Source organism: Meles meles, chromosome 8, assembly GCF_922984935.1.
Source record: "Meles meles chromosome 8, mMelMel3.1 paternal haplotype, whole genome shotgun sequence".
Lineage (NCBI taxonomy): Eukaryota > Metazoa > Chordata > Mammalia > Carnivora > Mustelidae > Meles > Meles meles.
In genome coordinates, this window is record NC_060073.1 from 80,695,138 (window position 1) to 80,938,930 (window position 243,793).

The 243,793-nt window shown below is 36.9% G+C and overlaps 1 protein-coding gene and 1 pseudogene across 2 annotated transcripts; both read left to right on the top strand.

The window, feature by feature from the left end:
- Positions 1–109,297: 109,297 nt before the first annotated feature.
- PGR (progesterone receptor) lies at positions 109,298–224,228 on the top strand. Of its 2 annotated transcripts, XM_046016447.1 has the most exons (8): positions 109,298–110,922; positions 112,123–112,274; positions 168,027–168,143; positions 193,377–193,682; positions 210,293–210,437; positions 211,922–212,052; positions 221,080–221,237; positions 223,845–224,228. In XM_046016447.1, exons 1-8 carry the CDS (start codon positions 109,298–109,300, stop codon positions 223,998–224,000), a joined length of 2,790 nt encoding a protein of 929 aa, XP_045872403.1. In that variant the 3' UTR covers positions 224,001–224,228. The 2 variants fall into 2 exon arrangements, with proteins under 2 accessions (XP_045872403.1, XP_045872404.1); XM_046016448.1 differs by lacking the exon at positions 193,377–193,682.
- On the top strand, positions 201,330–201,435 carry LOC123950108 (annotated as a pseudogene).
- Positions 224,229–243,793: the final 19,565 nt, after the last annotated feature.

Below are 243,793 nucleotides of genomic sequence, written 5' to 3' on the forward strand. Positions count from 1 at the left end.
ATGATCCTCTCAATAGATGCAGAAAAAGCACTTGAGAAAATACAACATCTATTCATGATATAAAAGCCCCCAACTAAGATTGTTTAGAGGGAATATACCTTAACACAATAAAGGCATTATATGAAAAATACTCAGTGAACATCATACTCAATGGGGAAAAACTGAGAGCTTTCCCCCTAAGGTCAGGAACAAGATAAGGTTGTCTAGACTCACAACTTTTATTCAACATAGTGCTGAAAGTCCTGGCCACAACAATTAGACAACAAAAAGAAATAAAAGACATCCAAATTGGCAGGGAGAAGTAATCATTCACTATTTACAGATGACATGATATCTATATAGGAAACCATAAAAAGTCCACCAAAAACTACTAGAACTGATGAACAAATTTAGTAAAGTCTCAGGATACAAAACCAATTACAGAAATGTGTTGCATTTCAATATATTAAAAATGAAGGAGCAGAAAGAGAACCCCCCCAAAAATTCCCTTTACAATTGCACCAAAATAATAAGGTATCTAGGAATAAACCTAACCAAAAAGGTAAAGATCTGTATTCTGAAGACTATACAATATTGGGGAAAAATTTGGAGAGGAAGGAAACAAATGGAAAGATATTTCATGTTCATGGGTTGGAAAAACAGATATTGTTACAATGTCCACATCACCCAAAGCAATCTAGGCACTTGAAGCCAAAAGCATTTTTGACAAACCAAAACAACAACAACAACAAAATCCCAAAATTTGTATGGAACCACAAAGACCCTGAATAGTCAAAGCAATTTTGAAAAAGAAAAGCAAAGCTAGAGGTATCACAATTCCAGACTTCAGACTTTGTATTACAAAACTCTAAAACGGAATGGTGCTGTCACCAGAATAGACACAAAGATCAATAGAACAGTATAGAAAATGCAGGAATAAACCCACGCTTATATTATTAATCTTAACAAAGGATGAACAAATATACAATGGTAAAAAGTCACATTTTTCAACAAATGGTCTTGGGAAAGCTGGACAGCAACATTCAAAAGAATGAAACCTGGCCATTTTTTTTTCACTATACACAATATAAAGTCAAAATGGATTAAGGACCTAAATATGAGACCTGAAACCATAAAAATTATTCATGAGAGCATGGGCTGTAATCTCTCTGGCATTGGTCATAGCTACATTTTCCAGGTATGTCTCTGGAGGCAAAGGAACCAAAAGCAAATATAGACTAATGTTACTATATCAAAACAGAAAGCTTCTGCACAGCAAAGGAAATGATTTAAAAAAAAAAAAACAAAACAGAAAAACAAAACCTAAAAGGCAATCTTTGGAATTGGAGAATACATCTGCAAATGACATATCCAGTAAAGAGTTAGTATCCCAAATATATACAGATCTTATAAAATATCCCCACAACAAACAATCCAATTAAAATGGGCAGAAGACACAAACAGACATTTTTCTGAAGAAGAATAAAAAACACATGAAAAGAGGCTCAACATCAGTAATCATCAAGAAAATGCAAATCAAAGTTATAATGAGGTATCACCTCATCCCTGTCACAATGGCTAAAATAAAAAACACAGGAAACATCAAGCATTGGTGAAGATGTTGAGGAAAAGAAATCCTACTGTACTTTTGGTAGAAATGCAAACTGGTGCAGCCACTGTGGAAAATGGTATGGAGACTCCTCAAAAATTTAAAAATAGAGCTATCCTCTGAACAAGTAATTGCACTCCTCGGTATTTACCAAAAAAAAAAAAAAAAACAAACACCAATTCAAAGGGATATATACACTCTTATGTTAGCAGCATTATTTCCAATAGCCAAATTATGGAGGCAGTCCAAGTGTCTATTAATACACGAATAGATAAAAAAGAAATGGTATATGCATACAGTGGAATATTATTCAGCCATAAAACAGAATGAAATCTCGCCATTTGCAATAACATATATGGAGCTAGAGAGTATAATACTAAGTGAAATAAGTCAGTCAGAGAAAGACAAATATCACATGATTTCACTCATGTGAAATTTAAGAAACAAAGCAAATAAGCAATGAAAAAAAAAGAGAGTATGAAACAAACCAAGAAAGACACTTGACTATAGAGAACATACTGATGGTTATAAGAGGGGAGGTGGGGCTGATGTGCAGAATAGATGATGGGATTAAGGAATGTACTTGTCATGATGATTACTGGATGATATGAAATAAAGTATGCTGAATCACTATATATTACCCCTGAAATTAATATAACACTCTATGTTATCTATACTGGAATTTTAAAAAATGGAGATAGTTCTGCACATCAGAAAAAAATAAATTAAAATACAACTACATAATAAGAAAAAAATACACATATACACTTCTATGTTTATTGCAGCATTATTTACAATAGAAAGATATGGAAGCAATCCATGCGTCCATCTGTAGACATTGGATAAAAGAATTGTAATGTACACATACTGGAATATTATTCAGTCATAAAAAAGAATGAGATCTTGCCACTTGCAACAGCATGGATGGATCTAGAAGGTAAAATGCTAAGTATATCAAAGAAAGTCAAATACCATATAATTTCACTCAGATGTGGAATTTAAGAAGAAAAAAAACAAATGAAAAAAAAGAGACAAACAAAAAACCAGAATCTTAAATATAGAGAGCAAATAGGTGGTTGTCAGAGGGGTGGTTAGTTATGGGATCGGTGAAATAGATAAAGTAGGTTTAAGAGTACACATATCTTGATGAGCACTGAGTAATGTATAGAATTGTTGGATCATTATATTGTACACCTGAAACTAATATAATGCTGTATGTTAACTGTATTTCAATAGAAAAGAGAGAAAATAGGATTAGATAATGGTAGTGGTCACACAATTGTAAATATGCCAAAAATTACTGAACTGTACACTTTCAATGAGTGAATTTTATGTGAATTATATCTCAATAAAGCATTTAAAAACATACCTAATGGGGCGCCTGGGTGGCTCAGTGGGTTACTCGGCTCAGGTCATGATCTCAGGGTCCTGGGATCGAGCCCCACATCGGGCTCTCTGCTCAGCGGGGTGCCTGCTTCCTCCTCTCTCTCTGCCTACCTATGATTTCTCTCTGTCAAATAAATAAAAAAATAAAAATAAAAATTTTAAAAACATACCTAATAATTGCTCTCATCTCTTCCACTCTTTCTATTTCTTTCTTTCTCTCTCTCTCTCTCTCTCACACACACACAGAGGCATACTAGCACCCAAGAGAATCAAGGTTTAAAAATGAGACCCAAAAAACCCATTTAGGGGAATAAATTTGTAATGATAAGAATACATATATAAAACATGCTTTTATGAATGCCGAGGAACAGTTTTTTGTTTGTATTTACTTTTGTTCATTCTCAAAAATTCTTCCAAAAGGTAATATTGACCAATATAAAGCATACATTTACAATCTAGGTTGTTTCAATATATCTATGTTTCTCTCTCAGAACACTATATATATATGTGTGTATTCATAAGTATGTGTATATATGCACATATATACATCTCCTTATATCTATCTTAGCCTCTCTACTTCTAACTCTCCAGTTATAGATCATCTACTTCTCTCTCTATAGAGAGAGATATACACTCAGAATATATATTATTACATGTGAGGAAATATCCAGCAGCCTTATACTACTTTGAGAGACATCTATTAGGAAATATTGATTTGCTCCATAAGTTATATAGTATTTTAAAATTGGTAAAATTTTGATTTTTCTGATTTCAAATTTCAAAAAATTTCAAAATTTCTGATATAAGGTAATTGGTATGATATTTATAGCCTGATAGGAGTATATTCTTAGATTTACATTAAACTAAATATTAGAACAAATTTAATTTTGCAGTTTGCAATACATTTTCAAAATAAACTAATAAATACACAATTGGTGTTTGAGCTTATAGTAAGAAACAACTTTGGCATGCAATTTGTTATATTTCATACACTAGGCTTCTCTCTGAGTCTCTCATGTAGTCCAGGAAACCATAACACATTATTGGTTGCAAAATAAGAACTCTGAATGAGTTCATGACTGGAGAAAAATGGGACCCTATTTTAAGACTATTACTTTCTAATACATCTTTTTACAATCCCTGGCATTGTGATACAGCTCAGAGAAAAGTAAAGCAGTAATTTCTCATTTTACTCCTATTCTTTTGAAGGAGAGTAAACTAGGGGAAACTTATAAAGTAATTTCTCACCCTGAGTGGGAGTTAAACTGCTTACTGAATGCCCCTTAGTTTAAAGACAAACTTAGTTATATTTCCTGAAAGTAAAATACTACTTTTCTTAAGCTGATAATGGTGTATTGGAGATAAGAAAGCTGTCTCGAAACTTCAGACATTCTTGCTCACTAGACATACATATTTCCTATAATTATGAAACCAAATTCACAATGGTTCCCATTGGCACAACAGTAGAATATAGAAATCAGTATGTAATTTGGAGTCTGAACAAAAAAATTATTATTAAAATGTGGAAGAATCATTTTGATATGATTATTAGTAGTACTGTTAAATCACAGCCAAAGTTGCTCAACCCAGGAAATTTATTGAATCTTCATTCAATGCATATTACAGTGTTAGGTTGATCTATATATTACAATTCCATGTCATAGCAAAACTGAAGTTCTTTGAGTTTGTAATTGTTAAATTCATCTAGGTACCATATAATTAGATATGTTGTACTTAAACAGGATTATGACTTTAACGCCAAAAAAAACTTGAAAAGGAAAATATGACAAATTATTTTAGTACTCTAATATACATATTGTAAGGGAAACAAAAGAAGTGGAAGAAAACAGACTTTGTAGTGAAACTGATGGACTTTATCATGTCCCACATTTGTTATATTGTAGCTATGAGACCTTGGTTATTCTCAGACTCTCCTCTGTAAAATAGAATAATATATATTTTATAAGCCTGTTGGGAGGATTGGTAATGGCTCATGCCAAATTTCTAAGATATAATGGGTGTGCTAGAAAAGCACAGCTATTAAATTAGATGAAATAGGACTTTTAGTTGAATTTACTTTTTATTTTTTTGTTTCAAGTTTTTAATTTAAATTCTAGGTAGTTAACACATAGTGTAATAGTGGTTTCAGGAATAGAATTTAGTTATTCATCCCTGACATCCCAGGGCTCATCACAAAAAATGCCATCCTTATTATCCAACACCTGTCTAGCCCAACCCCTACCCATTTCCCCTCAGTTTGTTCTCTGTAGTCAAGAGTGTCTTATGTTTTCTTCTCTTTCTCTCTTTTTATCTTCTGCTATGTTCATCTGCTTTGTTTCTTTTTTTCTTTTTAACATATTCTAAGTTCTTTATAAAGACAATTTACATACCACAAAATTTACCCATTTATATGAACAAAACAATATTTTTTAGTAAATTTATAAAATTATGCAATCATCACTACTCTCCACTTTTAGAACATTTCCATTACCTCAAGAAGATCCCTCCTGCCTGCTCACGGTCAAACCCTATTCCCACCTCCGGCACCAGGGAAACAATGTATATATATATTTTTTAAGTATATAATTGGGAGTTTATTTTTGATACTGATTTTTCTTTTTTCTGTTTCAATTTTTTACTTAAATTCTAGTTAACATATAATATAATATTGGTCTCATGAGTATAGTTTAGTGATTCATCACTTACATATAACACCCAGTGCTCATCATAACAAATACCTTCCTTAATACTGCACACTTAGTTCATCCTGCTCCTATGTCCCTTCATCAACCCTCAGTTTGTTCTCTATAGTTAAGTGTCTCTTATAGTTTGCATCCCTCTCTCTTTTTTTTTTCCTCCCCATATGTTCATCTGTTTTGTTTCTGAAATGCCACCTATTGGTATTTTTCTTTCTCTGACTTATTTCACTTAGCATAATACATTCTAGTTCTATCCACATCATTGCAAATGGCAAGAATTTATTCTTTTTAAGGAGGGGTTATATATATTCTCCATTCACCAGTTAATGGACACTTGGGATCTTTCCATAATTTGGATGTTGTTCATAATGCTGCTAGAAACATCAGGATGCATGTGCTGCTTCAATCAGTATTTTTGTATCCTTTGGGTAAATACTTAGTATTGCAATTGTTGGATCATAAGTTAGTTCTATTTTTAACTTTTTGAGGAGCCTCCATACTGGTTTTCAGAGTGGCTGTACCAGTTTGCATTCCCACCAACAGTGTAAGAAAGTTTCCCCTTTCTCTGCATCCTTGCCAACACCTGTTGTTTCCTGTGTTGTTCATTTCAGCCATTCTGACAGGTTGGAGATGGTATCTCATTGTAGTTCTGATTTGTATTTCCCTGATGATGTGTGATGTTGGCCATTTTTCATGCATCTTTGCCATCTGGACATTTAAAAATGTTTCTTCATGTCTCCTGCCCATTTCTTAACTGGATTATTTGTTTTTTTGGATGTTGGGTTGATAATTCTTTATAGATTTTGAATGCTAACCTTTTATCAGATATGTCATTTTCAAATATCTTCTCCCATTATGAAGGTTGCCTTTTGGTTTTGTTGATTGTTTCCTTCACTGTGAAGAAGCTTTTTATCTTGATGAATTCCCAATAGTTAAGTTTTGCTTTTGTTTTCCTTACCTCAAGACATGTATCTAGTAAGAGGTCGCTACAGCTGATGTCAAAAGGACTGCTGCCTGTGTTCTTCTCTAGGATTTTGGTGGTTTTCTGTCTGGAATTTCAGCATTTCATCAATTTTGAATTTGTTTTTGTGTATGCTGTAAGAAAGTGGTCTAGCTTCCTTCATCTACAGGTTGCTATCCAGTTTTCCCAGCACATTTGTTGAAGAGACTGTCCTTTTTTCCCATTGAACATTCTTTCCTGCATTGTCAAAGATTAGTTGACCATATAGTTGTGGGTTCATTTCTAGGTTTTCTATTCTGTTCCACGGATCTATGTGTCTATTTTTGTGCCAGTACCATACTGTCTTATTGACTACAGCTTTGCAATATTGCTTGAAGTCTGGAATTGTGATGCCTTCAACTTTGTTTTACAGATTACTTTCATTAGTAATGGTCTTTTGTGGTTCCATATAAACTTTAGGACTTTTCATTCTAGTTCTGTGAAAAATGCTGTTGGTATTTTGATAGGGATTACATTAAAGGTATAGATGGTCATTTTAACAAATGTTAGTATAGACATTTTATCAATATTTGTTCTTCCAATCCATGAGCATGGAATGCCTCCCCATTTGTTTCTGTCATCCAAATAAGCAAAGAAGTCAAATTTTCACTATTCACAGATGACATGATACCCTATATAGAAAACAGAGGATTCCACCAAAAAATTGTTAGAACTGATACATCAATTCAATAAAGTCATGGATCCAAAATCAAGATTCAGACATCTGTTGCATTTCTATAAACCTATAGTGAAGCAGCAGAAAGCTTAATCAAGGAATTAATCTCATTTACAATTACAGCAAAAAAACAACAACAACAACAACAAAAAAAAAAAACAAAAACAAAAAACAAAAACATAAGATACCTATGGGTAAACCTAACCAATTAAGTAAAAGCTGTGTACTCTGAGAACTATAGAACACTTTTGAAAGCAATTAAAGTTGAATTTGCATTTTAAAACAAAACCTAATGGGTGCTTTGCTGGCTTGTTCCATAGAGCTGAGACTCTTGATCTCAGGATTGTGAGTTCTAACCCCAGGCTGGGAGTGGCACCTACTTAAAAATTAAAAAAAAGAAAAGGAAAAGAAAAAGAAAACAAAAAACCCATGACTTAATATATACTGTCTTGTGCAAATATATAATTTCCAAATAATTGTAGGAATCTTGGATTTCATATTATTTATATGTCATAAAGCTTAATCCTACTTAATGCAAAATCTGATATATAACCTTCTTGAAATGAATTCATTCAAGTTTGCAGATAGCTTTTCACAATAACCGGCTTCTAAAAGGCTGCATTTGTTTTCAAGGCAGGGACAATGGGTTAAGCGTATCTATCTGTTTCCCTGTACATTTTCTGTTTGTCCCAACACTTTTTCCTTAGCTGATATTTGATGTCATTTTTTTAAACTTTTTTTTAAAGAGTTTATTTATTTATTTGACAGACAGCGATCATAAGTAGGCAGAGAGGCAGGCAGAGAAGAGGAAGCAGGCTCCCCGCTGAGCAGACAGCCCGATGTGGATCTCGAATCCAGGACCCCGGGATCATGACCTGAGCCAAAGGCAGAGGCTTTAACACACTGAGCCACCCAGGTGCCCCTGGTGTCATTTTTAATGAATTATTTTTCTTTTCTTTTTTTTTTTTTAAAGATTTATTTATTTGACAGAGAGAAATCACAAGAGAGGCAGGCAGAGAGAGAGGAAGGGAAGCAGGCTCTCCGCTGAGCAGAGAGCCCGATGTGGGACTCGATCCCAGGACCCCGAGATCATGACCCGAGCTGAAGGCAGCGGCTTAACCCACTGAGCCACCCAGGCGCCCATGAATTATTTTTCTATTTGCCTTCGAACGAGCTGCTTGAGCTTCTCTGAACCTAGCTCCCAGGACCAAACACAACAACATATGTGGGTTGGACCCCAATATAGTTCAAGACAATTGTCAGTTCTCTTTTTTTGAGCCTATCCCTTTTTAAAAAATTATTTTTTATGTAACTGATGGGACATTAACATTTTGAGAGACTCCTTAGTGTTGGTTCATGTTAAGTTTTTAGTTCTTACCTAATGGAGTATTTTCTTAAATATCTGATCATTGCTAGATAGCAGAGAATAGAGTCATAATAGTAATTTGAGATTCTGTGAGTTCATAGTGCTTGATATTCCTGATGCAATTCCTATGAATCCTATCTCCTTGAAAACAAAACCATAAAACTCTCCAGGCACAATTTGTAACAGAATGTAGTTAATCTGCACTATAAATTTACACTATGTCAGTGTAATTTACTAACATTATCTCTATTTAAATTAATCTTAAAGTCACTAAAATCTACAAGATGATTCAAATGCTTGTTTGGGGCACAATTCATTATTCATTTGTGCTTTTAAAGATGAAGACAGTTATGTTATCTCCAAATGAAATTAGCACATTCAATAAGCAATACGATATTAATTATCTAAAGTTTTGCCATTATGGCAAGGTCAAATGTGGTATCTTCTACTCTATTGATTCACATTTATGACCCAAATGAGGTTGCTGCTTATGCATACAGTACAATTAAATCAAGGTTAGACAAGAAGACTTCTCTGGCACAGGTTAGAGCACCAAGAAATTTTACAGTACTGTTAAAAATTTTAATTAGGGTCATTCTTAATGACATGTTATCTGGTTTTCTTAAATATTAACAGGGTAAATCTTATCCCTAACTATTGATTTTAATTTTTAAACTATACATATTGATAATGTGGTAATTTCAAGTTACACTTCACTGCAGCTATGTAATGATTCACATATTAAAATGGATAAATGTTCTTCTGTAGGGCATTTAAGCAAAATATTTTAAAAAAAGCTCCATCAGAAAACTTCCTAATTTTTCTCTTACAAGCCAAAATTCTCTTTAAGAATGTATTCCTATTAAAGTGCTCATATCTCAAATTAGTCAAATAAGTACCTGATAAGTAATATTACTATAATGCACTTTAAAAGGTAATTAAGCTACTGAGAGAGTAATCATAAATTTCAGTAAGTTTATATTTTGAAAACAAATAGATATCTTACTATTAATGTTGTTATAATGAAGTACAAAAAATACATCTAACACAGTAATTGGGAACTGGGTCATAGTGAATCAGGGAATTTTTTGTCATCTGACATTTATGTGTACATTAAGAAATAATCTCACATATTGTTTTCCTATTAGTTTGAAGCACAACTATAAAAATTACACAACTGCATTTGATGTTTACTGAATAAGAGCAGTTGATCTTCCTGAATCTATGTTTTGTGTTACAGTGAGATAAGTATATTGGAGTGAGTTCATCTAATTACACTCACACTGACCTCATTTGTAAAAAGCAGTCATGGAAGCATATGACACACATTGAAGAATTTCATTATTGTTTCCAAATCCTGGTTTTTCTGGAAAGATATATGTCAGTTTAATGCTATGATGCATGGTACATGTAACTGCTTATCTTAGTGTCAGCTTTCACATGAAAAACTATTACACAAATTCCACCATTATCAGAATGACTCTGTATGCCAATTTAAATACCTGAGGAATAATTTTGTCACAGATTTTGATATAGTAAGGAGCATTTCCTTCAAAATGAATGTCTTTTAACTCTCTATAATCTTAGAAAATTTGCCAACCTCTATATAAATGATTCTTTAATCTACATGGCCATGGTTAATCTCCTCCCTGAGCTCAAGGTCTGTTGCTTGGATAGTGCCACTGTGTTGTTCACAGCCAAACCAAATTCCATTTACTAAAAACAATATTTTATGCAATGTTATCTTCCTCAATTCCCCCCACCTTTTTTTTAACATAGTTAACACCATTCTCCTAATCCTCAAAGTTCAAAAATAATCATTGCTTTCCTGTATTTTCTAAAATCCATTTAGTCCAAAAGCATACTCAGAGGTTCCTCTCCAAATTTTCACTTCTCCATTTTCATTGCCATTTCCTTAAACAAGGCCTTCACTAGTTTATGTGTAAACTTAAGTTCCACAGGAAATATCCAAATCTTACTTTAAAAATTATATCCTAATCCTGTCCAAGTTCCCATTCACAGCCTAAAAATCTTAATCAACATTTAAACTCAAGTATATGATGAATAATCCTTCAAAATCAGTTAGATCAAATAAAAATATATAGTAAAAATAATCAAACAAATGGATGCAAGTTCAAAGTTTATTTTAAAAGACAGTATAGTTATCTTCCCAACTTGTTGTGTTAAAATGTCCAACAGGGCAAAAACTGGAGAGAAATTAATAATATGGAATGAAGAATATGGAAGTAAGATAATAAGACATGTATGTTTTTAATTCTTTCTGGAAGAAGATATAATAAAAATGAAAGAAGGGAGAAAGGAAATTAAGGATAACCAACTTTGTGTTTATATACACTATAGAATTGTACATGTGTGATATATAAAGTTTGCAATATAGAGTATGGCAATAATCTTTTAATTAGCCTTTCTACATGCTGGCATTTCTGTTCTACAATCTTTTCTTGCATCATTAATGTATGATGAATCTACCAAAATAATGCCCTGCACACATTATTCTCATGATCAGCATCCTTCATTGTTTCCTCATTGTCTGTAGTGAAAATCCTCCTGCAAATAAAATGCACAAAATTCATTTGGAACTTAAGGCTCTCATAAAACTATCCTTAGGCCACCTTGCTTATTAAATTGGTCCTAAACTGAATTAATCTTCTGGCTTTGATAACTCTTTCCATAATCATGCTTCCAATCACAAGGCTTAATACTTTTGTGTTAATTGCTTCTCCATCTCCATTGGTTAGGTATCCAACAGTAATTGGGTAACCTGAATCTATTTTCTTGTCTCTATTTCCATTAGAAAGGCATGCATTATTTCCTGTTATAAGTAGTCTCTCCCGATTCCTCTCTCTTAACTCTCACTTTCCTATACTCAGATATAAGATTGATTTTCCACTCTCGGCTAGACTTTTTTTTTTTTTTTTTTTTTTGCTAGACCATTGCTTGGGTCTGTGAACATCTGTTTTCTCCAGTTACCTACCTGAAGATTTTGGACTCTGTGATAGCTCAAACTTGCATAATTAGGAGTCTCTTTTCTGTGTATATGCATCCTCATTTGTTGGGGTAAATGTAGAGCATGAAATCAGTCACGATGGAGGCCTCTGAGGGCAGAGAAGGTTTCAGAGAAAGGTGTATACCTTTAGAATACTGAGGCCTGCAAGACCACTCTGCCACTGGAATGCCATGGGGAGTTGCCTTTCCTGAAGCTTTCTTAGCTCAAACAGCCATCCTCTGATATAAAAGATGTATGCATTGTCCCTTACGCTACCTTTAGCAGATCCTGTAGAACATGAAGATTAGCATATCATATCTTTCCCATAAACAGATCCTCCCAGTTTCAGTAAGACCCCTTGTCACACATAGTGTGCTTGAGAAACAGTTATAAGAATTTGTGATTATCCTGAAGAACCAATAAAAGCAGGAGCAAAGAAGAGCCAAGGGTCTTCATCTCTAAGCATTGACCCCCTTGCCTTCTCCTTTCTTTCACAGCAAAATTTAGAGTAATCTTTCACCCATGGGTACAGGGATTGCTGGCCATTCCTGACACTTAATTGCCTTGATGGTTCTTTTTAGATGTAATCCTTTACTTTTCTAAGCCTATGTCACTGGCTTGCTTCTGTTCACCTAAGAAAACCTTACTGGACAGCACATTTGGCCCACTTAACACAGTACACAAGATTCTCTCCAGAACCATTCTCCTGACTCTATGCCTTCTAGTCTTCCTCATGGTGTTCCTTCTAAAGACCTAGCATGGATATATGAAGTTGATCAACCCTTTAAGAGGTTTAAACCATTTAAATTTATAATAGCTTATTGATATCAACAAAAGCCTTACAATAAACAAAATATGATCATTACTAAATTTCTTTGGACTAGACAAACTTTGGCTAAATCTAACTACAAATATCTTAGATATTTTATTTTAACAAATTAAATTTGAAAGTCTCATTCAAACTCATCTATTCTTCCTTCTATCTCAATCTAAATATGTTGAAATTTTCTGGATCAAGTAGATTTTACTTCACCCTATCTAATTATTAAAGAATCAGAAAAATAGTACTTTAAAGGTTTCTGAATTCAAAGAAAATATTGAGACGTCTTTGTTAGTTTATAGAGTCAGGTACCTAAGCCTGATGAGTGCTTCTAACAAGTAAAGCAACTCAACTAAACTGCTGCATTAAATATCTAGACATTGGGGAGTCAAGATGGCGGGGAAATAGGAGGAGGCACCTTTTCAACCTGTACCCTAAAGTGAGATGATTACCCACCAGGGAACTCCAACCACCCATGAAATCAGCCTGAGATCAGAATTGTACAAGTCTGGATCTCTACAGGAGCAGAAGATGCCAGTGGCAGGTAAAGCAGAGTGGGAACATCAGTGGTGACCTATTGGAAAGTAATACTCCAATACGAGAGTGCCCTGCATCTGGGGACCAGCATTAACTTGGAGTCTGGTTGAAAGCACTCAAAAAACAAAGAGCAAAGCGTCGCAGGGGAGAAATAGCGGGAATCTGAGCGGTTAGGGACAGGGACTTAATTCCCCGGATCCAGGACAGCCTCCCCTGGCACTGAGCCAGAGAGTGCGGCGGAGAAATCAGGTATCCATCCCTGAGCCACCAGTGCACCTGAAAGCCAGTGTGCCCTAGAATGAGTGGGGCCCGGTTCCCTTGAGGGGCTGGGAGCCTGGCCAGACAGCAATCCTGAAATGCGCCCATCCAACACTCTCCCCTGGGAGAGGTGATCATAGGCATTAGCCTGGAGCTCTGGCTTCCAGAAAAACCAGACATTCCCAATGCAGGACAGCAGGAAAATCTCAGTGTGTGATCTCTGCTTGGAACCTCTCTGGTGGTCTTGAGCTGCCCAGACAGCCGCCGCTGCCTTGGTATTGGGTACAACAAGGAGCTCGTGCATCCCCGGGGACCGTGACTCAGAACCGACTCTGCCAGCAGCTCTGCAGAGCGTTCTAAGGCTTCTCTCTGAGGGGGAGGTCGGGGCGCAGTTTGCTCTCCTCTAAAACTCCAAAAACCATCAAAAGCTGTCAAAGCGAGAGAAAAGAGATGAAAGAACATAAAAACCCCCAGAGAACAAAAGCCTGAAAAAACAGTTTCCTCAGCACCCACCCCCTTGAGGGGAGCGGGAGGACCTAACTCAGGGAATATCATTGTCTGAAAACCCACGTGGCAGGCCCCTCCCCCAGAAGACCAATCAGGAAGAAAGAAAGAAAAAAAAAAGAAGACTACAAGAGAACAACCACCACTACTTCATAAATACAACTTTTATTTTTAACTCTTTACCAATATTCTGGCTCTTTTTTTTAATACTTACATATAATTTTTAACCTATTTACCATCACACTGAGATGTCCAGTACATCAAATTCTTTAATAACCTTCTAACCTGAACTTTTTGATACATACACCCATGTTTCTTTTTTGCTTTTCTAATTTTTTAAATTCTTTTTTAATTTTAACTTAGTTTACTCTAGTATATTCTTTTTTAATTTTTATTTTCTACTATACATATGGAGTTAAAGTTCAAGGTAATCCCCTTTCCCCAATCAATGCTACCCGCTATAGGCAAACCGGTTTCTAATCCCCCTGTAACTTACGAAAGTTGAGTCCCTTAACAAAAACATCAAGATATATCCAGGAAGAATCAAAATAACCTTCCTCGCCCACACTGAGAATTTATAACCACTCTCCCAATTTTTCCCTCTGCCAGTGTTTCTGTGAATTTGTGCTTGTCCTGATAATATATAAATCTTATACTTGGTGTTCTTACTGATGAGGTTCTTCCTTTTTTTTTTTTGCTTTTATATATATACATTTTTTTCTCTTGTCATATACTTTTATCGGTGTTTTTGTTTGTTTTTGTTGGTATACTTCATAAATATTACCTCAGGGCACATTTGGGCTGAGACTTCTCTTTTATCTTCCCTTTTTTTCCTGTCTCTCTCTCTCTCTCTATTTTTTTTTCCTTTTTTCTTTTCCTTTCTTCTTCTCTATTTCTTTTTCTTTTCTTTTTCTCTCATTTGGGTGGGGAACCCTGATTGCACAGAAGCGTTCCAGGGTGCACATTGACTGCACCACAATCGATAAATCCAGCTGCATCTGTTCAGTCATCTCTTACCAAAATGACTAGTAGGAGGAATACCCAACAGAAGAAAAATACAGAGGATAGACCTTCTGTAACAGAGCTAATGGCTATCGACATAGATAATGTGTCAGAAAAGGAATTCAGACTAACAATTATCCAGGCAATAGCTAGGTTGGAGAAAGCCATGCACGACCAAACAGAATTGATTAGGGCAGAACTGAAAGCCACCAGGGATGATGTTCGAAATGCTCTCAATGTGTTCCAATCTAATCTAAATTCTCTAAAAGCTAGGGTAACTGAGACAGAAGATAGAATTAGTGATCTGGAGGACAAACAGATAGAGAGAAAGGATCAGGAGGAAGCCTGGAACAAACAACTCAGAAGCCACGAAAACAGAATCAGGGAAATAAATGAAACATTCCAACGTCAGAATTATTGGAATCCTTGAAGGGGAGGAAAAAGAAAGAAGTCTAGAAGATATAGTGGAAGAAGTTGTCTAGGAAAATTTTCTCAATCTCACCAATGGAAACAACATTAATGTACTAGAGGCAGAGAGATTTCCTCCTAAGATTTTAGATTCTCGAAAGTCCCCACGACACCTTATAGTTAAAATGAGGAATTATGTATGGACAATGGGGAGAGGAGGCGAACCATAAGAGACTATGGACTCTGAAAAACAACCTGAGGGTTTTGAAGGGTCAGGGGTGGGAGGTTGGGGGAACAGGTGGTGGGTAATAGGGAGGGCACGTTTTGCATGGAGCACTGGGTGTTGTGCAAAAACAATGAATACTGTTATGCTGAAAAAAATAAATAAAATGGGGAAAAAAATGAGGAATTATGTTTCAAGACAGACCCTCCTAAAAGCAGCTAGGACAAAGAAGCTCCTCACATACAGAGGAAAGCCCATTAGAATAACGTCAGACCTGTCCACAGAGACCTGGCAAACCAGGAAGGGATGGCAAAATATATTCAGAGCACTAAATGAAAAGAACATGCAGCCAAGAATACTCTATCCAGAAAGACTGACTTTTAAAATGGATGGAGAGGTAAAGAGTTTCCAAGACCGGCAAGGCTTAAAAGACTATGCGACCACCAAGCCAAAACTGCAGGAAATATTAAGGGGGCCTTATAAAAGAAAAAAATCCTGAGAATATCATTGAACAGAAATATAGAAACAATTTACAGACAGAAAGACTTCAAAGGTAACACGATGTCAATAAAAACCTATCTCTCAAAAATCACTCTCAATGTGAATGGCCTAAATGTGCCCATAAAATGACACAGGGTTGCAGATGGGATAAAACGACAGGACCCATCCATATGTTGTCTACAAGAGACCCATTTTGAACCTAAGGATACACCCAGACTGAAAGTGAAGGGATGGAGAAGCATCTTTCATGCCAATGGGCCTCAAAAGAAGGCCGGGGTAGTGATTCTCATATCAGATAAATTAGATTTTAAACTACAGACTGTAGTCAGAGATACAGAAGGACACTACATAATTCTTAAAGGGACTATCCACCAAGATGATCTAACAATTGTGAATATCTATGCCCCCAATATGGGAGCACCCAATTACATAAGAAAACTATTAATCAAGATAAAGAGTCATATTGATATGAATACATTAAGAGTAGGAGATCTTAATACGATTCTCTCAGAAATAGACGGATCATTGAAGCAGAAAATTAATAAAGAAATAAGAGCATTGAATGAAACATTGGACCAGATGGACCTTATAGACATATACAGAACATTCCACCCTAAAACAACAGAATATTCATTCTTCTCAAGTGCACAAGGAACCTTCTCCAGAATAGACCACATACTGGGTCACAAAGGAGGACTCAACCGATACCAAAAGACTGACATTAATCCCTGCATATTCTCAGATCACAATGCTTTGAAACTGGAACTCAATCACAAGGAAAAGTTTAGAAGGGACTCAGACACCTGGAAGCTAAAGACCACCTTGCTTAAGAATGCTTGGATCAACCAGGAGATCAAAGATGAACTTAAACAATTCGTGGAAACCAATGAAAATGAAGACACTTCGGTCCAAAACCTATGGGATACAGAAAGGCGGTTCTAAGGGGGAAATATAACCATCCAAGCATCCCTCAAAAAAAATTGAAAAATCCAGAATACACCAGCAGTCTCTACACCTTAAAGAACTGGAGAATCAACAACAAATCAAACCAACTCCACACGCAAGAAGGGAAATAATCAAGATTAGAGCAGAGATCAATGAGGTAGAAACGAGAGATAGAGTAGAACCTGTCAATGAAACTAGAAGCTGGTTTTTTGAAAGAATCAATAATATTGATACACCATTGGCCAAACGAATCCAAAAGAAAAGAGAGAAAGCCCAAATTAATAAAATTATGAATGAAAAGGGAGAGATCACAACTAACACCAAGGAAATAGAAACAATCATCAGAAATTATTACCAACAGTTATATGCCAATAAGCTAAGCAACCTAGATGAAATGGATTCATTCCTGGAAAACTATAAACTCACAAAATTGAACCAGGAAGAAATTGAAAACCTGAATAGACCGATATCCAGTAACGAGATTGAAGCAGTGATCAAAAACCTCCCAAAAAACAAGAGCCCAGGACCTGACGGAATCCCTGGGGAATTCTACCAAACTTTCAAAGAGGAAATAACACCAGTTCTCCTGAAGCTGTTCCAAAAAATTGAAGCAGAAGGACAACTTTCAGACTCTTTTTATGAAGCCAGCATTACCCTGATCCCCAAACCAGGCAAAGACCCTACCAAAAAGGAGAATTTCAGACCAATATCACTGATGAATATGGATGCTAAGATTCTCCACAAGATCCTAGCAAACAGGATCCAGCAGCACATTAAAAAGATTATCCACCATGACCAGGTGGGATTCATCTCTGGGTTGCAAGGATGGTTCAACATTCACAAATCAATCAATGTGATAGAACAAATCAGTAAGAGAAGAGAGAAGAACCACATGGTCCTCTCAATTGATGCAGAAATAGCATTTGACAAAATCCAGCATCCGTTCCTGATTAAAATGCTTCAAAGTAGAGGCATAGAGGGAACATTCCTGAATTTCATAAAATCGATCTATGAAAAACCCACAGGAAACATCATCCTCAATGGGAAAAAGCTTGCAACCTTCCCGTTGAGATCAGGAACACGATAAGGATGCCCACTCTCACCACTCTTGTTCAACATAGTATTAGAAGTCCTAGCAATGGCAATCAAACAACAAAGAGAAATAAAAGGTATCCAAATTGGCAAGGAAGAAGTCAAACTCTCTCTCTTCGCAGATGACATGATTCTTTATATGGAAAACCCCAAAGACTCCACCCCCAAACTACTAGAACTCATACAGCAATTCAGTAACATGGCAGGATACAAAGCCAATGTACAGAAATCAGTGGCTTTCTTAGACACTAACAATGAAAATACAGAAAGGGAAATTAGAGAATCGATTCCATTTACTATAGCACCAAGAACCATAAGATACCTGGGAGTATTCCTGACCAAAGAATTAAAGGATCTGTACTCGAGGTACTACAGAACACTCATGAAAGAAACTGAAGAAGACACAAAAAGATGGAAGACCGTTCCATGTTCTTGGATCAAAAGAATAAACATTGTTAAAATGTCTATACTGCCGAGGGCAATCTATACTTTTAATGCCATTCCGATCAAAATTCCACTGGTATTTTTCAAAGAGCTGGAGCAAATAATCCTAAAATTTGTATGGAATCAGAAGAGACCCCGAATTGCTAAGGAAATGTTGAAAATCAAAAACAAAACAGGCGGCATCAAATTACCCGATTTCAAGCTTTACTACAAAGCTGTGATCACCAAGACAGCGTGGTACTGGCATAAAAACAGACACATAGACCAGTGGAACAGAGTGGAGAGCCCAGATATGGACCCTCAACTCTATGGTCAAATAATCTTCAACAAAACACAAAAAAATATAGAACGGAGAAAAGACAGTCTCTTCAATAAATGGTGCTGGTAAAACTGGACAGTGATATATAGAAGAATGAAACTCAACCATTCTCTTATACTATCGTACACAAAGATAAACTTGATATGCATAAAAGACCTCAACGTGAGACAGGAATCCATCAGTATCCTAGAGGAGAACATAGGCAGTGACCTCTTCGATATCAGCCACAGCAACTTCTTTCAAGATATGTCTCCAAAGGCCAAGGAAACAAAAGTGAAAACGAACTTTTGGGACTTCATCAAGATCAATATCTTCTGCACAGCAAAGGAAACAGTCAACAAAATAAAGAGGCGACCCACGGAATGGGAGAAGATTTTTGCAAATGACAATACAGACAAAAGGTTGATATCCAGAATCTATAAAGTACTCCTCAAACTCAACACACACAAAACAGATAATCATATCAAAAAATGGACAGAAGATATGAACAGACACTTCTCTAATGAAGACATACAAATAGCTATCAGACACTTGAGAAAATCATCATCACTAGCCTTCAGGGAGGTTCAAATTAAAACTACATTGAGGGGTGCCTGGGTGGCTCAGTGGATTAAGCCGCTGCCTTCGGCTCAGGTCATGATCTCAGGGCCCTGGGATCGAGCCCCGCATCTGGCTCTCTGCTCTGCAGGGAGCCTGCTTTCCTTCCTCTCTCTCTTCCTGCCTCTCTGCCTACTTGTGACCTCTCTCTCTGTCAAATGAATAAATAAAATCTTAAAAAAAAAAAAAACTACATTGAGATACCACCTGACACCAGTTAGAATGGCCAAAATTAGCAAGACAGGAAACAACGTGTGTTGGAGAGGATGTGGAGAAAGGGGAACCGTCTTACACTGTTGGTGGGATTGCAAGTTAGTGCAGCCACTTTGGAGAACAGTGTGGAGATTCCTGAAGAAATTAAGAATAGAGCTTCCCTATGGCCCTGCAATTGCACTGCTGGGTATTTACCCCAAAGATACAGATGTAGTGAAAAGAAGAGCCATCTGTACCCCAATGTTTATTGCAGCAATGGCCATGGTCGCCAAACTGTGGAAAGAACCAAGATGCCCTTCAACGGATGAATGGATAAGGAAGATGTGCTCCATATACACGACGGAGTATTATGGCTCCATCAGAAAGGATGAATACCCAACTTTTGTAGCAACATAGACGGGACTGGAAGAGATTATGCTGAGTGAAATAAGTCAAGCAGAGAGAGTCAAGTATCATATGGTCTCACTTATTTGTGGAGCATAATAAAGAACACGGTGGACATGGGGAGATGGAGAGGAGAGGGAGTTGAAGGAAACTGGAAGGGGAGATGAACGATGAGAGACTATGGACTCTGAAAAACAACCAGAGGGTTTTGAAGGGGTGGGGCAGGGTAGGAGGTTGGGGAACCAGGTGGTGGGTAATAGGGAGGGCACGTACCTCATGGAGCACTGGGTGTGGTGCAAAAACAATGAACACTGTTACACTGAAAATAAATAAATAAAAAATATTGGTTATAAGGGAAATAATAGCAATTTGGATTATTGGATTAAATAAAATACATTATGAAAATAAAAAAGAATGATGTAGTGTCCTTCTCTATCTCTCACTACAGTCTTTAGTTTAAAATCTAATTTATGTGACATGAGAATTGCTACCCCGGCCTTGTTCTGAGGCCCATTGGAATGAAAGATGCTTCTCCATCCCTTCACTTTCAGTCTGTGTGTATCCTTAGGTTCAAAATGGGTCTATTGTAGACAACATATGGATGGGTCCTGTCGTTTTATCCAATCTGAAACCCTGTTTCTTTTTATGGGCACATTTAGGCCATTCACATTGAGAGTGATTATTGAGAGATAGGTTTTTATTGACATCGTGTTACCTTTGAAGTCTTTCTTTTTTCTTTTTTAAAGATTTTATTTATTTGACAGAGATAGATCACAAGTAGATAGAGAGGCAGGCAGAGAGAGAGAGAGAGGGAAGCAGGCTCCCTGCTTAGCAGAGAGCCCAATGCAGGACTCTATCCCAGGACCCCGAGATCATGACCTGAGCCGAAGGCAGCGGCTTAACCCACTGAGCCACCTAGGCGCCCCTTGAAGTCTTTCTGTCTGTAGATTGTCTCTATATTTCTGTTCAATGATATTCTTAGGAATTTTTTCTCTTTTGTCGGACCCGCCTTAATATTTCCTGCAGTCTCGGCTTGGTGGTCGCATAGTCTTTTAAGCCTTGCCGGTCAGGGAAACTCTTTATCTCTCCATCCATTTTGAATGGCAGTCTTGCTAGATAAAGTATTCTTGTCTGCATGTTCTTCTCATTTAGTACTCTGAATATATTTTGCCAGCCCTTCCTGGCTTGCCAGGTCTCTGTGGACAGGTCTGATATTATTCTAATGGGCTTTCCTCTGTATGTATGGAGCTTCTTTGTCCTAGATGTTTTTAAGCGGGTCTGTCTAGATGCTTAATTCTTCATTCTTACTATCAGGTGTCACGAGGACTTTCAAGAATCTAAAATCTTGGGGAGAAACCACTCTGTCTCTAATACATGAATGTTTTTTTCCATTCGTGAGATTGGGAAAATTTTCATAGACAACTTGTTTCACTATATCATCTAGACTTCTTTCTTTTTCCTCCCCTTCAGGGATTCCAATAATTCTGACGTTGGAACGTTTCATGGCATCATTTATTTCCCTGATTCTGTTTTCATGGCTTCTGATCTGTTTGTTCCAGGCTTCCTCCTGATCCTTTCTCTCTATGTTTGTCCTCCAGATCACTAATTCTATCTTCTGTCTCAGTTACCCTAGCTTTTAGAGAATTTAGATTAGATTGGAACTCATTGAGAGCATTTCGAACATCATCCGTGGTGGCTTTCAGTTCTGCCCTAATCAATTCTGTTTGGTCATCCATGGCTTTCTCCAACCTAGCTATTGCCTGGATAATTGTTAGTCTGAATTCCTTTTCTGACATATTGTCTAGGTCGATAGCCATTAGCTCTGTTGCAGAAGGTCCATCCTCTGCATTTTTCTTCTTTTGGGCATTCCTCCTCTAGTCATTTTGGTAAGAGATGACTGAACAGATGCAGCTGAATGTATCAATTGTGGTGCAGTCAATGTGCACTCTGGAACGCTTCTGTGCAATCAGGGTTCCCCACCAAATGAGAGAAAAAAGAAAAGAAAAAGAAATAGAGAAGAAAGAGATAAAAAAATAAAAGAAAAAAGAAAAAGAGAGAGAGAGACAGGAAAAAAAGGGAAGATAAAAGAGAAGGCTCAGCCCAAATGGGCCCCAAGGTAAGATTTATGAAGTATACAAACAAAAACAGACAAACAAAAAGACTGATAAAAGTATATGACAAGAGAAAAAAATATATATATATAAGCAAAAAAAAAAAAAAAAAAAGGAAGAACCTCATCAGAAAGAACCCCAAGTATAATACTTATATACTATCAGGACAAACACAAATACAGAGAAACACTGGTGGAAGGAAAAGATGGGCGAGTGTTTATAAATTCTCAGTGTGGGCGAGGAAGTTTATTTTGATTCTTCCTGGATGCATCTTGATGTTTTTGTTAAGGGACTCAACTTTCCTAAGATAAAGTGGGATTAAAAATTGGTTTACCTATAGGGATAGCATTGATTGGTGAAAGCTTGAAGTTTAACTCTATATGTATATTAGAAAATAAAAATTAAAAAAAGAATAACCTAGACTAAACTAAGTTAAAATTGAAAAAAAAATTAAAAATAGAAAAGCAAAAGAAAAACATGGGTGTATGTAACAAAAAGTTCAGGTTAGAAGGTTATTAAGGAATTTGATGTACTGGACATCTCACTGTGATGGTAAATAGGTTAAAAATTATCTATATGTATATTAAAAAAAGAACCAGAATATTGGTGAAGAGTTAAAAATAAAAGTTGTATTTATGAAGTAGTGGTGGTTGTTCTCTTGTAGTCTTCTTTTTTTTTTTTTCTTCCTTCCTGGTTGGTTTTCTGGGGGAGGGGCCTGCCACGTGGGTTTTCAGACAATGATGTTCCCTGGGTTAGGTCCTCCCACCGCCCTCTAGGGGGTGGGCTCTGAGGAAACTGTTTTTTTCAGGCTTTTGTTCTCTGGAGGTTTTTATGTTCTTTCATCTCTTTTCTCTCATCTTGACAGCTTTTGATGGTTTTTGGAGGTTTAGAGGAGAACAAACTGCACCCAGACCTCCCTCTCAGAGAAAAGCCTCAGAATGCTCTGTAGAGCTGCTGGCAGAGTCGGTTCTGAGTCACAGTCCCTGGGGATGCAGGATCTCCTCCTTCTTCCCAATACCACGGCAGCGGCAGCTGTCTGGGCAGCTCCAGACTGCCAGAGGTTCCAAGCAGCGATAACACACTGAGATTTTCCGCTGGCCCAGGCTGGAATGCCTGGTTTTTCAGGTTGTCAGAGCTCCAGGCTAGTACCTGTGCACACCTCTCCCAGGGGAGTGTGTGGGACACGCGTGTTTCTGGAATACCATCTGGCCAGGCTCCCAGACCCTCTCGGGAGCCGGACCCCACACATTCTCAGGCCCGCTGGTGGCCCAGGCGCGCAGGTGGCTCTGGGACCAAGACCTGCTTTCTCGCTGCACTCTCTCTAGCTCAGCACCAGGGATGGTGTCCTGGTTCAGGGGAATTAAGCCCCTGTCCCTAACAGCCCAATTCCCACAATATTCCCCCGCGATCCTTTGCTCTTTTTTTTTTTTTTTTTTTTTTGAGGGCTTTCAATCAGACTCCAAGCTAATGCTGGTCCCCAGACGCAGTGCACTCTCATATTGGGGTATTACTTTCCAATCTGTCACCTCTGGTGGCTCCCTCCCACTTTTTGTTTATTTTCTGATATCAGTCCGATGTTCCCACTCTGCTTTACCTGCAACTGGCGTCTTCTGCTCCTGTACAGACCCAGACGTATATAATTCTGATCTCAGGATGATTTCATGTGTGATCAGAGTCCTTTGGTAGGTAATCAGCTCACTTTAGGGTACAGGTTGAAACGGCGCCTCCTCCTACTTCCCTGCCATCTTGACTCCTTCCTGATTGTCATATCTATGTCTTCATTGGAGAAGGGTCTGTTCATGTTTTCTGCCCATTTTTTGACACGGTTATCTGTTTTGTGTGTGTTGAGTTTGAGGAGTTCTTTATAGATCCTGGATATCAACCTTTTGTCTGTACTGTCATTTGCAAATATCTTCTCCCATTCCGTGGGTAGCATCTTTGGTTTTTGACTGTTTCCTTTGCTGTGCAGAAGCTTTTGATCTTGATGAAGTCCCAAAAGTTCATTTTTACTTTTGCTTTCCTTGGCCTTTGGAGACATATCTTGAAAGAAGTTGCTGTGGCTGATATTGAAGAGGTTACTGCCTATGTTCTCCTCTAGGATTCTGATGGATTCCTGTCTCACGTTGAGGTCTTTTATCCATTTCGAGTTTATATTTGTGTATGGAGTAAGAGAATAGTTGAGTTCCATTCTTCTACATATAGCTGTCCAATATTTTCAGCACCATTTCTTTAAGGGACTGTCTTTTTTTCCACTGTATATTTTTTCTTGCGTTGTTGAAGATTATTTGACCATAGAGTTGAGAGTCCATATCTGGGCTCTCTAATCTGTTCCTGTTTTTATGCCAGTACCATACTGTCTTGGTGATCACAACTTTGTAGTAAAGCTTGAAATCAGGTAACCTTATGCCCCCAGTTTTTTTTTTCTTTTTCAACATTTCCTTAGCAATTTGGGGTCTCTTCTGATTCCATACAAATTTTAGGATTATTTGCTCCAGCTCTTTGAAAAATACCAGTGGAATTTTGATCGGAATGGCATTAAAAGTATAGATTGCCCTCGGCAGTATAGACATTTTAACAATGTTTATTCTTTTGATCCAAGAGCATGGAACAGTCTTCCATCTTCTTGTGTCTTCTTCAGTTTCTTTCATGAGTGTTCTGTATTTCCTCTAGTACAGGTCCTTTACCTCTTTGGTTAGGTTTATGCCCAGGTATCTTATGGTTCTAAATGGAATGGATTCTCTAATTTCCCTTTCTGTATTTTCATTGTTAGTGTCTAAGAAAGCCACTGATTTCTTTACATTGACTTTGTATCCTGCCACATTACTGAATTGCTGTATGAGTTCTAGTAGTTTGGGGGTGGAGTCTCTTGGGTTTTCCATATAAAGTATCAATTCATCTGTGAAGAGAGAGAATTTGACTTCTTCATTGCCAATTTGAATGCCTTTTTTTCTCTTTGTTGTCTGATTGCTGTTGCTAGGACTTCTAATACTATGTTGAACAAGAGTGGTGAGAGTGGGCATCCTTGTCGTGTTTCTTATCTCAACAGGAAGGCTGTGAGCTTTTTTCCATTGAGGATGATATTTGCTGTAGTTTTTTCATAGATAGATTTTATGAAGTTCAGGAATGTTCCCCCTATCCGTATACTTTGAAGCATTTTAATCAGGAACGGATGCTGGATTTTGTCAAATGCTTTTTCTGCATCAATTGAGAGGACCATGTGGTTCTTCTCTCCTCACTTATTGGTTTGTTCTATCACATTGATTGATGTGCGAATGTTGAACCATCCTGGTAACCCAGGGATGAATCCCACTTGCTCATGGTGGATAATCTTTTTAATGTGCTGTTGGATCCTATTTGCTAGGATGTTGTTGAGAATCTGAGCATCCTTATTCATCAGTGATATTGGTCTGAAATTCTCCTTTTTGGTGGGGTCTTTGCCTGGTTTGGGGATCAGGGTAATCCTGGCTTCATAAAAAGAGTCTGGAAGTTTTCCTTCTGCTTCAATTTTTTGAAACAGCTCCAGGATAATAGGTGTTATTTCTTCTTTGAAAATTTGTTAGCATTTCCCAGGGAATCCGTCAGGCCCTGGGCTCTTGTTTTTTGGGAGGTTTCTGATCACTGCTTCAATCTCGTTGCTAGATATTAGTCTTTTCATGTTGTCAATTTTCCTGGTTCAATTTTGGAATTTTATAGTTTCCCAGGAATGCATCCATTTTATCTAGATTGCTTGACTTATTGGCATATGACTGTTGATAATAATTTTTGATGATTGTTTCTATTTCCTTGGTATTAGTTGTGATCTCTCCTTTTTTTTTCATTTTATTTTTTTCAGCGTAACAGTATTCATTGTTTTTGCACAACACCCAGTCCTCCATGCAAAACGTGCCCTCCCTATTACCCACCACCTGTTCCCCCAACCTCCCACCCCTGACCCTTCAAAACCCTCAGGTTGTTTTTCAGAGTCCATAGTCTCTTATGGTTCGCCTCCCCTCCACAATGTCCATAGCCCCCTCCCCCTCCCCCAGTCCCACCTCCCCCCAGCAAACCCCAGTTTGTTTTGTGAGATTAAGAGAACAAGATGGGATTGGGAGGAAGACAAACCATAAATGACTCTTAATCTCCCTTTTCATTCATAATTTTATTAATTTGAGCTTTCTCTCTTTTCTTTTGGATTAGTGTGGTCAATTGTTTATCAATTATTGATTCTTTCAAAAAACCAGCTTCTAGTTTCATTGATATGTTCTACTGTATCTCTAGTTTCTATCTCATTGATCGCTGCTCTAATCTTGATTATTTCCCTTCTTGTGTGTGGAGTTGGTTTAATTTGTTGTTGATTCTCCAGTTCTTTAAGGTGTAAAGACAGCTGGTGTATTCTGGATTTTCCTATTCTTTTGAGGGAGGCTTGAATGGCTAAATATTTCCCCTTTAAGACCACCTTTGCTGTATCCCATATGTTTTGGACCAAAGTGTCTTCATTCTCATTGGTTTCCATGAATTCTGTAAGTTATTCTTTGATTTCCTGCTTGATCTAAGCACTCTTAAGCAAGGTGGTATTTAGCTCCCAGGTATTTGAGTTCCTTCTGAACTTTTCCTTGTGATTGAGTTCCAGTTTCAAAGCATTGTGATCTGAGAATATTCAGGGAATACTGTCAGTCTTTTGGTATCTGTTGAGTCCTGCTTTGTGACCCAGTATGTGGTCTATTCTGGAGAAGGTTCCATGTTCACTCGAGAAGAATGAGTATTCTGTTGTTTTAGGGTGGAATGTTCTGTATATATCTATGAGGTCCATCTGGTCCAATGTGTCATCCAATGCTTTTGTTTCTTTATTGATTTTCTGCTTGGATTATCTATTACTGAGAGAGGTGTGTTAAGATCTCCTAATATTAATATATTCATATCAATATGACTCTTTATCCTGATCAATACTTTTCTTATGTAATTGGCTGCTCCCATATTGGGGGCATAGATATTTACAATTGTTATATCTTCAGGGTGGATAGTTCCTTTAAGAATTATGTAGTATCCTTCTGTATCTCTGACTACAGTCTTTAGTTTAAAATCTAATTTATCTGGTATGAGAATCGCTACCCCAGCCTTCTTCTGAGGCCCATTGGCATGAAAGATACTTCTCCATCCCTTCACTTTCAGTCTGTTTGTATTCTTAGGTTCAAAATGGGTCTCTTGTAGACAACATATGGATGGGTCCTGTCGTTTTATCCAATCTGCAACCCTGTGTCATTTTATTGGTGCATTTAGGCCATTCACATTGAGAGTGATTATTGTTAGATATGTTTTCATTGACATCGTGTTATCTTTGAAGTGTTTCTTTCTGTAGATTGTCTCCATATATTTCTGTTCAATGACATTCTTAGGATTTTTCCTTTTTTATAGAACCCCCCTTAATATTTCCTGCAGTGTCAGCTTGGTGGTCGCATACTCTTTTAAGCCTTGCTGGTCTTGGAAACTCTTTATATCTCAGAAGTAAACAGAAGTTTATCTATAATGCAAGTTCAACAACATACTCTAGGGAGTGCTAGGGCAAAAATGGCCCATCAAAGTTGTCTTGCACTGGGCAAAAATGGCCAGCCTTTATACAATCGCCTCAATCAAGAAATTGATGTGGGCCAACATGAGAAGGGTATTAAACTGGGCAAGTCCTCTCTGGGTATCTTTGTCAATCCAATGGTAATGACAATTTAATACTGTCTACCAATAGCATTCTCAGTAGCTGAAGCAATAGATTTTTCCTTAAATGGAGAACTGGGCAATGCATCAAGTCTACCAACAGGGAAAGCCAATATTCAAATCTAGGCAGTCTGATTGACGTGAAGGGTTTTCACTAACAACCTCTACACCATACTCATTGTCTATAAGGTATTGGCATTTCTATCATTTGGGCATACAAGAAAATTAAAGCACAGTATCTATGCTACTCACTTAGTATAGTATGATACTCTGAAGTTGACCCTTAATTTTCCTAAAACCAAAGCTTATGGATTGTTTGATTTCTTTTATACATATTATTTATCTTATTATGACATTTTAAAATTGAGCTCATGGGTTTATTTCCATAATTGTCAGTGAAAATATCCAGATTTTATGCAATCAATTATTTAGCTCTAATGCCAAATGTTAGATAACATCAACAAAAATAAAATTATTAAGAAGTGATAAACTTTCATGTTATAACACTCTTTTTGAACTAAAAACAAGCACAGTTTAGCATAATTTCCATGTAAGACATGAATGATATGATTCTGCAACACTCCATTAAAAAATTGAAAATTGTGAGAAACCTCCATGTTGTTTTCCAGAGTGGTTGCACCAGCTTGCATTCCCACCAACAGTGGAGGAGGGTTCCCCTTTCTCCTCATCCTCACCAGCATCTGTCATTTCCTGACTTGTTAATTTTAGCCATTCTGACTGGTGTGGGGTGATATCTCATTGTGGTTTTGATTTGTGTTTCCCTGATGCCGAGTGACGTGGAGCACTTTTTCATGTGTCTGTTGGCCATCTGTATGTCTTCTTTGCAGAAATGTCTGTTCATGTCTTCTGCCAATTTCTTGATTGGATTGTTTATTCTTTGGGTGTTGAGTTTGCTAAGTTCCTTATAAATTTTGGATACCAGCCCTTTATCTGATATGTTGTTTGCAAATATCTTCTCCCATTCTGTCAGTTGTCTTTTGGTTTTGTTAACTGTTTCCTTTGCTGTGCAAAAGCTTTTGAACTTGATGAAATCCCAATAGCTCATTTTTGCCCTTGCTTCCCTTGCCTTTGTCGATGTTCCTAGGAAGATGTTGCTGCGGCTGAGGTCGAAGAGATTACTGCCTGCATTCTCCTCAAGGATTTTGATGGATTCCTTTCTCACATTGAGGTCCTTCATCCATTTGGAGTCTATTTTCGTGTGTGGTGTAAGGAAGTGGTCCAATTTCATTTTCCTGCATGTGGCTGTCCAATTTTCCCAGCACCATTTATTGAAGAGGCTGTCTTTTTTCCATTGGACATTCTTTCCTGCTTTGTCGAAGATTAGTTGACCATAGAGTTGAGGGTCTATTTCTGGGCTCTCTATTCTGTTCCATTGATCTATGTGTCTGTTTTTGTGCCAGTACCATGCTGTCTTGATGATGACAGCTTTGTAATAGAGCTTGAAGTCCGGAATTCTGATGCCACCCACTTTGGCTTTCTTTTTCAATATTTCTTTGGCTATTCGAGGTCTTTTCTGGTTCCATATAAATTTTAGGATTATTTGTTCCATTTCTTTGAAAAAAATGGATGGTATTTTGATAGGGATTGTATTAAATGTGTAGATTGCTTTAGGTAGCATAGACATTTTCACAATATTTATTATTCCAATCCAGGAGCATGGAACATTTTTCCATTTCTTTGTGTCTTCCTCAATTTCTTTCATGTTGAAAATAGAGCTACCCTATGACCCAGCAATTGCACTACTGGGTATTTACCCTAAAGATACAAACGCAGTGATCCAAAGGGGCACATGTACCCGAATGTTTATAGCAGCAATGTCTACAATAGCCAAACTACGGAAAGAACCTAGATGTCCATCAATAGATGAATGGATAAAGAAGATGTGGTATATATACACAATGGAATACTATGCAGCCATCAAAAGAAATGAAATCTTGCGATTTGTGATGACATGGATGGAACCAGAGGGTATCATGCTTAGTTAAATAAGTCAATCGGAGAATGACAACTATCATATGATCTCCCTGATACGAGGACATGGAGATGCAACATGGGGGGTTAGGGGGATAGGAGAAGAATAAATGAAACAAGATGCGATTGGGAGGGAGACAAACCATAAATGACTCTTAATCTCACAAAACAAACTGGAGGTTGCTGGGGGGAGGTGGGGTTGGGAGAGGGGGAGGGGGTTATGGACATTGGGGAGGGTATGTGCTATCATGAGTGCTGTGAAGTGTGTAAACCTGGCGATTCACAGACCTGTACCCCTGGGGATAAAAATACATTATATGTTTATTAAAAAAAAATTGGAAGGGGAGGTGGACCATAAGAGACTATGGACTCTGAAAAACAACCTGAGGGTTTTGAAGGGTCGGGGGTGGGAGGTTGGGGAACAGGTGGTGGGTAATAGGGAGGGCACGTATTGCATGGAGCACTGGGTGTTGTGCAAAAGCTTTGAATACTGTTACGCTGAAAAATAAATAAATTAAAATTTAAAAAAAATTGAAAATTAGTTTCTGTGTATGGTTTATCTGGCTTAATAGCAATGAAACAAGCCTTCATTAAATATATTTACAAAGATGAAATGTGGTAAATAAATGACATTTGCAATTTGAATTTTAACTCCTCTCCCTGTCATTTATAGTTCACAGGGAGATAGCTTAAATCAACTTTTCTAAACCTAGATCCTTTATTATACTCTTGTTGTTGTGTTGTTGTTTTATCATATGCATGCCTGACCCAGTGTAAACTACATTCAACAGCTTTCTGAAGATGCCCCACATAATTTTTTGTTTTTCCTGTATTTTTGGTCATCCTGTACCCTTGACCCTTGTTTCTATCTCTATCCACATTTTCCAGTTGAACATATTTTGGTCTATATCAACTAATACTTCATTTGTCTTTCAAAGTCTACCTCAACCCAACCTCTTCCATGGAGTCTTTCTCAACTCTCATTTTCCATTGCCTTTAAAATGAATTCTAAAATCCTAACATGATCTTCAAGGAGCTGCAAGATCTTGGTTCTGCCTACCATGTAGTCTCATCTCAAATGAGTATCCATACATGAACTAAGATCTCTTGTCACTGCTACATTCCTGTCACATAGAACAGAGTCTGATACAGAGAAACAGCTTGGTAAAAATCCATGGAATTAAATGAAAGAATCCATGTATCATACATACTCTCTATATGGTCTCAGTGACCGCTCATATGCCCTATGCCTAGAACACTCTTCTTTCCCACATCCCTCCTTGATTATCTGTTGTTCACTATTCAGATTTCAACTTTAAGAGTGAAAGAAGCCTGCCTCAGAAGATTACATATTGTATAATTCTATTTACTTATACAATATTCTGGAAAACAACAACAACAACAACATGATACCAAGAGAAAAAAGGTCAGTGCTTGTCAAGGATAGAGTTGAGGGGAGAATAACTACAGAATCAAAGATTTAGGAAACCTTTGGGGGATGACAAAACTGTACCTTGGTTGTGGGTTGATTACATGATCTATTTAAAACTCATAAAACTCTATGACAAAGAAGTCAATTTTACTGCACATTAATTTAAATAAATTAAAAATACCTAGGAGAGAAATTGCTGAATCATAGTATAGACATATGTTCAGCTTTCTAAAAAAATTCTAGACTTTTCTCTTAAATGTCATATTATATATTTTTGTCAACTATAAATGAAAGTTTATGTTGTTCCACATTCTTTTCAAAATTTGGTTTGATTAGTCTTTTTAATATTAGCCATTCTAATGGATGTGAAATGATATCTTATTGTCCTATATAAATTTCTAATAGCTGCAAATATTTCATAATTTGGCAGTATCACAATTAATTCAAACCACCCTCTAGTGAGTCTCTTCCTATCTATTTTGTTTTTCCTAGAATGCATTGCCTATAGTCACTTAGACATTTCTGGCTCTGGGCTTATTTTAATGTTGCCATTCTAGAAAGAAGTTGGTAGAAAAAGGGGGTTAAAAGCACATGCTACTGCCACCTTCTCTATTCTATTCAATTTTTATGCGTTATAAAGTTACAGAATTTTGAAGCTACAAGGATCTTTGGAGGATACAAACCCTTCATTTTACAAATGACTAAATAAAGCCCATAGAGATTACATTGTTTTGCCTGGGTCAAATAATTGTCCAGTTTTTAAATTTTAAAGTTCAGAATCATGTATTCAATGTTATTGTGACATTTACTGGGAAGAAATTTTAATAAGTCAAAATTACTTTTAAGGACATTTTCCAAGAATGTATCCATTCATATGACAAATATTTATTTAGTTCCTCTCAATGCTGGGCATTATGCTACGTTCTGAGAATGTAAAAAGATGCAGCCCACATTTTCAAGAAACATAAAGGCTAATTGGAGATACAAATGTGTCTCATTCAATCCTGCACTAGATACCAGGTACTGTGTACAAACAAAGGACAATGTGGAAAGTGTTCCAAAATAAAAGTAAGTTTCTCTAATTGCACTGGAAGGGTCATGGAAGGCTTCACAGAGGAAGTGATATTTGATTTAGGCTTTGAGTAAAAAGAATGATACTTTTATTTTTTTATTTATATTCAGCGTAACAGTATTCATTGTTTTTGCACCACACCCAGTGCTACATGCAATACATGCCCTCCCTATTACCCTCCACCTGGTTCCTCAACCTCCCACCCCCTGCCCCTTCAAAACACTCTGGTTGTTTTTCAGAGTCCATAGTCTCTCATGGTTCATCTCCCCTTCCAGTTTCCCTCAACTCCCTTCTCCTCTCCAGCTCCCCATGTCCTCCATTTTCTTTGTTATGCTCCACAAAGAAGTGAAACCATATGACACTTGACTCTCTCTGCCTGACTTATTTCACTCAGCATAATCTCTTCCAGTCCCATCCATGTTGCTACAAAAGTTGGGTATTCATCCTTTCTGATGGAGGCATAATACTCCATCGTGTATATGGACCACACCTTCCTTATCCATTCGTCCATTGAAGGGCATCTTGGCTCTTTCCACAGTTTGGCGACTGTGGCCATTGCTGCAATAAACATTGGGGTACAGATGGCTCTTCTTTTCGCTACATCTGTATCTTTGGGGTAAATATCCAGCAGTGCAATTGCAGGGTCATAGGGAAGCTCTATTTTTAATTTCTTGAGGAATCTCCACACTTTTCTCCAAAGTGGCTGCACCAACTTGCATTCCCACCAACAGTGTAAGAGGGTTCCCCTTTCTCCACATCCTCTCCAACACATATTGTTTCCTGTCTTGCTAATTTTGGCCAAGAATGATACTTTTATTTAAGACATCAATGGAATTATGGAAAGTTTCTGATTATTTAAATTAAAATTACATATAAACACAGAAGATGTACACAGTCATTTCAAATACATATTAAATTCCAAATCTCTTGAGAGGTAGTACAAGAATAAAGAATAACTGAAAACAAGAATAATGAATAACTGAAAACCTTTCAAAGACTTTGAAAGGTTTGGTGAATATTTTGGCAGAAAAAGAAATTAGAAGGCATTGTAGTAGGGAAGAAAATAATTTTCTTGGTTCAGGTATCTAAATCATTATGAATTGTGATTTTAAAAAAATTATAATTGTCACCTTTGTGAAGTAGAGATCCTGGTGATCAGAGCCAAAGTGAAGGGGGGACTAGCAACTGATGAACAGTAGATGTCTTTATTTCTTACAATCACTTCTTTTATATCTTTCACAAGATCTGATTACAAACAGGATATAGATTTATGTGCAGGGTATGGGCTACATGTGAGATGTGATTTATGTGCAGGCAATCAAGTGAGGCAAGTGAACAATGACGATTATCTCTTAGCTTTAAATGACAAGAGCAAGTTAAGGATTCTTCACACTTATCAGATCTATATAAAGGAGGACATGAAAACACTCCAGGGATGCTCCTATGTTTATTCCAGACTTCAGCCCGGAAGACTCTTGCCCTCCATCTCCTGGAGTTTTCTCACAGGATTCCACTTGACTCTGGTCACATTGGTGAGGATCCGGTTTGTGTTCCAACAATAATAAAGGTAGCCACAGAAAGCTAATTGTTTTTACACTTCTAAAAAGGCAAATATCATAATTGGGGTTCGGCCAAATGAAGTGAAATAAACTAGTCAAGTTTAGTACTACAATCAAGTATATAATGAAGTTAACTGGACATCCCTAATAATATGCTGTTATATTTCTGCATATTATAGACTGCATATTTTATATATTATTTATAGACTGCATATATTGTAGACTGCATATTTTAGTCACAAATATTAAATAGTAATATGTATGATAATTTGTAGCATTACTTTTACCCAATCAAATCAAGTATTTCTAGATCTATTTATGGTACAGCAGAAAGTTCATAATGTTTCTAAAAACTCCATATTAATTCAAACCAGGTTTTACATTCTTCTATTAGTAAGTATCCACAGACTTGGACTTCCAGAATCATCATCATCGCCATCATCATCATCATCAATCGCCACCACCATCATCACTTACAATTTTATGAACATTTGTCACATACCATATATTATACCAACTTAGTATCTCAGTGTATTCCTACATCCATTTTGAAGAAGAGGCAACAGCAGTGTAAAGAATTTAAATAACTGGGAAGGAGTCATATGACAAGCAAAGCAGAGAAAATATAAAATAGGTTGCAACTTCCAGCAAAAATTTGGTGGCAGCTTAATTATGAATCATTCAACTGCTTTAGCAGGCCATAGGGAAACAAAAACAATAAGAAAAATGCAAATTCAATTCTCATCAAAGGCAGAAGACAGAGAAAACTCCTCTAAGCTAAATTTGTTTATGAATGCTGCCCAACACAGAACTGATTAGCAGAACCTTGCAGAAAACTGTGATGGAGTGTGATAAAAATCCAGGGGGAAAGGAGGGAGAGCAGTGAGAAAATAAACTAGCAGATATCAAAGGCCATGAGCACATAAATACTAAAGAGGAATACACTCTGAATGGAAACTGAGCAGGGTTGAAGAGCACAGGAAGAGGGAGAGAGGGAGAGGGTTCAGCAGTTACCTGTGGAAAGATCATAAAATCATTTAAAAAACCTGAATTTAAAGGGAATCCCTCAAAGGTCAGGTGTTGTCCCTTTGTAGCAAGGGCAAAGTAAAACCTATAGAAATTTAGGTTCAGGAAACTTTCCTGAGCTGGGTCAGGTTCAAGAGATAGAGGTTACGCAATGATTCCACAGAGATCAATCTCTATAACAGAGGGAGGAGCCTTTGAATTGTAGAAGTGCTAGATTACCCTCATTTCACCCCTTCCCCAACATAAACTTGTATAAATAGCTGGTCAATAAAAATAAAATTTAATCAAGTATGAGAAACAGAAAAGGAATAGATACCACATCCACATTTCACTATGTTTTAAAAATGAGAAAAGAGCAAGAAAACATTCCTAGGTGGCATTAAAAAAAAAAAACAATATATTGTCATGCTTCCCTGTTGATAAATGATGTTGATGATAAATGATCTTTCCAGTGTTTGTTAGGTATAGTCTTTGGAAAAACATCTCTTCATGTTTTCTATTTGTTAATTGGATTATTTGTTTTTGGGGTGGTGAGTTGTGTAAGTTTTTTATATATTTTGGATAGCAACCCTTTGTCGAGAATGTCTTTGGCAAAAATCTTCTCCCATTCCATAGGTTACCTTTTAGTTTTGTTGAATTTTTCCTTTGCTGTGCAGAAGTTTTTATTTTGATGTAGTCCCAGTTAGTTTATTTTTGCCTTCAAAACCCTTGCCTCAAGAGACATATCTAGAAAAAAGTTGGTATGGCTACTGTCAAAGAAGTTACTGCCTGTGTTCTCTAGGATTTTAATAGTTTCCTGTCTCACATATATGTTTTTCATCCATTTTTAGTCTATTTTTGTGCATGGCATAAGAACGTGGTCTAGTTTCATTCTTTCACATGTTCCTGTCCAGTTTTCCCAACACCATTTGTTGAAGAGACTATTTTGTCCCCACTGGATAGTCTTTCCTGCTTTGTTGAAAATTAATTGACCATAGGGGCACCTGGGTGGCTCAGTGGGTTAAAGCCCCTGCCTTCGGCTCAGGTCATGATCCCAGGGTCCTGGGATTGAGCCCCCGCATTGGGCTCTCTGCTCAGCAGGGAGCCAGCTTCCTCCTCTCTCTCTGCCTGCCTCTCTGCTTACTTGTGATCTCTGTCTCTGTTGAATAAATAAATAAAATCTTTTTAAAAAATTAATTGACCACAGGGGTGCCTGGGTGGCTCAGTGGGTTGAGGCTTCTGCCTTTGGCTCGGGTCTTGGCCCTGGGGTCCTGGGATCAAGTCCCACATCGGGCTTTCTGCTCAGTGGGGAGCCTTCTTCTCCCCACCTCCTCACTCTCTGCCTGCATTTTTCCTACTTGTGACCTCTGTCTGTCAAATAAATAAATAAAATCTTTTAAAAAATTAGTTGATCATATAGTGGTGAATTTATTTCTGGATTTTCTATTCTGTTCTACTGATCTATGTATCTATTTCTGTGCCAGTACCATACTGTTTTGATTTTTATAGCTTTCCAATTAACTTGAAGCTAACTTTCTAATTAATTGTGATGCCTCTAACTTTGCTTTTCCTTTTCAAGACTGCTTTGGCTTTTCAGGATCTTTAGTGGTTCCATACAAATTTTAAGACAGTTTTTTCTAGCTCTGTGAAAAATGCTAGTGGTATTTCAATAGGGATTTCATTAAATGTGTAGATTGCTTTGAGTAGTATAGACATTTTCACAATATTTGTACTTCCAATCCATGAGCATGGAATGTCTTTCCATTTCTTTGTGTCAATTCCAGTTTCTTTCATCAGTGTTTCATACTTTTCAGAGTACAGGTCTTTCGCCTCTTTGGTTAGATTTATTCCTGGGTGTTTTATTATTTTGGGGCCAATTGTAAAGATTATTAATTTTTCTTTCTGCTGCTTCATTATTGATGCATAGAAATGCAACAGATTTCCATACATTGATTTTATATCCTATGACTTTGCTGAAATCATGTATTAGTTCTAGAAAATTTTTGGTGGAGACTTTCAAGTTTTCTGCATAGAGTATCCTGTTATCTGCAAATAGTGAAAAATTGACTTCTTCCTTGGTAATTTGGATGTCTTTTCTTTGTGTTTTCTGATTGCTGAGGTTAGGACTTTCAGTGGTATATTGAGTAAGAGTGGACATCCTTGTCTTGTTCTTGCTCTTAATTTTCCCCCATTAAGGATGATGTTTTCTGTGGGTTTTTCGTATATGACCTTTATTATGTTGAAGTATGTCCCTTCCAAACACATTTTGTTGGGGTTTTTTTGTTTGTTTTGTTTTGTTTTTTCCTTCCACTGCTCTTTATTTAGTTTAGGTGGAAGAGTTTCTCAGCATTGTTGAAACTGAGATACAATTGATGCTGAATCCTGCCCTATTCTGGAAATAGAACATCTATAATAAATATAATACAAACAATACAAATACTGGCATACATATACAAAGTGTACAGGTATACTTGACAGAAATGTTCATAGAATTTTAAAAATAGCCAAAAAGTAAAAATAACCCAAACAGGTATCAATCAACTGACTCATAGATTTTTTTTTTGCAGTTCTTTTTGCCTTTTTTAAAATTTATTTATTTATTTTCAGCATAACAGTACTCATTGTTTTTGCACCACACCCAGTGCTCCATGCAATACGTGCCCTCCCTATTACCCTCCACCTGGTTCCTCAACCTCCCACCCCCTGCCCCTTCAAAACCCTCTGGTTGTTTTTCAGAGTCCATAGTCTCTCACGGTTCATCTCCCCTTCCAGTTTCCCTCAACTCCCTTCTCCTCTCCAGCTCCCCATGTCCTCCATGTTCTTTGTTATGCTCCACAAAGAAGTGAAACCATATGACACTTGACTCTCTCTGCCTGACTTATTTCACTCAGCATAATCTCTTCCAGTCCCATCCATGTTGCTACAAAAGTTGGGTATTCATCCTTTCTGATGGAGGCATAATACTCCATCGTGTATATGGACCACATCTTCCTTATCCATTCGTCCATTGAAGGGCATCTTGGTTCTTTCCACAGTTTGGCAACCGTGGCCATTGCTGCTATACACATTGGGGTACAGATGGCTCTTCTTTTCACTACATCTGTATCTTTGGGGTAAATACCCAGCAGTGCAATTGCAGGGTCATAGGGAAGCTCTATTTTTAATTTCTTGAGGAATCTCCACACTGTTCTTCAGAGTGGCTGCACCAACTTGCATTCCCACCAACAGTGTAAGAGGGTTCCCCTTTCTCCACATCCTCTCCAACACACGTTGTTTCCTGTCTTGCTAATTTTGGTCATTCTAATGTCTATACTGCCTAGAGCAATCTATACTTTTAATGCCATTCCGATCAAAATTCCACCGGTATTATTCAAGGAGCTGGAGCAAATAATCCTAAAATTTGTATGGAATCAGAAGAGACTCCAAATTGCTAAGGAAATGTTGAAAAACAAAAACAAAAGAGGCGACATCACGTTACCCTATTTCAAGCTTTACTACAAAGCTGTGATCACCAAGACAGCGTGGTACTGGCATAAAAACAGACACATAGACCAGTGAAACAGAGTGGAGAGCCCAGATATGGACCCTCAACTCTATGGTCAAATAATCTTTGACAAAACAGGAAAAAATATACAATGGAAAAAAGACAGTCTATTCAATAAATGGTGCTGGGAAAACTGGACAGCTATATATAGAAGAATGAAACTCTACCATTCTCTTACACCATACACAAAGATGAACTCAAAATGTTTTTTTTTAAATCATCAATGAATTTTGTACTTTGCCAAGTGCTTTTTCTGTGTCTCTTGAAATGATCATATAGTTTTTATCCTTATTCTTATTGATGTCACATAGCATGTTGATTGATTTGAGAATATTGAACCACACTTGTAACCAAGAAATAAATCTCACTTGATGGTGGTGAATAAATTCTTTAATGTATTGTTAGATTCACTTTGCTACTATTTTGTTGAGGATTTTTGCATCTATATTCATAAAGGGTATCAGACTGTAGTTCTTTTCTATACTGGTATCTTTACCTGGTTTTGGTATCGAATGGATTTGGAAGTTTTCTTTCATCTTCTTTTTTTTTTTGAAAAGGTTGAGTAGAATAGGTATTAACTCTTCTTTAAATGTTTAGTAGAATACATCTGTGAAGCCATATGTTCTGGAATTTTGTTAATTGGGGGCTTTTTGATTACCGGTTCAATTTCCTTGCTGGTAATTGGGCTGTTCAAATTTTCTATTTTTTCCTGCTTCAGTTTTGGTAGTTTATCTATTTCTACAAAATTATTCATTTTTTCAAGGTAATCTAATTTGTGGTTATAAAGCTTTTCATAACATTCTTTTGTAATTGTGTTTCTGTGCTGGTTTTATATTTCCTCTCTCATTTGTGATTTTATTTATTTGCATCCTTTCTCTTTTTTCTTCTTGATAAGTCTGGTTAGAAGTGTTCCAATTTTATTCTTTTTTTTTTTTCCCAAAGAACCAGCTCCTGGTTTCATTGATCTCTTCTATTGTTTTCCTAGTCTCTATATCATTCATTTCTGCTCTAGTTTTTATTATTTCCCTCCTTCTGCTGGTTTAAGGTTTGTTTGTTGCCCTTTTTCTAGATCTTTAGTGGTAAAGTTATACTGTTTATTGGGATTTTTTTTTTTTTCTTCTTGAGGTAGGCCTGTATTGCTATCAACTTCCCTCTTAAAACTGCTTTTGCTTCATCCCAAAGGTTTTGGACTGTTTTGTTTTCATTTTCATTTGTTTCCATGTACTTCCTCATTTCTTTTTTAATTTCCTTGTTGACCCATTCATTATTATTTAACTGTCATATATTTATGGCATTTCTAGATTTTTCTTGTGGTTTGGCTTCTAGTTTCATAGCATCATGGTCAGAAAAGATGGATAGTATGACTTCGATCTTGAATTTGTTGAAGCTTGTTTTGTGGTCTAATATGTGATATATACTGGAGAATATTCCATGTGTCTTTGAAAAGAATATGTATTATGCTGTTTTAGGATAGGATGTTCTGAATATATCTGTTAATTGCATCTATCCAGTATGTCATTTGAAGCCACTGTTTCTTGATTTATTTTCTATTTGGATGACCTATCCATTGATGTAAGTGGATGTTGAAGTCCCCTGCTATTATTGAATTAGTATTGATTCATTCCTTTCTGTTTATTATTGACTATTTCATGTACTTGGGTGCTCCTATTTTTGATGCATAATTATTTATGATTGATATATGTTCTTGTTGGATTGTTCCCTTTATTATTACAGGGTATTCTTCTTTGTCTCTTGTACAGTCTTTGTTTTAAAGACTTTGTGGATTTACAGCAAGATGGCAAAAGAGTAGGGGACCTTGTTTTACTGGGTTCCTTGAGTTTAGCTGAATATCTATCAAACCATTCTGAACATCTACAAATTCAGACTGAGATATAAGAAAATATATCTGGAACTCTACAAGTAGAAAAGTGACTGTTTTTTGCAAGGTAGGAGGTAAGGAGTTGTGAATCTGCAGGGAGATATTGGAAGGTAAATGGAAGGGGGAGGGAGCGTCTGTAAGCTGGCTACTGGAAAGTGATATAACACTAGAACTCAAAATCAGAACCCTTAGAAAACTGCTCCAGTGAGAGACATCCATTTTTGAAAGGGGCTCAGAGGATGAAAAGGGAAGAATTCTAGGTGAGTCATGGTGGTCTCAAGATCCCAGGAGACACAAACAACAGGGGTTCCTGGACTGTTAGAGTGTCCAAGCATTGGAGCGGTGAAACTGTTATGGTCAGTGAGCCCAGGAGGGACTCTAATCTCAGTTTGCTATAAATCACAAGCTGGGCTGCCCAGATGACCACTTTTTGCCTGAGCACCCTGAAAAGAACTGGATGTGTGGGCATTTAGTATCCCCTTGGAGGGGCAAAACAGCTGTGCATATGGCTAGGCAGCAGACCCCAGTGTGGTAGGGCCCCAGAGGGGACTATGGGGTGGTGCCCAACCATGACCCAGAAGCAGTGGAGCAGGGTAGGCACCCAAGTCCAAAACTGCTTACAGTTGCAAGGGTACAAAGCACATTGAAGCTTGGGGGTACCTGGGACTCCTCATGGGAGTATTGCAGTGGGTGCACACCACAAGAGTCAGAGGAGTTTGGTACACACAAAAGTGAAAATGGTTTATCTTAGAGGGTTTATTGAAGAGGGTGGACCATGATCTCTCAGTTCTGGGCTGGAGATCTGGTCTTAGCCATTTTAAAAATCTGATCCTCTGAAGAGGTTCCAAACCTTCATGGAACAAAAACCACAGAGGATGAGCTTCCACTGAAACCATCCCCCTGACGAGGTGAGGCAACTTCACCAGGCAAAGACACATGAGAAGCAGCACAGCAGTTCCCACCTGAAGAAGACAGACTGGAAAAATAGGTGGACTACAGCTTTATGGATACAAGACTGTAAAACTATAGCTCCAGGGGAAAAATAGTATATTGAGCTACAGATGTTTTCCCATGACTCATTTATCTTTCAGTCTAAAATTTTCCATATAGTTTTTCCCTCCACTTCAAGTAGATTCTTATCTTACCAAGTTAAGTTACTTTTAAGCTTTTATTTTTTACATCTAAATTTTATAGACATGTGCTTCATTTTAATCCTATTTTCATTCTATTTGTTTAGATGACAGATAATAGATAAATAGATAGATAGATGATCAATAGATAGATGTTAGATGCAGAGTCATTTAACAAACAAACCAAAATTTGAACAGAAACAAGTGGATCACTCTGCTTTGTCCACCATGTGGGATTATAGTCTCCATCCCCTTTTGTTATTGTTTTGTTTCATTTTGGTTTTGTTTGCTTTTCTGTGGTGGCTTCTGACCAATTCAGATTTTTCTAAGGTGTATTTTGTTTGGGTCATGGTTGACATTTTGGACTCTGCTCATTTGATCACACACCCTTTTCTGGGCAAAATGGCTAGAAGGAGGAATGCACAATAAAAGAAAGACCAGAAGCAATGTTCTCTGCTTCAGAGCTAATCTATGTGGATAAAGTAAGATGTCAGAGATGGAATTCAGGATAGCAATTATAAAGTTAATCACTAGGTTTAAAAAAAGCATAAATTATAATACAGAATATATTTCATATATAGCATATATATTATAATTATATATATTATATATTATAATCAGTTATAATACTGAATATAATACAGAATCTCTAATGGTGGAAATGAAATCTAATCAGGCCAAACATAGACTGCTATGGGTGTGATGCAGTCTAAATTAGATGCTCTAACGGCCAGGGGCAATGAGGCAGAAGGGAGAATAAGTGATCTAGAGGACAGGCTGAAAAGGGAGGAAGTTGAGGGAAAGAAAGAAAGACAACTAATAGCCCATGAAGAAAGGTTTCAAGCATTAATGAAGCTATGAAATGAGCTAATGTCAGAATTACTGGGGTGCCTGAGAGAGTGGGGAGAGAGAAAAGGTCAGAAGGTATATTTGTACAAATCATAGCTGAGAGCTTCCCTAATCTGAGGAAGGAAACAAGCATTTGTGTCCAAGAAGCAAAGAGGACTCCTCCCAAAATTGATAAAAATAGATTAACACCCTGACATATAATGGTGAAGCTTGCAAACCTTAAAGAAAAGGAAGCAATCCTGAGAATATCTAGTTCTTTTTATGCAGAGGGAGGAACATCAGAATAACATCAGGAATATCTACAGAAACCAGGCAGACAAGAAAGGGCTGGCAAGATATATTCAAGGTACTAAATGAGAACATGCAGCCAAGAATACTTTATCCAGCAAAGCTGTCACACAGAATGGGAGGAGAGGTAAATGACATCCAGGACAGACAGAAACTGAAAGAATATGAGACCACCAAACCAGCAAGGAATATTAAGGGGAATACTGTAAGTGAAGAAAGAGCCCAAGAATAACATAGGCCAGAAAATAAGAGACAATTTACAAAACAGGTATTCTGAGGCAATACAATGGCAATAAATCCATATCTTTCAATAGTTACTCTGAATGTAAATGGGCTGAATGCTCCAACCAAGAGACACAGGGTATCAGATTGGATAAAAAACAAGAACTATCCATATCCTGCCTTCAAGAAACTCATTTTAGACATAAAGACACTTACAGACTGAAAGTGACAAGATGGAGAACACTTTACTATGGTTACGGACTTCAAAAGAAAGCTGGGGTAGCAATTCTCATTTCAGACAAATTAGATTTTAAATGAAAGACTGTGGTAAGAGAAGTAGAGGACATTATATCACACTTAAAGGGTCTAGCCAAGAAGAAGATCTAATAATTGTAAATATATGGGCCCCCAATGTGGTAGCAAATAATTATATAAGCCAATTAATAACCAAAGTAAAGAAACATATTGATAATAATACATTAATAGTAGAAGACTTCAACACCCCACTCTCAGCAATGAAGAGATCATCTAAGCAGAAGATGAGCAAAAAAAACAAGGACTTTGAATGACACATTAGACCAGATGGACTTCACAGATACATACAGAATATTCCATCATAAACAACAGAATACTCATTCTTTTTGAGTTCACATGGAACTTTCTCCAGAATAGATCACATACTGGGTCACAAGTCATATCTCAACTTACACCAATAGATTATGATTATTCCTTGCATATTTTCAGACCACAATGCTTTGAAACTGGAACACAGTCACAAGAAGGATTTGGAAGGAACTCAAACACTTGGAGGTTAAAGAGCATTCTGCTAAAGAATGAATGGGTTAACCAGAAATTTAAAAAAAAAAAAAAAAAGAACTTAAACATAAACAATTCATGGAAACTAATGATAATGAAAACACTTTTGTTCAAAACCTGTGGGATACAACAAAGTTGTTCCTAAAAGGAAAGTACCTCACAATATAAGCCTCTCTTAAAAAATTATAAAAATCCCAAATGCACAAACTGATCTTACACCTAAAGGACCTGGAGAAAAAACAGCAAATAAAGTCTAAACCAAGCAGAAAAGAAATAATAAAGATTAGAGCAGAAATCAATGAAATAAAACCCAGAAAAACAGTAGAACAGACCAACAAAAGTAGAGGCTAGTTCTTTGAAAGAATTAATAAGATTGATAATCCTCTAGCCAGACTTACCTAAAAGAGATAGCACCCAAATTAACAAAATCATTAATGAAAGGGAAAAGATCATGACTAATATCAAAGAAATACAGACAATTGTGAGTACATATTATGAGCAATCATATGTCTACAAATTAGGCAATCTGGAAGAAAAGGATGCCTTCCTGGAGACTTATAAACAATCAAGACTGAAACAAGAAGAGGTAGACAAATGAATAGACCAATAACCAACAAGTTGAAGAAATAATCAAAACCTCACAAAAAAACAAGAGTCCACGGTCAGTTGCTTGCCAGGAAAATTCTACCAAACATTTAAAGAAGAAATCATACCTATTCTACTGAAGCTCATCCAAAAAATAGAAATGGAAGGAAAACTTCCAAACTCCTTCTATGAGGCCAGCATTACCCTGATCCCAAAACCAAAGATTTCATCAAAAAGGAGAATTACAGGGGCGCCTGGGTGGCTCAGTGGGTTAAGCCTCTGCCTTTAGCTCAGGTCATGATCCTAGGGTCCTGGGATCGAGCCCCGCATTGGGCTCTCTGCTCAGTGGGGATCCTGCTTCCTCTCTCTCTCTGCCTGTCTCTCTGCCTACTTGTGATCTCTGCCTGTCAAATAAATTTTTAAAAAAAGGAGAATTACAGACCAATATCCCTGAAGAATATGGATGCCAAATACTCAACAACAATGTAGTCAATAGGATCCAAAATTACATTAAAAGGATTATTCACCATGACCAGGTGGAATTTATTTCTGGGATGGTGGTTCAACATTCAGAAATCAACCAACATAATAGAGCACATTAATAAAAGTAAAGACAAGCACCATGATTCTCTAAATTGATTCAGAAAATGCATTTTACAAAACACAGCATCCTTTTCTAATAAAAACACTTCAAATTATAGGAGTAGAGGGAACATAACTCAATATCATAAAAGCCATCAATGAAAAGCCCACAGTTAATATCATTCTTTTTTTTAAGATTTTATCCATTTACTTGACAGACAGAGATCACAAGTAGGCAGAGAGGCAGGCAGAGCCAGAGAGAGAGGAGGAAGCAGACTCTCTGCTAAGCAGAGATCCTGATGCGGGGCTCGATCCCAGGACCCTGAGATCATGACCAAAGCCGAAGGCAGAGGCTTTAACCCACTAAGCCACCCAGGTGCCCCAGTTAATATCATTCTTAATGGGGAAGAGCTGAGAGCTTCCTCCTTAAGGTCAAGAACACAGGAGGGATGCCCACTATCATCATTATTGTTCAATATTGTACTAGAAGTCCTAGCCTCAGCAATAATAAAACAAAAAGAAATAGAAGGCATTCAAATTGGCAAGGAAGAAATCAAACTTTCTCTCTTCACAGATGTGATACTTTATGTGGAAAACCCAAATGACTCCAACCCAAACTTACTTACTAGAGCTCATACAGCAATTCACCAACGTAGAAATACAAAATACAAAATCAATGGACAGAAATCAGTTGCATTTCTATACACAAACAATGTGACTGAAGAAAGAGAAATCAAGGAATTGATTCCATTTACAGCTGCATTAAAAAACCGTAAGATATCTAGAATTAAACCTAATCAAAGAGGTAAAGGATGTATACTCTAGAAACTACAGAATGTTCATGAAAGAAATTAAGGAAGACACAAAGAGGTAGAAGAGCATACCATTCACATAGATTGAAAGAATAAACATTATGAAAATGTCTATACTCCCAGAGCATTTCAACACTTTTTTAAAAAAGATTTTATTTATTTATTTGACAGACAGAGATCACAAGTTGGCAGAGAGGGAAGCAGAGAGATGGGGGAAGCAGGCTCACCACTGAGCAGAGAGACTAATGTGGGGCTCAATCCCAGGACCCTGAGATCATGACCTGAGCTGAAAGCAGAGGCTTTAACCCACTGAGCCACCCAGATGTCCTGCATTTCTACACTTTTAATGCAATTCCTATCATTGACATTTTTTGCAAAGTTGGAACAAACAATCTTAAAATTTGTATGGCACTAGAAAAAAAAAACCCCGAATCACCAGGGTATTGTTGAAAAAGAAAACCAAAGCTGGGGGCATCATGATGCCAGACTTCAAGCTATATTATAAAGATGTGATCATCAAGATAACAATGTACTGGCACAAAAACAGATACATAGATTAATGGAACAGAACAGAGAGCTCAGAAATGGACCCTTAAGTCTATGGACAGCTAGTCTTCAACAAAGTAGGAAAGAATATTCAATGGGAAAAAGACAGTCTCTTCAATAAATTGTGCTGTGAAAATTGGACAGCTACATGCTGAGACTGAAGCTGGACCATTCTCTTACACCATACACAAAGGTAAACTCAGAATGGATGAAAGACCTCAATTTGATATAGTATTCTATCAAAATCCAGAGGAGAACATAGGCAGTAACATAGGCAGTAACCTCTTCAACACTGGCCACAGCAATTTCTTTCAAGACATATCTCTAAAGGCAAGAGAAACAAAACCAAAAATGAACTATTGGGGCTTCATCAAGATAAAACACTTCTGCATAGCAAAGGAAACAGCAAAGCTAAACGGCAACCTACAGAATGAAAGAAGATATTTATAAGTGATATAACATTAAAGGGTTAGTATTGAAGATCTATAAAGAACTTATAAAACTCAACACCCAAAGAACAAATAATCCAGTCAAGAAATGGACAGAAGACATGAACAGACGCTTCTCTAAAGAAGGCATACAAATGGCTAACAGGTGCATGAAAAAAATGTTCTACATCAGTTGAAATACAAATCAAAACCTCAATGAGATATCACCTTACAGCACTTAGAATGCAAAAATTAACAAAACAGGAAACAACAAATTTTGGCAAGGATGTGGAGAAAGGGAAATCTTCTTACACTGTTTGCTGGAATGAAAACTGGTACAGTCACTCTGGAAAACAGTATGGATGTTCCTCAAAAAATTCAGAATAGAGCTACCCTATGGCCCTGCAGTTGCACTACTGAGTATTTACCCCAAAGGTACAGATGTAGTGAAAAGAAGGACCACATGCACCCCAATGTTCATAGCAGCACTGTCCACAATAGCCAAATTGTGGAAGAAAGTGAGATGCCCTTCAACAGATGAAAGGATAAAGATGTAGTCCGTATATATAATGGAATATTTCTCAGCCATCAGAAAGGATGAATACCTATGATTTGCATCAATATGGATGGAACTGGAGGAGATCATGCTAAGTGAAATAAGTCAAGCAGAGAAAGACAATTATATGGTTTCTCTCATATGTGGAACATAACAAATAGAGGGAAGACCAAGGGAAGGAAAGGAAAACTGAAAGGGAAGAAATCAGAGAGGGAGATGAACCATGAAAGACTATGAAATCCAGGAAACAAACAGGGTTACAGAAGGGAGGAGGGTGGGGTTATGGGCATTAAGGAGGGCACGTGTTGTGATGAGCACTGGTTATATGAAAATAATGAATCATTGAACTCTATATCAAAAACTAATGATGTACTATATGTTGGCTAACTGAAAATAATAAATAAAACAAAATATAAAATAAAAAACTTCAAACTTTGGGAGAAAAATAACATTTTTAAAAAAGAGAGCAGCCTATGACCCAGCCATTGAACTACTGGGTATTTACCCCAAAGATACAGTTGTAGTGAAACTAAGGGGCACGTGCACCCTAATTTTCATAGTAGCCATGTCCACAACAGCTAAACTGTGGAAGGAATTGAGATGACCTCCAAAAGATGAATGGATAAAGATGACGTGGTTCAGATATTCAAAGGAATGTTCCTCAGCTATCCAAAAGGATGAATACCTACCAATTACATTGACATGGATGGAACTGGAGGGTGTCATGCTAAGTGAAATAAGTCAACCAGAGAAAGCAAATAATCATATGGTTTCACTCATATGTGGAATATGAGGAATAACACAGAGGACCATAGGGACGGAGAGGGAAAACCAAATAGAAAAAAATCAGGGAGAGAAACCATGAGAGATACCTAACTCAGGGAAACCAACTGAGGGTTGGAAAGGGAGGTGGGAGAGAGGATGGGGTGTCCACTAGGTGATGGGCATTAAGGAGGACATGCGATATGCGCACTGGGTGTTATACGCAGCTAATGAATCATTGAATATTACAACAAATACTAATGATGTATTTATTATATGTTGGCCAATTGAATTTAAATTTAAAAAATTAGGAAAAACTGCTTGTATATTCACAAAACAAGGAAAAAAGACTACTTTGAAATAATTATTGCTACTCAGGCTTCTTTTGACATCCATTTGCATGATAGATGTTTCTCCACTCTCTCACTTTCAATCTGCAGATATCTTTAAGTCTAAAATTAGTCTCTTGCAGGCAGCATATAAATGGGTGTGGCTTTTTTAATCGATCTGTCACAATATGCCTTTTGATTAGACCATTTAGTCCATTTACATTCAAAGTATTTATTTTCATTATTTGTTTTGTGGTTGGTTTTGAAGATTTTCTCTGATCCTTTTCTTGTCTTTCTCTCTTCATGGTTTGTTGATTTTCTTTAGTGTTGTATTTGGATTTCTTTATTTTCACTTCCATATTTATTAGTGGTAAATTAGTGCATATTTTATACCTTGTTCCTATTAGGTTTGTATATAACTTTTTCTGTATATAGGAGTCTACGTTAATTTGATGGTTGCTTACACTTGAACACATTCTTTATTCCTCTCATCCTATGCTTTAGGTATACGTTGTTATATTTTATATCCTTTTATTTGGTGATTTTTGCAATTTTTAAAAGAAATATCAGTTTTGGGGCACCTGGGTGGCTCAGTGGGTTAAGGCTTGTGCCTTCGGTTCAGGTAATGATCCAGGGTCCTGGGATCAAGTCCTGCACTGGGCTCTCTGTTCAGCAGGGAGACTGCCTCTCCTCTCTCTGTGCCTGCCTCTCTGCTTACTTGTGATTTTTGTCTGTCAAATAAATAAATAAGCTCTTAAAAAAAAGAAATATCAGTTTTTACTGCTTTTGTGTTTCCTACCTTCATACTGTCATTTTTGGTTTCTGTGTTCCATTCAAAGAGTCCCCTTTACTGTTTCTCCTAGGACTGGTTTAGTGGTCATAAACTCCTTTAGATTTTGTTTGGGAAACTATTTTTCCTTCCATATTTTTTTCTCCTTCCATGTTTAATGACAGCCTTGCTGAATAGGGTATTCTTGGCTGCAGAGTTTTTCCATTTTTCCATTTTTTCCATTTTCCATTTTTCCATTCTCTAAATATATCATGCCACTCTCTTCTGGCTTGGAAGATTTCTGCTGAAAAATCCCTTTCTAGCCTGTAGGTTTTAAACATTTTTTTATCACTATATTTTTTCCAGTTTAATTACAATATGTCTTCGTGTGGCTCTGGTTTTGATTTTGGCATGTGTTCTCTGTGCCACGTGGATCTGGATATCTGTTTCCATCCCCAGATTAGGGAAGTGTTCAGCTGTCTTTTCTTCAAATAAATTATCTGCCCCCCCCTTTTTTTTTATTCTTCTGGGACTCCTATATACAGATATTATTACATTTGTTGGAGACACTGAGTTCTCTAAGTATATTCTTGTTTTGTCAATCCTTTTCTTTTTAAGACTTATTTTAGAAAGAGGTGTGGGGGAGAGCAGAAGGAGAGGGAGAGAATCTTAAACAGACTCCCCACACAGCTTGGAGCCCCACATGAGGCTTGATCCCATGACCCTAAGATCAAGACATGAGCTGAAATCAAGTCAGATACTTAACTGGCTTAACCCAGGCACTCTCCCTTTTGTTCAGCTTGATTACTTTCTATGACTTTGACTTCTAGGTCATAAATTTGTTAATTCTGTTTTCCAGTCTGCCCTTAATTCTATCAAATGTGTTTTGCCTTCATTTACTGAACTCTTTATTTGTATGTTATTACTTATCTCTGTGTTAAGGGTCTTTCTTACGTCTTTCATATTTCTCTCAAGTCCAGTAAATATCCTTATGATCACTACTTTAAATTCTATATCATCAGGAGGTGAAGAAAAAAATAAAAATAAAAGCAAATGAAAGCAAGTGTATTCAACTCTATTTCACATGAATAACATAATAATATTGGAAATAAAATAAAGAGACAAATCCAAAAATATTTAACCTGATATTCAACTTTATCTCTTCAGTTGGGGGTGGTAAGAGACGAAAAGGAACAGAAAAAAGTTTGAATTTTTTGTAGGTATTTTTTATAGTAATGTGGGAGAAACAATTCTGAAGTTATTTAGGTATGCTGTTGAATTGAGAAAATTAAATAAATGCTTTTAATGTTTCAATGTTAGGAACCAGTACTCACTGTGGAAGAGAAAAATACAAATATAGAAAGGAGGAGTCAAGGAAAAATATGGAAATGATTGGATTTGGAGATATGAGTAAGAACTAAGTATGTCTAATATCCTCATAGATAGATAATTAGGTTATAGAAGTTTTACATACATGTTATACAGATCAATATGTATAATAGATTATAGGTGCACATACACACATAGGTGTATGAATGCACATACATGAATCCACACATTAACTCTGTCTACTAAAAGGGCCTAAAAGCAAAGATGATACTCCAGTAACAGGGAGCACATTGAGTGCCTAAGTGTGTGTTTCTAATTATATTTTCCACTAAAATGAACCAAGGTTCCTCAGAAAAAGACGAATGATTCAGTGGTTGGGGCAGGAAATGCAAAATGATCCTAGAACATATTAAGTCATAAAATAAGAAGTTAAGAGCAAGTGATTAGAGCATGTTAAAAGGGCAAAGGAGCCAGTGTACAGGAACTCCTACTGGGCAAATCTAATACAATTTGAGCACTGGAATAAAAATGGTATTGAAAAATAAACATTCTAAATTTTAAGAATTGAAATCCATGAATCCATTTGTTAATGACTAAGTAAATACATGCATACATACTACATATGTACATACATACATACATAAATGAAGTAGAACTTTTCCTTATAGAAGTATGCTGATTGATAATGGTGGAGGGAAAATTGGAGTAAGAACAACAAGATTTTTCAACTATAATAATAAAGATTGGAAGGAGAAAGGAGCAACTATATGATGGGTAAACTGAACAGTACCTTGACCAACTGAACAAAATCATGGCAGTTTTTTGTATGCTCCCTAATTTTTTTTTCTCTACATTTGAAATTTTTTCCAAATAGAAAGTTTTTTTTTAATTGTAGAAGAACAAAGACCATAAACATCAAATATAGTGGGTTGAATTGTGTCCCTCCAAAAGACATGTTCAAGTCCTAACCTCTGGTATCTATAAATATGACCTTTAGAAATAAGGTTTTTGCAAAAGTAATTAGATCTTGAGATGAAATCACACTGGATTAGAGTGAGCCCTAAATATAATGCCTGGTAACCTTATAAGAAAAGAAGAGAACACAGAAACACACAGAGAAAAAGGACACCTGAAAACAGAGGCAGAGATTGGAGTGACGCAGATAAAAGCCAAAGTATACCAAAGGTTTCTGAGTGCCACCAGAAGCTAGGAGGAGACAAGGAAGGATTCCATCCTAAGAGTATTCAAATGGAGCGCAATTTTGCTGACACCATGATTTTAGATTCCTAGCCTCCAGAACTTTGAGAAAATAAGTTTGTTGTTTAGAAACAGCTAATTTGTTACAGCAGCCCTTGGAAATTAATATATCATGAAAAATACTAGGGCTATAAAGAAAAATATCAAAAAAGAAAAAAGAAAAGAATTAGAAAGAAAATAAATATATAAACCAGGCAAAAGAGAACCAATCCTTGCATAAATGAATTCTCCAAGGAGGAAGATAAAAATGGAACAGAAGGAATATTTTAAGCTGTAATTCAGAACAAAGAATTTTTTTACTAAAATAATTGAATCTATATATGGAAAAAGCATACAATATACAAAATCTGATTGAGAATAATTAACATTGATATTTATGTTTGAAAATTTTTAGATTTCAATGATAAAAATTCTTTCAGCAGCCAGGTAAAAGTATATAACGGAAAAAGACAATTAAATCAAATATCTCTACAGTCATGAAATAAAGGAGCAACACTTTAAAGATACACAAGAAGAGTAAGTCTCCAGGATTTTGTATTCAGGTAAGCATTCCTTCAAGTATAAAGAGAAAACAGAATTTTGATGTAAGAACTTAGAGAAGTTCTTTTGTAAACTACTAAAAAAATAAGGATACGACTGTGTAATCTTAAGCATTGTTAGCTATTTTTAACAAAGGAAAATCTAAAATGAAAACAAACATTGGAATAAGGGATATAATGTTATATTTATGAATGATAATTGGAGTGCCTGGGTGATTCAGGCTCAGTCTGTCTTCAGCTTGTGTCATGGTCCTGGGGACCTGGGATCAAGCCCTGCCTTGGGCCCCTTGCCTAGCATGCAGTCTTCTTCTCCATCTCCCTCTTACCCTTCCCCCTGCTCATGCTCTTGCTCACTCTCCCTTTGTCTCAAATGAATAAATAAAAAATCTTTAAGAATAAAATAATATAAATTTAAAATGAAAAGAGAATGGGGAGAAAATGGAAGTAAAATGTTGTAAGATAAAACCAAAAATCAAATAAAAGTACAAGCATATTAAAAAAAATACAATGGGAAACACCAGGGAAGACAACACTATTGATTAATATTGAGTTGTGGAGGAAGGGAGAAACAGAAAAAGAAGATAGAACCATCTTGAATTGATACATTGTTTGAATTCTAAAATTAAAATTAGTTGTCTTATAAGTAGTTTTATCAATATTTCCTCATTTCCACAAAAGTTAAATCTTCAACTCTGTGGCTATATCTGTGGTTACAGTATTTCTAATTATTTAAAATATTTTATTAACAATTTATTTCAAAACCTGTCTCATGTCAAATATTTTTTATAAGTATGGTATTTACTAATCAGCTTCATTTCTCTCATTTCTTCATGGACAAGGATAAAGAATTTGGGAAGAGACATGAGAAGAATATGTAGCATAATGAAAACTGACTGAAAACCAAAGTTATTTGAAAATAATTAACTAAGAGACTAGAGTAGAGGATTGCCTTAATGCATAACAATAAATGCAGAAACCAAGTTGAAAAGCAGCACAGGACAGAGAAAGAAAAGAACAGAAGGTAGGATTCCCCATAGCAATATAACAAAAATTAATCTTCTAGTCTGAGACTCCTCTTTTATATCCACGTACTAGAATTGGTACATTTAAGCAGGTAGCTATTTATGATAAAGAAGAGGTGGAGAGGAGAAGTGAGTTGGAGGAAAGTGGAGGGGGAGATGAATCATGAGAGACTATGGAATTTGAGAAACAAACTGACAGTTTTGGAGGGGAGGGGTGGTGGGAGGTTGGGTGAGCCTGGTGGTGGGTATTATGGAGGGCACGTATTGCATGGAGCACTGGGTTTGCTACATAAATAATGAATTTTGTGGCACTAAAAAGAATTTTTTTTCAATTTTAAATTTATTTATTTTTTTCAAGGTAACAGTATTCATTGTTTTTGCACAACACCCAGTGCCCCATGCAATACGTGCAATCCCTATTACCCACCACATGGTTCCCCCAACCTCCCACCCCTGCCCCTTCAAAACACTCAGGTTGTTTTTCAGAGTCCATAGTCTCTTATGGTTTGGCTCCCCTTCCAATTTTTTTTTTATAAACATATAATGTATTTTTATCCCCAAGGGTACAGGTCTGTGAATCGCCAGGTTTACACACTTCACAGCACTCACGATAGCACATAACCTCCCCAATGTCCATAACCCCTTCCCCCTCTCCCAACCCCACCTCGCCCCAGCAAACCCCCAGTTTGTTTTGTGAGATTAAGAGTCATTTATGGTTTGTCTCCCTCCCAATCCCATCTTGTTTCATTTATTCTCCTATCCCCCTAACCCCCCATGTTGCATCTCCGTGTCCTCATATCAGAGAGATCATATGATAGTTGTCTTTTTCCGATTGACTTATTTCACTAAGCATGGTACCCACTACTTCCATCCACATCATCGCAAATGGCAAGATTTCATTTCTTTTGATGGCTGCATAGTATTCCATTGTGTATATATACCACCTCTTCTTTATCCATTCATCTGTTAATGAACATCTAGGTTCCTTCCATAGTTTGGCTATTGTAGACATTGCTGCTATAAACATTCGGGTACACGTACCCCTTCGGATCACTGCATTTGTATCTTTAGGGTAAATACCCAGTAGTGCAATTGATGGGTCATAGGGTAGTTCTATTTTCAACATTTTGAGGAACCTCCATGCTGTTTTCCAGAGTGGTTGCACCAGCTTGCATTCCCACCAACAGTGGAGGAGGGTTCCCCTTTCTCCCCATCCTCACCAGCATCTGTCATTCTCTGACTTGTTAATTTTAGCCATTCTGACTGGTGTGAGGTGGTATCTCATTGTGGTTTTGATTTGTATTTCCCTGATGCCGAGTGATGTGGAGCACTTTTTCATGTGTCTGTTGGCCATCTGGATGTCTTCTTTGCAGAAATGTCTGTTCATGTCCTCTGCCCATTTCTTGATTGGATTGTTTGTTCTTTGGGTGTTGAGTTTGCTAAGTTCCTTATAGATTTTGGATACTAGCCCTTTATCTGATATGTCGATTGCAAATATCTTCTCCCATTCTGTCAGTTGTCTTTTGGTTTTGTTAACTGTTTCCTTTGCTGTGCAAAAGCTTTTGAACTTGATGAAATCCCAATAGTTCATTTTTGACCTTGCAACCCTTGCATTTGCCTAGGAAGATGTTGCTGCAGCTGAGGTCTAAGAGGATGCTGCCTGAGTTCTCCTCAAGGATTTTAATGGATTCCTTTCTCACATTGAGGTCCTTTATCCATTTTGAGTCTATTTTCGTGTGTGGTGTAAGGAAGTGGTCCAATTTCATTTTTCTGCATGTGGCTGTCCAATTTTCCAGAACCATTTGTTGAAGAGGCTGTCTTTTTTCCATTAGTCATTCTTTCCTGCTTTGTTGAAGATTAGTTGACCATAGAGTTGAGGGTCTATTTCTGGGCTCTCTATTCTGTTCCACTGATCTATGTGCCTTTTTTTGTGCCAGTACCATGCTGTCTTGATGATGACAGCTTTGTAATAGAGCTTGAAGTCCGGAATTGTGATGCCACCCACTTTGGCTTTCTTTTTCAATATTCCTTTGGCTATTCGAGGTCTTTCTGGTTCCATATAAATTTTAGGATTATTTGTTCCATTTCTTTGAAAAAAATGGATGCTATTTTGATAGGGATGGCATTAAATGTGTAGATTGCTTTAGGTAGCATAGGCATTTTCACAATATTTATTCTTCCAATCCAGAAGCATGGAACATTTTTCCATTTCTTTGTGTCTTCCTCAATTTCTTTCATAAGCACTTTCTAGTTTACTGCATATAGATTCTTAGCCTCTTTGGTTAGGTTTATTCCTAGGTATCTTACAGTTTTGGGTGCAATTGTAAATGTGATTGACTCTTTAATTTCTCTTTCTTCTGTCCTGTTGTTGGTGTACAGAAATGAAACTGATTTCTGTGCATTGATTTTATATCCTGACACTTTACTGAATTCCTGTACAAGTTCTAGCAGTTTTGGAGTGGAGTATTTTGGGTTTTCCACATATAGTATCATATCATCTGCAAAGAGTGATAGTTTGATTTCTTCTTTGCTGATTTGGATGCCTTTAATTTCTTTTCGTTATCTGATTGCTGAGGCTAGGACTTCTAGTACTATGTTGAATAGCAGTGGTGATAATGGACATCCCTGCTGTGTTCCTGACCTTAGCAGAAAAGCTTTCAGTTTTTCTCCATTGAGAATGATATTTGTGGTGGGTTTTTCATAGATGGCTTTGATAATATTGAGGTATGTGCCCTCTATCCCTACACTTTGAAGAGTTTTGATCAGGAAGGGATGCTGTACTTTGTCAAATGCTTTTTCAGCACCTATGAAGAATATCATATGGTTCTTGTTCTTTCTTTTATTAATGTGTTCGATCACATTGATTGATTGATGTTGAACCAATCCACAGCCCTGGAATAAATCCCACTTGATCGTGGTGAATAATCCTTTTGATGTACTGTTGAATCCTATTAGCTAGTATTTTGGTGAGAATTTTTGCATCTGTGTTCATCAAGGATATTGGTCTGTAGTTCTCTTTTCGGGTGAGATCCTTGTCTGGTTTTGGGATCAAGGTGATGCTGGCCTCATAAAATGAGTTTGGAAGTTTTCCTTCCATTTCTATTTTTTTGAACAGTTTCAGGAGAATAGGGATGACTTCTTCTTTAAATGTTTGGTAGAGTTCCCCTGGGAAGCCGTCTGGCCCTGGGCTTTTGTTTGTTTGGAGATTTTTGATGACTGTTTCAATCTCCTTACTTGTTATGGACCTGTTCAGGTTTTCTATTTCTTCCTGGCTCAGTTGTGGTAGTTTATATGTCTCTAGGAATGCATCCATTTCTTCCAGATTGTCAAACTTGTTGGCGTAGAGTTGCTCATAGTATGTTCTTATAATTGTCTGTATGTCTTTGATGTTCGTTGTGATCTCTCCTCTTTCATTCATGATTTTATTGATTTGGGTCCTTTCTCTTTTCTTTTTGATGAGTCTGGCCAGGGGTTTATCAATCTTATTGATTCTTTCAAAGAACCAGCTCCTAGTTTCATTGATTTTTTCTATTGTTTTTTTGGTTTCTATTTCATTGATTTCTGCTCTGATCTTTATGATTTCTCTTCTCCTGCTGGGTTTAGGGTTTCTTTCTTGTTCTTTCTCCAGCTCCTTTACGTGTAGGGTTAGGTTGTGTACTTGAGACCTTTCTTGTTTCTTGAGAAAGGCTTGTACCGCTATATATTTTCCTCTCAGGACTGCCTTTGCTGTGTCCCACAGATTTTGAACTGTTGTGTTTTCCTTATCATTTGTTTCCATGAATTTTTTCAATTCTTCTTTAATTTCCTGGTTAACCCATTCATTCTTTAGAAGGATGCTGTTTAGTCTCCATGTATTTGGGTTCTTTCCAGCTTTCCTCTTGTGATTGAGTTCTAGCTTCAGAGCATTGTGGTCTGAAAATATGCAGGGAATGATCCTAATCTTTTGATACCGGTTGAGACCTGATTTGTGACCCAGGATGTGATCTATTCTGGAGAAGGTTCCTTGTGCACTAGAGAAGAATGTGTATTCTGTTGCTTTGAGATGAAATGTTCTGAATATATCTGTGATGTCCATCTGGTCCTGTGTGTCATTTAAGGCCTTTATTTCCTTGTTGATCTTTTGCTTGGATGATCTGTCCATTTCAATAGGGCAGTGTTCAAGTCCTGTACTATTATTGCATTATTATTGATGTGTTTCTTTGATTTTGTTATTAATTGGTTTATATCTTTGGCTGCTCCAACGTTAGGGGCATAGATATTTAAAATTGTTAGATCTTCTTGTTGGACAGACCCTTTGAGTATGATATAGTGTCCTTCCTCATCTCTTATTATAGTCTTTGGCTTAAAATCGAATTGATCTGATATAAGGATTGCCACCCCAGCTTTCTTCTGATGCCCATTAGCATGGTAAATTGTTTTCCACCCCCTCACTTTAAATCTGGAGGTGTCTTCGCGTCTAAAATGAGTTCTTGTAGGCAACATATTGATGGGTTTTGTTTTTTTATCCATTCTGATACCCTGTCTTTTGATTGGGTCATTTAGCCCATTAATATTCAGGGTAACTCTTGAGAGATATGAATTTAGTGCCATTATTAGACTGTAACGTGACTGTTACTGTATATTGCCTCTGTACCTTTCTGATCTACTACTTTTAGGCTCTCTCTTTGCTTAGAGGACCCGTTTCAATATTTCCTGTAGAGCTGATTTGTTGTTTGCAAATTCTTTCAGTTTTTGTTTCTCCTGGAAGCTTTTTATCTCTCCTTCTATTTTCAATGATAGCCTAGCTGGATAGAGTATTCTTGGAGCATGTTTTTCTCGTTTAGTGCTCTGAATATATCATGCCAGCTCTTTCTGGCCTGCCAGGTCTCTGTGGATAAGTCTGCTGCCAATCTAATATTTTTACCATTGTCTGTTACAGACTTCTTTTCTCTGGCTGCTTTCAGGATTTTCTCTTTGTCACTAAGATTTGTAAATTTTATTATTAGGTGACGGGGTGTGGACCTATTCTTGTTGACTTTGAGGGGGTTTCTCTGCACCTCCTTGATTTTGATGCTTGTTCCCTTTTCCCTATTAGGGAAATTCTCTCCAATAATTCTCTCCAATATACCTTCTGCTCCCCTCTCTGTTTCTTCTTCTTCTGTAATCCCAATTATTCTAATGTTGTTTCGTCTTATGGTGTCACTTATCTCTCAAATTCTCCCCTCGTGGTCCAGTACCTGTTTGTCCCTCTTTTGCCCAGTTTCTTTATTCTCTGTCATTTGGTCTTCTATATCACTAATTCTTTCTTCTGCCTCATTTATCCTAGCAGTGAGAGCTTCCATTTTTGATTGCACCTCATTAATACCTTTTTTGATTTCAACTTGGTTAGATTTTAGTTCTTTAATTTCTCCAGAAAGGGCTTTTATATCTCCAGAGAGGGTTTCTCTAATATCTTCCATGCCTTTTTCGAGCCCGGCTAGAACGTTCAGAATCGTCATTCTGAACTCTTGATCTGACATATACCAATGTCTGTGTTGATTAGGTCCCTATCTTTGGTACTGCCTCTTGTTCTTTTGTTTGTGGTGTTTTTTTCTGCCTTGTCATTTTATCCAGATAAGAGTATATGAAGGATCAAATAAAATACTAAAAGGGTGGCAATGACCCCAGAAAAATGTGCTGTAACCAAATCAGAAGAGACCCCAAATTTGGGGGGTGGGGGGAGAAAGGGGATAAAAAGAGGTACCAAAAAAAAAGAAAAAAAATTTTAAAAATAAAACAAATAAAGAAAAATATTAAAAAGAAAGAAAAATATTTATTTTAGATAAACTAGTCAAAAAACGTTAAAATTAGAAAAGGGTAAATGTTTTAAAAAATTTAGCAGAAGAAGAAAAAAGAAAGAAAAAAATTGAAAAAAAAATTGAATTAACCGCAAGACTAAAGAATCATGGGGAGAAAGCCATGAGTTCCGTGCTTTGCTTTCTCCTCCTCTGGAATTCCGCTGCTGTCCTAGGTATTGAACCGGCTTTCCTTGATAGATGAACTTCATCCTGGCTGGATATTTTGTTGATCTCCTGGGGGAGGGGCCTGTTGTAGTGACTCTCAAGTGTCTTTGCCCCAGGCGGAATTGCACTGCCCTTACCGGGGGCCGGACTAAGTAATCGGCTTGGGTTCGCTTTTGGGAGCTTCTGTTCCCTGAACGCTTTCCGTAGAGTTCTGGAGGATGGGAATGAAAATGGTGGCCTCCTAGTCTCCGGCCCGGAGGAGCCGAGAGCCCGGGGCTCCACTCCTCTGTGCGCCCCCAGAGGACAGCACCCAATCACTCCCGTATCCCCAGCCACGCTCCGAGCTCTCCCAGCCTGCAACCAGTTCAAGGTAACCCCGAGCTGAGAGTTCAGTCCTTGGCTCTGTCTCTGTAGCTGGCTTCTCTGTTCTAACACCTGCGAGCTCTTCGACTCTCCAACACCCCCGATCCTTCTGTGACCCTGCGGGACCTGGGGCCACGCTGACCCTGCGTGGGCTTCACCCCGGTTTAGCCTCTGGAGCAATGTCCCTCAGTGGAACAGACTTTTAAAAGTCCTGATTTTGTGCTCTGTTGCTCTGCCGCTTGCCGGGAGCTGGCCCCTTCCCTGCAGTCTATCTTCCCATTGTGTTACTTCTCCGCCAGTCCTACCATTCAGAAAGTGGTTGATTTTCTGTTTCTAGAATTGCTGTACTTCTTCTCTTCAATCTCCTGTTGGATTTGTAGGTGTTTGCAATGTTTAGATAAGCTATTGAGTTGATCTCCTGCTACCTGATGTAGTCTCAGCCTGCTACTTCTCCGCCATCTTGACTCCTTCCCTGAAAAGAATTTTTTAAAATTGTTTAAAAAAAGGAATATTACTCTGTTTTCTATATTCTAAATTTAGTTATGCCATTTATATTACTCTTTCATAATAATTGGTGTTGCAAAAAGATAATAGCTTCTCTTGAGCACAGATTTCCTCATTTTCAATGAATTGGTTAGCTTTTTTAAAAAGCCAAAATAATGAACAAATGAAGTTTGTGAGGAATGAATTTAGTTCATAACTTAAAAAATATATGCAGTTCTGGATAAGGTCTGGTATCAAGTAGGGAGTTTTTATTTTTGCTCACAGTTTTGTGCTTTATATTTTGCAAGATAGAAGGATTTTATTGATTATATGAATATATTTTGGGGGAATCCACTCCAATGCCCTTCTCATTAGTAACAACACTTATATGTAGTATAACTACAAAACTAATAGAGCATGCTTTCTTTTCTGTTTCATATATTATAGTTTTAAATTTACATTATCATAGTTCCATATTTTAACCTCAAATATACAATTAGTATTGGTTTTCTTATTAACTTTCTAAGTATTATTTCTGGTGTTTAACTTAGCAGAGACATATCTATTGTACATAGTGTGTATATATATATATATATATATATATATATATATATATATATTCCTATTCCCCTTCCTAAATAGATAAATTTGAAGTTTATATAATTAAACATTTTAAGATAAGTAGCTGGTATTTATGACCCCTGCTCTGAAAGATTTCATTTCAGAATGTAGTAAAATAACTACCTTCTAATTCTTGACCTTTCAAATAACATGATGCTTTTTCTTAATAGCACAAAGTGAGTAACTCATATTAAAGTGTATCAACTATAGATTAACTGTGACAATATTTTTAGTATGTTTATTTGCTAGTGTTTGCTCATTCAGTGAAATTCCATATAAATATAGACTTTTAATTATAATTTGGAAAAAATACCTTAAAAATCACATTGCACTAGGAGCAAGGGCTAGACTATAAAATTAAAAATTAGAAATTTCAAAACTGTAATACAAACCATCTATTTAAGTGTATAAAGCTCCAAGACACAAAATGTAACAAATGAACCTATATGTAAGCTCTGGATCACTATATGCTAAATTGCAGAACCAAGGATATGAGAACCATAGCCATAATTAGTACATAAACTTGATACTAGTAATTAGTGAATAAATTAATTAGCACATAAATTGAAGAATAATTCAAAGTACATAAAAGGATATTTTGAGTTGATAGTTATTTTAAAATACTATATAAAGGTGAATTGCAAATACATTATGATGTATGTTTTTTTTTAATTTTTGTTTTTTAATTTTTTATTATGTTATGTCAGTCACCATATATTAGTTTTTGATGTAGTGTTCCATGATTCATTTTTGCTTATAATACCATGCTCCCTGCAATCCATGCGCATCACCACACTTACCCATCCCCTGACCCTCCCTCCCTTCTAAAACCCTCAGTTTGTTTCTCAGAGTCCATAGTCTTTCATGGTTTGTCACCCCTTCTGATTTCTCTCCCTTAATTTTTCCCTTCCCTCTCCTAATGTCTTCCATGCTATCCCTTATGTTCCACAAATAAATGAAACCATATGATAATTCACTTTCTCTGCTTGAGTTATTTCACTCAGCATAACCTCCTCCAGTCCCATCCATGTTGATACAAAAGTTGGGTATTAATCCTTTCTGATGGATGAGTAATATTCCATTGTGTATATAGACCACATCTTTATCCATTCATCTGTTGAAGGACATCTCACCTCCTTTCACATTTTGGTTATTGTGGACATTGCTGCTATGAACATTGGGGTTCATATGACCCTTCTTTTCACTGCATCTGTATCTTTGGGGTAAATACCCAGTAGTGCAATTGCTGGGTCATAGGGTAGCTATATATTCTTTAATTTTTTGAGGAACCTCCACACTGTTTTCCAAAGTGGCTGCTCCAACTTCCATTCCCACCAACAGGGTAAGTGGTTTCACCTTTCTCAATATCCTCTCCAACATTTGTCATTATGATGTATGTAGGAAAAATAATTATCATTAAGAAATTTTTTGAAAGGACGTCTGTGTGGCTCAGTGGGTTAAAGCCTCTGCCTTCAGCTCAGGTCAAGATCCCAGGGTTCTGGGATCAAGCCCTGCATCAGGCTCTCTGCTCAGCAGGGAGCTTGCTCCTCCCTTCTCTCTCTCTGCCTGTCTCTCTGCCTATTTGTGGTGTAAAAAATAAATAAATAAAATCTTAAAAAAAAGAAATTGAGAGAAAAATGTACTTTAAAAAAGAAACTTTTTGAAGAGTACATTTATAAAAACGCATAGGTTATTGAATTCATTCATACACTAGTGTGGATTTTTTTCTCAGTTTAGATCTTCATTTAGGATTCTTCAGGAAATAAGAGTTTGGTATAATGTCAGATAGGATTTATTGAATTGTAATCAACCATATTGCTATTCCTATTCCTTTCTAATAGAATCCCAATTTTGTTCACATTTTGGTAGCAAAGTACTCAGAGCAGTGGACTTAGCTGAAAGAGGTGAATCACAATTAGTTTAAGCAAATTTCCCTTTGAGACTCTGGTTTAGTGGTGGGCAGATGACCCATTTCTAGTCAATAAGTCTTGATAGGATGTCTACAGGGTCATTTTCCATATAAGGTTTCTTCCTTGATTAAAAAAAAAGAAGAAAGAAAGAAAGAAAAAAAGGAAAGCCATGCCAGAAGAAAATTTCTTTATTCTTAATTTCAGATGAAATTATGTGAGAATCTGATGTCTGCAGCTTTAATAGCTATTTTTGGGAACTGGAGAACAAGAAAGAAGTAAAACCCAAGCCTCTGACACTAGATAACTAGAAAGACGGAGTGTTTGGGACCTTAAAGATATTATTGAGCTACTGATTAACCAGCCCTAGAACTACTTTCCTTAAGACTTTTGTCATATGAGATAATATCTGTCATATAAGTCAGTATTGCTGAGTGACCCTGTTTTCTGGATCCTGTTAAATGGGGCCAAAATATGTCCTACGTGTCATGGCTATAAAAAGTAATATATGGCTGAGCAGTTAAGATGGTGGAGGAGTAGGGGACCCTAATTTCTTCTGGTCCCTGGAATTCATCTAGTTATCAAATCATTCTGAACACCTGTGAAATAAATCATAGATCTGAGAAAAGAAATGCTGCAATTCCACAAATTGAAAACCGACCACTTTTTGGAAGGAAGGAGGAGCAAGAGACTGGAATCTGAGGTGATATAACAGAGAATGTGGCTTAAGGAGATGACCACAAAGTATTATAAGCAGGAGAGCACAAAATCAGAACTTTTAGAAGTCAGCTATAGTGGGGAACATCCCTGACTTGAAGGTGCTCCAGTGTTGAAGTGGGGTGGAATCCCAGGTGGGACACTGTGGTGCCTGAGTGTGGCAGAATTCCCAGGCATCAGGTCAGGGAAGCTGGAAAACAATGAGTCTAGGGTGCTCGCTTCGGCAGCACATATACTAAAAAAGAAAAAAAAAAAAACAATGAGTCTAGGTACCAGGTTTCTGCTTAGTGTTGTCATGAACCGAGCCACTGCATGGTCCTGCAGCCTCTCTCCTGGAACGGGCCCGCAAAAGACAATAGTGTGGTGAAACACACCTCTCCTCCAGGAGGAACGGCACAGGTCCATGCAGCAGGAGTCCATAAAATTTGGAGGATTGAAAGTCACATGCCTGAGATAAAAGCACTCAGTCACAGGCTGGGTGAACAGAGTTTGGAGGGAACTAGGGAGGCAAATCTAATTGACTGCTGCTTTATGAGGGCTCCCTGAGGAATGGGGGCTGCAAACTTTCAGCCTCAGGGTTAGAGAGTGGGTCAGCACCATATTCATTCCCCCTCGTCAGTGCTGAAAGGCTTCAGGGAGCAAAAGAAGGTCACATAATGCAATCTGGAGCAGCTTACACTGAGCCGAGCCCCCTAGCAAGAGAGGCACATTTCCATAAGGCAAAGGCACTTGAAAATCAGCACAACAGGCCCTCCTCCAGAAGACCAGCAGGAACAACTGGCCGTCACCAAGTTTACCAATCATAGAAAGCTACAAATCTTCAACTCTTGCAGAAAACAGTATTTAGTATCCAAGATATTTTTTAAATTCTTTAATCTTCTAGGATTTTTCAGCTATTTTCTTATGTATTCTTTTTAATTTTAATTTTTATTTTTATTTATTTTTTAAATGTTTTATTTATTTATTTGACACAGTAGAGAGAGCAGGCAGAGAGAAAAGTGGAAGCAGGTTCCCTGCTGAGCAGAGAGCCCAATGTGGGGCTTGATTCCAGGACCCTGAGATCAAAGGCAGAGGTTTAACACACTGAGCCACTCAGGCACCCCTTTAATATGTATTTTTATTATACATTGTATAATATTCTTTATTTTTTGTTTCCACTGATTGTATTTTATTGTATCTTACATTATTTCTGTATATGTATAAGTTTCTCTTTTTTCTTTCCTATTTTGGGATCTAGTTTCTTTTAACAAGCAGAGCAAAATAAAGCCAGGATCTAGTATTTTGTTTTGTCCTATTTTGTTTCTTTTCACTCTCTTTCTTCTATTCTTTTCTGGATGACATAACGAGAAGATGGAGAAATTCAACAGAAAAGAAAGAACAGAAGGTAGTACTCATTGCCAGAGACTTAATTAATATGGATATAAGTAACAAATCTGACTTAAAATTTAAAACAGCGATTATAAAGATACTAGCTGGGCTTGAAAAAGCATAGAAGACACTAAATAATCCTTCTCTGGAGAAATAAAAGAACTAAAATCTAATCAGGCTGAAATTTAAAATGCTGTTATTGAGATGCAGTAAAAAATGGAGGCACTAACAGCAAGGAAAAGCAAGACAGAAGAGAGTTAGTGATATATAAGACAAAATGATGGAAAATAAAAGCTGAAAAGAAGAGAGAAAATATCATGAAAGGAAACTTTGAGAATCAGCGATTCCATAAAGCAAAATAATACCCAGATAATAAGGGTTCCAGAAAATGAAGAGAGAGAAAGACAGGCAGAGATTTATTTGAACAAATTATAGCTGAGAACGTCCATAATCTGGGGAAGAATACAATCATTGAAGTCCAGAGGCACAGAAAACCCCCTCTCAAAGTCAATAAGAATAGGTCTACACCTCAACATATAATAATGAAATTTGCAAATTTCAAAGACAAAGAGAAAATCCTGAAAACAGCTCCAGACAAGAGGTCCTTAATCTACAAAGGTAGAAACATAAGGCTGGCAGCAAAATTTCCACAGAGACCTGGTAGGCCAGAAAGGACTGGCATAATATATTCAGGATGCTAAATGAGAAATAATATGCAATCAAGAATACTTTATCCAGCAAGGCTCTCCTTCAGAGCAGATGGGAAGATAAAGATTTCCTAGCATAAATGGAAAGTAAAAGAATTTGTGGTCACTAAACCAGACCTACAAGAAATATTAAAGGGGATCCTATAAGTGAAGAGAGAGCCCAAAAGTAACAAGACCAGAAAGGAACAGAGGCAATATACAGAAATATTGACTTTACAGGTAATACAATGGCACTAAATTCATATCTTTCAATAAATGACCCAGGCACCCCACAAATTAGATTTTAATCAAAGACAGTAATAAGGGGCACCTGTGTGGCTCACTCAGTTGAGCATCTGCCTTCAGCTCTGGTCATGATCTCAGGGTCCCAGGATTGGGCCCTGTGTCAGGGTCCTTGCTCAGTGGGGAGTCTGTTGCTTCTTCTGACTCCTTCTCCCACTCCCCCCGCTTGTGCTCTCTCTCTCTCTAGTTCTTTCTTGCAAATAAATAAATAAAATATTTTTAAATATAAAAATAGGAGTAGGGGACCCTATTTCAACTGGTCCCCTGAATTGAGCTGGATATCGACCAGACCACTCTGAACACCCACAAAATCAGCCTGAGATGTAAGAAGATATATCCAGATCTATACCAACAGAATATCTCTGGTAGCTGGTTTTGAGGTATGAAGCTGGAAGCTGTGATTCTCTGGGCAGATATTGGAAGATAAACAGAAGGGGGAGGGAGCCGCTATGAGTGCTGTTACTGGGAAGGTGAAATAACACAGGAGCACAAAAGCTTCCTCTGCTGGGGAATGGACACAAACCAGTAGCCATGAGTAAAGGATTTTAGAGCAGCCCCCAGACTGAAACCTAGAGCTTCAGAGGTACACGTGCTAACTCGGGGCAGCTAGCAGTTTTAGGACAAAAGGCAGAGACATATTGGGACTTGGAAGTGAGGGCTGGGAGTGCTGCTGAAGGGTGCACAACCCAGGACACTGTGGTTTTTAGCAGCACAAACAAAAACAGTCAGTGTGGCCTGGAGGGATTTCTGGAGAAAAGATTGCAATCTTTCTGTTCTGAGACAGAAGTTTGAATATGGTCACTTCTGCTCTGACTCTCAGAAGAGATGGAGAAAGCTGCCTGGAAAAGTCGCCAAAGAACAAATGTCCACCCAAACCTGTTTTCATTGAACCCATCCCCCCAACAGGGGACAGAGCAACTTTGTCCAAACAGGATTGCCTGAGTAACAGTGATGCAGGCTTCTCCCCCAGAAGACAGGCTGGAAGAACAATAGGCTGATAACCATAACCTATAAAACAGATGCATCTTGCTTGGGTTGTGGTCAATAGTTTGGACTCTGTACATTCCCTCAACCATCCCTCACCAGAATGGCTAGGAGTAGGAACACCCAACACAGGAAAAATTCAGAGACTGTGACCTCTGCCACAGAATGGAAATCAGCAAGGTGTCAGAAATAGATTTCAGGATAACAGTTATGCACAATAGCTAGGTTGGAGAAAACCATTAATGGCAACATAGATTCGCTAAGGGCAGAAGAGAGAGCTGATATGACAGAAATTAAAAACTTTATCAGTGAGATCCAATCTAATCTAGACATGCTAAGAGCTAGGGTAAATGAGGCAGAAGAACAAATTAGTGAGCTAGAAGACAAACTGATAGAAAAGAAGGATCAGGAAGAGGCCTAGAACAAACAACTTAGAAGCTATGAAAACAGAATTAGAGAAATAAATGATGTCATAAAATGTTCCAATGTCAGAATTATTGGGATTCCTGAGAGGGTGTAGAGAGAGAGAGAGAGGACTAGAAGATATATATGAGCAAACTGTAGCTGAGAAGTTCCCTAATCTGGGTAACGAAACAAGCATTCACATCCTAGAGAAAACACTTTCCAAGATCAGGGAGAGCAGACCAATGCCCAGGCATGTAATACCGAAACTCGAGAATCTTAAAACCAGGGAAATGATCTTAACGACATTTAGGGGTGTAGGGGCCTGATTAGGTAGAGGAACTGTAAACCCCGGATATAGGGGTGGGCCAGGCCAGATAGCCGTATCCAATCAGTGGGGTACGCATATATTAACTGTGGTGAGTTGAAATCTCATTGGCCACCTGTCTGTGGGCCGGGCTCAACCACCTCTATAAAGGTCAGTCTGTGAGGCTGGGTGGGGGGAGAAGTAGGAGGTGTTAGAATAGCCGTTGGAGAAGTGGGAGGAGTTAGAATGGCAGTTAGAATAGCAGTTAGAATAACCGTTAGAGTAGCTGTTAAAGTAGCCTTTGGGAGCCGTTAGGGTAGCCTTTGGGAGCCATTATGGTAGTCATAGGAGTGATAGCGTCAGGGTCATCAGGAGCAGCGCCGCCCCAAGCCGCAGCCCCGCAGCTGGCAGCCTCGCCGCCCCCAGCTGCAGCCCCGCCGCCAGGGGCCTCGCTGCCCCAAGCCACAACCCCGCCACCAGGGGCCTCGCTGCCCCAAGCCACAGCCCCACCACCAGGGGCCTCGCCGCCCTGAGCCGCAGCCCCACCGCGACCAGCCTCGCCACCTCCAGCAGCCTCGCTGCCCCCAGCTGCGGCCCCGCTGCCAGTGGCCTCACCGCTCCGAGCCACGACCTTGCTGGAGTGGCCTGGTCCAGAGCGGCCTCGCCAGAGCAGCGTCATTCCGGGGAGTGGCCTCGTTGGCATGCGGCCCCATCCTTGAGCGGCCTCGTCTAGAGCAGCCTCTTCATCGTCGGAAGCGGCCTCGTCCAGTGTGTGGCCTTGTCCGGGGAGTGGCCTTGCTGGAGTGGCATCATGGGGAGCAGAGTCTGTGTTATCAGGGTTGTCATCCTCATCGTCCTCCTCATCCTCGCCTCTTTGTCATCGGGAGTGGCATCCTGTCGTTGTTGTCTCTGGTAAGAGATGGCCCCGACCGGTCGGTCTGATTCTCGAGCGGCATCGCCCTGTGCACTGCCCAGAGCAGCAATGGCAGCAGCGCCACCGTGAGCAGCACCACCCAGAGCAGCAGGGGCAGCGGCGCCACCACGAGCAGCACCACCCCGTGCACCAGAGCAGCAGCAGCAACGGCGCCATGCGAGTGGCACCGCCCAGAGCAGCAGCAGGGAGCGGCACCACCACAAGCAGCACCACCCAGAGCAGCAGCGGCAGCGGCGCTGCTGCGAGCGATGCTACCCTGAGCCAGAGTATCAGCAGCAGCGCCGCCACAAGCAGCCACACCGCTTCGGGCAGTGCCACCATCAGGAGCAGACTTTCAGGAGCCAAAGGTGCAGCCACGCCGGGAGTGGGTCTGTGGTACTGTGAGGGTGAGGCAGGGAGCCTCCAGGAGGGACCCCAGCGACTGGGAGGTGGTGGTCCCCAGCAAGACTCAGGCACCTACTGGTCAGTTTGGTTTCTAATGCAGTTTGGTTTCTGATGCAGTTTGGTTTCTAATGCAGTTTGGTTTCTGATGCAGTTTGGTTTCTAATGCAGTTTGGTTTCTGATGCAGTTTGGTTTCTGATGCAGTTTGGTTTCTGATGCAGTTTGATTTCTGATGCATGGCGCGAAATAAAACTTTGCTTGATTTTCGTTTTGTGTCAGTCTCGTTCCTTTGATCACGGACCCTAACAAGGGGAAAAGATTCCTCACATACAGAGGAAGGAACATCAGAATAATGTCAGACCTCTCCACAGAGATCTGGCAAGCCAAAAAGGACTGGCAAGACATATACTGGGTACTAAATGAGAAGAACATGCACTCAAGGATACCTTGTCATTTAGAATGGATGGAAAGATAAAGTTTCCAAGACTAGCAAGAACTGAAAGAATATGTGACCACTAAGCTGGCACTGCAAGAAATATTAAGGGGGGTTCTATAAAAGGAGAAAGACCCCAAGAATGATATATAACAGAAATTTACAGAGAAAATCAATAGAAACAAAGACATGTTACAGATGTAACATGATGACAATAAAATCATATCTTTCAATAATCACTCAATGTGATCAGCCTAGATGATCCCATGAAATGGCACAGGAGTGTAGATTGAATAAAAAGACAGGACCCATACTGTCTACAAGAAACTCATGTTGAACACAAAGATACATCCAGACCAAAAATGAAGAGATGGACAATTATCTTCCATGCAAACAGACCTCAAAAGAAAACTGGAGTAGTAATTTCATATGAGATAAATTAGATTTTTTTCGCTTTTTTAAAATTTCTTTTCAGCATAACAGTATTCATTGTTTTTGCATCACACCCAGTGCTCCAAGCAATACGTGCCCTCCCTATTACCCACCACCTGTTTCCGAAACCTCCAACCCCCCACCCATTCAAAATCCTCAGGTTGTTTTTCAGAGTCCATAGTCTCTCATGGTTCATCTCCCCTCCAATTTCCCACAACTCCCTTCTCCTCTCCATCTCCCCATGTCCTCCATGTTATTTGTTATGCCCCACAAATAACTGAAACCATATGATACTTGACTCTCTGCTTGACTTATTTCGCTCAGCATAACCTTTTCCAGTCCCATCCATGTTGCTACAAAAGTTGGGTATTCATCCTTTCTGATGGAGGCATAATACACCATCGTGTATATGGACCGCATCTTCCTTATCCATTTATCCGTTGAAGAGCATCTTGGTTCTTTCCAAAGTTTGGCAACCATGGCCATTGCTGCTATAAACATTGGGGTACAGATGGCTCTTCTTTTCACTACATATGTATCTTTGGGGTAAATACCCAGCAGTGCAATTGCAGGGTCATAGGGAAGCTCTATTTTTAATTTCTTGAGGAATCTACACACTGTTCCCCAAATTGGCTGTACGATCTTGCATTCCCATCAACAGGATAAGAGGGTTCCCTTTTCTCCACATGCTCTCCAACACATGTTGCTTCCTGTCTTGCTAATTTTGGCCATTCTAACTGGTATAAGGTGATATCTCAATGTGTTTTTTTTGTTGTTGTTAACAATGTTTTATTTTTTTTATAAACATATAATGTATTTTTATCCCCAGGGGTACAGGTCTGTGAATAGCCAGGTTGACACACTTCACAGCACTCACGATAGCACATACCCTTCCCAATGTCCATAACCCCCTTCCCCTCTCCCAACCCCAACTCCCCACAGCAACCCCCAGTTTGTTTTGTGAGATTAAGAGTCACTTATGGTTTGTCTCCCTCCCAATCCCATCTTGTTTCACTTATTCTTCGCCTATCCCCCTAACCCCCCATGTTGCTTCTCCATGTCCTCATATCAGGGAGATCATATGATAGTTGTCTTTCTCCAATTGGCTTATTTCACTAAGCATGATACCCTCTAGTTCCATCCACGTCGTGGCAAATGGCAAGATTTCATTTCTTTTGATAGCTGCATAGCATTCCATTGTGTATATATACCACCTCTTCTTTATCCATTCATCTGTTGATGGACATCTACGTCCTTCCATAGTTCGGCTATTGTAGACATTGCTGCTATAAACATTCGGGTACACGTGCCCCTTTGGATCACTACGTTTGTATCTGTAGGGTAAATACCCAGTAGTGCAATTGTTGGGTCATAGGATAGTTCTATTTTCAACATTTTGAGGAACCTCCATGCTGTTTTCCAGAGTGGTTACACCAGCTTGCATTCCCACCAACAGTGGAGGAGGGTTCCCCTTTCTCTGCCTCCCCGCCAACATCTGTCATTTCCTGACTTGTTAATTTTAGCCATTCTGACTGGTGTGAGGTGATATGTCATTGTGGTTTTAATTTGTATTTACCTGATGCCGAGTGACGTGGAGAACATTTTCATGTGTCTGTTGGCCATCTGGATGTCTTCTTTGCAGAAATGTCTGTTCATGTCCTCTGCCCATTTCTTGATTGGATTGTTTGTTCTTTGGGTGTTGAGTTTGCTAAGTTCTTTATAGATTTTGGACATTAGCCTTTTATCTGATATAACGTTTGCAAATATCTTCTCCCAATCTGTCAGTTATCTTTTGGTTTTGTTAACTGTTTCCTTTGCTGTGCAAAAGATTTTGATCTTGATGAAGTCCCAATAGTTCATTTTCGCCCTTGCTTCCCTTGCATTTGCCGTTGTTCCTAGCAAGATGTTGCTGCGGCTGAGGTCGAAGAGGTTGCTGCCTGCGTTCTCCTCAAGGATTTTGATGGATTCCTTTCTCACATTGAGGTCCTTTATCCATTATTTGAGTCTATTTTCCTGTGTGGTGTAAGGAAGTGGTCCAATTTCATTTTACTGCATGTGTCTGTCCAATTTTCCCAGCACCATTTATTGAAGAGGCTGTCTTTTTTCCATTGGACATTCTTTCCTGCTTTGTTGAAGATTAGTTGACCATAGAGTTGAGGGTCTATTTCTGGGCTCTCTATTCTGTTCCACTGATCTATGTGTCTGTTTTTGTGCCAGTACCATGCTGTCTTGATGATGACAGCTTTGTAATAGAGCTTGAAGTCCAGAATTGTGATGCCACCCACTTTGGCTTTCTTTTTCAATATTCCTTTGGCTATTCGAGGTCTTTCTGGTTCCATATAAATTTTAGGATTATTTGTTCCATTTCTTTGAAAAAAAATGGATGCTATTTTGATAGGGATGGCATTAAATGTGTAGATTGCTTTAGGTAGCATAGGCATTTTCACAATATTTATTCTTCCAATCCAGAAGCATGGAACATTTTTCCATTTCTTTGTGTCTTCCTCAGTTTCTTTCATAAGTACTTTCTAGTTTACTGCATATAGATTCTTAGCCTCTTTGGTTAGGTTTATTCCTAGGTATTTAATAGTTTTGGGTGCAATTGTAAATGGGATTGACTCCTTAATTTCTCTTTCTTCTGTCTTGTTGTTGGTGTACAGAAATGCAACTGATTTCTGTGTATTGATTTTATATCCTGACACTTTACTGAATTCCTGTACAAGTTCTAGCAGTTTTGGAGTAGAGTATTTTGGGTTTTCCACATATAGTATCATATCATCTGTGAAGAGTGATAGTTTGATTTCTTCTTTGCCGATTTGGATGCCTTTAATTTCTTTTTGTTGTCTGATTGCTGAGGCTAGGACTTCTAGTACTATGTTGAATAGCAGTGGTGATAATGGACATCCCTGCTGTATTCCTGACTTTAGCAGAAAAGCTTTCAGTTTTTCTCCATTGAGAATGATATTTGTGGTGGGTTTTTCATAGATGGCTTTGATAATATTGAGGTATGTGCCCTCTATCCCTACACTTTGAAGAGTTTTGATCAGGAAGGGATGCTGTACTTTGTCAAATGCTTTTTCAGCATCTATGGAGAGTATCTTATGGTTCTTGTTCTTTCTTTTATTAATGTGTTCTATCACATTGATTGATTTGTGGATGTTGAACCAACCCTGCAGCCCTGGAATAAATCCCACTGGATCGTGGTGAATAATCTTTTGATGTACTGTTGAATCCTATTGGCTAGTATTTTGGTGAGTATTTTTGCATCTGTGTTCATCAAGGATATTGGTCTGTAGTTCTCTTTTCAGGTGGGATCCTTGTCTGGGTTTGGGATCAAGGTGATGCTGGCCTCATAAAATGAGTTTGAAAGTTTTCCTTCCATTTCTATTTTTTGGAACAGTTTCAGGAGAATAGGAATGAGTTCTTCTTTAAATGTTTGGTAGAATTCCCCTGGGAAGCCGTCTGGCCCTGGGCTTTTGTTTGTTTGGAGATTTTTGATGACTGTTTCAATCTCCTTACTGGTTATGGGCCTGTTCAGGTTTTCTATTTCTTCCTGGCTCCGTTGTGGTAGTTTATATGTCTCTAGGAATGCATCCATTTCTTCCAGATTGTCAAATTTGTTGGCGTGGAGTTGCTCATGGTATGTTCTTATAATTGTCTGTATTTCTTTGGTGTTCATTGTGATCTCTCCTCTTTCATTCATGATTTTATTGATTTGGGTCCTTTCTCTTTTCTTTTTGATGAGTCTGGCCAGGGGTTTATCAATCTTATTGATTCTTTCAAAGAACCAGCTCCTAGTTTCATTGATTTTTTCTATTGTTTTTATGGTTTCTATTTCATTGATTTCTGCTCTGATCTTTATGATTTCTCCTCTCTTGCTGGGATTAGGGTTTCTTTCTTGTTCTTTCTCCAGCTCCTTTACGCGTAGGGTTAGGTTGTGTACTTGAGACCTTTCTTGGTTCTTGAGAAAGGCTTGTAATGCTATATATTTTCCTCTCAGGACTGCCTTTGCTGTGTCCCACAGATTTTGAAACGTTGTGTTTTCATTATCATTTGTTTCCATGAATTTTTTCAATTCTTCTTTAATTTCCTGGTTGACCCATTCATTCTTTAGAAGGATGCTGTTTAGTCTCCATGTATTTGGGTTCTTTCCAGCTTTCCTCTTGTGATTGAGTTCTAGCTTCAGAGCATTGTGGTCTGAAAATATGCAGGGAATGATCCTAATCTTTTGATACCGGTTGAGACCTGATTTGTGACCCAGGATGTGATCTATTCTGGAGAAGGTTCCTTGTGCACTAGAGAAGAATGTGTATTCTGTTGCTTTGAGATGAAATGTTCTGAATATATCTGTGATGTCCATCTGGTCCTGTGTGTCATTTAAGGCCTTTATTTCCTTGTTGATCTTTTGCTTGGATGATCTGTCCATTTCAGTGAGGCGAGTGTTAAAGTCCCCTACTATTATTGTATTATTATTGATGTGTTTCTTTGATTTTGTTATTAATTGGTTTATATAGCTGGCTGCTCTGACGTTAGGGGCATAGATATTTAAAATTGTTAGATCTTCTTATTAGACAGACCCTTTGAGTATGATATAGTATCCTTCCTCATCTCCTATTATAGTCTTTGGCTTAAAATCGAATTGATCTGATATAAGAATTGCCACCCCAGCTTTCTTCTGATGCCCATTAGCATGGTAAATTGTTTTCCACCCCCTCACTTTAAATCTGGAGGTGTTTTCGCGTCTAAAATGAATTTCTTGTAGGCCACATATAGATAGGTTTTGTTTTTTTATCCATTCTGATACCCAGTGTCTTTTGATTGGGGCAATTAGCCCATTAATATTCAGGGTAACTATTGAGATATACGAATTTAATGCCATTATATTGCCTGTAAGGTGACTGTTACTGTATATTTTCTCTGTACCTTTCTGATCTACTACTTTTAGGCTCTCTCTTTGCTTAGAGGACCCCTTTCAATATTTCCTGTAGAGCTGATTTGTTGTTTGCAAATTCTTTCAGTTTTTGTTAGTCCTGGAAGCTTTTTATCTCTCCTTCCATTTTCAATGATAGCCTGGCTGGATAGAGTATTCTTGGCTGCATGCTTTTCTCGTTTAGTGCTCTGAATATATCATGCCAGCTCTTTCTGGCCTGCCAGGTCTCTGTGGATAAGTCTGCTGCCAATCTAATATTTTTACCATTGTATGTTACAGACTTCTTTTCCTGGGCTGCTTTCAGGATTTTCTCTTTGTCACTAAGACTTGTAAATTTTATTATTAGGTGATGGGGTGTGGGTCTATTCTTGTTAATTTTGAGGGGGTTCTCTGCACCTCCTTGATTTTGATGCTTGTTCCCTTTTCCCTATTACGGAAATTCTCTCCAATAATTCTCTCCAATATACCTTCTGCTCCCCTCTCTCTTTCTTCTTCTTCTGGAATCCCATTTATTTTAATGTTGTTTCATCTTATGGTGTCACTTATCTCTCGAATTCTCCCCTCGTGGCCCAGTAGCTGTTTGTCCCTCTTTTGCTCGGCTTCTTTATTCTCTGTCATTTGGTCTTCTATATCACTAATTCTTTCTTCTGCCTCATTTATCCTAGCAGTGAGAGCCTCCATTTTTGATTGCACCTCATTATACCTTTTTTGATTTCAACTTGGTTAGATTTTAGTTCTTTAATTTCTCCAGAATGGGCTTTAATATCTCTAGAGAGGGTTCTTCTAATATATTCCATGCCTTTTTCAAGCCTGGCTAGGACCTTCAGAATCAACATTCTGAACTCTAGATCTGACATATTACCAATGTCTGTGTTGATTAGGTCCTTAGCCTTCGATACTGCCTCTTGTTCTTTTTTTTGGAGATTTTTTCCGCCTTGTGATTTTGACCAGATAAGAGGTTATGAAGGATCAAATAAAATACTAAAAGGGTGGCAAAGACCCCAGAAAAGTGTGCTGTAACCAAATCAGAAGAGACCCCAAATCGTGGGGTGGGGTGGATAAGGGGGATAAAAAGAGGTTCAGAAAAAAAAAGAAAAAAATTAAAAAAGTAAAACAAATAAAGAAAAAATATAAAAAAGAAAGAAAAAATATATATTTTAGATAAACTAGTCAAAAAACGTTAAAGAAGAAAAGGGTAAGAGTTTTAAAAAAATTAGCAGAAGAAGAAAAAAAATAAAGAAAAAAATTGAAAAAAAATTTAATTAACCGCAAGACTAAAGAAATTTGGGGAGAAAGCCATGAGTTCCGTGCTTTGCTTTCTCCTCCTCTGGAATGCCACTGCTGTCCTAGGTATTGAACCTGCTTTCCTTTATAGATGAACTTCGTCCTGGCTGGATATTTTGTTGATCTTCTAGGGGAGGGGCCTGTTGTTGTGACTCTCAAGTGTCTTTGTTCCAGGCGGAATTGCACCGTCCTTAGTACGGGCTGGACTAAGTGATCTGCTCAGGTTCGCTTTTGGGAGCTTCTGTTCCCTGAACGTTTTCCGTAGAGTTCCGGAGGGCGGGAATGAATTCTGTGGGTTGCCTTTTTGTTTTGTTGACTGTTTCCTTTGCTGTGCAGAAGGTTTTGATCTTGATGAAGTCCCAAAAGTTCATTTTTGCTTTTGTTTCCTTGGCCTTTGGAGACATGTCTTGAAAGAAGTTGCTGTGGCTGATATCGAGGAGGTTACTGCCTGAGTTCTCCTCTAGGATTCTGCTGGATACTGTCTCAAATTGAGTTCTTTTATCCACTTCGAGTTTATCTTTGTGTATTGTGTAAGAGAATGGTCGAGTTTCATTCTTCTACATAGAGCTGTCCAGTTTTTCCAGCACCATTTATTGAAGAGATTGTCTTTTTTCCACTGTATATTTTTTCCTGTTTTGTTGAAGAATATTTGACCATTGAGTTGAGGGTCCATATCTGGGCTCTCTACTCTGTTCCACTGGTCTATGTGTCTGTTTTTATGCCAGTACCATGCTGTCTTGGTGATCACAGCTTTGTAGTAAATCCTGAAATCAGGTAACGTGATGCCGTCAGTTTTGTTTTTGTGTTTCAACATTTCCTTAGCAATTCAGAGTCTCTTCTGATTCCATACAGATTTTAGGATTATTTGCTCCAGCTCTTTGAAAAATGCTGGTGGAATTTTGATCAGAATGGCATTAAAGTATAGATTGCTCTAGGCAGTATAGACATTTTATTTTTTTTTAAGATTTTATTTTATTTATTTGACAGAGAGAGAGATCACAAGCAGGCAGAGAGGGAGGCAGAGAGAGAGGAGGAAGCAGGCTCCCTGTGGAGCAGAGAGCCCGACGTGGGGCTCGATCTCAGGACCCTGAGATCATGACCTGAGCTGAAGGCACTGGCTTAATCCACTGAGCCACCCAGGTGCCCCAATATTTTAACAATGTTTATTCTTCCGATCCAAGAGCATGGAATGGCTTTCCATCTTTTTGTGTCTTCTTCAATTTCTTTCATGAGTGTTCTGTAGTTCCTCAAGTACAGATCCTCGAGGAACTAGAGAGAAAGCCCAAATTAAAAAAATTATGAACGAAAAGGGAGAGATCACTACAAACATCAAAGAAATAGAAACAATCATCAGAAATGATTACCAACAGTTATATGCCAATAAGCTAAGCAACCTCGATGAAATGGATGCATTCCTGGGAAACTATAAACTCCCAAAATTGAACGAGGAAGAAATTGACAACCTGAATAGACCAATATCTAGTAACAAGATTGAAGCAGTGATCAAAAACCTCCCAAAAAACAAGAGCCCAGGGCCTGACAGATTCCCTGGGGAATTCTACCAACCTTTCAAAGAAGAAATAACGCCTATTCTCCTGAAGCTGTTCCAAGAAATTGAAGCAGAATGAAAACTTCCAGACTCTTTTTATGAAGCCAGCATTGCCCTGATCCCCAAACCAGGCAAAGACCCCACCAAAAAGGAGAATTTCAGACCAATATCACTGATGAATATGGATGCTAAGATTCTCAACAAAGTCCTAGCAAATAGGATCATACAGCACATTAAAAATATTATCCACCATGACCAGGTGGGATTCATCCCTGGGTTACAAGGATGGTTCAACATTTGCAAATCAATCAATGTGATAGAACAAATCTATAAGAGAAGAGAGAAGAACCACATGGTCCTCTCAATTGATGCAGAAAAAGCATTTGACAAAATCCAGCATCTGTTCCTGATGAAAACACTTCAAAGTACTGGGATAGAAGGAACATTCCTCAACTTCATAAAATATATCTATGAAATACCCACAGCATATATCATCCGCAATGAGAAAAAGCTCACAGCCATCCCGTTGAAATAAGGAACATGACAAGGATACCCACTCTCACCATTCTTGTTCAACATAGTATTAGAAATCCTAGCAACAGCAATCAGACAACAAGAGAAATAAAAGGTAATCAAATTGCCAATGAAGAAGTCAAACTCTCTCTCTTTTCAGATGACATGATTCTTTATATGGAAAACCCCAAAGACTCCACCCCCAAACTACTAGAACTCATACAGCAATTCAGTAACGTGGCAGGATAAAAAATCAATGTACAGAAATCAGTGGCTTTCTTATACACTAACAATGAAAATACAGAAAGGTCAATTAGAGAATCAATTCCATTTACTATAGCACCAAGAACCATAAGATACCTGGGAGTAAACCTAACCAAAGACGTAAAGGATCTGTACTTGAGGAACTACAGATAAATTAGATTTTAAGGTAAAGACTGTAGTCAGAGATCCAGAAGGACATCGTAATGTTCTTAAAAGGTCTATCCAACAAGAAGAGCTAACAATTGTAAATATCCTTGCTGCCAACCTGGGAGCAGCCAACTACATAAGCCACTTGTTAGCCAAAATAAAAAGACATTGAAAATGATACATTAATTGTAGGAAACCTTCTTACTGAACTCTCAGGAACAAATCATCTAAGCAGAAATCAGCAAGACATTAAATGACACACTGAACCAGATGGACCTTATAGATATAAACAAAACACTCCTCTCTAAGACAACATAATACTCAATCTTCTGGACCACCATGAACTTTCTCCAGAAAAGGCACACACTCAGTCACAAATCAGGTCTCAACAGATACCAAAAGATTTAGATTATTCCTGCATATTCTCAGACCACAATGTTTTATTTATTTATTTATTTATTTTTATATTTTATTTATTTGCGAGAGACAGTGAGAGAGAGCATGAACGACGAGAAGGTCAGAGAGAGAAGCAGACTCCCTGTGGAGCTGGGAGCCCGATGCGGGACTCGATCCCGGCACTCCGGGATCATGACCTGAGCCGAAGGCAGTGGTCCAACCAACTGAGCCACCCAGGCGTCCCAGACCACAATGTTTTAAACTGGAACTCAATCACAAGAAAAATTTTGGAAGAAATTCAAACATTCGGAAACTAAAGACTATCTTGCTCAAGAGTGTTTGGTCAACCAAGAAATCGAAGAAGAACTTAAACAATTCAGGGAAACGAATGAGAATGAAAATATATCAGTCCAAACCATATGGGATACGGCAAAGGCAGTCCTAAGAGGGAAATACATAGCCATCCAAACCTCGCTCAAAAAAATTGAAAAATCCAGAATACACAAACTATCTTTACATCTTTAAGAATCAGAAAATCAATAACATGTTAAGCCTAACCCATACATAAGAAGGGAAATCATTGAGATTAGAGCAGAGATCAATAAATTAGAAACCAGAAATATAATAGAACACATCAATGAAACTAGAAGCTGGCTCTTTGAAAGAATGAATAAGATTGGTAAACCACTGGCCAAACTAATCGAAAAGAAAAGAGAAATGACCCAAATTAGTAAAATTATGATTGAAAAGGGAGAGATCATGACTAAACACCAAGGAAATAGAAACAATCATCAGAAATTATTATCAACAACTATATGTATATGTCAATAAGTTGAGCAACCTAGAAGAAATGGATGTATTTCTGGAAACCTATAAACTTCCAAGACTTAAAATGGAAGTAATTGACAACCTGAATAGACCAATAAACAGTAACAAGATTGAAGCAGTGATCAAAAACCTCCCAAAAAATGAGAGTCCAGGACTTGATGGATTCCCTGGGGAAATCTACCAAACAGTCAAAGAAGAAATAGTACCTCTTCTTCTGAAGCTGTTTCAAAAAATAGAAACAGAAGGAAAACTCCCAGACTCATTCTATTCGGCCAGCATTACCTTGATTCCAAAATCGGGAAAAGACCCCATCAAAAAGGAGAATTTCAGAAAAAAATCCCTGACCAATATGAATGCCAAAATTCTCAATAAGATCTTTTCTGATAGGAACTAACAGCATATTAAAAGGATTATCCCCTGGGACGCCTGGGTAGCTCAGTTGGGTAAGCCGCTGCCTTCAGCTCAGGTCATGATCCTTGGTTCCTGGGATCAAGTCCCGCATCCGGCTCCTTGCTCAGCATGGAGCCTGCTTCCTCCTCTCTCTGCCTGCTTGTGTGTACTCTCTCTCTCAGACAAATAGATAAAATCTTTTAAAAAAATAAAAAGGATTATCCCCCCATGACAAGGTTGGGACTTATCTCTGGGATGTAAGTATTGTTCAACATTTGCAAATCAATCAATGTGATAGAAGAAATCAATAATAGAAGAGAGAAGAGCCACATGGTCCTCTCAATTGATGCAGAAAAAGCATTTGACAAAATCCAGCATCCGTTCCTGATTAAAATTCTTCAAAGTATAGGAATACAGGGAATATTCCTCAACTTCATAAAATCCATCTATGAAAAACACACAGCAAATATCATTCTCAATGGGGAAAAGCTCAGAGCCTTCCCATTGAGATCAGGAACACGACAAGATGCCCACTCTTGTCACTGTTGTTCAACATAGTAGTACAAGTCCTGCAACAGCAATCAGACAACAAAAAGAAATAAAAGGTATTCAAATTGGCAGAAAAGAAGTTAAACTCTTTGTAGATGACATGATATTCTATGTGGAAAACCCAAAAGTCTCCACTCCCAAATTACTAGAAGTCATACAGCATTTCAGTAATGTAGCAGGATAAAAAGTCAATGCACAGAGATCAATTGCTTTCTTATACACTAACAATGAAACTGTAGAAAGAGAAATTAGAGAATCAGTTCATTTACAGTAACACCAAAAACCATAAGATACTTTGGATTTAAATATAACCAAAGAGGTAAAGGATGTATACTCTAGGAACCGCAAAATACTCTTGAAAGCAATAGAAGAAGACACAAAAAGATGGAAGAACATTCCATGTTCATGGATCAGAAGAATAAACATTGTTAAAATGTCTTTGCTGCCCAAGGCAATCTATACTTTCAGTGACATCAAAGTGCTGGATCAAACATTCCTAAATTTTGTATGGAGCCAGAAAAGAGTCCAAATTGTGAAGGAAATGTTGAAAAGAAAAAAAACAACACTGGGGGCATCACATTGCCTAATTTCAAGCTATATTACAAAGCTGTGATCACCAAGATAGCATTGTACTGGCACAAAAAATGGACACAGAGATCAATAGAGCAGAATAGAGAGCCCAGAAATGGACCCTCAAGTCTATGGTCAACTAATCCTTGACAAAGCAGGAAAGAATACACAATGGAAAAAAGACATTTTCTTCAATAAATGGTGCTGGGGAAATTGGACAGCTATATACAGAAGAATGAAACTTGACCACTCTCTTACTCCATACACAAAGATAAACTCAAAAGGGATGAAAGACCTCAAAGTGAGACACAAATCCATCAAAATCCTAGAGGAGATCATAGGCAGTAACCTCTTCAACGTTGGTCACAGCAACTTCTTTCAAGACATGTCTACAAAAGCAATTGAAACAAAAGTGAAAATGAACATTTGGGACTTCATGAAGATAAAAAGCAAAGGAAACATTTAACAAAACAAGTAGACAACCCACAGAATGGGAAAGGGTATTTACAAATGACACTACAGGCAAAGGGCTGATATCCAAGATCTAAAAAGTACTTCTCAAACTCAACACCCAAAAAACAGATAAACAAGTCAAAAAATGTGCAGAAGACATGAGCAGACACTGTTGATGGGAATGCAAGTTGGTGCAGTCACTTTGGAAGACAGTGTGGAGGTTCCTCAAAAAAATTAAAAATATAGATACCCTGTGACCCAGCAATTGCATTACTAGGTATTTACCCCAAATATACAGATATAGTGAAAAGAAGGGCCATATGAACCCCAATGATTATAGCAGCAATATCCACAAAGGCCAAAATGTGGAAAGAACAGAAATGTCCTCCAACATATGAATGGATAAAGAAGATATGGTCCATACATACAATGAAATATATTACTCAGCCATCAGAAAGGATGAATACTCACTTCTACATCAACATGGATGGGACTGGGGGAGGTTAGGCTGAGTGAAATAAGTCAAACAGAGAAAGTGAATTATCGTATGGTTTCAATTGTGGAGTATAAGGAATAACATGGAGGATATTGTGAGAAGGAATGGAAAAATGAAGGGGGGGGGATCAAACCATGACAGACTATGGACTCTAGGAAACAAACTGAGGGCTTTAGAAAGGAGGGGCATCAGGGAATGGGTGAGCCTAGTAATGGGTATTAAGGAGGGCATGTATTGCATGGAGCAGTTGGTTTTATACACAAAGAATCTTGGAATAGTGCATCAAAAACTAATGACTTACTGTATGGTGAATAATGTAACATAAAAATTATTTTTTAAAAAGTCTGTAATACGAGGTGAAGAAGGACACTATATCATAAAAAAAGGGTCTATCCAACAAGAAGATCTGATAATTGTAAATATTTATGTCCCTAACTTGGGAGAAGTAAAATACCTAAACTAATAAATAATGGAAATAAAAAAAATTATTGAAGGAGACTTTAACATCCTATTCACAGCAATGGACAGATCATCTAAGTAGAAATCAACAGGGAAGCAAGGGCTTTGAATGGTCCTTTGAAGGACCAGATGGACATCACAGATATATTCAGAGCATTCATCCTAAAGCAAGAGAATGTAGAATTCTGCTCATGTGCACATGGAACATTCTCCAGACTAGATCTCATACTGGGTCACAAATAAGGCCTCAACCAGTACAAAATGACTGAGATTATTCCATACATATTTTGAGACCATGATGCTTTAGAACTTGAACTCAGTCACAGGAGCAAATCTGGAAAGAACACAAATACATTGAGGTTGTAGAGCTTCCTACTAAAGAATGAATGGGTCGGTCAAGCAGGAAATTAAAGAATTTGGAAAAATAAATGGATACTAATGAAAATAAATACATAACAGTTCAGAAACTTTGGGAAGCAACAAGAGGGAAGTATATCATAATACAGGCTTTTTTTTTTTTCAAGAAACAAGAAAAGTTTCAAATATACAATTTAATCTTAAATGTAAAGGAGCTCAAAAGAGAGAAGTAAATGAAGCCTAAATCCAGCAGGAGTAGAGAAATAATAGATTAGTGCAGAAAACAATGATATAGGAATACAAAAAATAGTAAAACAGATCTATGAAACTCAGAGCTGGTTCTTTGAAAGAATTAATAAGATCAATAAACTCTTAACCAGACTTATTAAAGAGAGAGGGAAAGGAGCCAAATAAATAGAATCATGAATGAAAGAAGAGTGGTCATGGGGCGCCTGGGTGGCTCAGTGGGTTAAGCCGCTGCCTTCGGCTCAGGTCATGATCTCAGGGTCCTGGGATCGAGTCCCACATCGGGCTTTCTGCTCAGCGGGGAGCCTGCTTCCCTCTCTCTGGCTCTGCCTGCCTCTCTGTCTACTTGTGATCTCTCTCTGTCAAATAAATAAATAAAATCTTTAAAAAAAAAAAAAAAAAGAGTGGTCATGACAAAGACCAAAGAAATGCAAACAATTTTAAGAGAATATTATAAGCAATCTGGAAGAAATCATTAGGCAATCTGGAAGAAATGGATGCATTCATAAAAATGTATAAATGGCCAAAATGGAAACAGGAAGAAATAGAAAACTTAAACAGACCCATAATAATCAATAATCTTTAAAAACTTAAACAGACCCATAACAATCAATAATCAAAAATCTCCCAAGAGCAAGAGTCCAGGGCCAGATGGCTTCCCAGTGTAATACTACCAAATATTTGAAGAAGAATTAATATCTATTTACTAAAGTTCTTTCAAAAAACAGAAATGAAAGGAAAACTTCCAAACTCATTCTATGAGGCCAGAATTACCTTGATTCCCAAAACCAAACAAAATTCCACTGAAAAGAATTACAGACAAATATGCCTAATGAACATGGATACCAAAATCTCACCAAGATCTAGCTAATAGGATACAGAAGTACATAAAAAAGATTATTCACCATGACCAAGTGGGTTTATTCCTGGGCTTCAGGGGGTAGTTCAACATCCACAAAATCAATGTGATACACCACATTAATAAAAGAAAGGACAAGAACCATATGATCCTCTCAGTAGATGCAGGAAAGGCATTTGACAAAATACAGTATCTTTTCTTGATTAAAAACTCAGTTCAGGGGCGCCTGGGTGGCTCAGTGGGTTAAGCCGCTGCCTTCGGCTCAGGTCATGATCTCAGGGTCCTGGGATCGAGTCCCACATTGGGCGCTCTGCTTGGCAGGGAGCCTGCTTCCCTCTCTCTCTCTCTCTGCCTGCCTCTCTGCCTACTTGTGATCTCTCTCTCTCTCGCTGTCAAATAAATAAATAAATAAATAAATAAATCTTAAAAAACTCAGTTCAGTGTAGGGATAGAGGGAACATACCTTAATACCATAAAAAAACATACAAAAAAAAAAACACAGCTAATATCATCCTCAATGGGCAAAAACTAAGAGCTTTTCCTCTGTGGTCTGGAATGAAATAAGGAAGTCCACTCTCAGCACTGTTATTTAACACAGTACTGGAAGTCCTATCCCCAGCAGAAAACACAAAGAAATAAAAGGCATCCAAATCAGCAAAGAAGAAATCAAGGTTTCACTATTACAGAAGACATGATACTCTATATAGAAAAGCCAAAAAAAGTTCACCAAAAAAAAAAAAAAAAATGGCTAGAGCCGATAAATTCAGTAAAGTCGCAAGACATAAAATCAACACTCAGAAATCAGTTGCATTTCTACACACCAACAGCAAAGCAGCAGAAAGAGAGATCAAGGAATCAATCCCCTTTTCAATTGCACCAGAAGTGATAAGATACCTGGGAATAAACTTAACCAAGGAGGTAAAGAGATGTAACTCTGAAAACTATAGAACACTTGTGAAAGACACTAAGGAAGGCACAAAGAAACATTCCATGCTCATGGATTAGAAGAGCAAATATTGTTAAAATGTCTATGTCAGGGGGAGTCAAGATGGCGGGGAAGTAGGAGGAGGCACCATTTCAACCTGTACCCTAAAGTGAGCTGATTACCTACCAAAGAACTCTGACCACCCATGAAATCAGCCTGAGATCAGAATTATACACGTCTGGATCTCTACAGGAGCAGAAGACGCCAGTGGCAGGTAAAGCAGACTGGGAGCATCCTACTGATATAGGAAGATAAACAAAAGGGGGAGGGAGCCACCAGAGGTGACCGATCGGAAAGTAACACCCCAACACAAGAGTGCTCTGTGTCTGGGGACCAGCATTAACTTGGAGTCTGGTTGAAAGCACTCAAAAAACAAACAGCAAAGGATCGCGGGGGGTAATAGTGGGAACCTGGGCGGTTAGGGTCAGGGACCCAAGTCCCCGGATCCAGGACAGCCTCCCCTGGCGCGGAGCCAGAGAGAGTGTGGCGGAGAAATCAGGTCTCTGTCCCTGAGCCGCCAGTGCACCTGACTGCCAGCGCGCCCGAGAACGAGTGGGGTCTGGCTCCCGTGAGGGGCTGGGAGCCTGGCCAGACGGCAATCCTGAAACGCGCGCGTCCCACACCCTCCCTTGGGACAGGTGCTCATAGGCGCTAGCCTGGAGCTCTGGCAGCCAGAAAAACCAGACATTCCCAGCCCGGGACAGCGGGAAAATCTCAGTGTACGATCTCTGCTCGGAACCTCTCTGGCGGTCTGGAGCTGCCTAGACAGCCACCGTTGCCCTGGTTTTGGGTACGACGAGGAGCTCCTGCATCCCCAGGAACAGTGACTCAGAACCGACTCTGCCAGCAGCTTTTGCAAAACAGTCTGAGGCTTCTCTCTGAGAGGGAGGTTGGGGTGCTGTTTGCTCTCCTCTAAACCTCCAAAAACCATCAAAAGCGGTCAAGGTGAGAGAAAGCAGATGAAAGAACATAAAAACCCCCAGAGAACAAAAGGCTGAAAAAAAACGGTTTCCTGAAAAAAAAAAAAAGAGCTCACCCCCTTGAGGGGAGCAGGAGGACCTACCTCAGGGAACATCATTGTCTGAAAACCCACGTGGCAGGCCCCTCCCCCAGAAAACCAACCAGGAAGGAAGAAAAAAAAAAAAAAGACTACAAGAGAACAATCACCACTACTTCATAAATACAACTTTTATTTTTAACTCTTTACCAATATTCTGGTTCTTTTTTTTTATACATACAGATAATTTTTTAACCTATTTACCATCACACTGAGATGTCCAGTACATCAAATTCTTTAATAACCTTCTAACCTGAACTTTTTGATACATACACCCGTGTTTTTCTTTTGTTTTTCTATTTTTTTAATTCTTTTTTAATTTTAACTTAGTTTAGTCTAGTTTATTCTTTTTTAATTTTTATTTTCTACTATACATATAGAGTTAAACTTCAAGGTAATCCCCTTTCCCCAATCAATGCTACCCCTATAGGCAAACCAGTTTCTAATCCCCCTGTAACTTAGGAAAGTTGAGTCCCTTAACAAAAACATCAAGATACCTTCAGGAAGAATCAAAATAACCTTCCTCACCCACACTGAGAATCTATAACCATTCTCCCAATTTTTCCTTCTGTCAGCGTTTCTGTGAATTTGTGTTTGTCCTGATAATATATAAACCTTATACTTGGGGTTCTTTCTGATGAGGCTCTTCCTTTTTTTTTTTTTTTTTGCTTATATATACATATTTTTTTCTCTTGTCATATACTTTTATCACTCTTTTTCTCTTTCTGTTTTTGTTTGTATACTCCACAAATCTTCAAATCTTACCTTGTGGCCCATTTGGGCTGAGCTTTCTCTTCTTTCTTCCCTTTTTTTCCTATCTCTCTCTCTCTTTTTTTTTTCCTTTTTTCTTTCCCCTTTTTTTTTCTTTCTTCTTCTCTATTTCTTTTTCTTTTCTTTTTTCTCTCATTTGGGTGTGGAATCCTGATTGCACAGAAGCGTTCCAGGGTGCACTTTGACTGCACCACAATTGATAAGTCCAGCTGCATCTGTTTAGTCATCTCTTACCAAAATGACTAGGAGGAGGAATACCCAACAGAACAAAAATACAGAGGATGTGCCTTCTGCAACAGAGCTAATGGCTATCGACATAGACAATATGTCAGAAAAGGAATTCAGACTAACAATTATCCAGGCAATAGCTAGGTTGGAGAAAGCCATGGATGACCAAACAGAATTGATTAGGGCAGAACTGAAAGCCACCAGGGATGATGTTCACAATGTTAGGGCAGAACTGAAAGCCACCAGAGATGATGTTCAAAATGCTCTCAATGAGTTCCAATCCAATCTAAATTCTCTAAAAGCTAGGGTAACTGAGACAGAAGATAGAATTAGTGATCTGGAGGACAAACAGATAGAGAGAAAGGATCAGGAGGAAGCCTGGAACAAACAGCTCAGAAGCCACGAAAACAGAATCAGGGAAATAAATGATGCCATGAAACGTTCCAACGTCAGAATTATTGGAATCCCTGAAGGGAAAGAAAAAGAAAGAAGTCTAGAAGATATAGTGGAAGAAGTTGTCTATGAAAATTTTTCCAATCTCACGAATGGAAACAACGTTCATGTACTAGAGGCAGAAAGATTTCCTCCCAAGATTTTAGATTCTCAAAAGTCCTCACGGCACATTATCATTAAAATGGGGAATTATGTTTCAAGAGAGACCCTCTTAAAAGCAGCTAGGACAAAGAAGCTTCTTACATACAGAGGAAAGCCCATTAGAATAACGTCAGACCTTTCCACAGAGACCTGGAAAGCCAAGAAGGGCTGGCAAAATATATTCAGAGTAGTAAATGAGAAGAACATGCAACCAAGAATACTCTATCCAGCAAGACTGACATTTAAAATGGATGGAGAGATAAAGAGTTTCCAAGACCGGCAAGGCTTAAAAGACTATGCAACCACCAAGCCAACACTGCAGGAAATATTAAGGGGGGTCCTATAAAAGAGAAAAAATCCTAAGAATATCATTGAACAGAAATATAGAAACAATCTACAGACAGAAAGACTTCAAAGGTAACACGATGTCAATAAAAACCTATCTCTCAATAATCACTCTCAATGTGAATGGCCTAAATGCGCCCATAAAATGACACAGGGTTGCAGATTGGATAAAACGACAGGACCCATCCATATGTTGTCTACAAGAGACCCATTTTGAACCTAAGGATACACCCAGACTGAAAGTGAAGGGATGGAGAAGCATCTTTCATATCAATGGGCCTCAAAAGAAGGCCGGAGTAGCGATTCTCATATCAGATAAATTAGATTTTAAACTAAAGACTGTAGTCAGAGATACAGAAGGACACTACATAATTCTTAAAGGAACTATCCGCCAAGACGATCTAACAATTGTGAACATCTATGCCCCCAATGTGGGAGCACCCAATTACATAAAAAACTATTAATCAAGATAAAGAGTCATATTGATATGAATACAATAATAGTAGGAGATCTTAATACGCCTCTCTCAGAAATAGACAGATCATCGAAGCAGAAAATTAATAAAGAAATAAGAGCATTGAATGAAACATTGGACCAGATGGACCTCATCGACGTATACAGAACATTCCACCCTAAAACAACAGAATACTCATTCTTCTCAAGTGCACATGGAACGTTCTCCAGAATAGACCACATACTGGGTCACAAAGCAGGACTCAACCGATACCAAAAGACTGACATTATTCCCTGCATATTCTCCGATCACAATGCTTTGAAACTGGAGCTCAATCACAAGGAAAAGTTCAGAAGGAACTCAAACACCTGGAAGCTAAAGACCACCTTGCTTAAGAATGCTTGGATCAACCAGGAGATCAAAGACGAACTTAAACAATTCATGGAAACCAATGAGAATGAAGACACCTCGGTCCAAAACCTATGGGATACAGCAAAGGCGGTTCTAAGGGGGAAATACATAGCCATCTAAGCCTCCCTCAAAAACATTGAAAAATCCAGAATACACCAGCTGTCTCTACACCTTAAAGAACTGGAGAATCAACAACAAATCAAACCAACTCCACATGCAAGAAGGGAAATAATCAAGATTAGAGCAGAGATCAATGAGGTAGAAACGAGAGATACAGTAGAACGTATCAATGAAACTAGAAGCTGGTTTTTTGAAAGAATCAATAAGATCGATAAACCATTGGCCACACTAATCCAAAAGAAAAGAGAGAAAGCCCAAATTAATAAAATTATGAATGAAAAGGGAGAGATCACAACTAACACCAAGGAAATAGAAACAATCATCAGAAATTATTACCAACAGTTATATGCCAATAAGCTAAGCAACCTAGATGAAATGGATGCATTCCCGGAAAGCTACAAACTCCCAAAATTGAACCAGGATGAAATTGACAACCTGAATAGACCGATATCTAGTAATGAGATTGAAGCAGTGATCAAAAACCTCCCAAAAAACAAGAGCCCAGGACCTGACGGATTCCCTGGGGAATTCTACCAAACTTTCAAAGAAGAAATAACACCAATTCTCCTGAAGCTGTTCCAAAAAATTGAAGCAGAAGGAAAACTTCCAGACTCTTTTTATGAAGCCAGCATTACCCTGATCCCCAAACCAGGCAAAGACCCTACCAAAAAGGAGAATTTCAGACCAATATCACTGATGAATATGGATGCAAAGATTCTCAACAAGATCCTAGCAAACAGGATCCAGCAGCACATTAAAAAGATTATCCACCATGACCAGGTGGGATTCATCCCTGGGTTGCAAGGTTGGGTCAACATTCACAAATCAATCAGTGTGATAGAACACATCAATAAGAGAAGAGAGAAGAACCACATGGTCCTCTCAATTGATGCAGAAAAAGCATTTCACAAAATCCAGCATCCGTTCCTGATGAAAACGCTTCAAAGTATAGGGATAGAGGGAACATTCCTGAACTTCATAAAATCTATCTATGAAAGACCCACAGCAAATATCATCTTCAATGGGAAAAAGCTTGCAGCCTTCCCATTGAGATCAGGAACACGACAAGGATGCCCACTCTCACCGCTCCTGTTCAACATAGTATTAGAACTTCTAGCAACGGCAATCGGACAACAAAGAGAAATAAAAGGTATCCAAATTGGCAAGGAAGAAGTCAAACTCTCTCTCTTCGCAGATGACATGATTCTTTATATGGAAAACCCCAAAGACTCCACCCCCAAACTACTAGAACTCATACAGCAATTCAGTAACGTGGCAGGATACAAAGTCAATGTACAGAAATCAGTGGCTTTCTTATACACCAACAATGAAAATACAGAAAGGGAAATTAGAGAATCGATTCCATTTACTAATAGCACCAAGAACCATAAGATACCTGGGCATAAACCTAACCAAAGAAGGAAAGGACCTGTACTCGAGGAACTACAGAACACTCATGAAAGAAACTGAAGAAGACACAAAAAGATGGAAAACTGTTCCATGCTCTTGGATTGGAAAAATAAACATTCTTAAAATGTCTATACTGCCTAGAGCAATTTATACTTTTAATGCCATTCCGATCAAAATTCCACCGATATTTTTCAAAGAGCTGGAGCAAATAATCCTAAAATTTGTATGGAGCCAGAAGAGACCCCGAATTGCTAAGGAAATGTTGAAAAACAAAAACAAAACTGGCGGCATCACGTTACCTTTTTCAAGCTTTACTACAAAGCTGTGATCACCAAGACAGCATGGTACTGGCATAAAAACAGACACATAGACCAGTGGAACAGAGTGGAGAGCCCAGATATGGACCCTCAACTCTATGCTGAAATAATCTTCGACAAAACAGGAAAAAATATTCAATGGAAAAAAGACAGTCTCTTCAATAAATGGTGCTGGGAAAACTGGACAGCGATATGTAGAAGAATGAAACTCGACCATTCCCTTACACCGTACACAAAGATAAACTCGAAATGGATAAAAGACCTCAACGTGAGACAGGAATCTATCAGAATCCTAGAGGAGAACATAGGCAGTAACCTCTTCGATATCAGCCACAGCAACTTCTTTCAAGATATGTCTCCAAAGGCCAAGGAAACAAAAGCAAAAATGAACTTTTGGGACTTCATCAAGATCAAAAGCTTCTGCACAGCAAAGGAAACAGTCAACAAAACAAAGAGGCAACCCACGGAATCGGAGAAGATATTTGCAAATGACAGTACAGACAAAAGGTTGATATCCAGGATCTATAAAGAACTTCTCAAACTCAACACACACAAAACAGATAATCATATCAAAAAATGGGCAGAAGATATGAACAGACACTTCTCCAACGAAGACATACAAATGGCTATCAGACACATGAAAAAATGTTCATCATCACTAGCCATCAGGGAGATTCAAATTAAAACAACATTGAGATACCACCTGACACCAGTTAGAATGGCCAAAATTAGCAAGACAGGAAACAACGTGTGTTGGAGAAGATGTGGAGAAAGGGGAACCCTCTTACACTGTTGGTGGGAATGCAAGTTAGTGCAGCCACTTTGGAGAACAGTGTGGAGATTCCTGAAGAAATTAAGAATAGAGCTTCCCTATGACCCTGCAATTGCACTGATGGGTATTTACCCCAAAGATACAGATGTAGTGAAAAGAAGGGCCATTTGTACCCCAATGTTTATTGCAGCAATGGCTATGGTCGCCAAACTGTGGAAAGAACCAAGATGCCCTTCAACAGATGAATGGATAAGGAAGATGTGGTCCATATACACAATGGAGTATTATGCCTCCATCAAAAAGGACGAATACCCAACTTTTGTAGCAACATGGACGTGACTGGAAGAAATTATGCTGAGCGAAATAAGTCAAGCAGAAAGAGTCAAGTATCATATGGTCTCACTTATTTGTGGAGCATAACAAAGAACATGGAGGACATGGGGAGATGGAGAGGAGAGGGAGTTGAGGGAAACTGGAAGGGGAGATGAACCATGAGAGACTATGGACTCTGAAAGACAACCAGAGGGTTATGAAGAGGCGGCGGGGGGGTGGGGGGGGGTGGGAGTTTGAGGAACCAGGTGGTGGGTAATAGGGAGGGCACTTACTGCATGGAGCACTGGGTGTGATGCCAAAACAATGAACACTGTTATGCTGTAAATAAACAAATAAAAATAAATAAATTTTAAAAAAAATGTCTATGTCACTCAAAGCAATCTACACATTCAATGCAATCCCTATCAAAATACCATCAGCATTTTTCATAGAGCTGTAACAAATGGTACTAAAAATTGTTTGGAGCCACAGAAGACCCTGAACATCCGAAGTAACATTGGAAAAGAAAACCAAAGCTGGAGGCATCACGATTCTGGACTCCAAGCTGTATTACAAAGCTATAGTCGTCAAGACAGTATGTTACTGTCACAAAAACAGACACATAGATCAATGGAACAGAATAGAAAACCCCAAAATGGACCCAGAACTACATAGTCAAATAATCTTCAAAAAACCAGGAAAGAATATCCAATGTGGGAGTTGGGGGGAGGCAGAGACAGTCTTTTCAATAAATGGTGTTGGGAAAACTGAACAGCTACGTGCAAAAGAATGGAACTGCACCCCTTTCTTATACCATACACAAGAATAAATCCAAAATGGTTGAGAGACCTATATGTGATATAGGAAACCATCCAAATCCTAGAGGAAAACACAAACAACAATCTCCTTGACATTGGCTACAGCAACTTCTTGCTAGACACATCTCCAAAGGCAAGGGAAACAAAAGCAAAAAGCAAGATAAAAAGCTTTTGCACAGCAAAAGAAATAGCCAACAAACCTAAAAGACAACCTATGGAATGGGAGAGGATACTTGCAAGTGTCTTATCATATAAAAGCTAGTTTCCAAAATCTAGAAAGAATTAATCAAAATTCACTCCCTGAATCCAAAAATGCAGTTAAGAAATGGACAGAAGAAATGAAAAGACATTTCTCCAAACAAGACACATAAATTGCTAACAGACAGATGAAAAAAGTTCTCAAAATCACTGGGCATCAAGGAAATAGAAATCAAAACCACTGTGAGATAGCTCCCCACACTGGTCAGAATGCCTAAAATTTACATCTCAGAAAGCAACAGATATTGGTGAGGATAAGGAGGAAGGGAAAATGAAAATTGGTACAGCCACTCTGGAAAACAGTATGAAGGATCCTCAAAAGATAAAAATAGGGCTACCCTGAACCAGCAATGGAACTACTAGGTATTTACCCAAAGGATACAAACATAGTTATTTGAAGGGGCACATGCACCCTAATGTATATAACAACCGTTCCTGCAAAAGCGAAACTATGGAAAGAGCCCTGATGTTCTTTGATAGATGGATGGATAAAGAGATGTGGTTTTATAAAAATATAAATAAATAATGAATAAATTATATATATACACATATATATTTATATACACACATATATATATATTTCTCAGCCATCAAAAAAATGAAATCTTGCCATTTGCTGCAACATGGGTGGATCTAGAGGGTATTATGCTAAGTGAAATAAGTTAGTCAGAGAAAGACAAATACCATGAGTTCACTCATGTGTGGAATTTAAGAAACAAAAGAGATGAACATAGGGGAAGGGAAGGAAAATAAAATAAGATGAGCATTGAGAGGGAGTCAAACCATAATAGATGCTGAACTATAGGAAACAAACTGATGGTTGCTGGAGGGGACATCATTATGGGAAGGGATAATTGGGTGATAGGCATTAAGTATGGAACTTCATGTAATGAGCACTGAGTGTTCTATGCAACTGATTAATCACTAAATTCTACCCATGAAACTAATTTTTTAAAAGTATATGGCTGACAAGATGGCGGAGAAATAGGAGGAGGCACCGTTTCAACCTGTTCCTTAAAGTGAGCTGATTACCTACCAAAGAACCCTGATCACCCATGAAATCAGCCCGAGATTAGAATTATACACTTCTGGATCTCTATGGGGGCAGAAGATGCCAGTGGGCAGGTAAAGTGGAGTAGGAACATCAGACTGATATCGGAAGATAGACAGAAGGGGGAGGGAGCCACCAGAAGCGACCCACTGGAAAGTAATATCCTAATATTAGAGTGCCCTGTGATTGGGGACCAGCATTAGCTTGGAGTCTGCTTGAAAGCACTCAAAAAGAGCAAAGGATCTTAGGGGGAAATTAGGGGAATTGGGCAGTTAGGGACAAGGCCTTAATTAAGCCCGCCAACCCAGGACAGCCACCGCAGGCACTGAGCCAGAGAGAGTGCAGCAAAGAAGCCAGGTCTTGGTCTCTGAGTCACCGGTGTCTGTGAGAGCATCTGGGTGGTGGTGCCCCTGAGGGTGAGGGAGACTCTCCAGCCAGCAGAACCACAGCCTTTTGCACTCTCCATGCACAGGCATCGCAACCAGAGTCTGAGTCGTGCCCTACACGCTTTCCTGAGAGAGGTGCATGCAGGCACCAGACTATGCTCTCTTGGACCTGGAGAGTGTGAGCACTCCCAGCCCGTGTCAGCATGAAAATCTCAGTGCACCATCTCTGCTTGGGACCTCACTGGCAGTCTGGAGCTGTCCAGACAGCCAAGGCTAGTATTTCTCATGGTTTTAAGTATAAGCAGGAGTTCCTGTGACCCTAGAGACAATGACTGGGAACGTGCTCTGCCAGCAGCAGAGGGGGAATTTATGTGGCTCTGGAGCACCCAGAGGGGAAGAAACTGAGGCTTCTCTCTGAGAGGGAGGTCTGGGTGCAGTTTTCTTTCTTCTAAACTTCCAAAAACTGTCAAAAGCCGCCAAGGGAAGAGAAATCAAAGGAAAAAACAAATAAAAAACCATGAGACACTATGGACTCTGAAAAACAACCAGAGGGTTTTGAAGGGGCGGGGGGGGGGGGGGGGGGAGGTTGAGAAACCAGGTGGTGGTAATAGGGAGGGCACGTACTGCATGGAGCACTGGGTGTGATGCCAAAACAATGAACACTGTTATGCTGTAAATAAACAAATAAAAAAAAATGCCATTTAAAAAAAACAAAACAAAACAAAACAAAACCTCCAGAGAACAAAAGCCTGAATAACCGGTTTCCTCGGAGCCCACCCCCTTGATGAGGGCAGGAGGACTTTACTCAGGGAACACTGCCTGAAAAACTACGTGGCAGGCCCCCCCCCCCCAGAAAGCCAGCCCCCCCCCAAAAAAAGACAAGAGAACAACCACCACTACTTCATAGATACAACTTTTATTTTTAATTCATTCCCACTATTCTGATTCATTTCATTTTTTTCTTTTATATATAACTTTTTAACATTTTTACCATCACAATGAGATGTTCAGTACATCAAATTCCATTATAAACTTTTACCTGAACTTTCAGTACATCAAATTCCATTATAAACTTTTACCTGTGTTTTTCTTTTGCTTTTCTATTTTTAATATAATTAATTTTTTTAATATTCATATAGAGATAAGCTTCAGGGTAATCCCATTTACCCAATCAATGCTACCCCTATAGGAAAACCAGTTTTAGTCCCTCTTTATCTCAGGAAAGTTGAGTCCTTTAACAAAGATATCAAGATACATCCAGGAAGAAATAAAATAACCTCCTCACCCACACTGAGAATTTATAACCACTCTCCCAACTTTTTCTTCTGTCAGTGTTTCTATGTATTTGTTTTTGTCCTGGTTGTATATAAATCTTATACTTGGGCTTCTTTTTGACGAGGTTCTTTTTTTCTACTCTTGTTGGTCTTTTTGTTCATCTGTTTTTTTTTTTCTATACTTCATAAATCTTACCTTGGGGCCCATTTGGGCTGGGCCTTTTCTTTTATCTTTCTTTTTTTTCCTCTCTCTCTCTCTCTTTTTCTTTTTTCTTTCTTTTTGGTGGGGAATCTTGATTGCTCAGAAGTGTTCCAGGCTTCACCTGCCTGCACCATGGTTGATACATTCAGCTACACATCTGTTCAGCCATCTCTCACCAAAATGACTAGGAGGAGGAATGCCCAGCAGAAGAAAATTCTGAGACTGGGCCTCCTGCATCAGAGCTATTGGATATGGACATAGACAGTATGTCAGAAAGGGAATTCAGGCTAACAATTATCCAGGCAATAGCAAGGTTGGAGAAAGCCTTGGATGACAAAATGGAATTGATAAGGGTGGAAGTGAAAGCCACCAGGGATGATGTTCACAATGTTCTCAGTGATTTCCAATCTAATCTAAATTCTCTAAAAGCTAGGGTAACTGAGGCAGAAGATAGAATTAGTGATCTGGAAGACAAACAGATAGAGAAAAAGGATCAGGAGGAAGCCTGGAACAAACAGCTTAGAAGCCACAAAAACAGAACTAGGGAAATAAATGATGCCATGAAACGTTCCAACGTCAGGATTATTGAAATCCCTGAGGGGAAGGAGAAAGAAAAAAGACTAGAAGATATAGTGGAACAAATTCTCCATGGAAATTTTCCCAGTCTGGCGAACAGAATCAACATTCATGTACTGGAAGCAGAAAGGTCTTCCCCCAAGATCATAGAATCTAGAAAGACCTCGAGACACAGGATAGTGACAATGATGAATCATAATTGTAGACAGGAGCTCTCCAAAGCAGCTAGGGTAAAGAAATTCCTTACGCACAGAGGAAAGCCCATCAGAATAATGTCAGATCTGTCCACAGAAACCTGGCAAGACAGAAAGGGCTGGCAAGACATATTCAGGGCACTAAATGAGAAGAACATGCAGCCAAGAATACTTTATCTAGCAAGACTGACATTCAGAATGGATGGAGAGATAAAGAGCTTCCAAGACCAGCAAGGTTTAAAAGACTATGTGACCACCAAACCAAAACACTGCAGGAAATATTGAGGGGGGTTCTATAAAACAGGAAAAATCCTAAGAATATCACTGAACAGAAATATATGGAGATAATCTAAAGAAACAAAGACTTCACAGGTAACACAATGTCAATAAAAACATATCTCTCGGGGCACCTGAGTGGCTCAGTGGGTTAAAGCCTCTGCCTTCGGCTCAGGTCATGATCCCAGGGTCCTGGGATTGAGCCCCGTGTCGGGCTCTATGCTCAGCAGGAAGCCTGTTTCCTCCTCTCTCTCTCTCTCTCTGCCTGCCTCTCTGCCTACTTTTGATCTCTATCTGTCAAATAAATAATAAACAAAATCTTTAAAAAAAACATATCTCTCAAAATCACTCTCAATGTGAATGGCCTAAATGCGCCCATAAAATGACACAGGGTTGCAGATTGGATAAAATGACAGGACCCATCCATATGTTGTCTACAAGAGACCCATTCTGAACCTAAGGATACATCCAGACTCAAAGTGAAGGGATGGAGAAGCATCTTTCATGCCAATGGGCCCCAAAAGAAGGTTGGGGTAGTGATTCTCATATTAGATAAATTATATTTTAAGCTATAGACTGTAGTCAGAGATACAGAAGGACACTACATCATTCTTAAAGGGACTATCCACCAAGAAGATCTAACAATTGTAAATATGCCACCAATATGGGAGCAGCCAATTATATATGAAAACTGTTAATCAAGATAAGGAATCATATTGATATGACTACATTAATAGTAGGAGATCCTAACATGCCACTCTCAATAATAGACAGATCATCCAAGCAGAAAATCAATAAAGAAACAAAAGCATTGAATGACACATTGGACCAGATGGACCTCATAGATATATACAGAACATTCCATCCTAAAACAACAGAATACTCATTCTTCTAGACTGCACATGGAACCTTCTCCAGGATAGACCACATACTGGGTCACATATCAGGGCTCAACTGATACCAAAAGACTGAGATTATTCCCTCCATATTCTCACATCACACTGCTTTGAAACTGGAGCTCAACCACAAGGAAAAATTTGGAAGGAATTCAAACACCTGGAAGCTAAAGACCACCTTGCTTAAGAATGCTTGGATCAAGCAGGAAATCAAAGAACTTACAGAATTCATGGAAACCAATGAGAATGAAGACACTTTGGTCCAAAACTTATGGAATACAGCAAAGGCGGTCTTAAGGGGGAAATACATAGCCATACAAGCCTCCCTCAAAAGAATAGAAAAATCCTGGGGCGCCTGGGTGGCTCAGTGGGTTAAAGCCTCTGCTTTGACTCAGGTCATGAGCCCAGGGTCCTGGGATCGAGCCCCACATGGGGCTTTCTGCTCTGCAGGGAGCCTGCTTCCTCCTCTCTCTCTGCCTGCGTCTCTGCCTACTTGGGATTTCTCTGTCAAATAAATAAAATATTTTAAAAAAATAGAAAAATCCAGAATAGACCAACTGTCTTTACACCTTAAAGAACTGGAGAACCAATAATAAATTAAACCAACTCCACACACAAGAAGGGAAATAATCAAGATTAGAGCAGACATCAATGAGATAGAAACTAGAGATACAGTAGAATGCAGCAGTGAAATTAGAAGCTGGTTTTTTGAAAGAATCAATAAGATCAATGAACCATTGGCCAAACTAATCCAAAAGAAAAGACAAAAGACCCAAATTAATAAAATTATGAAGGAAAAGGGAGAGATCGCAACTAACACCAAGGAAATAGAAACAATCATCAGAAATTATTACCAACAGTCATATGCCAATAAGTCAAGCAACCTAGATGAAATGGATGCATTCCTGGGAAACTAGAAACTTCTAAAATTGAACCAGGAAGAAATTGACAACCTGAAAAGACTGATATTTAGCAACGAGATTGAAGCAGTGATCAAAAACCTCCCAAAAAACAACAGCCCAGGACCTGACGGATTCCCTGGGAAATTCTACCAAACTTTCAAGAAGAAATAACACCTATTCTCCTGAAGCTGTTTAAAAAAAAGAAGAAGAAGAAGAAGAAGAAGAAGAATGAAAACTTCCAGACTCTTTTTATGAAGCCAGGATTACCCTGATCCCCAAACCAGGCAAAGAACCCACAAAAAAGGAGAATTTCAGACCAATATCCCTGATGAATATGGATGCTAAGATTCTCAACAAAATCCTAGCAAATAGGATCCAACAGCACATCAAAAAGATTATCCACCATGACCAGATAGTATTCATCCCTGGGTTACAAGGATGGTTCAACATTCGCAAATCAATCATTGTGATAGAACAAATCAATAAGAGGAGAGAGAAGAACCACATGGTCCTCTCAATTGATGCAGAAAAAAGCATTTCACAAAATCCAGCATCCATTCCTGATGAAAACGCTTCAAAGTATAGGGATGGAGGGAACATTCCTGAACTTCATAAAATCTATCTATGAAAAATCCACAGCATATATCATCCTCAGTGGGAAAAAGCTCACAGCCATCCCGTTGAGATAAGGAACACGACAAGGATGCCCACTCTCACCACTCTTGTTCAACATAGTATTAGAAGTTCTAGCAACAGCAATGAGACAACAAAGAGATATAAAAGGTAATCAAATTGCCAATGAAGAAGTCAAACTCTTCACAGATGACATGATACTTTATATGGATAACCAAAAGACTCCACCCCCAAACTACTAGAACTCATACAGCAATTCAGTAATGTGGCAGGATACAAAGTCAAGGTACAGAAATCAGTTGCTTTCTTATTTTTTATTGTTTTGGATCACTTTGGCTTTGTTTGCATATCTGTGGTAACTTCTGACCACTTCAGATTTTTTCTAGGTTGCATTTTGCTTAGGTCATGATTGATATTTTGGACTCTTCGTTTGCTCAACAGTTGCTTGACAGAATGAGGAGACAAATTCTCAACAAAGGAAAGTACCAGAGACAATGTACTCTTCCACAAAACTAATGGATATGGATATGGATATGGATATGGATGTCAGAGATAGAATTCAGGGTATTTTTAACTTTTGAGGGACCTCCATACTGTTTTCCAGAGTGGCTGCAGCAGTTTGAATTCCCACCAACAGTGTAAGAGTGTTCCCCTTTATCCACATCCTAGCCAACATCTGTTTTCCCTGTGTTGATCCTTTTAGTCATTCTGACAGGTGTGAGGTGATGTTGCATAGTGTTTTATTAGTATTTTATTTATTTATTTGACAGAGAGAGAGAGTGTGCACACAAAGAGGGAGAGCAGCAGAGGGAGAGGAAGAAGCAGGCTCTCCACTGAGCAGCGACCCCTATGTGGAGCTCGATCCAAGGACCCTGTGATACTGACCTGAGCCAAAGGCAGATGTTTAACTGACTGAGCCACCAAGGTGCCCCTCACATTCTAGTTTTGATCTGTACTTCCCTGATGATGAGTGATGTTGAGCATCTTTTCATGTGTCTCTTAGCCAACTGGCTGTCTTCCTTGGAAAAATGTCTATTCATGTCTTCTGCACATTTCTTAACTGGATCATTTGTTTTTTGTTCTTACTGTTGTTGAGTTTGATAAGTTCTTTCTTTAAGTATTTATTTGTTTTTTTGTTTATTTGTTTATTTATGTGGGAGAGAGTGCATCCAAAGTTATGGGCAGGGGGAGACGGGGAGAGAGAATCTCAAGCAGACTCCGCACTGATCTCCAAACCCTGTGTGGGCTCAATGTCACAACCCTGAGATTGTGACCTGAGCCAAAATCAAGAGTTGGATGCTTGACTGACTGAGCCACCCAGTCACCCAAGTTTGATAAGTTCATTGTAGATTTTGGAAACTAGCTTTTATATGATAAGACACTTGCAAGTATCCTCTCCCATTCCATAGGTTGTCTTTTAGGTTTGTTGGCTATTTCTTTTGCTGTGCAAAAGCTTTTTATCTTGCTTTTTGCTTTTGTTTCCCTTGCCTTTGGAGATGTGTCTAGCAAGAAGTTGCTGTAGCCAATGTCAAGGAGATTGTTGTTTGTGTTTTCCTCTAGGATTTGGATGGTTTCCTATATCACATATAGGTCTCTCAACCATTTTGGATTTATTCTTGTGTATGGTATAAGAAAGGGGTGCAGTTCCATTCTTTTGCACGTAGCTGTTCAGTTTTCCCAACACCATTTATTGAAAAGACTGTCTCTGCCTCCCCCCAACTCCCACATTGGATATTCTTTCCTGGTTTTTTGAAGATTATTTGACTATGTAGTTCTGGGTCCATTTTGGGGTTTTCTATTCTGTTCCATTGATCTATGTGTCTGTTTTTGTGACAGTAACATACTGTCTTGACGACTATAGCTTTGTAATACAGCTTGGAGTCCAGAATCGTGATGCCTCCAGCTTTGGTTTTCTTTTCCAATGTTACTTCGGATGTTCAGGGTCTTCTGTGGCTCCAAACAATTTTTAGTACCATTTGTTACAGCTCTATGAAAAATGCTGATGGTATTTTGATAGGGATTGCATTGAATGTGTAGATTGCTTTGAGTGACATAGACATTTTAACAATATTTGCTCTTCTAATCCATGAGCATGGAATGTTTCTTTGTGCCTTCCTTAGTGTTTTTCACAAGTGTTCTGTAGTTTTCAGAGTTACATCTCTTTACCTCCTTGATTAAGCTTATTCCCAGGTATCTTATCACTTCTGGTGCAATTGAAAAGGGGATTGATTCCTTGATCTCTCTTTCTGCTGCTTTGCTGTTGGTGTGTAGAAATGCAACTGATTTCTGAGTGTTGATTTTATGTCTTGCGACTTTACTGAATTTATCGGCTCTAGCCATTTTTTTTTTTTTTGGTGGACTTTTTTTAGAGTATCATGTCTTCTGTAATAGTGAAACCTTGATTTCTTCTTTGCTGATTTGGATGCCTTTTCTTTGTGTTTTCTGCTGGGGATAGGACTTCCAGTACTGTGTTAAATAACAGTGCTGAGAGTGGACTTCCTTGTTTCATTCCAGACCACAGAGGAAAAGCTCTTAGTTTTTGCCCACTGAGGATGATATTGGCTGTGGGTTTTTCATATATGGTCTTTATTATGTTGAGGTTTGTTTCCTCCATCTTACTTTGTTGAGAACAGACCAACATTCCTCATGAATGGAGATTTAAAATTCTAAACAAGGGGATGCCTGGGTGGCTGAGTGGGTTAAAGCCTCTGCCTTCGACTCAGGTCATGATCCCAGGGTCCTGGGATCGAGCCCCGCATCAGGATTTCTGCCCCGTGGGGAGCCTGCTTCCTCCTCTCTCTCTGCCTGCCTCTCTGCCTAGTTGTGCTTTCTCTCTGTCAAATAAATAAAATATTTAAAAAAATTCTAAACAAGTATTTAACAAGTAAATGTAATATATAAAAAGTTACATCTAGTTCCTCAGAAAGTTAAAAATAAAGTTGCTCTACAATCTGCAATTGCACTATTAGGTATTTATCCAAAGGATGCAAAAGGGTCACATGCACCCCAATGTTTACCAACAGTATTCATGTTTATCAGTAATATCAACAATAGCCAAAATATGGAAAGGGCCTGAATATCCATCAACTGGTGAATGGATAAAGAAGACGTGATACATACAGATACACATATACAGATATATATGCATTCATGTACATATACTGTATGCATAAACACTTATACACACACACACACACTCAGCCATCAAAAAGAACAGAATCTTATAATTTGCAATGACATGGATGGAACTAAAGACTATTATGCTAAGCAGAATAAGTCAGTCAGAGATAGACAAGTGCCATATGAGTTAATTTATATGTTGAATTTAAGAAACAAAACAGATGAACATAGAGGAAGGGAAGGAAAAATAAGATAAAAACAGAGAAAGAGGCAAACCATAAGAAAGTCTTAACTATAGAAAACAAACTGAGGATTGCTGGAGGAGAGGTAGATGGGGCAATGTTTGACATGGATGATGGGCATTAAGGAGAGCACTTTGGAGGAGCACTGGGTTTTATATATAAGTGATGAATCACTAAAATCTACTCCAGAAAGCAACATTACTGTATATGTTAACTAACTTGAATTCAAACAAAATATCATGGAAAAAATAGTTACATCATGACTAAGTAGGCTTACCCCAGGAATACAAGATTGGTTTAATATTAAACACTCAATTAATGTAATTCACTGTATTAACACACTAAAAAAGAAAAACCATATGATAATTTCAAAAGGTGCACAAAGATTATTTTTTGTTTGTTTGTTTGTTTACAGCATAACAGTGTTCATTGTTTTGGCATCACACCCAGTGCTCCATGCAGTACATGCCCTCCCTATTACCCACCACCTGGTTCCTCAACCTCCCCCCGCCCCACCCCTTCAAAACCCTCTGGTTGTTTTTCAGAGTCCATAGTCTCTCATGGTTCATCTCCCCTTCCAGTTTCCCTCAACTCCCTCTCCTCTCCATCTCCCCATGTCCTCCATGTTATTTGTTATGCTCCACATGATACTTGACTCTCTCTGCTTGACTTATTTCGCTCAGCATAATCTCTTCCAGTCCCGTCCATGTTGCTACAAAAGTTGGGTATTCATCCTTTCTGATGGAGGCATAATACTCCATTGTGTATATGGACCACATCTTCCTTATCCATTCATCCGTTGAAGGGCATCTTGGTTCTTTCCACAGTTTGGCGACCATAGCCATTGCTGCAATAAACATTGGGATACAGATGGCCCTTCTTTTCACTACATCTGTATCTTTGGGGTAAATACCCAGCAGTGCAATTGCAGGGTCATAGGGAAGCTCTATTCTTAATTTCTTCAGGAATCTCCACACTGTTCTCCAAAGTGGCTGCACTAACTTGCATTCCCACCAACAGTGTAAGAGGGTTCCCCTTTCTCCACATCCTCTCCAACACACGTTGTTTCCTGTCTTGCTAATTTTGGCCATTCTAACTGGTGTCAGGTGGTATCTCAATGTGGTTTTAATTTGAATCTCCCTGATGGCTAGTGATGATGAACATTTTTTCATGTGTCTGATAGCCATTTGTACTTAATTTCTTTTTAAAAATTTTTAAAATTTCTTTTCAGTGTTCCAGAATTCATTGTTTATGTACCACACCCAGTGCTCCATGCAATACATGCCCTCCTTAATACCCACCACCTGGCTCCCCCAACCTTCCACCCCCCTTCCGCCCCTACAAAACCCTCAGATTGTTTCTGAGAGTCCACAGTCTCTCATGTTTCATCTCCTCCTCCAATTTCCCCCAACTCACTCCTCTCCATCTTCCAATATCCTCCATGTTATTTGTTATGCTCCACAAGTAAGTGAAACCATATGATAATCGATTCTCTCTGCTTGACTTATTTCACTCAGCATAATCTCTTCCAGTCCAGTCCATGTTGCTACAAAAGTTGTGTATTCATCCTTTCTGATGGAGGCATAATACTCCATAGTGTATATGGACCACATCTTCCTTAACCATTTGTCCATTGAAGGGCATCTTGGCTCTTTCCACAGTTTGGCGACTGTGGCCATTGCAACTATGAACATTGGGGTACAGATGGCCCTTCTATTCACTGCGTCTGTATCTTTGGGGCAAGTACCCAGTAGTGCAATTGCAGGGTCATAGGGAAGCTCTATTTTTAATTTCTTAAGGAATCTCCACACTATTTTTCAAAGTGGCTGCCCCAACTTGCATTCCCACAAACAGTGTAAGAGGGTTCACTTTTTTCTGCATCTTCTCCAACTCATGTTGTTTCCTGTCTTGTTAATTTTGGCCATTCTAACTGGTGTAAGTTGGTATCTTAATGTGTTTTTTTTTAATTTTTAATTTTTTAAATTTATTTTCAGTGTACCAGTATTGTTTATGAACCACACCCAGTGCTCCATGCAATACATGCCCTCCAAAATACCCACCACCAGGCTCACCCAACCTCTCACCCCAGCCCCTTCAAAACCCTCAGATTGTTTTTCAGGGTCCATAGTCTCTTATGGTTCATCTCCCTCTCCAATTTCCCCCAACTCAATGTGGTTTTGATTTGAATCTCCCTGATGACTAATGATGATGAACATTTTTTCATGTGTCTGTTAGCCATTTATATGTCCTCTTTGGAGAAGTGTCTGTTCATGTCTTCTGCCCATTTTTTGACATCATTATCTGTTTTTAGTTTGAGGAGTTCTTTCTAGATCTTGGATATCAGCCCTTTGTCTTTACTGTCATTTGCAAATATCTTCTCCCCTGTTGTGGGTTGCCTCTTTGTTTTGTTGACTTTTCCTTTGCTGTGCAGAAGCTTTTGATCTTGATGCCATTTAATTTCTGTGTATTTACTCAAGAGAAAGTAAACATATGTCCATATAATATTTGTACATATTTCATAGTAGTTTTATAATATCAAAACACTCCAAGTGTTCAGCAACAGGTAAATGGATAAACAAACTATAATATATCTACACAGTGGACTACTAGTCATCAGTAAAAAGAATAAACTAAAAATACATACTGCAATATAGATGAATCTTAAAATAATTATGCTGGATGAAAGAAGCTAGATGAATAAAAGCATTCACTGCATTATATAAAGTTCCAAGAAATAAAAAAAATAAATGAAGAACACATTTAGCACCCAGATCTTCATTTACAATATCATTTTCCAATAAATTACTGATCCTAGGACTAGGGCAAGAAATAGACAAGATGAGTCTGGAACATCTTGAAATGGTAGAAAATAAGAAAACACTAACACACACACACACACACACACACACAACTCCCAATGCCGAAAGCTGCAACTTATGCAACAAAATAAAGCAATACTGAATTATAATCCAAAGTATAAAATAAATGCCCATAAGACCATACTGATATAAATAAAATGCCAAGAAATTTTTCTACGTAGAAAAATTCCTAATAAATAATGTATATATTCCACCCTAAAGGAGGAAAAGCATAACACCCTGCTCCCTGATTTCCCTTTGAAGAGCTCAGTATGGAAAGAGAAGATAAAAAAAAAAAAGAGTGTTCAGTGGAGAAACCTGAAAAATACTGCTTCAGCCAGGTGATTAGGGTTAACATCAATAATATTAAGTCTGGTTGACAATATGTACCATTTAACCAATGTGGTATTTACTGTTGTGATTTTCCTCCTCAAAACCCATAAGCCTAGTCTAATCATGAGGAAAACATAAAATTTTAATAAAAGGACATCCTGCAATAAAGCTTACCAGACTCCTTAGGACTGTTCACATCATTAAAAAAAATAAAATAAAAAAGGAAAGTCTGAGAAACTGCAACAGCCAAGAGGCACCTAAGGAGACATGGCAACAGTGTAATGTGGTATCCTGGATAAAACCCTGGAAAGAAAAGAACATTAGACAGAAACTAAGGAAATCAGAATAAACTATGTATGTATGTATGTTAATATTAGTGTATCAATATTAGTTCATTAATTGTAATAAATATACCATATTAATATAAGATGCTAGTAGGAGAAACTATACAGAGGATATAGAGGAACTTTATGAACTATCTGCTTAATTTTGCTATAAATTTTACACTGTTCTAAAAAGAAAAGGCTATCAGTAAAAAATAAAAAATAGAGGAGACAGTCCTAAATAATATATGTAGTATAATTTAACTTGTTTAATAAATCAAATGTGAATTTTTTTGAAAACCTAATGTATGGTGACAGAAAGCAGATTAATGGTTGCCTGGAGACAGATGGTGAATGACAGAGATGGGAGAAGGTAGGAAAGAGCAGCAGGAAGGGATTAAAAAGTGTTGTGAAGAAACTTCTGGTGTAAAAGGGTATATCTATCATTTTGTGGTGAAAATGTTTCACAAGTACATAAGTATATCAAAATGTACACAAAATGTACATTTTAAATACATGCAGCTTATTGCATGACAACTATACTTTAATAAAGCTTTTTCCCACAAAGTATAAAAAAACAAACTTCCAAATTTGAATTCTCCTCTCCAAAAAGAGTCTTCAAGAATATTTGGAGATAGCCCTATTACATCCGAATTTAACCAGTAAATTTTGTTTAACTCAAAAATTCATATATTTGAGAATTCCTGTACCAACATTGCTAATCACCCAGCATTAAATTTCATGACATAATGATGATTTAGGAAGCACTGGGCATCTTTATCATTATTTTCCTACCTCAAGATTTAAAATCTTATGGGAACAACCTAGTTAGTCTGTTAGCTTGAGGGAATTTTTATACGAATCAAAACTGAGCCAAATACAGTTTGCCCTTTAAAATGAACCCTATGCCAATTTTGTGGCTATAGCAATCTGAAAACCAAATTCCAAGCCATCAGCAATTTAAAAATCATACCCCGAAGGAGACTGACATTTGATCACTTGGGTTCAAATCTGACTATGCTACTGTCTATAATTTTTGGCTACTCTATGCCTCAATTTTCCCAACTATGAAATGGAGATAATGTATCTACTTTATAGGACTGTTCAAGGATTAAATAAATTAACACATGTAAAGGCTTCAGAAGACTACCTAGTAGTGCTCTCCAGATTATGCAAATTCTACAGATTCTATGGCACTAACCATCAGGGAAATATATATTAAAACCACAATGAGATATCACTACACACACACCATGAAGGCTATAATAAAAAACACATACAAGTGTAGCCAAGAATGTGGAGAAACTGGAACCGTCATACACTCCTGGTGGGCATATAAAATATGCAGTCTCTTTGGAAAACAGCCTGGCAGTTCTTTAGAGGGTGAAACCTAGAGTTACCATATAACCCAGCAATTCTACTCCTAGGTATGTCCAAGAGAAATGAAAATATATGTTCATACAAAAACTTATACATGAATGTTCATAGGAGCATTATTCATAATAACCTAAAGTAGAAACAGCCCAAATGTCCAACAACCAGTAAATGGATAAATAAAATGCAATATAGCCACACAATGAAATATTATTTTGAAAGGAATGAAGTACTGATACATGCTACAACATGGTTGAACCTTGAAAACCCTATGCTGGTGAACCATAAGAGAGTATGGACTCTGAAAAACAACCTGAGGGTTTTGAAGGGGTGGGGGTGGGAGGTTGGGGGAACCAGGTGGTGGGTAATAGGGAGGGCACGTATTGCATGGAGCACTGGGTGTTGTGCAAAAACAATGAATACTGTTACGCTGAAAAAAAAATAAATTTGAAAAGAAAACCCTATGCTAAGTGAAAGAAGCCATCAAAAAAAGACCAAATACAGTATGAGTCCATTTATATGATATGAAATGCCCAGAATAGGTAAATTCACAGAGAAGGAAAGTGACTGTGGCTAGCTGCTGGTAGATTTAGGGTGGGAGGATTGAGGAGTGACTGTTAATGGGTATGAGGTTTATTTTGGACATGGAGATACCCAATGGGTCTTGGGGTCAGCAGAGATTGTTAGTTTATGATTCTGTACCTCAAATATATTTCAATACTCTCCCCCTCTCTCTACTATATGTTATAAAATAAGAGGTCATCTACTTTAAAAAAAAACCTCAAAGGTAATTATTTTTAAGAATAAATATGTTGAAGGGAGAAAATACTATTCATCATCTCTATTGAGGGACTTATGATGTAGCACAGAATATAAGCTGGAGCTAAGGGAAACTTTCCTTAAAGTTCTATTTAATAAAAGTTGGAATAAATTCCTTGGACAAATCAAAGGAGGACACACAATATCTAAACTTCCACTCTCAAATTTCTCTGCCACATTGAAGACTGTTCCAGAGGAGTAGGGAATCTTGGTTAGATTAAAGAAATCTGAAAGCGCTCATTTTCATGGAAGTTATAACAGAGAGTCTCTTTTATATTATTTAGGATCATCCTTGATATATTCATTCAATAACATAGTCAAGTCTCTTTCTCGATGTTAAATCTTTACAAAACTGAAATCCCAAAAGAATCCCTTCGCTTTTCCAGTTAGATGGAGCATGATTCTTAATTCGTAGTACAATATCTTAATATGTTTACGAACTTCCATCCCTCAGCACCTGCCATTCAGGGTGGAATTCAGACTAGCGGGTGGGGATATCAACTCCTGAATTTCAGATCAGGTGCGTCATCGGTGTAGGGAGGGGCTTTGGGCGGGGCATCCCGTTAGGGAGGAGGCTTCACTAGAAAGCTATGGGTCCAGTCTGCAGCTGTCATTACTCGAGTTAAGCTTTGTATTACTTGTGTTCGATGATATGGTGGGTAAGCGACATTCTCAATGCGAACTAGTTTCACTCGGCACTTAAGTGAAATATGTAAGTACAGACGTTTCCTTCTGAGCTACTGAGAAACGTGAGAGCTCCAGGGATGATTGTCGCCCGCTGTTTATTGGGAGCAGGCAGAAACTCGACTGTTATTGAGAATGGGCTGTAGCGAGAAGTCCAAGTAGTTCCAGGGTTTTAATGAGAAGGAAAGTGGAACGCAGTCAGGGATTGGGAGCTACAAGACAAGCTCCGCTTGGAAGCCAGAGAAAAAATCCGGAGAGAGAGCCGCGTATATAAGTGCTTTCGAAGCCTCCGCCACTCGAGTGCTGGAATTGTGAGTATTCTGCGCCTCGTGTCCTGGGACTGAAGTCGGAGAACTCTCCCAGCCAGGAGAGACTACCTTCTCCTGCTCTCCCCACCTGACTCAGGGACTAAACTGCCGCCCTTCCCCTGACCACCAGATGGAGGGCAAAGGCAGTAGCTGACCAGTGCCGCCCCATTCCGACCGGGAGGTGGAGATTCCCCACCCCGCCTCACCGAGAACAGCCAAATTCAATTATAATTTTCTCCTCCCGCTTCTCCTACATTTCCCATATCCCCACCTCCTTCCCCTAACCCTCCTCCTTCGAGACAGGGGAGGAGAAAAGGGGAGTTCAGGTCGTCATGACAGAGCCTAAGGCAAAGGATTCCCAGGCTCCTCACTTGGCCGGCGGCGTGCCCTCCCCCTCACGGGTCGGATTGGCTCTGTCGGGACGCCGGGACGCTGGCTCCTTCCAGGCGAGTCAGACCTCGGACGCCTCGCCTGTAGTTTCGGCCATACCCATCTCCTTGGACGGGCTGCTCTTCCCTAGGCCCTGCCAGGGACAGGACCCGGACCGGAAGACGCAGGATCAGCAGCCTCTGTCAGACGTGAAGGCGGCGCATACCAGAGTTGAAGCCGCAAGCGGTGCAGGAGCTGGCAGCTCTAGAACCCCAGAAAAAGACAGAGGGCTGCTGGACAGTGTCTTGGACACCCTACTGGAGCCCTCAGTCCCAGGGCAGAGCCACGCCAGCCCTCCTGCCTGTGAGTCCACTAGCCCTTGGTGCCTGTTTAGCTCCGAGCTTCCCGAAGACCCCCGGGTTGCCCCCACCACCCAGGGGGTGTTGTCCCCGCTAATGAGCCGGCCAGAGAGCAAAGCTGGCGACAGCTCCGGGACGGCAACTGCCCATAAAGTGCTGCCCAGGGGCCTGTCACCGTCCCGGCAGCTGTTGTCTCTGACCTCTGGGAGTCATCCTTGGGGGGGGGCTGCCGTGAAACCAGCACCGCAGCCGGCTGTGATGGACGTAGAGGAGGAGGATGGCTTTGAGTCCGAGGGCTCTGTGGGTCCACTCCTGAAAGGCAAATCCCGGCCTCTGGGCGGCACGGCAGGAGGAGCTGCGGCCACCTCTCCTGGGGTGGCCTCAGGAGGAGTGACCCTGATCCCCAAGGAAGATTCCCGCTTCTTGGCGCCTAAGGTCTCCCTGACCGAGCAGGAGGCACTAGCGGCGCCCGGGGGCTCCCCGCTGGCCACCACGATGATGGATTTTATACACGTGCCCATTCTGCCCCTCAACTCGGCCTTCCTGGCCGCCCGCACCCGGCAACTGCTGGAAGGGGAGAACTATGACGGCGGGGCTGCGGCTGTCAGCACCTTTGTCCCGCCTCGGGGCTCGCCCTCGGGTTCGTCCACACAGGTAGCTGCCGGCGACTTCGACTGTGCATACCCACCCGACGCGGAGCCCAAGGATGATGGGTTCCCGCTTTACGGCGACTTCCAGCCGCCTGCCCTGAAGATCAAGGAGGAAGAGGAAGGCACCGAGGCAGCTGCGCGCTCTCCGCGGCAGTACCTGGTGACCGGTCCTAATCCTGCCGTCTTCCCGGATTTGCCGCTGGCTCTGCAGCAGCTACCTCCCCGAGCTCCATCCTCCAGACCAGGGGAAGCGGCGGTGACGGCGGCCGCACCCGCCAGTGTCTCTGTCTCCTCGGTGTCCTCGTCGGGGTCGACCCTGGAGTGCATCTTGTATAAAGCCGAGGGCACGCCGCCGCAGCAGGGCCCGTTCGCTCCGCCGCCCTGCAAGGCGCCAAGCGCAGGCGCGTGCCTGCTGCCCCGAGACTGTGCCTCCACCTCTGCTTCGGCAATCGCTGCGGGAGTGGCCCCTGCGCTCTACCCGCAGCTCAGCCTCAACGGGCTCCCGCAGCTCGGTTACCAGGCCGCCGTGCTCAAAGAGGGCTTGCCGCAGGTCTACCAGCCTTATCTCAACTACCTGAGGTGAGGGCCCGGGACGGGGCGCGGGAGCCCTATGCGTCTCGCGAATAGCGGTCCCGCCAGTTCATCGCCATCAGCTTCTGGCTCACTCGAATGGCCTCAAGAGTATGCGTGGTCTGGGCGGGGCACAGGGTAGTTTGGTTTCCTTTATCTTCTCTCAGCTCCTTACTATTTTAGGGACACAAAGGGGGCGCATAATATGCCGTTTTTGGAGCGTGCATCCTCAAAAATATTTTCCAAACTTTTCAAATCCGCGAGATTTCGAGACAAAACTAGTCCTGATTTAAAATGCGCAGCGTCACTCTAGGTGAGCGGTAGCCCAGTGGAGCGGAAAAAGCGCGGCGAGTTGGGGGCTTTATAAACTGGTTATTTTCTTAGGACATTTACTGGAAATGTCTTTCTTGGAGAAGAGACTTTAAGGCACGGATCCTCCGGGAGGGGTGGTACTTGTTACATAGTCGCTTAGCCAGAACTGAAAGCATAACTTCACAGGTTGGGACATTTAATGCCTCAATTTTCATACGTATCTCAAGGCTAAAGTTATGTGTAATATGTTTACATTATTAATTTAAACACCAATCACAGTCAGTGCACTGTATTCTGTTATTGTTTCAGATTCGCTACAACTTTTTTCACATAGGTTTTCAAAAACATTTTGATTTACATACTGGAGTAGTGGAATTTCTAAGAATGTTCGCTTTAGAATCTTATTGCTGTGAATGAGCAAAATAGTGTCAATATACTGAACAATTCTTTAAATCGGCAAACACATAAACTTGTGTTAAGGGTTGTGTTAAAAACTCAAAACAAAAGCATTGCTAAGTACCATTCAACCTTAAAACAAAACCATGTTTATAGTTACCCAGGCTACAGGAAGGAAATAACATTTCATTTGTCAAAGTAAATTTATTATTCTATATAAGAAGTTTTGTAGAAAGATTTTTTAAAACAAAACCAAAACTTGCTTTCCTAAACATAAAATTATATATTATTCTTTTATGTTGGTGCTGCTGATGACTGATTAATAATTTGCAAATGTGGTGAATCCAGGAACAGTACAGAAAGTTTAATTTGCATGTCTTTCAAGGGTGTGTATACAGAGTTCTATTTGAAAATCCCCTTTCACTCTGTCAATTCTGTTAAGAAAACTTCAGTAGCTAGTGGTGCACCTAAAAATAAATGTACTCTGTTTTGCATTTCAAGGCCGGATTCAGATGCCAGCCAGAGCCCACAGTACAGCTTTGAGTCATTACCTCAGAAGATTTGTTTAATCTGTGGGGATGAAGCATCCGGCTGTCATTATGGTGTCCTTACCTGTGGGAGCTGTAAGGTCTTCTTTAAAAGGGCAATGGAAGGTAGGCTCCTTTCTCCTGATCCTTTATTATTGGTTTAACTGTAAGCTGAGACTATTATTTTTTAGATTTTAATTACCCCTTGCTTCTAAGAAATGGTGATATTTCTAAACTTATATGACTGTGTTTTAACAATATGCTTTCATTTATAATACTCAAAATTGAATGTGATTAGATATTATAATTTCATACTCTTTGGCTACCACTTTTTTTTTAATATTTTATTAATTTGACAGAGAGAAATCACAACTAGGCAGAGAGGCAGGCAGAGAGAGAGGAGGAAGCAGGCTCCCCGCAGAGCAGAGAGCCCGATGCAGGGCTCGATCCCAGGACCCTGGGATCATGACCTGAGCCGAAGGCAGAGGCTTTAACCCACTGAGCCACCCAGGCGCCCCTTGGCTACCACTTTTAATATTAGACTCAAGTTGTACTAATCTTGGGGCAATGCTGCTATTGTTCATTACCTATTTAGCTTTAAAGAAACAACTTCACTGTAATTGTATTTTTATATTTCTATTATATGTGATATGTACTAAATTTAAAATTTTGATCAAAAGAAAAATTGTAAAAGTCATTGAAATTATGTATATGTACTTATATGTGTGTGCATATATATATGTGATGCAGTTACAAATTTTCTACACAATTTTGTCTTTTCTCTACATTCATATGTATGTAATACTTAAATATTGGTAACACTAAACAAATTTTTTAAAATTCTCTTTTTGTTTGGTATATAAGGGGATAGGAATAAACAGTTCAAAGCAAATGAAAAATTTGAGCACAAAAATAATTTCTGAAGAAGTATTTTACTATAAGACCTTTATATTTTTAAAATGATCTAAATGACCTATTTATCTAATGATAATTATCTAATGATTTTGAATTGACTTACATAATGTATTTTGGACTTGAACTGAGCTGAAAAGAGCTTAGGGTTCCCTCTGGAGTGCAGAGATCACACCTAGACAAGGAACCAAAAATCTGATTACCTGCTTTTTTGTTTCCTGTTTATGAGTTTTGTTTTTGTTTTTGTTTTTTAATTTCAAGAGTCTTCTATTTAAAAGTAGGAAAGGAAGGAATGAGCAATTTTTACCTTAAGGGAACTTTCAAAGGAGTTTGATGTGCGTATTTAATATACACCAAAAGAATATGACCTAAAAGACATTCTAAATTCACTATTCTTGTAGCTGCCTTACAGGTGATTCTTTACAACTATTATACCTTTTTGGTAAAAATGGTTCCCAACCAGTTATTAGTAATGTTTGCAATAATTCTACTTAGACTAATTCTTCTTAAAGAATATTTGTTTTGTATTTATCTAGAATATGATTTTTCCACAAAAGAATATGTATTAAAATATGCATAATAATATATTATATATAATATATTATAATACAGGGGCACCTGGGTGGCTCAGTGGGTTAAAGCCTCTGCCTTCAGCTCAGGTCATGATCCCAGGGCTCTGGAATCGAGCCCCACATCGGGCTCTCTGCTTCGCGGGAAGCCTGCTTTCTCCTCTCTCTCTGCCTGCTTATGATCTCTGTCAAATAAATAAAATCTTAAAATATATATATATTATAATACACATTATAATATATTACAAATATAGATTTGTATTTGGATTATATTACAAATATATATTTATGTATATAAAAGAGGCTACATGAGAAAATGGGACACAACTGATAATGGCCCTAACTTTCCTATTGACATTATTTAGTCGTAGTTACAAGTAGACGTTCTTTGTGTGGAAGAGTAGATTCTCCAGCACATAAATGGAGTTACTATTTCCATGTGACTTTATGTCTGGTTTTTTGAACAGTCCTTTTGATATTAATAGGATTCCCTTCATTTTTACAGCCTTAGGGTAGTCTAATTTTTATAAGTGGATGATTCCTGTGGAATCCCTGCTTGAAAGCCATTCTTTTTCTAGCCCAGCTCCATAGGTAAGCATTTACATCTTTATAGGTAAGCATGTTCCAAAGACATAAATTTGAATTTCCAAAGAGCACACAACTAATTAGTAACTAATTCTTAATCACCATAGGTTAGATACTCTTTCATTGCAATGTTCATAAATCAGAGAGGGTGGGCACAAGTAGATATTTGATGAATGCTACTTAATTTTCAGAAGTTACTTCAAACTGTGCATATAGAACCAAGAGCACCCTAACTAAAATACAAATGTTTTTATAGTATTAAAGTAGTATCCAGAACCACATAAAATGTCTTCCCAAATGTACTCTTGGAAAGCATTTGTAGGACCACTACTGTTGGCATGATCCTGTTTTAGTCTTGAGTAGTAGATATGAAGTACCTTTATTTGGAAATGTTTATAAAGGAACTCAAGGTAGGTTTATCAGTCATTCGTGAAATTAAATCAAGATTACAAAAACTGTATGAGGAATTTCATTCATTCAGCATTTTTTTAATTTAAAAATTTTTTAAGATTTTATCTGACACAGAAAGAGAGAGAGAGTAAGCACACAGGAGGAGCAGCAGGCAGGGGAGAAGCAGGCTCCTCACTGAGCAAGGAGCCTGATGAGGGACTCCAATGCAGAGCTTGATTGCAGGACCCTGGGATCATGACCTGAGCCAAAGGCAGCCATTTAACCAACTGTGCCACCCAGGAGTCCCTATTTAGCACTTATTTTATACCTCTTATATTTAGATCTGTGACAAAGATATTCTTCCCTTGATTTCACCTCTCTTTGCCTTAGAAATAAGATGAGGATAACAATAACTACCCCTCAGCGTTGTTATAAAGATTAAGTGAGTTAATACATGCAAAGTTTTGAAACAAATGCCTAGCATATTGTCAGTTTCAATGGTGTCACTTTGGTCAAGGAGCTTATGATAGAGCTGAGCAGGTAATATATATGTAAGGCCTTTTTGCATATAAAATAAAGATTCTCAGTAAATGCTCAGATAGGTAAGCAAATCTGTAAAGAAGTTAGGATTTGTATGGTTTGTGAATTAGTGTGTTTAGGCAGGGGAAGTTAATGGAATGTGTATATTCTATAATGACAGGAGAAGACTTCATGGAAAATGTGAATTTCATTTTGTTCCTAAAGGAGAAGTAAGATTATTGATCTCTGGGTATTGAGGAGGACCTTTAAGTGCATATGTCCAAGGAGGAGTGAAAAGATTAAGATTTGACTAGGACTTGAGGAATTATATTTGGAAATCATTAAAATTAAAGGTTAGGAAGTTTAATTGCCAGTGTTTGAATGAGTTGGGATAAAATCAGTGATTTAAGATAATAGAAGTTCCTGGGAATTTTCACAACTAAGAAAGATGAGTAGAAGGACTTTAACAGTTGGAGAGAAATAGGTGTGAAATCTAAAGTTGGGGTAGTTTAAAGTAGAACTATGTATGTATGGATGCCAATATGTTCAGAAGTTGAAAGTCAGTGGTCAAAAATATAGATATTTTGGGGGCACCTGGGTGGCTCAGTGGGTTAAAGCCTCTGCCTTCGGCTCAGGTCATGATCCCAGGGTCCTGTGATGGAGCCCCACATCAGGCTCTCTGCTCCGCAGGGAGCCTGCTTCCTCCTCTCTCTCTGCCTGTCTCTCTGCCTACTTGTGATCTCTGTCTGTCAAATAAATAAATAAAAATCTTTAAAAATAAAAAAAAATTATATATTAATATTTTTACCAAGGATAGTAATGATAATAGCAGGGTGTCTGGGTGGCTCAGTCAATAGTGTCTGCCTTCAGCTCGGGTCATGATCTCAGGATCCTGGGATCAAGTCCCATGCCTGCGTCCCTGCTCAGTGGGAAACCTGTTTCTCCCTCTTTCTTTACCACTCCTTCTGCTTATGCTTGGCCTCTCTCTCTCTCTCAAATAAATAAATATAATCTTTTAAAAAATGATAATAGCATTTTAGAGTACTTTCTATATACTAGTGACCTAGTGTTTTATGGATATTTTCATTTCCTTAATCCTTATAATCTTTATAATCATTGTATTTTCAATTTACCAATAAGAAAACTAAGGGACAGACATGTTAAATTGCCTTAATCACAGTTAGGAAGTGGTAGAGTGAGGATTCAAACCTAAGTAGTGTGATTCCAGAACCTGTGCAACATTTCTCTCAATTACACTGCATTTCTCTTAAGAGGAAATTCTGTTTAAATTTCAAAGAAAAACAATAGTGCATTGAAAGGAAAAATGTGAGCCAAATGATAAAACATCTAGGAGGTAAAAGTGAATCTTAAAGGAAATTGCAAGATGAAGATTGATTAAAAGTGTGTGATACAAATTAATGGATGATACTAACTTCACCTCTAGGACAGCTATGAGAAAAAATAGTCAAGGACCAAGATCCAGTTTCTTTACTTCTCCTTCAAGTTGAGAGTGAGAGACCATAAAGCCTGTAAATGAGTTACCCAGGAAAACTGGGTTTCTCTTGGTATGAGAGAAGAGAGAAGAGGCAGGAAAGAAAAGGAGAGGGGAGGGGAGGGGAGGAAAGAGGAGGGGAGGGGTCAGAAACCACTCAAAAAGTGAGTGTTTGGGGTAGGAAGAGATGGCCTCTCTTAACCTAAGAAAATGAATTAGCCAAAAGCAATTGGTTGACTAGCCCTTTGTATTACTTTACTAAGATTTGGAATGAACCAGGAAGTGGTCAGGAATTGCCTTAATACCCTTCAAGGAGATGAAGTCATAATGACATAACCAGTTCTATAAATGCAGGCCATGACTTTGTAGTAAGAAGTGAAAGATATTTCTCATTGGCTTTTGTGTGTATGTACTGTGACTAGCTTGGTGCTATGAATATATACTAGATATTCAGTAAATTTTTTCTAAATCATCATAACTGATAATGCCAAGCTCTTATTCTTTGGATGGTTTTTACTGTAACAACATTTGTAGTGAATAAATCTGATGGAATATGGGTGGGGAAATATTATAATATAGTGGAACATTATTTAGAAGACACTTGTCTAAGTAAGTATTGATGGATTTGTGATTATACTACATTATTAGTTTCATTTTTATTCTAGGTATGTGGATGTATAATTGACAAATAAAACTGTGAGATATTTAACATGAGGATTTGGTATATATGGTAAAAGGATTCCCCTATGAAGTTAATTAACACATTTATCGCCTCACCTACTTATTTTTTTCTTCTTTTGGCAAGAATATTTAAATTTTACTCTCTTACCAAATTTTAGTCATATAATACCATGTTTTCAACTAGTCACCATGTTATATATTATATCCTCAGACTTATTCATCTTAAAAGTTTGTACCCTTTTAGCAACCTCTCACTATTTCCCCTATTTCCCAGCCCCTGGTGACCATTTTCTACACCAAAGTATTTATTGAGAACTTTCTGTATGCTAAGCATTATGCTTGGTACTAGTTGAAAAAGCAGTAAAATGGAACTGCAGCCCTAGTGGAGTTCATAATGTAATGTAGGCAAGAAACACTCTATCAATTGCATTTAAACAATGAATTATAGATGTGCTAAGTGAATAGTTTAAGCAATGCCTGGAAAACTAGAGAATTGACCCCTTTATCAGAAGCTGGGGATGATAGGAAATACCTTTTAGATTTAGAAAGACACCATCATAAGTAGACCACAGAAGAAACTGGACATAAATGAAATATTTTATGCATAAAATATTGCTTTCAAAAGTTGAATAGAGTTGGTATCAGAGACTAAAAATGAAACTGATTTGGAAGCATATTCTCCCTGCTATGCCTTCCAGAAGAGAAATAATGAACATTCAAATTCATTTAAATATTATATTATTTTAAGAGCAATTTTATGTTTACAGCAAATCAAGAGGGAGGTATAGAGTTTTCCCATACACTTCTTGCCCAAACATAGCCTTCCCTATTATTAACATCCTCCATTAAGGTGGTACATTTTTTGTTACAATTGATGAATGTACTTCAATTATGAACACTAAATAATCACCCCAAATCCATAGTTTGCATTAAGGTTTGCTCTCGGTATTATACATTCTATGGGTTTTAATAAATATACAATAAAATGTGTCCATAGTTATGGTATCATACAGAGTACTTTCACTACCCTAAAAATCCTGTGTTCCATTTATTCATTCTTCTCTGCCCCCAAATCCCTGGCAATCAGTAATCTATTTACTCTCTCTGTAGTTTTGCCTTTTCCAGAATGCCATACAGTTTCACTTAGTTATATGCATTTAATTTTCCTCCATGTCTTTTCATGGCTTGATATCTCATTTCCTTTGAGTTCTGAATAATATACCACTGTCTGTATGTAGCACAGTTTATCCATTCACCTGCTGAAATATATTTTAGTTGCTTCCAAGTTTTTACAATTATGAAGAAAGCTGCTATAATGATCCACGAGCAGGTTTTTATGGGGACATACTTTTTTTTTCCTTTGGGCAAATATCAAGGAGTTTGATTGCTACATTTTATAGATGTCTAATTTTGTAAGAGATCTTCAAACTGTCTTCCAAAGTGGCTATGCTATGTTGCATTCCCACTTGCAATGAATGAAAATTCTTGACACTGCGTCTTTGCTATCATTTGGTATTGTCTGGATTTTGACCATTCTAATAGGTGTATAGTAACATCTCATTATTTTAATTTGCATTTCCCTGATGACATATGATGTGGAGCATATTTGCATGTACTTATTTGCCATCCATGTATCTTTGGTGAGAAGCCCATTAAGGTCCTTTACCTGTTTTTCAATCTCATTGTTTTCTTATTCTTGTGTTATACATTCTTTATATATTTCTTTATTAGATATGTCTTTTGCAAATATTTCCTCCCACTCTGTGTCTTTTTATTCTCTTGACAATGTCTTTTGCATAGCAAAAAAATTTTACTTTTAATGAAATGCTGTTTCTCAGTTCTTTTCTTTCATGAATAATGACTTTGATGTTGTATTTAAAGAATTATTAATGAAACTCAGGGTAATCCAGAATTGCTCCTATGTTATCTTTTAGGACCTTTATAATTTTGCATCTTATATTTAGGTCTGTGATCCAATTTGAGTTAATGTTTATGAAGAGTGTAATGTCTGGGTTTGTCCTTTTTTTTAAGATTTTATTTATTTATTTGACAGAGATCACAAGTAAGCAGAGAGGCAGGCAGAGAGAGAGGAGGAAGCAGACTCCCTGCTGAGCAGAGAGCCCAATATGGGGCTTGATCCCAGGACCCTGAGATCATGACCTGAGCCAAAGGGAGAGGCTTTAACCCACTGAGCCACCCAGGCACTCCTGTCTGGGTTTAGATTCACTTTGTTGCATGTGGATGTCCAGTTGTTTCAGGACTATATGTTGAAGAGGTAGTTTTTGCTCCATTGTATTCGCTTTGCTGCTTTGACTATATTTACGTGGGTCTATTTCTAGGGCTTTCTTTTCTGTTACATTGATCTATTTGTCTGTTCTTTCACCAAGATTGCACTGTTTTGATTGCTATGGATTTATAGTAAGTCTTGAAGTCAGGTATGTCAGTCCTCCAACTTCAATTCTGTGTTGAATATTCTGGGTCTTTTATGTCTTGATATGAACTTTAAATTGTCAATAACCAGGAAATAATTTTCTGGGGTTTTAATTGGGATTGTATTGAATCTGTAGATCATATTGGGTAGAACTCATGTCTTGGCAATATTGAATCTTCCCATCCATAAACATGGAATATTGTTCCCTTTATTTAGTTATTTTATTTCATTAGAGTTTTTTAAAGATTTTATTTAGTTATTTGACAGAGAGAGAGCACAAGCAGGGGGAGTGGCAGGCAGGAGGAAAGGGAGAAGAAGGTTCTCTGCAGAGCAGGGAATGTGAAGCGGGACTCATTCCCAGGACTCTGAGATCATGACCTGAACCAAAGGTAGTTGCTTAACCAATGAGCCACACAGGCACCCCTCATTAATTACAATTTTGTGATTTTCCTCCTAGGTCTAGTGCATATCTGGTTATATTTATACTTAAGTACTTCATTTTTGGAGTGCTAATATAAATGATAGTGTTTTAAATTTCAAATGCCATTTGTTCATTGTTAGTATATAAGAAAATGACTGACGTTTATATATTAGCCTTATATCCTACAACTTTGTTATAGTTGCTTATTAGCTCCAGGAATTGTTTTGTCAGTACTTTTGGGTTTTCTACATAGAAGATAACGTTACCTACAAAGATAGTTTTATTTCTTTCTTCCCAATGGGAATACCTTTTACTTCTTCTTTTTGTTCTATTGCATTAGTAGGACTTCCACAACAGTGTTGAAAATGAGTGGTAAAGGGAGATACTCTTGTCTTGTTTCCTGGTGTAATGGAAAATCTTCTAGTTTCTCACCATTGGATATGACATCAGTTCTAGGTTTTTTGTAGATTATTTTTATCAAGTCGAGTAAGTTCACTTCTATTTCTAGTTCATGAGTGAGTATTGGATTTTGTCAAATGGTTTTCTGCAACTATTGATATGGTCATGTGATGTTGCTTTTTTAGCTTGTTGATGTGATACAACACATTAATTTTCAAACATTGAACCAATCTTATGAGCCTAAGATAAATCTCAATTGATCATGTTGTACACTTCTTTTCAACTTTTTTGGATTTGATTTGCAAGATTTTGTTGAGGATTTTTACATCTATGTTCATGAGAAATATCAGTATGTAGTTTTCTAGTACTGTCTTTGGTTTTATATCAGTATAATGCTGGCCTCATGGAATGAATTAGGAAGCATTCCATCTGTTTCGATTTAAAAGATTATGGTGAACTAGTATAATTTCTTTCATAAATGGTTGGCAGAATTCACCAGTGAACTCATCTGGCCATGGTGCTTTCTGTGTTGGAAAGTTATTAATTGTTGATTCAATTTCATTACATATAGGCCTATTCAGATTGTTTATGTCTTCTTGTGTGAGTTTTGGCAGATTGTTTATCTCAAGGCATTGGTCTATTTCATTTCAGTGATCAGATTTGTGGGCATAGAGTTGTTCATAGTATTCTTTTATTATCTTTTTAATGTCTATAGGGTCTGCAGTGATATCCCTCTTTCATTTTTGATTTTAGTAATTTGTATTCTCTCTCTTCTTAATTAGCCTGGCTGGAGGCTTATATTGATTTTATTGATCTTTTCAAAGAACCAGCTTTTTTTTCTTTATTGACTTCCTGCTTTCAATGCCATTGATTTCTGACCTAATTTTTGTTATTTTTCTCTACTTTCAGTGCCTTAATTTGCTCTTCTTTTTCTCATTTGCTAAGGTGAAAGCTTTGATGATTATAAATTTTAGATCTTCTTTTTTAAATATACAGTTAATGCTATATTTATAAGTGCCATAAATTTCCCTGTAAGCACTGCTTACACATAACTATATACCACAGACTTTGCTAATTTGTATTCTCATTTTTATTTGGATCAATTTCTTTAAAATTTTCAAGATTTTTTCTTTGACTCATGTGTTAATTAAAATTATGTTGTAATATCTCTATCTCCACATGTTTTATTTTCCACTTGTCTTCCCTATTTTTTTTAGGATTTTAATTATTTGATTTATTTATTTAATAATTAGGATTTAATTATTTGACACAGAGAGAGAGATCACAAGTAGGCACAGAGGAAGGCAGAGAGAGAGAGGGAAGCAGGCTCCCTGCTGAGCAGAGAGCCCAATACGGGCCTCCATCCCAGGACCCTGAGATCATGACCTGAGCCGAAGGCAGCGGTTTAACCCACTGAGCCAGTCAGGTGCCCTCCAGTTGTCTTTCTGTTTAAAGTTCAATTTCATTGTGGTCTAAGAGCAGACATTGTGTAATTTCTATTCCTCACATTTGTTAAAGTGTGTTTTATGATCTAGAATGTGGTTTATCTTGGTGAATGTTCCATGTGGGTTTGAAAATGTGTAATCTGCTTCTATTGAATGTAGTTTATAGATATCCAGTCGAATGATGTTGTTGAGTACAGCTGTGTCCTCATTGATTTTTCTGTGCCTGGTGGATCTATCCATTTCTGATAGAAAGATGTTGAAGTGTCCAACTATAATAGTGGATTCATCTGTTTTTCCTTGCAGTTTTATCAGCTTTTGCTTCACAATATTTTAATGCTCTGTTTTTAGATCTTACACTTTAATGACTGTTGCGACTTCTTGGAGAATAAACTCCTTTACCATTATGTAATGCTCCTTTTTACCAAAGAACTTTCCTTGTTTTGAAGCCTGCTCTAATTGTACATTCAAATTTTCATGGACCAATTCATGAATTATTTTCTCTGTCTTTAGAACTCTGTAATGTTTTCTCTGTATTTTGTAGTCCACAGAATTATCAAATAATCTCTCCCACCACAATTTCTTTGATTAAAATTTGGGGTCTTGAGAAAATAATTTGTCAATAATCTTATTTAATTTAATTTCTCTCCAGAAGAGTCTACCCTGTGGCAGTTTTTCTGTTATCCTAAAAATAAACATGAAGTAATTCGCTGGACTGAACTTTGAAACTTTATAAATAATAATAAATGTCCTTATTTATAAGTACTCATATAATTTATCTTTATGCTACAGTTCTCTCAGTTTAATATTTAGCATGAGTGGTAAGCTTGTTTTAAGCACAATTTTGCATTATAACCCACTAAAGTCTCCATCTTACCAAAAAAGAAGTAGTAGAAAGTTTGCATTGGGGATCATCTGCTTAATATTTACTTACTTAGGGTTGTCAAATTATTAATGCCTCTTCAGAACCTGCATCTTAACATTACTGCAAGAATCTGAAAGGGAAGACATTGGAATCAAGACATACATACTAAAACTAACATCTAGTGCTTCTGCTTCAGCCTTTGAGTTATTATACTTTAATTACTCAAATAACACAATAATACATTCTCCTTTAAAAATGAAAAACATTACCAATAAGGCTTAAGTCCTCTTTGATCAATAACTCTAATCTGTTCCCTAGCATTCCTCTCTACCTCTATCTTAGTTTTTAATGTGTATGTATGTGTCTATAATGTTTTTTGCATATGTTCATACATAAAATTTATCCTATATGCAATAATCCTTCATCTTTTTTTCATGCAACAATAACTTGAAGCCCTGTATGTTTATTTATAGTCCTGGCTTGTTCTTTATTGAATAATATTTCATAGTATGAAAATCCCCTTATTTATTTAATTCAATTAGCCAACATATAGTGTATCATTAGTTTCAGATATAGAATTCAGTTAATCATTAGTTGCATATAACACCCAGTGCTCATCACAGCACGTGCCCTCCTTAATGCCCATCACCCAATTACCCCATCCTCCTCACCAACCTCCCTCTAGCAACCCTCAGTTTGTTTTCTGTAGTCTCTCATGGTTTGTCTTCCTCACTGACTTCTTCCCTTTCAGTTTTCCCTCTCTTTCTTAATGATCCTCTGCCCATTTCTTATATTCTACAAATGAGTGAAACCATATGATAATTGTCTTTCTCTTACTGACTTATTTCACTCAGCATAATACCTTCCAGTGCCATTCATATTAATGTAAATTGTACGATTTCATCCTTTTTGATGGCTGAGTAATATTCCATTACTATATATACATACGTGTATATATATCAGCTTTTGCTTCACAATATTTTAATGCTCTGTTTTTAGATCTTACACTTTAATGACTGTTATGACTTCTTGGAGAATCAACTCCTTTACCATTATGTAATGTTCTTTTTTATCAAAGAACTTTCCTTGTTTTGAAGCTTGCTTCAATTACACATTCAAATATATATATATACATATATGCATAAAATATGGCATGCACGTGTGTGTATATATATGTATATATACATATATGTGTGTGTATATGTATACATATATATATGTATATACATATATTTGTGTGTATATATGTATATGCGTATATATACGTATACATATATACACACATGTATATATGTGTATATATATACACACACGTATATATGTGTATATATATGTGTATATATATGTATATGTATATATATATATACACACACACACATGCGTGCCATATTTTCTTTTTTTATATTTATTTTTATTTGTTTATTTACAGCATAACAGTGTTCATTGTTTTGGCATCACACCCAGTGCTCCATGCAGTACGTGCCCTCCCTATTACCCACCACCTGGTTCCTCAACCTCCCACCCCATCCCACCCCCCTGCTGCCCCTTCATAACCCTCTGGTTGTTTTTCAGAGTCCATAGTCTCTCATGGTTCATCTCCCCTTCCAGTTTCCCTCAACTCCCTCTCCTCTCCATCTCCCCATGTCCTCCATGTTATTTGTTATGCTCCACAAATAAGTGAGACCATATGATACTTGACTCTCTCTGCTTGACTTATTTAGCTCAGCATAATTTCTTCCAGTCCCGTCCATGTTGCTACAAAAGTTGGGTATTCGTCCTTTCTGATGGAGGCATAATACTCCATTGTGTATATGGACCACATCTTCCTTATCCATTCATCTGTTGAAGGGCATCTTGGTTCTTTCCACAGTTTAGCGACCGTAGCCATTGCTGCAATAAACATTGGGGTACAAATGGCCCTTCTTTTCACTACATCTGTATCTTTGGGGTAAATAACCCAGCAGTGCAATTGCAGGGTCATAGGGAAGCTCTATTTTTAATTTCTTCAGGAATCTCCACACTGTTCTCCAAAGTGGCTGCACTAACTTGCATTCCCACCAACAGTGGAAGAGGGTTCCCCTTTCTCCACATCCTCTCCAACACACGTTGTTTCCTGTCTTGCTAATTTTGGCCATTCTAACTGGTGTCAGGTGGTATCTCAATGTTATTTTAATTTGAATCTCCCTGATGGCTAGTGATGATGAACATTTTTTCATGTGTCTGATAGCCATTTGTATGTCTTCATTGGAGAAGTGTCTGTTCATATCTTCTGCCCATTTTTTGATATGATTATCTGTTTTGTGTGTGTTGAGTTTGAGAAGTTCTTTATAGATCCTGGATATCAACCTTTTGTCTGTACTGTCATTTGCAAATATCTTCTCCCATTCCGTGGGTTGCCTCTTTGTTTTGTTGACTGTTTCCTTTGCTGTGCAGAAGCTTTTGATCTTGATGAAGTCCCAAAAGTTCATTTTTGCTTTTGTTTCCTTGGCCTTTGGAGACATATCTTGAAAGAAGTTGCTGTGGCTGATATCGAAGAGGTTACTGCCAATGTTCTCCTCTAGGATTCTGATAGATTCCTGTCTCACGTTGAGGTCTTTTATCCATTTCGAGTTTATCTTTGTGTACGGTGTAAGAGAATGGTCGAGTTTCATTCTTCTACATATCGCTGTCCAGTTTTCCCAGCACCATTTATTGAAGAGACTGTCTTTTTTCCATTGAATATTTTTTCCTGTTTTGTCGAAGATTATTTGACCATAGAGTTGAGGGTCCATATCTGGGCTCTCCACTCTGTTCCACTGGTCTATGTGTCTGTTTTTCTGCCAGTACCACGCTGTCTTGGTGATCACAGCTTTGTAGTAAAGCTTGAAATCAGGTAACGTGATGCCGCCAGTTTTGTTTTTGTTTTTCAACATTTCCTTAGCAATTCGGGGTCTCTTCTGATTCCATACAAATTTTAGGATTATTTGCTCCAGCTCTTTGAAAAATACAGGTGGAATTTTGATCGGAATGGCATTAAAAGTATAGATTGCTCTAGGCAGTATAGACATTTTAACAATGTTTATTCTTCCAATCCAAGAGCATGGAACAGTCTTCCATCTTTTTGTGTCTTCTTCAATTTCTTTCATGAGTGTTCTGTAGTTCCTCGAGTACAGGTCCTTTACTTCTTTGGTTAGGTTTATGCCCAGGTATTTTATGGTTCTTGGTGCTATAGTAAATGGAATCGATTCTCTAATTTCCCTTTCTGTATTTTCATTGTTGGTGTATAAGAAAGCCACTGATTTCTGTACATTGGCTTTGTATCCTGCCACGTTACTGAATTGCTGTATGAGTTCTAGTAGTTTGGGGGTGGAGTCTTTGGGGTTTTCCATATAAAGGATCATGTCATCTGCGAAGAGAGAGAGTTTGACTTCTTCCTTGGCAATCTGGATACCTTTTATTTCTCTTTGTTGTGTGATTGCCATTGCTAGAACTTCTAATACTATGTTGAACAAGAGTGGTGAGAGTGGGCATCCTTGTCGTGTTCCTGATCTCAACGGGAAGGCTGCAAGCTTTTTCCCATTGAAGATGATATTTGCTGTGGGTCTTTCATAGATAGATTTTATGAAGTTCAGGAATGTTCCCTGCATCCCTATACTTTGAAGCGTTTTCATCAGGAACGGATGCTGGATTTTGTCAAATGCTTTTTCTGTATCAATTGAGAGGACCACGTGGTTCTTCTCTCTTCTCTTATTGATGTGTTCTATCACACTGATTGATTTGCGAATGTTGAACCAACCTTGCAACCCAGGGATGAATCCCACCTGGTCATGGTGGATAATCTTTTGAATGTGCTGCTGGATCCTGTTTGCTAGGATCTTGTTGAGAATCTTTGCATCCACATTCATCAGTGATATTGGTCTGAAATTCTCCTTTTTGGTAGGGTCTTTGCCTGGTTTGGGGATCAGGGTAATGCTGGCTTCATAAAAAGAGTCTGGAAGTTTTCCTTCTGCTTCAATTTTTTGGAACAGCTTCAGGAGAATTGGTGTTATTTCTTCTTTGCAAGTTTGGTAGAATTCCCCAGGGAATCTGTCAGGTCCTGGGCTCTTGTTTTTTGGGAGGTTTTTGATCACTGCTTCAATCTCGTTACTAGATATCGGTCTATTTAGGTTGTCAATTTCATCCTGGTTCAATTTTGGGAGTTTGTAGCTTTCCAGGAATGCATCCATTTCATCTAGGTTGCTTAGCTTATTGGCATATAACTGTTGGTAATAATTTCTGATGATTGTTTCTATTTCCTTGGTGTTAGTTGTGATCTCTCCCTTTTCATTCATAATTTTATTAATTTGGGCTTTCTCTCTTTTCTTTTGGATTAGTGTGGCCAATGGTTTATCGATCTTATTGATTCTTTCAAAAAACCAGCTTCTAGTTTCATTGATACGTTCTACTGTATCTCTCGTTTCTACCTCATTGATCTCTGCTCTAATCTTGATTATTTCCCTTCTTGCATGTGGAGTTGGTTTGATTTGTTGTTGATTCTCCAGTTCTTTAAGGTGTAGAGACAGCTGGTGTATTCTGGATTTTTCAATGTTTTTGAGGGAGGCTTGGATGACTATGTATTTCCCCCTTAGTACAGCCTTTGCTGTATCCCATAGGTTTTGGACCGAGGTGTCTTCATTCTCATTGGTTTCCATGAATTGTTTAAGTTCTTCTTTGATCTCCTGGTTGATCCAAGCATTCTTAAGCAAGGTGGTCTTTAGCTTCCAGGTGTTTGAGTTCCTTCTGAACTTTTCCTTGTGATTGAGCTCCAGTTTCAAAGCATTGTGATCGGAGAATATGCAGGGAATAATGTCAGTCTTTTGGTATCGGTTGAGTCCTGCTTTGTGACCCAGTATGTGGTCTATTCTGGAGAAGGTTCCATGTGCACTTGAGAAGAATGAGTATTCTGTTGTTTTAGGGTGGAATGTTCTGTATATATCTATGAGGTCCATCTGGTCCAATGTTTCATTCAATGCTCTTATTTCTTTATTAATTTTCTGCTTTGATGATCTGTCTATTTCTGAGAGAGGCGTATTAAGATCTCCTACTATTATTGTATTCGTATCAATATGACTCTTTATCTTGATTAATAGTTTTCTTATGTAATTGGGTGCTCCCATATTGGGGGCATAGATATTCACAATTGTTAGATCGTCTTGGCGGATAGTCCCTTTAAGAATTATGTAGTGTCCTTCTGTATCTCTGACTACAGTCTTTAGTTTAAAATCTAATTTATCTGATATGAGAATTGCTACTCCGGCCTTCTTTTGAGGCCCGTTGGCATGAAAGATGCTTCTCCATCCCTTCACTTTCAGTCTGGGTGTATCCTTAGGTTCAAAATGGGTCTCTTGTAGACAACATATAGATGGGTCCTGTCGTTTTATCCAATCTGCAACCCTGTGTCGTTTTATGGGCGCATTTAGGCCATTCACATTGACAGTGATTATTGAGAGATAGGTTTTTATTGACATCGTGTTACCTTTGAAGTCTTTCTGTCTATAGATTGTTTCTATATTTCTGTTCAATGATATTCTTAGGATTTTTTCTCTCTTATAGGACCCCCCTGAATATTTCCTGCAGTGTCGGCTTGGTGGTTGCATAGTCTTTTAAGCCTTGCCAGTCTTGGAAACTCTTTATCTCTCCATCCATTTTAAATGTCAGTCTTGCTGGATAGAGTATTCTTGGTTGCATGTTCTTCTCATTTAGTACTCTGAATATATTTTGCCAGCCCTTCCTGGCTTTTCAGGTCTCTGTGGAAAGGTCTGACGTTATTCTAATGGGCTTTCCTCTGTATGTAAGAAGCTTCTTTGTCCTAGCTGCTTTTAAGAGGGTCTCTCTTGAAACAAAATTCCCCATTCTAACGATAAGGTGCCGTGAGGACTTTCGAGAATCTAAAATCTTGGGAGGAAATCTTTCTGCCTCTAGTACATGAACGTTGTTTCCATTCGTGAGATTGGGAAAATTTTCATAGACAACTTCTTCCACTATATCTTATCCATTCATCTGTTGATAGATATCTGGGCTCTTTCCAGTTTGGCTATTGTGGACATTGCTGCTCTAAACATTGGGGTGCAGGTGCCCCTTCAGATCACTACATTTGTACATGGGGTAAATACCTAGTAGTGCAATTGCTGAGTCATAGGGTAGCTCTATTTTTAACATCTTGAGGAACCTCCATACTGTTTTCCAAAGTGGCTGTACCAGCTTGCAATATGAAAATCTTTTTATTAATGCATCACTGTCATACCATAACTTGAATAAGCTTTTTTGTGTGTTTGCCTCCTTGAATACATGCCTTGTTCCTTTTCCCAGAATATAATTATTTTTATCCAGCTCTAAGTGAACTACATGATTAGTTTCCTTCATGATGCTAAAATGATTTTTTTTAAAGATTTTATTTATTTATTTGACAGAGAGAGATCACAAGTAGGCAGAGAGGCAGGCAGAGAGAGTGAGAGGGATGCAGGCTCCCCGCGGAGCAGAGAGCCCGATGCGGGGCTCGATCCCAGGACCCTGAGATCATGACCTGAGCCGAAGGCAGCGGCTTAAACCACTGAGCCACCCAGGAGCCCCGATGCTAAAATGATTTAAATCATTAATTTATTCACTCCCGATACATGTGTTGATACTTACTACATTTAAAAATTGCTTGTGCTAGAACTAGAAAGATGAATATGTACATAATCCCCATATTTTACATATCCAAAATAAGGAAGAAGAGAAAACAAAACAGAAAAACTGTTCTGTAGTTAGTAAACATGAGAATACTTCAACTCTAGTTATGGCAGAACCATGGATGACACATCATAGTATTCATCTAGACTACTCTGGAATAATTGCAGTTTGTTCCACTAACATATCCTGATGTTGTGTAAGAAGCTTATTCATTTAAAAACACTTAATTACTCTTGACAATGACCCAGGCACTGTTCTAAGTGCTTTACTATATTAAGTCCTTTAATTCTTCTAATAGTCTTGTGAGATAGACGTACTCTTTATTATCTGTATTTCACAGATGAGTAGGTCACTACAAATTATAAGGGTCAAGTTTCAAACCCAGGGCATCTAACTGCAACTTCTGTGTCTTGTGTGCCTCGGTGCTTTCTCTCCAGAATGTTTTGTATTTGAATAAATGTTAATTGTTTTATAATTCTTCAGACAAAAATATGATCTCTTCCAGGAGATTGGTTTTCAAATTGTACTCCTCAACTCAGTCCCATTCCTTTTTCAAATCAGAACAGTTCTTCTTTTGTATGTTTATTTGTTTTTTTCTTCCACTTAAAATTTTATTTGAACAAAGGATTCTCTGCCAACATTTTCTTTTAAGTATTATTTCATCATAACAGGAAACTGTTAGGCCTCAAACAAGTGTTTATGCAGGTACTTGAGTAAATCCTAAACAGTTTTTTTTATTTTAAATGTTAATACATTTTTTATATCTGTGCAAAGGTAGGATGAACTCGATCAAAATTTCAAATCCAGCTGTTTAACATTTGAACAGAATATGAATGTTATTTTCCAAAATTACATCTGAGTTATAGAACTCTATCTTTGTCAGCAAAACAAAGTAACTCCTTGGACTCTTTTATCAATCACTTCTTTAAAGGACTGATTGAAATAATTGATACTTAAGACAGTGACTCTAAATATTTACTTCCCTGAATTTTAATCTTTATCCTCATTTAGAATTTTAGAAAGATACTCTATTGATCTTCCATTTTTACCTAATTTGAAAACGGTTGTTTTTGGATGGCCCTCATATAATAAATGACATAGTGCATATTTCACATAATTTGTCAGCCTATTGTGTTTTCCTTTTTAACTCCTACAAGGTAAAGAAGTAAATCTTCATGCTCATTTTTTAATGTAAATAACTTAGGCTTTTGGTTCTCAACTGCTGCTACAGCCTTTGGTGTTATATACTTTATATAAAATCTTAAGGAATCTTAATCTTTTTGTAGCACAGTACTCAATAGTAATCATTTCTTCAGAAAAAAAACTTTCAATGTTATTTTCTCTTCTGTGACAAAGTGATTTATGAGATTGAATAAATAAGTGGTGAATATAGGCCATGAGTAAATTTCTTTGAAAATGCCATGAAAGCAATCACTCCAGAAAAGGACACAAAAATGTTACATATAATTACAAGGTTTTCTTGGACCTTGTTATAGCAGATGTTATTACAAATCTTGCTTTAAAAATCATGCATTCTCAGTAGTCCATCTAACATGTTATCTTCCCCATAAAAACATTCTTTGTTTTTGTCTCTCTAATTAATATGATTTTTTCTTTAACCCTCAAGATCAAAACCGCATTGAGTTTTTATTACCTGTGTTATACTTACGGGGTTTTCTTACCACCCTGATGAAATCTAAAAGTCTATGAATTTAGGCATTATAGCTTATTTATCTTTTGTAACCTTCTGCAGAACCCAATAGAGTAGTAAAAGTTCAGGAAGAATAAATAATAATAATTGCTTCATAAATATTTATTATAATTTTCAGGGCTGCTACATTGCAAAACCACAGTGGGTACCATGTTCAATATAGTCTATAAATTTGTTTCTTAAAACATGTCCAAAATTTCTAAGCTAAAATCTTTTTGGCCAGATGTGTTTCAGAATTCAGAGTTGTATAGACATTTTTAAAAAGATGATCTTGAATAAAACTTTATAATGAAACATTAATATTTATACAGCAAAATGTATGAACACAGCCTATAAAATGTGAGTTTGGGCCTGGTTCTGCTGCCAAATGAAGTCAGTTCAAGTGAAGTCTCATTGGCAAATAACTACAGCAAAACTTTTGTTAGTAAGTCTTTTTGTATATTAAAATTGTGAAAGAGGAATTGTTAAGTCCTGTCCATTCCTGGCTTTATCTCATCAGTCTGGATTCCTTAATTCATGATGCAGGGTAACCTCAAGCTTTGTCCTTAATTATTCCTCTGAAAATGTCATTCTTTGTTGGTCCCTTTTAACTTCTTAGGGTACTTGAATGTCAAAACTGGTCCTTTTAACTTCCTAGGATACTTAAAGGTCAAAACCGGCCACTAGACCTCACTAGGGAGCAGAGGCTAGCTCAGACTGTGCAGAGCTAGTGTGGAGGGAAATCAGGCACTCGGTTGATGTGTAATAGCACCCTCCTCAGGAAATTCTTGTTTGAAGAATAAAGCATATCATCATATTGTATCCTGTCAGTAAGCAGTTTGGTGTGTATTTTTTCAGCTACTTTTCTATACATAGTAACATCAAATGGATGAAATTATTTTAATCCAAATGACATTATAGCTTGCTTTTTTCACAAAATCCTATATTTTAGATACCTTTTGACATCTGTAATATAAACAGCTTTTTAAAAATGTCACAGAGTATCTCATTGTTAGGATATATCATAATTTATTAATATCTTATTCACAGACATTTGTTTGGGCTATTCTCAGTTTCACAAATAATGTAGTAATAAATACCCACCTAGAGGTATTGCTACATGTTTCTAGAGTTTAGGGTTTGTTTTTTTTTTTAAGATTTTATTTATTTGTCTGAGGGACGGAGAGAGAGCATAATCAGAGTGAGGGAGAAACAGGCTCCACGCTGAGCAAGGAGCGCCATGCGGGACTTGATTCCAGGACTCTGGGATCATGACCCTAGCTGGAGGCAAACACTTAACCAACTGAGCTACCCCAGTGTCCCTAGAGTTTAGTTTTTTGTTCTTAGTTTTTTGAGAGGTAGTTTCTAGAAATGGAATTGTTGGGCTAATAAATAACACCAAATTGTCATCCAGTTCTCAAATGGTCATTATTCATGTTTTATCAACCTGATTGCTAGAATGACCATTATTGTTTTAATCAGTAATAATTATTGTGCATTGAACATTTTTCATACTTCTATAGACTGTATTTTATGAATTGTCTTCATATTTTTTGTTCTTTTTTTGTCTTTTTTTCCTTAGTGGTTTGTAAGAATATTTTTTATTATTAATATTAGCATTAGTAATAGTAATAGAAGCATATTAGTAATGACATTCTTTTCACTTATACATGTGTTATAAATACTTTTCCAGTTTGTCCTTTGACTTTTTTGTCTTACAAAATAAGTTTAGAAATTTGTTTATATAGTAAAATTCATAAATTTGGTTTTGAATGCTAGATTTCATCTCTGTATTAGAAAATTTACCACTCCAAGATTATAAAATTCATACCTCCAAGTTCCCATGTTTTCAATATTTTTTCTTTTTTTTTTAATCTTTTTTTCATTTTATTTATTTTTTCAGTGTAACAGTATTCATTCTTTTTCAATATTTTTTTCTTAAAAAAACTTAAATTTTGACTTCCCTGAATTTTTTTGTATGAAAACGCAGTAGTCCAAGGGTCATTTATTGAGTACTTCATCTGAAACTAAAAGCTTAATGCCTAACTCTTTTTTTTTTTAAGATTGGAAGTAAGTCCTACTATTTCCAAGAAAGAACATTTTTTTACTATTACAAGACAAAATAAATAAGCTCTTCCAGCACTACTTATTATTTTTGGTTAAGTTGTGAGTCTTTGCTTACGAACCTAAAAGTTTGGAATGAAAACAGATAATGAACATTAAACATTCAGCATGACTGCAGCAATTAAATTGAAATCTAAAATGAAGAAAGCTTTGCAAATGTCATTGCTATGGTTGATTTTTAACACAGGGACCTTAAAATACAGTAGAATCTTATTATATTTTGCAACATAATGACGCATGACAGAGCAAATCTTTTTTTTTTTTTACCATACAGTGTTTTTCTCACTGCACAGCATTTAGTTTCAAATTTAAACTATATATTTTCTCTTATAAAAGGACATGTGTTCCAAACTGTTGATATTTCCTATGATAAGGGTCACAGTGGTATGTTACATTTAGCAGAAGGGACATTTTATTTGCCTTTTCAAGCTAAAGGCAAAGTTTTTGTTAGAGAAGTAACTCTTGTTTTGCAAGACATCCGTTTGTGATGTAAAGAGCATTTTGAAAAACAGATACCTGCAGGTGATTCTATTGTTATTTGATTTTGTTGTGAAGGCATTATAGGTACATTATAGAAAAAAATAAGTTTCAAAGCTACATAAACACTGGAAATAGATTTTCTAAGTTCTTAAAAAATCTTCCAAAGGGATTCGAAGCTTAGTTCTAGGTATATTTAATAATAGTGACATTTGTGTGACACTTATGACATACCAGGACCTTGACTTTTTGTATTACATGAAGCACAAAAAGGTTAAATCACTTGCATAGACTAATAGAAAATAAATGGCAGAGCTGAGATTGGAGCCTAGAGAAATTTCTGTCTTATCCATTATGTTACATCTTATCCATTATCTATTGTCTCTTTGTGTTAATTATTTGTCATGAAAACTGATTTACATCAGGGAGGGAGGAAATTTGCTAATTGAATTTCAGGGGGAAAGAAACTTTGCATAATAGGTAGATGGGATTGAAAAATTAATACTCACTAAGTAATAAGCCCTGCAAATAGTCCATTCATTGTCCGTGGTTTCTGGATGACTAACTTCCACCTTCCTTTTAGACGTCCAACACTCTCCCACCCTCACTTTCAACTGATGACCTTGATTCATAATTTTCTGAGAAAACTTTCTGAAAATTCTACCACTACATATACTCATGTAGCATCTAACCCATAGTCAATTTTTTCTCCTATTACTAGAAATCTGCATTGCTCTTCAAGGCCAGCCCTCTCCCCTTGTATTTCAGATCCAGTGTTCTGTTGACTCAAGGGCAGGCCCCAGCAATTTTCCCCCTCTGCACTTAAATCATAATTTTTCCCCTCTCTGGTTAATCATTCCCATCAGCATTTAAACTTGCCATTATTTCTCCCATCTTAAAATAAAGCCAAAATACTCCTGTTGGTTTTACTTATTCTTCAACGACCTACTATTTCTCTGCTTCTTTTGCAGCCACATTTCTCTGATGAGTTTTCTTCCATTCTTCCTTAAATCTACCCAGTCTTTTGTCTCTGCCCCTCATTCTACCAAAACTTCTCTTGTCAAGGTTATCACATGGTAAAAATCTGATGGGCAATTCTCAGTCCCATCTTACTTGCATTTGACAATTGATTGCTGCAGCTTCCTGGAAATACTTTTTTTCTCTTGGCTTTCAGGACACCACACTCTCTTGATTTTTCCCTACTGGCTCCTGTTCAGTCTCCTCTTCTCCTTTAGCTTTTAATATCAGAGGGCTTAGTTCTCAGTATTTGGACCCTTTCCTTTCTTTTCATCTACTTACTTCCTTCGAGGTATAATTTAGTCTCATGGTTTTAGGTAAATTATGCTGGTATCTCTCAAATTTCTATCTTCAGGCCAGACTTCTTCCTTGAATTCCAGACTTATATATCCAACTGCTAACTTAATATCTTCATAAATGACTACTGAACATCTCAACGAACAAGTCCAAATGTTAGCTCCTATTCTACTGCATTTTAATGACCTATTGAGTTGTTTCTTATGCGTAATAAAGTACTGCTTTACTCAGGGGGAGCCAGAGTCTTTTTTTTTTTTTTTAAGATTTATTTATTTGACAGACAGATCACAAGTAGGCAGAGAGGCAGGCACAGAGAGAGGAGGAAGCAGGCTCCCTGCTGAGCGGAGAGCCCGATGTGGGGCTCGATCCCAGGACCCCAGGATCATGACCTGAGCCGAAGGCAGAGTCTTTAACCAACTGAGCCACCCAGGCACCCCGGGAGCCAGAGTCTTTAAGGTAGGAAGTGATATGGTCAGATTTTTTTTTTTATTAATCTTTAAAATTTTTTATAAACATATAATATATTTTTGTCCCCAGGGGTGCAGGTCTATGAATCGCCAGGTTTACACATTTCACAGCACTCACCATACCACATACCCTCCCCAATGTCCATATCCCCACCACCCTCTCCCGAACCCCCTCCCCCCAGCAACCCTCAGTCTGCTTTTTGAGATTGGGTCTTTGAGGGTTTGTCTCCCTCCTGATCCCATCTTCTTTTATTTATTCTTTTGCTACCCCCCAAACTCCCCATGTTGCATCTCCACTTCCTCATATCAGGGAGATCATATGATAGCTGTCTTTCTCCAATTGACTTATTTCACTAAGCATGATATCCTCTAGTTCCATCCACATATTCACAAATGGCAAGATTTCATTTCCTTTGATGGCTGCATAGTATTCCATTGTGTATATATACCACCTCTTCTTTATCCATTCATCTGTTGATGGACATCTAGGTTCTTTCCATAGTTTGGCTATTGTGGACATTGTTGCTATAAACATTCGGGTGCACGTGCCACTTCGGATCATTACATTTGTATCTTTAGGGTAAATACCCAGTAGTGCAATTGCTAGGTTGTAGGGTAGTTCTACTTTCAACTTTTTGAGGAACCTCCACGCTGTTTTCCAGAGTGGTTGCACCAGCTTGCATTCCCACCAGCAGTGGAGGAGGGTTCCCCTTTCTCCGCATCCTCGCCAGCATCTGTCATTTCCTGACTTGTTCATTTTAGCCATTCTGACTGGTGTGAGGTGGTATCTCATTGTGGTTTTGATTTGTATTTCCTGATGCCGAGTGATGTGGGGCATTCTTTCATGTGTCTGTTGGCCATCTGGATGTCTTCTTTGCAGAAATGTCTGTTCATGTCTTCTGACCATTTTTTGTTTGGATTATTTGTTCTTTGGGTGTTGAGCTTGCTAAGTTCTTTATAGATTTTGGACAGTAGCCCTTTATCTGATATGTCGTTTGCAAATATCTTCTCCCATTCTGTCAGTTGTCTTTTGGTTTTGTTGACTGTTTCCTTTGCTCTGCAGAAGCTTTTGATCTTGATGAAATCCCAATAGTTCATTTTCGCCCTTGCTTCCCTTGCCTTTGCCATTGTTCCTAGGAAGATGTTGCTGCAGCTGAGGTCGAAGAGGTTGCTGCCTGTGTTCTCCTCAAGGATTTTGATGGATTCCTTTCTCACATTGAGGTCCTTCATCCATTCTGAGTCTATTTTTGTGTGTGGTGTAAGGAAATGGTCCAATTTCATTTTTCTTATGTGGCTGTCCAATTTTCCCAACACCATTTTTTGAAGAGGCTGTCTTTTTTCCATTGGACATTCTTTCCTGCTTTTTCAAAGACTAGTTGACCATAGAGTTGAGGATCTATTTCTGGGCTCTCTATTCTGTTCCATTGATCTATATGTCTGTTTTTGTGCCAGTATCATACTGTCACGATGATGACAGCTTTGTAATAGAGCTTGAAGTCCAGAATTGTGATGCCACTAACTTTGGCTTCCTTTTGCAACATTCCTCTGGCTACTCGAGGTCTTTTCTGGTTCCATATAAATTTTAGGATTATTTGTTCCATTTCTGTGAAAAAAAAAATGGATGGCATTTTGATAGGGATGGCATTAAATGTGTATATTGCTTTAGGTAGCATAGACATTTTCACAATATTTGTTCTTCCAATCCATGAGCGAGCATGGAACATTTTTCCAATTCTTTGTGTCTTCCTCAATTTCTTTCATGAGTACTTTATAGTTTTCTGAGCATAGATTCTTTGTCTCTTTGGTTAGGTTTATTCCTAGGTAGCTTACAATTTTGTGTACAATTGTAAATGGGATTGATTCCTTAATTTCTCTTTCTTCTGTCTTACTGTTGGTATAAAGAAATGCAACTGATTTCTGTGCATTGACTTTACATCCTGACACTTTACTAAATTCCTATACAAGTTCTAGCAGTTTTGGAGTGGAGTCTTTTGGGTTTTCCACATACAGTATCATATCATCTGCAAAGAGTGATAGTTTGACTTCTTCTTTGCTGATTCGGATGCCTTTAATTTCTTTTTGTTGTCGGATTGCTGAGGCTAGGACTTCTAGTACTATGTTGAATAGCAGTGGTGATAACGGACATCCCTGCCATGTTCCCGACCTTAGTGGAAAAGCTTTCAGTTTTTCTCCATTGAGAATGATATTTGCAGTGGGTTTTTCATAGATGGTTTTGATAATATTGAGGTACGTGCCCTCTATCCCTACACTTTGAAGAGTTTTGATCAGGAAGGGATGCTGCACTTTGTCAAATGCTTTTTCAGCATCTGTTTTTCTTGTTCTTTCTTTTATTAATGTGTTGTATCACATTGATTGATTTGTGGATGTTGAACCAACCTTGCAGCTCTGGAATAAATCCCACTTGGTTGTGGTAAATAAGCCTTTTAACGTACTGTTGGATCCTATTGGCTAGTATTTTGGTGAGAATTTTCGCATCTGTGTTCATCAAGGATGATTGGGGCATTTAGCCCATTTACATTCAGGGTAACTATTGAGAGATATGAATTTAGTGCCATTGTATTGCCTGTAAGGTTACTGTTACTGTATATTGTCTCTGTTCCTTTCTGATCTACCACTTTTAGTGGTCAGGCTAAGTAATTCACCTGGGTTTGCTTTCGGGAGCTTTTTTTTTTTTTTTAGTGGTGAGTTTTTCTGTCTTGTCATTTTGTCCAGATAAGAGTATATGAAAAAGCAAATAAAATACTAAAAGGGTGGCAAAGACCCCAGGAAAATGTGCTTTAACCAAATCAGAAGAGACCCCAAATCATGTGGGGGAGAAAGGGGACAAAAAGAATCTCCAAAAAAAAAAAAAAATTTTAAAAAGTTTTAAGAAGAAAACAAATAAAGAAAGAAAAAATATCAAAAAGAAAAATTATATATATATATATATATAAATATATATTAGACTGGTGACTAGAACTAGGTCACCCACTTAATTTTGAGAGTATTTTGGTCTCTTAGAAGAAACTACCTCCCAAAATTTTAAAGAATGAAAAATCTTTATAAGGGTAACACAATGAATGCATGGAATATGCCTATGAGGATGGAAAATTTTTTTTTTTATATTTCTAAAAAAGGAGTTGATAAAGTAAGTTGGTTGGGAAAATAAAGAAAAAGAAAGTGGAGAGAATTTAATTGGGCTTGAGACTAGAACAAGCCAGAACTAGATATAGGGTATATTTTGATCTATTAGAAGAAGTTGTACCCCAAATTTTTTGAAAGAAAAAAACCTATGTGTATATAAAAAATAAAGTTAAAAACAATGAAGGATAAAATATGACTAATAATGAAGGTTCAAAAAAGATTATTATTTTTTTTTAATGAAAGGTATAGTTAAGATAAACTAGTTACAAAACGTTAAAAGAGAAAAGGTTAAAAGTTAAAAAAAATTTAGCAGGAGAGAAAAAATAAAATTAAAAAAAATTAAATTAACTGCAAGACTAAAGAATCATGGGGAGAAAGCCACGAGTTCTGTGCTTTGCTTTCTCCTCTGGAATTCCGCTGCTCTCCTTGGTAAGTGAAGTTGGTCTTGACAGTGTTTCTTTTCTTTTTTTTTTTTTTTTTAATTTGTTTATTTACAGCATAACAGTGTTCATTGTTTTGGCATCACACCCAGTGCTCCATGCAGTACGTGCCCTCCCTATTACCCACCACCTGGTTCCTCAACATCCCACCCCCCCCGCCCCTTCAAAACCCTCTGGTTGTTTTTCAGAGTCCATAGTCTCTCATGGTTCATCTCCCCTTCCAGTTTCCCTCAACTCCCCTCCTCTCCATCTCCCCATGTCCTCCATGGTATTTGTTATGCTCCACAAATAAGTGAGACCATATGATACTTGACTCTCTCTGCTTGACTTATTTCGCTCAGCATAATTACTTCCAGTCCCGTCCATGTTGCTACAAAAGTTGGGTATTCATCCTTTCTGATGGAGGCATAATACTCCATTGTGTATATGGACCACATCTTCCTTATCCATTCATCCGTTGAAGGGCATCTTGGTTCTTTCCACAGTTTGGCGACAGTGTTTCTTTTTGATCTTCTGAGGGAAGGGCATGTTGTAGTGATTCTCAAGTGTCTTTGCCTGAGGCAGAATTGTGCCCCCCTTATCAGGGGCCAGGCTAAGTAATCTGCTCGGGTTTGCTTTCAGGAGATTTTGTTCCCTGAAGACTTTCTGTAGAGTTCTGGAGGATGGGAATTATAATGGCAGCATCCCAGTCTCCGGCCCAAAGGAGCCGAGAGCCTGGGGCCCCCGTCCTCAGTGCACCCTCAGAGAAAAGTGCTCAATCGCTCCTGTCTCCCTGACCTTTGGCTGTGCTTGGAGAAATGCACTCATTCACTGGTGCTTGGAGAAAAGCGCTCAATCACTCTGTCTCCCTGGTCTCTGGCTGTGCTCTGAGCTCCCCCAGCCTGTGCCTGGTTCAAGGTAACCTGGAACTGAGAGCTCTCTCCTCGGCTCTGTCTCTGTAGCCAGCTTCCACGCTCTAATATCTGCAAGCTCTGCAACACTCAGACACCTCTGGTCCTTCTGTGACCCCGAGGGACCTGGGGCTACACTGACCCTGCGTGGGCTTCACCTCGGTTTAGCCTCTGGAGCTATGTCCCTCAGTGGAGCAGACTTTTAAAAAGTCCTGATTTTGTGCTCTGTTGCTCCATTACTCGCCGGGAGCCGGCCCCTCCCCATAAGGTCTATCTTCCCGTCGCTTTGGAGTCACTTTTCCCCCAGTCCTACCTTTCAGAAAGTGATCAATTTTCTGTTTCTAGAATTGTTGTTGTTCTTCTCTTCAATTTCCCATTGGATTTGTAGGTGTTCACAATGGTTAGATAAGCTCTAGCTGATCTCCTGCTACCTGATGTCATCTCAGCCTGCTACTTCTCTGCCATCTTGACTCCTCCCTCCTCAGATTTGTTTTTAAGAAAGTTAACTCTAAAAGCAATAAAGAAGATGAACAGAAGATGATACTAGGGAGCCAGTTTTAAGATTATTTAAAGTACTATCTAGTCTAGATTAGGGGCCTTCAGTCCTTTGCTGAGGAAAAACTACTTTTCATTCCCTAAAGTAGTGAAGCAAAAGTGTAGAAGGCATATAGGTAGTTTCCCCTACCAAGAATGCTCTCTTCTCCAGGGAGAATCCTAAAAAAAGGTGAAAGGACAGGGAGAGGATGGAAACTCTCTTTTTGTGTTTTTATTATACACCAGGTACCATAGTAGACCCATGGTGCTATATTCATTATCTCCTTTAATTCTCAGTTAAGAGTTGCTGGAGGAGTTATTCCCATTTCTTTCTGCAAATGTAAGAATTAAGACATCTAGGGAAGATGACTTGCCTAAGGTCACATAGCCAGTTAATAGTGGAGTTGGTAATCAAACATAGTTCTTCCAAACTCCAAATACTAAACTGCTTTTATTAAACCACATCATTTAGCACTGTGTTTGAAGTAAAATTTGGTAATAGCAATTGATTAAGAGATTTATCATAAAAGGCTTAAAAAAATCTGATGATAGTAAGTCATATATTTATAAGGGATCCTAGGCCTAAATAATAAGTAAGAAAATGCTTATTAATTACCTGTATAATTCTAGTTTTTTACAAGGCCAATTTTGGGTGAAGTCAGAGTGACTCTAGAGAATTATAATAGAATCTTACGTCATTTGTATGTTAAAACAGAAGTTTGAAAAAAATAATGATGAACCTTCACAAATTCAGGTGTGCATACTCAAAAGAAAAAATAAAACTAGGGGCGTGCCTGGGTAGCTCAGTCATCAAATGTCTGCCTTCGGCTCTGGTCATGATCCCAGGGTCCTGGGATCAAGCCCGGCATTGGGCTCCCTGCTCTGTGGGAAGCCTGCTTCTCCCTCTCCCACTACCCCTACTATTCACTCTCTTGCTGTCTCTCTCTGTCAAATAAATAAAATCTTTAAAAAAAAGAAAATAATAAATTCATAGATCTGAGGGAAAGAACCATTTATATGTGTAAAAAGTCATAACCTTACATCAGAGTATCACAATGATTTAAGCAACCTTGTTGACATGTAGCTTTGTAATCTTTTCCATATTTTTGTAGATATCTTAAATCCTCCATTTCTCAGTATTATGTGAAATTTTCTTTAAGTAACATAATTGTGTGGGTTTTATAATTTTGTATAAAATTTCTTCTCTAAATGACTACTGGTTAGCTAAATACATGTTTGCAAGTATCAGGTTAGATGCTGCATATAACTTGGTGTTTTAAAACTACAAAGATATGTAGATAATTAGGAGAAAGGTCAGAAGAGATTCAGAGGCATTGTTTTCTTTATAAAGAGAGCAGTAAGACTAGCCTCAGGACAGAGCAACTGATCCACAGTCAGAAAGAAATTAGAAGGTGGGGTGCCTGGGTGGCTCAGTTGGTTAAGCATCTGCCTTCAGCTCAGGTCATGATCCCAGACTCCTGGGATCAAGCCCCACATCATGTTCCTTACTCAGTAGAAGCCTGCTTCTCCTTCTCCCTTTGCTAGCTGCTCTCCCAGCTTGTGTTCTCTGTCTGTCAAATAAATGAAAAAAATCTTGAAAAAAAGAAATTAAAAGGAAATGAAAAGAAGAAAGAAGAGGAAAAGATTGTAAATGATAACATCAAAGACTTAGAATGGTAAAATAAGAATGTCACCTGTAAGATTCTGTAAACTACTTCATTCTTCTTTTAGAATATATCTAGAATCTAACCTTTTATCACCATGATTATTCTTCTTTGGATTTATTATGATAGTATTTTAACTGTTCTTTTCCACCCTTGTGCTCCTAGAGTCTATACTCAAAGTAGAACCCAAAATGATGCTGTAAAAATATAAGCCAGATTATATCAGTCCTCTGCCCAAAACTCTGCAATGACATTATTCTTCCTTCAGAGAAAAGTCAAAGTTATTTCAATGGTCTCCAAGACTCTACTGAGCCTCTCTCTGTTATATTCTGACCATCTTTCAACTACCATTTCTTCTGGCTCAGTCAGCTCTAACCTTACCATTATAATCAAACAAACACAAGTTCATATGCCAGATGTGCACAAAAGCCAGTCACTCATCTATAGAGTGTGGAAAAAGGAAAGGATTTATTCAAGAAGCAGCCAAACAAGGAGACAGAGATCTGGATCAAATCTTTCTCCCTGAAGGTGGAGGATCAGAGATATTTAATGGCAAAGGAAAGGATCCGGATAGAGGAGAGAGGAACTGTGTGATTTCAAAGTCAGCTAAAGATCAAGAGGCAAGGAAGATGGTGGAGTTGTAGGGAACCCTAGTTTTGTCTGGTCCCTGGAATTCAGCTAGATAGCTAGCAAATCATTCTGAATACCTGAGAACTCAATAAGAGATTTAAAAAAGAAAAGCTGAAATTCTACAAATAGAAAAGCAACCACTTTTTGCAAGCTAATTTCTTATTTTATTAACCCTTTTTTAAAAGTCTTTTAATTTTTATTTTTACATTTACATTTTATATATATATTAAATTTTTGGTCTCCTTTCTTTTTATTCAATTTTCATTTTGTGGTTATATATAAGTGTTTCTTTCTTTACAGTTTTGGGATCTATTCTCTTCTAACAAACAAACCAAGTACACCCAGGATCTTGTTTAATGTTCTATTCTGTTCACCTGCTTGATTTCATTCTCTTTTTTCCTTTTTTCTCTTTTGGATTCTGATCTCTTCTAATATGCTTAGTGTATATTTTTCTGGGGTTATTGTTGCTATTTTTGTATTTTTTCTCTCATTCTTCTATTCTCTGGACAGAATAAAATGGAAGAACTCATCCAAAAAAAGATAACAGGAGGTAGTATTAACTGCTAGGGACTTAATAATATTAATATAAGTAATTAGTCAGAAGTAGAATTCAGAATGATTGTTAAGATACTAGCTGGGCTTGAAAAAAAGCATAGAAGACACTAAAGAAAATTTTTCTGAAGAAGTAAAAGAACTAAAATCTAATCAGGTCAAAATAAAAAAAGGCTATTACAGAGATGGAATAAAAAATGGAGGCTCTAATTGCTAGGATAAAAGAGGCAGAAGAGAGAGTCAGTGATACAGAAGACAAAATGCTGGAGAATGAAGAAACAGGAAAAAAGAGATAACTACTCAGTAATGAGGAGAGAAAGAGTTAAGTGATACCATAGCACAAAACAATATTAGAATATTCTCATATCAGATAAATTAGATTTTAAACTAAAGACTGTAGTCAGAGATACAGAAGGACACTACATAATTCTGAAAGGGACTATCCGCCAAGATGATCTAACAATTGTAAACATCTATGCCCCCAATATGGAAGCACCCAATTACATAAGAAAACTATTAATCAGGATAAAGAGTCATATTGATATGAATACAATAATAGTAGGAGATCTTAACACGCCTCTCTCAGAAATAGACAGATCATCGAAGCAGAAAATTAATAAAGAAATAAGAGCATTGAATGAAACATTGGACCAGATGGACCTCATAGACATATACAGAACATTCCACCCTGAAACAACAGAATACTCATTCTTCTCAAGTGCACATGGAACCTTCTCCAGAATAGACCACATACTGGGTCACAAAGCAGGACTCAACCGATACCAAAAGACTGACATTATTCCCTGCATATTCTCAGATCACAATGCTTTGAAACTGGAACTCAATCACAAGGAAAAGTTTAGAAGGAACTCAAACACCTGGAAGCTAAAGGCCACCTTGCTTAAGAATGCTTGGATCAACCAGAATATCAAAGATGAACTTAAACAATTCATGGAAACCAATGAGAATGAAGACAGTTTGGTCCAAAACCTATGGGATACAGCAAAGGCGGTTCTAAGGGGGAAATACATAGCCATCTAGCCTCCCTCAAAAAAATTGAAAAATCCAGAACACCAGCTGTCTCTACACCTTAAAGAACTGGAGAATCAACAACAAATCCAACCAACTCCACATGCAAGAAGGGAAATAATCAAGATTAGAGCAGAGATCAATGAGGTAGGAACAAGAAATACAGTAGAACGTATCAATAAAACAAGAAGCTGGTTTTTTGAAAGAATCAATAAGATCGATAAACCGTTGGCCACACTAATCCAAAAGAAAAGAGAGAAAGCCCGAATTAATAAAATTATGAATGAAAAGGGAGAGATCACAACTAACACCAAGGAAATAGAAACAATCATCAGAAATTATTACCAACAGTTATATGCCAATAAGCTAAGCAACCTAGATGAAATGGATGCATTCCTGGAAAGTTACAAACTCCCAAAATTGAACCAGGATGAAATTGACAACCTGAATAGACCGATATCTAGCAATGAGATTGAAGCAGTGATCAAAAACCTCCCAAAAAAAAAGAGCCCAGGACCTGACGGATTCCCTGGGGAATTCTACCAAACTTTCAAAGAAGAAATAACACCAATTCTCCTGAAGCTCTTCCAAAAAATTGAAGCAGAAGGACAACTTCCAGACTCTTTTTATGAAGCCAGCATTACCCTGATCCCCAAACCAGGCAAAGACCCTACCAAAAAGAAGAATTTCAGACCAATATCACTGATGAATAGGGATGCAAAGATTCTCAACAAGATCCTGGCAAACAGGATCCAGCAGCACATTCAAAAGATTATCCACCATGACCAGGTGGGATTCATCCCTGGGTTGCAAGGTTGGTTCAACATTCGCAAATCAATCATTGTGATAGAACAAATCAATAAGAGAAGAGAGAAGAACCACATGGTCCTCTCAATTGATGCAGAAAAAGCATTTGACAAAATCCAGCATCCGTTCCTGATGAAAACGCTTCAAAGTATAGGGATGCAGGGAACATTCCTGAACTTCATAAAATCTATCTATGAAAGACCCACAGCAAATATCATCCTCAATGGGAAAAAGCTTGCAGCCTTCCCGTTGAGATCAGGAACACGACAAGGATGCCCACTCTCACCACTCTTGTTCAACATAGTATTAGAAGTTCTAGCAACGGTAATCAGACAACAAAGAGAAATAAAAGGTATCCAAATTGGTAAGGAAGAAGTCAAACTCTCTCTCTTCGCCGATGACATGATTCTTTATATGGAAAACCCCAAAGACTCCACCCCCAAACTACTAGAACTCATACAGCAATTCAGTAATGTGGCAGGATACAAAGCCAATGTACAGAAATCAGTGGCTTTCTTATACACTAACAATGAAAATACAGAAAGGGAAATTAGAGAATCAATTCCATTAACTATAGCACCAAGAACCATAAGATACCTGGGAATAAACCTAACCAAAGAGGTAAAGGACCTGTACTCAAGGAACTACAGAACACTCATGAAAGAAATTGAAGAAGACACAAAAAGATGGAAGACTGTTCCATGCTCTTGGATTGGAAGAATAAACATTGTTAAAATGTCTCTACTGCCTAGAGCAATCTATACTTTTAATGCCATTCCGATCAAAATTCCACCTGTATTTTTCAAAGAGCTGGAGCAAATAATCCTAAAATTTGTATGGAATCAGAAGAGACCCCGAATTGCTAAGGAAATGTTGAAAAACAAAAACAAAACTGGCGGCATCACGTTACCCGATTTCAAGCTTTACTACAAAGCTGTGATCACCAAGACAGCGTGGTACTGGCAGAAAAACAGACACATAGACCCGTGGAACAGAGTGGAGAGTCCAGATATGGAGCCTCAACTCTATGGTGAAATAATCTTCGACAAACAGGAAAAAATATACAATGGAAAAAGGACAGTCTCTTCAATCAATGGTGCTGGGAAAACTGGACAGTGATATGTAGAAGAATGAAACTCGACCATTCTCTTATACCGTACACAAAGATAAACTCAAAATGGATAAAAGACCTCAACGTGAGACAAGAATCTATCAGAATCCTAGAGGAGAACATAGGCAGTAACCTCTTCGATATCAGCCACAGCAACTTTTTTCAAGATATGTCTCCAAAGGCCAAGGAAACAAAAGTGAAAATGAACTTTTGGGACTTCATCAAGATCAAAAGCTTCTGCACAGCAAAGGAAACAGTCAACAAAACAAAAAGGCAATCCACGGAATGGGAGAAGATATTTGCAAATGACAGTACAGACAAAAGGTTGATATCCAGGATCTATAAAGAACTTCTCAAACTCAACACACACAAAACAGATAATCATATCAAAAAATGGGCAGAAGATATGAACAGACACTTCTCCAACGAAGACATACAAATGGCTATCAGACACATGAAAAAATGTTCATCATCACTAGCCATCAGGGAGATTCAAATTAAAACCACATTGAGATACCACCTGACACCAGTTAGAATGGCCAAAATTAGCAAGACAGGAAACAACGTGTGTTGGAGAGGATGTGGAGAAAGGGGAACCCTCTTCCACTGTTGGTGGGAATGCAAGTTAGTGCAGCCACTTTGGAGAACAGTGTGGAGATTCCTGAAGAAATTAAGAATAGAGCTTCCCTATGACCCTGCAATTGCACTGCTGGGTATTTACCCCAAAGATACAGATGTAGTGAAAAGAAGGGCCATCTGTACCCCAATGTTTATTGCAGCAATGGCTACGGTCGCCATACTGTGGAAAGAACCAAGATGCCCTTCAACGGATGAATGGATAAGGAAGATGTGGTCCATATACACAATGGAGTATTATGCCTCCATCAGAAAGGATGAATACCCAACTTTTGTAGCAACATGGACGGGACTGGAAGAGATTATGCTGAGCGAAATAAGTCAAGCAGAGAGAGTCAAGTATCATATGGTCTCACTTATTTGTGGAGCATAACAAATAACATGGAGGACATGGGGAGATGGAGAGGAGAGGGAGTTGAGGGAAACTGGAAGGGGAGATGAACCATGAGAGACTATGGACTCTGAAAAACAACCAGAGGGTTTTGAAGGGGCGGGGGGGTGGGATGTTGAGGAACCAGGTGGTGGGTAATAGGGAGGGCACGTACTGCATGGAGCACTGGGTGTGATGCCAAAACAATGAACACTGTTATGCTGTAAATAAACAAATAAAAAAACAATATTAGAATAATTGGGGTCCCAGAGGAAGAGGAAGGGGGACAGAAGGTATATTTGAGGAAATTATAGCTGAGAAAGTCCCCAGCTGAGAATCTGAGGAAGGAAACAGGCATTCAAGTCCAGGAGGCACAGAGAACCCTCCTCAAAATCAATAAAAATAGCTCAACAACTTGACAAGTAATAGTGAAGCTTGCAAATTTCAGAGACAATGAGAAAATCCTGAAAGAAGCTTGGGACAACAGGTCTAAGGACCTACAAGGGTAGAAATATAATGCTGGCAGCAAACATATCCACTGAGACCTGGAAGACCAGAAAAGATGGACATGTTACATTTAGGGTGCTAAATGAGAAAAATATGCAGCCAAGAATAATTCATCCATCAAAGCTGTCCTTTAGAATATAAGGAGAGATAAAGAGTACTCAGCACAAACAGAAAATAAAAGAATTTGTGGTCACTAAACCAGTCCTACAGGAAATATTAAAGGGGATCTTATAAGTGAAGAGAGAGCCCAGAAGACTCAAAACCAGAAAAGAACAGAGACAATATACAGAAGTAGTGACTTTTCAGGTAATACAATGGCACTAAATTCATATCTTTTTTTTTTTTAAGATTTTATTTATTTGACAGACAGAGATCACAAGTAGGCAGAGAGGCAGGCAGAGAGAGAGGCAGGGGAATCAGGCTCCCTGCTGAGCAGAGAACCTGACGTGGGGCTTGATCCCAGGACCCCAGGACCATGACCTGAGCCAAAGGCAGAGGCTTTAACCCACTGAGCCACCCAGGTGCCCCTAAGTTCATATCTTTTAATAGTTACTCTAAAAGTGAATAGGCTAAATGTTCCACTCAAAAGACACAGGATATCAGACTGGATTAAAAAACAAGACCCATTAATATGCTGTCTACAAGATACTCATTATAGACCCAAAGGACCCTCCAGATTGAAAAACGGGTGGAGAACCATTTATAATGCTAATGGACATCCAGAGAAAGCTGGGGTAGCAATTCTTGTATCAAATTCAATTTTAAATCAAAGACACGGAGAAGGATACTATATCATAATAAAAGGGTCTATCCAAAAGATCTGACAATTGTAAATATTTATGCCCCTAACTTGAGAGAAGCCAATTATATAAACCAATTAATAATAAAATTAAAGAAATACAATGATAGTAATACAATAATATTAGGGGACTTTAATACCCACTCACAACAGTGGACAGATCATCTAAGCAGAAGTTCAACCAGGGACCAAGGACTTTGAATGACATACTGGCCAGATGGACTTCACAGATACATTCAGAGCATTCCATCCTAAAGCAACAGAATACACATTTTTCTCCAGTGCACATAGAACATTCTATGTTCCAGTGCACATAGAACATAGACCAAATTAGGTCTCAACTGGTACCAAAATATTGGAATTATACCCTGCATGTTTTCAGACCACAATGTTGGACACTTGAACTCAATCACAAGAGGATATTCAGAAGGAACTCAAATATTTGGAGGTTAAAGAGCATCATACTAAAGATTAATGGGTCAGCCAGGAACCTAAAGAATTAAAAAATTGTGTAAACAAATGGATACACAACTGTTCAGAACTTTTGGGATGCAGCAGATGCAGTCCTAAGAGGAAGGTATATAGCAATACAAGCCTCACTCAAAAAACTAGAAAATCTCTAGGATTTTGATGGATTCCTGTTTCACACCGAGGTCTTTCACGCATTTTGAGTTTATCTTTCTGTGTGGTGTAAGAGAATGATCTAGTTTCATTCTTCTGTATATAGCTATCCAATTTTCCCAGCACCATTTATTGAAGAGACTTTTTTTCCATTGGATATTCTTTCCTGATTTGTCAAAGATTAGTTGACCATAGAGTTGAGGGTCCATTTCTGGAGACTCTTTTCTGTACGATTTATGTGTCTGTTTTTGTGCCAATCCCATGCTCTCTTGGTGATCACAACTTTGTAATAAAGCATGAAATCAGGCAACATCATGCTCCCAACTTTGATTTTCTTTTTTTTTTTATTTGTTTATTTACAGCATAACAGTGTTCATTGTTTTGGCATCACACCCAGTGCTCCATGCAGTACGTGCCCTCCCTATTACCCACCACCTGGTTCCTCAACATCCCACCCCCCCGCCCCTTCAAAACCCTCTGGTTGTTTTTCAGAGTCCATAGTCTCTCATGGTTCATCTCCCCTTCCAGTTTCCCTCAACTCCCTCTCCTCTCCATCTCCCCATGTCCTCCATGTTATTTGTTATGCTCCACAAATAAGTGAGACCATATGATACTTGACTCTCTGCTTGACTTATTTCGCTCAGCATAATCTCTTCCAGTCCCGTCCATGTTGCTACAAAAGTTGGGTATTCATCCTTTCTGATGGAGGCATAATACTCCATTGTGTATATGGACCACATCTTCCTTATCCATTCATCCGTTGAAGGGCATCTTGGTTCTTTCCACAGTATGGCGACCGTAGCCATTGCTGCAATAAACATTGGGGTACAGATGGCCCTTCTTTTCACTACATCTGTATCTTTGGGGTAAATACCCAGCAGTGCAATTGCAGGGTCATAGGGAAGCTCTATTCTTAATTTCTTCAGGAATCTCCACACTGTTCTCCAAAGTGGCTGCACTAACTTGCATTCCCACCAACAGTGTAAGAGGGTTCCCCTTTCTCCACATCCTCTCCAACACACGTTGTTTCCTGTCTTGCTAATTTTGGCCATTCTAACTGGTGTCAGGTGGTATCTCAATGTGGTTTTAATTTGAATCTCCCTGATGGCTAGTGATGATGAACATTTTTTCATGTGTCTGATAGCCATTTGTATGTCTTCGTTGGAGAAGTGTCTGTTCATATCTTTTGCCCATTTTTTGATATGATTATCTGTTTTGTGTGTGTTGAGTTTGAGAAGTTCTTTATAGATCCTGGATATCAACCTTTTGTCTGTACTGTCATTTGCAAATATCTTCTCCCATTCCGTGGGTTGCCTTTTTGTTTTGTTGACTGTTTCCTTTGCTGTGCAGAAGCTTTTGATCTTGATGAAGTCCCAAAAGTTCATTTTCACTTTTGTTTCCTTGGCCTTTGGAGACATATCTTGAAAGAAGTTGCTGTGGCTGATATCGAAGAGGTTACTGCCTATGTTCTCCTCTAGGATTCTGATAGATTCCTGTCTCAGGTTGAGGTCTTTTATCCATTTCGAGTTTATCTTTGTGTACGGTATAAGAGAATGGTCGAGTTTCATTCTTCTACATATCGCTGTCCAGTTTTCCCAGCACCATTGATTGAAGAGACTGTCTTTTTTCCATTGAATATTCAAGATTTTCTTGGTCATTTGGGGTCTCTTCTGATTCCATACAAATTTTAGGATTGTTTGTTCCAGCTCTTTGAAAAAATGCCAACAGTATTTTAATAGGGATGGCATTGAAAGTGTAGATTGCTCTGGACAGCATAGACATTTCACAATGTTTATTCTTTCAATCCATGAGCATGGAATGTTTTTCCATCCTTTTGTGTCATCCTCAATTTCTTTCGTAAGTGTTTTGTAGTTTCTAGGGCATAGATACTTTTCCTCTTTGGTTAGGTTTATTCCTAGGGATCTTATGGTTTTTAGTGCTATTATAAATGGAATTGATTCCCTAATTTCTCTTTCTGTAGTTACATTGTTAGTGTATAAGAAAGCAACTGATTTCTGTGCATTTATTTTTTATCTTGCCACATTATTGAATTTCTGCATGAGTTCTAGTAATTTGGGAGTGCAGTCTTTTGGGTCTTCCACATAAAATATCATGTCATCTGCAAAGAGAGAATTTGACTTCTTCTTAGCCAATTTGAATGACTTTATTTCTTTTTGTTGTCTGATTGCTGATGTTGAAAAGTAGTGGTGAGAGTGGGTATCCCTGTCGTGTTTCTGATCTTAAAGGAAAATCTGGCTTTTCCTCATTGATGATGATATTCACTGTGGTATTTTCATGGATCAATTTTATAAAATTGAGGAATGTTCCCTCTCTCCCTGCAGTCTGAAGAATTTTCATGAGGAATGAATGCTGTATTTTGTCAAATGCTCATTCTACATCATTTGAGAGGATCATATGGTTCTGGTCTTTTTTTAAAATTAACATGTTCTATCACATTGATTTGCAAATGTTGAACCACCCTTGCATCCCAGGAATAAATCCCACCTGGTCATAATGGACAATCCTTTTAATGTACTGTTAGATCCTATTAGCTAGGATATTGTTGAGTATCTTGGCATCCAAATGTTTTAGAAAGATTTTCACCAGATTATACACAATTGAGAAACACTTGGAGCTGTAGAGACAATTTGGGAAGTCAAAACAATAATTGAACAGGTGGTGGGTAATGAGGAGGGCACGTTTTGCATGGAGCACTGGGTGTTGTGCAAAAAGAATGAATACTGTTACACTGAAAAAATAAATAAAATGAAAAAAAAAGTAACATAAAAAAAAGAAAAGATAAATAAATAAATAAATAAAATCTTAAAAAAAAAAAACAATAATTGAGGTCAGTAGTCATGAAGTCACACAAATTGGTGATGTGGAAAGAAAAATAAGGAGACAGACATGGGGCACACCCCCCAAGGAGAAAAAGTAATTGCTTGGCATCCAATAGGTTATGGGTAATGGGAGAAAAATAACCAGCCATCACTACAATATGTTGAGAAGGGATAACTAGAAGAAGAGTAATGCTATTAAGAGATGTAGAAAAGACAGGGAGAACAGCTGGGTTGGGGGCAAATAATGAGTTCTATTCTGTATGTGTTGAGTTTGAGAAAAAACAATTTGGAAAAACTGACACTCAAAAGAAAGAAAGTTATGATTACCAAGACAGCATGGTATTGGCACAAAAACAGACATAAAAATCAATGGAATTGAAAACAGTCTCCAGAAATGAACCCTCAACTCTGTGATTAACTACTCTTTGACAAATCAGGAAAGAATATCCAATGGAAGAAAGAAATCTTTTCAATTGGGAAAATTGGACAGCTATAGACAGAAGAATGAAACTAGAACTTTCTCCTAACACCATACACAAAGATAGACTCAAAATGGATGAAAGACCTCTATGTGAGACAGGAATCCATCAAAGTCCTAGAAGAGAACGTTGGCAATAACCTTTTTGACATCAGCCACAACTTCTTTCAAGACATGTCTCCAAAGGCAAGAGAAACAAAAGCAAAAATTAACTTTTGGGACTTCATCAAGATAAAAAAGCTTCCACACAACAAAGGAAACATTCAACAAAACAAAAAGTCAACCCACAGAATGAGAGAAGATATTTGCAAATGACATTTCAGAGAAAGTGCTGGTATCCAAGATCTATAAAGAACTTATCAAACTCAACAATCAAGAAACAAATAATCAAGTCAATAAATGGTCAGAAGTCATGAACAGACACTTGTCCAATGAAGACATACAAATGGCTAACAGACACATGAAAAAATGTTCAACATCACTGGCCATCAGGGAAATTCAAAACGAAACCACATTGAAATACCACCTTACACGAGTTAGAATGGCAAAAAATAAGAAGGCAGGAAACAACAAATATTGGAGAGGATGTGGTGGAAGGGGGACCCTCTTACACTGTTGGTGGGAAAGAAAGTTGGTACAGCCACTTTGGAAAACAGTATAGAGATTTCTCAAGATATTAAAAATAAAGCTACCCTATGACCCAGCAATTACAGTAATGGGTATTTACCCCAAAGATATAGATGTAGTGAAAAGAAGGGGCTCATGTACCCTAATATTCATAGCAACACTGTCCACAATTACCAAACTGTGGAAGGAGCCGAGATACCCTTCCATAGATGAATGGATAAAGAAGATGTGGTTCATATATAGTGAAATATTCCTCAGCCATCAGAAAAGATGAATACCTACTATTTGCATCAACATGGATGGAACCGGAGGGGATTATGCTAGGTGAAATAAATCAAGCAGACAAAGACAATTACCACATGGTTTCACTCATATGTGGAACATAAGGAATAGCACAGAGGACGTTAGGGGAAGGAAGGAAAAAGTGAAGGGAGGAATATCAGAGGGGAAGACAAAGCATGAGAGACTATGGACTTTGGAAAAAATCTAAGGATTTCAGAGGGGAGGGAGTTGGGAAGATGGGATAGCCCAGTGATGGGTATTAAGGAGGGCATGTGTTGCAATGAACACTGGATGTTACACACAAATAATGAGTCATGGACTGTATGGTAACTAGCACAAGATAAAAAAAAAAAATCAAGAGGGGCACCTGGGTGACTCAGTGAGTTAAGCCTTTGCCTTTGGCTCGGGTCATGATCTCAGGGTCCTGGGATTGAGCCCCTCATCGGGCTCTCTGCTCAGTGGGGAGCCTGCTTCCCCCTCTCTCTCTGACTACCTGTGATCCTCTCTGTCAAATAAATAAATAAAATATTAAAAAAAATAAAGTTGTAAAAATAGTACAGTGAGTCCCATGTACCCTTTACCTAGTTTCCACCAGTGGTAGGATCTTACAACTATAGTACAACTTCAAAACCAACATATGGATCATGACAGAAAATTGCTAACTAGACCACTGCCCTTATTCAGCTTCACCAGATTTCACATGCATTTGTTTGTGTGTATGTATAGGTCTATGCATGAACTATTTTGAATTCACAGAGAGTTTTCCACTATGCTTGGTTACTCATGATTTGTCAGATTTTAGAGAGTTGAAAAGGTCAGATAACTTGTGCCTAAGTGATGTATCTATGTCTGAGTTCCTTGAGGATAAAAATGGAAGAGCAGCAAGAGGAAAATGTGAAAGAGAAAAAGGTTACTTATTTAACCACTGTAACTACAAAGTTTGCCTGTGTTTTGAAATATAGAATCTGGAGGTTGTGAAAAAAGAATTAGAAAAATCTCAAACATGCAAGCTAACCTTACATCTAAAGGAGCTGGAGAAAGAACAGAAAATAAAGACAAAGCCAGAAGAAGAGAAGTAATAAAGATTAGAACAGAAATCAATGAAATAGAAACCAAAAGAACAATAGAATCTGATCAATGAAATTAGAAGCCACTTCTTTGAAAGAATTAGGAAAATTAATAAACCCCAGCTGGACTTGTCAAAAAGAAAAGAGAAAGGACCCAAATTAATAAAATCATGAATGGAAGAGGAGAGATCACAACCAACACCGAAAAAATACAATTATAAGAACATATTATGAGCAACTATATGACAATAAGGCAATATGGAAGAAATGGATGCATTCCTAGAAACATATAAACTACCAAAAATGAAAGAGAAAGAAATAGAAAACTTGAGCAGACCCATAAACAGCAAAGAAATTCCATCAGTAATCAACCCCACCCCACCAAAAAAAAAAAAAAAAGGAATATGGGCCAGATGGTCTCACAGTGGAATTCTACCAAACATTTAAAGAAGATTAATACCTATTCTTCTGAAGCTGTTTCAAAAAATAGAAACAGAAGGAAAATTTCCAAACTAATTCTATGAGGGCAGCATTATCTGGATCCCAAAACCAAAGATCCCTATTCACTAAAAGGAGAATTATAGACCAATATCCCTGATGAACGTGGATACCAAAATTCTCACCAAAAGAATACACACCAACAGTACATTAAAAGGATTATTCACCATGATCAAGTGGGATTTATTCCTGGGCTTCAAGGGAGTTTCAACATCCACAAATCAATCAAAGTGATAAATCACATTAATAAAAGAAAGGACAAGAACTATATGATCCTCTCAATCAATGCAGAAAAAAACATTTGACAAAAGATAACATCCTTTCTTGATTAAAACTCTCCACAGTATAGGGATAGAGGGAACATACCTCAATATCATAGATTCCATATATGAAAAGGCAACAGTGTATATCATTCACAACAGGGAAAAGTAGTGCTTTTCCCCTATGGTCAGGAACATGAAAGGTTGTCCATTATCACCACTGTTGTTCAACATAGTACTAGAAGTCCTAGCATCAGCAATAAGACAACAAAAAGAATGAAAAAGCATCTGTGTCAGCAAAAAACAAGTCAAACTGTCGCTCTTCACAGATTAAATGATAATGATGTGGAAAACCCAAGAGACTCCATCCCAAAATTGCGGGAACTCACATAGAAGTACAGCAACGTGGCAGAATATAAAATCAATGCACCAAAATATGTTGCATTTATATACACTAACAGTGAGACAAAAGAAAGAGAAATTAAGGAGTCTCTCCCATTTACAATAGCACCAAAACCATAAGATACCTAGGAACAAACCTAACCAAAGACATAAAGTATCTGTACTCTGAAAACTATAGAACACTCATGGAAGAAATTAAGGAAGACACAAAGAGATGAAAAACATCCATGAGCATGGATTAGAAGAAAAAAAATACCGTGAAAATGTCTATGCTCCCCAGAGGAATCTACACATTCAGTGCAATCCCTATTAAAATACCACGGACATTTTTCAAAGAGCTGGAATAAATACTCCTAAAATTTGTATGGAACCAGAAAAGACCCCAAATAGCCAAAGTAATGTTGAAAATGAAAACCAAAGGTGATGTTATCACCTTTCCTGACTTCAAGCTATATTACAAAGCTGTGATCATCAAGACAGTATGGTACTGGCACAGAAACAGACACATAGATCAATGCAACAGAATCGATAGCCCAGAAACAGATCCTCAACTCTATGGTCAACTAATCTCTGAAATAGCAGGAAAGAATATCCAATGGAAAAAGTCTCTTCAACAAATGGTGTTGGGAAAACTGGACAACTACATGCAGAAGAATGGAACTCGACCATTCTCTTACACCATACATGAAGACAAACTCAAAATGGATGAAAGACCTCAATGTGAGACAGAAATCCACCAAAATCCTAGATAACAGAGACAACAACCCCTTTGACCTTGCCCGCAGCAACTTTTTCCTAAATACATCTCCAAAAGCAAAAGAAACAAAAACAAAAATTGAACAATTGAGACCTCACCAAGATAAATCTTTTGCACAGCAAAAGAAACAGTTAACAAAATTAAAAGGGAACCTATAGAATGGGAGAAGATGCAAATGTGTTATCAGATATAAGGCTATTATCCAAAATCTTTCTAGAACTCATCAAATTCAACATCCAAAAAACAACAAAAAAATCCAGTCAAGAAATATGCAGAAGACATGAACAGACATTTCTCCAAAGAAAACTTACAAATGACCAACAGATATATGAAAAAGTGTTCTACATTACTCAGCATCAGATAAATATAAATCAAAACCACAATAAGATACCACCTCACACCAGTCAGAATGACTAAAATTAACAACTCAGGAAGCAACAAATGTTGGCCAGCATGCAGAGAAAGGGGAACCTTCTTAAACTGCTGGTGGAATGCAAACTGGTACAGCCACTCTGGAAAACAGTATAAAGGTTCCTCAAAAAGTAAAAATAGAGCTACCCTACAAGCCAGCAATTGCACTACTAGGTATTTACCTCAAAGATTAAAAAAGTAGTGATCCAAAGAGGCAACTACACCCAAATGTTTAAGTGGCCATGTCCATAATAGCTAAACTATGAAAAGGGTCCAGATGTCCACCAACAGATGAATGGATAAAGAAGATGTGGTATATAAACATACAGTGGAATATTACTCAACCCTTAAAAAAATCTTGACATTTGCAATGACATGGGCAGAACTAATGGGTATTATTCTAAGGGAAATACATCAGTCAGAGAATGAAAAATATCATATGATTTCACTCATATGTGTAATTTAAGAAACAAAACAGAGGATCATAGGTGTAGGGAGGGAAAAATAAAACAAGATGAAATCAGAGAGTAAGAAAATTTATGAGACTCTTAAATATAGGAAACAAACTGAGGGTTGCTGGAGGGGAGGCGATTTGTGGGGGGTGTGGTAACTGGGTGATGGGCATTAAGGAGAGCATGTGATATAATGAGTACTAGGTACTCATTGTATATAACTGGGTGTTATATACAACTTGAATAACTGAACTCTACCTCTGTAACTAATCATACACAATATGTTGATTAATTGAATTTTAATAAAATTGAATTTTAAAAAGTCACATACAGGACATTAGTAAGTAAGTAGGGAAGGACTGAAATTATTGTCTGTGCCTGCATAGATCTTCTACATACATCTTCACATGACCCATGACCAGAAAATGACGTCCTTGGCATATTCCAAGGGTGGAGTTTTAAGTCCTCCTATGTCAAAAGTTCATTCATAAGATACTTGTGAATGCTCAAAGAAGTCAGTGGTCATGACTGCCTCTGGTAGTTTCTTGGTGAAAACTTGAGTCTCTGCAAAATAACTATCAACTAACAGACTAACTATCTATCAACTAACTAACTATCAACTAACTACTGCAGTTGTACTTAATAAGTCCTATTAACCCTCTGGTTATTAGTTTTACTAGCTTTATGACAGTCCAGGCCATCTCTCAGGGTCTTTGTAATTAGCTCTTTCCTCTCTAATTCCATTTCCTGACATTCCTCACTCATCCATCTCATTCTAACTTCCAGCTTTGGTAAATGTCCTAACTGTACTGAACTTTGGTGACTGCCAGTCTCCCACTGAACAGTCACATTCAAGTTGTTTGATTGAACACATCATCATTAATAGAGAGATCTGATTTCAGGAAAAAGCGTACTTAAAATTGGTTTGCCAAAAGAAACAGAAGAAATATTTTGGTAAGAATCTGCTTTGAATTATTAAGATAAAAGATGATGGCATCTATGAAAAAGAATAAATGTCATAGGAAAGATCTAAGTAAGATGAAAACATGCTATGTTTTCATGGGACAGATATCTCACCCATATCTGTGCCTGGGTGAGATAAGAAAATATGACAGTGAGTTCCAAAAGTGTAATAGCAGAGTTAAATTCTATATTGGGAACCATAAATAGAATAAAATAAGTTGCGTAGAGTTCATATTTAAGGCATTACTTCACAATGAAGGAAAAAGGACAAATCAATGAACATTTTAATCCATGATTTGTTGTGTTTACTATGTACCAGTGTGCTAAGTATTTTATCTTGTTTTGTTTAATCCATATTATAGCCTTATATCGTATTTATCTTCATTTCTATTTTGAAAGTATTAAAAATAAGACTTAGATAATTTTCTCAAGGTATAGAATTATGAGAATTTGAGTAACAGTATGTCTGATTATGAAGTGTGTGGTCTTATCATTGTGCTGTTGGATAGCAGGTATGATGAATAGAGAGCAGATAATCAGTGTTTCTGAAGAATAAACTAAAAAAGAAGTCAAACAAAAGTATTAGCTGATTATGGAAAGTAAGCTCCTGGGATCTTTTTTTTTTTTTTAAAGATTTTATTTACTTATTTGACAGATAGAGATCACAAGTAGGGAGCGAGGCAGGCAGAGAGAGAGAGAGGAGGAAGCAGGCCCCCTGCCAAGCAGAGAGCCCGATGCGGGGCTCTATCCCAGGACCCTGGGATCATGACCTGAGCAAAAGGCAGAGGCTTTAACCCACTGAGCCACCCAGGTGCCCCGAAGCTCCTGGGATCTTATCATCAGCACCTAGAACAATGTGAATACATGGAAGATATTCAGTAAATATCTGCTTATTGAACTGTGATAATTTCTACCTATTAAGCATTTATTCTATGTCTAGTGCTACATATTTTTAAAGATTTGTTTATTTAGAGAGAGTAAGAGAGAGTGTGTGTGCATGATTGGGGTTTGGAGCAGAAGAAGAGGGAGAGGGAGAGAAGCAGACTCCCTGCTGAGCTCTGAGGGGAGGGATGCCTTGATCTCAGGACTCCAAGATCATGACTTGAGCCAAAATCAACAAGAGTGTGAGCTCAACTGACTGAACGACAGAAAAATCCCCACATATTTTAACAGATTATTTTATTTAACTCTCAAACAGCTTTTGAACCATTATTTTATAGAGTAAGAAAATGAAGCATCAAGAAGTTAAATGATTTATTTGAGGTCTTATAATGTTAGAATTTTGATAACAGAAGTAAATTTAAAAGTTAAGTAAAAATTTTATTCTGTATATCAAAAGGGCTCACCTTTTCATATATTGAACACATTTTTAATTTTATATAGAAAAGATTGTACCTGAGTTTAAACAGGGAAGAAAAAAAAACTGGTTCATTACCAAGAAATAAAAATTGGACTGACATTAGAGTTCTTTGAAGCACTAAATGTTGGGATTGGCAAGAATTCTATCAGGATGAGTTATAGTTCTTGGATGAAAGTATCACATATATTCTCATTTATATGTTAGGGTTTAGGAATATGACAAACTTCTACTACAAACAGTACATGTTTGCCTGATACTTGAAATTGGATTCTTGGGCGGGGGAGTGTGGGGCTCTGGTTCAGGATGAAGCTTAGCAGCATTCTTATCTAAGAGATGTGAGGTACCATGCCATTCTCTCTGCCTTTGCTGCCTGCCAGTGTTATGTAACTCATAAGCAGCCCCTTTCAGGAGCTCATGTCTGATGCCCAATGCCCATAACTGTTCTTCAGGAACATACTCTGTGCCTTCTTTTTTCTCAGCTGAAGACTATTTATGTCTACTTAATCTTTAGGTACTTTGGAAAAACTAAATACCTATGTAGTATCTATTTTGTTATAAGGATTACATGAAATAAGCCAATTAAATTCCTAATATATTGACCCATAATGTACTTAATATTTTTCCCCCCTGGAGCACCTTGGTGGCTCAGTGGGCTAAACATCCAACTCTTTATCTCCGCTCAGGTCTTGATCTCGTGATCATGAGTTTAAGCCTCCTGCACTGGACTCCACAGTGGATGTGGAAACTACTTTTAAAAAAATTGTTTTCTGAGCTTTGCTTGGGAGGTGGGATTGGGAGAGGGGGAGCGGGCTATGGACATTGGGGAGGGGAGGCGAACCATAAGAGACTATGGACTCTGAAAAACAACCTGAGGGTTTTGAAGGGTCAGGGGTGGGAGGTTGGGGGAACAGGTGGTGGGTAATGGGGAGGGCACATTTTGCATGGAGTACTGGGTGTTGTGCAAAAAGAATGAATACTGTTACGCTGAAAAAATAAATAAAATGGAAAAGAAAAAAAAATTGTTTTCTTCTTTACCTCCTCCCCACCTACCTTTCCCTTCACTTTAATAAAACAAAAACAAGAAAACAAAAAAATACCCTTGGATCTTACATGAAGATACTTTAAAACTTAATGCTTCATTATTGTCCAGCTACCTTTCACACTGTCAGTCTTCGTTCTCATCTGTCTTTTTTCCAGTTTTACATAACAATCCCCAGATTGGCTAATGTGGAAAAGTAGTCCAAGTCTTCATCTCATTCTGCTTGTGTCTTCAGAAGAATTTAACTTCTAGAAAACATTTATAAAATTTCAAAGGGTAGTATAACAAATATCTATACACAACCATATGAAAATAAATTGTAGGCATCCTATTTTACTTCTCAAAATTTCAGAGCATATCTCCTAAGGACAAGAACATTCTTCAAAATAACCCTGGTATCACACCAGAAAATTTAATATTGATACAGTAATATTATCTAATATATACTCAGTATTCAGATTTCCCCATTTGTTCCCAAAATGTCCTATATAGGTGTTTTTTCATGAAGGCTCTATCAAGAACTATGTATTTCCTTTGGTTAAGTCTCTTTCCTCTCCTTTAATCTAAAAAGATCTTCCCACCTCTTTTTGTCTTTTAGAACATTGACACTTTTGAGGAGTCCAGGACAGCTGTTTTGTAGAAATTCCCACAATCTAGATTTGTCTCTTTTGTAGTTGTTGTTGTTTGTTTTTCCCCATACAATTAGACTCAGGTTAAACATTTTGAAAGGAATCATGTGCAGGCCAGTGGTTCTCAAACACTCTAGTCTTATGACCCCTTTCCTATACATGTTTAAAAATTATTGAGAGCCCAAGGAACTTTTGTTTATGTGGATTATATCTCTCTGCATTTATCATATTGTAAATTAAAGTGTCCAGGACAGCTGTTTTGTAGAAATTCCCACAATCTAGATTTGTCTCTTTTGTAGTTGTTGTTGTTTGTTTTTCCCCATACAATTAGACTCAGGTTAAACATTTTGAAAGGAATCATGTGCAGGCCAGTGGTTCTCAAACACTCTAGTCTTATGACCCCTTTCCTATACATGCTTAAAAATTATTGAGAGCCCAAGGAACTTTTGTTTATGTGGATTATATCTCTCTGCATTTATCATATTGTAAATTTAAAATTGTAAGTTTTGGAAACTTTTTATTGAGTCATTTAAAAAATAGCAAAACCATTTGATGTTAATTTTCCAGACGAAAACTTTTAGTGAAAAGTGTGACATTGTTTTACATTTTTACAAGTCATTTTAATGTCTGCTTTAATGGAATGCAGCTGTGTTTCATATCTGTGCCTACAGTCAGCCTGTTGCAATATGTTGTTTTGGTTGAAGCATATGAAGAAAATGGGGCATCATACAGATACGTGGTTGAAAAATAGAGGAGTATTTTAACTGTCTTTTCAGGCTTGACAAGTAGTCACCATTTCCTTAGGGATTGCAAAGGATGATTTTCTTTTTCTTTTATTTCTTCTGATTTTATCAGCTATAAGTCTTTTTTATAGTTATTTCTCTCTTTCAAAAGGTAATTTAGTAATCTTAAAATACTGGAAGGCCTAGTAGATGTTTATTTCCCCTTGATTATCAATTTTCAAAGTAATGAGTTTGTGCCTTAGCATCATCCTGTAGTTTCCAGTGAATATGTTTTTTTTTCTTTCTCTTCTTCTTTCCTTTCCTACATATCATTATGTACTAAATGGTTTTTTATATAGTCAGTATGTTTTAATCACTTGAAATAAATTTTTTGATGTTTAAATTGTCTTTGGTCAGTGTGGCTTTGACACTGTTTCATTAACCCTCAATAACATCAAAATAATTCACAACAAAGTATCACAGATTGAACTTGTACATTTTCTGCCACAGTCTTAGATCAACCATTCTTCCAAGGAGCTCTGGTTCCTTTCAGATGAAAATTATATTAGACAGAGCAATCTGGATCCCAGTGTTTATTGCTGCTGTGATTGCATTTGCTTCTAGGCATTTTAAGTGGACCAACCTGAAAAACACATCTTTTTAAGAAATGGGACAATCATGATTTACACTAGAATTTCTCAACATTGGCACTGCTGACATTTGAGCCCATTAATTCTTTGTTTTGGGGATTTTCCTGTGCATTGTAGGAAGTTTAATAGCATCCCTGGCCTAAGTAGCATCTACTACTCAGTTGTATGAACCAAAATGTCCCCAGACAATTCCAGAGCTCGTTTAGGGGAAGACAAAACTGTCTCGTTGAGAAGCACTGGCTTATAATTTTATTTATAACAATATTAATATAACTGTTATGTTTTTATCCATATGTTTATTTATTTGTATGTGTGTTTTCACACACACATTTTTACAGTGCTAACATAGCGTGACCTCTAACAACAGCAGCTCTATGAGCTTGTTGTTCTGTGGGCTTGTTGTTCTGTGGGCTTGTTGTTCCATCTTCTCTATAAAATTCTGGTCCATTTCCATGATAATTAATTTTAAAAAAAGTCTCACTTCAGTGATCAAAATGCACAGGCCAGCATGACAGTCAAAATTTCAAACTCTCACCTGATTTAGCATTTCTCCTTTGCTAGAGCTCAGTACTGCTGGGGCCTGAAGCTACAGAGAACCAACAAGATCACCTTCTTCTATGTTCACCATGCTCACATTTCTAAGACCCCTTAACAGCTGATTTTGACCTTTTCTATGTAGAGGCATAAGGAAGAGAAGGGTTAAAAGGAGAGGCACAGTTGTACTTGGCAGGCATATATATGACTGTCACTGGAGTTTTCTGTGTTTGGTAGATGATCATAGCTGGCCATTTCTGTAGCAAGATACTTGGTGGGATTCTTGGGATATTTCACTGGAAAGCTCCAACTGTAATCCCATAATGTAGGTAATACCTCTCTTCTCTCTGGAAACATGTTACCTCTCCTCTCTTCTTACTTCTATTCTGTTTCTGGACTTCAAATGTTTGGTCCTACATAGACTCCTTTCCCTCTGTTACATCAGAGTATCCTCTAATCTGTCCTCTTGGGTGTAACTATTTTTAAAAAGAAATTAAAAAGCTTTTTATTGGCATAAATAATTTTAGAAAAGTGCTCAAAGAGAGGTGTAAAGCTTAATAAATTATCATTGAATAAATGAAACTGGGATATCATCATTCAGATCAAATGATTTACAAATCATTAGCTTTCCAGAAGTCTTCTTGGACCCCTTCCAGTCACTCCCAATAGGTAACTACTATCTAACTTTTAACACTATAGATGGTTTTAACTGTCTGGGGATTTTATATTAATGGAATCATACAGTATTTTTCTTTGTCTATTATTTTACATATTATATTTATGGACCCATCCATATTTTTACATAAGCTATTTATTCTCATTGCTGTATAATAATGCATTGAAAAATGAAACAATTTGTTTGTGTATTATTCTACAGATGATTATTGGAGTTTTCAGTTTGGGATTATTATAAATAGTGTTTCTATACATACTCTGGTACATCTCTCTCTCTCTTTTTTTTTTTTTTGCACATATGTGTACCTGCCCTTTCAGTTCAGTTTTGCATTTGGCTCTCCCTAAGAGTTTTACTAGTCCTAGACCACTATTTGTTTCTTGGCACAGGTTCATACATCACGTGGTAGAGAAAATCACTCTCTCAAAGGCCAAGATATTTGTATATTTTGTTTTTAGTCATGGATGGCTCCTCTCCCTACCCAAAATTTGAGGGCAGATTCCTGCCTTCATCAGCATAGTTTAGGTAGTGTTCTCTAACCCAGTTTTCATGGAAAGACAGCCTTTTGAAATCCTCCATTTTATGGAGGTTTCAGTTACTACACTCTTCTCCCAGTGGGACTGTGGCCACAAATCCAGGGCCCTTGTGGGTGTTAAACCCTAGTTCTTGGCTTCTAGGTCCTATATCTGATCTGAAACTTTTTTTGATCACAGTCCATTCCAGTTTACCCCCTCTTTTTTCTTTTTTAATTTCTGGCTTATTAGGATTGCCCCCCACTCCTTTTCTGTTCTAGATTGTAATTAAACAACATGCTTTTGTTTTTCTTCAACATTTGTGTTTGTGGTGGAAGCAGTGCCTCCAGAAGCATGGGCTCAGTTGCCTCAAGGCCATACTTCATGAATCATACCATACTAACTTTCTTGTCTTTGTTCTTTATCTGTTAAACATATATATTCATTTATCTCACTATTTTACTATATGTTACCCCTCCTTTACTACACGTTTCCCCCTCCTTTTCAAAGAAAGGCATGAAAATGTTGTGACTACTTGTGCTTATAAGGCCACATAAATAACAGAATTCTTATTTTAAAGATAAATCTCTTTGTAGCTAATAAAGACTTCATTTTAAACAAAATGTAATTTTTGTCATGTATCTAAAATTTTATAAGTCATTAGGCACATAAAATGACCTACTCATTTTAATAGTGCTTTTTTTTCACAGAATATGGTTCTCTTAATAATAGTAACACTTGAAATTATATTAATATATTTAAATGCAGAGAACAGTTGGAAATAATATATAAATATAGCCAGCCATTCAGTAATCCCTTTTTTCAGATCATTAAAATTGGAGGGGGAGAAGAACAATGAGAGACTGTGGGCTCAGAAACAAACTGAGGGTTTTTGAGGGGGCAGGTTGGGAGAGCCTGGTGGTGGGTATTAAGGAGGACATATATTGCATGGAGCACTGAGCGCAGTACATAAACAATGAATTTGAAACACTTAATAATTAAAATAAAATTTAAAAAATATAAATATTTCAGAAATAATAAGGACTTCTGTCTTTGCAAAGGTAGATGTTAAGAATAAGCTTGCTGGGGCACCTGGATGGCTCAGTCATTAAGCATCTGCTTTTGACTCAGGTCATAATCCCAGTACCCTGGGTTTGACCCCACATCAGGCTCCTTGCTCAATGGGAGTCCTGTTTCTCCTTCTCCCATTCCGCTTTCTCTTGCTGTCTCTCTCTCACTGTCAAATAAATAAATTAAAAAATAAAAATAAACTTGTTATAAATGAACAAAGGAAAAAAGACAGATTCTTAAATATAAGGAACAAACTGATGGTTACCAGGGGGAAGGTGGATTGGGGGGATGAGTGAAAATGGATAAAGGGGATTAAGAGTATACTTACCATGATGAGCACTGAGTGATGTATTGAAACATTGAACATTGTACATTTGAAACTAATATAACACTATATGAATTATACTGGAATTTAAAAATTATAATGAACAATAAAAGTATAAAAATAAGCTTGTTAAAGATACTAACTCATGGTCTATTAATGTAAAAAGGCAAGAATTTTCTTGAAATAACAGGCATTCTGTATAAAAACATTGAAAGGTGTTAAAAATCTGGAGCAACAGGTTTTTTAAAATTTAGGATATATGATAATAAGTAAAATATTACTATAGAGTTTATATTGTTGAGTACAACCATAGTTACGGCTTTAAGTGAAAAAATAAATATAATTAAGTACACATATATTCAAAAAATATTTATTGGACTCTTAATTTACATAAGAGTTACAAAAGACCTAGTTTTTAACTTCACAAAACCTAAGGAAGTCAAGCAGTATTTACAATACATACATATTGAATATTTAGTTGTTTACACAGAGGAATCGTCTAGGTCTTTCTGGGGTCAGTTAAGACCAGATTTGAAAGATAACCAAGAGTTTGCCATGCAGATAAATTTAGAAAAAGGGATAAAGAAATGAGAGATTTGGGGGAAATATAGGGATGTTGGTACAGCTAGAACATAAAATGAAAGAGAATATGTAATTTAAAAGAAAAGATGTAATAGTAATCACCCCTTGCTTTTCCTACCCTAATCTATATACAATATTTTCCAAGGGGAAAGAGGAAAATGTGGTGCTCTATTATAGACCTTTGGCAATATTGCCTCAGGTTTCAAAAAGGGCAGATGACATATCCTTTCCCCTCCTTGATTAAGTTACTGTTTAAGGTACCTCTGTGTTCCTTTACCACAAACTTTGGCCAGAAGAGTGAATCTAATTTTAATGTTGACTAATATAAAATATTAAAGGAAATTCAACAATCTTCTAAAATCACTTTTCATATTTAAGAAGTATAAGCTAGGGGCGCCTGGGTGGCTCAGTGGGTTAAAGTCTCTGCCTTTGGCTCAGGTCATGATCCCAGAGTCCTGGGATCGAGCCCTGCATCAGGCTCTCTGCTCAGCAGGGAGCCTGCTTCCTCCTCTCTCTCTGCCTGCCTACTTGTGATCTGTCTGTCAAATAAATAAATTAAATCTTTTAAAAAAAAAGAAGTATAAGCTAAAGATGTTAAAAACTCAGTCTGTGTTACAAGACTTTATTCAAAAATAAAGCATGCAAAAAAGTAAATTTTCCAGTTAATTAAGGTTTATGTGTTTAAGCTGAGATTTTTTTTTGTTCAACCCAAATAAATTAGATTGTCCATCTTTATTAAATGGAACATATTTGTGGTTTAAAATCATCATGGTTAAATATTAAATTCATTTTCCAGACCTTTTGAAAATATGTTATTTCTCCTGTACATATGATCCTAGGGTCACACATTTGTCCATATTTCTTCTATAATTCTTGTCCTCTCCTTCATTCAGTACTTCTCATTGTTTTAAATTTTTCTCTTTATCATTATTTTTATCTATTGTATTTTCTAATTTGCAGCCAAAATAAACTGCAGTAAAGTCAGTACAATCAGTAATATTTTTTTCATGTGTTACTCACAATCATTAGACCCTTTAAAAGTAAGATGGTTCCAGGATATTCTAATAGCATTAAGTGTATATATTGTATAACGTTCTATTTTAGAAATGTCTTTAATTCTTTAGTCTGTATCTGTGTTCTTGATGCTATAGATGTCAGAAAGAAAAAAGTTTTACTACAGTTTGACTATCTTATAGAACTAATACTTACCAACAACATGTAACTAACCTTGAAATGATGGAAAGGTTTAAGGGCAATCTGATGCTGACACCATTAAGAAGATGCACAGAAATATTGTGCAAACCCTCAGATTGACTTATAAGGTGCGTTCATCTCATTAAGGCTTCTGAAGACACAGGTAAAGTATTAAATAGATTTGGAGCATTGCCAACATTCATGTATGCCAAGCAAAAGCCTGGCTGAGACAGTAATCCACTCACTGATGTGCACTTTTTTAAGTTGTCAGTGCATAAAATTTCCAATGGTTTTTAGATATCGCAGATAACTTTGTGTGTGTGTGTGTGTTTTATTTTTTTTTTTTAGGGCAGCATAACTATTTGTGTGCTGGAAGAAATGACTGCATTGTTGATAAAATCCGCAGAAAAAACTGCCCAGCATGTCGCCTTAGAAAATGCTGTCAGGCTGGCATGGTCCTTGGAGGTAATGCTTATATTTTCATCATTAATATGTTGAGTATTTATACTCTAAAACCATGGATCAGGAAATTCTAGTTTTCTTATACATCTTTGTTCTTGGTTTACTTTTTCTGTCATGATTATTGGTATCTGGATTAAGTAACCATTAGCATCCCATTAACTATAGATTTTCGTTATTTTGAGGTCTGTTATTAGAAGTAGTAAGCCTTCATTTACCTATATTGCTTATAAGTAGATGTTGTGAGAAGTTCACCAATCTTTTAGTAAGTTACATGGGTTGGATCTAGGCTCTGACATTGATTATCTGTGTGGCTTCTGATAAGTCACCAACCCATTCTGGCCATCAGTATCCTTATCCATAAAATGGGAGCACTGAAGTTCTTTCCAGCTCAAAAACTGATCCTGTGAATTGATTAAGTGCATTGATCTCCATCCCTCCTTCTCCCCATTAATCTCATCCATCCTACGTCCCTACCTCATTCTCTTTAAGTAACTATTTATTGAGCCCTTACTACTTACCAGGTACTATTCTAAGTTCTGGGAGTGTAGCAACCATACATTCATATATACATGCATAAACACACATATAAATACATAAATAAACCCTAATGAAGCTTACATTCTGGGGACAGAAGCAGTAAATACCTATGTCAAATTATGATAAGGGCTATCAAAAATATGATGCAGGGTGAGTTAATAGGAAGTATCAGGAAAAGGAATCACTCCTGAATCCTTTGTTTTCATTTCATTTAGCTATTCCTTTTTTCCCCTTCTTTTTTTTAAAGATTTTATGTATTTATTTGAAAGAGAGAGAGCACAAGCAAAGGGAAAGTCAGAGGAAGAGGACGAAGCACTCTCCCCCACTGAGCTGGGAGCCCAATGTGGGGCTCCATCCCAGTTCCTGGAGATCATGATCTGAGCCAAATGCAGACACTTAATCATCTGAGCCATCCAAGTGCCTGTTTTCCCCCTTATAAATATATTTTCTTTTTGTTCTATCCTCCCTTTTAAGTTTTTTTTCAAGTATTAATTTTTTTTCTTTCTTCAAATTTTTATTTTAATCCCAGTTAGTTAACATGAAGTGTAATATTAGTTTCAGGTGTAGAATTTAGTGATTCATCACTTACATACAATGCGCAGTGTTCATCACAAGTGCCTTCCTTAATCCACCCCCCATCCATTTCACCCATCCCCCTTACCAGCTCCCCTTTAATAAGCTTCAGTCTGTTTCTTGGTTTGCATGCATCTCTCCTTTTTTCACCCCTATGTTCATTTGTTTTGTTTCTTAAATTCTACATGTGATTGAAATCATATGGTGTTTCTCTTTCTCTGATTGGCTTATTTTGCTTAGCATAATATACTTTACCTCCATCCACATTGTTGCAAATGGCAAGAGTTCATTCTTTATTATGACTGAGTAAAATTCCATTATATATACATATCATGTCTTTTCCGTTCATCAGTTGATGGATATTTGGGCTTTTTCCATACTTTGGCTATTATTCATAATGCTGCTATAGACATTTTGGTGCAGGCACTAGGGTAGCTCAGTCAGTTAAGCATCTGCCTTCAGCTCAGGTCATGATCCTGGGATCCTAGCACCAAGCCCCTTGTTGGGCTCCCTGCTCAGCACAGAGTCCGCTTCTCCCTCTCCCTCTGCCCCTCCTCCCTTCTCATTCTCTCCCAAATAAATAAATAAATAAAAATCTTTAAAAAATTGAAAAATAAATATCAGGTACATGTATCCCTTCAAATTAAAATGTAATCATATGATATTTGTCTTTCTTTGATTGTATCCTTTGCATAAATACCTACTGGTGCAATTACTGGATCCTAGGGTTGTTCTATTTTTAAGTTTTTGAAGAATCTGCATACTGTTTTTCAGACTATACATCAGTTTGTATTCCCACCAACAGTGTAGGAAGGTTTTCCCTTTCTACCTACTCGCCAACACGTGTTGTTTCTTGTGTTGTTCATTTTAGCCACTCTGACAGGCATGTTTGTTTCCCTTGCCTCAGGAGACATATCTAGTAAGAATTTGCTATGGCTGATGTCAAAGAGGTTACGTCTTCTCCTCGGGATTATGATGTTTTCCTGTCTCACATTTAGGTCTTTCATCCATTTTGAATTTATTTTTGTGTACGGTGTAAGTGGTCCAGTTTTGTTCTTTTTCATGATGTTTTCCAGTTCTCTTCCAGGATTTTGATGGTTTCCTGTCTCACATTTAAGTCTTTTATCCATTTTGGATTTTTTTGTGTGTGTATGGTGTAAGAAGGGGTAAGATTTTTTTTTTCCATTTTATTTATTTTTTCAGCGTAACTATTCATTCTTTTTGCACAACGCCCAGTGCTCCATGCAAAACGTGCCCTCCCCATTACCCACCACCTGTTCCCCCAACCTCCCAGAAGGGGTAAGATTTTTATACATTTTAGATATTAAGACCTTATTAGATATATCATTTGAAAATATTTTCTTGCATTAGGTAGGCTGCCTTTTTGGTTTGTTGATGGTTCCTTCACTGTGCAAAAGCTTTTTATTTTGGTATAGTCCAGTAGTTTAATTTTGTTTTTATTTCCCTTACCTGAGGAGATCTAACTAGAAAAATGTTGCTAAGGTTGATGTTCAAGAGATTACTATCTGTGTTTTCATCTGGGAGGCTGATGGTTTTCAGTTTCACATTTAGGTCTTTAATCCATTTTGAATTTATTTTTGTGGATGGTGTAAGAAAGTCATTGAATTTCATTCTTTTGCACATATCTATCCAGTTTTCACAGCACTATTGAAGAGACTTTTTCTTGTTACATATTGTCACCTCCTTTGTCACAGATTAATTTATCCTATAAGATTGGTTTGCTTCTGGGTCTCTATCGTGTTACATTGATCTGTGTGTCTGTTTTTATGCCAGTACCATACTGTTTTGATTACCACAGCTTTGTAGTATATCTTGAAATCCACAACTGTTATACCTCCAGCTTTGTTCTTCTTTCTCAAGACTGCTTTGTCTCTTCAAGTTCTTTTATAGTTTGATACAAATTTTAGAATTATCTGTTCTAGTTCTATGGCAAATGCTATTGGTATTAGCAAATACGGATTGTACTGAATCTGTAGATTGCTCTGGATAGCACGGACATTTCAATGGTACTAATTCTTCCAATCCAAGTTCATAGTATATGTTTCAATTTATGTCCTCTTCAATTTCTTTCATTAAAATCTTATAGTTTTCAGAGTACAGGTCTTTCACCTCCTTGATTAAGTTTATTTCTAGATATTTTATTCTTTTTTGGTACAATTGTAAATGGTATTATTTTCTTATTTCTCCTTCTGATACATTGTTATTTGCATACCAAAACACAACAAATTTCTATATATTAATTTTGTATCCTGAAACTTTACTCAATTTTCAGAAAAGTCAATTATTTAGTGGGAACAGCAATGAAGCTTCAAAGTTACTTTGTGCCAGTTGGTATCTGGGGTTTGACTATTTTGTAGGCAGGGGAATCAGTGATTTTTCTTTTTTTTTAAGATTTTATTTATTTATTTGACAGACAGAGATTTCAAGTAGGCAGAGAGGCAGGCAGAGAGAGAGAGGAGGAGAAAGCAGGCTCCCTGCTGAGCAGAGAACCCAATGCGGGGCTCGATCCCAGGACCCTGGGATCATGACCTGAGCAGAAGGCAGATGCTTTAACCCACTGAGCCACCCAGGCGCCCCATCAGTGATTTTTCTAACAAACTATTCATGGAATAAGACCCAAATTTCTAAATGCAGCACATGGAGTCTTTCCTTACCTAAGAGATAGTCTCTCTTTTTCTAAGTCCTTCTCCCATCAGTCCTTTGGGAAGCTACACTGTAGTCACAGGCTCTCACCTGTCTTTGCCTGTATTTTACTTTTGTCTGTATCATTCTCCCTTTAGTCTTCATGAACTCTTACTTGTCTTCCATATGAAGTGTGACTTTCTTGTGAAATTTTCCCATCTCTTCAGTCACTGCAAGGAAAGAGATTTTGTAGGAACACAGTTATCATAGTTTTTCATATCTGGAAAGGTTGAAAGCCCTTGAATGAGCTTGGATTGGAGTGTGTCCTCATTTTACTTACTTCAGCATTTCTACTCTTATAATGGAAGATGGAGCAAATTGACCAAAGCAGAAGTGATTGAATACACAACCATCAAGAAATGGGATCATTCAGAGGAGAGACTTCTTTCCCTCTGTAGACAGAGAAACTGGTGTTCATTTGGAAGAGAGACTTTGGTTCTAGTCAACAACACAGGTGCTCAGTGAGAAATAGAATAAAAGAATAGAGCTTTATAGAAGACTCAGAACTGGGAAGAAAGAGGAAGATACCATTCCAGAGGCATAGACTAACTTAGCATCAGAAAAGGGTGGGCAACCAGACCATGTTGGTGCAAAGACTTGCTTCTGTTATAGGACAGAACTCAATTCAGAGGTAAATAGCCCTAACCTCAGAGACTATAGTAAGAAATAGGCAGAAATGTGAGTAGATAATTATCATGGTCCAGGTATAATATCCTCAATTTTGTTGTGTTTTCAAGGTTTCTTATTGATATCATGTGCTCCAGTTCCCCCAAAATTTTATGGATTTTCTCCATTTGCATAATTTACTTCAATCAGTATACTACTTTCTATGGCCGTGACTATAAAAGTCATCATCCAAACTAGAATACCTCTGAGGATGAAATGGAGCACTATCAATAACTAAACTAGGATGATGTGCCTGGGTGGCTCAGTCAGTTAAGTGTCTGCCTTTGGTTTTAAATCATGATCCCAGGGTCCTAGAATTGAGTTCTGCATCAGGATCCCTGCTCAACAGGGAGCCTGCTTCTCCCTCTGCCCCTCACCCTGCTTGTGCTTTCTCTCTCTTTCTATCAAATAAATAAAAAATAAATCTTTTTAAAAAAATAACTAAACTGGAATAACAGGTATAAACTGAAACTGTCCCAGACTAACTAAGCTGTAGGGAAAGTCCCCCATTTTTCCCACTTAAAAGATGCAAATGTGTTCTGGTCAAAATTAATACATAAACTTCTGGGGATATAGATAAAATAGTCAAATGTTTACTTATATATTGCATTAATTTAGTTAAACACAAGAATTTAGGTCACATGCAAAAATCTACTGAATTAGAAGTATTGTATGTCCAGTCTCACATTTCATCAATAATTTTATTCAAACTAATTTCACAAAACTTTGCCGGCAGGATCTTTGGTTCTCAGTACAGCCAATCTGTAAGTCAGCTAATCATTTGCCAGAATTCATCATCCTTTTATCTAAAATATTTGATATGTTGTACTTTTTGAATCCATGGATAGTACTGTAACTTGAAATATATCCCAAGTCAAAAATAGTCATCTACATAATAAAACCATTTTAACATTTGTCCCATAAGAGTTTTTTTAATGATTCCCCATAACAACTTACTGTATTATTTAATTATAAAATATATTAACCCTGCCAAATTAATTAAAATAAATAAGTACCTATGTACCTATCACTCAATTTTTAATATCAGATCATTTTTTATATTTTCTTCATTTCTTCTGTAAGGAATAAGATATTAACAGGTACTTTGAAGCTTTGGTATGTTCTTCCCTAAACTCATACAAATTCCTCAACAAATTTCTTTGCCTCTTTTTTAAAAAATCAGGTATTATCTACAAACCTTCCAAACTATCACTGTTTGAAGTTATTTCAGTTTAATTTGTCTTTGGCAGCATATTGCCATTCAAAATAATTTAGTTTCACGGGGCGCCTGGGTGGCTCAGTGGGTTAAAGCCTCTGCCTTTCGCTCAGTTCATGATCCCAGGGTCCTGGGATCGAGCCCCGCATCGGGCTCTCTGCTTGGCAGGGAGCCTGCTTCCTCTTCTCTCTCTCTCTCTGCCTGCCTCTCTCCCTACTTGTGATCTCTATCTGTCAAATAAATAAATAAAATCTTTAAAAAATAATAATAATTTAGTTTCATAATGTACATTGCTTATAGGACTACTATATAGTGCAGTATCTTTGTTTCTGAGGGATAATTCTCAGATTTAAAAAAAAAGGAAAAAGCTTCCCTGTATTTCAGGCATATATGAAAGAATGATTGAATTCTAGTATTATATGTGGTCACATCACACATTTAGAAATACAAAATGCATTACTTATTTGATAAACAGATTTTCACAGAGGTTTATTAGTTGGAAAGACACTGGCAACACACACTGATATATCATGGTCCTGACAATGATCTGCCTGAGAGAGTTGGTAGCAAAAGTCTATAGAGTCAGTAATCCAATTCTTACAAATCATAAAGGTATTCTTTTTTAATTAGATTCTAATTACTAGTTCTGTATTAAATTTCTGGAGTAAGGGGAAATGTACTTGTGGTCTACTGAGAGTGCGAGAGCATCCTTTTGGATGATAATCAGGGTTGCTCCTGGTTGGATTCTTCTTTAATTAAAAGAGTTTCACTTAAGTAATAATTCACTACTGGAAATGGAAATGCAAGCTTTTCCTTTCTCCCTTCCTTTCTTCCTTCCTTCCTGTTTATCACTCCTTCTTGAGATTTCTCATTTCTAATATAGAGACATTTAAATAACAAAAGATGAAATAAAGAGAGAACATTGAAACATTTTTAAAGACTTAATGAAGTATATGGTAGAAGTCAAAAATATTAAAATTTTGGGATGTCATGACATAGTTATTGCAGGTTGTTCTCACCAGCTTCAGTGACTATGTTCTGATTATAAGAATTGTGTTTGAGTTATTGGGTCTCTTAGTTGCATATAATTCTTATTTTTAATGAATCACTTCCTTGCCTTCACCAGGTCACAGTGAACTCTTGCATTTTGTTCGTTGCCATACAGCACTGAGTAGAGAAGATAGTTACACACTGAAGGATGGTAATATATCTTCTAATTTAGGAATTCTGCTTCTAACATCTTTCCTTTGGAAAACATGTTTGTGTAATGATTCACAAAAAATTCCAAAATGAATAGAGCTCTGTATTTTGCATTTGTGGTAAAAATGCTAACTTATTATAAAGGTAATTAGTTCTTATAAAATAAGTAGCTTTCTATGTAAAAGAATGATTAAATGCATAGTTAATGTTAGCTGATTTTTTTCAAGCTGGGGATTTTTTACAGGGTTATTTATTTACTTATTTTGTTAGAGAGCCTTTTCTTCAGATTTTAAAGGGTTATGGTAGAAAGCTAGTTTATCCCCTACCTCCTCCTGCCCTTAGATTTACCCCCATGTCTCTTGGCAAAGAGAGTAATTTTCTGGGCTACAAACTATGGGTTGTGTAGTAAAGTTGTGTTCTTTTTTTCTTCTCCTACACTTGAAGACAATAAGCCTCGGTTTTTTTTTTTTCTGAAGAATACCAGAATTCCTGAACAGTAACTTTTATGGAGGTATAGAAACTTAGTCTATGCCTTTGATTACTATAAAAACTGAAACCATCTGCTCTCCCTTTGATGCAGGAATTGCTTTGGGTGACAGCTGCCATCTACGTCTTTAGACCTCTCTGGTCTTCCTCTTATGAGCATTTCCTTTTCTACTCAAACCCTGGTCTTTGAATCAGCAACCGCCATCCCAAGACAGTACCTCACACTCTTTCCTCAGTTCACTGAGTTGAAACCTCCAGCCAATTAATAATGTCTTCTGTTCACTGCCTGATTGTTCACCCTAAATGCCATTTCATACATGGTAGATAAGGATATTCTCTTAGAGCATTCATTCTCATTTCTTTGGTTTTGTTTTTTTGCCTGGGGTGTTTTTTTCATGGTGTTTGTTTTTTGTTTTGGGGGACTGCTTTTATGGATGCCAGCTAGAACTATTCAATAGTATCTGATACTGTCTCCTATTTCCAGATTCAGTAAAAAGTCAGGATTGAGGAATACAAAGGTTCTTCCCCATTTGTAGTCTGACTTTAGTTGGATGATTTAAAACAATTCTAGTAGAGGTTTTTTTTTTCTATTTATCTAATTTAAATTCATATACCTAATTTAATTTTATATTTCCTATTATCTAGCATTTGTATTTTTTTTTCAGCAAAAACACAGACATTGTTTTCATCTGGGAAGTAAAGGTGGAACCTGAAAAAGGAAAAGCAAGATAAGTCAGTGCTAAAAAGGGTTGTCTCGGTCTCAGCATACTGATTCCAGCAACATCATCCTTTTGCTAACCCAAAGTAAAAACATATATATGGACATGATTTATTATAGCTACTATTAGGGAAATTGCCTATAAATCCACAAAAACTACAGCAAAGCTTATTATGATCCTCATAATATCAAACGATTTGATGTGCACCATTCCCTGTCTGCTGATCTTTACTACCTATTTTCTCATCCAATTCCCAAAAAGCTTTCTGGCTGTCATAAAACTTACATTTTAATATCCAGTATAATACTCTTCCTTTGTCTCCATGCAATAAGCCAAGCATTATCGCATGAACACCTTGTGTCATCCACTCAATATAATATTTTTTTGCCCCAAATAAAAACAAATAGCGGAGAGGCCATGACAAAGTAAACAACATTCATTTCAGAACATGATCCAGAATTAGTGATCATTATTACTTTATTCATTCTGAAAGATCTACCTATATGTTTATCTATTGTATTTTCTCCCCAACTCAGTCTTTCATTCAGTTAATAAATTGAATATTATTTTTGAAATAAAATTTTTATAAGTTCTTTCTGTGGGAAATTGTTAATGATAAACTCATTTGTTTCCATTTAAAATATCATTATTTCATTTATTCTTCTCCTATCCCCCTACCCCCCCATGTTGCTTCTCCATGTCCTAATATCAGGGAGATCATATGATAGTTGAAGCACTGGGTGTTGTGCAAAAAGAATGAATACTGTTACGCTGAAAAAATAAATAAAATGGAAAAAAAAAGAAGTTTAAAAAGCCACAAAAAAAAACATGAAAAAAAATATCATTATTTAATCTTCATTTTTGAATGATGATTTTGGTAATTTAAAAATTTTAGGTTGACTTTTTTTTCTCTACATCTTAAAGATGTTCATCTATTATCTTCTGGCATGTATCATTTTTTCTATGAATTCTCCAGTTGATCTAACAGCTTCTTTGAGGCAATATTTTCTCTATATTTATAGAAAACATTTTTATACTTGGTTCTCCAAGTTCACTCAATTATAAATTAGTTTCATTTGTTCTACTTGTAAATCATGATTTCTTTTTTTTTTTTTTTTTTTGGCTCTCTTCCTACTTCATTTTATTTATTTTTTTAGTGTAACAGTATTCATTCTTTTTGCACAACACCCAGTGCTCCATGCAAAATGTGCCCTCCCCATTACCCACCACCTGTTCCCCCAACCTCCCACCCCTGACCCTTCAAAACCCTCAGGTTGCCCCAACCTCCCACCCCTGACCCTTCAAAACCCTCAGGTTGTTTTTCAGAGTACATAGTCTCTTATGGTTCGCCTCCCCTCCCCTAAATCTGAGAATTTATATCTTTCGTAAACACCAGGAGTATTCTTCCCAGTATTCTTCAAATATTGCCTCCCTCCACGTTGCCTTTTTCTACCTCTAGAATACTTACTAGACATATATTAGCTCATTCTGTTTTTTCATCCATTCTGTCTTGTATATATTTTATCTTATTTAATATTTCCCATATCGTTATATACCTATGCTATATTCTGTGTCATTTTGTCAGTTATGTCTTCAACTTTACTATCTTTTCATTTTAGTACTGGTATATTTTTTAGACATTATAATTGTTTCTTTTATAAATCTGTCTTGTTTTTACTCGTGTTTCCCTTTTTTGTGTTTCCATTCTTTTTTTTCATATAACTTCAATAATTGTAAACAAGGTTGTTACAAATATTTGTAGTCAGTAATTCCAAAGTCCCATAACTCCAGATCTAATTATGCCACTGTCTCACAGTGGTTTTTAAACCACACTATTCTTTATAGAATAGAATTCTTTATAGAATTTCCCCATGATTGTAATATAAATATGCCTTTATAGCAAATTTCAGGCTATTAATGTTTTAAAAACCAGCTCTCAATATTCTTGAATACTTAGTAAGCTTTCATAGGCTGTTGTGAGCCAATTCCAGCACCCTGTTTATTATCTCTGCTACTTCTCACTTATTGTGCCTTTTGTAATTTTGGATTATAAACTCATGTTTGGCACAGCTTAATATTTTTTTTAATCCTATGTGGCCTTAATTGAGGGAGTTTCTCTCTAGAGAATTTTTATTTATTCTTCCAGGCACTTTAAGGATTTAATCAATGAAGGAACACTTTTCATATTTACTTTTTTGCCTCCAGGATTCCCATACCATGCAGATATAATAATTTCAAACTGCCAATCTGGATGAAGGAGGCCTTTGATTAAGAATTCAAAGGAGAGTTTTTTTTTTATTATTAAGAATTCAAAGGAGAATTTTTTTTTCCATACTGAGCTAGGAGATGAAACAGACATGCTTTCTTCTCGTGTCCCTTTGTCAGTGGATAGAGATAGTTTTCATATTGGACTCCTTGATACTTTGCTGACTTTTTGAGAAGTTTATCTATGCATTTAAAAGTATCTATGCATTAAAAGAAGTTTATCTCTTCATAGTTATACTTCATTCATCGTATTAGGTGTTCTGGAGAAGATTAATAAGCTACCTAATTTTCTACATTGCCAGTAAGAGAAATTTACATACAATTTTATGCCAATTTCAATCCAATATATTAAACCTGCTTTAATGTTTTAAATGTTATCAGTAGGTTAAGAAGAAATTTTAAAAACACTTCTGTAGGAGATGGTATAGCATTGTAATAAGAGTAAGGATGTAGAGTCAGAACAAGTAGGGTTTGATTTAAATTTTGCCACTAAGCCCAGCAATTACAGTACTAGGTACTTATTCAAAAGATATAAAGGTAGTGATTCAAAGGGGCACATGAACCCCAATGTTTATAGCAGCAGTGTCCACAATTTCCAAAACATGGTAAAAGCCCAAATGTTGTCCACTAACAGATGAATGAATAAAGATGTGTGTATGTCTATGAAGGAATATTATTACTCAGCCATCAAAAAGAATGAAATCTTGCCATTTGCAACAATGTGGCTGGAACTAGAGACTATTATGCTATGCAAAATAAGTCAGTCAGAGAAAGACAAACACCGTATGATTTAACTCATATGTAGAATTTAAGAAACAAAACAGATGAACATAGGGGAAGGGAAGGAAAAATAAAACAAGACAAAAAGAGAAAAGCAAACCATAAGAAACTCAACTAAAGGGAACGACTTGAGGGTTGCTGGAGGGGAGGTAGGTGGAGGGATGGGGTAACTGGGTGATGGGGATCAAGCAGGGCACTTTATGTAATGAGCACTGGGTGTTATATGCAATTGATGAATCACTAAATTCTACCTCTGAAAATAATAATACACTGTATGTTAACTAACTTGAATTTAAACTTAAAAAATAATACATAAATTTCTCCACTAATAGCTGCAGGACCTCAGGAACATACTGCAACATTTACACATCTTTATTTTCTTTTCCATTAAGACCACATAATGAGAGTTATGCGGGCCAATGAAATGATAGCTCTAAAGGATATCCTTTAGATATCCAGGCACACAGGTGCGTGGCTTCAAATACCTTTTATGTCTTAGAGCCATTTATGCAGATATTACCATTGGCAAAATATGTAACTCCAATGCAAATTATATTCTTATATCTTCTAAAAGTTTTTAATTATTTTTTGTAGGAACCATTGAAAAATCAAAGCAGGTATCTTGGAATTGACATTAATTTACAGAATCATAGATAGTAGAGGTACTTAATGTAATAGTTATTGAATATTATTATTATATATATTTATATTCCCAAACTATATGTTTCCCCTGGAAACACAATCTGAAAGGAAATGTATATATTTTACATGGTAGGAAAATTTGGTAAATGACTGAAAATATTTCAGTTGATTTTTTTTAACCTTTGTAAAAGAATGCCCTACTTGTTTTGATTTTTGGAAGTACTTTGGTAACTCTTTGGGATAGACCTTATAACTACAGGAGTATGGTGAACTTACAAAAGATATTCACCAGTTTGTGGTATGGGTCCCTCACCTCTCAAATATGTATATATTGCCTTCGGTTTTTTTAGGCATCTAATGTAAATGAAGATAAAATGAGATTCTAATGACTTTCCTTTGTTGATGACCTGGGTCTTTTGCCTGTGTTTCTTAATCCTTGTATTTCAGCAATTTCATCAATACTTAGCTCTTTCTTAAGCCTTACTTTTTTTTCTGAAACAGAACACACCTTGTATTTGAAACTTTAAGTCTTCTTATATATCAGCAAAGTATTCTTTATTACCTTCAGAAATTTTTTGTTTTATGTTTTCTTTCCCTTTTTCATGGTCCCCAATAATAATCAGCATCTTAGCTCTCTGGTTTCAGTCTTCTACACCAACCACCCTTTCTCTACTCACTTTAATTTTTAGTTCTTATACTTCATTTTGTGATTTTTTTCAAAAATCTCAAAATGATGTCTCTGGTTACTTTTTTAACACTGGCAGTTCTCCCTTTTTATTCTTCTAATAAGCCTTTTTATTCTATAATGGCTTTATTTCTTTAATTTTTTTTTCTTTTTCAGCTCCCATTTCAACTTACTTTGTTTTGTAATTTCTTGCATCTTTAGTTTGATGTTATATTTCTCTCCTTTGAATTCTTGAAGTTTAGATGTCACTTTATTTTTGAAATATAGGGAAAGTTTTGCCTAAGTCTATTTCCTACTGTAATTCTTCCTCCAACTTGTATTCATCTGATTTTTAATTTTTACATTCTCCTTTTATCATTTCTAAAAATAGTTTTGCTTAAATTCTCTATGATATGTCTGCTACTTACTATATATTTAAGTCTATATAATTCTATCCTGGCCTGCTATTTGACTTAGTAATTGTTAGCCATTTCCCTTTGGCTTTCTTTTTACTTTGATTATCCCCTTATAATTTGAGCTAGAAGACTTGAAATCTTAGCTATTTGGTTTGGTATGGAAGACAGGGAAACAGTAGTTGGAGACATAAATGTAGCTATGGTAGAATAACATCAACAGCTAAAGTTTGCAAGCATATGCAAACCCCCCAAATTTTATGAAATTGCTATACCCTCTACCCTAGATTGTATCTTTTGCTGGAGGGTAATTCCTTTTAGATTTCTTCTCATTCTTCAGAGAACAGAAGTTATATGTCAGGAGACCTAATTATTATAGACACTTTTGTGGCAAAGATGTTTTTTTGTTGTGCAATTATTGATTTATTCAAAAAATTTTATTGTTACTATGTATGCACAAGATACTGTGATATTATCAAAGAATTTATGTTTTAGTTGAGGACAGAAGTGATTTTTAAAAAATTGGATAAAATATTGTAGCCTGCCAGAACATGATAAATGCTAAGAAAAAAATAAAACAGAGATGAAGGGTAGAAGGTGTTAGGGATTAGAGTACATTTGTTTCTGCTCAGCTGAATATGAGCAGTAACTCCAAAAATAATTCTCAGTTTTCATTACTTTTAGCTATTCTACCTCTTGTCTGGGTTGCCTCTATTTAAACTTAGAAGGCCAAATTGTGGGTGGGGGGGAGTAGTGTGACCTCGTCCTTGTTTGGGTGTCCTTTTACCATTCTACTATGAAAATGGATGTTGAGGACTTATGTTCTCTCCTTTCCCTGTAACCTTCATATGTCCCAATTAAAATTCCTTTCACCCACCACTTTTAACATACATTAAGATACTAGACATATTTGGCATATGTTCCTGGGTTCTGTATCCTATCTTATTTGTCTCTATGTCCATTCATAAAAAAATTATAAAATTCCACCATGTTAGATTGTAATAGTGTATTATAATTTTTAATAAACAGCTTGGCATATATTGAAATCACAATTGTTCTTTCAACAAAATTTTCTTGGCTACTCTAACAATCATTTGTTCTTCTCAATGAACAGTAAAACCATCAATCCCAGTTCCAGAAATACTGGATTCTTATTGAAACAGTATAATATTTATGTATTAATTTGAGCAGGAGTGATAGCTTAAGGTTCTCAATCCAGAAATATGTCTCTTCATTAATTCACGTATTTGTTTTGTGTCCTATGACAGAATTTTATACTTTTAAAAAATTTTGCTTCTTTTTTAAAGGTTCTATTTATATTTGAGAGAAAAAGAGTGAGTATGAGTCAGGGAGAGAAGGTTCCACAGTGAACAGGAAGCCCAACATGGGGCTGCATCCCAGGACCCTGGGATCATGACCTGAGCAAAAAAGAAGATGCTTAACCAACTGAGCCAGCCAGTTGCCCTCAGAATTTTATAGTTTTAATACAGGTCCTATGTTTTACTTAAATTTCTTCTTATTTTATAACTTTAACCTCTGTTGTGATAGAATATTACTTTCTATTTTTGAAATGGTAATTATTAGGACTGATATATTGTGATTTTTAAATTCCTAAATTTAGTTATTATATCTTAAGTTTTAATTGAAGTATAATTAACATATATTATATTAATTTCATGTGTGCAACATATTGATTCCACAATTCTATACATTAATCAGTGCTCATAACAATAAGTGTAGTTACCATCTGTCACCATACATTATTCTAATATAATTGACTATAATTCCTATGCTCTACTTTTCATCTCTGTAACTTATTTATTTTATAACTAGACGTTTTTACCTCTTAATGACCTTTATCTATTTCACATATTCCCCTCACCTACCCTCTCTCTGGCAACCACCATTTCTCTGTATTTAAGAGCCTGTTTTTTTTTTGTTTGTTTGTTTGCTTTTTTTTTTAAAGATTTTATTTATTCACTTGACAGAGAGAGAGATCACAAGTAGGCAGAGAGGCAGGCAGAGAGAGAGGCAAAGAGAGAGGAGGAAGCAGGCTCCCTGCGGAGCAGAGAGCCCAATGCGGGGCTCGATCCCAGGACCCTGAGATCATGACCGGAGCCGAAGGCAGCGGCTTAATCCACTGAGCCACCCAGGCGCCCCTAAGAGCTTGTTTTTAATCCTAAAATTTGTATGGAACAAGAAGAGACCCCAAATTGCTAAGGAAATGTTGAAAAAGAAAAACAAAACTGAGTACATCACATTGCCTGATTTCAAGCTTACTACAAAGCTGTGATCACCAAGACAGCATGGTACTGGAAGAAAAACAGACACATAGACCAGTGGAACAGAATAGAGAGCCCAGATATGGACCCACAACTCTGGGTTCAAAAAATCTTTGATAAAGCCGGAAAAAATATCTAGTGGAAAAAAGACAGTCTTCAATAAATGGTGCTTGGAAAATTAGACAACTATGTACAGAAGAATGAAACTTGACCAATCTCTTACACCATATGCAAAGATAAACTCTTACACCATACATGAAGATAAACTGTCTCAGCCTGAGGCAGGAATCTATCAAAATCCTAGAGGAGATCAAAAGCTTCTGCACACCAAAGGAAACAGTCAACAAAACAAAGAGGCAGCCCACGGAATGGGAGAAGATATTTGCAAATGACATTACAGACAGAAGACTGATATCCAGTATCAATAAAGAACTTCTAAAATTCAACACACAAAAAACAGATAATCATATCAAAAAATGGGCAGAAGATATGAACAGACACTTCTCCAATGAAGACATACAAATGGCTATCAGACACAGGAAAAAATGTTCATCATCACTAGCCATTACGGAGATTCAAATTAAAACCACATTGAGATACCACCTTACACCAGTTAGAATGGCCAAGACAGGAAACAATGTGTGTTGGAGAGGATATGGAGAAAGGGGAACCCTCTTACACTGTTTGTGGGAATGCAAGTTGGTGCAGCCACTTTGGAGAACAGTGTGGAGATTCCTGAAGAAATTAAAAATAGAGCTTCCCTATGACTCTGCAATTGCACTGCTGGGTATTTACCCCAAAGATACAGATGTAGTGAAAAGAAGGGCCATCTGTACCCCAATGTTTATAGCAGCAGTAGCCATGGTCGCCAAACTGTGGAAAGAACCAAGATGCCCTTCAACAGATGAATGGATAAGGAAGATGTGGTCCATATACACAATGGAGTATTATGCCTCCATCAGAAAGGATGAATACCAAACTTTTGTATCAACATGGATGGGACTGGAAGAGATTATGCTGAGTGACATAAGTCAAGCAGAGAGAGTCAAGTATCATATGGTTTCACTTATTTGTGGAGCATAACAAAGAACATGGAGGACATGGGGAGATGGAGAGGAGAAGGGATTTGAGGGAAATTGGAAGGGGAGGTGAACCATGAGATACTATGGACACTGAAAAACAACCAGAGGGTTTTGAAGGGGCGGGGGGTGGGAGGTTGGGGGAACCAGGTGGTGGGTATTGGGGAGCACATGTATTGCATGGAGCACTGGGTATGGTGCAAAAACAATGAATACTGTTATGCTGAAAAGAAATTTAAAAAAAAATCCTAGAGGAGAACATAGGCAGTAACCTCTTTGACATCAGCCACAGCAACTTCTTTCAAGACATGTCTCCAAAGGCAAAGGAAACAACAGTGAAAATAAACTTTTAGGACTTCATCAAGACCAAAAGCTTCTGCACAGCACAAGAAATAGTCAACAAAATGAAGAGGCAACCCACAGAATGGGAGAAGATATTTGCAAATGATACTACAGACAAAGGGCTGATGTCTAAGATCTATAAAGAATCCCTTAAACTCAACACTCAAAAAAACAGATAATCATGTCAAAAAAATGAGCAGAAGACATGAACAGACACTTCTCCAGTGAAGACATACAGATGGCTAATAGACACATGAAAAAATGTTCATCATCATTAGCCATCAGGGAGATTCAAATCAAAACCACATTGAGATATCACCTTACACCAGTTAGAAGAGCCGAAATTAACAAGACAGGAAACAACATGTGTTGGAGAGGATGTGGAGAAAGGGGAACCCTCTTACACTGTTGGTGGGAAAGCAAGTTGGTGCAGCCACTTTGGAAAACATTGTGGAGATTCCTTAATAAATTAAAAATAGAGCTTCCCTATGACCCTGCAATTGCACTACTGGGTATTTACCCCAAAGATACAGATGTAGTGAAAAGAAGGGCCATATATACCCCACTGTTCATAGCAGCAGTGACCACAATCACCAATCTGTGGGAAGAGCCAAGTTGCCCTTTTACAGAAAAATGGGCAAAGAAGATATGGTCCATATATACAGTGGGATATTACACCTCCATCAGAAAGGATGAATACCCAAATTTTGAATTAACATGGACTGGAAGAGATTATGCTGAGTGAACTAAGTCAAGCAGAGAGAGTCAATTAGCATACTGTTTCACTTACTTGTGGAGCATAAGGATAACACGAGGACATTAGGGGAAGGAAAAGAAAAATGAATTGTGGGAAATCAGAGGGGAAGATGAAGCATGAGAGACTGTGGACTCTGAGAAACAAATAGGGTTTTGGAGGGGACTGGGATGGGGGGTTAGGTGAGTCTGGTGGTGGGTACTAAGGACGGCAAGTATTGCATAGAGCACTGGGTGTGGTGTATAAATGATGAATCTTGGAACTTTGAAAAAATAAAATTAAAAAAAAAAGAATCTGTTTTTAGATTCCTATTTAAGTGAGGGTACCTGGGTGGCTCAGTCAGTTAAGCATCTGCCCTCAGCTCAGATCATGATATCCAGGTCCTGGGATCAAGTCCTGCATCCCCTACTGGGTTCCTTGCTCAGCAGGATCTGCCCCTCCCTCTGCTCCTGTACTCTGTGCTCTCTCTCTCTCTCCCCCTCTCAAATAAATAAATAAAATATTTTTTTGGAAAAAAAAAACCTCTCCCATATAAATGAAATCATATTGTATTTGTCTTTCTCTGTCTTATTTATTTTACTTGGCATAAAACCCTAAAGGTTCATCTATGTTGTTGCAAATGGCAAGATCTCAGGCTATTTTATGGCTAAGTCAATTCCTGTGTGTCTATGTTTAGGTGTATCACATCATCTTTATCTATTCATCTATCAATGGACACGTGTTGTTTCCATATTTTGGCTATTGTAAATAATGCTGCAATAAACATAGGGGTTCATATATATTTTAAAATTAGTGTTTTTGTTTTCTTTGAGTAAAACCCCAGCAGTTGAAGTACTGAATCATATGATACTTCTATTTTTAATGTTTAAGGAACCCCTGTGTTGTTTTCCACAGTGGTTGCACCAGTTTACATTCCCCAAGAGTGCAGGAAGGTTCCCATTTCTCCACATTCTTGCCATGACTTGTTATTTTTTTGTCCTTTTGTTTCTAGCCATTCTGACTGGTGTGAGGTGATACCTCCACTGTGATTTTGATTTGTGTTTCCCTGATGATTGGTGATGTTAGTCATCTTTTCAGATGTCTATTGGCCATTGGTATGTCTTCCTTTAGAAAAATGTCTTTTTTTTTTTGGTGTTGAGTTTGTGAGTTATTTATTTATTAATTATTTTTTAAATAAACACATAATGTATTATTAGCCCCAGGGATACAGGTCTGTGAATCACCAGGTTTACACACTTCACAGCACTCACCATGCACATACCTTCCCCAGTGTCCATAACCCAACTACCCTCTCCCTAACCCCCCTCCACCCGGCAACCCTCAGTTAGTTTTGTGAGATTAAGAATCTCTCATGGTTTGGGGCACCTGGGTGGCTCAGTGGGTTAAAGCCTCTGCCTTTGGCTCAGATCATGATCCCAGGGTCCTTTATTCTCAGCTCCGCATTGGGCTCTCTGCTCAGCAGGGAGTCTGCTTCCTCCTCTCTCTCTGCTTGCCTCTCCTGCCTACTTGTGATCTCTGTCTGTCAAATAAATAAATAAAATCTTTAAAAAAAAAAAACTCTCATGGTTTGTCTCCCTCCTGATCCCAATTTGTTTCATTTATCCTTTTCCTACCCCCCAAACCCCTGCCCTGACTCTCAACTTCCTCATATCAGGGAGATCATATGATAATTGTCTTTCTCTGATTGACTTATTTCGCTAAGCAGAACACCCTTTAGTTCCATCCATGTCTTCGCAAATGGCAAGATTTCATTTCTTTTGATGGTTACATAGTATTCCATTGTATATATATATATACCACTTCTTCTTTATCCATTCATCTGTTGATGAACATCCAGGTTCTTTCCATAGTTTGACTATTGTGGACATTACTGCTATAAACATTCAGGTGCACATGTCCCTTCGAATCACTACATTTGTATATTTAGGGTAAATACTCAGTAGTGCAATTGCTGGGTTGTAGGGTAGCTCTATTTTCAACTTTTTGAGGAACCTCCACACTGTTTTCCAGAGTGGTTGCACCAGCTTGCATTCCCACCAACAGTGTAGGAGGACCCTTTCTCCACATACTCACCAACATATGTTTCTTCTTGTCTTATTGATTTTAGACATTTTGACAGCATCTATCATTCCTGACTTATTAATTTTAGCCATTCTGACTGGTGTGAGGTGGTATTTCATTGTGGTTTTGATTTCTATTTCCCTGATGCCGATTGATGTGGAACATTTTTTTCATGTGTCTGTTGGCCATTGGGATGTCTTCTTTGCAGAAATGTCTGTTCATGTCCTCTGCCCATTTTTTGTTTGGATTATTTGTTCTTTGGGTGTTGAGTTTGATAAGTTCTTTTAGATTTGGGATACTAGCCCTTTGCATTGTCATTTGGTATGTCATTTGCAAATATCTTCTCCCATTCTGTCAGTTATCTTTTGATTTTGTTGACTGTTTCCTTTGTTGCGCAGAAGCTTTTGATCTTGATGAAATCCCAGTAGTTCATTTTTGCCCTTGCTTCCCTTGCTTTTGGCAATGTTTGTAGGAAGAAGTTGCTGTGGCTGAGGTCAAAGAGGTTGCTGCTTGTGTTCTCCTCAAGGATTTTGATGGATTCCTTTCCCACATTGAGGTCCTTCATCCATTTGGAGTCTATTTTCATGTGTAGTGTAAGGAAATGGCCCAGTTTCATTTTTCTGCATGTGGCTGTCCAATTTTCCTAACACCATTTGTTGAAGAGACTGTCTTTTTTCCATTGGACATTCTTTTCTGATTTGTCAAAAATTAGTTGACCATAGAGTTTAGTTTCTTTTTCTGGGCTCTCTATTTTGTTCCATTGATATGTGTTTGTTTTTGTGCCAGTACTATACTGTCTTGATGATGACAGCTTTGTAATAGAGTTTGAAGTCTGGAATTGTGATGCCACCAAGTTTGGTTTTCTTTTTCAATATCCCTCTGGCTATTCGGGGTCTTCTCAGGTTCCATATAAATTTTAGATTATTAGTTCCATTTCTTTGAAAAAAAAATGGATGGTATTTTGATAGGGATTGCATTAAACATGTAGATTGCTTTAGGTAGCATTGACATTTTCATGATATTTGTTCTTCCAATCCAGGAGCATGGAACATTTTTCCATTTCTTTGTGTCTTCCTCAATTTCTTTCATGAGTACTTTATAGTTTTCTGAGTACAGATTCTTTGTCTCTTTGGTTAGGTTTGTTCCTAGGTATCTTATGGTTTGGGGTGCAATTGTAAATGGGATCAACTCCTTAATTTCTCTTTCTTCTATCTTGTTGTTGGTGTATAGAAATGCAACTGATTTTTGTGCATTGATTCCTGACACTTTACTGAATTCCTGTACAAGTTCTAGCAGATTTGGAGTAGAGTCTCCTGGCTTTCCACATAAAGTATCATATTATCTGCAAAGAGTGAGAGTTTGACTTCTTCTGTGCAGTTTCGGATGCATTTAATTTCTTTTTGTTGTCTAATTGCTGAGGCTAGGACTTCTAGTACTATGTTGAATAGCAGTGGTGATAATGGACATCCCTGCCATGTTCCTGACCTTAGGGGGAAAGATCTCAGTTTTACCCCATTGAGAATGATATTCGCTGTATTTCATAAGTGATTTTGAAGATATTGAGGTATGTACCCTCTATCCCTACACTATAAAGAGTTTTGATCAGGAAAGGATGCTGTACTCTTTCAAATGCTTTTTCAGCATCTATTGAGACTATCATATGGTTCTTGCTCTCTTTCTTTTATTAATGTATTGTATCACATTGATTGATTTGTAGATGTTGAATCAACCTTACAGCCCAGGAATAAATCCCACTTGGTCATGGTGAATAATCCTTGAAATGTACCATTGGATCCTATTTGTTAGTATTTTGGTGAGAATTTTTGCATCCATGTTCAACAAGGATATTGGTCTGTAATTCTCCTTTTTGATGGGGTCTTTGTCTGGTTTTGGGATTCAGGTAATCCTGGATTTTGATGCTTGCTCCCTTTGCCATATTATTACTGCAATTTTCTCCAATATACCTTCTGCCCCCCTCTCTTCTTCTTATAGGATCCCAATTACTCTAATATTGTTTCATCTTTGGTATCATTTATCTCTCTAATTCTCCCCTCATGGTCCAGTAGTTGTTTGTCTCTCTTTTGCTCAGCTTCTTTATTCTCTATCATGTGGTCTTCTATATCACCAATTCTCTCTTCTGCCTCATTTATCCTAGCAGTAGGAACCTCCATTTTTTTATTGCTCCTCATTAATACCTTTTTTCATTTGAATTTTGTTATATTTTATTTCTTTTATTTCTCCATAAGGGCATTCTCTATATCCTCCATGCTTTATTTTGAGCCCAGCTATCACCTTGATAATCGTCATTCTGAACTCTAGTTTGATATATTACTAATGTCCATATTGATTAGTTCCCTTGCCATTTGTACTGCCTCTTGTCCTTTTTCTTGTGGTGGGTTTTTCTGCCTTGTCATTTTATCTAGATAACAATAGATCAATGAGAGAACAAAATACTAAAAGGGTGTCAAAGACCGCAGAAAAATATAAGCTAGCAAAATCAGAAGAGACCTGAAACAGGGGAGAAAAAAGGGGGGAAATATTTTAAAAATGGAAAATATATATATATATATATTACATTACATTACACTGGTGACTAGAAAAGGGCCACCCACTAGATATTGGGTGTATTCTGGTTTCTTTGGAGAAATTACTGACCAAAATTTTAAAGGAAAAAAAATCATCTATCTACACACACACACACACACACACACACACACACACACACTAAGGGTAAACACAGGGAAGGGATGGAATATGACTGTAAAGATTAAAATTTAAAGAGATTCAAAAAAGAAATTGATAAGAAGTTTTTTGGAAAGCAAAAGAAAGAAAAAAAGGAGGAGAGAATGTGATCATGCTGGAGAGTAGAATAAAGCCATGTGCTAGATTTAAGGTATGTTTTGATTTATTAGAAGAAATTGTATCCCAAAATTTTAAAGAAACAAACCTATATGTATGTATACAAAAAATAAGGTCAAGTAAATGAAGGGATAAAATATGACTATAACAATGAAAATTTAAAGGATTTTTTAAAAGGCATTGATAAGATAAAATAGCTTAAAAAACATTAAAATTGGAAAGAGGATAAGTTAAAAAATAGAATAAGAAAAAAATAACTTTTAAAAAATTTAACTTTGAAAGACTAAAGGATCATGGAAAGAAAACCATGAATTCTATGTGTTGCTTTTCCCTAGCTCTGGAGTTTCACAGTTCTCATTGATGTTCTTACTGATCTTCTGAGGGTGGGGCCTCTTGCAGTGATTCTCAAATGTCTTTGCCTGAGGTGGAATTGCACCGCCACTTAGCCAGGCTACATAATCTCCTTGGCTTTGCTCTTGGTAGCTTTTGTTCCCTGAATGCTTTTTTTGTTAGCCTTCAAATCTCTGACCCAAAGGAGCCTAGAGCTTGGGGCTCCACTCCTAAGTGTGCCATCTAAGAAAAGCAGTCAATCCCTCCCCTCTCCTTGGTCTCTGGTGCACTCTGAGCTCACCCAGCCTGTGACTGAGCATTTATATCTCTGGCATATGGCCCCATTTGGAGTCTCAGAACCCAGCAAATTCCTTCAGAGTAATCCCATGCAGCTCCTCCTGAAGGATGAGGTAGGGGGTCTTTCTGGATCTGCCACTTATGGGGTCCCTGCTTGAAAGGCAGTGGCTGGACTGTGCCTTGGATCACAGTTTAAGGTAATCCTGAGCTGAGAGTGCACTCCTCAGCTCTGTTTCTGTAGCTGGCTTTCCTGCTCCAATACCTGGGAGCTCTGACACACTCAGACACCCCCAGTCTTTCTGTGACCCCGTGGGTCCTAAGATCACATGGGTCCTGAGACCACACTGTCCCCATGAGGGCTCCACCCCCCCTTAGCCTATGAAGCAACATCCCTCAGTGGAGCAGACTTCTAAAAGTTCTGATTTTGTGCTCCATTTCTCTCTTCACTTGCTGGGAGCTGGCCCCTCCCTACCGTGGTCTCTCTTCCCATGGCTTCAGAGTCACGTCTCCATAAGTCCTATCTTCTGGAAAGTGGTTGATTTTCTGTTCCTAGAATTGCTGCTCTTCTCTTCTATCTCCTGTTGAGTTTGTGGGTGTTCAGAATGGTTTGATAACTATCTAGCTGAACTCCTGAGTCCTGATGATATTTCAGTCTCCTATTCCTCCACCATCTTGCTTCCTCCTCCTGTAATTTTGTCTTGTTCCTTCATTTGAGAGAGATTTTTCTGTCTCTTCATTTTTCCTAACTCCCTGTATTTGTTTGTATATATTTGGTAGATCAAGTATGTTTCCTGATATTGAAAGTAGTGACCTTATGAAGATGTCCTGTGATACCCTGTAGCACAATCTTCCCTGGTCACTAGAACCAGGTGCTCCAGGGCTACCCCTGTGTGTGTGCTGTGTGTGCCTACTATTGTGACTGGTCTGCAATTCTTCCAGCCAGGCCAACTGCAATGAACCAGTTTGCCTGCTGGGTGCACTGGACAGGGTTTGGTCCCAACACTTTTGAGGGGCTTGTCTGAGGTCACTGTGGGCTCACTGCTGGGTGGTGCCAGCAGTAAATCAAATGTCTGCAATTAGCCACTCTGCCAAATTTCAGGTGCATGAAGGTTAAGTTTTACTCCCTGCATCAGCAGCTAAGAGGCTGGATGCCAGAACTGTGAACATGCTAATGTATGAAGTTCTTTGTCAACCCTGGACCCCTTTCCAGGGCCAGAGATACTTTGGAGGGATATCTGCTGAGGTGGGTGGGATTAAATGGGGTGGGTCCACAGGAGAATGTCATTGTTGGGCATAAATTTTAGCAAGGTAAATAGAGTGTTTATACTAGTTCTCACAAGAATGGGCATTAAACCCACTGATTTTTAAAGCTCTTGAAGTTAAACCATACTAGTACTGAAAGCCCAATGTTATATTGACTCATCTTCCCAGTGCAGGTGCTCAGTGCTGGGAGTGTGTAATGTGGGGTCTGATCCTCTTGCTTTTAATACTTGTGATGTCCCTCCCTTTTGTGGTCAGTCCCACCAAAGGTTCAGTTCCCAGCTGTGTTTCCACCCCTTTACACTTTTCAATATGCCCTCCTCTCCACGAATAACTGTGGAAGGTCTGTTCTGCCAGTCTTCAGGTCATTTTCAGTTAGTTGAATAGATGTAGCTATTATCACGGTACATCTATGGAACAAAGTGAGCTCAAGATCCTTGTACCCCATCATCTTATGCTACTCTCGGATAGCTCTCAACACATTCCTAAAAGACTAAAACCCAAAAGAATATTCAATATTTACTGAAAACTATGTTTTTTTTTTCAAAGATTTTATTTTATTTATTTGACAGAGAGAGATCACAAGTAGGCAGAGAGGCAGGCAGAGAGAGAGGAGGAAGCAGGCTCCCTGTGGAGCAGAGAGCCCGATGCGGGGTTCGATCCCAGGACCCTGAGATCATGACCTGAGCCGAAGGCAGCGGCTTAATCCACTGAGCCACCCAGGCGCCCCTGAAAACTATGTTTTAAGTAATGTAGTCTATAGCATTAGCTTTTGGGAGGCAGCCTTGTCAAAATATTTTCCAGTTCTGAGCTTAGTCTCTATTGAAAGCCATTTGTCTTCTCATATATATTGCTGCAAAGCTCCATACTCCTCCATTAGATACTGGTGTAAACATTCACACCACACAAACCTAGGGAATACTGGTGTAATTAATTCTTTAATCCAAGTCTGAGACCTAACATTTTACTTATTTCATTTCATTTTATTAGGTTGATGCTAAAACCTACAATGCTATAACTCTAAGACTTAAGAAAAATAATAATCTGCTGAAAGATTTGGTTGGTATGTATTTACATGATCTTTTCTTTCTTTTTTTTTTCTTTATAGGTCGAAAGTTTAAAAAGTTCAATAAAGTCAGAGTTATGAGAGCACTGGATGCTGTTGCTCTCCCACAGTCTGTGGGCATTCCAAATGAAAGTCAAGCCCTAAGCCAAAGAATTTCTTTTTCACCAACTCAAGATATACAGTTGATCCCTCCATTGATTAACCTGCTAATGAGCATTGAACCAGAGGTGATCTATGCAGGACATGACAACACCAAACCTGATACCTCCAGTTCTTTGCTGACAAGTCTTAACCAACTAGGCGAGCGGCAACTTCTCTCAGTAGTCAAGTGGTCTAAATCATTGCCAGGTAATAATAATTTGTATATAGTAGCATAGAATGAAAATTTTATACTTCTTATACAAGTTGATTGTTAAAGTCTTTACAGTAAATTAAACATTGTGTAAAAAGCATGTTATATAACACATTTCAGCAGTTCAAAATACTTACCTAGGATCTTAAATAATATGTTTCTTATCTAGGACCCTGCTGTGTGCTATGGAAAGACAGAAGTCATAGATGACACTTTGAGTCTTGATGATTCCAAAATTACATGCATGAAACAGTTAAGGAACAGCATAAGTTTATGTGTTCAAGCACAGATGTAATAGTAGTTCAGAGAAAAATAAATTCTCCATCTTCTTAAAAATGTTGAGTTCATTTTAAGTGCTATTTTAACCAACCTCAAATAGTTAAAAATGAAACTGAATGTATCTATTCACATAACATATCAAATATAGTATTCAGAGTATGGTGGGATATTTAAAGCTAGTTAAGAAGTATAATTTATAAACATATATAAATAATTTGGACATAAGGAAATGATCTTCCTTCCAGTCAATATTTTCTCTATACTCAGAGAAAGTGGAAAGAGTGAGAATCTGGCTTGTACCATCAAGAAAGGATTTAAGTCACTTTGTTTATAAACTAGTTTTGCTTCTCAGCACAACTCCATACAATGATGAAGTTTCTACTTGGCTAAATCTGAGTCTACAGAGCCAGGAGAATACATGGGTATCCATTTTTGTAGAGGCATTAATCCCATAATTAAAAATATAGCATTTTTAAAAATTATATTCTATTCACACCAAAAATACCCTTACATTTATATTGATGCAGAAAAAGCATTTGACAAAATCCAGCATCCGTTCCTGATGAAAACGCTTCAAAGTGTAGGGATGGAGGGAACATTCCTGGACTTCATAAAATCTATCTATGAAAGACCCACAGCAAATATCATCCTCAATGGGAAAAAGCTTGCAGCCTTCCCGTTGAGATCAGGAACACGACAAGGATGCCCACTCTCACCACTCTTGTTCAACATAGTATTAGAAGTTCTTACATTTTTTTAAATCAGTTGATTTTTCCAGTATCTGATCAAGAATTAGACATATGCCATTTTAGTCTCCAGGTAAATTCAGTAGTCTTTTTAAAAGAATTTTTTTTCTCAATTTGACTTAATATATTTCTGTTATCATTTTACCTCAAAGGTTTGAAATTCAACAGATGACTTGTTATTCAAAAATCAGGATTATTTGAAACAGAAAGAAAAATAGATTCCTGTTGAATATTCTAAAAAATATGTATTGAGAAAAAATTAATAAAATTCACTATTCTAATGGAGATAAAGTAATTTCATAGAATAATCCAAATACCCAAGTTCTTATTAGCTTCATTGTTGCTAAAAGCCTTGGGCAGGTTTTTTTTTTCCATTAGAAAATTTCTGAGATTTTAAAACTTACTGTAAAGTTGTTATCCCCTTTATTTTGTTTACTTACTTCTTATGTAGTTTCTTATTTATTTATTATGTTATGTTTGTTGCCATGCAGTACCTCATTGTTTTTGATGTACTGTTATCACCTTTAATAGATCTTTATTAAATTGAAATATTACAATAAGGATGAACTTTGTTTAAAAATAGGAGTATTTATGTGTTTAACTTTTCTGTTTTTATATTATTTAGAAAAGGTGGTTTCTTTGATTTTTATTGTTATAGTATATATTTTTTACATTTTGGAGCTTCTTTACTGTTTAAAAAATTCTACTATCAGTTGGCAAAGTTGGAAAATAACCAATTATAGCTTAAAAGATAATTTATTCACTTTGGGTAAAAGCTAAGTGAACACTTTGAGTTGAAAAATTTACCTGTGAAGATTTTTTATTTTCACATTCTCAAAAAGAGTGAGAGGAAATTTTTATACTGAATTTAGGAGCAACTCTTTTAATGTTGCAAAAATGTTATCTGTGTGTAAGGAAAAAAGAATGATGATATCCACCAGTATCATAGGTACCATTTCCATTAACTGTAATGTAACAATAAGGGAGGCTTATTTTTTTTTCAGTTTTTTTTGGTTTTTTTGTTTGTTTGTTTGTCTGTTTGCTTATTTGTTTATTTACAGCATAACAGTGTTCATTGTTTTGGCATCACACCCAGTGCTCTATGCAGTACGTGAAGCTTATTTGATAGTTTAGTTTGATAATTTAGATTAGCAAATAATTGTGCAACCCATGATCTTTTTAAAATACTGCATGAATGATGAAAATGGTCAATGAATCAGAGTGACTATATTGAACTCTTTGAAAGGACTCGTGCATGCAAAGTCAAACCTTTCAGTTGACTTTAAACCAGAATACAGTTTTTACTCACTTGATTCACTCAGTAAGTGGCTATTGCATTCCTTCTGTGTGCATGACCTAAACAGTAGTGTTAAAAAGCCAGAAATGTAGGCTCATGGTGTGAACACATTTTGGTACAACATATCCTAGCTTTTTTTAAAAAATATTTTATTTATTTGATAGAGAGAAATCACAACTAGGCAGAGAGGCAGGCAGAGAGAGAGGAGGAAGCAGGCTCCCTGCGGAGCAGAGAGCCCGATGCGGGGCTCGATCCCAGGACCCTGAGATCATGACCTGAGCCGAAGGCAGAGGCTTTAACCCACTGAGCCACCCAGTCGCCCCCATATCCTAGCTTTTGATCTTCAGCTTTGCACATGAGACAAATTTATTTTATCCATTCATTCACATGTTACTTGGTCTGTAAAAGATAAACTTTCATTATATGAGGCCTATTAATAAAACAGGATGTCAGTTTACTTACTTATAGTACGAAAAAAGATGTTGCTAGTAAAACATGTTGACGGGTCAATATAATAAGAAAGTGTATCTTGGAAGTCAGATTAAGATCAGATACAAAATAATAATCATAAAAAGGTGATGGTATGCCTGAGGGCTCCAAGGCATGTATCTGCAGGTCCCTGAAAAGATGCTTGTTGCCTGATTAGGGCCTCCTCTTTTTTTCTTTGTTTATGCTCTTCTATTATATTGGACCCACTATGGTAATTGCAGCTTATCTGACATCTCTCTCATGATATTTTAGAGATATTGTTGCTCCAATATAATGGAGACTTGGAGGATGCTTTTTAGCCTCATGACAGCACATTTAAAATATTGTCTTAAGATACACTGCGTCTGACATATTGTATCTATTATGTGAATGATTTTACATTGACTTTTAGCTATAAGTTCAGTAAATAATATTTTCTTATTTGGAGCTTGAAGTGACACAATATTTGCAAAATTTTTAAAAAATGAACAAGACAAAGATTAGGAGAATGGAGAGGAGGATCTTAAGCTCATCCTAGGGGCACACCAAAGTAACAACTACGTCTGTGTAACTCACTCTGAAAATGATGTGAATGCTGGAAGAACAAAGCTTCCTTAGTTAAACACGGAGAGGAGGCCACATTAAAAGGAGAAGAGGAGCAGAGATATGGTTGGGAGCCAAAACCCCAGCAAGACTAACTACAAAAGGGAGAGACATCACAAGCATGGAGAATCTACAAGATCAGACCCACCAGGCACCCTCAGCACAAGGGACATGCACTGAGAAGATGAGTAACATCTAGCCTGCCTTAATTTGGCAAGCTTTGAAAATCAGCTGTGCCTAATTCTGGGTACATTAAAAATTAGTGGGCTTAGCTCTGAGAGTGTCAAAGGGCCATAGGAAACTGAACTCCTCTCCTTAAAGAGCTAGCACAGTAAATAACTCAACCAACCCAACACAGACTTTAATATCAGTTTGAAGAGTGCCTGGGGTATATGTGAAGAGTAATTTACTAATTACTTGGTAATTAGTAATTAGTAATTATTTACTAATTACTTAGAGCATGGGCTAGAGGGACATAGATCTACAGGAGATTTCTTCAGGAACAAAATAGCTGACAGATACCATCTCTCCTCCCTCCTTCCAGCCTAATTCACTAGGCACTGTGGATATCAGCAGGAACACCATCTATCTTGTTAGCACCATGTGCCCTAAATCATGTTCCATTGCAGGCTCACCCCATCCGTCTTGTCCACTTCAGCAAGCATTTGTCAAAAGGAGCTCCTGCCCTGACACACTCTGCAAGCAGCTCCAGTAGGAACTGACACCACCCCAAAGTGTCTCCTGACCTGCAGATAGTGGGAAATAAGCCCACACACCAGCACATGGGCAGTTCCAGCAGCTGAACATTTTAGCTAGCCACACAGCCTTCTGCTGTGACAAACACACTGGGTGGAAATATGTGGTTTAACTGACAGCTCCAACCACCAAGAAAAGCAACTCAGGGGACCACATATAGAGAGTACTCTGACAATTGGTGTGCACATAACTGCACCACACAGAGTGCAGACAGCTAGCCTGACTGCTGACATTGCCCACCAACAAGCCCATGGTTATCTCAGACATACCCCACAAAAGCACAGGCACCAAACCCTGTACTATGAAACCACAGAAGGTAAAGGCAGCCAATGCAGCTTGCTGGACTGAAATCCCAGTCAGCTAGTGGCTTAGCCACAACAGTAGTGTTTACACAGCCCATATCCAGGAGATGTCCCTGGACCACATTGTTCTGGTGAACAGGGGACACTGACAACCAGGCACCACAAGACCTCTTCATCACAAGACCACTACTTTTTTTTTTATTAATTTTTTCAGCATAACAATATTCATTGTTTTTCCACAACACCCAGTGCTCCATGCAATACGTGCCCTCCCTATTACCCACCAGCTGGTTCCCCCAAACTCCCACCCCCACCCCTTCAAAATCCTCAGGTTGTTTTTCAGAGTCCATATTCTCTTATGGTTCACCTCCCCTTCCAATTTCCCTCAACTTCCTTCTCCTCTCCATCTCCCAATGTCCTCCATGTCCTTTGTTATGCTCCACAAATAAGTGAAACCATATGATACTTTACTCTCTCTGCTTGACTTATTTCATTCTAACTCTGTTTATAGGTATTAGGATGGTCAGCTATATCTCTTGGTATTAAAAGTAGTGGTCTTGAGAGAGTCAAGACTCTTAATACCAAGACTTTTAATACCAAGAGATATAGCTGACCATCCTAATACCTATAAACAGAGTTAGACAAAATGAGGCAGAGGAATGTATCCCAAATGAAAGAACTAGACAAAATAACAACAGAAGAACTAAATGAAATGGAAATAACTCTTATGCCTAATAAATAATTCAGGAATATCATAAAGGTTTTCAGTGACCTGAAATAAGAATGGAGGATCTCAGTAAGACCTGCAATAAAGAGATAGAACATATAAAAAGAACCAATCAGAGATGAAGAATTTAATAAATGAAACAACAAAAAAAATACACTAGATAGAGTTAATAGCATATTAGGCAATGTAGAAGAACAAATCAGCATCTGGAAGATAGATTAATGGTAAACAAGCTGAACTACAAAAAGGAAAATGACTAATAAAAATATAAAAAATGAAAAAAAATAAAAATTGATTAAGGGAACTCAGTGACATCGTTAATTGTAGTGATATTCCTATTATGAGGAATCCCGAAGAAGAAAACAGAAAGAAGGGGAAAGAAAACTTATTTGAAGAAATAATAGTAAATTGACCAGTTTGGAGATTAAAGCACAAAAGCAATGAAATCAATTATATCTGCAGGAATTAGTCTAGGGATTCACAGAATAAAAGGATGTAAAATATGACATGGTGTACAGAAAATGAGGAAGGGAGTAAAAATGTACGACATGAACTTAAGTCACCATCAAGTTAACAGACACTGCAATACACATAAGATGTTATATGCGAAAACAATGTTAACCACAAATTAAAAACCTGTAATAGATACACATACAAAAAAAGAGAAAGGAGCTCAAGCATAATATTAAAGAAAGCCATTAAAGTATAAGGAAGGGGGCAAGAGGAGAAGAAAGTAACAGAGAACAAAACAACTTATCAATAATTACTTTAAATGCAAATGGACTAAATACTTTAATCAAAAGACATAGAATGGATAAAAAAAGACTCATCTGTATGCTGTCTTCAAGAGGTACTTCAGACATAAAGATACATGCAGACTGAAAGTTAAGGGATTAAAGAACATTTACCATGAAAATGGAAGCAAACAAAAAACTAAAGTAGTAAATAAATTTTAAGGGACATAAAGGGCGAGATTGACAGTAATACAATAATAATGACTTAACACCCTATTTATATCAATGGATCAGTCATCCAGACAGATGATCAAGAAGCAATGGCTTTGAGTAACCCATTAGTCCAGATGGACCTAACAAATATATACATAATATTTCATCCCAAAACGCAGAATACTCATTCTTTCAAGCACACATTTGACATTTTCTGTGATGAATCACATTAGGCCCCAATACAATTCTCAGTATTCAAGAAGACTGGAATATAATATCATGCATCTTCCCACCACAACAGTATGAAACTAGAAATCAACTACGAGAAATTATCTGGAAAGAACACAAATACAGGGAGGCTAAACAACGTGATACTAAAAAAATGAATGGATCAACCAAGAAATCAAACAGGAAAAAAAAAAAAAAACATGGAGAAGGAGTGCCTTGGTGGCTCAGTCAGTTGTGTCTGCCTTCAACTCAGATCATGATCCCAGGGTCCAGCATCCGGCTCCCTACTCATTGGGGAGCCTGCTTCTCCCACTCCCTCTGCCTTCCATTTCCCCCTGCTTGTGCTCTCTCTCAATACATCTCTCTAAACACAGAGTAAAAGAAATTGATAACAACTGTGCAAACTCTTTTGGACACAGCCAAAACATTTCTTTTTTTTTTTTTAAAGATTTTATTTATTTATTTGACAGAGAGAGACCACAAGTAGGCAGAGAGGCAGGCAGAGAGAGTGAGAGGGAAGCAGGCTCCCCGCCGAGCAGAGAGCCCGATGCGGGACTCGATCCCAGGACCCCGAGATCATGACCTGAGCCGAAGGCAGCGGCCTAAACCACTGAGCCACCCAGGCGCCCCCAGCCAAAACATTTCTAAGAGGGAAGTTTATAGCAATACAGACCTGCCTAAAGAAACAAGGAAAATCTCACACCTTGCACCTAAAAGAGATAACAAAAAAACAAAGCTAAAAGCTATTAAAAGGAAGAAAATAATAAACATTATGGCAGAAATAAATGAAATAGAGGCTAAAAATAATACAAAAGATCAATGATAGCAGGAGCTTATTCTTTTGAAAATAAGCAAAGTTGATAATCTTGAGCCATATTTACCAAGAAAAAAGAGGACTAAAATAAATAAAATCAGAAGCGAAAGAGGACAAACAACAATCAACACTACAGAAATGAAAGGACTGTAAAAAAATATTGTGAAAACTTACATACCAGCATATTGGACAACCTAGAAGAAATGAAAAACTCCGAGAAACATATAACTACAAAACTGAATCAGAAAGAAGTAGGAAATTTGAACAGATCAATTACTAGTAAGGAAATTGAATCAGTAATCAGAAAAACTCTCAACAAACAAAAGTTCAGGACAAGTTGGCTTCACAAGTAAATTCTACCTAGCATTTTAAAAAGAGCTAATACATTTTTGTTTTCAAATAATGCCAAAATTTAAAAGGAAAGAAAAATTTCCAAATTCATTGTACAAGACCAGCATTACCTTGGTATATAGAGAAGCTTTGTGCAGTGGCAGTATTGTAGCCAATGAGCTTTATCTGAGGCGCGATTATTGCTAATGGAAAACCTTGATATAGAGAAATTTGTTGCATTGCTATACATCAATAATGAATTAGTAGAAAGAGAAATTAAGAAAACATCCCATTTACAATGGTGCCAAAAAGAATAAAATATCTGTGAATAAACATAACCAAGTAAGGTGAAAAACTGTACTCTGAAAATTAAAAAAAAAATCAGTGAAGGAAATTGAAGATGACACAAACAAATGAAAAGATATTCCATGCTCATGGATTGGATAAATTAATATTGTTAAAACGTCCAAATCACCCAAAGCAACCTACAGGTTTAATGCCATCCCTATTAAAATACCAACAGCATTTCCTACAGAACTAGAACAAACAGTCCTAAAATTTGTATGGAACCACAGACAAACCCAAAGAGCCAAAGCAATCTTGAGAAAGAAGAACAAAGCTGAAGGTTTCACAGTCCCATACTTCAAGAAATAATACAAAGTTGGAACAATCTAAACAATCTAAGCAGTATGGTATTGCTGTGGAATCATACATCTAAATCAAAGGAACAGAATAGAAACTGCAAAAGTAAACCCACAACTATATGGTCAATTAAACTTCAACAAAGGAGGAAAGAATATGTAATTGGAAAAAGACAGTCTCTTCAGCAAATAGTGTTAGAAAACTGGACAGTAACATGCAAAAGAATGAAATTGGACCACTTTCTAACATCATACACAAAAGTAAACTCAAAATGGATTAGGACCTAAATGTGAGACTGAAACCATAAAAATCTTAGAAGAGATCTTAGTAATTTCTGACATCAACCGTAATGACATCTTTCTCGATATGTGTCCTGAGGCATGGGAAACAAAAGCACAAATAAACTATTGGGAGTACAAAATGGATTAGGACCTACATGTGAGACCTGAAACCATAAAAATCTTAGAAGAGAGCTTAGTAATTTCTGACATCAACCATCTTTCTCGATATGTGTCCTGAGGCATGGGAAACAAAAGCACAAATAAACAATTGGGAGTACATCAAAATAAAAAGCTTCTGCACAACAGAGGAAACAACCAACAAAACTAAAAGACAACCTACTGAATGGCCGAAGCTATTTCCAAATGACATATCTGATAAAGTGTTAGTATCCAAAATATATAAAGAACTTATGCAACTCAACACCAAAAACAAACAAGAAAACCAAATAGCCCAATTTAAAAATGGGCAGAAGACGTGAACAGACATTTTTCAAAGAATATATCCAGATGCTAACAGACCCACAAAAAGATGCTCAACATCAGTCATCACCAGGGAAATACAAACCAAAACCACAGAGATATCACTTCACATGTATGAGAATGGCTAGAATCAAAAAGACAATAAATACCAAGTGTTGGCAAAGATATGGAGAAAAAGGAACCCTCACACATTATTGGTGGGAATGTACATTGGTGCTATCACTGTGGAAAATCATGTTGAGTTTCCTCAAAAAGTTAAAAATAGAACTATTATGGGGCGCCTGGGTGGCTCAGTGGGTTAAAGCCTCTGCCTTCGGCTCAGGTCATGATCCCAGGGTCCTGGGATCAAGCCCCACATCGGGCTCTCTGCTCCGCGGGGAGCCTGCTTCCTCCTCTCTCTCTCTGCCTGCCTCTCTGCCTAGTTGTGATTTCTCTCTGTCAAATAAATAAAAAATTAAAAAAAATAGAACTATTATATGATCCAGTAATAACACTTCTGGATATTTACCCAAAGAATACAAGATACAATTTCAAAAGGATATATACACTTCTGTGTTTATTGCAGAGTTATTTACAATAGCTAAATTATGGAAGCAGTCCAAGCGTCCATTGATAGATGAATGGATAAAGAATATATGATGTGTGTGTGGGGGAGGGTGCACGCGCACACGTGCATGTGCATACAATGTTTCTCAAGCACTATTACAGTGAGTATTGGCATCCTGGGGCTTTGATCACCCAAGTATTAAGAAGTCACTGATAATAAATTAATGTTGGAGAGAGTAATTGAAGGAAACTTAGAGGCATAAGTTATGTGTTGATCAAGGAAGATCCTGAAAGTCAGGGTAGGCTTTGGAAATTAAATTAATAAGTACTTTTTCCAATTCAATTTCACCTTGAAATATTATTTATCCTTTATATCAGTATGTTACAGCAGAATTTACATGACTGAGAGGTTTGAGGGAAATAATTTAAAATTTCTCCCGACTCTTCTGTTTATTTTGTGAAAAAAATCTATGAGGGTCAATGCTTTAACATTTTTAAACATTACATTTTTGAAATATCTTACTTTTTCATCTCAGTTAGCCAAACTACTTGCGGTTAACAGTATCAGAAGACTAGGACAGTCCTTTGCCTTGTTTTCTGCCTTTGAAGCATGCCAAAATACTTTTTGTGTCAGGGACAGCCATTGCATATGTGACAAAGGATTTTTTCTTTCATTAAATAAAATGAATAAATCAAATTGCTTCCCACAGAAAAGTGATGGGAAAGAAATGAAACTAGCCTATGGGTAAAGTCAGGTTTTGATAATACTGTTATGAAGCCTTTTTAAAATGAATTTTCTAGCATCCTAGTCAACTGAAATTACTATTGATTATATCAACATATTTTCTTTTATCAAATCTACTGAATACTTTTAACCCTTAACATGTTTTGCACACTGACAAAGTACCATTTCTAGCTGATACTCTTAATTTGGCATTTGTCATTTCCCTTCAGATGGATATGTTTGTCTCAATTTACACATTTTTTTCCTTTGTGGATTTGTTTTTCAATTCACATCATAAATTTGGCATTTCCTGCATTCCATCTTCTACTCCAGTAGTTTCTAATTCTACACAGACTAACACTACACAGACTAGATGAGCCCATTCATAGCCTTGTCTTCAACTACCACTATATTCTGGTACCACTATATTCTGGTGACTCCTAATGCACAGTATCAACCCAGACCTTCTAATGAACTATTGAACCATGTATTTCAATTATTTATTACGTATTTCCACTGGATGAATTTCCAGGTCAACATGACCGTCTACTCCATAAACCTAAAACCCTTTTCTTTATTTTGAAATGGTGCCTCAGATAGTATCTTGGTTATCATACTGGGCTCACTTTTCTCCTTCACCTCATGTCCAATTAGTTATCAAATTCTGTCAACTCTACTTATTAAATATATGATTCATTGTATATGCTACTTCCACTGCTGTTGCCCTTAGTTGAGATCCGTGTCCCTTTGCGTAGATTTAGTTGTAGCTTTTTGACTAACCTTATTACCACTTTTACCCTACCACCACACAATCCTCTTCTGCCACCAGTATCATCTTTCTAAAAACAATTATAACCAAGTATATTATTTCCTTTCCTTTTCATAACAAAGTCCAAACTTCCTAACCTTAACATCCAAGATTCTTTTGTGATTTGACTCTTGAATTTACAGTGTTATCTCTCATTCTTCCTCTTCAAGCAACTCTAAGTTTCAATTCTCCCAATACTCTTTTCTCAGTATTTGCCTTCTTTTGCCCATATAGTTTCCCTACCTGAAGATCCTTCCTTTCTTCCACATTTTCCCCCTGGCTGGTCCCTAACTAGCCTTCAGAATTCTAATTACCTGTCACTTGCCCTGAGGACTAGTTCCCTGGCCTTCCCAGACTGAGTTAAACACCCCTTGCTCTACCATATCACTTTTGCCTTTGTCAACCACACTATCACTGTGAGTTAAAATTATGTTCTCATTTTCTGCTTCACCAGACTGCAAGTGTTAAAGGCAGAAACATCTTTCTAGTCTTTATGCCTAATTGCAACCAGAATGGACCAGTAGGGATGCTTAAAGAGTATTTATAGAAATTTAAATTACAGATCTGATAAAAAAGGAACTGTGCTATCTTAAATCATTAGCCATCAAGTCCTTATTCATAAAAAAATCATATATATATGTTGGTGATTGTATGTCAGTGATTATGCTGTAGCTTTTTTGTACTCCTCAAACTTCACTCATACTTTGTGTCGAAAGTGCTGACATTTGGTTGTAAATTGAACATTTCAGTACATGACAGTTTTTACAACAGCACAACCTATATATTTGATCAAAACTCTGGAAGTAACATGGGAGAACTTAGGTTATATATGCCATATGTTACCATACACTTTTTTTAAAGCATTAAGGATTGAACAGCTTGAAACAGGGCTTTTGTCAGAAATTATCAGATCAGATCACTTAAAAGGAAAGGGTATTTTTCTTTACTACTTGTTAAACATAATTAAGGATCATCCATCACTTTCTTTGTGAAGTTTTTCATTTTGATCATCATTGCAAATGTACTGACTTTACCTGATTGTTATCATCAGTGGGAATTTGATCTGAGTGTTCCTGTCTTTGTTTCAGTATAAAGTAATGAATGATGTTACAGTTAATGGGGAAAAAAATAACACTTTTGTACCAGGCATGTTCAAGTCAATTTAACAGTGTACATTTATCACAGATAAGCCCTCTAATAGGTGGCTATTTTAAAAAGCTATTTTCTGACTTTTCATTCTGTTAAATGGAAAATATACTTTCTGCTATAAATATTGGTAATTTCAGAAGTTTTAAGTTATTTTGGCAAAGATTTGCCTTTTATATTATAATCTACTAAAAATGTTCATTTTTATTTCTAGTAATCCCAGAATGCAAAAAGAGTAACAAGCAAGCCCTCCAATAAAGAGTAGCATAAAATAGACATAAGCATGTAAGTGTAAGTGGAATCTGTTTTTTAAAAAAAGACGAGTGAATTAACAGTTATATGATGAAGTGGAGCATCTGGGTGGCTCAGTGGTTAAGCCTCTGCCTTCAGCTCAGGTCATGATCTCAGGGTCCTGGGATCGAGCCCTGCATTGGGCTCTCTGCTCAGTGGGAGCCTGCTTCCTCTTCTCTCTGCCTGCTTGTGATCCCTCTCTCTGTGTATCAAAATATGTAAATAAAATCTTAAAAAAAAACAGTTATATGATGAAGTAAAAATGTTCAAATTAGAGATTAACATGAAACAAAGGCCTGAAGTGAAAAAAATACAGTAGGTCAAATATTTAAGTACAGTGAAATGCTTTCTTTAGAAAGTTATGAATAGACTAAGAAAAGAAAAAAGAATGAAAATATGTTCCTGAAGATGGTAGTGGATAATTTATCAATGTTTTAATATATCTGACTAATTGAACCTAACTTTCTATGGGCCTGTCATTTTATACATATTTGTTTTCTGGAAATATATATATATTTTTGGTATATACACCAGGGTATATATCAAACATATATTTGGAAAAATAAAATGTGTATATGAATTCTTAGGTGAAACAGATGTTTTTAAAATAGCTCTGTGGAAAATAGTTGATGTTCCCACCAAAACACTTGATTTTTATGTTCCTTTAATAAAAGATTTCATCTATGATCATTGTTTTAGCTATATTCAAATACAAATAATTTCCAAATTTATACTTGTAGTTCATATATCTTTCCATATTTTTAATTCATTTGTCCAGCTGCTGTCTAGACATTCCAAAAGTCCCTACAACATATCAAAATTTACAATTTTGTTCTTAGCCTATTTCTCCTCCTCTATTTTGTCTCAGTTATGCCATTATCATCCACCATTCCTGCAAAAATATTGAAACATCTGTTAGGCTCCATCTTCCTCCTACCCACATGCAATCAGTTGCCAAATCTCTTTGATTTTACCCTTTAAATATTTTTCTAATGTACTCCTTCCTCTGTATGCCTACCTGTTGACTTACTTCTTTTATCATCCCTCACTTGGCATTTGGCAGTACCTCCCAACTTTTTCTGTAACTCCAGACTTAACTCCCTTGAATCCATCCTCTACCTGGCTACGAAGAATTCCTCCAAAACACAAATAAAGTTATGTCATATTACTGCTCCTTAATAGACATAATTGGCTAGAGCCTCCATATCCAGATTTATCTCTTTGCTTCTCTCTCCTTTAAGTACATCAGTGCTGGGCTGTGATCTGCAAAACAGGCAAAATGAGAACTGAAAAGAGGTGGAGAGAAGATTTTGACCATTTGAGTCAGTGCATTTGCCCTTTCCCTACCATTATCCCTCTGCCACTAACACCAAGAAGGGCTGAAAAGAGGTTGTAAATGTGTGAAAGACCAGAGGATTCACACACACACACACACACACACACACACACACACTCTTTCTCTCTCTCTCTCTAAACTTCTTAAACCAGATGGGTGTTTATGCAACTAATGTATCATTGAACACTACATCAAAAACTAATGAGGTACTATATGTTGGCTAATTGAACATAATAAAAATAGCCAACAAACCAAATAAATAAAAGAAGTCCTGGAAAGCAGATTGGATGAAAAGAAATAAAAAGTCGTGACTGTCAATAAAATAAAATGAGACTGGATTAAGTTTCAAAAAACAAAAGTGACCATTAAACTATGGAATCTACCTAAAACATAATTAAAGATGTTAAATTAAAATAAAGCACAATTGAAAGCAGTGGTTTTATAAAATAAAATCAGATTATTTTTACATCCCAAAGATTTAATATTCCTCAACAATTTGATTATACTCTCTGGTTGGGCATGATCTCCTAGGCAGTTTTTTTGGTTTTGTTTTGTTTTTTAGTGATTTATAGCTTATGTCATATTATATATTTCTTAAAGTGACAGTGCTAAATAAAAGGGAGAGATCATCATTTTACAGGTGTAGAGGTTGAGGATCCAAGACATTAAATAAAAGGTTCACAGTTACTCATTTTGGAGTTCTAGATTATAAATAGATATTTCTATAGTTATTGGGTCCCTGAAGTGGAATAGAATGGAAAGATGGGACAATTCAAACCTTTTTTTTTCTTTTACTGCTGCTAGACAGTCTGACATTAAAATTAAGGTCAATTCATGTTTTTATTTTCTTCAGGAAAGGAGTTCATTCTAATAATCTATTTTATAAAAATGTCTTTATGTGGTTATCTGCTCAGAGTTTAAAAATAAACAGAAACCTGTCAGAGATTAAGTAGGACCTATCACAGAATGGAGAACCAAGATATGGACCCTCAGTTCTATGGTAAACTAATCTTTGACAAAGCAAGAAAATATATCCAACGGAAAAAATTCTCTTCAATAAATGATGCTGGGAAAATTGGACCACTATATACAGAAGAATGAAACTAGATCTTTCTCTTACACCATACACAAAGACAAACTCTAAATGGATGAAAGACCTCAATGTAAGAGAGGAATCTATCAAAATCCTAGAGAAGAGCATAGGCAGTACATTTTTTACATCAGCCACAGCAACTTCCTTCAAGAAAAGTTTCTTTTTTTTTAAGATTTTATTTATTTATTTGGCAGGCAGAGATCACAAGTAGGCAGAGAAGCAGGCAGAGAGAGAAGGGGGAAGCAGGCTCCCTGCTGAACAGAGAGCCCCATGTGGGGCTTGATCTCAGGACCCTGAGATCATGACCTGAGCCGAAGTTAGAGGCTTAACTCACTGAGCCACCCAGGTGCCCCCAAGAAAAGTTTATAAAGGCAAGGGAAACAAAAGCAAAAAATGAACTTTTGGGACTCAATTAAGATAAAAATCTTCTGCACAGCAAAGGAAACAGTAAATAAAACAAAGAGGGAACCCAGAGAATGGGAGAAGATATTTGCAAATGACACTAAAGATAAAAGGCTGATATCCAAGATCTATAAAGAACGTCTCAAACTCAATACCCAAAAAACAAATAATCAAGTCAAAAAATGGGCAGAAAACATGAACAGACACCTCTCCAAAGAAGACATACAAATGGCTAGCACACATGAAAAAATGTTCATCATCATTAGCCATCATCAAAACCACATTGAGATACCACCTTACACCAGTTAGAATGACCAAAATGAACAAGACAGGAAACAACAAATGCTGGAGAGGATGTGGAGAAAAGGGGACCCTCTTACACTGTTGGTAGGAATGCAAGTTGGCACAGCCACTTTGGAAAACAGTGTGGAGATTCCTCAAAAAGTTAAAAATAGAACTACTCTATGACCCAGCAATTGCACTACTGAGTGTTTACCCCAAAGATACATATGTAGTGAAAAGAAGGACCACATGCGCCTCAATGTTCAGCAATGTCCGCAATAGCTAAAATGTGGAAAGCGCCGAGATGCCCTTCAGCAGATGAATGGATAAAGATGTGGTCCATATATACAATGGAATATTATTCAACCACCAGAAAAGATGAATTCAACATTTGTATCAACATGGACAGGAGGAGATTATGCTAAATGAAACAAGACAAGCAGAGAAAGTCAATTATCATAAGGTTTCATTTATATGTGGAGTATAAGGAATAGCATGGAGGACATTAGGAGAAGGAAGGGAAAATGAAGTGGGGGTGGGATTAGAGGGGAAGGTGAACCATGAGAGACTGTGGACTCTGGGAAACAAACTGAGGGTTTTAGAGGGGAGGGGAGTAAGGGGATGATTTAGTCCTTGGTAGTTTTTCCTGACCTGCCTCTCAATTCCTGGTGTATTCCCTGTTAACTTTCTGTATCACTATACTTATGTGGTTGTCTTTCCTGTTGACTTGTGAGTTTCTTTTAAGGGCAAGGGTTAAGTCTTTCACCCTCTTAACCATTTTAACACAGTGCCTAGCACACAAGTGATTCTCAGTAAATGATTGTTGTGTGTGTGACTGATGGATGACTGTCAATTAGTGAATTACCAAAAAATACTAAGTCACAGTGACCAATTTTAATGAGTTCAGAGTTGTTCCTTTTTAATTTCTCAGGCTCTATTATGTATTAATATTTATTCCTTTATAGTATAAAATAAGTTGAAATTGAAAACAATATATTATCCTACTTATATCTGTTTTCTTTCAACATTTCAACAAAAGTGATTTGGGGGATTTTATTATTTTTAATTTGTTTTGTAGGATTTAGAAATTTACATATTGATGACCAGATAACTCTCATCCAATATTCTTGGATGAGCTTAATGGTGTTTGGACTAGGATGGAGATCTTATAAACATGTCAGTGGACAGATGCTATATTTTGCACCTGATTTAATACTAAATGAGTAAGTAGTACCTTGAATTTTGTTTGTATTATCGCATAAGTGTATATGTAGGATAATCTTGAAAATTACATTTCAGTAGATGATTACACATTTAGTATCCCAAATAACAGAATTTTCCTAAAATGTTTATCAGAATTATCTCAGGATATAACTTGACATAACAAAATTAATAAAATTATATTATTATAACAATAATTTGATATTTGGAGATTTTTGATATTTGGAGATTTCCCCTTTTGTTTCAATATAAAAAAGAGTAGTCATCTCAAATCCATTTTTTTAAACTTCAAAAGCATATCAAGAAATATACTTAAAGATAAAATGAAATTTTTAGTTTACTAAATTAAAATTTTATACCTTGGTACTAATGAAGATAATGATATGAATTAGAAGTATTTTTCCTTGAAATTATTGACTTACCTTCAAAAAGTAAAGATATTCTCTCTCTTCCTGGAGGAAAAATCAGACTGGTAAGTTATTTTAAAAACTGAAAGATAAATATTTCAATTTTTTTAGCTACATTTAAATTACTATAATATACATATAACCTACATATAACCTTAAACTGACAAGAATCTTTTCATGGAAATATTTATACCATTCTAATGATGAATGCTGACTCAGAATTATATGACATATTGTTACTTTTGTTTTATAGTTAATAGATAATTTTCATATATTTTATTCCATTTTGCCCTATAATCCCTTGAAATAGGTAAGGATCAGTGTCCTTCATTTTACAGTTCAGGAAACGGGGTCAGAAGAATTGCATATCCTACCAAAGAATCTGAGTGACAGGATTAATTTTAGCTCTTCTGAGTCAAAATCTAGTTTTCTTTTCACCATTTGTGTTAGCAGCATGTGACTAATGTGGCTATTGCAGAACAGCTCATTGTAGAGAAAATACCTTTTAAAAATTTTCTGCAACGTTCAGAATTAGTGTTTGGCCTTGTCAGTTATTTAATTTTTTGTAATGTTCTCTTTGTTACCATACATTTCCCCTAGAATAGTTCATGATATAACTCTTCTACACTGAACTGAACACACAGAACTATTCTGCATTCTTCAGTTTCTGTGAACTGAATCCATTCTCTGATTGGATTACACACAAAACTTTATTTTTTAACAGAAAAAAATCAGTAAATATATGATTTCCTGAGTGTTCCTCAACTCCACGTATCAATTCCTTAAGTTTTTAAATGTAATAATAAAAGTGAGAAACAACATTAATCTTTGTCAATATGTATTAAATATGATTTCCTAACTTTAAAATTTCTTAACCTCAAAAATTCACTATTGTATATAGTTTATTAGTTTATTTTGTTTAAAATTCAAAATATTATTTGTTTACAAAAAGACATTTTATGTAATATGTAAATTACCAAATCTCATTTTCTCTGATAAACTACACAGACTGGCTAAGACACTGTATATGTGTTTCTTTTTTCCTGTTACTTTTTCTTTTGTGTTGTATGTGATACAAGACAGAGGATGAAAGAATCATCATTTTATTCATTATGCCTCACCATGTGGCAAATCCCACAGGAGTTTGTCAAACTTCAAGTTAGCCAAGAAGAGTTCCTGTGTATGAAAGTATTGTTACTTCTTAATACAAGTGAGTGAGTACAGCAATTTTTACAAGATGTTTACTTTCTTAATTTTTAATTCATTTGGAAAGTCTCAAATGACAATATGATCATATGGTTATACATGAGGTATGATTCTTAGATTGTGGCTGCAAAGGAGAAACACCTAATATACTGTCATAGACATTAAAAAAATTACTTCATATTGCTCAGGTTTTACATAATTGTAAAATAGCTCACCAATTAGGCAATTTTTTTCAGATAAAATGTTTTTAAATAACTTTTTCATATTCACCTAATTAGGTATTATGAACTAATTAATACTGCATAAACACAAACTATCTTCCTTCTACCCCCAATTCCACAAAAGACTTACTATTTAAAATACACAATTTTGTTTGAAACTATTTTATTTTATGTCAAAATAGGCCGTTATGACAAACAACCTACAAAGATCAGTAGTATAACACACAATAGCAGTTTATTTGTCACTCATATTCACAATGCAGTGGGATAGCAAGAAAACTCATGTTCCTTCCATATAGGGGCTCTACCCTTTCATAGCAGCTTGAAGTCCTCCAGTGGATCTAACTAGAAAGACAAGCAGCAAGTGAGAAAAGATCTGGAAGTGGGACCTAGAAGTATCATATGTCACTTCTACCCACATTTCATGACCTATATTTAACAGTAGGAGGGCTGGGAAATTTACTGTAGTTCTATATGCATAAGAAACATTATGAAACATAACACTGGTCACCAGAAGGATTGGCAAGTATATATTTCACTCTTTCTCATATACAAAGAACACAAACATCTCTGCCACAGTGGATCCCCAAGTGTCTGGGTGGGAAAATTTTTAAAAACTGCTTTTGCTTTTCACCTTTTTCTGTGTCCTTACCATGCATAGGTAGGCTCAGCCTTTGAATATCTGAATTGATCCTTTCACTCAGTGATTTGAAAGAGAACCTTAGGGAGCTAAGGTGAGCCAAGGGTTTTTCTCAGTAGTATCTTTTCAGGGACTTCTTTCCAGTAGCACACACCTCAAATAGTTGAAGGGTGGGAATACACATCAGGAAAAAAAAGACAAAAAACTAAATCCTTAAAAAGGAAGTTTTCCTCATGAAATCTATGTAAAGACAGGGACCAATATGGGATCTAAGTATCCATAGCCCTATCCCCATACTTTGGGAACACTATTTGGAGAAGAGACCTTCAGGCCTAATTTGATAAAAGAGCATAAATTGGGCTAAAGTACTGAAATGGAACTAGCCAAGAGAGTCAACTAGAATAAATTCAATATTACAGCAGTTAACTCCTGTCCTTTTCTTGACAGTAATGAATCCTATAGCAGTTGGGTTAGAGATAATCTTAGATTTCCCAAATTAGTTGTTATTATTAACATAACTCTATATTTATAGATAGGCTACATTATGCTGAAGGGCCGACCCCCCCAAATCTCAGTAGTTTAACAAAAAAAAAAAAAACAAAAAAATTAAGTATGTATCTTTCCTACTATATGCTCAATGCAGATCAACAGGGAGGCTTTGCTCATTGCCATCACTCAGGTTTCCAGGAACAGGGAGGCTATATATTGACATATCCTTCTCTAATCACTAGGCCATTGGCAAGGAAGGAAATAGTAAGGGAAGGAAGTGACATATGTATAACTTTCAGTCACATACCATAGAAAACAAGATTCTCGGCCACTTGCAGCTTCAAGAAAAGGGGAAAACAGCGATATTTGGTGAATAGTACTTATGATTTCTACATTCTAATAAAAATCCTAATGAGATATTTGAGGAGAGACTTGGCAAAACTTTTGGGAATTCATCTTTAACCTTAAAAAATAAGTAAAGTATTACAAAAATTTTGAGGTGAAGACAGAAATTAGAATTTTACCTAATTAATACAGTGTGAGAGAAGAAAAGATACACTAGTGTGAATCAAGTCAGACTAGTATATATTAGAACTTAATATGGTATAGTGGAAGCATCATGAATCAATGAGTATGGAGCAAATTAATATTGTTAGGAAAAATAAGCTTTATATTTGGGGAAAACTTGGTTTGAATATTTAGCTCAAATTGTATCTTACATATCAGATAATTCATTTTAAATGTGTTAAAACACACTAAAAGGAATCTAATTGATTTTGAGATTTCAAATAAGAGTTTAGAAATAAATGCAGTTGGAAAGTTGACAAAGGAAAAGTTCAATGATTTGATACGTAAGTATTTAAACCTCTAATTTGCTATTAAAAATTAAAATAAAGATCTTCATGAAAATATAGCAAGTTGAGCACACCATTGTTCCCTCTAAAACTATGGTAAAATATTACTAAAGAGATTTTTTAAGAAATAAGAGAATGATAGGAATCAATAACAATAAAATTCTGCAAGCCAGCAAGCAGAGCTAAGTTAGCATATCTGAGAAGTTTGGATTTTAAGGCAGAGGAAAGAAACAAACAATAAGTACTTTGATTTGCAACACCAAATCTCTGGCATGTTTCTCAATTGGCAACAACAATGATTTTTTGAGATGGCAGTGAAGGTAGAGTTAAAAACACAAAATTCTTTTTAAGATCCATAATCAGAAATCATCCAACCATGAAATTGTCCCTCTCCAACTCAGGCAGAGAACTTACATTTAGTTTATATAAGAGAGGGTGGCTGGATTGGTGAACTGTAAGCAGGCACTGTTAAGGGCGAGCGGTCCTATAATGACGATAGATTAATTACATATCAAATGTTGAGACACCATCTTCCAGAATATTCCCTTCACTCCAAGAACATTGTTATCCAGGTTTACATCCTCTAGACAGGAGAATGCAAGATTGTTCTCTGCAGAATCTCTTTCGCCAGAAAAAAAAAAGAACTAATATGTTAATACCAGGTGTTTCTCTTTGAAACATCTCAGCCAGGTTGCCCTGTAGTAAATCTCACAGTCAATAAGCACTACCTATTGAAACAGAACTGTGATTTGGCCTTGTAGTTTTCCACTCCTGAATATAAATAACTAAGGCACCTGAGAGAGTCCTTTAACATTAAAGACAAATCAGAAAGAAAGGGAAAAAAAAGGCAACTAGAAAGACACAGATGGTGTAGGGAGATGAAAACCTCAAAAAAATTAAAACGCTATCCCTCTTTAGAAAGATAATAGAACATATTGCACATAAACAAGTACTGGATACTGTGAGAAAGAAATAACACATTAAAAACAAGGAGAAGTGAGTTGGGGGAAATTGGAGGGGGAGACAAACCATGAGAGACTGTGGACTCTGAGAAACAAACAGTTTTGGAGGCGAGGGTGGTGGGGGAGTTGAGAGAGCCTGGTGGTGGGTATTATGGAGGGCACGTATTGCATGGAGCACTGGGTGTGGTGCACAAACAGTGAATTTTGGAACACTGAAAAAAATTAAAACAAAAGGAAAGAACTTTTAGAAATTGAAATTGAAAAGCAGACTATGAATATATATACATACACACACATATATGTGTGTGTGTGTATATATATATATATAAAATGAAAGCAGAATTTGAATGTCAGTACAGGCACTGGTAGACAAAGTTAGAAAACCTCTCAAAAGTAGAGCAAAAACCAAAAAATACAGAAAATCAGAAGTAAGGAGGCCCAACATGCAAACAGTTGGAACACTAGAAAGCGATAACAGGAAAATACATAGGAGAAGAAATCATCAAGGAAATAATTAGTCTTAAAGGTTTTTGGAAAACTTCATTTAAAAAAATGAAGTTGGACTCTTACTAAGTTAAAATAGATCAAAGGCTTAAATTTAAGAGCTTAAACTACAAAACTATTAAAACAGAGGGAAGGCTTCATGATGTTGAATTTGGCAATGATTTCTTGGATATGACACCAAAAATGCAGACAATAAAAGTAAAAAAGATAAATGGATTTCATCAGATTTAAAACTTTAAGGCATTAAGGCATTAAAGGTCATGATTAACAGAATAAAAAGTCAACCCACTGTATGGGAGAAAAGAACTGAAAATCATGTATCTGATAAGGAAAAAAGCATTAATATCTAAAATATATAAAGAACTACAGTTTGACAATTAAAACATTTTTAAATGGACAAGAACCTGAATAAACATTTCTCCAAAGAGCATATACAAGTAGAAATTAAGTACATGAACAGATGCTCAATATCACTAATCATTGGGGAAATACAAATCAAAACCACAGTGAGATACCACTTCATACACCCATTTAGATGATTATTTACTCTCAGTAAAACAAAAAGTGATTCTACTGTGGTAACATTTTACATAACTAAATAATAAATATTAAATATTGATCTAACCAATATTATGAAAATTTTATTAGGAAGGTGAAAAATAGGAAGTTTTATGTGTATGCGGTGATGGTAGATCTGAAAGATGGAAATAGAGCTACAGCCTCAATATCCACACTGGAAAATCAAAATTGAAAAATAAAAAATTTCAAGAATCAACACTACAATGTTGCTACTTAATTCTGTGGAAGAAAAAATTAAAATAAATAGATGAAAAAGTTGAAAGTGTTTGCCTCTGAAGCATGAGAAAATATGGGTTGCCTGGGCACTATTTTATGCCCTAATAAGGTTGCAAAACACACAAAATATTAAAAATTAAACAAACTTAGAAAATATTTGAAATATAACATAGGCCCCTATAAATGAGTACAAAACAGAAAAAAATTAAAAATCACTAATACTAGACTAGTAAAATATTTCAAATACCAACTGATAAGACAATTAAATAAATTATACTTCTACAATTTTGTTAAGTGAAATTAAATGTGAGTTTTAAAACATTTATTTTTAAAGAATTTGGGAAGATATTAAGTAAATATTCTCAATATAATGTTAGGGAATGTCCCAAGATATAAGATTGTAGAACCTGTTGACTTGTAATACTTTATATATTTTATAAAAATACTTTTATAAAAAAATGTTTATAAAAATACTTTACTATCTATATTTTCTAAAATTTTCCCAATGAATATATGTTATTTTAAAGTTAGCTAAATCAAAAAAAAAATAAAATAAAGATCCTTGTTTTTTTTAAGTATTTTTTTTATTTGTTTATTTTCAGCATGACAGTGTTCATTGTTTTGGCACCACACCCAGTGCTCCATGAAGTACGTGCCCTCCCTATTACCCATCACCTGGTTCCTCAACCTCCCACCCCCCCCCCTGCCCCTTCAAAACCCTCTGATTGTTTTTCAGAGTCCACAGTATCTCATGGTTCATCTCCCCCTCCAGTTTCCCTCAACTCCCTCTCCTCTCCATCTCCCCATGTCCTCCGTGTTCTTTGTTATGCTCCACAAATAAGTGAGACCATATGATACTTGACTCTCTCTGCTTGACTTATTTCGCTCAGCATAATCTCTTCCAGTCCCGTCCATGTTGCTACAAAAGTTGGGTATTCATCCTTTCTGATGGAGGCATAATACTCCATCGTGTATATGGACCACATCTTCCTTATCCATTCATCCATTGAAGGGCATCTTGTTCTTTCCACAGTTTGGCGACCGTGGCCATTGCTGCAATAAATATTGGGGTAGAGATGGCCCTTCTTTTCACTACATCTGTATCTTTGGGGTAAATACCCAGCAGTGCAATTGCAGGGTCATAGATGTGGTATATATACACAATGGAATACTATGCAGCCATCAAAAGGGAAGCTCTATTCTTAATTTCTTCAGGAATCTCCACACTGTTCTCCAAAGTGGCTGCACTAACTTGCATTCCCACCAACAGTGTAAGAGGGTTCCCCTTTCTCCACATCCTCTCCAACACACGTTGTTTCCTGTCTTGCTAATTTTGGCCATTCTAACTGGTGTCAGGTGGTATCTCAATGTTGTTTTAATTTGAATCTCCCTGATGGCTAGTGATGATGAACATTTTTTCATGTGTCTGATAGCCATTTGTATGTCTTCGTTGGAGAAGTGTCTGTTCATATCTTCTGCCCATTTTTTGATATGATTATCTGTTTTGTGTGTGTTGAGTTTGAGAAGTTCTTTATAGATCCTGGATATCAACCTTTTGTCTGTACTGTCATTTGCAAATATCTTCTCCCATTCCGTGGGTTGCCTCTTTGTTTTGTTGACTGTTTCCTTTGCTGTGCAGAAGCTTTTGATCTTGATGAAGTCCCAAAAGTTCATTTTCGCTTTTGTTTCCTTGGCCTTTGGAGACATATCTTGAAAGAAGTTGCTGTGGCTGATATTGAAGAGGTTACTGCCTATGTTCTCCTCTAGGATTCTGATGGATTCCTGTCTCACGTTGAGGTCTTTTATCCCATTGGAGTTTATCTTTGTGTACGGTATAAGAGAATGGTCGAGTTTCATTCTTCTACATATCGCTGTCCAGTTTTCCCAGCACCATTTATTGAAGAGACTGTCTTTTTTCCATTGTATATTTTTTCCTGCTTTGTCAAAGATTATTTGACCGTAAAGTTGAGGGTCCATATCTGGACTCTCCACTCTGTTCCACTGGTCTATGTGTCTGTTTTTAAAATATTTTTATGTAAAATAGCGTCTGGTTAACTGCTCATGACTTACCATCTCCTAATTTGCTAGTAAGATATTTGCAAGAAATCCTAAAACTCACATGTGGAATCAACAAAAATCTGAGTGAAAATTCTCCAATCATATAATACTTGATGTAATAATCAAGGAAAAAATGAATTAAGGTAAGAAACTTAAAACAAATAGAAATATTTAGGAGAGTTAGTTCATTATTGATCTGAAATATAGGGAAGAGAGTAGGAGAGGAGGAAAAAGTTCAAAGTGTTCCAGGAGCATAGGGTGTGAGCCCAATGATTAGATTATAATATCCCCCGAATGTCTCGTAAGTGGTTGATACTAAAAGAATATGAGGCAGTCTGGGATTAGGCCTGATTTTCTCTTAAAGAGGATAATTGGTTCAAGTACTGGTTCTAAATACTTAGATGGATAGAGTGAAGACTTTGGGTTACTAGTTTCCAGTTCCTGAAATCCTAATGGGAAATGGTACTTCAGTAACCAGAAGAAAAATTTTATTTTTTAAGTTTTTTTTTTTTTAATTCCAGTTAACATACAGCATAACATTAGTTTCAGGTGAACAGTATAGTGACTCAACACTTCCATATAGCGCTCAGTGCTCATCGCAAGTACACTCCTTAACCCCCATCACCTATTTTACCCATCTTCCCATAAGCATCCCCCTATCCCTGGTAACCATTAATTTGTTCTCTATAGTTGAGTCTGTTTCTTGGTTTGCCTCTTTCTCCCCTCCCCCCAAAATAATTTTATGTTCATGTTTAAGAGTGGGAGAGATGTGAGGATTGGTTGGGAAGTGTGAAAAAGAATAACAGAGGTTTAAAATAGCTGCTATGTGAAGTAATTAGAGAGAAGAGACAATACATACATAAAGCATATACATACAACGTATATACAACAGTAAAGTTTAAAATGAGTAAAAATCACATATTGCCATAATTGCCTTGAAGGTCTTTTTTAATATTTATTATATGAACCATTGAAAACTCAGAACCAAAGAATTTACTTTTTGGTTTCTTTGATTCATTATCTGTAGACTTATTTTTTCCAAGGGGAGTAGAAACAAAGTTCTGTTTGGGGAATAAGGAATAAATATGAGTTTTTTAAAAAAAGATTTTTTTCTTTCCCTTTGCTAGGCATATACAGTTGACTTTGCTTAAATTAAATGCACTTCTTTTAGAAATATTACTAAGGGTCAAGATCATAAATGTAGAGTTATATAAATCTAAGAGATTAAGAGATTTTTTTCTTGCAGCAATCTAGATATAGCTGCAGGAAAAGGGAGCTGTTTCATTTAAGTTTGAAGGTTTGTTTGTAAGATAAATGCAACCAAAGCAAAAGGAAACAAGAAAATTGGGAGTTCTGGTGATAATTTGCTGAAGAAATCAAGCAGAGCATCTTAAACAAGTGACAACAGAAGGGCCTAAAATATTAAGGATAAAATTGTAGGAAAATTGACAACGTAGTGGAAATAAGAGAGCTAGCAGTATGAATAAGATGTTGTGCCTACATTTTGGCTTTCAGAATTAAAGATTACAGAGGTAAATATCTGAATTATGAGTTAACATCAAATGGGAATAAGATGCATTCCCATTAAAATAAGCAACAAAAAGGACTATTTGCCATTGTTATCATTTAATATTGTTCTGGAAATCCTAAGCCATGCACTGAATCATGAAGCAGAAACAAGAGCTACACCTATTGGGAAGGGAGAAATGAGGATATTTCAAGTACAGTATTGTATACCAAAAAACCCAAAAGATAATCAATCAAAACTATTTGAATTGAAAATGGAAATTAAAAGAAATTAGTAAAAATAGAGTATAATGAAGTGGTTGGATATGAGAAGTATTGAAATATCAATAGTGTCTCTCATATGAGCAGGAAGCAATTAATGAATCTAATGAAACAATGTTAAAATTACAGCAAAAAAAATTATCCATGAATAATCTGAATGACAAATACTTCAGATTAATATGAAGACAAACTTGACAGAGAGATCCAGGCATTTGTTTTTTTATTTTTGTTTTTAAGTACAAACTATTTATTTATTTATTTTATTATGTTATGTTAGTCACCATACAGTACATCATTAGTTTTTGATGTAGGGTTCCATGATTTGCATATAACACCCAGTGCTCCATACAATCTGTGCCCTCCCTAATACCCATTTTAAAAAGATCCAGCATACATCTAATTTTAAACTAAATGCATTCCTGAGATAGGAATATAGAATGATAGATGCTCTTTTGAACAAATGCTAAGTTAAATGAGTAATCCATTGATACAGCTCCAAAATCGGTAAGTTAAAATATTCTTTAGTTTATCTAGTTGTTCTTATATGCTTCAAGAGAGCTATAAGTTTGTGTGTCCTAAAATTATAACACTCTTCCCTATTTAAGACATCTAGAGTTCCATTCAAAAGAAACTTTTACACAGCTCAGAAATTTTTTTATTGTAAACTGCTACTGTCATCTTTTTTAAACATAACTGCCACTTACAGTTATATTCTTACAGTTCCTTTGGAAGGACTAAGAAGTCAAAATCAGTTTGAAGAGATGAGATCAAGCTACATTAGAGAGCTCATCAAGGCAATTGGGTTGAGGCAAAAGGGGGTTGTCTCTAGCTCACAGCGTTTCTACCAACTTACAAAACTTCTTGATAACTTGCATGATGTAAGTATCTTGTTTTCTAGGGTAACCTTTTAAATATTAAAATCTACATTTTACTTTGTATGGTTTCTTCAAACTCATATTTATACTTTTATTTTAAAACAGTATTTGCATCACACTCTTCAGAACTTGGATTTTACTTTTTTCATTTTCAATGTAGATCACCCAAATATCCTTTTACTAGAATTTTTATAATTATAGATTAATTTAATGGTTTATAGGAATTGTGATAACATTTTCCTGAGTATGTTCTAAAATATTTTTGCCTTAAGTTAGAGAAGATTTTATATAAACAGGAAAAGCAAAGGTATGGGTGTGGAAAATAAGACTCTCAAATCATTTTGGATGGCATTATAAGTTAATAACAGTGCTAATGGACAATTTGACAATCAACTCACTAGGTCAAATTTGAGACCTTATTTCTGCATATGAACAGATAGCCAAGGGTTGTTAGACATATAGGTAAAGCCTTTATAATGAAAGGAAGAAATCAAATACGTAGGAAAAAAGTAATGAAGAAAAAAAAAAAGTAATGAAGGAAAAAGCACCAGAACAGAGAACAGAAAAAGATTCAAGAAAATTAAGATATTCAGAGAAATAAGAATGATATTGCATCTGTAAAACAAAAATAGAAAACATTTGTAAAAAAAAACATTTAGAAAGAACATATTTTTGGATAACTAAATATAGAAAAACAGAAATTTAAAATTTAATAGGGCTGAAACATAAATGTCAGATAAACTCAGAAGAAATAACAAAAAAGATAAAGAAATGAAAAATCAGAAGAGATAATAAATTTAGGGGATTAATTCAAGGAGGTTCATTTCCCAATTAAAAGGAATTTCTAAATGAGAAAATCAAAAAAGGAAATTATATTAAAAAAATAAAATAAAAGTTGCTGGACCAGAAGTATTTTTAATTTTCTGATGATAATGGCCCAGTATACAAGCACAGCACAATTGAACAAAGGCACATTATTGTAGAATTTTAGAATACCAGAAATAAAGAGACTTTCCTAAAATATAGCAGTGAGAAAAGAAACAAGTCACATAAAAATGATCAGGATTCAAAATGATGTTGGACTTCTTAACAACAATACTGGAAACAGTGGAACAATGGCTTCAGAATTTGGGAGGAAAGGAAAATCTTCAAAGAATTTTATACCCAGTCAAGCCATCAAACGAATATGATGGCAACTTAAAAAGTATTTTCCGACGTGCAAGGTGTAAGAGTGCTTACCTCAAGTACAACCATTCTCAAGGGCATCTACAGAATGTTTTAACCATGAAACACTGGACTAAGCCAATGAAGTACAACATCCAACCCAGAAGAGATGCAGAGGGATGTTCTAGCACATTAACTGTGCTGGACAATCATTAGTTCAAGTTGGAGCAGTAATGCACAGGGTTTCAGAATACCAGGACCAGGAAAAAATGATGGAACTGAGGGATTGCAGTATGTATGAACATACTGAGGTGCGTTTTTACAATTGTGTCAGAGAATTTGACTATTGCTTTGTGATAAAGGAAAGAAAGCAAAACAGAAAAACAAGGTGAGGGTGCTTGGGTGGCTCAGTGGGTTAAGCCTCTGCCTTCGGCTCAGGTGATGATCTCAGGGTCCTGGGATAGAGCCCTGCATCAGGCTGTCTGCTCAGCAGGTAGCCTGCTTCCCCCTCCCTCTCTCTGCCTGTCTCTATGCCTATTTGTGATCTCTCTCTCTGTGTCAAATAAATAAATAAACAAATCTTTTAAAAAAAGGAAAGAAAAACAAGGTGATTAGCTCTAGCAAAGTAAAAATTAAGTCATATATGAAAGGAAATATAATCCAGCAGGAAACAATAAAAATCTTTGAAATATAATTGCTGGGTATTGATTTAGTAAAAAATTGAGATATAGCTATATAGAGAATGAAAAGAGAAAGTGTGCGTAGTTGGGAGGGGTGTCTAGTATAAGCTAAAAACTCAATTTTTGTAATAGAAACTAAATCAATAATATCAAATTTGAAAAACAAAGTTTATTAGAAATATAGAGATAAATATTTAAAGATACGGGCTAAAGAAGTTGAAAATCTTTGCATCTGGGGAACTAGAATAAGGATGGGAAGAACTCTATTAGAAAACTGCTGGATTTTGTTATTGCTGCTGGGTCCTATTAGACTTTTAAAATTATTTATGTTAATTATTTGACAAAGATTAAAACTAGATTAAAATGAATTATGTTGTGTTCTTTGTGTTGACAGAAGAAGAGTCAATATTTTGTTATGTGCAAAAGTCAGTCTATTAACAAATAGGGTTTTTTAAATAATTGCATTTTTGGAATTATATATGCCTTGTGTATATTATATATATACCTGGGTATGTTTGTATACATTTATTAAAAGAAAAAAGAACTTAAAAGAAAGTCACCAAAATGTTCATATTAATGATCCTGTGGGATTATGAGTGACTTTCATTTCTTTAAATCTGTACTATCAGAATATTTCATTGTATGTAATGTTTTACATATTATTCTGGAGCGTGAAGGGAGTTATTTTGGTAAGAAAAAATAAGCTGTCTTATTATATGAATGTAAAATTTTTTTTAATGTTCTTATCCATTTGTGAATTCAACAGCTTGTCAAACAGCTTCATCTGTACTGCTTGAATACATTTATCCAGTCCCGGGCACTGAGTGTTGAATTTCCAGAAATGATGTCTGAAGTTATTGCTGCACAGTTACCCAAGATCTTGGCAGGGATGGTGAAGCCTTTGCTCTTTCATAAAAAGTGAATGCCATTTTTATCTTTAAAAATTAAATTTTGTGGTATGTCTGTTTATCTTTTGGTCAGGATTATGAGGTATTACGTTTTTACAATGTCTTCTTAAAGCCTTACATTTATAACATATATTGTGTAAATTTCAGAGAAAATTGTGAAGTTTTGTTTTCCTTTATGAAGCGTAATTAGAATCTTAAGGTGTTTTATGTACTTATATATTCTTTAACAGTTTACAGGATTGAAAAAGTACTAAAATTGATTCCCAAAGTAAACTTAATCTTGTCCATACTATTTCCTACCATTTAGATGAAGATTTTTAACTTTTGCATCTAATGAATCTACTTTAGAGGAAAAAAATCTTACATGTAAAAATAAAAAGTAATTATGTATGTTCCTTCTAGGTAGCTCCTTTTGTCTCCTTGATTATATTTACAAAAATGAATCTTTGAAATGATATGCAAAATTTTGTCTAAATGAGCTTTTACACATTTTTGTGAGTAAAAAAAAAAATCATTACCTTCATTAGATTTTCCAAAGGGTTTTTAATGCAAAAAATATAGAGAATGAGAGTTTAAAATCCCTGAAATGGATTGAGGGTATGATATTAGGGGAAAAAACAGCTCATGTATTGACTATTTCCCAAACTGGAAATACAAATCTCTAAGGACATTATTAAGGAGAGCCATATCATTATGATAACATTATTAGGGATTTTATAGTTTTTTACTAATCTTTTTGGGGACTTGTCCTTTAATAAGGTATTGTGAATAAAAATAGGAATCCAGAAGAGTCTGTAGTCTAATGCCACTCCTTACCATTTGGGGGCAGGTGGAAAATCATGTATCCTTACTGATTTTCAATTTCCTCACCTTTACCACTGTTATATTTCCTGCAAAATGTTCATTTTAGTCAGAGCTTCTTACTCACTTCTTAATAAAAAAAAAAGGAAAGAAAGAAGGGGAGGGAGGAAGACAGGGAAGGAAATTAGGGGAGGGAGGTAGGGTAGAGAAAATTAGAAATATTATTCTCTTTCTTTACTCAATGGGAGATAATGACAAATCACAGGTTGAAAGTTTTTGAGTGTCTTAGATCCAATTCTAAGAGAGAGATTTCAAGAAATACTAGGTACAGTCTTAAAATAATACAACCAATTACAATAACTAGAAAACACAATTCACACTGTTATATGAACTGAAAATATTGCATTAGAAGATGGGCAAGAGTTCTTTTCTGAGATGAGTCACTGGAAATCCATTTATTTTTTTAAAGATCTATCTATAATCTGTATATATAAATACAGATAGATATATAAAAAAGCAAGAAAAACTAAGTTCATACCACTGAAAATTTTCAATAAAAATAATCAGTTTTTTCTATATAAAGTAATTTATATCATTTTAGACATATATCATATATTTATGCCTTACCTGTAATATATAAATAAATATATATAATATTTTTAATAGCTCAGAATAACTAGTAGACCAAATTTTTTTTCCAAATTTTTAAAAAAATTGCACATTATCTTACGAATAGGACATATTGCTTTGTGCAAATTAGTGGTTATTAATAAGAACATCAAATTAACTTCAAAATAATATAAAAAACATTTACTGACTTCTCCAATTTCTTAATACATTTTGGAGTACCTATTCCCTTCAACTGATAAATCTTTGCAGTTTACCAAAGAACAATAACATCACTTAATGAATACTAATGTAACCCCCAAAATAAGATAGAGTGATTTCATCTGATCAAAAAATTGGCATGACAGTGTTACCATAACCATTTCTTACCAGTAAATTCTCCATTTACAAAAGGAATGAGCTATGGTATATCTATAAATAGTGAATTCATATAAGGCATTTGAAATAGGGATTAAAATTAGCTCCATCAATGCTCTTGGCTTAGGTCCATTAGATCTATGTGGCAAATATAATAAACAATATCCAAATTTTATAACATTTGGTTATAACATTCAGTAAGAGTTTAAACCAAGTATTCCAAATAGCTTTAACATTAATATAAAAATAGTCTCTTCTTCGGTAAGTCCAACTACATGTCTTTTTCTGTGAATACAATACCATAGACTACTGCTATTCAGTTCTTTAAAGTCTTTATACACACAGATTTCATTCTCTTGCCACTCTCCAGTCCCAAGTAAACTTCCTAAAAAGGATCTAGTCTTACCATTTCCTCACTTTAAAATGTTCATTGACTTCCAAACACCTATTATAGTGGTTCTCAGCTATATCTGCACATTAGCATCTCCAAGTGAGCTTTTTAAATATTTAAATATTGTTTCATCCTCAGTGATTTTATTTTAATTGTTCCACTCTTATTCTTGCAGGGACACAGTAGTAACTGCAGTGATGTTAAAAATTTCTATACTTTACTCTCTTTATCCTCCACTATCTTACCTTTATCTTGTGTTCCAGCCCATGTGTTCCAGCCCACACAGTCTTTTTACCATCAGATTTCTTCCTGAGTTTTCCCTCTTTGATACCAGTCACATCATATCTCAATCTTGAAAATCCAGCCAAGCCACTATTTTTTTAGTGTTCTTTCCTGCACCTTCCAAATAGTGACTAACTTCCTCCTAAGGTTCGCTGACTATTTTGTGCACCTCTGAATTATAATACTGTCTTGTTCTACACATTTCTGATTTTACTAGGAGACTTCGAGCCAGTTTGATGTTGGACAGTAGTATACAAGTTTATCATTACTGGGAGTTGTATGGCATCTTCTCATTTTTGCTGTCACCATGATCTGTATCATTCTTTTCTTTTTTTTACATCATTCATGTCTGTATGCCTGATTTTATGATGTTCTTTTCCCATACTCCTTACCTTCATCTCTTAAATTCTCTTCATCTATTTTAAATTTTCTATCTCTTATTACTTTGTGAGATCTCTCCTCATACTGACTATACCATAGGAGAATATAAGTATGTTTTATATTTATTAAGAACACATTATACTCTCTATTCTAAATTTCAAAATTGAATGGAGTATTATTTCCCTTCCTAAGAAAAATTGCATAGAGGGGTGCCTGCGTGGCTCAGTTGTTAAGCATCTCTCTTCAGCTCAGGTCATGATCCCAGGGTTCCTGGGACTGAGCCCCACCTCCCTCATCCCTCCTTGTTTAGTGGGGAGCCTGCTTCCTCTCCCACTCCCCCTGCTTATGTTTCCTCTCTTGCTATGTCTCTTTCTGTCAAATAAATAAATAAAATCTTTAAAAAAAGAAAAAGAAAAATTCCACAAATACAATTGTTTCTTATAGTTAAGGAGCCCTAACCTCAATATACAACTTTCTTCTCCTTTCTGATTTCATTCAACAACAATTGAATACCTGTAATGAACACAAGTGAATGTGCTAATAGACATTAGGAGAATTTAGAGTTGAAAGAAGATTGTAACTCAAGAAAGTGACAGTCCAGTAGTAGGTATAAGACAAAATTCCTGGTAAAGAGTAGGCACTCATATACTTGTTGAGTCTACAAATGAAAATAGAGTTTGGATTTCACAGATGCAAATCATTACTTATGTATAACTTCACTGAGACAAATAATGCAGCAAAAAGTAAGATACTAACTTTATAATAAATATCAAATAATCCCTTAATTTGTGTCAGTAACTCACTTGCATTAAATCTGCATGTATTTCAATATCTTTTTTCCCAAAAAAGTCATCCCAGTAAATATATTTTAAATTTCTTCAGTATACAATAAAGGCATTCTACCACTGTGGGGATTATGTAACATAAGTAAATGAATGTAGGTATATCCAAAAACCGAAAACTTTCACATTTGAGTGATAGAGAACAGTTGATAATGTGATCATTTTATCTGTTTTTCTTACTTTAAAACAATATTTTGATGACACAAATCCTTTTTTACCTGTACATATTTAATTCCAACATTTTTATTTTAAATTTCATTCAACTATGGGGGAACAGAATGTGGTGGCCAGAAGGTTTGGGTTTTGCTGTTGTGGTTATTGTTGTTTTGCAATCTCCTAATAATAATATTTCATATTCTTGATGTTGTCCTTGATTCACAATGTAGATGTCTAAATATCTAAATACAAGGATTAAAATTTCAGGCTAAACTTTGAAAAAAGAGAAAACAAGCTTTTGAAAAAGAACATAACCTCATCAAATGGAAGATATCTTGTTTCTGAATCTTCCTTTACAAATTCCTGCATGCTAATGTCTCCATTCCTCTGCAGTCATCATAACCTTTATCTTCATTTTATAGGTCATGTTCTTTCTGGTAGCTCTAAAATGAAATTAATCATAAGAAGACAGGTTATATATCAGGAAATACTTGAAGATTACTGAACTAGATTATTGAGTGAAAAATATTTCCCTTAACAAGGCTTAAATAGCCATTTGGATCTGAATCAATTATACCTCCAATATCAGTTGTTATGTAGCATTTTTTTGTTTTTATTAAAAACACAGCACTTCTTAGTCAGTACTATTATTTTACATATTTAACATTAAAAATTACACAGATCATATGCAAATATGATAGGTAATATGTTTTCTACCAAAACAGTGCCTTTCAAATATCCATGGCATATCAAAGTATAACTTCTTAATTATCCATTATGGTGATATATTTCCTGATGTGTATTGTAGAAGAGCTCACTCAGGCTTATGGCCCTTCTCTGTCATTTACTAATTGAATGCTCAAGCAAGCATTGACAAGCTCAAGAAGTCATTTAACCTTTCTGATTAAACATGACTTTACCCAATTGTTTGCAATTAATAGAAATGAAAACAAAAAGTATACAAGTGTTCAGAAATAGTAACAGCTATTATAGTGTTTTCATTAAGCAATAGTTCTGGCTATGATTTTATCAAATTAATCTGGTATTTTCTATAGTGAAAAGAAGGAATCAAGAAAATATAGTTGCTTTGTTGCTATCTCTATGCACACACGAATATTTGATGAATTTCATCTGAAATTACTAGAAATATTCACTTTCTTCATCTGTAAAGATATAATCTTTTGAGAATTTATAATTCTGATAATCTTTATCAGAAACCTAAAGAGCCTATCATGGTTATAATATTTCTTTAAAATATTAAGAATAATGGGACTAGTTTTGATATTTTTAAAGTTATCTCTAAAACAGAGAGCTTGACTAGAATGCAGACACTCCAAAAATCTATGCAATACACTACATATTCAGACTATTTTTATTGTAATAATTTAATAAAAGGGAAGAATGGATCTAGAAATCATGATGAAATTATCAACCCAAAAAACAACATTCCTATCCTTAAGAAGGTTAGATTCAAAATGCCCAGAAGAGATCTTCACATCTGCCTTGATCTGGTATTTTGCATTCCTTTGGTGATATTGCTCTTAAATTTCTAGAGGTTTTGATATGAATACCTAAGGAGTTTCTCTAATCTATACTTATCCTTTACATACCAGATTTCAGGAAGAGTATGAATCCTTTTCAATATCTTTATAATCTCGAGGGCATCATGTATAAGTACTTAAAACTTGAAAAAAATTTTCAAGTTTAAAGGTAATTCATTTTTGGATTAAAGAATTCAACAATCAGTTCTCCACTGATACAGTAAAAAGAACAAGCATACAACCCAAGGAAGGGCATAACTTTCTTTTTCCTTAAGTATTCCTTTTAGATAACCATTAGATGTAGAGACTTTCTTCAATTCTTAAATTTTATAGGAAATACATAGCCAGATAATCTAGCAAAAGTCTGCCAACTTCTAAGTTGCTTATTCTCACTAGACTAAGTCATGTAATGATTTCAGTGAAAAGAATATCACTCCACCTCTGTAGTTTCACAGTTTGTATATTCCATATCTCTGTAATATTGTATTTTCCATACTCAAGTTTTGGTGAAAAGGGAATTCACAATCTTTACCTAGCATTTGCCATCTATTTAATATACCATTATTCCACACTCCTTGCTCTTTATCAAATCAAAAAATTGAATAGCAGAAAAATAAATTACTCACCCTGTATTAGAGAAATTAATCCAGCCTGGATGGGTCTACATCCATAATATGAATCCATAATAGCAACCGGGCCTAGATAATTGAATTCAAGTTGGATCACATCCCTTTTTAATCTCAGGTAAAAGTCCCTACAGTCTGTCATTTACCTGGGCCTAATAGAATCTGTACTTCCAGGGTTGGGACTGAAACAATGTGGGCTTAAAATTTTGAAAATAAGAAATCAAGAGTAGTTTCCTTTAATAACTTGTCCTCATCGGGGAAGATTTAAAAATTGGGGGATTTTAGTGTAAGCAAAAAAGAAGTTCATAATAGCAGTGATTTAATATGTACATTATCTAAAAAATCCTGTAGCCAAAGAAAAACACAAAGCGATCTGTTCTCCTTGGAATTGATCACATTTTAAGGCAGAGCTCTGAGCACATGTCTGGAGGCTGCGCCCAGACTTGTCTACAGCTTTATGCAGCTGTGCAGTTTGGAAGTCTGTTGCAGAACTGCTGGATTAGTCCCAGAATGTCAACCTCATGTTCAATTTACTGGCTTTTGTTGCTTTATGTCATGCTGACCTTACTGTGAAACATGCGTTTGTTTGCTCTCTTTCCACTCATGGAAAAATAGGGAAACCATTATTTAGTTTAAGCTCGTTGAAACCTTTAACTGACAAAGCACTTTCAGAGAAATCTGAATTAAGAAGCTAATAGGGAGGTCACGCATTGCATGGAGCACTGGGTGTTGTGCAAAAACAATAAATACTGTTACGCTGAAAAAAAAAAAGAAGCTAAGAAAGCATACCCATTCCATTTTATTATTTTCTTTTAAAAAAGCATACCCTGTGCATTGTTTTAAAGAAAATGTATGCTATGACATCTGAGATGTGACATCAGCATCACGGTCAATATTCAGATAGATATGAGCAAAACCTTTAATTGGTATTATAAATAGTTCTTGAAACCTATTTTTGTAATCTTTTGAAATTTCTCTTAATACATCCAATGCTGATGTATCCAATTTAACAAACATAAATTATTCTAAATGAAGCCCACTTTAATTTTTTTGTCAATTATATAAAAAATTTTACATCTATTTTTATATGATATTTACTTACTTATGAAGGTTTTTTGTATAATTTGCAGAAAGCAGTAGTTTTAAAATTTTTGCTACAGAAGATACCCTTTTTTCCCCCTACCTACTAAAGGTTATATTTTAAAGTACCTCTCTACCAAACTGCATTCCAATTAAAAAATAGTTATTTTGATTTCTTCGTTTTATTTTTCAAAGACATATCAGTTTGAGCTGCTGACTAGTATAACAATTATGTCCACATTGATCCGATGCAGTTTTAACTTGGTAGATACAAAACAATTGTAATGGTAAAATAATCAATGGATATCTATCATAGCTTTCCTAAACCAGGTTAAGAACTAGAGATTTGAAGCCATAATATATTATACAAAAGTAAGTCTTCTCTTAGGGCTTCAAAATTCATGAGCAAGACCAAAAAGTTTATAGAAAATTATTACAAGCATACCATATTCTTATCAAAGCAGAGATATGCAGCTTTGCAACATGAAGAAAACAAAACAGAAGTATGTTCTCCATAGGGTAAAAATACCAGATTTATTTAAAGTGGTAAGCTCTGTATTGATATAACTAAGAGTAGAAAGAGATTTTCATATGGCAGTCTTTAGAACTCATCACCTTAACCAATGAAGTATCTCACCACCTGAGTATTCTGTGCATTTTAACTTTTCTGATATGTGCATATTCACAAGAAAAATCAAAGTTTTTTAAAAAGCTTTTCATTATAACTTGGAAAAAATAGAAGAAAAATATAAGGTTTCTTTGAAAGGAGTAAATATGACATATAAAAGAGAAATGGTGAGCTCCTCTAAACAATATCTTAAGTATTTTCTCTTATTTAGCGAATAATCATGCTAATGGTACAAAACATGGGTGATTATGTTACAGGGATAACAATGCTAAATGTTAGAGAAATTATCACTCACTATCCAGGCATATAAAACAGAAATATGCTCATAAGCTTGCTTTTTACTTTTATAATTCTTCATTTTCTAATGAGGCTACATGGTTTAGGGAAAAAAATATATTGATCTCTAACTCTGTTTAGCTCTCAATTGGATGTCTTGACACTTAAAAAGAAAGCAGTGGGGAGTGGGGGTAGGGGAGAAATAGAGGGAAGAGAGAAAGAAAGGGAAAAAGCTAGGACGAAATTATCCCTTTCAACTCTGAAACTACAAATTTCCTCTTAATAATTTACATCAACATAAAGTATCCAACTCTAAGTTATTTATGTTAATAGAAGAAAAAGTGGTCCTGAAACACAACAACAGCAACAAAAAACAGTTTTTTTTTCAAAGTTGAAGAGTTTTGCTTTAGGCATCATTTTATTCTTCAACAACTAGGTATAAAGCATTCACTGTGTGTGTGCTAGTAACTCTGTCAGATAGTGGAGATAACCAGTGAATACATTAAACAGAGTTCATACCTTTTCTGAGCTCACTGTTGGATGGAGACTAGAAAAAGGTAAATAGTTATAACACTGTATGATAAGTGCAATGATGGAGGAGGTACAGGGAGATATTGGAGCATCTATGGGAGGCACCTCATTTGATTTAAGAGTGGGAGAAGTTATCTTGTAACAAAGATCTGAGCCATGATCTAAAAGTGGTTCAAGAATTAGCTGAGCATGTAGTCAGAAGATGCCACAGACAGGAAGAGAATATTTCAAATAGGATATAACAGCGTATGTATAGACCTGATGGAGACAGAGAGTGTGAGGTTGGGTTGATGATGAAGTTAAAGAAGAAAACAAGGTCCAGAACACCAGTGGCCTTGTACATGGTATTAAGTTGTGTAGTCTTCATGATGTTGTAAGCAGGAGAGTAGCATAATTCAGATTGGTAAGAAAACTCACTCTTACTGAAATATGGAGAAAAGTTGGAGATGGGTAATCCTGGATGCAGAGAGAACATTTTTCAGGAAGTTAACGATATTTTGGTGAAAAATGTTTGGTCATAAACATGAAGAGTTGAAGGTGATCATGACTTCTTCCTTAATTTTCCAGAGGTTTCATAGAAACATAATTTAGAAGTATTGACAGAACTTGGGAAAGTAAGTGAAATACACCATTTAAATTGTCAAACACAAAGTCAAATGTCTATTTATTCTGCTGTGTTGAAATTTCAATTTTTTCATCAAAAGACAATAAAAATGAGAAACTTTGCTTACCAAGTTCCAGAATCCTATCTATCCAAACATCTCTGTCACTCTATAAGTACCCCTACCTTTGCATGTCCACTGAACCTCAAGATCACCTGGTCTATGCACAAAGGTAACACTAAAACAGCTCAAAAATCAGCAAATAGGAAAGGGAAGCTGAGCTATGTTAAACTAATAAAAAATAAACACATCATTTGTATGGATCATTCTTCAGATGCCATTATCTAGTATAATTACAAAATGGCACCCACAAAAAAGTGCTTTCTTCTCTGTAAAGGGTCTTGATGTCTTCTTTATGTAGACTTCTTCATGACTTCTTCACCAAGTGTGGGGAATTAAAGAAGGGAGGCTGGTGAGTGATACAATGTGGAGCAAATCTGGCAGTGAAGAATATATCCATCTCTTAGTTTCAAAGAGCTTGATTTGGATTACCTCATTCAATTTCCGTCAAGGGCTGTTCTTTCTTTTGACTGTCACTAACCAACAGCAGCAAGAAAGAAGAAGCAGCTTATTATATTAAAACAGTGGTGGTGGAAGGGATTTTTTTTTTCTCTCGGTCTTAACTGGCATCACTAGTCCCTTGCCATGTCTGGTCATAGAATCCATTGCTGTTACCTCATATTCAAGTCTATGGCTCATAGATTCATCTGTTCTTTCTTCCCAGTACTGCAGATACTGGGACTTATCTGACTTGATACCTTCTGTTTCTTGCTGGTTCCACATATCCTTCTTAGGCTCAGCTGCTTTCCCAGTGGCCTCTGTATGCAGTTACCTTGCACCTTCAGAAGAGCCATGGCCCACTACTATCTGCTCAGTTATCACCCAACTGGAACTATGCTGACTCCAGGCTTCTCTGAGATGCTAGTAGACCATATCCATGCACAAAATTCATGATTTTCTTGAACTTTCCCCTTACTTGTCTGGATGTTGCTTATCCCAACTCCTTCAAAACTAACACACTGTCATCTGACCTCTTTGACTTCTTCATTTTTCTGAATAACAGAGACTTCTCACTTCCTCTTGCTATCTGTCAGAGGCTTCCCATGGGTCTTCAATTGAGTTCTCTTCATCTATTTCTAGTATTTCTCTGAGTCTACCTCTTAAGGATACTTTTGAGATTAGAAGACCCCTTTCTCTCAGGTAGGAAAACCCAATTCTCCAGACTTGCTCTTGATTTCAAAGAACAATTGTGGAAATCAGAAGCTCAACTCTGGCTTTTTTTGTTTTAAGCACATAATGCCATAATGTAATCTGCCGTAATGATCCTAACTGTTGGAGCAAATTGGCTGCTTCCAACTGACCAGGAAACAGGTCAGATGACAAAAAGAAAAACAAAACAAAAAAAGATGAATATACTTCAGTAAATATAACTTTGGATATGCTTTGGAAATTCATATGAGATTTCCTGTCAAGAGGGTGAGACTCTTCCTCCATCTGGGTATGTCTAAGAATTCTGGCACTGGCTGGAAACAAATGCATAACTATAAATTTATGTGATGTTGGACTTATAAAAACATCACCACACACTTATTTCAATCTAATACTTTAGAATCCACTGGAAAAATTTAGTAGACTTCTTTGCACATAGATTTTTATATTTTGTTATGTTGAAATCAAAATATTCAGTTATCCACTCTGTTCCTTGTTAGTAAAACTAGTGTAATATTTGGCAAGAGATGCAGGAAATCATCATTTCCCTCTCTCATGGCTCACACAACTTTTGGTTCTCCCCTATTTTGAATAAATAGTAGAGTACTATGTACATACACCAGACTTATACTTTTAAGGATGTTTAGCTTCTATATACTTCTCATGTCCAGTTTCACAGACTTAGCTCCTCATTTCTGAGTGGGGAGGCAAATATTTCAAAGTACATTGGAAGTTCATCTGAAGTTTTTGCTGAGAAAATGAGTGAGAAAATGAGACTCTCATCTATGTGTGTCTAGCACTGGTTCCACAGAGGTGACAAATGCATGGCTATAAAAATTATGTGATAATGGGCACCTAACATCATCATCATATATTTGTTTTCAATCTAATTTCTGTTTTTGAAATAAATGTGGATTTTGAAGGAATATTTTATGATTCACATAAGGAATACTTCTCAAGTGTATGCATTAAATTGGCTGGTGGTTTGAAATGAATCATCTTCAAATGTTTTCTTAAAAACAACTTACAACTAATTTTTATTATTCTATGCTCTGTGATAACGAATAACTCATGTCCATATATCTCTTTTTTCCCATATATCTCTTTACCAATGAATTAGAACACCCAAAACCTCAATACAATTATATAAAGTTATGTACAGGGTACATTCTTCTCTACTGGGTCACCTTAAATTTATAATCATTTCAGTTTGTTCAACAGTGTATATGGCATAAGGGGAGATATTAATATGGATTAATATAGATCCATGATTATATGTACATTTTAATGAAGCAAGGAGTGATTGTCATGCAATTAAAATAAATCAACCAGTTGTTCATTAAGACAAAATATACACTCTGCTGTTATCTAATAGGACTGGTAATGCACTATTTTGGTTATTCACATCGATAAAGTAAAAAGTTTGTTATTTTTATACAAACATTAACAATGTTCATTTGAAATTTGATGCACTTAACATTAAACTGAAAAAGCATGTAACCTAACTGTTATTAACAAATTATTTCAGATTAGTATCGTGCAGTGGTTTCACTACTAGGAATATAATTTAATGTATTGGAAATATGCAAATATACTTATTTAGTGAATAAAATAAGTGCCTGGTGAGTATAAGGAATTGTAGTAGGGCTTTGGAGACACAAAAATAAAAGCTGAACAGATTTCTTGCTTTTAAGTTCCAGATTATAGAAGCCAGATATTATTTGAAACTTAAACATATTTCTTTTGATTCAATTAGCTACATTTGAAATATAGCTGAAACTAGAAAGTTTGATTGGATTACTACAGCAAAATGTTCCTTTAACACTAAATATATAATTTTTATTTTTGTTAACATGCTGTTTTCAGTTTTTAAATTAAATGTGTTTCCATATTCAGACTTATAAACTTAAATGGGAAGCTTCATATTTGTCTATAAAAATTTGCTGGTTTTTGTAAATATCTGATTTTGATAACTGATGTTTTCTAATTTTACATTTAACTATTTAATGAATGAAGAAAAAACATAGTAAATGGCCATGGGTGTCAATACAATAGGAGACTCTATTCCCTACTGTCAGAGTTACTGTAACAAACTAAAGAGTACATATATCACTCTACCTACTTTTTTTTTTTCCATTTTATTTATTTTTTCAGCGTAACAGTATTCATTCTTTTTGCACAACACCCAGTGCTCCATGCAAAACGTGCCCTCCCCATTACCCACCACCTGTTCCCCCAACCTCCCACCCCTGACCCTTCAAAACCCTCAGGTTGTTTTTCAGAGTCCATAGTCTCTTATGTTTCGCCTCCCCTTCCAAATTTTTTTTTTTAATAAACATATAATGTATTTTTATCCCCAGGGGTACAGGTCTGTCAATCGCCAGGTTTACACACTTCACAGCACTCACGATAGCACTTACCCTCCCCAATGTCTATAGCCCCCTCCCCCTCTCCCAATCCCACCTCCCCCCAGCAACCCCCAGTTTGTTTTGTGAGATTAAGAGTCATTTATGGTTTGTCTCCCTCCCAATCCCATCTTGTTTCATTTATTCTTCTCCTATCCCCCTACCCCCCCGTGTTGCTTCTCCATGTCCTCATATCAGGGAGATCATATGAAAGACAACTATCATTTATTTTAGTTGTCATTTACTTGAGTAGCTACAATACACCAGGCCTTGTAATAGGGAAGATCCTTACATATATTATCTCTAGCTCTTACTATACTCTTTGTAAGCTAAATATTATGAGTTCCATTTTACAGAAGAGGAAATCGAGGTTCAAAAACTATTTCTTGCACCATTGCTCTTGCAAAAAGAAGTTTCTGTCATATTTTAAAAATTATATTATTTTTCCTGGCATACATATTAAATTTTCTGTAATGGTTTTGTTTGAGAAATGAGGAAACTTTGTACTGCCTGTTTAAACCTCCTCAAGATGAATCATTTTTACATTTTTTTAAAAAGATTTTGTTTTAGGGGCGCCTGGGTGGCTCAGTGGGTTAAGCCACTGCCTTCGGCTCAGGTCATGATCTCAGGGTCCTGGGATCGAGTCCCGCATCAGGCTCTCTGCTCATCAGGGAGCCTGCTTCCCTCTCTCTCTCTCTCTCTCTCTCTCTCTCTCTGCCTGCCTCTCTATCTACTTGTGATCTCTCTCTATCAAATAAATAAATAAAATCTTTAAAAAAAAAGATTTTGTTTTAATGCCAGTATAGTTAACAGAGTGTTATATTGGTTTCAGGTGCACAATATAGTGATTTAACACTATATATCACTCACTGATCATCATGATAAATGTTCTCCTTAATCCCCATCATTTATTTAAACCCATCCCCCCCAACCTCCCTTCTAATGTCAGTTTGTTCTCCGTAGTTAAAAGTCTGTTTCTTGGTTTGCCTCTCTTTTTTCCCCTATGCTCCTTTGTTTTATTTCTTAAATTCCACATATAAGTGAAATCATATTGTATTTGTCTTTCCATGATTGACCAATTTCTCCTAGCATGATACTCTCTAGCTCCACTCACGTTGCTGCAAATGGCAAGAATTCATTCTCTTTTATGTCTGAATAATATTTCATTGTATACCATCTCTTCTTTATCCATGCATCAGTCGATGGATACTTGGTCCTTTTCCACAGTTTGGCTATTGTAGATAATGCTGCTATAAACACCTCACACTGTCAGAATGGCTAAAATCAATAATACAAGAAACAACAGGTGTTTGGGAGGATGTGGAGAAAGGGGAACCCTCCTGCACTGTTGGTGAGAATGCAAACTGGTGCATCCACTCTGGAAAATGTATGGACGTTCCTCAAAATAGTTAAAAATAGAACTACCCTATGATCCAGCAATCAGACTACTAGGTATTTACCCAAAGAATACAAAAACACAAATTCATCGTAGTTTTGATGTGCATTTCCCTTATGAGTGATATCGAGCATTTACAAATACCTTCTTCCATTACATAGGTTGTCTTTTAGCTTTGTTAGTTGTTTCCTTTGCTGTAGAGAAGCTTTTTATTTTAAGGTAGTCCCAATAGTTTATATTTGCTTTTGGTTTCCATACCTCAGGAGATATATCTAGAAAGATATTATACAGTTGGTATCAGAAAAATTACTGCCTATGCTCTCTTCTAGGATTCTTATGGTTTCAGATCTCACATTTAGGTCTTTAATCCATTTTGAATTTATTTTTGTGACAGTGTAAGAAAGTGGTCCAGTTTCTTTCTTTTGCATGATGCTGTCCAGTTTTCCCAACACCATTTGTCTCATTTTCCCATTGAATACTCTTTTCTGCTTTGTTGAAGATTAATTGACTATATAATTGTGCATTTATTTCTGGATTTTCTATTCTGTACCATTGATCTCTGTGTCTGTTTTTGTGCCAGGACCATATTTTTTTGATTACTATAGCTTTGTAATATAAGCTGAAATCTTGTTTTCCTTTTTTTTTTTCCTTTTTCCCCTTTTCAACACTGTTTTGGCTATATGGAATCTTTTGTGGTTCCATACAAATTTTATGATTGTTCTAGTTCTGTGAAAATATTTTTGGTATTTTTGATAGAGAATGCATTAAATATATATTGCTTTGTATAATGGAGGCATTTTAACAAAATTTGTCCTTCTAATCCTAGGCCATGGTATGTCTTTCCATTTCTTTTTATCTTGAGTTCCTTTCACCAATGTTTTAGAGTGTTCAGTTTACAGATTTTTCACCTCTTTGGTTAAGTTTATTACTAAGTATCATTATTTTTGGTGAATTGTAAATGGAATTATTGTCTTGATCCATTTTGTTTTTCTTTATTATTTATGTCCTTCTGCTGGTTTTGGGTTTTATTTGTCCTTTTTGCAGATCCTTTAGTTTTAAGGTTAATGGTTTATTTGAAATGTTTCTTGGTTCTTGAGATAGGCCTGTATTGCCATAAATTTCCCTTCTAGAATCACTTTTGCTGCATCCCAAAGATTTTGGACAATAGTGTTTTCATTTTTTTGTTTCTATGTAATTTTTAATTTCTTTTTTGATTTCTTGGGTGATCCATTTGTTGTTTAGTGACATGTTATTTAACCTCCATGTATTTGTGCTCTTTCCAGATTTTTTTCTTGTGATTGGTTTCTAGTTTCATAGTTTTGTGGTCAGAAAAAATGCATGGTATGACTTTGATCTTTTTGAATTTCTTGAGACTTATTTGTGGACTATTATATGATCTATGCTGGAGAATGTTTCATATGCACTTGAAAAGGATTTGTATTCTGCTCTTTTAGGATGGAATGTTCTGAATATATCTGTTAAATCCATCTGGTCCAGTGTGTCATTCAAAGCCACTGTTTCCTTGTTTATTTTCGGTTTGGATGATCTGTCCATTGATGTAAGTGGGGTGTTAATGCCCCCCTATTGTAATTGTATTATCAATTAGTTCCTTTATGCTCTCTAGTAAATATTTTACGTATTTGAGTCCTCCCATGTTAGGCATATAAGTATTTACAATCGTTATACCTTTCTGATGGATTGTTCCTTTCTTTATCTCTTGTTGCATTGTTTAAAGTCCATTTTGTCCAATATAACTATTGCTACCCTAGCTTTCTTATGACATCCATTTTTGTGATAGTTGTTTTTCTATCCCTCACTTTTAGTCTGCAGATTTATTTAGGTCTGAAATGACTCTCTTCCAGAGAGCATATAGTTGACTTTTGTTTTCTAATTCATTCCCACACCCCATGTCTTTTGATTGGAGCACTTAGTTCATTCACATTCCAAGTAATTATTAATAGATATTTATTTATTGACATATTGTTACTTGTTCTGTGGTAGTTTTTGTAGTTTTCTCTTGATCTTTCTCTTCTCTTTCAAGGTTTGTTGGCTTTCTTTAGTGTTAGACTTGGATTTTTTTCTCTTTATTCTTTGCATATCTATTACTCTTTATTGAATTGTGGTTACCATATGTTTGTAATAGGTTTGTATATAAGATCTTCTGCAAATGCAGTATATATGAATGAAGTCAATGGTCACTTAAGTTTGAGCCCATTCTTTGCTCCCTACCCTCTACATTTTAGGTATGTGGTATCATATTTTACATCCTTTTATTTTATGAATCCCTTGACTGATTTTTACAGATATATTTATTTTTACTGATTTTGTGCTTCTTACTTTCCATACTCCCACTTAGAGTCTATCCTTTCCACTCAAAGAATCCCCTTTAATATTTCTTGTTGGGTGGGTGTAGTGCACATGAACTTCTTTAGGATTTTGTTTTTTGGGTTTTGGTGGGTTTTGTTGTTGTTGTTTGTTTGTTTTCTTTTTGTTTTGTCTGAGGAGCTCTTTATCTCTCCTTTTATTCCAAATGAGAGGTTGCTTAGCTGGATATAGTATACTTGGCTGCAGAGTTTTCCCTTTTAGCATTTTGAATATATTATGCCAGTCCTTTCGGGTCTGCAAAATTAATGTTGAAAAATCCACTGATAGCCTTAGGGACTTTCCCTTGTATATAACTGTCTTCTTTTGTATTGCTGCTTTTAATTTTTTTTTCTTTATCACTACTTTTTTTGGTTTAATTACTATGTATCTTGGAATGGACTTCTTTGGGTTAATGTTGTTGGGGAGTCTCTGTGCCTCTTGGATCTTTTTTGTTGTTGTTGTTTATTTGTTTATTTACAGCATAACAGTGTTCATTGTTTTGGCATCACACCCAGTGCTCCGTGCAGTACGTGCCCTCCCTATTACCCACCACCTGGTTCCTCAACCTCCCACCACCCCCCCCCGCCCCTTCAAAACCCTCTGGTTGTTTTTCAGAGTCCATAGTCTCTCATGGTTCATCTCCCCTTCCAGTTTCCCTCAACTCCCTCTCCTCTCCATCTCCCCATGTCCTCCATGTTATTTGTTATGCTCCACAAATAAGTGAGACCATATGATACTTGACTCTCTCTGCTTGACTTATTTCGCTCAGCATAATCTCTTCCAGTCCCGTCTATGTTGCTACAAAAGTTGGGTATTTATCCTTTCTGATGGAGTGCCTCTTGGATCTTGATGTCTGTTTCCTTCCCCAGATTAGGGAAGTTTTCAGCTACTATTTTTTTACATAGACTTTTGTCCCCCTTTCCCCTCTTCTCTCCTTCTAGTATCCCTATAATATGAATGTTATTACACTTGATGGAATCACTGAATTCCCTAAATCTATTCTTATTTTGCATAATTCTTTTTTTCTCTTACTTGGTTAGCTTGATTACTTTCCATTACTCTGTCCTCCAGATCACTAATTCATTTCTCTGTTTCATCTAGTCTTCTACTTACTCCATCTAGTGTATTTTTAATTTCCATTATTATGTTCTTAATCTCTGATTTGTTCTTTTGCATTCTGTTAAGGATCTTAGTGATGTCTTCCACTCTTTTCTCAAGTCCAGTCAGTATCTTTGTGATCATTACTCTGAATTCTCTTTCAAACACATTACTTATCTCTGTGTCCCTTATCTCTAGAGCACTGGGACTTTGTCCTGTTCTTCCATTTGGGACATATTTTTCTGTCTCCTTACTTTTCCTTTTGTGTCTGTTTCTCTACGTTAGGAAAATCAGCTGTCTCTTGCTCTTCAAACTCATGAGTAGGGCATACAATTTTAACAAGGTTTTGCTGGTCCTCTTCCATAGGGGATGCACAGCAGCCACCCAGAACTAGTAGGCCTGGGCAACTCTGCAAAATGCATGAAGGCATGTGCATAGTGCACAAGGTGTATGCAACGTTCTTTTGCCATTGTGGACACACAGCTGATGCAGAGACCAAGGCATGCCAGGGCCAGTCCACAAAGCATATGTGTGGCTGGGGTGCAATTCTAACCTAAGTGCACATTTTCTTTGTAGGAGGTCTGGAGATGCAGTGTTGGGGAGGTTTACACCTGTCTTCAGGGGAAGGAGACTTGCAGTGCCAGTACTGAGGCCAGCCTAGCTGGAGGCAGCAGGGTGCACCGTAAGCAAGTTAGTACTGAATGCTAGGCCCATGCAGGCTGTGATTATGCTGGGGGACCGGGGGCGGGGGGGGGGATGACACATTCCAGCTCCTTTGTTCCTGGAGAAGTCCTTCAACGAGCTCTGAGATTAGTAAGTAACTCTTCTCACCATCTGGCCCAGACATTTTTCAAATAGCTGCTTCTAAGTTGTATCTCTGACGGCTGTTCATTGTGCTGTGTCTTTAATGGCAGGGACTCGGCTCTCTCACACTTCTGGGTTCTCCCAGTGCCTCACTTCCTGATTTATTAAATTCCAGGTTTAAGTCCTGCTGATTGTAAGAACTCACAAAACTCTTCCCTGATTTTCCCAAATGCTATGGGGCTTCATCTCAGTGGAGACTCCCTTGTCTGTTTCTCACCTCTCCAGACCCATGCTCTCTTCCTCCAGTGGCCAGACCCATGTGGTCCTCACCCCTTTACTTCTCTGTCCTTTCTACCCTCCTCAATGGCCTCTTCTCTACATGTAGTTGTGGAGTTTATTCTCTCAGTCTTAGGTCATTTTTCTGGGTTATTTGCACTAATATGATTGTTATCTAATTGGATGAGGTGAGTTTAGGATTCTCCATGCCCCTTGGAAGTCCCTCATCTTTGGAATTCTTAGTAAAACTATAGAAAACTTTGGGGAGGAAAGCCAATTTTATGAGAAAGCCAAAATATAAATACCACTAATTTCCCAGCATCAGAGCCTCTGCTAAAGAATTAATCAAAGATCAAAAGAAAATTTCTCTAATTTTATGAAATTTCTGAATAAATTTACTAAATTTCTGATTAAAGATTTGAATCTCATACAATTACTGCAAATATATGCATATTTTGAGAGAATATTTCGATGCAAGTAATTAATTGATATTGTCTATTGCATACAGTTGGAGAAATGTCTCTTAATTGACAGAGATATCAGTTTGGAATAAAAGGTTGACTGATAGTTCCTACATTTTTAAAAATTACAATAACAGTGCTTTTTGAAATATATACACATCTTAAAGAAAATAACCTTAAAGTCATACTCAAAGGAAAATAGGGAGTTTTATAAAGTATGATGACTATATTATCCTTAAAAGTCAAAGATTCTCTGATTTTACCTCTGGCTTCAGTGTAGCTCCAAATGGCTTGGCAAGGCATGTTTTTTTTAATGGTTGGGATTTTGAGGATAAACTCATATTCTCAATATTTCCATTATATACTTACTAAATAGTATTGATAAAAATGGTATCTTAATGCCTTTACAGTTTCCATACTTTATCTTCATATTTTAATTCTTATTGCACAATAGAAAGTTTCTTTTAAATAAGATTAAATTAGACCAGCCTGGATGATACAGAACAGAGGAGATGTTTTTACTTGTCAGATTTTTTTTTAGAACTTCACAAATCTTACATGTTTCCTGATGATGACAATGATTCAAAGATGCAGTGCTCTTACTGAAGCATTA

Coding starts and splice junctions, on each gene's coding strand:
- PGR (XM_046016447.1), top strand. CDS start 109,298: ATGACAGAGCCTAAGGCAAAGGATTCCCAGGCTCCTCACTTGGCCGGC. Junction 212,053..221,079: donor ATTGTTACTTCTTAATACAA/GTGAGTGAGTAC, acceptor ATATTCTTACAG/TTCCTTTGGAAGGACTAAGA. Junction 221,238..223,844: donor TTCTTGATAACTTGCATGAT/GTAAGTATCTTG, acceptor TGAATTCAACAG/CTTGTCAAACAGCTTCATCT.